Below are 288,358 nucleotides of genomic sequence, written 5' to 3' on the forward strand. Positions count from 1 at the left end.
CACTGCATTCAATCACAACGCATGTAATCCACTGCATTCTATTGGGATGCTTTGGGCCATGCTGCATAAAATCCACTGCATTCAATCGGGATGCATTGGGCTTCGCTGCATGGACTCCACTGCATACAATCGGGATCCATTGCGCCAAAATGCATGGAATACTCTGCATTCATTGACGCTGCATGGACTCCACTGCATTCAATCGGGATGCTTTGGGCCATGCTGCATAAAATCCACTGCATTCAACCATGCTGCATGGAATCCATTTCATTCAATCATGCTCTATAAAATCCAATGCATTCAATAGGGTTCCATTACATCACACTGCATGGAATACACTGCATTAAATCAGGATGCATGGAATCGACTGCATTCAATCAGGATGCATTATACCACGTTGCATGGATTACCCTACATTCAATCACAATGCATGGAATCCACTGCATTCAATCGGGATGCTTTGGGCCATGCTGCATAAAATCCACTGCATTCAATCTGGATGCATTGGGCCTCGCTGCATAGACTCCACTGCATATAATCGGGATCCATTGCGCCACAATGCATGGAATATTCTGCATTCAACGACGCTGCATGGAATCCACTGCATTCCATCGGGAAGCTTTGGGCCATGCTGCATAAAATCCACTGCATTCAATCATGCTGCATGGAATCCACTGCATTCAATCGGGATGCATTTTACAAGGCTGCATGGATTACATTTCATACACTCAAAATGCATGGAATCCACTGCGTTCTATAGGTATACTTTGGGCCATACTGCATAGAATACACTGCATTCAATTTGCTGCATGGAATCCACTGCATTCAATCATGCTGCATAAAATCCACTGCATTCCATCGGGATGCATTGGGCCTCGCTGCATGGAATACACTGCATTCAATCACGCTGCATGAATTCCACTGCATTCAATGGGGATGCATTCTACAATGCTGCATGGAGTTCACTGCATTCAATCACAATGCATGGAATCCACTGCATTCCATCGGGATGCTTTGGGCCATGCTGCATAAAATCGACTGCATTCAATCGGGATGCATTGGGCCTCGCTGCATGGACTCCACTGCATACAATCGGGATCCATTGCACCAAAATGCATGGAATCCTCCGCATGCAACGACGCTGCATGGACTCCACTGCATTGAATCGGGATGCTTTGGGCCATGCTGCATAAAATCCACTGCATTCAATCATGCTGCATGGAATCCACTGCATTCAATCATGCTGTATAAAATCCACTGCATTCAATAGGGTTCCATTTCTTCACGTGGCATCGAATCCACTGCATTCAATCACGCTGCATGGAATCCACTGCATTCAATCGGGATGCATTTTTCCTCGCTGCATGGAGTACACTGCATTCAATCATGCTGCATAAAATCCACTGCATTCCATCGGGATGCTTTGGGCCATGCTGCATAAAATCCACTGCATTCAATTTGCTGCATGGAATCCACTGCATTCAATCATGCTGCATAAAATCCACTGCATTCAATCGGGATGCATTGGGCCTCGCTGCATGGAATAAACTGCATTCAATCAGGCTCCATGGAATCCACTGCACTCAATGGGGATGCATTCTACCATGCTGCATGGAGTTCACTGCATTCCATCACAATGCATGGAATCCACTGCATTCCATCGGGATGCTTTGGGCCATGCTGCATACAATCCACTGCATTCAATCGGGATGCATTGGGCCTCGCTGCATGGACTCCACTGCATACAATCGGGATCCATTGCGCCAAAATGCATGGAATCGACTGCATTTAATCACGGTGCATGGAATCCACTGCATTCAATCGGGATGCATTTTACCACACTGCTTGGATTACACTGCATTCAATCGCAATGCGTAGAATCCACTGCATTCAATATGGATGCATTTTACCACTCTGCATGGAATCCACTGCATTTAATCACGCTGCATGTAATCCATGGAATTTAATCGGGATTCATTTTACTAAGCTGTATGGAATCGACTGCATTTAATCACGCTGCATGGAATCCACTGCATTCAATCGGGATTCATTTTACAAGGCTGCATGGAGTACACTGCATTCAATCACAATGCATGGAATCCACTGCATTCAAACGGGATGCTTTGGGCCATGCTGCATAAAATCCACTGCATTCAATCATGCTGCATGGAATCCACTGCATTCAATCATGCAGCATAAAATCCGCTGCATTCCATAGGGTTCCATTTCTTCATGCTGCATGGAATCCACTGCATTCAATCAGGCTGCATAAAATCCGCTGCATTCCATAGGGTTCCATTTCTTCATGCTGCATGGAATACACTGCATTCAATCAGGCTGCATGGAATCCACTGCATTCAATCGGGATGCATTTTTCCTCGTTGCATGGATTACACTGCATTCCATCACAATGCATGGAATCCACTGCTTTCAATCGGGAAGCTTTGGGCCATGCTGCATACAATCCACTGCATTCAATCGGGATGCACTGGGCCTCGCTGCATGGACTCCACTGCATATAATCGGGATCCATTGCGCCACAATGCATGGAATACTCTGCATGCAATGACGCTGAATGGAATCCACTGCATTGAATCGTGAAGCTATGGGCCATGCTGCATAAAATCCACTGCATGCAATCATGCTGCATTGAAACCACTGCATTCAATCATGCGGCATAAAATCCACTGCATTCAATAGGGTTCCATTACTGCACCCTGCATGGAATCCACTGCATTCAACCACGCTGCATGGAATCCACTGCATTCAATCGGGATGCATTTTACCACTCTGCATGGATTACACTGCATTTAATCACGCTGCATGTAATCCATGGAATTTAATCGGGATTCATTTTACTAAGCTGTATGGAATCGACTGCACTTAATCACGCTGCATGGAATCCACTGCATTCAATCGGGATGCATTTTACCACGTTGCATGCAGTTCACTGCATTCAATCACAATGCATGGAATCCACTGCATTCAATCGGGATGCTTTGGGCCATGCTGCATAAAATCCACTGCATTCAATCTTGCTTTTTGAATCCACTGCATTCAGTAATGCTGCATAAAATCCTTGCATTCAATTGGGTTCCATTTCTTCACGCTGCATGGAATACACTGCATTCAATCACGCTGCATGGAATCCACTGCATTCAATCGGGATGCATTTTACCATGCTGCGTGGTTTTCACTGCATTCAATCACAATGCATGGAATCCACTGCATTCCATCGGGATGCTTTGGGCCATGCTGCATAAACTCCACTGCATTCAATCGGGAGGCATTGGGCCTCGCTGCATGGACTCCACTGCATAAAATCTGGATCCATTGCGCCACAATGCATGGAATCCTCTGCATTCAACGACGCTGCATGGAATCCACTGCATTCCATCGGGATGTTTTGGGCCATGCTGCATAAAATCTACTGCATTCAATCGGGATGCATTGGGCCTCGCTGCATGAACTCCACTGCATACAATCTGGAAGCATTGCGCCAAAATGCATGGAATACTCTGCATTCAACGACGCTGCATGGAATCCACTGCATTCAATCGGGATGCTTTGGGCCATGCTGCATAAATCCATTGTATTCAATCATGCTTCATGGAATCCACTGCATTCAATCGTGCTGCATAAAATCCACGGCATTCAATAGGGTTCCATTTCTTCACGCTGCATCGAATCCACTACATTCAATCACGCTGCATGGAATCCACTGCATTCTATCGGGATGCATTTTACCACACTGCATAGATTACACCGCATTCAATCACAATGCATGGAATCCACTGCATTCAATCGGGATGCTTTGGGCCATGCTGCATAAAATCCACTGCATTCAATCGGGATGCATTGGGCCTCGCTGAATGGACTCCACTGCATTCAATCGGGATTCATTGTGCCACAATGCATGGAATTCTCTTCATTCAATGACGCTGCATCGAATCCACTGCATTCAATCGGAATCCATTGTGCCACAATGCATGGAATCCTCTGCATTCAATGACGCTGCATGGAATCCACTGCATTCCATCAGGATGCTTTGGGCCATGCTGCATAAAATCCACTGCATGCAATCATGCTGCATGGAATCCACTGCATTCAATCATGCTGCATAAAATCCACTGCATTCAATAGGGTTCCATTTCTTCACGCTGCATGGAATCCACTGCATTCAATCACGCTGCATGGAATCCACTGCATTCAACATGGATGAATTTTACCACGCTGCATTTAGTACACTGTATTCAATCACAATTCATGGAATCCATTGCATTCAATCGGGATGCTTTGGGCCATGCTGCATAAAATCCACTGCATTCAATCGGGATGCACTGGGCATTGCTGCATGGACTCCACTGCATACAATCCGGATCCATTGCGCCACAATGCATGGAATCCTCTTCATTCAACGACGCTGCATGGAATCCACTGCATTCCATCGGGATGCTTTGGGCCATGCTGCATAAAATCCACTGCATTCAATCGGGATGCATTGGGCCTCGCTGCATGGACTCCACTGCATACAATCGGGATCCATTGCGCCACAATGCATGGAATCCTCTGCATTCAATGACGCTGCATGGAATCCACTGCATTCCATCGGGATGCTTTGGGCCATGCTGCATAAAATCCACTGTATGCAATCATGCTGCATGGAATCCACTGCATTCAATCATGCTGCATAAAATCCACTGCATTCAATAGGGTTCCATTTCTTCACGCTGCATGGAATCCACTGCATTCAATCACGCTGCATGGAATCCACTGCATTCAACATGGATGAATTTTACCACGCTGCATTTAGTACACTGTATTCAATCACAATTCATGGAATCCATTGCATTCAATCGGGATGCTTTGGGCCATGCTGCATAAAATCCACTGCATTCAATCTGGATGCACTGGGCATCGCTGCATGGACTCCACTGCATACAATCCAGATCTATTGCGCCACAATGCATGGAATCCTCTGCATTCAATGACGCTGCATGGAATCCACTGCATTCAATCGGGATGCTTTGGGCCATGCTGCATAAAATCCATTGCATTCAATCATGCTGCATGGAATCCACTGCATTCAATCGGGATGCATTTTACCATGCTGCATTGATTACCCTTCATTCAATCAGGCTGCATGGAATCCACTGCATTCTATCGGGATGCTTTGGGCCATGCTGCATAAAATCCACTGCATTTAATCGGGATGCATTTGGCCACGCTGCATGGACTCCACTGCATAAAATCGGGATCCATTGCCCCAAAATGCAAGGAATCATCTGCATTCAATGACGCTGCATGGAATCCACTGCATTCCATCGGGATGCTTTGGGCCATGCTGCATAAAATCCACTGCATTCAACCATGCTGCATGGAATCCACTGCATTCACTCATGCTGCATACAATCCACTGCATTCAATCGGGATGCATTGGGCCTCGCTGCATGGAATAAACTGCATTCAATCAGGCTCCATGGAATCCACTGCATTCAATGGGGATGCATTCTACCATGCTGCATGGAGTTCACTGCATTCAATCACAATGCATGGAATCCACTGCATTCCATCGGGATGCTTTGGGCCATGCTGCATAAAATCCACTGCATTCAATCGGGATGCATTGGGCCTCGCTGCATGGACTCCACTGCATACAATCGGGATCCATTGCGCCAAAATGCATGGAATCCTCTGCATTCATTGACGCTGCATGGAATCCACTGCATTCCATCGGGATGCTTTGGGCCATACTGCATAAAATCCACTGCATGCAATCATGCTGCATGGAATCCACTGCATTCAATCATGCTGCATAAAATCCACTGCATTCAATAGGGTTCCATTTCTTCTTCACGCTGCCTGGAATCCACTGCATTCAATCACGCTGCATGGAATCCACTGCATTCAATATGGATGCATTTTACCACTCTGCATGGAATCCACTGCATTTAATCACGCTGCATGTAATCCATGGAATTTAATCGGGATTCATTTTACTAAGCTGTATGGAATCGACTGCATTTAATCACGCTGCATGGAATCCACTGCATTCAATCGGGATTCATTTTACAAGGCTGCATGGAGTACACTGCATTCAATCACAATGCATGGAATCCACTGCATTCAAACGGGATGCTTTGGGCCATGCTGCATAAAATCCACTGCATTCAATCATGCTGCATGGAATCCACTGCATTCAATCATGCAGCATAAAATCCGCTGCATTCCATAGGGTTCCATTTCTTCATGCTGCATGGAATACACTGCATTCAATCAGGCTGCATGGAATCCACTGCATTCAATCGGGATGCATTTTTCCTCGTTGCATGGATTACACTGCATTCCATCACAATGCATGGAATCCACTGCATTCAATCGGGAAGCTTTGGGCCATGCTGCATACAATCCACTGCATTCAATCGGGATGCACTGGGCCTCGCTGCATGGACTCCACTGCATATAATCGGGATCCATTGCGCCACAATGCATGGAATACTCTGCATTCAATGACGCTGAATGGAATCCACTGCATTCCATCGGGATGCTTTGGGCCATGCTGCATAAAATCCACTGTATGCAATCATGCTGCATGGAATCCACTGCATTCAATCATGCTGCATAAAATCCACTGCATTCAATAGGGTTCCATTTCTTCACGCTGCATGGAATCCACTGCATTCAATCACGCTGCATGGAATCCACTGCATTCAACATGGATGAATTTTACCACGCTGCATTTAGTACACTGTATTCAATCACAATTCATGGAATCCATTGCATTCAATCGGGATGCTTTGGGCCATGCTGCATAAAATCCACTGCATTCAATCTGGATGCACTGGGCATCGCTGCATGGACTCCACTGCATACAATCCAGATCTATTGCGCCACAATGCATGGAATCCTCTGCATTCAATGACGCTGCATGGAATCCACTGCATTCAATCGGGATGCTTTGGGCCATGCTGCATAAAATCCATTGCATTCAATCATGCTGCATGGAATCCACTGCATTCAATCGGGATGCATTTTACCATGCTGCATTGATTACCCTTCATTCAATCAGGCTGCATGGAATCCACTGCATTCTATCGGGATGCTTTGGGCCATGCTGCATAAAATCCACTGCATTTAATCGGGATGCATTTGGCCACGCTGCATGGACTCCACTGCATAAAATCGGGATCCATTGCCCCAAAATGCAAGGAATCATCTGCATTCAATGACGCTGCATGGAATCCACTGCATTCCATCGGGATGCTTTGGGCCAAGCTGCATAAAATCCACTGCATTCAACCATGCTGCATGGAATCCACTGCATTCAATCATGCTGCATAAAATCCACTGCATTCAATCGGGATGCATTGGGCCTCGCTGCATGGAATAAACTGCATTCAATCAGGCTCCATGGAATCCACTGCATTCAATGGGGATGCATTCTACCATGCTGCATGGAGTTCACTGCATTCAATCACAATGCATGGAATCCACTGCATTCCATCGGGATGCTTTGGGCCATGCTGCATAAAATCCACTGCATTCAATCGGGATGCATTGGGCCTCGCTGCATGGACTCCACTGCATACAATCGGGATCCATTGCGCCAAAATGCATGGAATCCTCTGCATTCATTGACGCTGCATGGAATCCACTGCATTCCATCGGGATGCTTTGGGCCATACTGCATAAAATCCACTGCATGCAATCATGCTGCATGGAATCCACTGCATTCAATCATGCTGCATAAAATCCACTGCATTCAATAGGGTTCCATTTCTTCTTCACGCTGCCTGGAATCCACTGCATTCAATCACGCTGCATGGAATCCACTGCATTCAATATGGATGCATTTTACCACTCTGCATGGAATCCACTGCATTTAATCACGCTGCATGTAATCCATGGAATTTAATCGGGATTCATTTTACTAAGCTGTATGGAATCGACTGCATTTAATCACGCTGCATGGAATCCACTGCATTCAATCGGGATTCATTTTACAAGGCTGCATGGAGTACACTGCATTCAATCACAATGCATGGAATCCACTGCATTCAAACGGGATGCTTTGGGCCATGCTGCATAAAATCCACTGCATTCAATCATGCTGCATGGAATCCACTGCATTCAATCATGCAGCATAAAATCCGCTGCATTCCATAGGGTTCCATTTCTTCATGCTGCATGGAATACACTGCATTCAATCAGGCTGCATGGAATCCACTGCATTCAATCGGGATGCATTTTTCCTCGTTGCATGGATTACACTGCATTCCATCACAATGCATGGAATCCACTGCATTCAATCGGGAAGCTTTGGGCCATGCTGCATACAATCCACTGCATTCAATCGGGATGCACTGGGCCTCGCTGCATGGACTCCACTGCATATAATCGGGATCCATTGCGCCACAATGCATGGAATACTCTGCATTCAATGACGCTGAATGGAATCCACTGCATTGAATCGTGAAGCTATGGGCCATGCTGCATAAAATCCACTGCATGCAATCATGCTGCATGGAATCCACTGCATTCAATCATGTTGCATAAAATCCACTGCATTCAATAGGGTTCCATTTCTTCACCCTGCATGGAATCCACTGCATTCAACCACGCTGCATGGAATCCACTGCATTCAATCGGGATGCATTTTACCACTCTGCATGGATTACACTGCATTTAATCACGCTGCATGTAATCCATGGAATTTTAATCGGGATTCATTTTACTAAGCTGTATGGAATCGACTGCACTTAATCACGCTGCATGGAATCCACTGCATTCAATCGGGATGCATTTTACCACGTTGCATGCAGTTCACTGCATTCAATCACAATGCATGGAATCCACTGCATTCAATCGGGATGCTTTGGGCCATGCTGCATAAAATCCACTGCATTCAATCTTGCTTTTTGAATCCACTGCATTCAGTAATGCTGCATAAATCCTTGCATTCAATTGGGTTCCATTTCTTCACGCTGCATGGAATACACTGCATTCAATCACGCTGCATGGAATCCACTGCATTCAATCGGGATGCATTTTACCATGCTGCGTGGTTTTCACTGCATTCAATCACAATGCATGGAATCCACTGCATTCCATCGGGATGCTTTGGGCCATGCTGCATAAAATCCACTGCATTCAATCATGCTGCATGGAATCCACTGCATTCAATCATGCTGCATAAAATCCACTGCATTCAATAGGGTTCCATTTCTTCACGCTGCATGTAATACACTGCATTCAATCACACTGAATGGAATCCACTGCATTCAATCGGGATGCATTTTACCTCGCTGCATGGATTACACTGCATTCAATCACAATGCTTGGAATCCACTGCATTCCATCGGGATGCTTTGGGCCATGCTGCATAAAATCCACTGCATTCAATCGGGATGCATTGGGCCACGCTGCATCGACTCCACTGCATTCAATCGGTATCCATTGCGCCACAATGCAAGGAATCCTCTGCATTCATTGACGCTGCATGGACTCCACTGCATTCAATCGGGATGCTTTGGGCCATGCTGCATAAAATCCACTGCATTCAACCATGCTGCATGGAATCCATTTCATTCAATCATGCTCTATAAAATCCAATGCATTCAATAGGGTTCCATTACTTCACGCTGCATGGAATACACTACATTAAATCAGGATGCATGGAATCGACTGCATTCAATCAGGATGCATTATACCACGTTGCATGGATTACCCTACATTCAATCACAATGCATGGAATCCACTGCATTCAATCGGGATGCCTTGGGCCATGCTGCATAAAATCCACTGCATTCAATCGGGATGCATTGGGCCTCGCTGCATAGACTCCACTGCATATAATCGGGATCCATTGCGCCACAATGCATGGAATACTCTGCATTCAATGACGCTGCATGGAATCCACTGCATTCCATCGGGAAGCTTTGGGCCATGCTGCATAAAATCCACTGCATTCAATCATGCTGCATGGAATCCACTGCATTCAATCGGGATGCATTTTACAAGGCTGCATGGATTACATTTCATACACTCAAAATGCATGGAATCCACTGCGTTCTATAGGTATGCTTTGGCCATACTGCATAAAATACACTGCATTCAATTTGCTGCATGGAATCCACTGCATTCAATCATGCTGAATAAAATCCACTGCATTCAATAGGGTTCCATTTCTTCACGCTGCATGGAATACACTGCATTCAATCAGGCTCCATGGAATCCACTGCATTCAATGGGGATGCATTCTACAATGCTGCATGAAGTTCACTGCATTCAATCACAACGCATGTAATCCACTGCATTCAATCGGGATGCATTGGGCTTCGCTGCATGGACTCCACTGAATACAATCGGGATCCATTGCGCCAAAATGCATGGAATACTCTGCATTCATTGACGCTGCATGGACTCCACTGCATTCAATCGGGATGCTTTGGGCCATGCTGCATAAAATCCACTGCATTCAACCATGCTGCATGGAATCCATTTCATTCAATCATGCTCTATAAAATCCAATGCATTCAATAGGGTTCCATTACTTCACGCTGCATGGAATACACTGCATTAAATCAGGATGCATGGAATCGACTGCATTCAATCAGGATGCCTTATACCACGTTGCATGGATTACCCTACATTCAATCACAATGCATGGAATCCACTGCATTCAATCGGGATGCTTTGGGCCATGCTGCATAAAATCCACTGCATTCAATCGGGATGCATTGGGCCTCGCTGCATAGACTCCACTGCATATAATCGGGATCCATTGCGCCACAATGCATGGAATATTCTGCATTCAACGACGCTGCATGGAATCCACTGCATTCCATCGGGAAGCTTTGGGCCATGCTGCATAAAATCCACTGCATTCAATCATGCTGCATGGAATCCACTGCATTCGATCGGGATGCATTTTACAAGGCTGCATGGATTACATTTCATACACTCAAAATGCATGGAATCCACTGCGTTCTATAGGTATACTTTGGGCCATACTGCATAAAATACACTGCATTCAATTTGCTGCATGGAATCCACTGCATTCAATCATGCTGCATAAAATCCACTGCATTCCATCGGGATGCATTGGGCCTCGCTGCATGGAATACACTGCATTCAATCACGCTGCATGAATTCCACTGCATTCAATGGGGATGCATTCTACAATGCTGCATGGAGTTCACTGCATTCAATCACAATGCATGGAATCCACTACATTCCATCGGGATGCTTTGGGCCATGCTGCATAAAATCGACTGCATTCAATCGGGATGCATTGGGCCTCGCTGCATGGACTCCACTGCATACAATCGGGATCCATTGCACCAAAATGCATGGAATCCTCCGCATGCAACGACGCTGCATGGACTCCACTGCATTGAATCGGGATGCTTTGGGCCATGCTGCATAAAATCCACTGCATTCAATCATGCTGCATGGAATCCACTGCATTCAATCATGCTGTATAAAATCCACTGCATTCAATAGGGTTCCATTTCTTCACGTGGCATCGAATCCACTGCATTCAATCACGCTGCATGGAATCCACTGCATTCAATCGGGATGCATTTTTCCTCGCTGCATGGAGTACACTGCATTCAATCATGCTGCATAAAATCCACTGCATTCCATCGGGATGCTTTGGGCCATGCTGCATAAAATCCACTGCATTCAACCATGCTGCATGGAATCCACTGCATTCAATCATGCTGCATAAAATCCACTGCATTCAATCGGGATGCATTGGGCCTCGCTGCATGGAATAAACTGCATTCAATCAGGCTCCATGGAATCCACTGCATTCAATGGGGATGCATTCTACCATGCTGCATGGAGTTCACTGCATTCCATCACAATGCATGGAATCCACTGCATTCCATCGGGATGCTTTGGGCCATGCTGCATACAATCCACTGCATTCAATCGGGATGCATTGGGCCTCGCTGCATGGACTCCACTGCATACAATCGGGATCCATTGCGCCAAAATGCATGGAATCGACTGCATTTAATCACGGTGCATGGAATCCACTGCATTCAATCGGGATGCATTTTACCACACTGCTTGGATTACACTGCATTCAATCGCAATGCATAGAATCCACTGCATTCAATATGGATGCATTTTACCACTCTGCATGGAATCCACTGCATTTAATCACGCTGCATGTACTCCATGGAATTTAATCGGGATTCATTTTACTAAGCTGTATGGAATCGACTGCATTTAATCACGCTGCATGGAATCCACTGCATTCAATCGGGATTCATTTTACAAGGCTGCATGGAGTACACTGCATTCAATCACAATGCATGGAATCCACTGCATTCAAACGGGATGCTTTGGGCCATGCTGCATAAAATCCACTGCATTCAATCATGCTGCATGGAATCCACTGCATTCAATCATGCAGCATAAAATCCGCTGCATTCCATAGGGTTCCATTTCTTCATGCTGCATGGAATCCACTGCATTCAATCAGGCTGCATAAAATCCGCTGCATTCCATAGGGTTCCATTTCTTCATGCTGCATGGAATACACTGCATTCAATCAGGCTGCATGGAATCCACTGCATTCCATCGGGATGCATTTTTCCTCGTTGCATGGATTACACTGCATTCCATCACAATGCATGGAATCCACTGCATTCATTCAGGAAGCTTTGGGCCATGCTGCATACAATCCACTGCATTCAATCGGGATGCACTGGGCCTCGCTGCATGGACTCCACTGCATATAATCGGGATCCATTGCGCCACAATGCATGGAATACTCTGCATTCAATGACGCTGAATGGAATCCACTGCATTGAATCGTGAAGCTATGGGCCATGCTGCATAAAATCCACTGCATGCAATCATGCTGCATTGAAACCACTGCATTCAATCATGCTGCATAAAATCCACTGCATTCAATAGGGTTCCATTACTGCACCCTGCATGGAATCCACTGCATTCAACCACGCTGCATGGAATCCACTGCATTCAATCGGGATGCATTTTACCACTCTGCATGGATTACACTGCATTTAATCACGCTGCATGTAATCCATGGAATTTAATCGGGATTCATTTTACTAAGCTGTATGGAATCGACTGCACTTAATCACGCTGCATGGAATCCACTGCATTCAATCGGGATGCATTTTACCACGTTGCATGCAGTTCACTGCATTCAATCACAATGCATGGAATCCACTGCATTCAATCGGGATGCTTTGGGCCATGCTGCATAAAATCCACTGCATTCAATCTTGCTTTTTGAATCCACTGCATTCAGTAATGCTGCATAAAATCCTTGCATTCAATTGGGTTCCATTTCTTCACGCTGCCTGGAATCCACTGCATTCAATCACGCTGCATGGAATCCACTGCATTCTATCGGGATGCATTTTACCTCGCTGCATGGATTACACTGCATTCAATCACAATGCATGGAATCCACTGCATTCCATTGGGATGCTTTGGGCCATGCTGCATAAACTCCACTGCATTCAATCGGGAGGCATTGGGCCTCGCTGCATGGACTCCACTGCATAAAATCTGGATCCATTGCGCCACAATGCATGGAATCCTCTGCATTCAACGACGCTGCATGGAATCCACTGCATTCAATCGGGATGCTTTGGGCCATGCTGCATAAAATCTACTGCATTCAATCGGGATGCATTGGGCCTCGCTGCATGAACTCCACTGCATACAATCTGGAACCATTGCGCCAAAATGCATGGAATCGACTGCATTTAATCACGGTGCATGGAATCCACTGCATTCAATCGGGATGCATTTTACCACACTGCTTGGATTACACTGCATTCAATCGCAATGCATAGAATCCACTGCATTCAATATGGATGCATTTTACCACTCTGCATGGAATCCACTGCATTTAATCACGCTGCATGTACTCCATGGAATTTAATCGGGATTCATTTTACTAAGCTGTATGGAATCGACTGCATTTAATCACGCTGCATGGAATCCGCTGCATTCAATCTGGATTCATTTTACAAGGCTGCATGGAGTACACTGCATTCAATCACAATGCATGGAATCCACTGCATTCAAACGGGATGCTTTGGGCCATGCTGCATAAAATCCACTGCATTCAATCATGCTGCATGGAATCCACTGCATTCAATCATGCAGCATAAAATCCGCTGCATTCCATAGGGTTCCATTTCTTCATGCTGCATGGAATACACTGCATTCAATCAGGCTGCATAAAATCTGCTGCATTCCATAGGGTTCCATTTCTTCATGCTGCATGGAATACACTGCATTCAATCAGGCTGCATGGAATCCACTGCATTCCATCGGGATGCATTTTTCCTCGTTGCATGGATTACACTGCATTCCATCACAATGCATGGAATCCACTGCATTCAATCGGGAAGCTTTGGGCCATGCTGCATACAATCCACTGCATTCAATCGGGATGCACTGGGCCTCGCTGCATGGACTCCACTGCATATAATCGGGATCCATTGCGCCACAATGCATGGAATACTCTGCATTCAATGACGCTGAATGGAATCCACTGCATTGAATCGTGAAGCTATGGGCCATGCTGCATAAAATCCACTGCATGCAATCATGCTGCATTGAAACCACTGCATTCAATCATGCTGCATAAAATCCACTGCATTCAATAGGGTTCCATTACTGCACCCTGCATGGAATCCACTGCATTCAACCACGCTGCATGGAATCCACTGCATTCAATCGGGATGCATTTTACCACTCTGCATGGATTACACTGCATTTAATCACGCTGCATGTAATCCATGGAATTTAATCGGGATTCATTTTACTAAGCTGTATGGAATCGACTGCACTTAATCACACTGCATGGAATCCACTGCATTCAATCGGGATGCATTTTACCACGTTGCATGCAGTTCACTGCATTCAATCACAATGCATGGAATCCACTGCATTCCATCGGGATGCTTTGGGCCATGCTGCATAAAATCCACTGCATTCAATCTTGCTTTTTGAATCCACTGCATTCAGTAATGCTGCATAAAATCCTTGCATTCAATTGGGTTCCATTTCTTCACGCTGCCTGGAATCCACTGCATTCAATCACGCTGCATGGAATCCACTGCATTCTATCGGGATGCATTTTACCTCGCTGCATGGATTACACTGCATTCAATCACAATGCATGGAATCCACTGCATTCCATCGGGATGCTTTGGGCCATGCTGCATAAACTCCACTGCATTCAATCGGGAGGCATTGGGCCTCGCTGCATGGACTCCACTGCATAAAATCTGGATCCATTGCGCCACAATGCATGGAATCCTCTGCATTCAACGACGCTGCATGGAATCCACTGCATTCCATCGGGATGTTTTGGGCCATGCTGCATAAAATCTACTGCATTCAATCGGGATGCATTGGGCCTCGCTGCATGAACTCCACTGCATACAATCTGGAACCATTGCGCCAAAATGCATGGAATACTCTGCATTCAACGACGCTGCATGGAATCCACTGCATTCAATCGGGATGCTTTGGGCCATGCTGCATAAATCCATTGCATTCAATCATGCTGCATGGAATCCACTACATTCAATCACGCTGCATGGAATCCACTGCATTCTATCGGGATGCATTTTACCACGCTGCATAGATTACACCGCATTCAATCACAATGCATGGAATCCACTGCATTCAATCGGGATGCTTTGGGCCATGCTGCATAAAATCCACTGCATTCAATCGGGATGCATTGGGCCTCGCTGCATGGACTCCACTGCATTCAATCGGGATCCTTTGTGCCACAATGCATGGAATTCTCTTCATTCAATGACGCTGCATCGAATCCACTGCATTCAATCGGAATCCATTGTGCTACAATGCATGGAATCCTCTGCATTCAATGACGCTGCATGGAATCCACTGCATTCCATCAGGATGCTTTGGGCCATGCTGCATAAAATCCACTGCATGCAATCATGCTGCATGGAATCCACTGCATTCAATCATGCTGCATAAAATCCACTGCATTCAATAGGGTTCCATTTCTTCACGCTGCATGGAATCCACTGCATTCAATCACGCTGCATGGAATCCACTGCATTCAACATGGATGAATTTTACCACGCTGCATTTAGTACACTGTATTCAATCACAATTCATGGAATCCATTGCATTCAATCGGGATGCTTTGGGCCATGCTGCATAAAATCCACTGCATTCAATCGGGATGCACTGGGCATTGCTGCATGGACTCCACTGCATACAATCCGGATCCATTGCGCCACAATGCATGGAATCCTCTTCATTCAACGACGCTGCATGGAATCCACTGCATTCCATCGGGATGCTTTGGGCCATGCTGCATAAAATCCACTGCATTCAATCGGGATGCATTGGGCCTCGCTGCATGGACTCCACTGCATACAATCGGGATCCATTGCGCCACAATGCATGGAATCCTCTGCATTCAATGACGCTGCATGGAATCCACTGCATTCCATCGGGATGCTTTGGGCCATGCTGCATAAAATCCACTGCATTCAATCATGCTGCATGGAATCCACTGCATTCAATCATGCTGCATAAAATCCACTGCATTCAATAGGGTTCCATTTCTTCACGCTGCATGGAATCCACTGCATTCAATCACGCTGCATGGAATCCACTGCATTCAACATGGATGAATTTTACCACGCTGCATTTAGTACACTGTATTCAATCACAATTCATGGAATCCATTGCATTCAATCGGGATGCTTTGGGCCATGCTGCATAAAATCCACTGCATTCAATCGGGATGCACTGGGCATCGCTGCATGGACTCCACTGCATACAATCCGGATCCATTGCGCCACAATGCATGGAATCCTCTGCATTCAATGACGCTGCATGGAATCCACTGCATTCAATCGGGATGCTTTGGGCCATGCTGCATAAAATCCATTGCATTCAATCATGCTGCATGGAATCCACTGCATTCAATCGGGATGCATTTTACCATGCTGCATTGATTACCCTTCATTCAATCAGGCTGCATGGAATCCACTGCATTCTATCGGGATGCTTTGGGCCATGCTGCATAAAATCCACTGCATTTAATCGGGATGCATTTGGCCACGCTGCATGGACTCCACTGCATAAAATCGGGATCCATTGCCCCAAAATGCAAGGAATCATCTGCATTCAATGACGCTGCATGGAATCCACTGCATTCCATCGGGATTCTTTGGGCCATGCTGCATAAAATCCACTGCATTCAACCATGCTGCATGGAATCCACTGCATTCAATCATGCTGCATAAAATCCACTGCATTCAATCGGGATGCATTGGGCCTCGCTGCATGGAATAAACTGCATTCAATCAGGCTCCATGGAATCCACTGCATTCAATGGGGATGCATTCTACCATGCTGCATGGAGTTCACTGCATTCAATCACAATGCATGGAATCCACTGCATTCCATCGGGATGCTTTGGGCCATGCTGCATAAAATCCACTGCATTCAATCGGGATGCATTGGGCCTCGCTGCATGGACTCCACTGCATACAATCGGGATCCATTGCGCCAAAATGCATGGAATCCTCTGCATTCATTGACGCTGCATGGAATCCACTGCATTCCATCGGGATGCTTTGGGCCATACTGCATAAAATCCACTGCATGCAATCATGCTGCATGGAATCCACTGCATTCAATCATGCTGCATAAAATCCACTGCATTCAATAGGGTTCCATTTCTTCTTCACGCTGCCTGGAATCCACTGCATTCAATCACGCTGCATGGAATCCACTGCATTCAATATGGATGCATTTTACCACTCTGCATGGAATCCACTGCATTTAATCACGCTGCATGTAATCCATGGAATTTAATCGGGATTCATTTTACTAAGCTGTATGGAATCGACTGCATTTAATCACGCTGCATGGAATCCACTGCATTCAATCGGGATTCATTTTACAAGGCTGCATGGAGTACACTGCATTCAATCACAATGCATGGAATCCACTGCATTCAAACGGGATGCTTTGGGCCATGCTGCATAAAATCCACTGCATTCAATCATGCTGCATGGAATCCACTGCATTCAATCATGCAGCATAAAATCCGCTGCATTCCATAGGGTTCCATTTCTTCATGCTGCATGGAATACACTGCATTCAATCAGGCTGCATGGAATCCACTGCATTCAATCGGGATGCATTTTTCCTCGTTGCATGGATTACACTGCATTCCATCACAATGCATGGAATCCACTGCATTCAATCGGGAAGCTTTGGGCCATGCTGCATACAATCCACTGCATTCAATCGGGATGCACTGGGCCTCGCTGCATGGACTCCACTGCATATAATCGGGATCCATTGCGCCACAATGCATGGAATACTCTGCATTCAATGACGCTGAATGGAATCCACTGCATTGAATCGTGAAGCTATGGGCCATGCTGCATAAAATCCACTGCATGCAATCATGCTGCATGGAATCCACTGCATTCAATCATGTTGCATAAAATCCACTGCATTCAATAGGGTTCCATTTCTTCACCCTGCATGGAATCCACTGCATTCAACCACGCTGCATGGAATCCACTGCATTCCATCGGGATGCATTTTACCACTCTGCATGGATTACACTGCATTTAATCACGCTGCATGTAATCCATGGAATTTTAATCGGGATTCATTTTACTAAGCTGTATGGAATCGACTGCACTTAATCACGCTGCATGGAATCCACTGCATTCAATCGGGATGCATTTTACCACGTTGCATGCAGTTCACTGCATTCAATCACAATGCATGGAATCCACTGCATTCCATCGGGATGCTTTGGGCCATGCTGCATAAAATCCACTGCATTCAATCTTGCTTTTTGAATCCACTGCATTCAGTAATGCTGCATAAATCCTTGCATTCAATTGGGTTCCATTTCTCCACGCTGCATGGAATACACTGCATTCAATCACGCTGCATGGAATCCACTGCATTCAATCGGGATGCATTTTACCATGCTGCGTGGTTTTCACTGCATTCAATCACAATGCATGGAATCCACTGCATTCCATCGGGATGCTTTGGGCCATGCTGCATAAAATCCACTGCATTCAATCATGCTGCATGGAATCCACTGCATTCAATCATGCTGCATAAAATCCACTGCATTCAATAGGGTTCCATTTCTTCACGCTGCATGTAATACACTGCATTCAATCACACTGAATGGAATCCACTGCATTCAATCGGGATGCATTTTACCTCGCTGCATGGATTACACTGCATTCAATCACAATGCTTGGAATCCACTGCATTCCATCGGGATGCTTTGGGCCATGCTGCATAAAATCCACTGCATTCAATCGGGATGCATTGGGCCACGCTGCATCGACTCCACTGCATTCAATCGGTATCCATTGCGCCACAATGCAAGGAATCCTCTGCATTCATTGACGCTGCATGGACTCCACTGCATTCAATCGGGATGCTTTGGGCCATGCTGCATAAAATCCACTGCATTCAACCATGCTGCATGGAATCCATTTCATTCAATCATGCTCTATAAAATCCAATGCATTCAATAGGGTTCCATTACTTCACGCTGCATGGAATACACTACATTAAATCAGGATGCATGGAATCGACTGCATTCAATCAGGATGCATTATACCACGTTGCATGGATTACCCTACCTTCAATCACAATGCTTGGAATCCACTGCATTCCATCGGGATGCTTTGGGCCATGCTGCATAAACTCCACTGCATTCAATCGGGAGGCATTGGGCCTCGCTGCATGGACTCCACTGCATAAAATCTGGATCCATTGCGCCACAATGCATGGAATCCTCTGCATTCAACGACGCTGCATGGAATCCACTGCATTCCATCGGGATGTTTTGGGCCATGCTGCATAAAATCTACTGCATTCAATCGGGATGCATTGGGCCTCGCTGCATGAACTCCACTGCATACAATCTGGAACCATTGCGCCAAAATGCATGGAATCGACTGCATTTAATCACGGTGCATGGAATCCACTGCATTCAATCGGGATGCATTTTACCACACTGCTTGGATTACACTGCATTCAATCGCAATGCATAGAATCCACTGCATTCAATATGGATGCATTTTACCACTCTGCATGGAATCCACTGCATTTAATCACGCTGCATGTACTCCATGGAATTTAATCGGGATTCATTTTACTAAGCTGTATGGAATCGACTGCATTTAATCACGCTGCATGGAATCCGCTGCATTCAATCATGCTGCATAAAATCCACTGCATTCAATAGGGTTCCATTTCTTCACGCTGCATGGAATCCACTGCATTCAATCACGCTGCATGGAATCCACTGCATTCAACATGGATGAATTTTACCACGCTGCATTTAGTACACTGTATTCAATCACAATTCATGGAATCCATTGCATTCAATCGGGATGCTTTGGGCCATGCTGCATAAAATCCACTGCATTCAATCGGGATGCACTGGGCATTGCTGCATGGACTCCACTGCATACAATCCGGATCCATTGCGCCACAATGCATGGAATCCTCTTCATTCAACGACGCTGCATGGAATCCACTGCATTCCATCGGGATGCTTTGGGCCATGCTGCATAAAATCCACTGCATTCAATCGGGATGCATTGGGCCTCGCTGCATGGACTCCACTGCATACAATCGGGATCCATTGCGCCACAATGCATGGAATCCTCTGCATTCAATGACGCTGCATGGAATCCACTGCATTCCATCGGGATGCTTTGGGCCATGCTGCATAAAATCCACTGCATTCAATCATGCTGCATAAAATCCACTGCATTCAATAGGGTTCCATTTCTTCACGCTGCATGGAATCCACTGCATTCACTCAGGATGCATTTTACCACACTGCATGGATTACACTTCATTCAATCACAATGCATGGAATCCACTGCATTCCATCGGGCTGCTTTGGGCCATGCTGCATAAAATCCACTGCATTCAATCAGATGCATTTTGCCTCACTGCATAGACTCCACTGCATACAATCGGGATCCATTTCGCCAAAATGCATTGAATCTTCTGCATTCAATTACGCTGCATGGAATCCACTGCATTCCATCGGGATGCTTTGGGCCATACTGCATAAAATCCACTGCATGCAATCATGCTGCATGGAATCCACTGCATTCAATCATGCTGCATAAAATCCACTGCATTCAATAGGGTTCCATTTCTTCTTCACGCTGCCTGGAATCCACTGCATTCAATCACGCTGCATGGAATCCACTGCATTCAATCGGGATGCATTTTACCACACTGCTTGGATTACACTGCATTCAATCGCAATGCATAGAATCCACTGCATTCAATATGGATTCATTTTACCACTCTGCATGGAATCCACTGCATTTAATCACGCTGCATGTAATCCATGGAATTTAATCGGGATTCATTTTACTAAGCTGTATGGAATCGACTGCATTTAATCACGCTGCATGGAATCCACTGCATTCAATCGGGATTCATTTTACAAGGCTGCATGGAGTACACTGCATTCAATCACAATGCATGGAATCCACTGCATTCAAACGGGATGCTTTGGGCCATGCTGCATAAAATCCACTGCATTCAATCATGCTGCATGGAATCCACTGCATTCAATCATGCAGCATAAAATCCGCTGCATTCCATAGGGTTCCATTTCTTCATGCTGCATGGAATACACTGCATTCAATCAGGCTGCATGGAATCCACTGCATTCAATCGGGATGCATTTTTCCTCGTTGCATGGATTACACTACATTCCATCACAATGCATGGAATCCACTGCATTCAATCGGGAAGCTTTGGGCCATGCTGCATACAATCCACTGCATTCAATCGGGATGCACTGGGCCTCGCTGCATGGACTCCACTGCATATAATCGGGATCCATTGCGCCACAATGCATGGAATACTCTGCATGCAATGACGCTGAATGGAATCCACTGCATTGAATCGTGAAGCTATGGGCCATGCTGCATAAAATCCACTGCATGCAATCATGCTGCATGGAATCCACTGCATTCAATCATGTTGCATAAAATCCACTGCATTCAATAGGGTTCCATTTCTTCACCCTGCATGGAATCCACTGCATTCAACCACGCTGCATGGAATCCACTGCATTCAATCGGGAAGCATTTTACCACTCTGCATGGATTACACTGCATTTAATCATGCTGCATGTAATCCATGGAATTTAATCGGGATTCATTTTACTAAGCTGTATGGAATCGACTGCACTTAATCACGCTGCATGGAATCCACTGCATTCAATCGGGATGCATTTTACCACGTTGCATGCAGTTCACTGCATTCAATCACAATGCATGGAATCCACTGCATTCCATCGGGATGCTTTGGGCCATGCTGCATAAAATCCACTGCATTCAATCTTGCTTTTTGAATCCACTGCATTCAGTAATGCTGCATAAAATCCTTGCATTCAATTGGGTTCCATTTCTTCACGCTGCATGGAATACACTGCATTCAATCACGCTGCATGGAATCCACTGCATTCAATCGGGATGCATTTTACCATGCTGCGTGGTTTTCACTGCGTTCAATCACAATGCATGGAATCCACTGCATTCAATCGGGATGCTTTGGGCCATGCTGCATAAAATCCACTGCATTCAATCATGCTGCATGGAATCCACTGCATTCAATCATGCTGCAATAAATCCACTGCATTCAATAGGGTTCCATTTCTTCACGCTGCATGTTATACACTTCATTCATTCACGCTGCATGGAATCCACTGCATTCAATCGGGATGCATTTTACCTCGCTGCATGGATTACACTGCATTCAATCACAATGCATGGAATCCACTGCATTCCATCGGGATGCTTTGGGCCATGCTGCATAAAATCCACTGCATTCAATCAGATGCATTTTGCCTCGCTGCATAGACTCCACTGCATACAATCGGGATCCATTTCGCCAAAATGCATTGAATCTTATGCATTCAATTACGCTGCATGGAATCCACTGCATTCAATCGGGATGCTTTGGGCCATGCTGCATAAAATCCATTGCATTCAATCATGCTGCATGGAATCCACTGCATTCAATCGGGATGCATTTTACCATGCTGCATTGATTACCCTTCATTCAATCAGGCTGCATGGAATCCACTGCATTCTATCGGGATACTTTGGGCCATGCTGCATAAAATCCACTGCATTTAATCGGGATGCATTTGGCCACGCTGCATGGACTCCACTGCATAAAATCGGGATCCATTGCCCCAAAATGCAAGGAATCATCTGCATTCAATGACGCTGCATGGAATCCACTGCATTCCATCGGGATGCTTTGGGCCATGCTGCATAAAATCCACTGCATACAACCATGCTGCATGGAATCCACTGCATTCAATCATGCTGCATAAAATCCACTGCATTCAATCGGGATGCATTGGGCCTCGCTGCATGGAATAAACTGCATTCAATCAGGCTCCATGGAATCCACTGCATTCAATGGGGATGCATTCTACCATGCTGCATGGAGTTCACTGCATTCAATCACAATGCATGGAATCCACTGCATTCCATCGGGATGCTTTGGGCCATGCTGCATAAAATCCACTGCATTCAATCGGGATGCATTGGGCCTCGCTGCATGGACTCCACTGCATACAATCGGGATCCATTGCGCCAAAATGCATGGAATCCTCTGCATTCATTGACGCTGCATGGAATCCACTGCATTCCATCGGGATGCTTTGGGCCATACTGCATAAAATCCACTGCATGCAATCATGCTGCATGGAATCCACTGCATTCAATCATGCTGCATAAAATCCACTGCATTCAATAGGGTTCCATTTCTTCTTCACGCTGCCTGGAATCCACTGCATTCAATCACGCTGTATGGAATCCACTGCATTCAATATGGATGCATTTTACCACTCTGCATGGAATCCACTGCATTTAATCACGCTGCATGTAATCCATGGAATTTAATCGGGATTCATTTTACTAAGCTGTATGGAATCGACTGCATTTAATCACGCTGCATGGAATCCACTGCATTCAATCGGGATGCTTTGGGCCATGCTGCATAAAATCCACTGCATTCAATAGGGTTCCATTTCTTCACCCTGCATGGAATCCACTGCATTCAACCACGCTGCATGGAATCCACTGCATTCAATCGGGATGCATTTTACCACTCTGCATGGATTACACTGCATTTAATCACGCTGCATGTAATCCATGGAATTTTAATCGGGATTCATTTTACTAAGCTGTATGGAATCGACTGCACTTAATCACGCTGCATGGAATCCACTGCATTCAATCGGGATGCATTTTACCACGTTGCATGCAGTTCACTGCATTCAATCACAATGCATGGAATCCACTGCATTCAATCGGGATGCTTTGGGCCATGCTGCATAAAATCCACTGCATTCAATCTTGCTTTTTGAATCCACTGCATTCAGTAATGCTGCATAAATCCTTGCATTCAATTGGGTTCCATTTCCTCACGCTGCATGGAATACACTGCATTCAATCACGCTGCATGGAATCCACTGCATTCAATCGGGATGCATTTTACCATGCTGCGTGGTTTTCACTGCATTCAATCACAATGCATGGAATCCACTGCATTCCATCGGGATGCTTTGGGCCATGCTGCATAAAATCCACTGCATTCAATCATGCTGCATGGAATCCACTGCATTCAATCATGCTGCATAAAATCCACTGCATTCAATAGGGTTCCATTTCTTCTTCACGCTGCCTGGAATCCACTGCATTCAATCACGCTGCATGGAATCCACTGCATTCAATCGGGATGCATTTTACCACACTGCTTGGATTACACTGCATTCAATCGCAATGCATAGAATCCACTGCATTCAATATGGATTCATTTTACCACTCTGCATGGAATCCACTGCATTTAATCACGCTGCATGTAATCCATGGAATTTAATCGGGATTCATTTTACTAAGCTGTATGGAATCGACTGCATTCAATCACGCTGCATGGAATCCACTGCATTCTATCGGGATGCATTTTACCACACTGCATAGATTACACCGCATTCAATCACAATGCATGGAATCCACTGCATTCAATCGGGATGCTTTGGGCCATGCTGCATAAAATCCACTGCATTCAATCGGGATGCATTGGGCCTCGCTGAATGGACTCCACTGCATTCAATCGGGATTCATTGTGCCACAATGCATGGAATTCTCTTCATTCAATGACGCTGCATCGAATCCACTGCATTCAATCGGAATCCATTGTGCCACAATGCATGGAATCCTCTGCATTCAATGACGCTGCATGGAATCCACTGCATTCCATCAGGATGCTTTGGGCCATGCTGCATAAAATCCACTGCATGCAATCATGCTGCATGGAATCCACTGCATTCAATCATGCTGCATAAAATCCACTGCATTCAATAGGGTTCCATTTCTTCACGCTGCATGGAATCCACTGCATTCAATCACGCTGCATGGAATCCACTGCATTCAACATGGATGAATTTTACCACGCTGCATTTAGTACACTGTATTCAATCACAATTCATGGAATCCATTGCATTCAATCGGGATGCTTTGGGCCATGCTGCATAAAATCCACTGCATTCAATCGGGATGCACTGGGCATTGCTGCATGGACTCCACTGCATACAATCCGGATCCATTGCGCCACAATGCATGGAATCCTCTTCATTCAACGACGCTGCATGGAATCCACTGCATTCCATCGGGATGCTTTGGGCCATGCTGCATAAAATCCACTGCATTCAATCGGGATGCATTGGGCCTCGCTGCATGGACTCCACTGCATACAATCGGGATCCATTGCGCCACAATGCATGGAATCCTCTGCATTCAATGACGCTGCATGGAATCCACTGCATTCCATCGGGATGCTTTGGGCCATGCTGCATAAAATCCACTGTATGCAATCATGCTGCATGGAATCCACTGCATTCAATCATGCTGCATAAAATCCACTGCATTCAATAGGGTTCCATTTCTTCACGCTGCATGGAATCCACTGCATTCAATCACGCTGCATGGAATCCACTGCATTCAACATGGATGAATTTTACCACGCTGCATTTAGTACACTGTATTCAATCACAATTCATGGAATCCATTGCATTCAATCGGGATGCTTTGGGCCATGCTGCATAAAATCCACTGCATTCAATCTGGATGCACTGGGCATCGCTGCATGGACTCCACTGCATACAATCCAGATCTATTGCGCCACAATGCATGGAATCCTCTGCATTCAATGACGCTGCATGGAATCCACTGCATTCAATCGGGATGCTTTGGGCCATGCTGCATAAAATCCATTGCATTCAATCATGCTGCATGGAATCCACTGCATTCAATCGGGATGCATTTTACCATGCTGCATTGATTACCCTTCATTCAATCAGGCTGCATGGAATCCACTGCATTCTATCGGGATGCTTTGGGCCATGCTGCATAAAATCCACTGCATTTAATCGGGATGCATTTGGCCACGCTGCATGGACTCCACTGCATAAAATCGGGATCCATTGCCCCAAAATGCAAGGAATCATCTGCATTCAATGACGCTGCATGGAATCCACTGCATTCCATCGGGATGCTTTGGGCCATGCTGCATAAAATCCACTGCATTCAACCATGCTGCATGGAATCCACTGCATTCACTCATGCTGCATAAAATCCACTGCATTCAATCGGGATGCATTGGGCCTCGCTGCATGGAATAAACTGCATTCAATCAGGCTCCATGGAATCCACTGCATTCAATGGGGATGCATTCTACCATGCTGCATGGAGTTCACTGCATTCAATCACAATGCATGGAATCCACTGCATTCCATCGGGATGCTTTGGGCCATGCTGCATAAAATCCACTGCATTCAATCGGGATGCATTGGGCCTCGCTGCATGGACTCCACTGCATACAATCGGGATCCATTGCGCCAAAATGCATGGAATCCTCTGCATTCATTGACGCTGCATGGAATCCACTGCATTCCATCGGGATGCTTTGGGCCATACTGCATAAAATCCACTGCATGCAATCATGCTGCATGGAATCCACTGCATTCAATCATGCTGCATAAAATCCACTGCATTCAATAGGGTTCCATTTCTTCTTCACGCTGCCTGGAATCCACTGCATTCAATCACGCTGCATGGAATCCACTGCATTCAATATGGATGCATTTTACCACTCTGCATGGAATCCACTGCATTTAATCACGCTGCATGTAATCCATGGAATTTAATCGGGATTCATTTTACTAAGCTGTATGGAATCGACTGCATTTAATCACGCTGCATGGAATCCACTGCATTCAATCGGGATTCATTTTACAAGGCTGCATGGAGTACACTGCATTCAATCACAATGCATGGAATCCACTGCATTCAAACGGGATGCTTTGGGCCATGCTGCATAAAATCCACTGCATTCAATCATGCTGCATGGAATCCACTGCATTCAATCATGCAGCATAAAATCCGCTGCATTCCATAGGGTTCCATTTCTTCATGCTGCATGGAATACACTGCATTCAATCAGGCTGCATGGAATCCACTGCATTCAATCGGGATGCATTTTTCCTCGTTGCATGGATTACACTGCATTCCATCACAATGCATGGAATCCACTGCATTCAATCGGGAAGCTTTGGGCCATGCTGCATACAATCCACTGCATTCAATCGGGATGCACTGGGCCTCGCTGCATGGACTCCACTGCATATAATCGGGATCCATTGCGCCACAATGCATGGAATACTCTGCATTCAATGACGCTGAATGGAATCCACTGCATTCCATCGGGATGCTTTGGGCCATGCTGCATAAAATCCACTGTATGCAATCATGCTGCATGGAATCCACTGCATTCAATCATGCTGCATAAAATCCACTGCATTCAATAGGGTTCCATTTCTTCACGCTGCATGGAATCCACTGCATTCAATCACGCTGCATGGAATCCACTGCATTCAACATGGATGAATTTTACCACGCTGCATTTAGTACACTGTATTCAATCACAATTCATGGAATCCATTGCATTCAATCGGGATGCTTTGGGCCATGCTGCATAAAATCCACTGCATTCAATCTGGATGCACTGGGCATCGCTGCATGGACTCCACTGCATACAATCCAGATCTATTGCGCCACAATGCATGGAATCCTCTGCATTCAATGACGCTGCATGGAATCCACTGCATTCAATCGGGATGCTTTGGGCCATGCTGCATAAAATCCATTGCATTCAATCATGCTGCATGGAATCCACTGCATTCAATCGGGATGCATTTTACCATGCTGCATTGATTACCCTTCATTCAATCAGGCTGCATGGAATCCACTGCATTCTATCGGGATGCTTTGGGCCATGCTGCATAAAATCCACTGCATTTAATCGGGATGCATTTGGCCACGCTGCATGGACTCCACTGCATAAAATCGGGATCCATTGCCCCAAAATGCAAGGAATCATCTGCATTCAATGACGCTGCATGGAATCCACTGCATTCCATCGGGATGCTTTGGGCCAAGCTGCATAAAATCCACTGCATTCAACCATGCTGCATGGAATCCACTGCATTCAATCATGCTGCATAAAATCCACTGCATTCAATCGGGATGCATTGGGCCTCGCTGCATGGAATAAACTGCATTCAATCAGGCTCCATGGAATCCACTGCATTCAATGGGGATGCATTCTACCATGCTGCATGGAGTTCACTGCATTCAATCACAATGCATGGAATCCACTGCATTCCATCGGGATGCTTTGGGCCATGCTGCATAAAATCCACTGCATTCAATCGGGATGCATTGGGCCTCGCTGCATGGACTCCACTGCATACAATCGGGATCCATTGCGCCAAAATGCATGGAATCCTCTGCATTCATTGACGCTGCATGGAATCCACTGCATTCCATCGGGATGCTTTGGGCCATACTGCATAAAATCCACTGCATGCAATCATGCTGCATGGAATCCACTGCATTCAATCATGCTGCATAAAATCCACTGCATTCAATAGGGTTCCATTTCTTCTTCACGCTGCCTGGAATCCACTGCATTCAATCACGCTGCATGGAATCCACTGCATTCAATATGGATGCATTTTACCACTCTGCATGGAATCCACTGCATTTAATCACGCTGCATGTAATCCATGGAATTTAATCGGGATTCATTTTACTAAGCTGTATGGAATCGACTGCATTTAATCACGCTGCATGGAATCCACTGCATTCAATCGGGATTCATTTTACAAGGCTGCATGGAGTACACTGCATTCAATCACAATGCATGGAATCCACTGCATTCAAACGGGATGCTTTGGGCCATGCTGCATAAAATCCACTGCATTCAATCATGCTGCATGGAATCCACTGCATTCAATCATGCAGCATAAAATCCGCTGCATTCCATAGGGTTCCATTTCTTCATGCTGCATGGAATACACTGCATTCAATCAGGCTGCATGGAATCCACTGCATTCAATCGGGATGCATTTTTCCTCGTTGCATGGATTACACTGCATTCCATCACAATGCATGGAATCCACTGCATTCAATCGGGAAGCTTTGGGCCATGCTGCATACAATCCACTGCATTCAATCGGGATGCACTGGGCCTCGCTGCATGGACTCCACTGCATATAATCGGGATCCATTGCGCCACAATGCATGGAATACTCTGCATGCAATGACGCTGAATGGAATCCACTGCATTGAATCGTGAAGCTATGGGCCATGCTGCATAAAATCCACTGCATGCAATCATGCTGCATTGAAACCACTGCATTCAATCATGCGGCATAAAATCCACTGCATTCAATAGGGTTCCATTACTGCACCCTGCATGGAATCCACTGCATTCAACCACGCTGCATGGAATCCACTGCATTCAATCGGGATGCATTTTACCACTCTGCATGGATTACACTGCATTTAATCACGCTGCATGTAATCCATGGAATTTAATCGGGATTCATTTTACTAAGCTGTATGGAATCGACTGCACTTAATCACGCTGCATGGAATCCACTGCATTCAATCGGGATGCATTTTACCACGTTGCATGCAGTTCACTGCATTCAATCACAATGCATGGAATCCACTGCATTCAATCGGGATGCTTTGGGCCATGCTGCATAAAATCCACTGCATTCAATCTTGCTTTTTGAATCCACTGCATTCAGTAATGCTGCATAAAATCCTTGCATTCAATTGGGTTCCATTTCTTCACGCTGCCTGGAATACACTGCATTCAATCACGCTGCATGGAATCCACTGCATTCAATCGGGATGCATTTTACCATGCTGCGTGGTTTTCACTGCATTCAATCACAATGCATGGAATCCACTGCATTCCATCGGGATGCTTTGGGCCATGCTGCATAAACTCCACTGCATTCAATCGGGAGGCATTGGGCCTCGCTGCATGGACTCCACTGCATAAAATCTGGATCCATTGCGCCACAATGCATGGAATCCTCTGCATTCAACGACGCTGCATGGAATCCACTGCATTCCATCGGGATGTTTTGGGCCATGCTGCATAAAATCTACTGCATTCAATCGGGATGCATTGGGCCTCGCTGCATGAACTCCACTGCATACAATCTGGAACCATTGCGCCAAAATGCATGGAATACTCTGCATTCAACGACGCTGCATGGAATCCACTGCATTCAATCGGGATGCTTTGGGCCATGCTGCATAAATCCATTGCATTCAATCATGCTTCATGGAATCCACTGCATTCAATCGTGCTGCATAAAATCCACGGCATTCAATAGGGTTCCATTTCTTCACGCTGCATCGAATCCACTACATTCAATCACGCTGCATGGAATCCACTGCATTCTATCGGGATGCATTTTACCACACTGCATAGATTACACCGCATTCAATCACAATGCATGGAATCCACTGCATTCAATCGGGATGCTTTGGGCCATGCTGCATAAAATCCACTGCATTCAATCGGGATGCATTGGGCCTCGCTGAATGGACTCCACTGCATTCAATCGGGATTCATTGTGCCACAATGCATGGAATTCTCTTCATTCAATGACGCTGCATCGAATCCACTGCATTCAATCGGAATCCATTGTGCCACAATGCATGGAATCCTCTGCATTCAATGACGCTGCATGGAATCCACTGCATTCCATCAGGATGCTTTGGGCCATGCTGCATAAAATCCACTGCATGCAATCATGCTGCATGGAATCCACTGCATTCAATCATGCTGCATAAAATCCACTGCATTCAATAGGGTTCCATTTCTTCACGCTGCATGGAATCCACTGCATTCAATCACGCTGCATGGAATCCACTGCATTCAACATGGATGAATTTTACCACGCTGCATTTAGTACACTGTATTCAATCACAATTCATGGAATCCATTGCATTCAATCGGGATGCTTTGGGCCATGCTGCATAAAATCCACTGCATTCAATCGGGATGCACTGGGCATTGCTGCATGGACTCCACTGCATACAATCCGGATCCATTGCGCCACAATGCATGGAATCCTCTTCATTCAACGACGCTGCATGGAATCCACTGCATTCCATCGGGATGCTTTGGGCCATGCTGCATAAAATCCACTGCATTCAATCGGGATGCATTGCGCCTCGCTGCATGGACTCCACTGCATACAATCGGGATCCATTGCGCCACAATGCATGGAATCCTCTGCATTCAATGACGCTGCATGGAATCCACTGCATTCCATCGGGATGCTTTGGGCCATGCTGCATAAAATCCACTGTATGCAATCATGCTGCATGGAATCCACTGCATTCAATCATGCTGCATAAAATCCACTGCATTCAATAGGGTTCCATTTCTTCACGCTGCATGGAATCCACTGCATTCAATCACGCTGCATGGAATCCACTGCATTCAACATGGATGAATTTTACCACGCTGCATTTAGTACACTGTATTCAATCACAATTCATGGAATCCATTGCATTCAATCGGGATGCTTTGGGCCATGCTGCATAAAATCCACTGCATTCAATCTGGATGCACTGGGCATCGCTGCATGGACTCCACTGCATACAATCCAGATCTATTGCGCCACAATGCATGGAATCCTCTGCATTCAATGACGCTGCATGGAATCCACTGCATTCAATCGGGATGCTTTGGGCCATGCTGCATAAAATCCATTGCATTCAATCATGCTGCATGGAATCCACTGCATTCAATCGGGATGCATTTTACCATGCTGCATTGATTACCCTTCATTCAATCAGGCTGCATGGAATCCACTGCATTCTATCGGGATGCTTTGGGCCATGCTGCATAAAATCCACTGCATTTAATCGGGATGCATTTGGCCACGCTGCATGGACTCCACTGCATAAAATCGGGATCCATTGCCCCAAAATGCAAGGAATCATCTGCATTCAATGACGCTGCATGGAATCCACTGCATTCCATCGGGATGCTTTGGGCCATGCTGCATAAAATCCACTGCATTCAACCATGCTGCATGGAATCCACTGCATTCACTCATGCTGCATAAAATCCACTGCATTCAATCGGGATGCATTGGGCCTCGCTGCATGGAATAAACTGCATTCAATCAGGCTCCATGGAATCCACTGCATTCAATGGGGATGCATTCTACCATGCTGCATGGAGTTCACTGCATTCAATCACAATGCATGGAATCCACTGCATTCCATCGGGATGCTTTGGGCCATGCTGCATAAAATCCACTGCATTCAATCGGGATGCATTGGGCCTCGCTGCATGGACTCCACTGCATACAATCGGGATCCATTGCGCCAAAATGCATGGAATCCTCTGCATTCATTGACGCTGCATGGAATCCACTGCATTCCATCGGGATGCTTTGGGCCATACTGCATAAAATCCACTGCATGCAATCATGCTGCATGGAATCCACTGCATTCAATCATGCTGCATAAAATCCACTGCATTCAATAGGGTTCCATTTCTTCTTCACGCTGCCTGGAATCCACTGCATTCAATCACGCTGCATGGAATCCACTGCATTCAATATGGATGCATTTTACCACTCTGCATGGAATCCACTGCATTTAATCACGCTGCATGTAATCCATGGAATTTAATCGGGATTCATTTTACTAAGCTGTATGGAATCGACTGCATTTAATCACGCTGCATGGAATCCACTGCATTCAATCGGGATTCATTTTACAAGGCTGCATGGAGTACACTGCATTCAATCACAATGCATGGAATCCACTGCATTCAAACGGGATGCTTTGGGCCATGCTGCATAAAATCCACTGCATTCAATCATGCTGCATGGAATCCACTGCATTCAATCATGCAGCATAAAATCCGCTGCATTCCATAGGGTTCCATTTCTTCATGCTGCATGGAATACACTGCATTCAATCAGGCTGCATGGAATCCACTGCATTCAATCGGGATGCATTTTTCCTCGTTGCATGGATTACACTGCATTCCATCACAATGCATGGAATCCACTGCATTCAATCGGGAAGCTTTGGGCCATGCTGCATACAATCCACTGCATTCAATCGGGATGCACTGGGCCTCGCTGCATGGACTCCACTGCATATAATCGGGATCCATTGCGCCACAATGCATGGAATACTCTGCATTCAATGACGCTGAATGGAATCCACTGCATTCCATCGGGATGCTTTGGGCCATGCTGCATAAAATCCACTGTATGCAATCATGCTGCATGGAATCCACTGCATTCAATCATGCTGCATAAAATCCACTGCATTCAATAGGGTTCCATTTCTTCACGCTGCATGGAATCCACTGCATTCAATCACGCTGCATGGAATCCACTGCATTCAACATGGATGAATTTTACCACGCTGCATTTAGTACACTGTATTCAATCACAATTCATGGAATCCATTGCATTCAATCGGGATGCTTTGGGCCATGCTGCATAAAATCCACTGCATTCAATCTGGATGCACTGGGCATCGCTGCATGGACTCCACTGCATACAATCCAGATCTATTGCGCCACAATGCATGGAATCCTCTGCATTCAATGACGCTGCATGGAATCCACTGCATTCAATCGGGATGCTTTGGGCCATGCTGCATAAAATCCATTGCATTCAATCATGCTGCATGGAATCCACTGCATTCAATCGGGATGCATTTTACCATGCTGCATTGATTACCCTTCATTCAATCAGGCTGCATGGAATCCACTGCATTCTATCGGGATGCTTTGGGCCATGCTGCATAAAATCCACTGCATTTAATCGGGATGCATTTGGCCACGCTGCATGGACTCCACTGCATAAAATCGGGATCCATTGCCCCAAAATGCAAGGAATCATCTGCATTCAATGACGCTGCATGGAATCCACTGCATTCCATCGGGATGCTTTGGGCCAAGCTGCATAAAATCCACTGCATTCAACCATGCTGCATGGAATCCACTGCATTCAATCATGCTGCATAAAATCCACTGCATTCAATCGGGATGCATTGGGCCTCGCTGCATGGAATAAACTGCATTCAATCAGGCTCCATGGAATCCACTGCATTCAATGGGGATGCATTCTACCATGCTGCATGGAGTTCACTGCATTCAATCACAATGCATGGAATCCACTGCATTCCATCGGGATGCTTTGGGCCATGCTGCATAAAATCCACTGCATTCAATCGGGATGCATTGGGCCTCGCTGCATGGACTCCACTGCATACAATCGGGATCCATTGCGCCAAAATGCATGGAATCCTCTGCATTCATTGACGCTGCATGGAATCCACTGCATTCCATCGGGATGCTTTGGGCCATACTGCATAAAATCCACTGCATGCAATCATGCTGCATGGAATCCACTGCATTCAATCATGCTGCATAAAATCCACTGCATTCAATAGGGTTCCATTTCTTCTTCACGCTGCCTGGAATCCACTGCATTCAATCACGCTGCATGGAATCCACTGCATTCAATATGGATGCATTTTACCACTCTGCATGGAATCCACTGCATTTAATCACGCTGCATGTAATCCATGGAATTTAATCGGGATTCATTTTACTAAGCTGTATGGAATCGACTGCATTTAATCACGCTGCATGGAATCCACTGCATTCAATCGGGATTCATTTTACAAGGCTGCATGGAGTACACTGCATTCAATCACAATGCATGGAATCCACTGCATTCAAACGGGATGCTTTGGGCCATGCTGCATAAAATCCACTGCATTCAATCATGCTGCATGGAATCCACTGCATTCAATCATGCAGCATAAAATCCGCTGCATTCCATAGGGTTCCATTTCTTCATGCTGCATGGAATACACTGCATTCAATCAGGCTGCATGGAATCCACTGCATTCAATCGGGATGCATTTTTCCTCGTTGCATGGATTACACTGCATTCCATCACAATGCATGGAATCCACTGCATTCAATCGGGAAGCTTTGGGCCATGCTGCATACAATCCACTGCATTCAATCGGGATGCACTGGGCCTCGCTGCATGGACTCCACTGCATATAATCGGGATCCATTGCGCCACAATGCATGGAATACTCTGCATGCAATGACGCTGAATGGAATCCACTGCATTGAATCGTGAAGCTATGGGCCATGCTGCATAAAATCCACTGCATGCAATCATGCTGCATTGAAACCACTGCATTCAATCATGCGGCATAAAATCCACTGCATTCAATAGGGTTCCATTACTGCACCCTGCATGGAATCCACTGCATTCAACCACGCTGCATGGAATCCACTGCATTCAATCGGGATGCATTTTACCACTCTGCATGGATTACACTGCATTTAATCACGCTGCATGTAATCCATGGAATTTAATCGGGATTCATTTTACTAAGCTGTATGGAATCGACTGCACTTAATCACGCTGCATGGAATCCACTGCATTCAATCGGGATGCATTTTACCACGTTGCATGCAGTTCACTGCATTCAATCACAATGCATGGAATCCACTGCATTCAATCGGGATGCTTTGGGCCATGCTGCATAAAATCCACTGCATTCAATCTTGCTTTTTGAATCCACTGCATTCAGTAATGCTGCATAAAATCCTTGCATTCAATTGGGTTCCATTTCTTCACGCTGCCTGGAATACACTGCATTCAATCACGCTGCATGGAATCCACTGCATTCAATCGGGATGCATTTTACCATGCTGCGTGGTTTTCACTGCATTCAATCACAATGCATGGAATCCACTGCATTCCATCGGGATGCTTTGGGCCATGCTGCATAAACTCCACTGCATTCAATCGGGAGGCATTGGGCCTCGCTGCATGGACTCCACTGCATAAAATCTGGATCCATTGCGCCACAATGCATGGAATCCTCTGCATTCAACGACGCTGCATGGAATCCACTGCATTCCATCGGGATGTTTTGGGCCATGCTGCATAAAATCTACTGCATTCAATCGGGATGCATTGGGCCTCGCTGCATGAACTCCACTGCATACAATCTGGAAGCATTGCGCCAAAATGCATGGAATACTCTGCATTCAACGACGCTGCATGGAATCCACTGCATTCAATCGGGATGCTTTGGGCCATGCTGCATAAATCCATTGCATTCAATCATGCTTCATGGAATCCACTGCATTCAATCGTGCTGCATAAAATCCACGGCATTCAATAGGGTTCCATTTCTTCACGCTGCATCGAATCCACTACATTCAATCACGCTGCATGGAATCCACTGCATTCTATCGGGATGCATTTTACCACACTGCATAGATTACACCGCATTCAATCACAATGCATGGAATCCACTGCATTCAATCGGGATGCTTTGGGCCATGCTGCATAAAATCCACTGCATTCAATCGGGATGCATTGGGCCTCGCTGAATGGACTCCACTGCATTCAATCGGGATTCATTGTGCCACAATGCATGGAATTCTCTTCATTCAATGACGCTGCATCGAATCCACTGCATTCAATCGGAATCCATTGTGCCACAATGCATGGAATCCTCTGCATTCAATGACGCTGCATGGAATCCACTGCATTCCATCAGGATGCTTTGGGCCATGCTGCATAAAATCCACTGCATGCAATCATGCTGCATGGAATCCACTGCATTCAATCATGCTGCATAAAATCCACTGCATTCAATAGGGTTCCATTTCTTCACGCTGCATGGAATCCACTGCATTCAATCACGCTGCATGGAATCCACTGCATTCAACATGGATGAATTTTACCACGCTGCATTTAGTACACTGTATTCAATCACAATTCATGGAATCCATTGCATTCAATCGGGATGCTTTGGGCCATGCTGCATAAAATCCACTGCATTCAATCGGGATGCACTGGGCATTGCTGCATGGACTCCACTGCATACAATCCGGATCCATTGCGCCACAATGCATGGAATCCTCTTCATTCAACGACGCTGCATGGAATCCACTGCATTCCATCGGGATGCTTTGGGCCATGCTGCATAAAATCCACTGCATTCAATCGGGATGCATTGCGCCTCGCTGCATGGACTCCACTGCATACAATCGGGATCCATTGCGCCACAATGCATGGAATCCTCTGCATTCAATGACGCTGCATGGAATCCACTGCATTCCATCGGGATGCTTTGGGCCATGCTGCATAAAATCCACTGTATGCAATCATGCTGCATGGAATCCACTGCATTCAATCATGCTGCATAAAATCCACTGCATTCAATAGGGTTCCATTTCTTCACGCTGCATGGAATCCACTGCATTCAATCACGCTGCATGGAATCCACTGCATTCAACATGGATGAATTTTACCACGCTGCATTTAGTACACTGTATTCAATCACAATTCATGGAATCCATTGCATTCAATCGGGATGCTTTGGGCCATGCTGCATAAAATCCACTGCATTCAATCTGGATGCACTGGGCATCGCTGCATGGACTCCACTGCATACAATCCAGATCTATTGCGCCACAATGCATGGAATCCTCTGCATTCAATGACGCTGCATGGAATCCACTGCATTCAATCGGGATGCTTTGGGCCATGCTGCATAAAATCCATTGCATTCAATCATGCTGCATGGAATCCACTGCATTCAATCGGGATGCATTTTACCATGCTGCATTGATTACCCTTCATTCAATCAGGCTGCATGGAATCCACTGCATTCTATCGGGATGCTTTGGGCCATGCTGCATAAAATCCACTGCATTTAATCGGGATGCATTTGGCCACGCTGCATGGACTCCACTGCATAAAATCGGGATCCATTGCCCCAAAATGCAAGGAATCATCTGCATTCAATGACGCTGCATGGAATCCACTGCATTCCATCGGGATGCTTTGGGCCATGCTGCATAAAATCCACTGCATTCAACCATGCTGCATGGAATCCACTGCATTCACTCATGCTGCATACAATCCACTGCATTCAATCGGGATGCATTGGGCCTCGCTGCATGGAATAAACTGCATTCAATCAGGCTCCATGGAATCCACTGCATTCAATGGGGATGCATTCTACCATGCTGCATGGAGTTCACTGCATTCAATCACAATGCATGGAATCCACTGCATTCCATCGGGATGCTTTGGGCCATGCTGCATAAAATCCACTGCATTCAATCGGGATGCATTGGGCCTCGCTGCATGGACTCCACTGCATACAATCGGGATCCATTGCGCCAAAATGCATGGAATCCTCTGCATTCATTGACGCTGCATGGAATCCACTGCATTCCATCGGGATGCTTTGGGCCATACTGCATAAAATCCACTGCATGCAATCATGCTGCATGGAATCCACTGCATTCAATCATGCTGCATAAAATCCACTGCATTCAATAGGGTTCCATTTCTTCTTCACGCTGCCTGGAATCCACTGCATTCAATCACGCTGCATGGAATCCACTGCATTCAATATGGATGCATTTTACCACTCTGCATGGAATCCACTGCATTTAATCACGCTGCATGTAATCCATGGAATTTAATCGGGATTCATTTTACTAAGCTGTATGGAATCGACTGCATTTAATCACGCTGCATGGAATCCACTGCATTCAATCGGGATTCATTTTACAAGGCTGCATGGAGTACACTGCATTCAATCACAATGCATGGAATCCACTGCATTCAAACGGGATGCTTTGGGCCATGCTGCATAAAATCCACTGCATTCAATCATGCTGCATGGAATCCACTGCATTCAATCATGCAGCATAAAATCCGCTGCATTCCATAGGGTTCCATTTCTTCATGCTGCATGGAATACACTGCATTCAATCAGGCTGCATGGAATCCACTGCATTCAATCGGGATGCATTTTTCCTCGTTGCATGGATTACACTGCATTCCATCACAATGCATGGAATCCACTGCATTCAATCGGGAAGCTTTGGGCCATGCTGCATACAATCCACTGCATTCAATCGGGATGCACTGGGCCTCGCTGCATGGACTCCACTGCATATAATCGGGATCCATTGCGCCACAATGCATGGAATACTCTGCATTCAATGACGCTGAATGGAATCCACTGCATTCCATCGGGATGCTTTGGGCCATGCTGCATAAAATCCACTGTATGCAATCATGCTGCATGGAATCCACTGCATTCAATCATGCTGCATAAAATCCACTGCATTCAATAGGGTTCCATTTCTTCACGCTGCATGGAATCCACTGCATTCAATCACGCTGCATGGAATCCACTGCATTCAACATGGATGAATTTTACCACGCTGCATTTAGTACACTGTATTCAATCACAATTCATGGAATCCATTGCATTCAATCGGGATGCTTTGGGCCATGCTGCATAAAATCCACTGCATTCAATCTGGATGCACTGGGCATCGCTGCATGGACTCCACTGCATACAATCCAGATCTATTGCGCCACAATGCATGGAATCCTCTGCATTCAATGACGCTGCATGGAATCCACTGCATTCAATCGGGATGCTTTGGGCCATGCTGCATAAAATCCATTGCATTCAATCATGCTGCATGGAATCCACTGCATTCAATCGGGATGCATTTTACCATGCTGCATTGATTACCCTTCATTCAATCAGGCTGCATGGAATCCACTGCATTCTATCGGGATGCTTTGGGCCATGCTGCATAAAATCCACTGCATTTAATCGGGATGCATTTGGCCACGCTGCATGGACTCCACTGCATAAAATCGGGATCCATTGCCCCAAAATGCAAGGAATCATCTGCATTCAATGACGCTGCATGGAATCCACTGCATTCCATCGGGATGCTTTGGGCCAAGCTGCATAAAATCCACTGCATTCAACCATGCTGCATGGAATCCACTGCATTCAATCATGCTGCATAAAATCCACTGCATTCAATCGGGATGCATTGGGCCTCGCTGCATGGAATAAACTGCATTCAATCAGGCTCCATGGAATCCACTGCATTCAATGGGGATGCATTCTACCATGCTGCATGGAGTTCACTGCATTCAATCACAATGCATGGAATCCACTGCATTCCATCGGGATGCTTTGGGCCATGCTGCATAAAATCCACTGCATTCAATCGGGATGCATTGGGCCTCGCTGCATGGACTCCACTGCATACAATCGGGATCCATTGCGCCAAAATGCATGGAATCCTCTGCATTCATTGACGCTGCATGGAATCCACTGCATTCCATCGGGATGCTTTGGGCCATACTGCATAAAATCCACTGCATGCAATCATGCTGCATGGAATCCACTGCATTCAATCATGCTGCATAAAATCCACTGCATTCAATAGGGTTCCATTTCTTCTTCACGCTGCCTGGAATCCACTGCATTCAATCACGCTGCATGGAATCCACTGCATTCAATATGGATGCATTTTACCACTCTGCATGGAATCCACTGCATTTAATCACGCTGCATGTAATCCATGGAATTTAATCGGGATTCATTTTACTAAGCTGTATGGAATCGACTGCATTTAATCACGCTGCATGGAATCCACTGCATTCAATCGGGATTCATTTTACAAGGCTGCATGGAGTACACTGCATTCAATCACAATGCATGGAATCCACTGCATTCAAACGGGATGCTTTGGGCCATGCTGCATAAAATCCACTGCATTCAATCATGCTGCATGGAATCCACTGCATTCAATCATGCAGCATAAAATCCGCTGCATTCCATAGGGTTCCATTTCTTCATGCTGCATGGAATACACTGCATTCAATCAGGCTGCATGGAATCCACTGCATTCAATCGGGATGCATTTTTCCTCGTTGCATGGATTACACTGCATTCCATCACAATGCATGGAATCCACTGCATTCAATCGGGAAGCTTTGGGCCATGCTGCATACAATCCACTGCATTCAATCGGGATGCACTGGGCCTCGCTGCATGGACTCCACTGCATATAATCGGGATCCATTGCGCCACAATGCATGGAATACTCTGCATTCAATGACGCTGAATGGAATCCACTGCATTGAATCGTGAAGCTATGGGCCATGCTGCATAAAATCCACTGCATGCAATCATGCTGCATGGAATCCACTGCATTCAATCATGTTGCATAAAATCCACTGCATTCAATAGGGTTCCATTTCTTCACCCTGCATGGAATCCACTGCATTCAACCACGCTGCATGGAATCCACTGCATTCAATCGGGATGCATTTTACCACTCTGCATGGATTACACTGCATTTAATCACGCTGCATGTAATCCATGGAATTTTAATCGGGATTCATTTTACTAAGCTGTATGGAATCGACTGCACTTAATCACGCTGCATGGAATCCACTGCATTCAATCGGGATGCATTTTACCACGTTGCATGCAGTTCACTGCATTCAATCACAATGCATGGAATCCACTGCATTCAATCGGGATGCTTTGGGCCATGCTGCATAAAATCCACTGCATTCAATCTTGCTTTTTGAATCCACTGCATTCAGTAATGCTGCATAAATCCTTGCATTCAATTGGGTTCCATTTCTTCACGCTGCATGGAATACACTGCATTCAATCACGCTGCATGGAATCCACTGCATTCAATCGGGATGCATTTTACCATGCTGCGTGGTTTTCACTGCATTCAATCACAATGCATGGAATCCACTGCATTCCATCGGGATGCTTTGGGCCATGCTGCATAAAATCCACTGCATTCAATCATGCTGCATGGAATCCACTGCATTCAATCATGCTGCATAAAATCCACTGCATTCAATAGGGTTCCATTTCTTCACGCTGCATGTAATACACTGCATTCAATCACACTGAATGGAATCCACTGCATTCAATCGGGATGCATTTTACCTCGCTGCATGGATTACACTGCATTCAATCACAATGCTTGGAATCCACTGCATTCCATCGGGATGCTTTGGGCCATGCTGCATAAAATCCACTGCATTCAATCGGGATGCATTGGGCCACGCTGCATCGACTCCACTGCATTCAATCGGTATCCATTGCGCCACAATGCAAGGAATCCTCTGCATTCATTGACGCTGCATGGACTCCACTGCATTCAATCGGGATGCTTTGGGCCATGCTGCATAAAATCCACTGCATTCAACCATGCTGCATGGAATCCATTTCATTCAATCATGCTCTATAAAATCCAATGCATTCAATAGGGTTCCATTACTTCACGCTGCATGGAATACACTACATTAAATCAGGATGCATGGAATCGACTGCATTCAATCAGGATGCATTATACCACGTTGCATGGATTACCCTACATTCAATCACAATGCATGGAATCCACTGCATTCAATCGGGATGCCTTGGGCCATGCTGCATAAAATCCACTGCATTCAATCGGGATGCATTGGGCCTCGCTGCATAGACTCCACTGCATATAATCGGGATCCATTGCGCCACAATGCATGGAATACTCTGCATTCAATGACGCTGCATGGAATCCACTGCATTCCATCGGGAAGCTTTGGGCCATGCTGCATAAAATCCACTGCATTCAATCATGCTGCATGGAATCCACTGCATTCAATCGGGATGCATTTTACAAGGCTGCATGGATTACATTTCATACACTCAAAATGCATGGAATCCACTGCGTTCTATAGGTATGCTTTGGCCATACTGCATAAAATACACTGCATTCAATTTGCTGCATGGAATCCACTGCATTCAATCATGCTGAATAAAATCCACTGCATTCAATAGGGTTCCATTTCTTCACGCTGCATGGAATACACTGCATTCAATCAGGCTCCATGGAATCCACTGCATTCAATGGGGATGCATTCTACAATGCTGCATGAAGTTCACTGCATTCAATCACAACGCATGTAATCCACTGCATTCAATCGGGATGCATTGGGCTTCGCTGCATGGACTCCACTGAATACAATCGGGATCCATTGCGCCAAAATGCATGGAATACTCTGCATTCATTGACGCTGCATGGACTCCACTGCATTCAATCGGGATGCTTTGGGCCATGCTGCATAAAATCCACTGCATTCAACCATGCTGCATGGAATCCATTTCATTCAATCATGCTCTATAAAATCCAATGCATTCAATAGGGTTCCATTACTTCACGCTGCATGGAATACACTGCATTAAATCAGGATGCATGGAATCGACTGCATTCAATCAGGATGCCTTATACCACGTTGCATGGATTACCCTACATTCAATCACAATGCATGGAATCCACTGCATTCAATCGGGATGCTTTGGGCCATGCTGCATAAAATCCACTGCATTCAATCGGGATGCATTGGGCCTCGCTGCATAGACTCCACTGCATATAATCGGGATCCATTGCGCCACAATGCATGGAATATTCTGCATTCAACGACGCTGCATGGAATCCACTGCATTCCATCGGGAAGCTTTGGGCCATGCTGCATAAAATCCACTGCATTCAATCATGCTGCATGGAATCCACTGCATTCGATCGGGATGCATTTTACAAGGCTGCATGGATTACATTTCATACACTCAAAATGCATGGAATCCACTGCGTTCTATAGGTATACTTTGGGCCATACTGCATAAAATACACTGCATTCAATTTGCTGCATGGAATCCACTGCATTCAATCATGCTGCATAAAATCCACTGCATTCCATCGGGATGCATTGGGCCTCGCTGCATGGAATACACTGCATTCAATCACGCTGCATGAATTCCACTGCATTCAATGGGGATGCATTCTACAATGCTGCATGGAGTTCACTGCATTCAATCACAATGCATGGAATCCACTACATTCCATCGGGATGCTTTGGGCCATGCTGCATAAAATCGACTGCATTCAATCGGGATGCATTGGGCCTCGCTGCATGGACTCCACTGCATACAATCGGGATCCATTGCACCAAAATGCATGGAATCCTCCGCATGCAACGACGCTGCATGGACTCCACTGCATTGAATCGGGATGCTTTGGGCCATGCTGCATAAAATCCACTGCATTCAATCATGCTGCATGGAATCCACTGCATTCAATCATGCTGTATAAAATCCACTGCATTCAATAGGGTTCCATTTCTTCACGTGGCATCGAATCCACTGCATTCAATCACGCTGCATGGAATCCACTGCATTCAATCGGGATGCATTTTTCCTCGCTGCATGGAGTACACTGCATTCAATCATGCTGCATAAAATCCACTGCATTCCATCGGGATGCTTTGGGCCATGCTGCATAAAATCCACTGCATTCAACCATGCTGCATGGAATCCACTGCATTCAATCATGCTGCATAAAATCCACTGCATTCAATCGGGATGCATTGGGCCTCGCTGCATGGAATAAACTGCATTCAATCAGGCTCCATGGAATCCACTGCATTCAATGGGGATGCATTCTACCATGCTGCATGGAGTTCACTGCATTCCATCACAATGCATGGAATCCACTGCATTCCATCGGGATGCTTTGGGCCATGCTGCATACAATCCACTGCATTCAATCGGGATGCATTGGGCCTCGCTGCATGGACTCCACTGCATACAATCGGGATCCATTGCGCCAAAATGCATGGAATCGACTGCATTTAATCACGGTGCATGGAATCCACTGCATTCAATCGGGATGCATTTTACCACACTGCTTGGATTACACTGCATTCAATCGCAATGCATAGAATCCACTGCATTCAATATGGATGCATTTTACCACTCTGCATGGAATCCACTGCATTTAATCACGCTGCATGTACTCCATGGAATTTAATCGGGATTCATTTTACTAAGCTGTATGGAATCGACTGCATTTAATCACGCTGCATGGAATCCACTGCATTCAATCGGGATTCATTTTACAAGGCTGCATGGAGTACACTGCATTCAATCACAATGCATGGAATCCACTGCATTCAAACGGGATGCTTTGGGCCATGCTGCATAAAATCCACTGCATTCAATCATGCTGCATGGAATCCACTGCATTCAATCATGCAGCATAAAATCCGCTGCATTCCATAGGGTTCCATTTCTTCATGCTGCATGGAATCCACTGCATTCAATCAGGCTGCATAAAATCCGCTGCATTCCATAGGGTTCCATTTCTTCATGCTGCATGGAATACACTGCATTCAATCAGGCTGCATGGAATCCACTGCATTCCATCGGGATGCATTTTTCCTCGTTGCATGGATTACACTGCATTCCATCACAATGCATGGAATCCACTGCATTCATTCAGGAAGCTTTGGGCCATGCTGCATACAATCCACTGCATTCAATCGGGATGCACTGGGCCTCGCTGCATGGACTCCACTGCATATAATCGGGATCCATTGCGCCACAATGCATGGAATACTCTGCATTCAATGACGCTGAATGGAATCCACTGCATTGAATCGTGAAGCTATGGGCCATGCTGCATAAAATCCACTGCATGCAATCATGCTGCATTGAAACCACTGCATTCAATCATGCTGCATAAAATCCACTGCATTCAATAGGGTTCCATTACTGCACCCTGCATGGAATCCACTGCATTCAACCACGCTGCATGGAATCCACTGCATTCAATCGGGATGCATTTTACCACTCTGCATGGATTACACTGCATTTAATCACGCTGCATGTAATCCATGGAATTTAATCGGGATTCATTTTACTAAGCTGTATGGAATCGACTGCACTTAATCACGCTGCATGGAATCCACTGCATTCAATCGGGATGCATTTTACCACGTTGCATGCAGTTCACTGCATTCAATCACAATGCATGGAATCCACTGCATTCAATCGGGATGCTTTGGGCCATGCTGCATAAAATCCACTGCATTCAATCTTGCTTTTTGAATCCACTGCATTCAGTAATGCTGCATAAAATCCTTGCATTCAATTGGGTTCCATTTCTTCACGCTGCCTGGAATCCACTGCATTCAATCACGCTGCATGGAATCCACTGCATTCTATCGGGATGCATTTTACCTCGCTGCATGGATTACACTGCATTCAATCACAATGCATGGAATCCACTGCATTCCATTGGGATGCTTTGGGCCATGCTGCATAAACTCCACTGCATTCAATCGGGAGGCATTGGGCCTCGCTGCATGGACTCCACTGCATAAAATCTGGATCCATTGCGCCACAATGCATGGAATCCTCTGCATTCAACGACGCTGCATGGAATCCACTGCATTCAATCGGGATGCTTTGGGCCATGCTGCATAAAATCTACTGCATTCAATCGGGATGCATTGGGCCTCGCTGCATGAACTCCACTGCATACAATCTGGAACCATTGCGCCAAAATGCATGGAATCGACTGCATTTAATCACGGTGCATGGAATCCACTGCATTCAATCGGGATGCATTTTACCACACTGCTTGGATTACACTGCATTCAATCGCAATGCATAGAATCCACTGCATTCAATATGGATGCATTTTACCACTCTGCATGGAATCCACTGCATTTAATCACGCTGCATGTACTCCATGGAATTTAATCGGGATTCATTTTACTAAGCTGTATGGAATCGACTGCATTTAATCACGCTGCATGGAATCCGCTGCATTCAATCTGGATTCATTTTACAAGGCTGCATGGAGTACACTGCATTCAATCACAATGCATGGAATCCACTGCATTCAAACGGGATGCTTTGGGCCATGCTGCATAAAATCCACTGCATTCAATCATGCTGCATGGAATCCACTGCATTCAATCATGCAGCATAAAATCCGCTGCATTCCATAGGGTTCCATTTCTTCATGCTGCATGGAATACACTGCATTCAATCAGGCTGCATAAAATCTGCTGCATTCCATAGGGTTCCATTTCTTCATGCTGCATGGAATACACTGCATTCAATCAGGCTGCATGGAATCCACTGCATTCCATCGGGATGCATTTTTCCTCGTTGCATGGATTACACTGCATTCCATCACAATGCATGGAATCCACTGCATTCAATCGGGAAGCTTTGGGCCATGCTGCATACAATCCACTGCATTCAATCGGGATGCACTGGGCCTCGCTGCATGGACTCCACTGCATATAATCGGGATCCATTGCGCCACAATGCATGGAATACTCTGCATTCAATGACGCTGAATGGAATCCACTGCATTGAATCGTGAAGCTATGGGCCATGCTGCATAAAATCCACTGCATGCAATCATGCTGCATTGAAACCACTGCATTCAATCATGCTGCATAAAATCCACTGCATTCAATAGGGTTCCATTACTGCACCCTGCATGGAATCCACTGCATTCAACCACGCTGCATGGAATCCACTGCATTCAATCGGGATGCATTTTACCACTCTGCATGGATTACACTGCATTTAATCACGCTGCATGTAATCCATGGAATTTAATCGGGATTCATTTTACTAAGCTGTATGGAATCGACTGCACTTAATCACACTGCATGGAATCCACTGCATTCAATCGGGATGCATTTTACCACGTTGCATGCAGTTCACTGCATTCAATCACAATGCATGGAATCCACTGCATTCCATCGGGATGCTTTGGGCCATGCTGCATAAAATCCACTGCATTCAATCTTGCTTTTTGAATCCACTGCATTCAGTAATGCTGCATAAAATCCTTGCATTCAATTGGGTTCCATTTCTTCACGCTGCCTGGAATCCACTGCATTCAATCACGCTGCATGGAATCCACTGCATTCTATCGGGATGCATTTTACCTCGCTGCATGGATTACACTGCATTCAATCACAATGCATGGAATCCACTGCATTCCATCGGGATGCTTTGGGCCATGCTGCATAAACTCCACTGCATTCAATCGGGAGGCATTGGGCCTCGCTGCATGGACTCCACTGCATAAAATCTGGATCCATTGCGCCACAATGCATGGAATCCTCTGCATTCAACGACGCTGCATGGAATCCACTGCATTCCATCGGGATGTTTTGGGCCATGCTGCATAAAATCTACTGCATTCAATCGGGATGCATTGGGCCTCGCTGCATGAACTCCACTGCATACAATCTGGAACCATTGCGCCAAAATGCATGGAATACTCTGCATTCAACGACGCTGCATGGAATCCACTGCATTCAATCGGGATGCTTTGGGCCATGCTGCATAAATCCATTGCATTCAATCATGCTTCATGGAATCCACTGCATTCAATCGTGCTGCATAAAATCCACGGCATTCAATAGGGTTCCATTTCTTCACGCTGCATGGAATCCACTACATTCAATCACGCTGCATGGAATCCACTGCATTCAATCGGGATGCTTTGGGCCATGCTGCATAAAATCCACTGCATTCAATCGGGATGCATTGGGCCTCGTTGCATGGACTCCACTGCATTCAATCGGGATCCTTTGTGCCACAATGCATGGAATTCTCTTCATTCAATGACGCTGCATCGAATCCACTGCATTCAATCGGAATCCATTGTGCTACAATGCATGGAATCCTCTGCATTCAATGACGCTGCATGGAATCCACTGCATTCCATCAGGATGCTTTGGGCCATGCTGCATAAAATCCACTGCATGCAATCATGCTGCATGGAATCCACTGCATTCAATCATGCTGCATAAAATCCACTGCATTCAATAGGGTTCCATTTCTTCACGCTGCATGGAATCCACTGCATTCAATCACGCTGCATGGAATCCACTGCATTCAACATGGATGAATTTTACCACGCTGCATTTAGTACACTGTATTCAATCACAATTCATGGAATCCATTGCATTCAATCGGGATGCTTTGGGCCATGCTGCATAAAATCCACTGCATTCAATCGGGATGCACTGGGCATTGCTGCATGGACTCCACTGCATACAATCCGGATCCATTGCGCCACAATGCATGGAATCCTCTTCATTCAACGACGCTGCATGGAATCCACTGCATTCCATCGGGATGCTTTGGGCCATGCTGCATAAAATCCACTGCATTCAATCGGGATGCATTGGGCCTCGCTGCATGGACTCCACTGCATACAATCGGGATCCATTGCGCCACAATGCATGGAATCCTCTGCATTCAATGACGCTGCATGGAATCCACTGCATTCCATCGGGATGCTTTGGGCCATGCTGCATAAAATCCACTGCATTCAATCATGCTGCATGGAATCCACTGCATTCAATCATGCTGCATAAAATCCACTGCATTCAATAGGGTTCCATTTCTTCACGCTGCATGGAATCCACTGCATTCAATCACGCTGCATGGAATCCACTGCATTCAACATGGATGAATTTTACCACGCTGCATTTAGTACACTGTATTCAATCACAATTCATGGAATCCATTGCATTCAATCGGGATGCTTTGGGCCATGCTGCATAAAATCCACTGCATTCAATCGGGATGCACTGGGCATCGCTGCATGGACTCCACTGCATACAATCCGGATCCATTGCGCCACAATGCATGGAATCCTCTGCATTCAATGACGCTGCATGGAATCCACTGCATTCAATCGGGATGCTTTGGGCCATGCTGCATAAAATCCATTGCATTCAATCATGCTGCATGGAATCCACTGCATTCAATCGGGATGCATTTTACCATGCTGCATTGATTACCCTTCATTCAATCAGGCTGCATGGAATCCACTGCATTCTATCGGGATGCTTTGGGCCATGCTGCATAAAATCCACTGCATTTAATCGGGATGCATTTGGCCACGCTGCATGGACTCCACTGCATAAAATCGGGATCCATTGCCCCAAAATGCAAGGAATCATCTGCATTCAATGACGCTGCATGGAATCCACTGCATTCCATCGGGATTCTTTGGGCCATGCTGCATAAAATCCACTGCATTCAACCATGCTGCATGGAATCCACTGCATTCAATCATGCTGCATAAAATCCACTGCATTCAATCGGGATGCATTGGGCCTCGCTGCATGGAATAAACTGCATTCAATCAGGCTCCATGGAATCCACTGCATTCAATGGGGATGCATTCTACCATGCTGCATGGAGTTCACTGCATTCAATCACAATGCATGGAATCCACTGCATTCCATCGGGATGCTTTGGGCCATGCTGCATAAAATCCACTGCATTCAATCGGGATGCATTGGGCCTCGCTGCATGGACTCCACTGCATACAATCGGGATCCATTGCGCCAAAATGCATGGAATCCTCTGCATTCATTGACGCTGCATGGAATCCACTGCATTCCATCGGGATGCTTTGGGCCATACTGCATAAAATCCACTGCATGCAATCATGCTGCATGGAATCCACTGCATTCAATCATGCTGCATAAAATCCACTGCATTCAATAGGGTTCCATTTCTTCTTCACGCTGCCTGGAATCCACTGCATTCAATCACGCTGCATGGAATCCACTGCATTCAATATGGATGCATTTTACCACTCTGCATGGAATCCACTGCATTTAATCACGCTGCATGTAATCCATGGAATTTAATCGGGATTCATTTTACTAAGCTGTATGGAATCGACTGCATTTAATCACGCTGCATGGAATCCACTGCATTCAATCGGGATTCATTTTACAAGGCTGCATGGAGTACACTGCATTCAATCACAATGCATGGAATCCACTGCATTCAAACGGGATGCTTTGGGCCATGCTGCATAAAATCCACTGCATTCAATCATGCTGCATGGAATCCACTGCATTCAATCATGCAGCATAAAATCCGCTGCATTCCATAGGGTTCCATTTCTTCATGCTGCATGGAATACACTGCATTCAATCAGGCTGCATGGAATCCACTGCATTCAATCGGGATGCATTTTTCCTCGTTGCATGGATTACACTGCATTCCATCACAATGCATGGAATCCACTGCATTCAATCGGGAAGCTTTGGGCCATGCTGCATACAATCCACTGCATTCAATCGGGATGCACTGGGCCTCGCTGCATGGACTCCACTGCATATAATCGGGATCCATTGCGCCACAATGCATGGAATACTCTGCATTCAATGACGCTGAATGGAATCCACTGCATTGAATCGTGAAGCTATGGGCCATGCTGCATAAAATCCACTGCATGCAATCATGCTGCATGGAATCCACTGCATTCAATCATGTTGCATAAAATCCACTGCATTCAATAGGGTTCCATTTCTTCACCCTGCATGGAATCCACTGCATTCAACCACGCTGCATGGAATCCACTGCATTCCATCGGGATGCATTTTACCACTCTGCATGGATTACACTGCATTTAATCACGCTGCATGTAATCCATGGAATTTTAATCGGGATTCATTTTACTAAGCTGTATGGAATCGACTGCACTTAATCACGCTGCATGGAATCCACTGCATTCAATCGGGATGCATTTTACCACGTTGCATGCAGTTCACTGCATTCAATCACAATGCATGGAATCCACTGCATTCCATCGGGATGCTTTGGGCCATGCTGCATAAAATCCACTGCATTCAATCTTGCTTTTTGAATCCACTGCATTCAGTAATGCTGCATAAATCCTTGCATTCAATTGGGTTCCATTTCTCCACGCTGCATGGAATACACTGCATTCAATCACGCTGCATGGAATCCACTGCATTCAATCGGGATGCATTTTACCATGCTGCGTGGTTTTCACTGCATTCAATCACAATGCATGGAATCCACTGCATTCCATCGGGATGCTTTGGGCCATGCTGCATAAAATCCACTGCATTCAATCATGCTGCATGGAATCCACTGCATTCAATCATGCTGCATAAAATCCACTGCATTCAATAGGGTTCCATTTCTTCACGCTGCATGTAATACACTGCATTCAATCACACTGAATGGAATCCACTGCATTCAATCGGGATGCATTTTACCTCGCTGCATGGATTACACTGCATTCAATCACAATGCTTGGAATCCACTGCATTCCATCGGGATGCTTTGGGCCATGCTGCATAAAATCCACTGCATTCAATCGGGATGCATTGGGCCACGCTGCATCGACTCCACTGCATTCAATCGGTATCCATTGCGCCACAATGCAAGGAATCCTCTGCATTCATTGACGCTGCATGGACTCCACTGCATTCAATCGGGATGCTTTGGGCCATGCTGCATAAAATCCACTGCATTCAACCATGCTGCATGGAATCCATTTCATTCAATCATGCTCTATAAAATCCAATGCATTCAATAGGGTTCCATTACTTCACGCTGCATGGAATACACTACATTAAATCAGGATGCATGGAATCGACTGCATTCAATCAGGATGCATTATACCACGTTGCATGGATTACCCTACCTTCAATCACAATGCTTGGAATCCACTGCATTCCATCGGTATGCTTTGGGCCATGCTGCATAAACTCCACTGCATTCAATCGGGAGGCATTGGGCCTCGCTGCATGGACTCCACTGCATAAAATCTGGATCCATTGCGCCACAATGCATGGAATCCTCTGCATTCAACGACGCTGCATGGAATCCACTGCATTCCATCGGGATGTTTTGGGCCATGCTGCATAAAATCTACTGCATTCAATCGGGATGCATTGGGCCTCGCTGCATGAACTCCACTGCATACAATCTGGAACCATTGCGCCAAAATGCATGGAATCGACTGCATTTAATCACGGTGCATGGAATCCACTGCATTCAATCGGGATGCATTTTACCACACTGCTTGGATTACACTGCATTCAATCGCAATGCATAGAATCCACTGCATTCAATATGGATGCATTTTACCACTCTGCATGGAATCCACTGCATTTAATCACGCTGCATGTACTCCATGGAATTTAATCGGGATTCATTTTACTAAGCTGTATGGAATCGACTGCATTTAATCACGCTGCATGGAATCCGCTGCATTCAATCATGCTGCATAAAATCCACTGCATTCAATAGGGTTCCATTTCTTCACGCTGCATGGAATCCACTGCATTCAATCACGCTGCATGGAATCCACTGCATTCAACATGGATGAATTTTACCACGCTGCATTTAGTACACTGTATTCAATCACAATTCATGGAATCCATTGCATTCAATCGGGATGCTTTGGGCCATGCTGCATAAAATCCACTGCATTCAATCGGGATGCACTGGGCATTGCTGCATGGACTCCACTGCATACAATCCGGATCCATTGCGCCACAATGCATGGAATCCTCTTCATTCAACGACGCTGCATGGAATCCACTGCATTCCATCGGGATGCTTTGGGCCATGCTGCATAAAATCCACTGCATTCAATCGGGATGCATTGGGCCTCGCTGCATGGACTCCACTGCATACAATCGGGATCCATTGCGCCACAATGCATGGAATCCTCTGCATTCAATGACGCTGCATGGAATCCACTGCATTCCATCGGGATGCTTTGGGCCATGCTGCATAAAATCCACTGCATTCAATCATGCTGCATGGAATCCACTGCATTCAATCATGCTGCATAAAATCCACTGCATTCAATAGGGTTCCATTTCTTCACGCTGCATGGAATCCACTGCATTCACTCAGGATGCATTTTACCACACTGCATGGATTACACTTCATTCAATCACAATGCATGGAATCCACTGCATTCCATCGGGCTGCTTTGGGCCATGCTGCATAAAATCCACTGCATTCAATCAGATGCATTTTGCCTCACTGCATAGACTCCACTGCATACAATCGGGATCCATTTCGCCAAAATGCATTGAATCTTCTGCATTCAATTACGCTGCATGGAATCCACTGCATTCCATCGGGATGCTTTGGGCCATACTGCATAAAATCCACTGCATGCAATCATGCTGCATGGAATCCACTGCATTCAATCATGCTGCATAAAATCCACTGCATTCAATAGGGTTCCATTTCTTCTTCACGCTGCCTGGAATCCACTGCATTCAATCACGCTGCATGGAATCCACTGCATTCAATCGGGATGCATTTTACCACACTGCTTGGATTACACTGCATTCAATCGCAATGCATAGAATCCACTGCATTCAATATGGATTCATTTTACCACTCTGCATGGAATCCACTGCATTTAATCACGCTGCATGTAATCCATGGAATTTAATCGGGATTCATTTTACTAAGCTGTATGGAATCGACTGCATTTAATCACGCTGCATGGAATCCACTGCATTCAATCGGGATTCATTTTACAAGGCTGCATGGAGTACACTGCATTCAATCACAATGCATGGAATCCACTGCATTCAAACGGGATGCTTTGGGCCATGCTGCATAAAATCCACTGCATTCAATCATGCTGCATGGAATCCACTGCATTCAATCATGCAGCATAAAATCCGCTGCATTCCATAGGGTTCCATTTCTTCATGCTGCATGGAATACACTGCATTCAATCAGGCTGCATGGAATCCACTGCATTCAATCGGGATGCATTTTTCCTCGTTGCATGGATTACACTACATTCCATCACAATGCATGGAATCCACTGCATTCAATCGGGAAGCTTTGGGCCATGCTGCATACAATCCACTGCATTCAATCGGGATGCACTGGGCCTCGCTGCATGGACTCCACTGCATATAATCGGGATCCATTGCGCCACAATGCATGGAATACTCTGCATGCAATGACGCTGAATGGAATCCACTGCATTGAATCGTGAAGCTATGGGCCATGCTGCATAAAATCCACTGCATGCAATCATGCTGCATGGAATCCACTGCATTCAATCATGTTGCATAAAATCCACTGCATTCAATAGGGTTCCATTTCTTCACCCTGCATGGAATCCACTGCATTCAACCACGCTGCATGGAATCCACTGCATTCAATCGGGAAGCATTTTACCACTCTGCATGGATTACACTGCATTTAATCATGCTGCATGTAATCCATGGAATTTAATCGGGATTCATTTTACTAAGCTGTATGGAATCGACTGCACTTAATCACGCTGCATGGAATCCACTGCATTCAATCGGGATGCATTTTACCACGTTGCATGCAGTTCACTGCATTCAATCACAATGCATGGAATCCACTGCATTCCATCGGGATGCTTTGGGCCATGCTGCATAAAATCCACTGCATTCAATCTTGCTTTTTGAATCCACTGCATTCAGTAATGCTGCATAAAATCCTTGCATTCAATTGGGTTCCATTTCTTCACGCTGCATGGAATACACTGCATTCAATCACGCTGCATGGAATCCACTGCATTCAATCGGGATGCATTTTACCATGCTGCGTGGTTTTCACTGCGTTCAATCACAATGCATGGAATCCACTGCATTCAATCGGGATGCTTTGGGCCATGCTGCATAAAATCCACTGCATTCAATCATGCTGCATGGAATCCACTGCATTCAATCATGCTGCAATAAATCCACTGCATTCAATAGGGTTCCATTTCTTCACGCTGCATGTTATACACTTCATTCATTCACGCTGCATGGAATCCACTGCATTCAATCGGGATGCATTTTACCTCGCTGCATGGATTACACTGCATTCAATCACAATGCATGGAATCCACTGCATTCCATCGGGATGCTTTGGGCCATGCTGCATAAAATCCACTGCATTCAATCAGATGCATTTTGCCTCGCTGCATAGACTCCACTGCATACAATCGGGATCCATTTCGCCAAAATGCATTGAATCTTATGCATTCAATTACGCTGCATGGAATCCACTGCATTCAATCGGGATGCTTTGGGCCATGCTGCATAAAATCCATTGCATTCAATCATGCTGCATGGAATCCACTGCATTCAATCGGGATGCATTTTACCATGCTGCATTGATTACCCTTCATTCAATCAGGCTGCATGGAATCCACTGCATTCTATCGGGATACTTTGGGCCATGCTGCATAAAATCCACTGCATTTAATCGGGATGCATTTGGCCACGCTGCATGGACTCCACTGCATAAAATCGGGATCCATTGCCCCAAAATGCAAGGAATCATCTGCATTCAATGACGCTGCATGGAATCCACTGCATTCCATCGGGATGCTTTGGGCCATGCTGCATAAAATCCACTGCATACAACCATGCTGCATGGAATCCACTGCATTCAATCATGCTGCATAAAATCCACTGCATTCAATCGGGATGCATTGGGCCTCGCTGCATGGAATAAACTGCATTCAATCAGGCTCCATGGAATCCACTGCATTCAATGGGGATGCATTCTACCATGCTGCATGGAGTTCACTGCATTCAATCACAATGCATGGAATCCACTGCATTCCATCGGGATGCTTTGGGCCATGCTGCATAAAATCCACTGCATTCAATCGGGATGCATTGGGCCTCGCTGCATGGACTCCACTGCATACAATCGGGATCCATTGCGCCAAAATGCATGGAATCCTCTGCATTCATTGACGCTGCATGGAATCCACTGCATTCCATCGGGATGCTTTGGGCCATACTGCATAAAATCCACTGCATGCAATCATGCTGCATGGAATCCACTGCATTCAATCATGCTGCATAAAATCCACTGCATTCAATAGGGTTCCATTTCTTCTTCACGCTGCCTGGAATCCACTGCATTCAATCACGCTGTATGGAATCCACTGCATTCAATATGGATGCATTTTACCACTCTGCATGGAATCCACTGCATTTAATCACGCTGCATGTAATCCATGGAATTTAATCGGGATTCATTTTACTAAGCTGTATGGAATCGACTGCATTTAATCACGCTGCATGGAATCCACTGCATTCAATCGGGATGCTTTGGGCCATGCTGCATAAAATCCACTGCATTCAATAGGGTTCCATTTCTTCACCCTGCATGGAATCCACTGCATTCAACCACGCTGCATGGAATCCACTGCATTCAATCGGGATGCATTTTACCACTCTGCATGGATTACACTGCATTTAATCACGCTGCATGTAATCCATGGAATTTTAATCGGGATTCATTTTACTAAGCTGTATGGAATCGACTGCACTTAATCACGCTGCATGGAATCCACTGCATTCAATCGGGATGCATTTTACCACGTTGCATGCAGTTCACTGCATTCAATCACAATGCATGGAATCCACTGCATTCAATCGGGATGCTTTGGGCCATGCTGCATAAAATCCACTGCATTCAATCTTGCTTTTTGAATCCACTGCATTCAGTAATGCTGCATAAATCCTTGCATTCAATTGGGTTCCATTTCCTCACGCTGCATGGAATACACTGCATTCAATCACGCTGCATGGAATCCACTGCATTCAATCGGGATGCATTTTACCATGCTGCGTGGTTTTCACTGCATTCAATCACAATGCATGGAATCCACTGCATTCCATCGGGATGCTTTGGGCCATGCTGCATAAAATCCACTGCATTCAATCATGCTGCATGGAATCCACTGCATTCAATCATGCTGCATAAAATCCACTGCATTCAATAGGGTTCCATTTCTTCTTCACGCTGCCTGGAATCCACTGCATTCAATCACGCTGCATGGAATCCACTGCATTCAATCGGGATGCATTTTACCACACTGCTTGGATTACACTGCATTCAATCGCAATGCATAGAATCCACTGCATTCAATATGGATTCATTTTACCACTCTGCATGGAATCCACTGCATTTAATCACGCTGCATGTAATCCATGGAATTTAATCGGGATTCATTTTACTAAGCTGTATGGAATCGACTGCATTCAATCACGCTGCATGGAATCCACTGCATTCTATCGGGATGCATTTTACCACACTGCATAGATTACACCGCATTCAATCACAATGCATGGAATCCACTGCATTCAATCGGGATGCTTTGGGCCATGCTGCATAAAATCCACTGCATTCAATCGGGATGCATTGGGCCTCGCTGAATGGACTCCACTGCATTCAATCGGGATTCATTGTGCCACAATGCATGGAATTCTCTTCATTCAATGACGCTGCATCGAATCCACTGCATTCAATCGGAATCCATTGTGCCACAATGCATGGAATCCTCTGCATTCAATGACGCTGCATGGAATCCACTGCATTCCATCAGGATGCTTTGGGCCATGCTGCATAAAATCCACTGCATGCAATCATGCTGCATGGAATCCACTGCATTCAATCATGCTGCATAAAATCCACTGCATTCAATAGGGTTCCATTTCTTCACGCTGCATGGAATCCACTGCATTCAATCACGCTGCATGGAATCCACTGCATTCAACATGGATGAATTTTACCACGCTGCATTTAGTACACTGTATTCAATCACAATTCATGGAATCCATTGCATTCAATCGGGATGCTTTGGGCCATGCTGCATAAAATCCACTGCATTCAATCGGGATGCACTGGGCATTGCTGCATGGACTCCACTGCATACAATCCGGATCCATTGCGCCACAATGCATGGAATCCTCTTCATTCAACGACGCTGCATGGAATCCACTGCATTCCATCGGGATGCTTTGGGCCATGCTGCATAAAATCCACTGCATTCAATCGGGATGCATTGGGCCTCGCTGCATGGACTCCACTGCATACAATCGGGATCCATTGCGCCACAATGCATGGAATCCTCTGCATTCAATGACGCTGCATGGAATCCACTGCATTCCATCGGGATGCTTTGGGCCATGCTGCATAAAATCCACTGTATGCAATCATGCTGCATGGAATCCACTGCATTCAATCATGCTGCATAAAATCCACTGCATTCAATAGGGTTCCATTTCTTCACGCTGCATGGAATCCACTGCATTCAATCACGCTGCATGGAATCCACTGCATTCAACATGGATGAATTTTACCACGCTGCATTTAGTACACTGTATTCAATCACAATTCATGGAATCCATTGCATTCAATCGGGATGCTTTGGGCCATGCTGCATAAAATCCACTGCATTCAATCTGGATGCACTGGGCATCGCTGCATGGACTCCACTGCATACAATCCAGATCTATTGCGCCACAATGCATGGAATCCTCTGCATTCAATGACGCTGCATGGAATCCACTGCATTCAATCGGGATGCTTTGGGCCATGCTGCATAAAATCCATTGCATTCAATCATGCTGCATGGAATCCACTGCATTCAATCGGGATGCATTTTACCATGCTGCATTGATTACCCTTCATTCAATCAGGCTGCATGGAATCCACTGCATTCTATCGGGATGCTTTGGGCCATGCTGCATAAAATCCACTGCATTTAATCGGGATGCATTTGGCCACGCTGCATGGACTCCACTGCATAAAATCGGGATCCATTGCCCCAAAATGCAAGGAATCATCTGCATTCAATGACGCTGCATGGAATCCACTGCATTCCATCGGGATGCTTTGGGCCATGCTGCATAAAATCCACTGCATTCAACCATGCTGCATGGAATCCACTGCATTCACTCATGCTGCATAAAATCCACTGCATTCAATCGGGATGCATTGGGCCTCGCTGCATGGAATAAACTGCATTCAATCAGGCTCCATGGAATCCACTGCATTCAATGGGGATGCATTCTACCATGCTGCATGGAGTTCACTGCATTCAATCACAATGCATGGAATCCACTGCATTCCATCGGGATGCTTTGGGCCATGCTGCATAAAATCCACTGCATTCAATCGGGATGCATTGGGCCTCGCTGCATGGACTCCACTGCATACAATCGGGATCCATTGCGCCAAAATGCATGGAATCCTCTGCATTCATTGACGCTGCATGGAATCCACTGCATTCCATCGGGATGCTTTGGGCCATACTGCATAAAATCCACTGCATGCAATCATGCTGCATGGAATCCACTGCATTCAATCATGCTGCATAAAATCCACTGCATTCAATAGGGTTCCATTTCTTCTTCACGCTGCCTGGAATCCACTGCATTCAATCACGCTGCATGGAATCCACTGCATTCAATATGGATGCATTTTACCACTCTGCATGGAATCCACTGCATTTAATCACGCTGCATGTAATCCATGGAATTTAATCGGGATTCATTTTACTAAGCTGTATGGAATCGACTGCATTTAATCACGCTGCATGGAATCCACTGCATTCAATCGGGATTCATTTTACAAGGCTGCATGGAGTACACTGCATTCAATCACAATGCATGGAATCCACTGCATTCAAACGGGATGCTTTGGGCCATGCTGCATAAAATCCACTGCATTCAATCATGCTGCATGGAATCCACTGCATTCAATCATGCAGCATAAAATCCGCTGCATTCCATAGGGTTCCATTTCTTCATGCTGCATGGAATACACTGCATTCAATCAGGCTGCATGGAATCCACTGCATTCAATCGGGATGCATTTTTCCTCGTTGCATGGATTACACTGCATTCCATCACAATGCATGGAATCCACTGCATTCAATCGGGAAGCTTTGGGCCATGCTGCATACAATCCACTGCATTCAATCGGGATGCACTGGGCCTCGCTGCATGGACTCCACTGCATATAATCGGGATCCATTGCGCCACAATGCATGGAATACTCTGCATTCAATGACGCTGAATGGAATCCACTGCATTCCATCGGGATGCTTTGGGCCATGCTGCATAAAATCCACTGTATGCAATCATGCTGCATGGAATCCACTGCATTCAATCATGCTGCATAAAATCCACTGCATTCAATAGGGTTCCATTTCTTCACGCTGCATGGAATCCACTGCATTCAATCACGCTGCATGGAATCCACTGCATTCAACATGGATGAATTTTACCACGCTGCATTTAGTACACTGTATTCAATCACAATTCATGGAATCCATTGCATTCAATCGGGATGCTTTGGGCCATGCTGCATAAAATCCACTGCATTCAATCTGGATGCACTGGGCATCGCTGCATGGACTCCACTGCATACAATCCAGATCTATTGCGCCACAATGCATGGAATCCTCTGCATTCAATGACGCTGCATGGAATCCACTGCATTCAATCGGGATGCTTTGGGCCATGCTGCATAAAATCCATTGCATTCAATCATGCTGCATGGAATCCACTGCATTCAATCGGGATGCATTTTACCATGCTGCATTGATTACCCTTCATTCAATCAGGCTGCATGGAATCCACTGCATTCTATCGGGATGCTTTGGGCCATGCTGCATAAAATCCACTGCATTTAATCGGGATGCATTTGGCCACGCTGCATGGACTCCACTGCATAAAATCGGGATCCATTGCCCCAAAATGCAAGGAATCATCTGCATTCAATGACGCTGCATGGAATCCACTGCATTCCATCGGGATGCTTTGGGCCAAGCTGCATAAAATCCACTGCATTCAACCATGCTGCATGGAATCCACTGCATTCAATCATGCTGCATAAAATCCACTGCATTCAATCGGGATGCATTGGGCCTCGCTGCATGGAATAAACTGCATTCAATCAGGCTCCATGGAATCCACTGCATTCAATGGGGATGCATTCTACCATGCTGCATGGAGTTCACTGCATTCAATCACAATGCATGGAATCCACTGCATTCCATCGGGATGCTTTGGGCCATGCTGCATAAAATCCACTGCATTCAATCGGGATGCATTGGGCCTCGCTGCATGGACTCCACTGCATACAATCGGGATCCATTGCGCCAAAATGCATGGAATCCTCTGCATTCATTGACGCTGCATGGAATCCACTGCATTCCATCGGGATGCTTTGGGCCATACTGCATAAAATCCACTGCATGCAATCATGCTGCATGGAATCCACTGCATTCAATCATGCTGCATAAAATCCACTGCATTCAATAGGGTTCCATTTCTTCTTCACGCTGCCTGGAATCCACTGCATTCAATCACGCTGCATGGAATCCACTGCATTCAATATGGATGCATTTTACCACTCTGCATGGAATCCACTGCATTTAATCACGCTGCATGTAATCCATGGAATTTAATCGGGATTCATTTTACTAAGCTGTATGGAATCGACTGCATTTAATCACGCTGCATGGAATCCACTGCATTCAATCGGGATTCATTTTACAAGGCTGCATGGAGTACACTGCATTCAATCACAATGCATGGAATCCACTGCATTCAAACGGGATGCTTTGGGCCATGCTGCATAAAATCCACTGCATTCAATCATGCTGCATGGAATCCACTGCATTCAATCATGCAGCATAAAATCCGCTGCATTCCATAGGGTTCCATTTCTTCATGCTGCATGGAATACACTGCATTCAATCAGGCTGCATGGAATCCACTGCATTCAATCGGGATGCATTTTTCCTCGTTGCATGGATTACACTGCATTCCATCACAATGCATGGAATCCACTGCATTCAATCGGGAAGCTTTGGGCCATGCTGCATACAATCCACTGCATTCAATCGGGATGCACTGGGCCTCGCTGCATGGACTCCACTGCATATAATCGGGATCCATTGCGCCACAATGCATGGAATACTCTGCATTCAATGACGCTGAATGGAATCCACTGCATTGAATCGTGAAGCTATGGGCCATGCTGCATAAAATCCACTGCATGCAATCATGCTGCATGGAATCCACTGCATTCAATCATGTTGCATAAAATCCACTGCATTCAATAGGGTTCCATTTCTTCACCCTGCATGGAATCCACTGCATTCAACCACGCTGCATGGAATCCACTGCATTCAATCGGGATGCATTTTACCACTCTGCATGGATTACACTGCATTTAATCACGCTGCATGTAATCCATGGAATTTTAATCGGGATTCATTTTACTAAGCTGTATGGAATCGACTGCACTTAATCACGCTGCATGGAATCCACTGCATTCAATCGGGATGCATTTTACCACGTTGCATGCAGTTCACTGCATTCAATCACAATGCATGGAATCCACTGCATTCAATCGGGATGCTTTGGGCCATGCTGCATAAAATCCACTGCATTCAATCTTGCTTTTTGAATCCACTGCATTCAGTAATGCTGCATAAATCCTTGCATTCAATTGGGTTCCATTTCTTCACGCTGCATGGAATACACTGCATTCAATCACGCTGCATGGAATCCACTGCATTCAATCGGGATGCATTTTACCATGCTGCGTGGTTTTCACTGCATTCAATCACAATGCATGGAATCCACTGCATTCCATCGGGATGCTTTGGGCCATGCTGCATAAAATCCACTGCATTCAATCATGCTGCATGGAATCCACTGCATTCAATCATGCTGCATAAAATCCACTGCATTCAATAGGGTTCCATTTCTTCACGCTGCATGTAATACACTGCATTCAATCACACTGAATGGAATCCACTGCATTCAATCGGGATGCATTTTACCTCGCTGCATGGATTACACTGCATTCAATCACAATGCTTGGAATCCACTGCATTCCATCGGGATGCTTTGGGCCATGCTGCATAAAATCCACTGCATTCAATCGGGATGCATTGGGCCACGCTGCATCGACTCCACTGCATTCAATCGGTATCCATTGCGCCACAATGCAAGGAATCCTCTGCATTCATTGACGCTGCATGGACTCCACTGCATTCAATCGGGATGCTTTGGGCCATGCTGCATAAAATCCACTGCATTCAACCATGCTGCATGGAATCCATTTCATTCAATCATGCTCTATAAAATCCAATGCATTCAATAGGGTTCCATTACTTCACGCTGCATGGAATACACTACATTAAATCAGGATGCATGGAATCGACTGCATTCAATCAGGATGCATTATACCACGTTGCATGGATTACCCTACATTCAATCACAATGCATGGAATCCACTGCATTCAATCGGGATGCCTTGGGCCATGCTGCATAAAATCCACTGCATTCAATCGGGATGCATTGGGCCTCGCTGCATAGACTCCACTGCATATAATCGGGATCCATTGCGCCACAATGCATGGAATACTCTGCATTCAATGACGCTGCATGGAATCCACTGCATTCCATCGGGAAGCTTTGGGCCATGCTGCATAAAATCCACTGCATTCAATCATGCTGCATGGAATCCACTGCATTCAATCGGGATGCATTTTACAAGGCTGCATGGATTACATTTCATACACTCAAAATGCATGGAATCCACTGCGTTCTATAGGTATGCTTTGGCCATACTGCATAAAATACACTGCATTCAATTTGCTGCATGGAATCCACTGCATTCAATCATGCTGAATAAAATCCACTGCATTCAATAGGGTTCCATTTCTTCACGCTGCATGGAATACACTGCATTCAATCAGGCTCCATGGAATCCACTGCATTCAATGGGGATGCATTCTACAATGCTGCATGAAGTTCACTGCATTCAATCACAACGCATGTAATCCACTGCATTCAATCGGGATGCATTGGGCTTCGCTGCATGGACTCCACTGAATACAATCGGGATCCATTGCGCCAAAATGCATGGAATACTCTGCATTCATTGACGCTGCATGGACTCCACTGCATTCAATCGGGATGCTTTGGGCCATGCTGCATAAAATCCACTGCATTCAACCATGCTGCATGGAATCCATTTCATTCAATCATGCTCTATAAAATCCAATGCATTCAATAGGGTTCCATTACTTCACGCTGCATGGAATACACTGCATTAAATCAGGATGCATGGAATCGACTGCATTCAATCAGGATGCCTTATACCACGTTGCATGGATTACCCTACATTCAATCACAATGCATGGAATCCACTGCATTCAATCGGGATGCTTTGGGCCATGCTGCATAAAATCCACTGCATTCAATCGGGATGCATTGGGCCTCGCTGCATAGACTCCACTGCATATAATCGGGATCCATTGCGCCACAATGCATGGAATATTCTGCATTCAACGACGCTGCATGGAATCCACTGCATTCCATCGGGAAGCTTTGGGCCATGCTGCATAAAATCCACTGCATTCAATCATGCTGCATGGAATCCACTGCATTCGATCGGGATGCATTTTACAAGGCTGCATGGATTACATTTCATACACTCAAAATGCATGGAATCCACTGCGTTCTATAGGTATACTTTGGGCCATACTGCATAAAATACACTGCATTCAATTTGCTGCATGGAATCCACTGCATTCAATCATGCTGCATAAAATCCACTGCATTCCATCGGGATGCATTGGGCCTCGCTGCATGGAATACACTGCATTCAATCACGCTGCATGAATTCCACTGCATTCAATGGGGATGCATTCTACAATGCTGCATGGAGTTCACTGCATTCAATCACAATGCATGGAATCCACTACATTCCATCGGGATGCTTTGGGCCATGCTGCATAAAATCGACTGCATTCAATCGGGATGCATTGGGCCTCGCTGCATGGACTCCACTGCATACAATCGGGATCCATTGCACCAAAATGCATGGAATCCTCCGCATGCAACGACGCTGCATGGACTCCACTGCATTGAATCGGGATGCTTTGGGCCATGCTGCATAAAATCCACTGCATTCAATCATGCTGCATGGAATCCACTGCATTCAATCATGCTGTATAAAATCCACTGCATTCAATAGGGTTCCATTTCTTCACGTGGCATCGAATCCACTGCATTCAATCACGCTGCATGGAATCCACTGCATTCAATCGGGATGCATTTTTCCTCGCTGCATGGAGTACACTGCATTCAATCATGCTGCATAAAATCCACTGCATTCCATCGGGATGCTTTGGGCCATGCTGCATAAAATCCACTGCATTCAACCATGCTGCATGGAATCCACTGCATTCAATCATGCTGCATAAAATCCACTGCATTCAATCGGGATGCATTGGGCCTCGCTGCATGGAATAAACTGCATTCAATCAGGCTCCATGGAATCCACTGCATTCAATGGGGATGCATTCTACCATGCTGCATGGAGTTCACTGCATTCCATCACAATGCATGGAATCCACTGCATTCCATCGGGATGCTTTGGGCCATGCTGCATACAATCCACTGCATTCAATCGGGATGCATTGGGCCTCGCTGCATGGACTCCACTGCATACAATCGGGATCCATTGCGCCAAAATGCATGGAATCGACTGCATTTAATCACGGTGCATGGAATCCACTGCATTCAATCGGGATGCATTTTACCACACTGCTTGGATTACACTGCATTCAATCGCAATGCATAGAATCCACTGCATTCAATATGGATGCATTTTACCACTCTGCATGGAATCCACTGCATTTAATCACGCTGCATGTACTCCATGGAATTTAATCGGGATTCATTTTACTAAGCTGTATGGAATCGACTGCATTTAATCACGCTGCATGGAATCCACTGCATTCAATCGGGATTCATTTTACAAGGCTGCATGGAGTACACTGCATTCAATCACAATGCATGGAATCCACTGCATTCAAACGGGATGCTTTGGGCCATGCTGCATAAAATCCACTGCATTCAATCATGCTGCATGGAATCCACTGCATTCAATCATGCAGCATAAAATCCGCTGCATTCCATAGGGTTCCATTTCTTCATGCTGCATGGAATCCACTGCATTCAATCAGGCTGCATAAAATCCGCTGCATTCCATAGGGTTCCATTTCTTCATGCTGCATGGAATACACTGCATTCAATCAGGCTGCATGGAATCCACTGCATTCCATCGGGATGCATTTTTCCTCGTTGCATGGATTACACTGCATTCCATCACAATGCATGGAATCCACTGCATTCATTCAGGAAGCTTTGGGCCATGCTGCATACAATCCACTGCATTCAATCGGGATGCACTGGGCCTCGCTGCATGGACTCCACTGCATATAATCGGGATCCATTGCGCCACAATGCATGGAATACTCTGCATTCAATGACGCTGAATGGAATCCACTGCATTGAATCGTGAAGCTATGGGCCATGCTGCATAAAATCCACTGCATGCAATCATGCTGCATTGAAACCACTGCATTCAATCATGCTGCATAAAATCCACTGCATTCAATAGGGTTCCATTACTGCACCCTGCATGGAATCCACTGCATTCAACCACGCTGCATGGAATCCACTGCATTCAATCGGGATGCATTTTACCACTCTGCATGGATTACACTGCATTTAATCACGCTGCATGTAATCCATGGAATTTAATCGGGATTCATTTTACTAAGCTGTATGGAATCGACTGCACTTAATCACGCTGCATGGAATCCACTGCATTCAATCGGGATGCATTTTACCACGTTGCATGCAGTTCACTGCATTCAATCACAATGCATGGAATCCACTGCATTCCATCGGGATGCTTTGGGCCATGCTGCATAAAATCCACTGCATTCAATCTTGCTTTTTGAATCCACTGCATTCAGTAATGCTGCATAAAATCCTTGCATTCAATTGGGTTCCATTTCTTCACGCTGCCTGGAATCCACTGCATTCAATCACGCTGCATGGAATCCACTGCATTCTATCGGGATGCATTTTACCTCGCTGCATGGATTACACTGCATTCAATCACAATGCATGGAATCCACTGCATTCCATTGGGATGCTTTGGGCCATGCTGCATAAACTCCACTGCATTCAATCGGGAGGCATTGGGCCTCGCTGCATGGACTCCACTGCATAAAATCTGGATCCATTGCGCCACAATGCATGGAATCCTCTGCATTCAACGACGCTGCATGGAATCCACTGCATTCAATCGGGATGCTTTGGGCCATGCTGCATAAAATCTACTGCATTCAATCGGGATGCATTGGGCCTCGCTGCATGAACTCCACTGCATACAATCTGGAACCATTGCGCCAAAATGCATGGAATCGACTGCATTTAATCACGGTGCATGGAATCCACTGCATTCAATCGGGATGCATTTTACCACACTGCTTGGATTACACTGCATTCAATCGCAATGCATAGAATCCACTGCATTCAATATGGATGCATTTTACCACTCTGCATGGAATCCACTGCATTTAATCACGCTGCATGTACTCCATGGAATTTAATCGGGATTCATTTTACTAAGCTGTATGGAATCGACTGCATTTAATCACGCTGCATGGAATCCGCTGCATTCAATCTGGATTCATTTTACAAGGCTGCATGGAGTACACTGCATTCAATCACAATGCATGGAATCCACTGCATTCAAACGGGATGCTTTGGGCCATGCTGCATAAAATCCACTGCATTCAATCATGCTGCATGGAATCCACTGCATTCAATCATGCAGCATAAAATCCGCTGCATTCCATAGGGTTCCATTTCTTCATGCTGCATGGAATACACTGCATTCAATCAGGCTGCATAAAATCCGCTGCATTCCATAGGGTTCCATTTCTTCATGCTGCATGGAATACACTGCATTCAATCAGGCTGCATGGAATCCACTGCATTCCATCGGGATGCATTTTTCCTCGTTGCATGGATTACACTGCATTCCATCACAATGCATGGAATCCACTGCATTCAATCGGGAAGCTTTGGGCCATGCTGCATACAATCCACTGCATTCAATCGGGATGCACTGGGCCTCGCTGCATGGACTCCACTGCATATAATCGGGATCCATTGCGCCACAATGCATGGAATACTCTGCATTCAATGACGCTGAATGGAATCCACTGCATTGAATCGTGAAGCTATGGGCCATGCTGCATAAAATCCACTGCATGCAATCATGCTGCATTGAAACCACTGCATTCAATCATGCTGCATAAAATCCACTGCATTCAATAGGGTTCCATTACTGCACCCTGCATGGAATCCACTGCATTCAACCACGCTGCATGGAATCCACTGCATTCAATCGGGATGCATTTTACCACTCTGCATGGATTACACTGCATTTAATCACGCTGCATGTAATCCATGGAATTTTAATCGGGATTCATTTTACTAAGCTGTATGGAATCGACTGCACTTAATCACGCTGCATGGAATCCACTGCATTCAATCGGGATGCATTTTACCACGTTGCATGCAGTTCACTGCATTCAATCACAACGCATGTAATCCACTGCATTCAATCGGGATGCATTGGGCTTCGCTGCATGGACTCCACTGAATACAATCGGGATCCATTGCGCCAAAATGCATGGAATACTCTGCATTCATTGACGCTGCATGGACTCCACTGCATTCAATCGGGATGCTTTGGGCCATGCTGCATAAAATCCACTGCATTCAACCATGCTGCATGGAATCCATTTCATTCAATCATGCTCTATAAAATCCAATGCATTCAATAGGGTTCCATTACTTCACGCTGCATGGAATACACTGCATTAAATCAGGATGCATGGAATCGACTGCATTCAATCAGGATGCCTTATACCACGTTGCATGGATTACCCTACATTCAATCACAATGCATGGAATCCACTGCATTCAATCGGGATGCTTTGGGCCATGCTGCATAAAATCCACTGCATTCAATCGGGATGCATTGGGCCTCGCTGCATAGACTCCACTGCATATAATCGGGATCCATTGCGCCACAATGCATGGAATATTCTGCATTCAACGACGCTGCATGGAATCCACTGCATTCCATCGGGAAGCTTTGGGCCATGCTGCATAAAATCCACTGCATTCAATCATGCTGCATGGAATCCACTGCATTCGATCGGGATGCATTTTACAAGGCTGCATGGATTACATTTCATACACTCAAAATGCATGGAATCCACTGCGTTCTATAGGTATACTTTGGGCCATACTGCATAAAATACACTGCATTCAATTTGCTGCATGGAATCCACTGCATTCAATCATGCTGCATAAAATCCACTGCATTCCATCGGGATGCATTGGGCCTCGCTGCATGGAATACACTGCATTCAATCACGCTGCATGAATTCCACTGCATTCAATGGGGATGCATTCTACAATGCTGCATGGAGTTCACTGCATTCAATCACAATGCATGGAATCCACTACATTCCATCGGGATGCTTTGGGCCATGCTGCATAAAATCGACTGCATTCAATCGGGATGCATTGGGCCTCGCTGCATGGACTCCACTGCATACAATCGGGATCCATTGCACCAAAATGCATGGAATCCTCCGCATGCAACGACGCTGCATGGACTCCACTGCATTGAATCGGGATGCTTTGGGCCATGCTGCATAAAATCCACTGCATTCAATCATGCTGCATGGAATCCACTGCATTCAATCATGCTGTATAAAATCCACTGCATTCAATAGGGTTCCATTTCTTCACGTGGCATCGAATCCACTGCATTCAATCACGCTGCATGGAATCCACTGCATTCAATCGGGATGCATTTTTCCTCGCTGCATGGAGTACACTGCATTCAATCATGCTGCATAAAATCCACTGCATTCCATCGGGATGCTTTGGGCCATGCTGCATAAAATCCACTGCATTCAACCATGCTGCATGGAATCCACTGCATTCAATCATGCTGCATAAAATCCACTGCATTCAATCGGGATGCATTGGGCCTCGCTGCATGGAATAAACTGCATTCAATCAGGCTCCATGGAATCCACTGCATTCAATGGGGATGCATTCTACCATGCTGCATGGAGTTCACTGCATTCCATCACAATGCATGGAATCCACTGCATTCCATCGGGATGCTTTGGGCCATGCTGCATACAATCCACTGCATTCAATCGGGATGCATTGGGCCTCGCTGCATGGACTCCACTGCATACAATCGGGATCCATTGCGCCAAAATGCATGGAATCGACTGCATTTAATCACGGTGCATGGAATCCACTGCATTCAATCGGGATGCATTTTACCACACTGCTTGGATTACACTGCATTCAATCGCAATGCATAGAATCCACTGCATTCAATATGGATGCATTTTACCACTCTGCATGGAATCCACTGCATTTAATCACGCTGCATGTACTCCATGGAATTTAATCGGGATTCATTTTACTAAGCTGTATGGAATCGACTGCATTTAATCACGCTGCATGGAATCCACTGCATTCAATCGGGATTCATTTTACAAGGCTGCATGGAGTACACTGCATTCAATCACAATGCATGGAATCCACTGCATTCAAACGGGATGCTTTGGGCCATGCTGCATAAAATCCACTGCATTCAATCATGCTGCATGGAATCCACTGCATTCAATCATGCAGCATAAAATCCGCTGCATTCCATAGGGTTCCATTTCTTCATGCTGCATGGAATCCACTGCATTCAATCAGGCTGCATAAAATCCGCTGCATTCCATAGGGTTCCATTTCTTCATGCTGCATGGAATACACTGCATTCAATCAGGCTGCATGGAATCCACTGCATTCCATCGGGATGCATTTTTCCTCGTTGCATGGATTACACTGCATTCCATCACAATGCATGGAATCCACTGCATTCATTCAGGAAGCTTTGGGCCATGCTGCATACAATCCACTGCATTCAATCGGGATGCACTGGGCCTCGCTGCATGGACTCCACTGCATATAATCGGGATCCATTGCGCCACAATGCATGGAATACTCTGCATTCAATGACGCTGAATGGAATCCACTGCATTGAATCGTGAAGCTATGGGCCATGCTGCATAAAATCCACTGCATGCAATCATGCTGCATTGAAACCACTGCATTCAATCATGCTGCATAAAATCCACTGCATTCAATAGGGTTCCATTACTGCACCCTGCATGGAATCCACTGCATTCAACCACGCTGCATGGAATCCACTGCATTCAATCGGGATGCATTTTACCACTCTGCATGGATTACACTGCATTTAATCACGCTGCATGTAATCCATGGAATTTAATCGGGATTCATTTTACTAAGCTGTATGGAATCGACTGCACTTAATCACGCTGCATGGAATCCACTGCATTCAATCGGGATGCATTTTACCACGTTGCATGCAGTTCACTGCATTCAATCACAATGCATGGAATCCACTGCATTCAATCGGGATGCTTTGGGCCATGCTGCATAAAATCCACTGCATTCAATCTTGCTTTTTGAATCCACTGCATTCAGTAATGCTGCATAAAATCCTTGCATTCAATTGGGTTCCATTTCTTCACGCTGCCTGGAATCCACTGCATTCAATCACGCTGCATGGAATCCACTGCATTCTATCGGGATGCATTTTACCTCGCTGCATGGATTACACTGCATTCAATCACAATGCATGGAATCCACTGCATTCCATTGGGATGCTTTGGGCCATGCTGCATAAACTCCACTGCATTCAATCGGGAGGCATTGGGCCTCGCTGCATGGACTCCACTGCATAAAATCTGGATCCATTGCGCCACAATGCATGGAATCCTCTGCATTCAACGACGCTGCATGGAATCCACTGCATTCAATCGGGATGCTTTGGGCCATGCTGCATAAAATCTACTGCATTCAATCGGGATGCATTGGGCCTCGCTGCATGAACTCCACTGCATACAATCGGGAACCATTGCGCCAAAATGCATGGAATCGACTGCATTTAATCACGGTGCATGGAATCCACTGCATTCAATCGGGATGCATTTTACCACACTGCTTGGATTACACTGCATTCAATCGCAATGCATAGAATCCACTGCATTCAATATGGATGCATTTTACCACTCTGCATGGAATCCACTGCATTTAATCACGCTGCATGTACTCCATGGAATTTAATCGGGATTCATTTTACTAAGCTGTATGGAATCGACTGCATTTAATCACGCTGCATGGAATCCGCTGCATTCAATCTGGATTCATTTTACAAGGCTGCATGGAGTACACTGCATTCAATCACAATGCATGGAATCCACTGCATTCAAACGGGATGCTTTGGGCCATGCTGCATAAAATCCACTGCATTCAATCATGCTGCATGGAATCCACTGCATTCAATCATGCAGCATAAAATCCGCTGCATTCCATAGGGTTCCATTTCTTCATGCTGCATGGAATACACTGCATTCAATCAGGCTGCATAAAATCCGCTGCATTCCATAGGGTTCCATTTCTTCATGCTGCATGGAATACACTGCATTCAATCAGGCTGCATGGAATCCACTGCATTCCATCGGGATGCATTTTTCCTCGTTGCATGGATTACACTGCATTCCATCACAATGCATGGAATCCACTGCATTCAATCGGGAAGCTTTGGGCCATGCTGCATACAATCCACTGCATTCAATCGGGATGCACTGGGCCTCGCTGCATGGACTCCACTGCATATAATCGGGATCCATTGCGCCACAATGCATGGAATACTCTGCATTCAATGACGCTGAATGGAATCCACTGCATTGAATCGTGAAGCTATGGGCCATGCTGCATAAAATCCACTGCATGCAATCATGCTGCATTGAAACCACTGCATTCAATCATGCTGCATAAAATCCACTGCATTCAATAGGGTTCCATTACTGCACCCTGCATGGAATCCACTGCATTCAACCACGCTGCATGGAATCCACTGCATTCAATCGGGATGCATTTTACCACTCTGCATGGATTACACTGCATTTAATCACGCTGCATGTAATCCATGGAATTTAATCGGGATTCATTTTACTAAGCTGTATGGAATCGACTGCACTTAATCACACTGCATGGAATCCACTGCATTCAATCGGGATGCATTTTACCACGTTGCATGCAGTTCACTGCATTCAATCACAATGCATGGAATCCACTGCATTCCATCGGGATGCTTTGGGCCATGCTGCATAAAATCCACTGCATTCAATCTTGCTTTTTGAATCCACTGCATTCAGTAATGCTGCATAAAATCCTTGCATTCAATTGGGTTCCATTTCTTCACGCTGCCTGGAATCCACTGCATTCAATCACGCTGCATGGAATCCACTGCATTCTATCGGGATGCATTTTACCTCGCTGCATGGATTACACTGCATTCAATCACAATGCATGGAATCCACTGCATTCCATCGGGATGCTTTGGGCCATGCTGCATAAACTCCACTGCATTCAATCGGGAGGCATTGGGCCTCGCTGCATGGACTCCACTGCATAAAATCTGGATCCATTGCGCCACAATGCATGGAATCCTCTGCATTCAACGACGCTGCATGGAATCCACTGCATTCCATCGGGATGTTTTGGGCCATGCTGCATAAAATCTACTGCATTCAATCGGGATGCATTGGGCCTCGCTGCATGAACTCCACTGCATACAATCTGGAACCATTGCGCCAAAATGCATGGAATACTCTGCATTCAACGACGCTGCATGGAATCCACTGCATTCAATCGGGATGCTTTGGGCCATGCTGCATAAATCCATTGCATTCAATCATGCTTCATGGAATCCACTGCATTCAATCGTGCTGCATAAAATCCACGGCATTCAATAGGGTTCCATTTCTTCACGCTGCATGGAATCCACTACATTCAATCACGCTGCATGGAATCCACTGCATTCAATCGGGATGCTTTGGGCCATGCTGCATAAAATCCACTGCATTCAATCGGGATGCATTGGGCCTCGCTGCATGGACTCCACTGCATTCAATCGGGATCCTTTGTGCCACAATGCATGGAATTCTCTTCATTCAATGACGCTGCATCGAATCCACTGCATTCAATCGGAATCCATTGTGCTACAATGCATGGAATCCTCTGCATTCAATGACGCTGCATGGAATCCACTGCATTCCATCAGGATGCTTTGGGCCATGCTGCATAAAATCCACTGCATGCAATCATGCTGCATGGAATCCACTGCATTCAATCATGCTGCATAAAATCCACTGCATTCAATAGGGTTCCATTTCTTCACGCTGCATGGAATCCACTGCATTCAATCACGCTGCATGGAATCCACTGCATTCAACATGGATGAATTTTACCACGCTGCATTTAGTACACTGTATTCAATCACAATTCATGGAATCCATTGCATTCAATCGGGATGCTTTGGGCCATGCTGCATAAAATCCACTGCATTCAATCGGGATGCACTGGGCATTGCTGCATGGACTCCACTGCATACAATCCGGATCCATTGCGCCACAATGCATGGAATCCTCTTCATTCAACGACGCTGCATGGAATCCACTGCATTCCATCGGGATGCTTTGGGCCATGCTGCATAAAATCCACTGCATTCAATCGGGATGCATTGGGCCTCGCTGCATGGACTCCACTGCATACAATCGGGATCCATTGCGCCACAATGCATGGAATCCTCTGCATTCAATGACGCTGCATGGAATCCACTGCATTCCATCGGGATGCTTTGGGCCATGCTGCATAAAATCCACTGCATTCAATCATGCTGCATGGAATCCACTGCATTCAATCATGCTGCATAAAATCCACTGCATTCAATAGGGTTCCATTTCTTCACGCTGCATGGAATCCACTGCATTCAATCACGCTGCATGGAATCCACTGCATTCAACATGGATGAATTTTACCACGCTGCATTTAGTACACTGTATTCAATCACAATTCATGGAATCCATTGCATTCAATCGGGATGCTTTGGGCCATGCTGCATAAAATCCACTGCATTCAATCGGGATGCACTGGGCATCGCTGCATGGACTCCACTGCATACAATCCGGATCCATTGCGCCACAATGCATGGAATCCTCTGCATTCAATGACGCTGCATGGAATCCACTGCATTCAATCGGGATGCTTTGGGCCATGCTGCATAAAATCCATTGCATTCAATCATGCTGCATGGAATCCACTGCATTCAATCGGGATGCATTTTACCATGCTGCATTGATTACCCTTCATTCAATCAGGCTGCATGGAATCCACTGCATTCTATCGGGATGCTTTGGGCCATGCTGCATAAAATCCACTGCATTTAATCGGGATGCATTTGGCCACGCTGCATGGACTCCACTGCATAAAATCGGGATCCATTGCCCCAAAATGCAAGGAATCATCTGCATTCAATGACGCTGCATGGAATCCACTGCATTCCATCGGGATTCTTTGGGCCATGCTGCATAAAATCCACTGCATTCAACCATGCTGCATGGAATCCACTGCATTCAATCATGCTGCATAAAATCCACTGCATTCAATCGGGATGCATTGGGCCTCGCTGCATGGAATAAACTGCATTCAATCAGGCTCCATGGAATCCACTGCATTCAATGGGGATGCATTCTACCATGCTGCATGGAGTTCACTGCATTCAATCACAATGCATGGAATCCACTGCATTCCATCGGGATGCTTTGGGCCATGCTGCATAAAATCCACTGCATTCAATCGGGATGCATTGGGCCTCGCTGCATGGACTCCACTGCATACAATCGGGATCCATTGCGCCAAAATGCATGGAATCCTCTGCATTCATTGACGCTGCATGGAATCCACTGCATTCCATCGGGATGCTTTGGGCCATACTGCATAAAATCCACTGCATGCAATCATGCTGCATGGAATCCACTGCATTCAATCATGCTGCATAAAATCCACTGCATTCAATAGGGTTCCATTTCTTCTTCACGCTGCCTGGAATCCACTGCATTCAATCACGCTGCATGGAATCCACTGCATTCAATATGGATGCATTTTACCACTCTGCATGGAATCCACTGCATTTAATCACGCTGCATGTAATCCATGGAATTTAATCGGGATTCATTTTACTAAGCTGTATGGAATCGACTGCATTTAATCACGCTGCATGGAATCCACTGCATTCAATCGGGATTCATTTTACAAGGCTGCATGGAGTACACTGCATTCAATCACAATGCATGGAATCCACTGCATTCAAACGGGATGCTTTGGGCCATGCTGCATAAAATCCACTGCATTCAATCATGCTGCATGGAATCCACTGCATTCAATCATGCAGCATAAAATCCGCTGCATTCCATAGGGTTCCATTTCTTCATGCTGCATGGAATACACTGCATTCAATCAGGCTGCATGGAATCCACTGCATTCAATCGGGATGCATTTTTCCTCGTTGCATGGATTACACTGCATTCCATCACAATGCATGGAATCCACTGCATTCAATCGGGAAGCTTTGGGCCATGCTGCATACAATCCACTGCATTCAATCGGGATGCACTGGGCCTCGCTGCATGGACTCCACTGCATATAATCGGGATCCATTGCGCCACAATGCATGGAATACTCTGCATTCAATGACGCTGAATGGAATCCACTGCATTGAATCGTGAAGCTATGGGCCATGCTGCATAAAATCCACTGCATGCAATCATGCTGCATGGAATCCACTGCATTCAATCATGTTGCATAAAATCCACTGCATTCAATAGGGTTCCATTTCTTCACCCTGCATGGAATCCACTGCATTCAACCACGCTGCATGGAATCCACTGCATTCCATCGGGATGCATTTTACCACTCTGCATGGATTACACTGCATTTAATCACGCTGCATGTAATCCATGGAATTTTAATCGGGATTCATTTTACTAAGCTGTATGGAATCGACTGCACTTAATCACGCTGCATGGAATCCACTGCATTCAATCGGGATGCATTTTACCACGTTGCATGCAGTTCACTGCATTCAATCACAATGCATGGAATCCACTGCATTCCATCGGGATGCTTTGGGCCATGCTGCATAAAATCCACTGCATTCAATCTTGCTTTTTGAATCCACTGCATTCAGTAATGCTGCATAAATCCTTGCATTCAATTGGGTTCCATTTCTCCACGCTGCATGGAATACACTGCATTCAATCACGCTGCATGGAATCCACTGCATTCAATCGGGATGCATTTTACCATGCTGCGTGGTTTTCACTGCATTCAATCACAATGCATGGAATCCACTGCATTCCATCGGGATGCTTTGGGCCATGCTGCATAAAATCCACTGCATTCAATCATGCTGCATGGAATCCACTGCATTCAATCATGCTGCATAAAATCCACTGCATTCAATAGGGTTCCATTTCTTCACGCTGCATGTAATACACTGCATTCAATCACACTGAATGGAATCCACTGCATTCAATCGGGATGCATTTTACCTCGCTGCATGGATTACACTGCATTCAATCACAATGCTTGGAATCCACTGCATTCCATCGGGATGCTTTGGGCCATGCTGCATAAAATCCACTGCATTCAATCGGGATGCATTGGGCCACGCTGCATCGACTCCACTGCATTCAATCGGTATCCATTGCGCCACAATGCAAGGAATCCTCTGCATTCATTGACGCTGCATGGACTCCACTGCATTCAATCGGGATGCTTTGGGCCATGCTGCATAAAATCCACTGCATTCAACCATGCTGCATGGAATCCATTTCATTCAATCATGCTCTATAAAATCCAATGCATTCAATAGGGTTCCATTACTTCACGCTGCATGGAATACACTACATTAAATCAGGATGCATGGAATCGACTGCATTCAATCAGGATGCATTATACCACGTTGCATGGATTACCCTACCTTCAATCACAATGCTTGGAATCCACTGCATTCCATCGGGATGCTTTGGGCCATGCTGCATAAACTCCACTGCATTCAATCGGGAGGCATTGGGCCTCGCTGCATGGACTCCACTGCATAAAATCTGGATCCATTGCGCCACAATGCATGGAATCCTCTGCATTCAACGACGCTGCATGGAATCCACTGCATTCCATCGGGATGTTTTGGGCCATGCTGCATAAAATCTACTGCATTCAATCGGGATGCATTGGGCCTCGCTGCATGAACTCCACTGCATACAATCTGGAACCATTGCGCCAAAATGCATGGAATCGACTGCATTTAATCACGGTGCATGGAATCCACTGCATTCAATCGGGATGCATTTTACCACACTGCTTGGATTACACTGCATTCAATCGCAATGCATAGAATCCACTGCATTCAATATGGATGCATTTTACCACTCTGCATGGAATCCACTGCATTTAATCACGCTGCATGTACTCCATGGAATTTAATCGGGATTCATTTTACTAAGCTGTATGGAATCGACTGCATTTAATCACGCTGCATGGAATCCGCTGCATTCAATCATGCTGCATAAAATCCACTGCATTCAATAGGGTTCCATTTCTTCACGCTGCATGGAATCCACTGCATTCAATCACGCTGCATGGAATCCACTGCATTCAACATGGATGAATTTTACCACGCTGCATTTAGTACACTGTATTCAATCACAATTCATGGAATCCATTGCATTCAATCGGGATGCTTTGGGCCATGCTGCATAAAATCCACTGCATTCAATCGGGATGCACTGGGCATTGCTGCATGGACTCCACTGCATACAATCCGGATCCATTGCGCCACAATGCATGGAATCCTCTTCATTCAACGACGCTGCATGGAATCCACTGCATTCCATCGGGATGCTTTGGGCCATGCTGCATAAAATCCACTGCATTCAATCGGGATGCATTGGGCCTCGCTGCATGGACTCCACTGCATACAATCGGGATCCATTGCGCCACAATGCATGGAATCCTCTGCATTCAATGACGCTGCATGGAATCCACTGCATTCCATCGGGATGCTTTGGGCCATGCTGCATAAAATCCACTGCATTCAATCATGCTGCATGGAATCCACTGCATTCAATCATGCTGCATAAAATCCACTGCATTCAATAGGGTTCCATTTCTTCACGCTGCATGGAATCCACTGCATTCACTCAGGATGCATTTTACCACACTGCATGGATTACACTTCATTCAATCACAATGCATGGAATCCACTGCATTCCATCGGGCTGCTTTGGGCCATGCTGCATAAAATCCACTGCATTCAATCAGATGCATTTTGCCTCACTGCATAGACTCCACTGCATACAATCGGGATCCATTTCGCCAAAATGCATTGAATCTTCTGCATTCAATTACGCTGCATGGAATCCACTGCATTCCATCGGGATGCTTTGGGCCATACTGCATAAAATCCACTGCATGCAATCATGCTGCATGGAATCCACTGCATTCAATCATGCTGCATAAAATCCACTGCATTCAATAGGGTTCCATTTCTTCTTCACGCTGCCTGGAATCCACTGCATTCAATCACGCTGCATGGAATCCACTGCATTCAATCGGGATGCATTTTACCACACTGCTTGGATTACACTGCATTCAATCGCAATGCATAGAATCCACTGCATTCAATATGGATTCATTTTACCACTCTGCATGGAATCCACTGCATTTAATCACGCTGCATGTAATCCATGGAATTTAATCGGGATTCATTTTACTAAGCTGTATGGAATCGACTGCATTTAATCACGCTGCATGGAATCCACTGCATTCAATCGGGATTCATTTTACAAGGCTGCATGGAGTACACTGCATTCAATCACAATGCATGGAATCCACTGCATTCAAACGGGATGCTTTGGGCCATGCTGCATAAAATCCACTGCATTCAATCATGCTGCATGGAATCCACTGCATTCAATCATGCAGCATAAAATCCGCTGCATTCCATAGGGTTCCATTTCTTCATGCTGCATGGAATACACTGCATTCAATCAGGCTGCATGGAATCCACTGCATTCAATCGGGATGCATTTTTCCTCGTTGCATGGATTACACTACATTCCATCACAATGCATGGAATCCACTGCATTCAATCGGGAAGCTTTGGGCCATGCTGCATACAATCCACTGCATTCAATCGGGATGCACTGGGCCTCGCTGCATGGACTCCACTGCATATAATCGGGATCCATTGCGCCACAATGCATGGAATACTCTGCATGCAATGACGCTGAATGGAATCCACTGCATTGAATCGTGAAGCTATGGGCCATGCTGCATAAAATCCACTGCATGCAATCATGCTGCATGGAATCCACTGCATTCAATCATGTTGCATAAAATCCACTGCATTCAATAGGGTTCCATTTCTTCACCCTGCATGGAATCCACTGCATTCAACCACGCTGCATGGAATCCACTGCATTCAATCGGGAAGCATTTTACCACTCTGCATGGATTACACTGCATTTAATCATGCTGCATGTAATCCATGGAATTTAATCGGGATTCATTTTACTAAGCTGTATGGAATCGACTGCACTTAATCACGCTGCATGGAATCCACTGCATTCAATCGGGATGCATTTTACCACGTTGCATGCAGTTCACTGCATTCAATCACAATGCATGGAATCCACTGCATTCCATCGGGATGCTTTGGGCCATGCTGCATAAAATCCACTGCATTCAATCTTGCTTTTTGAATCCACTGCATTCAGTAATGCTGCATAAAATCCTTGCATTCAATTGGGTTCCATTTCTTCACGCTGCATGGAATACACTGCATTCAATCACGCTGCATGGAATCCACTGCATTCAATCGGGATGCATTTTACCATGCTGCGTGGTTTTCACTGCGTTCAATCACAATGCATGGAATCCACTGCATTCAATCGGGATGCTTTGGGCCATGCTGCATAAAATCCACTGCATTCAATCATGCTGCATGGAATCCACTGCATTCAATCATGCTGCAATAAATCCACTGCATTCAATAGGGTTCCATTTCTTCACGCTGCATGTTATACACTTCATTCATTCACGCTGCATGGAATCCACTGCATTCAATCGGGATGCATTTTACCTCGCTGCATGGATTACACTGCATTCAATCACAATGCATGGAATCCACTGCATTCCATCGGGATGCTTTGGGCCATGCTGCATAAAATCCACTGCATTCAATCAGATGCATTTTGCCTCGCTGCATAGACTCCACTGCATACAATCGGGATCCATTTCGCCAAAATGCATTGAATCTTATGCATTCAATTACGCTGCATGGAATCCACTGCATTCAATCGGGATGCTTTGGGCCATGCTGCATAAAATCCATTGCATTCAATCATGCTGCATGGAATCCACTGCATTCAATCGGGATGCATTTTACCATGCTGCATTGATTACCCTTCATTCAATCAGGCTGCATGGAATCCACTGCATTCTATCGGGATACTTTGGGCCATGCTGCATAAAATCCACTGCATTTAATCGGGATGCATTTGGCCACGCTGCATGGACTCCACTGCATAAAATCGGGATCCATTGCCCCAAAATGCAAGGAATCATCTGCATTCAATGACGCTGCATGGAATCCACTGCATTCCATCGGGATGCTTTGGGCCATGCTGCATAAAATCCACTGCATACAACCATGCTGCATGGAATCCACTGCATTCAATCATGCTGCATAAAATCCACTGCATTCAATCGGGATGCATTGGGCCTCGCTGCATGGAATAAACTGCATTCAATCAGGCTCCATGGAATCCACTGCATTCAATGGGGATGCATTCTACCATGCTGCATGGAGTTCACTGCATTCAATCACAATGCATGGAATCCACTGCATTCCATCGGGATGCTTTGGGCCATGCTGCATAAAATCCACTGCATTCAATCGGGATGCATTGGGCCTCGCTGCATGGACTCCACTGCATACAATCGGGATCCATTGCGCCAAAATGCATGGAATCCTCTGTATTCATTGACGCTGCATGGAATCCACTGCATTCCATCGGGATGCTTTGGGCCATACTGCATAAAATCCACTGCATGCAATCATGCTGCATGGAATCCACTGCATTCAATCATGCTGCATAAAATCCACTGCATTCAATAGGGTTCCATTTCTTCTTCACGCTGCCTGGAATCCACTGCATTCAATCACGCTGTATGGAATCCACTGCATTCAATATGGATGCATTTTACCACTCTGCATGGAATCCACTGCATTTAATCACGCTGCATGTAATCCATGGAATTTAATCGGGATTCATTTTACTAAGCTGTATGGAATCGACTGCATTTAATCACGCTGCATGGAATCCACTGCATTCAATCGGGATGCTTTGGGCCATGCTGCATAAAATCCACTGCATTCAATAGGGTTCCATTTCTTCACCCTGCATGGAATCCACTGCATTCAACCACGCTGCATGGAATCCACTGCATTCAATCGGGATGCATTTTACCACTCTGCATGGATTACACTGCATTTAATCACGCTGCATGTAATCCATGGAATTTTAATCGGGATTCATTTTACTAAGCTGTATGGAATCGACTGCACTTAATCACGCTGCATGGAATCCACTGCATTCAATCGGGATGCATTTTACCACGTTGCATGCAGTTCACTGCATTCAATCACAATGCATGGAATCCACTGCATTCAATCGGGATGCTTTGGGCCATGCTGCATAAAATCCACTGCATTCAATCTTGCTTTTTGAATCCACTGCATTCAGTAATGCTGCATAAATCCTTGCATTCAATTGGGTTCCATTTCCTCACGCTGCATGGAATACACTGCATTCAATCACGCTGCATGGAATCCACTGCATTCAATCGGGATGCATTTTACCATGCTGCGTGGTTTTCACTGCATTCAATCACAATGCATGGAATCCACTGCATTCCATCGGGATGCTTTGGGCCATGCTGCATAAAATCCACTGCATTCAATCATGCTGCATGGAATCCACTGCATTCAATCATGCTGCATAAAATCCACTGCATTCAATAGGGTTCCATTTCTTCTTCACGCTGCCTGGAATCCACTGCATTCAATCACGCTGCATGGAATCCACTGCATTCAATCGGGATGCATTTTACCACACTGCTTGGATTACACTGCATTCAATCGCAATGCATAGAATCCACTGCATTCAATATGGATTCATTTTACCACTCTGCATGGAATCCACTGCATTTAATCACGCTGCATGTAATCCATGGAATTTAATCGGGATTCATTTTACTAAGCTGTATGGAATCGACTGCATTTAATCACGCTGCATGGAATCCACTGCATTCAATCGGGATTCATTTTACAAGGCTGCATGGAGTACACTGCATTCAATCACAATGCATGGAATCCACTGCATTCAAACGGGATGCTTTGGGCCATGCTGCATAAAATCCACTGCATTCAATCATGCTGCATGGAATCCACTGCATTCAATCATGCAGCATAAAATCCGCTGCATTCCATAGGGTTCCATTTCTTCATGCTGCATGGAATACACTGCATTCAATCAGGCTGCATGGAATCCACTGCATTCAATCGGGATGCATTTTTCCTCGTTGCATGGATTACACTACATTCCATCACAATGCATGGAATCCACTGCATTCAATCGGGAAGCTTTGGGCCATGCTGCATACAATCCACTGCATTCAATCGGGATGCACTGGGCCTCGCTGCATGGACTCCACTGCATATAATCGGGATCCATTGCGCCACAATGCATGGAATACTCTGCATGCAATGACGCTGAATGGAATCCACTGCATTGAATCGTGAAGCTATGGGCCATGCTGCATAAAATCCACTGCATGCAATCATGCTGCATGGAATCCACTGCATTCAATCATGTTGCATAAAATCCACTGCATTCAATAGGGTTCCATTTCTTCACCCTGCATGGAATCCACTGCATTCAACCACGCTGCATGGAATCCACTGCATTCAATCGGGAAGCATTTTACCACTCTGCATGGATTACACTGCATTTAATCATGCTGCATGTAATCCATGGAATTTAATCGGGATTCATTTTACTAAGCTGTATGGAATCGACTGCACTTAATCACGCTGCATGGAATCCACTGCATTCAATCGGGATGCATTTTACCACGTTGCATGCAGTTCACTGCATTCAATCACAATGCATGGAATCCACTGCATTCCATCGGGATGCTTTGGGCCATGCTGCATAAAATCCACTGCATTCAATCTTGCTTTTTGAATCCACTGCATTCAGTAATGCTGCATAAAATCCTTGCATTCAATTGGGTTCCATTTCTTCACGCTGCATGGAATACACTGCATTCAATCACGCTGCATGGAATCCACTGCATTCAATCGGGATGCATTTTACCATGCTGCGTGGTTTTCACTGCGTTCAATCACAATGCATGGAATCCACTGCATTCAATCGGGATGCTTTGGGCCATGCTGCATAAAATCCACTGCATTCAATCATGCTGCATGGAATCCACTGCATTCAATCATGCTGCAATAAATCCACTGCATTCAATAGGGTTCCATTTCTTCACGCTGCATGTTATACACTTCATTCATTCACGCTGCATGGAATCCACTGCATTCAATCGGGATGCATTTTACCTCGCTGCATGGATTACACTGCATTCAATCACAATGCATGGAATCCACTGCATTCCATCGGGATGCTTTGGGCCATGCTGCATAAAATCCACTGCATTCAATCAGATGCATTTTGCCTCGCTGCTTAGACTCCACTGCATACAATCGGGATCCATTTCGCCAAAATGCATTGAATCTTATGCATTCAATTACGCTGCATGGAATCCACTGCATTCAATCGGGATGCTTTGGGCCATGCTGCATAAAATCCATTGCATTCAATCATGCTGCATGGAATCCACTGCATTCAATCGGGATGCATTTTACCATGCTGCATTGATTACCCTTCATTCAATCAGGCTGCATGGAATCCACTGCATTCTATCGGGATGCTTTGGGCCATGCTGCATAAAATCCACTGCATTTAATCGGGATGCATTTGGCCACGCTGCATGGACTCCACTGCATAAAATCGGGATCCATTGCCCCAAAATGCAAGGAATCATCTGCATTCAATGACGCTGCATGGAATCCACTGCATTCCATCGGGATTCTTTGGGCCATGCTGCATAAAATCCACTGCATTCAACCATGCTGCATGGAATCCACTGCATTCAATCATGCTGCATAAAATCCACTGCATTCAATCGGGATGCATTGGGCCTCGCTGCATGGAATAAACTGCATTCAATCAGGCTCCATGGAATCCACTGCATTCAATGGGGATGCATTCTACCATGCTGCATGGAGTTCACTGCATTCAATCACAATGCATGGAATCCACTGCATTCCATCGGGATGCTTTGGGCCATGCTGCATAAAATCCACTGCATTCAATCGGGATGCATTGGGCCTCGCTGCATGGACTCCACTGCATACAATCGGGATCCATTGCGCCAAAATGCATGGAATCCTCTGCATTCATTGACGCTGCATGGAATCCACTGCATTCCATCGGGATGCTTTGGGCCATACTGCATAAAATCCACTGCATGCAATCATGCTGCATGGAATCCACTGCATTCAATCATGCTGCATAAAATCCACTGCATTCAATAGGGTTCCATTTCTTCTTCACGCTGCCTGGAATCCACTGCATTCAATCACGCTGCATGGAATCCACTGCATTCAATATGGATGCATTTTACCACTCTGCATGGAATCCACTGCATTTAATCACGCTGCATGTAATCCATGGAATTTAATCGGGATTCATTTTACTAAGCTGTATGGAATCGACTGCATTTAATCACGCTGCATGGAATCCACTGCATTCAATCGGGATGCTTTGGGCCATGCTGCATAAAATCCACTGCATTCAATAGGGTTCCATTTCTTCACCCTGCATGGAATCCACTGCATTCAACCACGCTGCATGGAATCCACTGCATTCAATCGGGATGCATTTTACCACTCTGCATGGATTACACTGCATTTAATCACGCTGCATGTAATCCATGGAATTTTAATCGGGATTCATTTTACTAAGCTGTATGGAATCGACTGCACTTAATCACGCTGCATGGAATCCACTGCATTCAATCGGGAAGCTTTGGGCCATGCTGCATACAATCCACTGCATTCAATCGGGATGCACTGGGCCTCGCTGCATGGACTCCACTGCATATAATCGGGATCCATTGCGCCACAATGCATGGAATACTCTGCATTCAATGACGCTGAATGGAATCCACTGCATTGAATCGTGAAGCTATGGGCCATGCTGCATAAAATCCACTGCATGCAATCATGCTGCATGGAATCCACTGCATTCAATCATGTTGCATAAAATCCACTGCATTCAATAGGGTTCCATTTCTTCACCCTGCATGGAATCCACTGCATTCAACCACGCTGCATGGAATCCACTGCATTCCATCGGGATGCATTTTACCACTCTGCATGGATTACACTGCATTTAATCACGCTGCATGTAATCCATGGAATTTTAATCGGGATTCATTTTACTAAGCTGTATGGAATCGACTGCACTTAATCACGCTGCATGGAATCCACTGCATTCAATCGGGATGCATTTTACCACGTTGCATGCAGTTCACTGCATTCAATCACAATGCATGGAATCCACTGCATTCCATCGGGATGCTTTGGGCCATGCTGCATAAAATCCACTGCATTCAATCTTGCTTTTTGAATCCACTGCATTCAGTAATGCTGCATAAATCCTTGCATTCAATTGGGTTCCATTTCTCCACGCTGCATGGAATACACTGCATTCAATCACGCTGCATGGAATCCACTGCATTCAATCGGGATGCATTTTACCATGCTGCGTGGTTTTCACTGCATTCAATCACAATGCATGGAATCCACTGCATTCCATCGGGATGCTTTGGGCCATGCTGCATAAAATCCACTGCATTCAATCATGCTGCATGGAATCCACTGCATTCAATCATGCTGCATAAAATCCACTGCATTCAATAGGGTTCCATTTCTTCACGCTGCATGTAATACACTGCATTCAATCACACTGAATGGAATCCACTGCATTCAATCGGGATGCATTTTACCTCGCTGCATGGATTACACTGCATTCAATCACAATGCTTGGAATCCACTGCATTCCATCGGGATGCTTTGGGCCATGCTGCATAAAATCCACTGCATTCAATCGGGATGCATTGGGCCACGCTGCATCGACTCCACTGCATTCAATCGGTATCCATTGCGCCACAATGCAAGGAATCCTCTGCATTCATTGACGCTGCATGGACTCCACTGCATTCAATCGGGATGCTTTGGGCCATGCTGCATAAAATCCACTGCATTCAACCATGCTGCATGGAATCCATTTCATTCAATCATGCTCTATAAAATCCAATGCATTCAATAGGGTTCCATTACTTCACGCTGCATGGAATACACTACATTAAATCAGGATGCATGGAATCGACTGCATTCAATCAGGATGCATTATACCACGTTGCATGGATTACCCTACCTTCAATCACAATGCTTGGAATCCACTGCATTCCATCGGGATGCTTTGGGCCATGCTGCATAAACTCCACTGCATTCAATCGGGAGGCATTGGGCCTCGCTGCATGGACTCCACTGCATAAAATCTGGATCCATTGCGCCACAATGCATGGAATCCTCTGCATTCAACGACGCTGCATGGAATCCACTGCATTCCATCGGGATGTTTTGGGCCATGCTGCATAAAATCTACTGCATTCAATCGGGATGCATTGGGCCTCGCTGCATGAACTCCACTGCATACAATCTGGAACCATTGCGCCAAAATGCATGGAATCGACTGCATTTAATCACGGTGCATGGAATCCACTGCATTCAATCGGGATGCATTTTACCACACTGCTTGGATTACACTGCATTCAATCGCAATGCATAGAATCCACTGCATTCAATATGGATGCATTTTACCACTCTGCATGGAATCCACTGCATTTAATCACGCTGCATGTACTCCATGGAATTTAATCGGGATTCATTTTACTAAGCTGTATGGAATCGACTGCATTTAATCACGCTGCATGGAATCCGCTGCATTCAATCATGCTGCATAAAATCCACTGCATTCAATAGGGTTCCATTTCTTCACGCTGCATGGAATCCACTGCATTCAATCACGCTGCATGGAATCCACTGCATTCAACATGGATGAATTTTACCACGCTGCATTTAGTACACTGTATTCAATCACAATTCATGGAATCCATTGCATTCAATCGGGATGCTTTGGGCCATGCTGCATAAAATCCACTGCATTCAATCGGGATGCACTGGGCATTGCTGCATGGACTCCACTGCATACAATCCGGATCCATTGCGCCACAATGCATGGAATCCTCTTCATTCAACGACGCTGCATGGAATCCACTGCATTCCATCGGGATGCTTTGGGCCATGCTGCATAAAATCCACTGCATTCAATCGGGATGCATTGGGCCTCGCTGCATGGACTCCACTGCATACAATCGGGATCCATTGCGCCACAATGCATGGAATCCTCTGCATTCAATGACGCTGCATGGAATCCACTGCATTCCATCGGGATGCTTTGGGCCATGCTGCATAAAATCCACTGCATTCAATCATGCTGCATGGAATCCACTGCATTCAATCATGCTGCATAAAATCCACTGCATTCAATAGGGTTCCATTTCTTCACGCTGCATGGAATCCACTGCATTCACTCAGGATGCATTTTACCACACTGCATGGATTACACTTCATTCAATCACAATGCATGGAATCCACTGCATTCCATCGGGCTGCTTTGGGCCATGCTGCATAAAATCCACTGCATTCAATCAGATGCATTTTGCCTCACTGCATAGACTCCACTGCATACAATCGGGATCCATTTCGCCAAAATGCATTGAATCTTCTGCATTCAATTACGCTGCATGGAATCCACTGCATTCCATCGGGATGCTTTGGGCCATACTGCATAAAATCCACTGCATGCAATCATGCTGCATGGAATCCACTGCATTCAATCATGCTGCATAAAATCCACTGCATTCAATAGGGTTCCATTTCTTCTTCACGCTGCCTGGAATCCACTGCATTCAATCACGCTGCATGGAATCCACTGCATTCAATCGGGATGCATTTTACCACACTGCTTGGATTACACTGCATTCAATCGCAATGCATAGAATCCACTGCATTCAATATGGATTCATTTTACCACTCTGCATGGAATCCACTGCATTTAATCACGCTGCATGTAATCCATGGAATTTAATCGGGATTCATTTTACTAAGCTGTATGGAATCGACTGCATTTAATCACGCTGCATGGAATCCACTGCATTCAATCGGGATTCATTTTACAAGGCTGCATGGAGTACACTGCATTCAATCACAATGCATGGAATCCACTGCATTCAAACGGGATGCTTTGGGCCATGCTGCATAAAATCCACTGCATTCAATCATGCTGCATGGAATCCACTGCATTCAATCATGCAGCATAAAATCCGCTGCATTCCATAGGGTTCCATTTCTTCATGCTGCATGGAATACACTGCATTCAATCAGGCTGCATGGAATCCACTGCATTCAATCGGGATGCATTTTTCCTCGTTGCATGGATTACACTACATTCCATCACAATGCATGGAATCCACTGCATTCAATCGGGAAGCTTTGGGCCATGCTGCATACAATCCACTGCATTCAATCGGGATGCACTGGGCCTCGCTGCATGGACTCCACTGCATATAATCGGGATCCATTGCGCCACAATGCATGGAATACTCTGCATGCAATGACGCTGAATGGAATCCACTGCATTGAATCGTGAAGCTATGGGCCATGCTGCATAAAATCCACTGCATGCAATCATGCTGCATGGAATCCACTGCATTCAATCATGTTGCATAAAATCCACTGCATTCAATAGGGTTCCATTTCTTCACCCTGCATGGAATCCACTGCATTCAACCACGCTGCATGGAATCCACTGCATTCAATCGGGAAGCATTTTACCACTCTGCATGGATTACACTGCATTTAATCATGCTGCATGTAATCCATGGAATTTAATCGGGATTCATTTTACTAAGCTGTATGGAATCGACTGCACTTAATCACGCTGCATGGAATCCACTGCATTCAATCGGGATGCATTTTACCACGTTGCATGCAGTTCACTGCATTCAATCACAATGCATGGAATCCACTGCATTCCATCGGGATGCTTTGGGCCATGCTGCATAAAATCCACTGCATTCAATCTTGCTTTTTGAATCCACTGCATTCAGTAATGCTGCATAAAATCCTTGCATTCAATTGGGTTCCATTTCTTCACGCTGCATGGAATACACTGCATTCAATCACGCTGCATGGAATCCACTGCATTCAATCGGGATGCATTTTACCATGCTGCGTGGTTTTCACTGCGTTCAATCACAATGCATGGAATCCACTGCATTCAATCGGGATGCTTTGGGCCATGCTGCATAAAATCCACTGCATTCAATCATGCTGCATGGAATCCACTGCATTCAATCATGCTGCAATAAATCCACTGCATTCAATAGGGTTCCATTTCTTCACGCTGCATGTTATACACTTCATTCATTCACGCTGCATGGAATCCACTGCATTCAATCGGGATGCATTTTACCTCGCTGCATGGATTACACTGCATTCAATCACAATGCATGGAATCCACTGCATTCCATCGGGATGCTTTGGGCCATGCTGCATAAAATCCACTGCATTCAATCAGATGCATTTTGCCTCGCTGCATAGACTCCACTGCATACAATCGGGATCCATTTCGCCAAAATGCATTGAATCTTATGCATTCAATTACGCTGCATGGAATCCACTGCATTCAATCGGGATGCTTTGGGCCATGCTGCATAAAATCCATTGCATTCAATCATGCTGCATGGAATCCACTGCATTCAATCGGGATGCATTTTACCATGCTGCATTGATTACCCTTCATTCAATCAGGCTGCATGGAATCCACTGCATTCTATCGGGATACTTTGGGCCATGCTGCATAAAATCCACTGCATTTAATCGGGATGCATTTGGCCACGCTGCATGGACTCCACTGCATAAAATCGGGATCCATTGCCCCAAAATGCAAGGAATCATCTGCATTCAATGACGCTGCATGGAATCCACTGCATTCCATCGGGATGCTTTGGGCCATGCTGCATAAAATCCACTGCATACAACCATGCTGCATGGAATCCACTGCATTCAATCATGCTGCATAAAATCCACTGCATTCAATCGGGATGCATTGGGCCTCGCTGCATGGAATAAACTGCATTCAATCAGGCTCCATGGAATCCACTGCATTCAATGGGGATGCATTCTACCATGCTGCATGGAGTTCACTGCATTCAATCACAATGCATGGAATCCACTGCATTCCATCGGGATGCTTTGGGCCATGCTGCATAAAATCCACTGCATTCAATCGGGATGCATTGGGCCTCGCTGCATGGACTCCACTGCATACAATCGGGATCCATTGCGCCAAAATGCATGGAATCCTCTGCATTCATTGACGCTGCATGGAATCCACTGCATTCCATCGGGATGCTTTGGGCCATACTGCATAAAATCCACTGCATGCAATCATGCTGCATGGAATCCACTGCATTCAATCATGCTGCATAAAATCCACTGCATTCAATAGGGTTCCATTTCTTCTTCACGCTGCCTGGAATCCACTGCATTCAATCACGCTGTATGGAATCCACTGCATTCAATATGGATGCATTTTACCACTCTGCATGGAATCCACTGCATTTAATCACGCTGCATGTAATCCATGGAATTTAATCGGGATTCATTTTACTAAGCTGTATGGAATCGACTGCATTTAATCACGCTGCATGGAATCCACTGCATTCAATCGGGATGCTTTGGGCCATGCTGCATAAAATCCACTGCATTCAATAGGGTTCCATTTCTTCACCCTGCATGGAATCCACTGCATTCAACCACGCTGCATGGAATCCACTGCATTCAATCGGGATGCATTTTACCACTCTGCATGGATTACACTGCATTTAATCACGCTGCATGTAATCCATGGAATTTTAATCGGGATTCATTTTACTAAGCTGTATGGAATCGACTGCACTTAATCACGCTGCATGGAATCCACTGCATTCAATCGGGATGCATTTTACCACGTTGCATGCAGTTCACTGCATTCAATCACAATGCATGGAATCCACTGCATTCAATCGGGATGCTTTGGGCCATGCTGCATAAAATCCACTGCATTCAATCTTGCTTTTTGAATCCACTGCATTCAGTAATGCTGCATAAATCCTTGCATTCAATTGGGTTCCATTTCCTCACGCTGCATGGAATACACTGCATTCAATCACGCTGCATGGAATCCACTGCATTCAATCGGGATGCATTTTACCATGCTGCGTGGTTTTCACTGCATTCAATCACAATGCATGGAATCCACTGCATTCCATCGGGATGCTTTGGGCCATGCTGCATAAAATCCACTGCATTCAATCATGCTGCATGGAATCCACTGCATTCAATCATGCTGCATAAAATCCACTGCATTCAATAGGGTTCCATTTCTTCTTCACGCTGCCTGGAATCCACTGCATTCAATCACGCTGCATGGAATCCACTGCATTCAATCGGGATGCATTTTACCACACTGCTTGGATTACACTGCATTCAATCGCAATGCATAGAATCCACTGCATTCAATATGGATTCATTTTACCACTCTGCATGGAATCCACTGCATTTAATCACGCTGCATGTAATCCATGGAATTTAATCGGGATTCATTTTACTAAGCTGTATGGAATCGACTGCATTTAATCACGCTGCATGGAATCCACTGCATTCAATCGGGATTCATTTTACAAGGCTGCATGGAGTACACTGCATTCAATCACAATGCATGGAATCCACTGCATTCAAACGGGATGCTTTGGGCCATGCTGCATAAAATCCACTGCATTCAATCATGCTGCATGGAATCCACTGCATTCAATCATGCAGCATAAAATCCGCTGCATTCCATAGGGTTCCATTTCTTCATGCTGCATGGAATACACTGCATTCAATCAGGCTGCATGGAATCCACTGCATTCAATCGGGATGCATTTTTCCTCGTTGCATGGATTACACTACATTCCATCACAATGCATGGAATCCACTGCATTCAATCGGGAAGCTTTGGGCCATGCTGCATACAATCCACTGCATTCAATCGGGATGCACTGGGCCTCGCTGCATGGACTCCACTGCATATAATCGGGATCCATTGCGCCACAATGCATGGAATACTCTGCATGCAATGACGCTGAATGGAATCCACTGCATTGAATCGTGAAGCTATGGGCCATGCTGCATAAAATCCACTGCATGCAATCATGCTGCATGGAATCCACTGCATTCAATCATGTTGCATAAAATCCACTGCATTCAATAGGGTTCCATTTCTTCACCCTGCATGGAATCCACTGCATTCAACCACGCTGCATGGAATCCACTGCATTCAATCGGGAAGCATTTTACCACTCTGCATGGATTACACTGCATTTAATCATGCTGCATGTAATCCATGGAATTTAATCGGGATTCATTTTACTAAGCTGTATGGAATCGACTGCACTTAATCACGCTGCATGGAATCCACTGCATTCAATCGGGATGCATTTTACCACGTTGCATGCAGTTCACTGCATTCAATCACAATGCATGGAATCCACTGCATTCCATCGGGATGCTTTGGGCCATGCTGCATAAAATCCACTGCATTCAATCTTGCTTTTTGAATCCACTGCATTCAGTAATGCTGCATAAAATCCTTGCATTCAATTGGGTTCCATTTCTTCACGCTGCATGGAATACACTGCATTCAATCACGCTGCATGGAATCCACTGCATTCAATCGGGATGCATTTTACCATGCTGCGTGGTTTTCACTGCGTTCAATCACAATGCATGGAATCCACTGCATTCAATCGGGATGCTTTGGGCCATGCTGCATAAAATCCACTGCATTCAATCATGCTGCATGGAATCCACTGCATTCAATCATGCTGCAATAAATCCACTGCATTCAATAGGGTTCCATTTCTTCACGCTGCATGTTATACACTTCATTCATTCACGCTGCATGGAATCCACTGCATTCAATCGGGATGCATTTTACCTCGCTGCATGGATTACACTGCATTCAATCACAATGCATGGAATCCACTGCATTCCATCGGGATGCTTTGGGCCATGCTGCATAAAATCCACTGCATTCAATCAGATGCATTTTGCCTCGCTGCTTAGACTCCACTGCATACAATCGGGATCCATTTCGCCAAAATGCATTGAATCTTATGCATTCAATTACGCTGCATGGAATCCACTGCATTCAATCGGGATGCTTTGGGCCATGCTGCATAAAATCCATTGCATTCAATCATGCTGCATGGAATCCACTGCATTCAATCGGGATGCATTTTACCATGCTGCATTGATTACCCTTCATTCAATCAGGCTGCATGGAATCCACTGCATTCTATCGGGATACTTTGGGCCATGCTGCATAAAATCCACTGCATTTAATCGGGATGCATTTGGCCACGCTGCATGGACTCCACTGCATAAAATCGGGATCCATTGCCCCAAAATGCAAGGAATCATCTGCATTCAATGACGCTGCATGGAATCCACTGCATTCCATCGGGATGCTTTGGGCCATGCTGCATAAAATCCACTGCATACAACCATGCTGCATGGAATCCACTGCATTCAATCATGCTGCATAAAATCCACTGCATTCAATCGGGATGCATTGGGCCTCGCTGCATGGAATAAACTGCATTCAATCAGGCTCCATGGAATCCACTGCATTCAATGGGGATGCATTCTACCATGCTGCATGGAGTTCACTGCATTCAATCACAATGCATGGAATCCACTGCATTCCATCGGGATGCTTTGGGCCATGCTGCATAAAATCCACTGCATTCAATCGGGATGCATTGGGCCTCGCTGCATGGACTCCACTGCATACAATCGGGATCCATTGCGCCAAAATGCATGGAATCCTCTGCATTCATTGACGCTGCATGGAATCCACTGCATTCCATCGGGATGCTTTGGGCCATACTGCATAAAATCCACTGCATGCAATCATGCTGCATGGAATCCACTGCATTCAATCATGCTGCATAAAATCCACTGCATTCAATAGGGTTCCATTTCTTCTTCACGCTGCCTGGAATCCACTGCATTCAATCACGCTGTATGGAATCCACTGCATTCAATATGGATGCATTTTACCACTCTGCATGGAATCCACTGCATTTAATCACGCTGCATGTAATCCATGGAATTTAATCGGGATTCATTTTACTAAGCTGTATGGAATCGACTGCATTTAATCACGCTGCATGGAATCCACTGCATTCAATCGGGATGCTTTGGGCCATGCTGCATAAAATCCACTGCATTCAATAGGGTTCCATTTCTTCACCCTGCATGGAATCCACTGCATTCAACCACGCTGCATGGAATCCACTGCATTCAATCGGGATGCATTTTACCACTCTGCATGGATTACACTGCATTTAATCACGCTGCATGTAATCCATGGAATTTTAATCGGGATTCATTTTACTAAGCTGTATGGAATCGACTGCACTTAATCACGCTGCATGGAATCCACTGCATTCAATCGGGATGCATTTTACCACGTTGCATGCAGTTCACTGCATTCAATCACAATGCATGGAATCCACTGCATTCAATCGGGATGCTTTGGGCCATGCTGCATAAAATCCACTGCATTCAATCTTGCTTTTTCAATCCACTGCATTCAGTAATGCTGCATAAATCCTTGCATTCAATTGGGTTCCATTTCCTCACGCTGCATGGAATACACTGCATTCAATCACGCTGCATGGAATCCACTGCATTCAATCGGGATGCATTTTACCATGCTGCGTGGTTTTCACTGCATTCAATCACAATGCATGGAATCCACTGCATTCCATCGGGATGCTTTGGGCCATGCTGCATAAAATCCACTGCATTCAATCATGCTGCATGGAATCCACTGCATTCAATCATGCTGCATAAAATCCACTGCATTCAATAGGGTTCCATTTCTTCACGCTGCATGTAATACACTGCATTCAATCACACTGAATGGAATCCACTGCATTCAATCGGGATGCATTTTACCTCGCTGCATGGATTACACTGCATTCAATCACAATGCTTGGAATCCACTGCATTCCATCGGGATGCTTTGGGCCATGCTGCATAAAATCCACTGCATTCAATCGGGATGCATTGGGCCACGCTGCATCGACTCCACTGCATTCAATCGGTATCCATTGCGCCACAATGCAAGGAATCCTCTGCATTCATTGACGCTGCATGGACTCCACTGCATTCAATCGGGATGCTTTGGGCCATGCTGCATAAAAGCCACTGCATTCAACCATGCTGCATGGAATCCATTTCATTCAATCATGCTCTATAAAATCCAATGCATTCAATAGGGTTCCATTACTTCACGCTGCATGGAATACACTACATTAAATCAGGATGCATGGAATCGACTGCATTCAATCAGGATGCATTATACCACGTTGCATGGATTACCCTACATTCAATCACAATGCTTGGAATCCACTGCATTCCATCGGGATGCTTTGGGCCATGCTGCATAAACTCCACTGCATTCAATCGGGAGGCATTGGGCCTCGCTGCATGGACTCCACTGCATAAAATCTGGATCCATTGCGCCACAATGCATGGAATCCTCTGCATTCAACGACGCTGCATGGAATCCACTGCATTCCATCGGGATGTTTTGGGCCATGCTGCATAAAATCTACTGCATTCAATCGGGATGCATTGGGCCTCGCTGCATGAACTCCACTGCATACAATCTGGAACCATTGCGCCAAAATGCATGGAATCGACTGCATTTAATCACGGTGCATGGAATCCACTGCATTCAATCGGGATGCATTTTACCACACTGCTTGGATTACACTGCATTCAATCGCAATGCATAGAATCCACTGCATTCAATATGGATGCATTTTACCACTCTGCATGGAATCCACTGCATTTAATCACGCTGCATGTACTCCATGGAATTTAATCGGGATTCATTTTACTAAGCTGTATGGAATCGACTGCATTTAATCACGCTGCATGGAATCCGCTGCATTCAATCATGCTGCATAAAATCCACTGCATTCAATAGGGTTCCATTTCTTCACGCTGCATGGAATCCACTGCATTCAATCACGCTGCATGGAATCCAGTGCATTCAACATGGATGAATTTTACCACGCTGCATTTAGTACACTGTATTCAATCACAATTCATGGAATCCATTGCATTCAATCGGGATGCTTTGGGCCATGCTGCATAAAATCCACTGCATTCAATCGGGATGCACTGGGCATTGCTGCATGGACTCCACTGCATACAATCCGGATCCATTGCGCCACAATGCATGGAATCCTCTTCATTCAACGACGCTGCATGGAATCCACTGCATTCCATCGGGATGCTTTGGGCCATGCTGCATAAAATCCACTGCATTCAATCGGGATGCATTGGGCCTCGCTGCATGGACTCCACTGCATACAATCGGGATCCATTGCGCCACAATGCATGGAATCCTCTGCATTCAATGACGCTGCATGGAATCCACTGCATTCCATCGGGATGCTTTGGGCCATGCTGCATAAAATCCACTGCATTCAATCATGCTGCATGGAATCCACTGCATTCAATCATGCTGCATAAAATCCACTGCATTCAATAGGGTTCCATTTCTTCACGCTGCATGGAATCCACTGCATTCACTCAGGATGCATTTTACCACACTGCATGGATTACACTTCATTCAATCACAATGCATGGAATCCACTGCATTCCATCGGGCTGCTTTGGGCCATGCTGCATAAAATCCACTGCATTCAATCAGATGCATTTTGCCTCACTGCATAGACTCCACTGCATACAATCGGGATCCATTTCGCCAAAATGCATTGAATCTTCTGCATTCAATTACGCTGCATGGAATCCACTGCATTCCATCGGGATGCTTTGGGCCATACTGCATAAAATCCACTGCATGCAATCATGCTGCATGGAATCCACTGCATTCAATCATGCTGCATAAAATCCACTGCATTCAATAGGGTTCCATTTCTTCTTCACGCTGCCTGGAATCCACTGCATTCAATCACGCTGCATGGAATCCACTGCATTCAATCGGGATGCATTTTACCACACTGCTTGGATTACACTGCATTCAATCGCAATGCATAGAATCCACTGCATTCAATATGGATGCATTTTACCACTCTGCATGGAATCCACTGCATTTAATCACGCTGCATGTACTCCATGGAATTTAATCGGGATTCATTTTACTAAGCTGTATGGAATCGACTGCATTTAATCACGCTGCATGGAATCCACTGCATTCAATCGGGATTCATTTTACAAGGCTGCATGGAGTACACTGCATTCAATCACAATGCATGGAATCCACTGCATTCAAACGGGATGCTTTGGGCCATGCTGCATAAAATCCACTGCATTCAATCATGCTGCATGGAATCCACTGCATTCAATCATGCAGCATAAAATCCGCTGCATTCCATAGGGTTCCATTTCTTCATGCTGCATGGAATACACTGCATTCAATCAGGCTGCATGGAATCCACTGCATTCAATCGGGATGCATTTTTCCTCGTTGCATGGATTACACTACATTCCATCACAATGCATGGAATCCACTGCATTCAATCGGGAAGCTTTGGGCCATGCTGCATACAATCCACTGCATTCAATCGGGATGCACTGGGCCTCGCTGCATGGACTCCACTGCATATAATCGGGATCCATTGCGCCACAATGCATGGAATACTCTGCATTCAATGACGCTGAATGGAATCCACTGCATTGAATCGTGAAGCTATGGGCCATGCTGCATAAAATCCACTGCATGCAATCATGCTGCATGGAATCCACTGCATTCAATCATGTTGCATAAAATCCACTGCATTCAATAGGGTTCCATTTCTTCACCCTGCATGGAATCCACTGCATTCAACCACGCTGCATGGAATCCACTGCATTCAATCGGGAAGCATTTTACCACTCTGCATGGATTACACTGCATTTAATCATGCTGCATGTAATCCATGGAATTTAATCGGGATTCATTTTACTAAGCTGTATGGAATCGACTGCACTTAATCACGCTGCATGGAATCCACTGCATTCAATCGGGATGCATTTTACCACGTTGCATGCAGTTCACTGCATTCAATCACAATGCATGGAATCCACTGCATTCCATCGGGATGCTTTGGGCCATGCTGCATAAAATCCACTGCATTCAATCTTGCTTTTTGAATCCACTGCATTCAGTAATGCTGCATAAAATCCTTGCATTCAATTGGGTTCCATTTCTTCACGCTGCATGGAATACACTGCATTCAATCACGCTGCATGGAATCCACTGCATTCAATCGGGATGCATTTTACCATGCTGCGTGGTTTTCACTGCGTTCAATCACAATGCATGGAATCCACTGCATTCAATCGGGATGCTTTGGGCCATGCTGCATAAAATCCACTGCATTCAATCATGCTGCATGGAATCCACTGCATTCAATCATGCTGCAATAAATCCACTGCATTCAATAGGGTTCCATTTCTTCACGCTGCATGTTATACACTTCATTCATTCACGCTGCATGGAATCCACTGCATTCAATCGGGATGCATTTTACCTCGCTGCATGGATTACACTGCATTCAATGACAATGCATGGAATCCACTGCATTCCATCGGGATGCTTTGGGCCATGCTGCATAAAATCCACTGCATTCAATCATGCTGCATAAAATCCACTGCATTCAATCGGGATGCATTGGGCCTCGCTGCATGGAATAAACTGCATTCAGTCAGGCTCCATGGAATCCACTGCATTCAATGGGGATGCATTCTACCATGCTGCATGGAGTTCACTGCATTCAATCACAATGCATGGAATCCACTACATTCCATCGGGATGCTTTGGGCCATGCTGCATAAAATCCACTGCATTCAATCGGGATGCATTGGGCCTCGCTGCATGGACTCCACTGCATACAATCGGGATCCATTGCGCCAAAATGCATGGAATCCTCTGCATTCATTGACGCTGCATGGAATCCACTGCATTCCATCGGGATGCTTTGGGCCATGCTGCATAAAATCCACTGCATTCAATCATGCTGCATGGAATCCACTGCATTCAATCATGCTGCATAAAATCCACTGCATTCAATAGGGTTCCATTTCTTCTTCACGCTGCCTGGAATCCACTGCATTCAATCACGCTGCATGGAATCCACTGCATTCAATATGGATGCATTTTACCACTCTGCATGGAATCCACTGCATTTAATCACGCTGCATGTAATCCATGGAATTTAATCGGGATTCATTTTACTAAGCTGTATGGAATCGACTGCATTTAATCACGCTGCATGGAATCCACTGCATTCAATTGGGATTCATTTTACAAGGCTGCATGGAGTACACTGCATTCAATCACAATGCATGGAATCCACTGCATTCAAACGGGATGCTTTGGGCCATGCTGCATAAAATCCACTGCATTCAATCATGCTGCATGGAATCCACTGCATTCAATCATGCAGCATAAAATCCGCTGCATTCCATAGGGTTCCATTTCTTCATGCTGCATGGAATACACTGCATTCAATCAGGCTGCATGGAATCCACTGCATTCCATCGGGATGCATTTTTCCTCGTTGCATGGATTACACTGCATTCCATCACAATGCATCGAATCCACTGCATTCAATCGGGAAGCTTTGGGCCATGCTGCATACAATCCACTGCATTCAATCGGGATGCACTGGGCCTCGCTGCATGGACTCCACTGCATATAATCGGGATCCATTGCGCCACAATGCATGGAATACTCTGCATTCAATGACGCTGAATGGAATCCACTGCATTGAATCGTGAAGCTATGGGCCATGCTGCATAAAATCCACTGCATGCAATCATGCTGCATGGAATCCACTGCATTCAATCATGTTGCATAAAATCCACTGCATTCAATAGGGTTCCATTTCTTCACCCTGCATGGAATCCACTGCATTCAACCACGCTGCATGGAATCCACTGCATTCAATCGGGATGCATTTTACCACTCTGCATGGATTACACTGCATTTAATCACGCTGCATGTAATCCATGGAATTTTAATCGGGATTCATTTTACTAAGCTGTATGGAATCGACTGCACTTAATCACGCTGCATGGAATCCACTGCATTCAATCGGGATGCATTTTACCACGTTGCATGCAGTTCACTGCATTCAATCACAATGCATGGAATCCACTGCATTCAATCGGGATGCTTTGGGCCATGCTGCATAAAATCCACTGCATTCAATCTTGCTTTTTGAATCCACTGCATTCAGTAATGCTGCATAAATCCTTGCATTCAATTGGGTTCCATTTCTTCACGCTGCATGGAATACACTGCATTCAATCACGCTGCATGGAATCCACTGCATTCAATCGGGATGCATTTTACCATGCTGCGTGGTTTTCACTGCATTCAATCACAATGCATGGAATCCACTGCATTCCATCGGGATGCTTTGGGCCATGCTGCATAAACTCCACTGCATTCAATCATGCTGCATGGAATCCACTGCATTCAATCTTGCTGCATAAAATCCACTGCATTCAATAGGGTTCCATTTCTTCACACTGCATGTAATACACTGCATTCAATCACACTGAATGGAATCCACTGCATTCAATCGGGATGCATTTTACCTCGCTGCATGGATTACACTGCATTCAATCACAATGCTTGGAATCCACTGCATTCCATCGGGATGCTTTGGGCCATGCTGCATAAAATCCACTGCATTCAATCGGGATGCATTGGGCTACGCTGCATCGACTCCACTGCATTCAATCGGTATCCATTGCGCCACAATGCAAGGAATCCTCTGCATTCATTGACGCTGCATGGACTCCACTGCATTCAATCGGGATGCTTTGGGCCATGCTGCATAAAATCCACTGCATTCAACCATGCTGCATGGAATCCATTTCATTCAATCATGCTCTATAAACTCCAATGCATTCAATAGGGTTCCATTACTTCACGCTGCATGGAATACACTACATTAAATCAGGATGCATGGAATCGACTGCATTCAATCAGGATGCATTATACCACGTTGCATGGATTACCCTACATTCAATCACAATGCATGGAATCCACTGCATTCAATCGGGATGCCTTGGGCCATGCTGCATAAAATCCACTGCATTCAATCGGGATGCATTGGGCCTCGCTGCATAGACTCCACTGCATATAATCGGGATCCATTGCGCCACAATGCATGGAATACTCTGCATTCAATGACGCTGCATGGAATCCACTGCATTCCATCGGGAAGCTTTGGGCCATGCTGCATAAAATCCACTGCATTCAATCATGCTGCATGGAATCCACTGCATTCAATCGGGATGCATTTTACAAGGCTGCATGGATTACATTTCATACACTCAAAATGCATGGAATCCACTGCGTTCTATAGGTATGCTTTGGGCCATACTGCATAAAATACACTGCATTCAATTTGCTGCATGGAATCCACTGCATTCAATCATGCTGAATAAAATCCACTGCATTCAATAGGGTTCCATTTCTTCACGCTGCATGGAATACACTGCATTCAATCAGGCTCCATGGAATCCACTGCATTCAATGGGGATGCATTCTACAATGCTGCATGGAGTTCACTGCATTCAATCACAACGCATGTAATCCACTGCATTCCATTGGGATGCTTTGGGCCATGCTGCATAAAATCCACTGCATTCAATCGGGATGCATTGGGCTTCGCTGCATGGACTCCACTGCATACAATCGGGATCCATTGCGCCAAAATGCATGGAATACTCTGCATTCATTGACGCTGCATGGACTCCACTGCATTCAATCGGGATGCTTTGGGCCATGCTGCATAAAATCCACTGCATTCAACCATGCTGCATGGAATCCATTTCATTCAATCATGCTCTATAAAATCCAATGCATTCAATAGGGTTCCATTACATCACACTGCATGGAATACACTGCATTAAATCAGGATGCATGGAATCGACTGCATTCAATCAGGATGCATTATACCACGTTGCATGGATTACCCTACATTCAATCACAATGCATGGAATCCACTGCATTCAATCGGGATGCTTTGGGCCATGCTGCATAAAATCCACTGCATTCAATCTGGATGCATTGGGCCTCGCTGCATAGACTCCACTGCATATAATCGGGATCCATTGCGCCACAATGCATGGAATATTCTGCATTCAACGACGCTGCATGGAATCCACTGCATTCCATCGGGAAGCTTTGGGCCATGCTGCATAAAATCCACTGCATTCAATCATGCTGCATGGAATCCACTGCATTCAATCGGGATGCATTTTACAAGGCTGCATGGATTACATTTCATACACTCAAAATGCATGGAATCCACTGCGTTCTATAGGTATACTTTGGGCCATACTGCATAGAATACACTGCATTCAATTTGCTGCATGGAATCCACTGCATTCAATCATGCTGCATAAAATCCACTGCATTCCATCGGGATGCATTGGGCCTCGCTGCATGGAATACACTGCATTCAATCACGCTGCATGAATTCCACTCCATTCAATGGGGATGCATTCTACAATGCTGCATGGAGTTCACTGCATTCAATCACAATGCATGGAATCCACTGCATTCCATCGGGATGCTTTGGGCCATGCTGCATAAAATCGACTGCATTCAATCGGGATGCATTGGGCCTCGCTGCATGGACTCCACTGCATACAATCGGGATCCATTGCACCAAAATGCATGGAATCCTCCGCATGCAACGACGCTGCATGGACTCCACTGCATTGAATCGGGATGCTTTGGGCCATGCTGCATAAAATCCACTGCATTCAATCATGCTGCATGGAATCCACTGCATTCAATCATGCTGTATAAAATCCACTGCATTCAATAGGGTTCCATTTCTTCACGTGGCATCGAATCCACTGCATTCAATCACGCTGCATGGAATCCACTGCATTCAATCGGGATGCATTTTTCCTCGCTGCATGGAGTACACTGCATTCAATCATGCTGCATAAAATCCACTGCATTCCATCGGGATGCTTTGGGCCATGCTGCATAAAATCCACTGCATTCAATTTGCTGCATGGAATCCACTGCATTCAATCATGCTGCATAAAATCCACTGCATTCAATCGGGATGCATTGGGCCTCGCTGCATGGAATAAACTGCATTCAATCAGGCTCCATGGAATCCACTGCACTCAACGGGGATGCATTCTACCATGCTGCATGGAGTTCACTGCATTCCATCACAATGCATGGAATCCACTGCATTCCATCGGGATGCTTTGGGCCATGCTGCATACAATCCACTGCATACAATCTGGATCCATTGCGCCAAAATGCATGGAATCGACTGCATTTAATCACGGTGCATGGAATCCACTGCATTCAATCGGGATGCATTTTACCACACTGCTTGGATTACACTGCATTCAATCGCAATGCATAGAATCCACTGCATTCAATATGGATGCATTTTACCACTCTGCATGGAATCCACTGCATTTAATCACGCTGCATGTAATCCATGGAATTTAATCGGGATTCATTTTACTAAGCTGTATGGAATCGACTGCATTTAATCACGCTGCATGGAATCCACTGCATTCAATCGGGATTCATTTTACAAGGCTGCATGGAGTACACTGCATTCAATCACAATGCATGGAATCCACTGCATTCAAACGGGATGCTTTGGGCCATGCTGCATAAAATCCACTGCATTCAATCATGCTGCATGGAATCCACTGCATTCAATCATGCAGCATAAAATCCGCTGCATTCCATAGGGTTCCATTTCTTCATGCTGCATGGAATCCACTGCATTCAATCAGGCTGCATAAAATCCGCTGCATTCCATAGGGTTCCATTTCTTCATGCTGCATGGAATACACTGCATTCAATCAGGCTGCATGGAATCCACTGCATTCAATCGGGATGCATTTTTCCTCGTTGCATGGATTACACTGCATTCCATCACAATGCATGGAATCCACTGCATTCAATCGGGAAGCTTTGGGCCATGCTGCATACAATCCACTGCATTCAATCGGGATGCACTGGGCCTCGCTGCATGGACTCCACTGCATATAATCGGGATCCATTGCGCCACAATGCATGGAATACTCTGCATGCAATGACGCTGAACGGAATCCACTGCATTGAATCGTGAAGCTATGGGCCATGCTGCATAAACTCCACTGCATGCAATCATGCTGCATTGAAACCACTGCATTCAATCATGCTGCATAAAATCCACTGCATTCAATAGGGTTCCATTACTGCACCCTGCATGGAATCCACTGCATTCAACCACGCTGCATGGAATCCACTGCATTCAATCGGGATGCATTTTACCACTCTGCATGGATTACACTGCATTTAATCACGCTGCATGTAATCCATGGAATTTTAATCGGGATTCATTTTACTAAGCTGTATGGAATCGACTGCACTTAATCACGCTGCATGGAATCCACTGCATTCAATCGGGATGCATTTTACCACGTTGCATGCAGTTCACTGCATTCAATCACAATGCATGGAATCCACTGCATTCAATCGGGATGCTTTGGGCCATGCTGCATAAAATCCACTGCATTCAATCTTGCTTTTTGAATCCACTGCATTCAGTAATGCTGCATAAAATCCTTGCATTCAATTGGGTTCCATTTCTTCACGCTGCATGGAATACACTGCATTCAATCATGCTGCATGGAATCCACTGCATTCAATTGGGATGCATTTTACCATGCTGCGTGGTTTTCACTGCATTCAATCACAATGCATGGAATCCACTGCATTCCATCGGGATGCTTTGGGCCATGCTGCATAAACTCCACTGCATTCAATCGGGAGGCATTGGGCCTCGCTGCATGGACTCCACTGCATAAAATCTGGATCCATTGCGCCACAATGCATGGAATCCTCTGCATTCAACGACGCTGCATGGAATCCACTGCATTCCATCGGGATGTTTTGGGCCATGCTGCATAAAATCTACTGCATTCAATCGGGATGCATTGGGCCTCGCTGCATGAACTCCACTGCATACAATCTGGAAGCATTGCGCCAAAATGCATGGAATACTCTGCATTCAACGACGCTGCATGGAATCCACTGCATTCAATCGGGATGCTTTGGGCCATGCTGCATAAATCCATTGCATTCAATCATGCTTCATGGAATCCACTGCATTCAATCGTGCTGCATAAAATCCACGGCATTCAATAGGGTTCCATTTCTTCACGCTGCATCGAATCCACTACATTCAATCACGCTGCATGGAATCCACTGCATTCTATCGGGATGCATTTTACCACACTGCATAGATTACACCGCATTCAATCACAATGCATGGAATCCACTGCATTCAATCGGGATGCTTTGGGCCATGCTGCATAAAATCCACTGCATTCAATCGGGATGCATTGGGCCTCGCTGAATGGACTCCACTGCATTCAATCGGGATTCATTGTGCCACAATGCATGGAATTCTCTTCATTCAATGACGCTGCATCGAATCCACTGCATTCAATCGGAATCCATTGTGCCACAATGCATGGAATCCTCTGCATTCAATGACGCTGCATGGAATCCACTGCATTCCATCAGGATGCTTTGGGCCATGCTGCATAAAATCCACTGCATGCAATCATGCTGCATGGAATCCACTGCATTCAATCATGCTGCATAAAATCCACTGCATTCAATAGGGTTCCATTTCTTCACGCTGCATGGAATCCACTGCATTCAATCACGCTGCATGAATTCCACTGCATTCAACATGGATGAATTTTACCACGCTGCATTTAGTACACTGTATTCAATCACAATTCATGGAATCCATTGCATTCAATCGGGATGCTTTGGGCCATGCTGCATAAAATCCACTGCATTCAATCGGGATGCACTGGGCATTGCTGCATGGACTCCACTGCATACAATCCGGATCCATTGCGCCACAATGCATGGAATCCTCTTCATTCAACGACGCTGCATGGAATCCACTGCATTCCATCGGGATGCTTTGGGCCATGCTGCATAAAATCCACTGCATTCAATCGGGATGCATTGGGCCTCGCTGCATGGACTCCACTGCATACAATCGGGATCCATTGCGCCACAATGCATGGAATCCTCTGCATTCAATGACGCTGCATGGAATCCACTGCATTCCATCGGGATGCTTTGGGCCATGCTGCATAAAATCCACTGTATGCAATCATGCTGCATGGAATCCACTGCATTCAATCATGCTGCATAAAATCCACTGCATTCAATAGGGTTCCATTTCTTCACGCTGCATGGAATCCACTGCATTCAATCACGCTGCATGGAATCCACTGCATTCAACATGGATGAATTTTACCACGCTGCATTTAGTACACTGTATTCAATCACAATTCATGGAATCCATTGCATTCAATCGGGATGCTTTGGGCCATGCTGCATAAAATCCACTGCATTCAATCTGGATGCACTGGGCATCGCTGCATGGACTCCACTGCATACAATCCAGATCTATTGCGCCACAATGCATGGAATCCTCTGCATTCAATGACGCTGCATGGAATCCACTGCATTCAATCGGGATGCTTTGGGCCATGCTGCATAAAATCCATTGCATTCAATCATGCTGCATGGAATCCACTGCATTCAATCGGGATGCATTTTACCATGCTGCATTGATTACCCTTCATTCAATCAGGCTGCATGGAATCCACTGCATTCTATCGGGATGCTTTGGGCCATGCTGCATAAAATCCACTGCATTTAATCGGGATGCATTTGGCCACGCTGCATGGACTCCACTGCATAAAATCGGGATCCATTGCCCCAAAATGCAAGGAATCATCTGCATTCAATGACGCTGCATGGAATCCACTGCATTCCATCGGGATGCTTTGGGCCATGCTGCATAAAATCCACTGCATTCAACCATGCTGCATGGAATCCACTGCATTCAATCATGCTGCATAAAATCCACTGCATTCAATAGGGTTCCATTTCTTCACGCTGCATGGAATCCACTGCATTCAATCACGCTGCATGGAATCCACTGCATTCAATCACGCTGCATGGAATCCACTGCATTCAACATGGATGAATTTTACCACGCTGCATTTAGTACACTGTATTCAATCACAATTCATGGAATCCATTGCATTCAATCGGGATGCTTTGGGCCATGCTGCATAAAATCCACTGCATTCAATCGGGATGCACTGGGCATTGCTGCATGGACTCCACTGCATACAATCCGGATCCATTGCGCCACAATGCATGGAATCCTCTTCATTCAATGACGCTGCATGGAATCCACTGCATTCCATCGGGATGCTTTGGGCCATGCTGCATAAAATCCACTGCATTCAATCGGGATGCATTGGGCCTCGCTGCATGGACTCCACTGCATACAATCGGGATCCATTGCGCCACAATGCATGGAATCCTCTGCATTCAATGACGCTGCATGGAATCCACTGCATTCCATCGGGATGCTTTGGGCCATGCTGCATAAAATCCACTGCATTCAATCATGCTGCATGGAATCCACTGCATTCAATCATGCTGCATAAAATCCACTGCATTCAATAGGGTTCCATTTCTTCACGCTGCATGGAATCCACTGCATTCAATCACGCTGCATGGAATCCACTGCATTCAACATGGATGAATTTTACCACGCTGCATTTAGTACACTGTATTCAATCACAATTCATGGAATCCATTGCATTCAATCGGGATGCTTTGGGCCATGCTGCATAAAATCCACTGCATTCAATCGGGATGCACTGGGCATCGCTGCATGGACTCCACTGCATACAATCCGGATCCATTGCGCCACAATGCATGGAATCCTCTGCATTCAATGACGCTGCATGGAATCCACTGCATTCAATCGGGATGCTTTGGGCCATGCTGCATAAAATCCATTGCATTCAATCATGCTGCATGGAATCCACTGCATTCAATCGGGATGCATTTTACCATGCTGCATTGATTACCCTTCATTCAATCAGGCTGCATGGAATCCACTGCATTCTATCGGGATGCTTTGGGCCATGCTGCATAAAATCCACTGCATTTAATCGGGATGCATTTGGCCACGCTGCATGGACTCCACTGCATAAAATCGGGATCCATTGCCCCAAAATGCAAGGAATCATCTGCATTCAATGACGCTGCATGGAATCCACTGCATTCCATCGGGATTCTTTGGGCCATGCTGCATAAAATCCACTGCATTCAACCATGCTGCATGGAATCCACTGCATTCAATCATGCTGCATAAAATCCACTGCATTCAATCGGGATGCATTGGGCCTCGCTGCATGGAATAAACTGCATTCAATCAGGCTCCATGGAATCCACTGCATTCAATGGGGATGCATTCTACCATGCTGCATGGAGTTCACTGCATTCAATCACAATGCATGGAATCCACTGCATTCCATCGGGATGCTTTGGGCCATGCTGCATAAAATCCACTGCATTCAATCGGGATGCATTGGGCCTCGCTGCATGGACTCCACTGCATACAATCGGGATCCATTGCGCCAAAATGCATGGAATCCTCTGCATTCATTGACGCTGCATGGAATCCACTGCATTCCATCGGGATGCTTTGGGCCATACTGCATAAAATCCACTGCATGCAATCATGCTGCATGGAATCCACTGCATTCAATCATGCTGCATAAAATCCACTGCATTCAATAGGGTTCCATTTCTTCTTCACGCTGCCTGGAATCCACTGCATTCAATCACGCTGCATGGAATCCACTGCATTCAATATGGATGCATTTTACCACTCTGCATGGAATCCACTGCATTTAATCACGCTGCATGTAATCCATGGAATTTAATCGGGATTCATTTTACTAAGCTGTATGGAATCGACTGCATTTAATCACGCTGCATGGAATCCACTGCATTCAATCGGGATTCATTTTACAAGGCTGCATGGAGTACACTGCATTCAATCACAATGCATGGAATCCACTGCATTCAAACGGGATGCTTTGGGCCATGCTGCATAAAATCCACTGCATTCAATCATGCTGCATGGAATCCACTGCATTCAATCATGCAGCATAAAATCCGCTGCATTCCATAGGGTTCCATTTCTTCATGCTGCATGGAATACACTGCATTCAATCAGGCTGCATGGAATCCACTGCATTCAATCGGGATGCATTTTTCCTCGTTGCATGGATTACACTGCATTCCATCACAATGCATCGAATCCACTGCATTCAATCGGGAAGCTTTGGGCCATGCTGCATACAATCCACTGCATTCAATCGGGATGCACTGGGCCTCGCTGCATGGACTCCACTGCATATAATCGGGATCCATTGCGCCACAATGCATGGAATACTCTGCATTCAATGACGCTGAATGGAATCCACTGCATTGAATCGTGAAGCTATGGGCCATGCTGCATAAAATCCACTGCATGCAATCATGCTGCATGGAATCCACTGCATTCAATCATGTTGCATAAAATCCACTGCATTCAATAGGGTTCCATTTCTTCACCCTGCATGGAATCCACTGCATTCAACCACGCTGCATGGAATCCACTGCATTCCATCGGGATGCATTTTACCACTCTGCATGGATTACACTGCATTTAATCACGCTGCATGTAATCCATGGAATTTTAATCGGGATTCATTTTACTAAGCTGTATGGAATCGACTGCACTTAATCACGCTGCATGGAATCCACTGCATTCAATCGGGATGCATTTTACCACGTTGCATGCAGTTCACTGCATTCAATCACAATGCATGGAATCCACTGCATTCCATCGGGATGCTTTGGGCCATGCTGCATAAAATCCACTGCATTCAATCTTGCTTTTTGAATCCACTGCATTCAGTAATGCTGCATAAATCCTTGCATTCAATTGGGTTCCATTTCTCCACGCTGCATGGAATACACTGCATTCAATCACGCTGCATGGAATCCACTGCATTCAATCGGGATGCATTTTACCATGCTGCGTGGTTTTCACTGCATTCAATCACAATGCATGGAATCCACTGCATTCCATCGGGATGCTTTGGGCCATGCTGCATAAGATCCACTGCATTCAATCATGCTGCATGGAATCCACTGCATTCAATCATGCTGCATAAAATCCACTGCATTCAATAGGGTTCCATTTCTTCACGCTGCATGTAATACACTGCATTCAATCACACTGAATGGAATCCACTGCATTCAATCGGGATGCATTTTACCTCGCTGCATGGATTACACTGCATTCAATCACAATGCTTGGAATCCACTGCATTCCATCGGGATGCTTTGGGCCATGCTGCATAAAATCCACTGCATTCAATCGGGATGCATTGGGCCACGCTGCATCGACTCCACTGCATTCAATCGGTATCCATTGCGCCACAATGCAAGGAATCCTCTGCATTCATTGACGCTGCATGGACTCCACTGCATTCAATCGGGATGCTTTGGGCCATGCTGCATAAAATCCACTGCATTCAACCATGCTGCATGGAATCCATTTCATTCAATCATGCTCTATAAAATCCAATGCATTCAATAGGGTTCCATTACTTCACGCTGCATGGAATACACTACATTAAATCAGGATGCATGGAATCGACTGCATTCAATCAGGATGCATTATACCACGTTGCATGGATTACCCTACCTTCAATCACAATGCTTGGAATCCACTGCATTCCATCGGGATGCTTTGGGCCATGCTGCATAAACTCCACTGCATTCAATCGGGAGGCATTGGGCCTCGCTGCATGGACTCCACTGCATAAAATCTGGATCCATTGCGCCACAATGCATGGAATCCTCTGCATTCAACGACGCTGCATGGAATCCACTGCATTCCATCGGGATGTTTTGGGCCATGCTGCATAAAATCTACTGCATTCAATCGGGATGCATTGGGCCTCGCTGCATGAACTCCACTGCATACAATCTGGAACCATTGCGCCAAAATGCATGGAATCGACTGCATTTAATCACGGTGCATGGAATCCACTGCATTCAATCGGGATGCATTTTACCACACTGCTTGGATTACACTGCATTCAATCGCAATGCATAGAATCCACTGCATTCAATATGGATGCATTTTACCACTCTGCATGGAATCCACTGCATTTAATCACGCTGCATGTACTCCATGGAATTTAATCGGGATTCATTTTACTAAGCTGTATGGAATCGACTGCATTTAATCACGCTGCATGGAATCCGCTGCATTCAATCATGCTGCATAAAATCCACTGCATTCAATAGGGTTCCATTTCTTCACGCTGCATGGAATCCACTGCATTCAATCACGCTGCATGGAATCCACTGCATTCAACATGGATGAATTTTACCACGCTGCATTTAGTACACTGTATTCAATCACAATTCATGGAATCCATTGCATTCAATCGGGATGCTTTGGGCCATGCTGCATAAAATCCACTGCATTCAATCGGGATGCACTGGGCATTGCTGCATGGACTCCACTGCATACAATCCGGATCCATTGCGCCACAATGCATGGAATCCTCTTCATTCAACGACGCTGCATGGAATCCACTGCATTCCATCGGGATGCTTTGGGCCATGCTGCATAAAATCCACTGCATTCAATCGGGATGCATTGGGCCTCGCTGCATGGACTCCACTGCATACAATCGGGATCCATTGCGCCACAATGCATGGAATCCTCTGCATTCAATGACGCTGCATGGAATCCACTGCATTCCATCGGGATGCTTTGGGCCATGCTGCATAAAATCCACTGCATTCAATCATGCTGCATGGAATCCACTGCATTCAATCATGCTGCATAAAATCCACTGCATTCAATAGGGTTCCATTTCTTCACGCTGCATGGAATCCACTGCATTCACTCAGGATGCATTTTACCACACTGCATGGATTACACTTCATTCAATCACAATGCATGGAATCCACTGCATTCCATCGGGCTGCTTTGGGCCATGCTGCATAAAATCCACTGCATTCAATCAGATGCATTTTGCCTCACTGCATAGACTCCACTGCATACAATCGGGATCCATTTCGCCAAAATGCATTGAATCTTCTGCATTCAATTACGCTGCATGGAATCCACTGCATTCCATCGGGATGCTTTGGGCCATACTGCATAAAATCCACTGCATGCAATCATGCTGCATGGAATCCACTGCATTCAATCATGCTGCATAAAATCCACTGCATTCAATAGGGTTCCATTTCTTCTTCACGCTGCCTGGAATCCACTGCATTCAATCACGCTGCATGGAATCCACTGCATTCAATCGGGATGCATTTTACCACACTGCTTGGATTACACTGCATTCAATCGCAATGCATAGAATCCACTGCATTCAATATGGATTCATTTTACCACTCTGCATGGAATCCACTGCATTTAATCACGCTGCATGTAATCCATGGAATTTAATCGGGATTCATTTTACTAAGCTGTATGGAATCGACTGCATTTAATCACGCTGCATGGAATCCACTGCATTCAATCGGGATTCATTTTACAAGGCTGCATGGAGTACACTGCATTCAATCACAATGCATGGAATCCACTGCATTCAAACGGGATGCTTTGGGCCATGCTGCATAAAATCCACTGCATTCAATCATGCTGCATGGAATCCACTGCATTCAATCATGCAGCATAAAATCCGCTGCATTCCATAGGGTTCCATTTCTTCATGCTGCATGGAATACACTGCATTCAATCAGGCTGCATGGAATCCACTGCATTCAATCGGGATGCATTTTTCCTCGTTGCATGGATTACACTACATTCCATCACAATGCATGGAATCCACTGCATTCAATCGGGAAGCTTTGGGCCATGCTGCATACAATCCACTGCATTCAATCGGGATGCACTGGGCCTCGCTGCATGGACTCCACTGCATATAATCGGGATCCATTGCGCCACAATGCATGGAATACTCTGCATGCAATGACGCTGAATGGAATCCACTGCATTGAATCGTGAAACTATGGGCCATGCTGCATAAAATCCACTGCATGCAATCATGCTGCATGGAATCCACTGCATTCAATCATGTTGCATAAAATCCACTGCATTCAATAGGGTTCCATTTCTTCACCCTGCATGGAATCCACTGCATTCAACCACGCTGCATGGAATCCACTGCATTCAATCGGGAAGCATTTTACCACTCTGCATGGATTACACTGCATTTAATCATGCTGCATGTAATCCATGGAATTTAATCGGGATTCATTTTACTAAGCTGTATGGAATCGACTGCACTTAATCACGCTGCATGGAATCCACTGCATTCAATCGGGATGCATTTTACCACGATGCATGCAGTTCACTGCATTCAATCACAATGCATGGAATCCACTGCATTCCATCGGGATGCTTTGGGCCATGCTGCATAAAATCCACTGCATTCAATCTTGCTTTTTGAATCCACTGCATTCAGTAATGCTGCATAAAATCCTTGCATTCAATTGGGTTCCATTTCTTCACGCTGCATGGAATACACTGCATTCAATCACGCTGCATGGAATCCACTGCATTCAATCGGGATGCATTTTACCATGCTGCGTGGTTTTCACTGCGTTCAATCACAATGCATGGAATCCACTGCATTCAATCGGGATGCTTTGGGCCATGCTGCATAAAATCCACTGCATTCAATCATGCTGCATGGAATCCACTGCATTCAATCATGCTGCAATAAATCCACTGCATTCAATAGGGTTCCATTTCTTCACGCTGCATGTTATACACTTCATTCATTCACGCTGCATGGAATCCACTGCATTCAATCGGGATGCATTTTACCTCGCTGCATGGATTACACTGCATTCAATCACAATGCATGGAATCCACTGCATTCCATCGGGATGCTTTGGGCCATGCTGCATAAAATCCACTGCATTCAATCAGATGCATTTTGCCTCGCTGCATAGACTCCACTGCATACAATCGGGATCCATTTCGCCAAAATGCATTGAATCTTATGCATTCAATTACGCTGCATGGAATCCACTGCATTCAATCGGGATGCTTTGGGCCATGCTGCATAAAATCCATTGCATTCAATCATGCTGCATGGAATCCACTGCATTCAATCGGGATGCATTTTACCATGCTGCATTGATTACCCTTCATTCAATCAGGCTGCATGGAATCCACTGCATTCTATCGGGATACTTTGGGCCATGCTGCATAAAATCCACTGCATTTAATCGGGATGCATTTGGCCACGCTGCATGGACTCCACTGCATAAAATCGGGATCCATTGCCCCAAAATGCAAGGAATCATCTGCATTCAATGACGCTGCATGGAATCCACTGCATTCCATCGGGATGCTTTGGGCCATGCTGCATAAAATCCACTGCATACAACCATGCTGCATGGAATCCACTGCATTCAATCATGCTGCATAAAATCCACTGCATTCAATCGGGATGCATTGGGCCTCGCTGCATGGAATAAACTGCATTCAATCAGGCTCCATGGAATCCACTGCATTCAATGGGGATGCATTCTACCATGCTGCATGGAGTTCACTGCATTCAATCACAATGCATGGAATCCACTGCATTCCATCGGGATGCTTTGGGCCATGCTGCATAAAATCCACTGCATTCAATCGGGATGCATTGGGCCTCGCTGCATGGACTCCACTGCATACAATCGGGATCCATTGCGCCAAAATGCATGGAATCCTCTGCATTCATTGACGCTGCATGGAATCCACTGCATTCCATCGGGATGCTTTGGGCCATACTGCATAAAATCCACTGCATGCAATCATGCTGCATGGAATCCACTGCATTCAATCATGCTGCATAAAATCCACTGCATTCAATAGGGTTCCATTTCTTCTTCACGCTGCCTGGAATCCACTGCATTCAATCACGCTGTATGGAATCCACTGCATTCAATATGGATGCATTTTACCACTCTGCATGGAATCCACTGCATTTAATCACGCTGCATGTAATCCATGGAATTTAATCGGGATTCATTTTACTAAGCTGTATGGAATCGACTGCATTTAATCACGCTGCATGGAATCCACTGCATTCAATCGGGATGCTTTGGTCCATGCTGCATAAAATCCACTGCATTCAATAGGGTTCCATTTCTTCACCCTGCATGGAATCCACTGCATTCAACCACGCTGCATGGAATCCACTGCATTCAATCGGGATGCATTTTACCACTCTGCATGGATTACACTGCATTTAATCACGCTGCATGTAATCCATGGAATTTTAATCGGGATTCATTTTACTAAGCTGTATGGAATCGACTGCACTTAATCACGCTGCATGGAATCCACTGCATTCAATCGGGATGCATTTTACCACGTTGCATGCAGTTCACTGCATTCAATCACAATGCATGGAATCCACTGCATTCAATCGGGATGCTTTGGGCCATGCTGCATAAAATCCACTGCATTCAATCTTGCTTTTTGAATCCACTGCATTCAGTAATGCTGCATAAATCCTTGCATTCAATTGGGTTCCATTTCCTCACGCTGCATGGAATACACTGCATTCAATCACGCTGCATGGAATCCACTGCATTCAATCGGGATGCATTTTACCATGCTGCGTGGTTTTCACTGCATTCAATCACAATGCATGGAATCCACTGCATTCCATCGGGATGCTTTGGGCCATGCTGCATAAAATCCACTGCATTCAATCATGCTGCATGGAATCCACTGCATTCAATCATGCTGCATAAAATCCACTGCATTCAATAGGGTTCCATTTCTTCTTCACGCTGCCTGGAATCCACTGCATTCAATCACGCTGCATGGAATCCACTGCATTCAATCGGGATGCATTTTACCACACTGCTTGGATTACACTGCATTCAATCGCAATGCATAGAATCCACTGCATTCAATATGGATTCATTTTACCACTCTGCATGGAATCCACTGCATTTAATCACACTGCATGTAATCCATGGAATTTAATCGGGATTCATTTTACTAAGCTGTATGGAATCGACTGCATTTAATCACGCTGCATGGAATCCACTGCATTCAATCGGGATTCATTTTACAAGGCTGCATGGAGTACACTGCATTCAATCACAATGCATGGAATCCACTGCATTCAAACGGGATGCTTTGGGCCATGCTGCATAAAATCCACTGCATTCAATCATGCTGCATGGAATCCACTGCATTCAATCATGCAGCATAAAATTCGCTGCATTCCATAGGGTTCCATTTCTTCATGCTGCATGGAATACACTGCATTCAATCAGGCTGCATGGAATCCACTGCATTCAATCGGGATGCATTTTTCCTCGTTGCATGGATTACACTACATTCCATCACAATGCATGGAATCCACTGCATTCAATCGGGAAGCTTTGGGCCATGCTGCATACAATCCACTGCATTCAATCGGGATGCACTGGGCCTCGCTGCATGGACTCCACTGCATATAATCGGGATCCATTGCGCCACAATGCATGGAATACTCTGCATGCAATGACGCTGAATGGAATCCACTGCATTGAATCGTGAAGCTATGGGCCATGCTGCATAAAATCCACTGCATGCAATCATGCTGCATGGAATCCACTGCATTCAATCATGTTGCATAAAATCCACTGCATTCAATAGGGTTCCATTTCTTCACCCTGCATGGAATCCACTGCATTCAACCACGCTGCATGGAATCCACTGCATTCAATCGGGAAGCATTTTACCACTCTGCATGGATTACACTGCATTTAATCATGCTGCATGTAATCCATGGAATTTAATCGGGATTCATTTTACTAAGCTGTATGGAATCGACTGCACTTAATCACGCTGCATGGAATCCACTGCATTCAATCGGGATGCATTTTACCACGTTGCATGCAGTTCACTGCATTCAATCACAATGCATGGAATCCACTGCATTCCATCGGGATGCTTTGGGCCATGCTGCATAAAATCCACTGCATTCAATCTTGCTTTTTGAATCCACTGCATTCAGTAATGCTGCATAAAATCCTTGCATTCAATTGGGTTCCATTTCTTCACGCTGCATGGAATACACTGCATTCAATCACGCTGCATGGAATCCACTGCATTCAATCGGGATGCATTTTACCATGCTGCGTGGTTTTCACTGCGTTCAATCACAATGCATGGAATCCACTGCATTCAATCGGGATGCTTTGGGCCATGCTGCATAAAATCCACTGCATTCAATCATGCTGCATGGAATCCACTGCATTCAATCATGCTGCAATAAATCCACTGCATTCAATAGGGTTCCATTTCTTCACGCTGCATGTTATACACTTCATTCATTCACGCTGCATGGAATCCACTGCATTCAATCGGGATGCATTTTACCTCGCTGCATGGATTACACTGCATTCAATCACAATGCATGGAATCCACTGCATTCCATCGGGATGCTTTGGGCCATGCTGCATAAAATCCACTGCATTCAATCAGATGCATTTTGCCTCGCTGCATAGACTCCACTGCATACAATCGGGATCCATTTCGCCAAAATGCATTGAATCTTATGCATTCAATTACGCTGCATGGAATCCACTGCATTCAATCGGGATGCTTTGGGCCATGCTGCATAAAATCCATTGCATTCAATCATGCTGCATGGAATCCACTGCATTCAATCGGGATGCATTTTACCATGCTGCATTGATTACCCTTCATTCAATCAGGCTGCATGGAATCCACTGCATTCTATCGGGATACTTTGGGCCATGCTGCATAAAATCCACTGCATTTAATCGGGATGCATTTGGCCACGCTGCATGGACTCCACTGCATAAAATCGGGATCCATTGCCCCAAAATGCAAGGAATCATCTGCATTCAATGACGCTGCATGGAATCCACTGCATTCCATCGGGATGCTTTGGGCCATGCTGCATAAAATCCACTGCATACAACCATGCTGCATGGAATCCACTGCATTCAATCATGCTGCATAAAATCCACTGCATTCAATCGGGATGCATTGGGCCTCGCTGCATGGAATAAACTGCATTCAATCAGGCTCCATGGAATCCACTGCATTCAATGGGGATGCATTCTACCATGCTGCATGGAGTTCACTGCATTCAATCACAATGCATGGAATCCACTGCATTCCATCGGGATGCTTTGGGCCATGCTGCATAAAATCCACTGCATTCAATCGGGATGCATTGGGCCTCGCTGCATGGACTCCACTGCATACAATCGGGATCCATTGCGCCAAAATGCATGGAATCCTCTGCATTCATTGACGCTGCATGGAATCCACTGCATTCCATCGGGATGCTTTGGGCCATACTGCATAAAATCCACTGCATGCAATCATGCTGCATGGAATCCACTGCATTCAATCATGCTGCATAAAATCCACTGCATTCAATAGGGTTCCATTTCTTCTTCACGCTGCCTGGAATCCACTGCATTCAATCACGCTGTATGGAATCCACTGCATTCAATATGGATGCATTTTACCACTCTGCATGGAATCCACTGCATTTAATCACGCTGCATGTAATCCATGGAATTTAATCGGGATTCATTTTACTAAGCTGTATGGAATCGACTGCATTTAATCACGCTGCATGGAATCCACTGCATTCAATCGGGATGCTTTGGGCCATGCTGCATAAAATCCACTGCATTCAATAGGGTTCCATTTCTTCACCCTGCATGGAATCCACTGCATTCAACCACGCTGCATGGAATCCACTGCATTCAATCGGGATGCATTTTACCACTCTGCATGGATTACACTGCATTTAATCACGCTGCATGTAATCCATGGAATTTTAATCGGGATTCATTTTACTAAGCTGTATGGAATCGACTGCACTTAATCACGCTGCATGGAATCCACTGCATTCAATCGGGATGCATTTTACCACGTTGCATGCAGTTCACTGCATTCAATCACGATGCATGGAATCCACTGCATTCAATCGGGATGCTTTGGGCCATGCTGCATAAAATCCACTGCATTCAATCTTGCTTTTTGAATCCACTGCATTCAGTAATGCTGCATAAATCCTTGCATTCAATTGGGTTCCATTTCCTCACGCTGCATGGAATACACTGCATTCAATCACGCTGCATGGAATCCACTGCATTCAATCGGGATGCATTTTACCATGCTGCGTGGTTTTCACTGCATTCAATCACAATGCATGGAATCCACTGCATTCCATCGGGATGCTTTGGGCCATGCTGCATAAAATCCACTGCATTCAATCATGCTGCATGGAATCCACTGCATTCAATCATGCTGCATAAAATCCACTGCATTCAATAGGGTTCCATTTCTTCACGCTGCATGTAATACACTGCATTCAATCACACTGAATGGAATCCACTGCATTCAATCGGGATGCATTTTACCTCGCTGCATGGATTACACTGCATTCAATCACAATGCTTGGAATCCACTGCATTCCATCGGGATGCTTTGGGCCATGCTGCATAAAATCCACTGCATTCAATCGGGATGCATTGGGCCACGCTGCATCGACTCCACTGCATTCAATCGGTATCCATTGCGCCACAATGCAAGGAATCCTCTGCATTCATTGACGCTGCATGGACTCCACTGCATTCAATCGGGATGCTTTGGGCCATGCTGCATAAAATCCACTGCATTCAACCATGCTGCATGGAATCCATTTCATTCAATCATGCTCTATAAAATCCAATGCATTCAATAGGGTTCCATTACTTCACGCTGCATGGAATACACTACATTAAATCAGGATGCATGGAATCGACTGCATTCAATCAGGATGCATTATACCACGTTGCATGGATTACCCTACATTCAATCACAATGCTTGGAATCCACTGCATTCCATCGGGATGCTTTGGGCCATGCTGCATAAACTCCACTGCATTCAATCGGGAGGCATTGGGCCTCGCTGCATGGACTCCACTGCATAAAATCGGGATCCATTGCGCCACAATGCATGGAATCCTCTGCATTCAACGACGCTGCATGGAATCCACTGCATTCCATCGGGATGTTTTGGGCCATGCTGCATAAAATCTACTGCATTCAATCGGGATGCATTGGGCCTCGCTGCATGAACTCCACTGCATACAATCTGGAACCATTGCGCCAAAATGCATGGAATCGACTGCATTTAATCACGGTGCATGGAATCCACTGCATTCAATCGGGATGCATTTTACCACACTGCTTGGATTACACTGCATTCAATCGCAATGCATAGAATCCACTGCATTCAATATGGATGCATTTTACCACTCTGCATGGAATCCACTGCATTTAATCACGCTGCATGTACTCCATGGAATTTAATCGGGATTCATTTTACTAAGCTGTATGGAATCGACTGCATTTAATCACGCTGCATGGAATCCGCTGCATTCAATCATGCTGCATAAAATCCACTGCATTCAATAGGGTTCCATTTCTTCACGCTGCATGGAATCCACTGCATTCAATCACGCTGCATGGAATCCACTGCATTCAACATGGATGAATTTTACCACGCTGCATTTAGTACACTGTATTCAATCACAATTCATGGAATCCATTGCATTCAATCGGGATGCTTTGGGCCATGCTGCATAAAATCCACTGCATTCAATCGGGATGCACTGGGCCTCGCTGCATGGACTCCACTGCATACAATCGGGATCCATTGCGCCACAATGCATGGAATCCTCTGCATTCAATGACGCTGCATGGAATCCACTGCATTCCATCGGGATGCTTTGGGCCATGCTGCATAAAATCCACTGCATTCAATCATGCTGCATGGAATCCACTGCATTCAATCATGCTGCATAAAATCCACTGCATTCAATAGGGTTCCATTTCTTCACGCTGCATGGAATCCACTGCATTCACTCAGGATGCATTTTACCACACTGCATGGATTACACTTCATTCAATCACAATGCATGGAATCCACTGCATTCCATCGGGCTGCTTTGGGCCATGCTGCATAAAATCCACTGCATTCAATCAGATGCATTTTGCCTCACTGCATAGACTCCACTGCATACAATCGGGATCCATTTCGCCAAAATGCATTGAATCTTCTGCATTCAATTACGCTGCATGGAATCCACTGCATTCCATCGGGATGCTTTGGGCCATACTGCATAAAATCCACTGCATGCAATCATGCTGCATGGAATCCACTGCATTCAATCATGCTGCATAAAATCCACTGCATTCAATAGGGTTCCATTTCTTCTTCACGCTGCCTGGAATCCACTGCATTCAATCACGCTGCATGGAATCCACTGCATTCAATCGGGATGCATTTTACCACACTGCTTGGATTACACTGCATTCAATCGCAATGCATAGAATCCACTGCATTCAATATGGATGCATTTTACCACTCTGCATGGAATCCACTGCATTTAATCACGCTGCATGTACTCCATGGAATTTAATCGGGATTCATTTTACTAAGCTGTATGGAATCGACTGCATTTAATCACGCTGCATGGAATCCACTGCATTCAATCGGGATTCATTTTACAAGGCTGCATGGAGTACACTGCATTCAATCACAATGCATGGAATCCACTGCATTCAAACGGGATGCTTTGGGCCATGCTGCATAAAATCCACTGCATTCAATCATGCTGCATGGAATCCACTGCATTCAATCATGCAGCATAAAATCCGCTGCATTCCATAGGGTTCCATTTCTTCATGCTGCATGGAATACACTGCATTCAATCAGGCTGCATGGAATCCACTGCATTCAATCGGGATGCATTTTTCCTCGTTGCATGGATTACACTACATTCCATCACAATGCATGGAATCCACTGCATTCAATCGGGAAGCTTTGGGCCATGCTGCATACAATCCACTGCATTCAATCGGGATGCACTGGGCCTCGCTGCATGGACTCCACTGCATATAATCGGGATCCATTGCGCCACAATGCATGGAATACTCTGCATTCAATGACGCTGAATGGAATCCACTGCATTGAATCGTGAAGCTATGGGCCATGCTGCATAAAATCCACTGCATGCAATCATGCTGCATGGAATCCACTGCATTCAATCATGTTGCATAAAATCCACTGCATTCAATAGGGTTCCATTTCTTCACCCTGCATGGAATCCACTGCATTCAACCACGCTGCATGGAATCCACTGCATTCAATCGGGAAGCATTTTACCACTCTGCATGGATTACACTGCATTTAATCATGCTGCATGTAATCCATGGAATTTAATCGGGATTCATTTTACTAAGCTGTATGGAATCGACTGCACTTAATCACGCTGCATGGAATCCACTGCATTCAATCGGGATGCATTTTACCACGTTGCATGCAGTTCACTGCATTCAATCACAATGCATGGAATCCACTGCATTCCATCGGGATGCTTTGGGCCATGCTGCATAAAATCCACTGCATTCAATCTTGCTTTTTGAATCCACTGCATTCAGTAATGCTGCATAAAATCCTTGCATTCAATTGGGTTCCATTTCTTCACGCTGCATGGAATACACTGCATTCAATCACGCTGCATGGAATCCACTGCATTCAATCGGGATGCATTTTACCATGCTGCGTGGTTTTCACTGCGTTCAATCACAATGCATGGAATCCACTGCATTCAATCGGGATGCTTTGGGCCATGCTGCATAAAATCCACTGCATTCAATCATGCTGCATGGAATCCACTGCATTCAATCATGCTGCAATAAATCCACTGCATTCAATAGGGTTCCATTTCTTCACGCTGCATGTTATACACTTCATTCATTCACGCTGCATGGAATCCACTGCATTCAATCGGGATGCATTTTACCTCGCTGCATGGATTACACTGCATTCAATGACAATGCATGGAATCCACTGCATTCCATCGGGATGCTTTGGGCCATGCTGCATAAAATCCACTGCATTCAATCATGCTGCATAAAATCCACTGCATTCAATCGGGATGCATTGGGCCTCGCTGCATGGAATAAACTGCATTCAATCAGGCTCCATGGAATCCACTGCATTCAATGGGGATGCATTCTACCATGCTGCATGGAGTTCACTGCATTCAATCACAATGCATGGAATCCACTACATTCCATCGGGATGCTTTGGGCCATGCTGCATAAAATCCACTGCATTCAATCGGGATGCATTGGGCCTCGCTGCATGGACTCCACTGCATACAATCGGGATCCATTGCGCCAAAATGCATGGAATCCTCTGCATTCATTGACGCTGCATGGAATCCACTGCATTCCATCGGGATGCTTTGGGCCATGCTGCATAAACTCCACTGCATTCAATCATGCTGCATGGAATCCACTGCATTCAATCATGCTGCATAAAATCCACTGCATTCAATAGGGTTCCATTTCTTCTTCACGCTGCCTGGAATCCACTGCATTCAATCACGCTGCATGGAATCCACTGCATTCAATATGGATGCATTTTACCACTCTGCATGGAATCCACTGCATTTAATCACGCTGCATGTACTCCATGGAATTTAATCGGGATTCATTTTACTAAGCTGTATGGAATCGACTGCATTTAATCACGCTGCATGGAATCCACTGCATTCAATTGGGATTCATTTTACAAGGCTGCATGGAGTACACTGCATTCAATCACAATGCATGGAATCCACTGCATTCAAACGGGATGCTTTGGGCCATGCTGCATAAAATCCACTGCATTCAATCATGCTGCATGGAATCCACTGCATTCAATCATGCAGCATAAAATCCGCTGCATTCCATAGGGTTCCATTTCTTCATGCTGCATGGAATACACTGCATTCAATCAGGCTGCATGGAATCCACTGCATTCCATCGGGATGCATTTTTCCTCGTTGCATGGATTACACTGCATTCCATCACAATGCATCGAATCCACTGCATTCAATCGGGAAGCTTTGGGCCATGCTGCATACAATCCACTGCATTCAATCGGGATGCACTGGGCCTCGCTGCATGGACTCCACTGCATATAATCGGGATCCATTGCGCCACAATGCATGGAATACTCTGCATTCAATGACGCTGAATGGAATCCACTGCATTGAATCGTGAAGCTATGGGCCATGCTGCATAAAATCCACTGCATGCAATCATGCTGCATGGAATCCACTGCATTCAATCATGTTGCATAAAATCCACTGCATTCAATAGGGTTCCATTTCTTCACCCTGCATGGAATCCACTGCATTCAACCACGCTGCATGGAATCCACTGCATTCAATCGGGATGCATTTTACCACTCTGCATGGATTACACTGCATTTAATCACGCTGCATGTAATCCATGGAATTTTAATCGGGATTCATTTTACTAAGCTGTATGGAATCGACTGCACTTAATCACGCTGCATGGAATCCACTGCATTCAATCGGGATGCATTTTACCACGTTGCATGCAGTTCACTGCATTCAATCACAATGCATGGAATCCACTGCATTCAATCGGGATGCTTTGGGCCATGCTGCATAAAATCCACTGCATTCAATCTTGCTTTTTGAATCCACTGCATTCAGTAATGCTGCATAAATCCTTGCATTCAATTGGGTTCCATTTCTTCACGCTGCATGGAATACACTGCATTCAATCACGCTGCATGGAATCCACTGCATTCAATCGGGATGCATTTTACCATGCTGCGTGGTTTTCACTGCATTCAATCACAATGCATGGAATCCACTGCATTCCATCGGGATGCTTTGGGCCATGCTGCATAAACTCCACTGCATTCAATCATGCTGCATGGAATCCACTGCATTCAATCATGCTGCATAAAATCCACTGCATTCAATAGGGTTCCATTTCTTCACACTGCATGTAATACACTGCATTCAATCACACTGAATGGAATCCACTGCATTCAATCGGGATGCATTTTACCTCGCTGCATGGATTACACTGCATTCAATCACAATGCTTGGAATCCACTGCATTCCATCGGGATGCTTTGGGCCATGCTGCATAAAATCCACTGCATTCAATCGGGATGCATTGGGCTACGCTGCATCGACTCCACTGCATTCAATCGGTATCCATTGCGCCACAATGCAAGGAATCCTCTGCATTCATTGACGCTGCATGGACTCCACTGCATTCAATCGGGATGCTTTGGGCCATGCTGCATAAAATCCACTGCATTCAACCATGCTGCATGGAATCCATTTCATTCAATCATGCTCTATAAACTCCAATGCATTCAATAGGGTTCCATTACTTCACGCTGCATGGAATACACTACATTAAATCAGGATGCATGGAATCGACTGCATTCAATCAGGATGCATTATACCACGTTGCATGGATTACCCTACATTCAATCACAATGCATGGAATCCACTGCATTCAATCGGGATGCCTTGGGCCATGCTGCATAAAATCCACTGCATTCAATCGGGATGCATTGGGCCTCGCTGCATAGACTCCACTGCATATAATCGGGATCCATTGCGCCACAATGCATGGAATACTCTGCATTCAATGACGCTGCATGGAATCCACTGCATTCCATCGGGAAGCTTTGGGCCATGCTGCATAAAATCCACTGCATTCAATCATGCTGCATGGAATCCACTGCATTCAATCGGGATGCATTTTACAAGGCTGCATGGATTACATTTCATACACTCAAAATGCATGGAATCCACTGCGTTCTATAGGTATGCTTTGGGCCATACTGCATAAAATACACTGCATTCAATTTGCTGCATGGAATCCACTGCATTCAATCATGCTGAATAAAATCCACTGCATTCAATAGGGTTCCATTTCTTCACGCTGCATGGAATACACTGCATTCAATCAGGCTCCATGGAATCCACTGCATTCAATGGGGATGCATTCTACAATGCTGCATGGAGTTCACTGCATTCAATCACAACGCATGTAATCCACTGCATTCCATTGGGATGCTTTGGGCCATGCTGCATAAAATCCACTGCATTCAATCGGGATGCATTGGGCTTCGCTGCATGGACTCCACTGCATACAATCGGGATCCATTGCGCCAAAATGCATGGAATACTCTGCATTCATTGACGCTGCATGGACTCCACTGCATTCAATCGGGATGCTTTGGGCCATGCTGCATAAAATCCACTGCATTCAACCATGCTGCATGGAATCCATTTCATTCAATCATGCTCTATAAAATCCAATGCATTCAATAGGGTTCCATTACATCACACTGCATGGAATACACTGCATTAAATCAGGATGCATGGAATCGACTGCATTCAATCAGGATGCATTATACCACGTTGCATGGATTACCCTACATTCAATCACAATGCATGGAATCCACTGCATTCAATCGGGATGCTTTGGGCCATGCTGCATAAAATCCACTGCATTCAATCTGGATGCATTGGGCCTCGCTGCATAGACTCCACTGCATATAATCGGGATCCATTGCGCCACAATGCATGGAATATTCTGCATTCAACGACGCTGCATGGAATCCACTGCATTCCATCGGGAAGCTTTGGGCCATGCTGCATAAAATCCACTGCATTCAATCATGCTGCATGGAATCCACTGCATTCAATCGGGATGCATTTTACAAGGCTGCATGGATTACATTTCATACACTCAAAATGCATGGAATCCACTGCGTTCTATAGGTATACTTTGGGCCATACTGCATAGAATACACTGCATTCAATTTGCTGCATGGAATCCACTGCATTCAATCATGCTGCATAAAATCCACTGCATTCCATCGGGATGCATTGGGCCTCGCTGCATGGAATACACTGCATTCAATCACGCTGCATGAATTCCACTCCATTCAATGGGGATGCATTCTACAATGCTGCATGGAGTTCACTGCATTCAATCACAATGCATGGAATCCACTGCATTCCATCGGGATGCTTTGGGCCATGCTGCATAAAATCGACTGCATTCAATCGGGATGCATTGGGCCTCGCTGCATGGACTCCACTGCATACAATCGGGATCCATTGCACCAAAATGCATGGAATCCTCCGCATGCAACGACGCTGCATGGACTCCACTGCATTGAATCGGGATGCTTTGGGCCATGCTGCATAAAATCCACTGCATTCAATCATGCTGCATGGAATCCACTGCATTCAATCATGCTGTATAAAATCCACTGCATTCAATAGGGTTCCATTTCTTCACGTGGCATCGAATCCACTGCATTCAATCACGCTGCATGGAATCCACTGCATTCAATCGGGATGCATTTTTCCTCGCTGCATGGAGTACACTGCATTCAATCATGCTGCATAAAATCCACTGCATTCCATCGGGATGCTTTGGGCCATGCTGCATAAAATCCACTGCATTCAATTTGCTGCATGGAATCCACTGCATTCAATCATGCTGCATAAAATCCACTGCATTCAATCGGGATGCATTGGGCCTCGCTGCATGGAATAAACTGCATTCAATCAGGCTCCATGGAATCCACTGCACTCAATGGGGATGCATTCTACCATGCTGCATGGAGTTCACTGCATTCCATCACAATGCATGGAATCCACTGCATTCCATCGGGATGCTTTGGGCCATGCTGCATACAATCCACTGCATACAATCTGGATCCATTGCGCCAAAATGCATGGAATCGACTGCATTTAATCACGGTGCATGGAATCCACTGCATTCAATCGGGATGCATTTTACCACACTGCTTGGATTACACTGCATTCAATCGCAATGCATAGAATCCACTGCATTCAATATGGATGCATTTTACCACTCTGCATGGAATCCACTGCATTTAATCACGCTGCATGTAATCCATGGAATTTAATCGGGATTCATTTTACTAAGCTGTATGGAATCGACTGCATTTAATCACGCTGCATGGAATCCACTGCATTCAATCGGGATTCATTTTACAAGGCTGCATGGAGTACACTGCATTCAATCACAATGCATGGAATCCACTGCATTCAAACGGGATGCTTTGGGCCATGCTGCATAAAATCCACTGCATTCAATCATGCTGCATGGAATCCACTGCATTCAATCATGCAGCATAAAATCCGCTGCATTCCATAGGGTTCCATTTCTTCATGCTGCATGGAATCCACTGCATTCAATCAGGCTGCATAAAATCCGCTGCATTCCATAGGGTTCCATTTCTTCATGCTGCATGGAATACACTGCATTCAATCAGGCTGCATGGAATCCACTGCATTCCATCGGGATGCATTTTTCCTCGTTGCATGGATTACACTGCATTCCATCACAATGCATGGAATCCACTGCATTCAATCGGGAAGCTTTGGGCCATGCTGCATACAATCCACTGCATTCAATCGGGATGCACTGGGCCTCGCTGCATGGACTCCACTGCATATAATCGGGATCCATTGCGCCACAATGCATGGAATACTCTGCATGCAATGACGCTGAATGGAATCCACTGCATTGAATCGTGAAGCTATGGGCCATGCTGCATAAAATCCACTGCATGCAATCATGCTGCATTGAAACCACTGCATTCAATCATGCTGCATAAAATCCACTGCATTCAATAGGGTTCCATTACTGCACCCTGCATGGAATCCACTGCATTCAACCACGCTGCATGGAATCCACTGCATTCAATCGGGATGCATTTTACCACTCTGCATGGATTACACTGCATTTAATCACGCTGCATGTAATCCATGGAATTTTAATCGGGATTCATTTTACTAAGCTGTATGGAATCGACTGCACTTAATCACGCTGCATGGAATCCACTGCATTCAATCGGGATGCATTTTACCACGTTGCATGCAGTTCACTGCATTCAATCACAATGCATGGAATCCACTGCATTCAATCGGGATGCTTTGGGCCATGCTGCATAAAATCCACTGCATTCAATCTTGCTTTTTGAATCCACTGCATTCAGTAATGCTGCATAAAATCCTTGCATTCAATTGGGTTCCATTTCTTCACGCTGCATGGAATACACTGCATTCAATCACGCTGCATGGAATCCACTGCATTCAATTGGGATGCATTTTACCATGCTGCGTGGTTTTCACTGCATTCAATCACAATGCATGGAATCCACTGCATTCCATCGGGATGCTTTGGGCCATGCTGCATAAACTCCACTGCATTCAATCGGGAGGCATTGGGCCTCGCTGCATGGACTCCACTGCATAAAATCTGGATCCATTGCGCCACAATGCATGGAATCCTCTGCATTCAACGACGCTGCATGGAATCCACTGCATTCCATCGGGATGTTTTGGGCCATGCTGCATAAAATCTACTGCATTCAATCGGGATGCATTGGGCCTCGCTGCATGAACTCCACTGCATACAATCTGGAAGCATTGCGCCAAAATGCATGGAATACTCTGCATTCAACGACGCTGCATGGAATCCACTGCATTCAATCGGGATGCTTTGGGCCATGCTGCATAAATCCATTGCATTCAATCATGCTTCATGGAATCCACTGCATTCAATCGTGCTGCATAAAATCCACGGCATTCAATAGGGTTCCATTTCTTCACGCTGCATCGAATCCACTACTTTCAATCACGCTGCATGGAATCCACTGCATTCTATCGGGATGCATTTTACCACACTGCATAGATTACACCGCATTCAATCACAATGCATGGAATCCACTGCATTCAATCGGGATGCTTTGGGCCATGCTGCATAAAATCCACTGCATTCAATCGGGATGCATTGGGCCTCGCTGAATGGACTCCACTGCATTCAATCGGGATTCATTGTGCCACAATGCATGGAATTCTCTTCATTCAATGACGCTGCATCGAATCCACTGCATTCAATCGGAATCCATTGTGCCACAATGCATGGAATCCTCTGCATTCAATGACGCTGCATGGAATCCACTGCATTCCATCAGGATGCTTTGGGCCATGCTGCATAAAATCCACTGCATGCAATCATGCTGCATGGAATCCACTGCATTCAATCATGCTGCATAAAATCCACTGCATTCAATAGGGTTCCATTTCTTCACGCTGCATGGAATCCACTGCATTCAATCACGCTGCATGAATTCCACTGCATTCAACATGGATGAATTTTACCACGCTGCATTTAGTACACTGTATTCAATCACAATTCATGGAATCCATTGCATTCAATCGGGATGCTTTGGGCCATGCTGCATAAAATCCACTGCATTCAATCGGGATGCACTGGGCATTGCTGCATGGACTCCACTGCATACAATCCGGATCCATTGCGCCACAATGCATGGAATCCTCTTCATTCAACGACGCTGCATGGAATCCACTGCATTCCATCGGGATGCTTTGGGCCATGCTGCATAAAATCCACTGCATTCAATCGGGATGCATTGGGCCTCGCTGCATGGACTCCACTGCATACAATCGGGATCCATTGCGCCACAATGCATGGAATCCTCTGCATTCAATGACGCTGCATGGAATCCACTGCATTCCATCGGGATGCTTTGGGCCATGCTGCATAAAATCCACTGTATGCAATCATGCTGCATGGAATCCACTGCATTCAATCATGCTGCATAAAATCCACTGCATTCAATAGGGTTCCATTTCTTCACGCTGCATGGAATCCACTGCATTCAATCACGCTGCATGGAATCCACTGCATTCAACATGGATGAATTTTACCACGCTGCATTTAGTACACTGTATTCAATCACAATTCATGGAATCCATTGCATTCAATCGGGATGCTTTGGGCCATGCTGCATAAAATCCACTGCATTCAATCTGGATGCACTGGGCATCGCTGCATGGACTCCACTGCATACAATCCAGATCTATTGCGCCACAATGCATGGAATCCTCTGCATTCAATGACGCTGCATGGAATCCACTGCATTCAATCGGGATGCTTTGGGCCATGCTGCATAAAATCCATTGCATTCAATCATGCTGCATGGAATCCACTGCATTCAATCGGGATGCATTTTACCATGCTGCATTGATTACCCTTCATTCAATCAGGCTGCATGGAATCCACTGCATTCTATCGGGATGCTTTGGGCCATGCTGCATAAAATCCACTGCATTTAATCGGGATGCATTTGGCCACGCTGCATGGACTCCACTGCATAAAATCGGGATCCATTGCCCCAAAATGCAAGGAATCATCTGCATTCAATGACGCTGCATGGAATCCACTGCATTCCATCGGGATGCTTTGGGCCATGCTGCATAAAATCCACTGCATTCAACCATGCTGCATGGAATCCACTGCATTCAATCATGCTGCATAAAATCCACTGCATTCAATCGGGATGCATTGGGCCTCGCTGCATGGAATAAACTGCATTCAATCAGGCTCCATGGAATCCACTGCATTCAATGGGGATGCATTCTACCATGCTGCATGGAGTTCACTGCATTCAATCACAATGCATGGAATCCACTGCATTCCATCGGGATGCATTTTACCATGCTGCGTGGTTTTCACTGCATTCAATCACAATGCATGGAATCCACTGCATTCCATCGGGATGCTTTGGGCCATGCTGCATAAACTCCACTGCATTCAATCATGCTGCATGGAATCCACTGCATTCAATCATGCTGCATAAAATCCACTGCATTCAATAGGGTTCCATTTCTTCACACTGCATGTAATACACTGCATTCAATCACACTGAATGGAATCCACTGCATTCAATCGGGATGCATTTTACCTCGCTGCATGGATTACACTGCATTCAATCACAATGCTTGGAATCCACTGCATTCCATCGGGATGCTTTGGGCCATGCTGCATAAAATCCACTGCATTCAATCGGGATGCATTGGGCTACGCTGCATCGACTCCACTGCATTCAATCGGTATCCATTGCGCCACAATGCAAGGAATCCTCTGCATTCATTGACGCTGCATGGACTCCACTGCATTCAATCGGGATGCTTTGGGCCATGCTGCATAAAATCCACTGCATTCAACCATGCTGCATGGAATCCATTTCATTCAATCATGCTCTATAAAATCCAATGCATTCAATAGGGTTCCATTACTTCACGCTGCATGGAATACACTACATTAAATCAGGATGCATGGAATCGACTGCATTCAATCAGGATGCATTATACCACGTTGCATGGATTACCCTACATTCAATCACAATGCATGGAATCCACTGCATTCAATCGGGATGCCTTGGGCCATGCTGCATAAAATCCACTGCATTCAATCGGGATGCATTGGGCCTCGCTGCATAGACTCCACTGCATATAATCGGGATCCATTGCGCCACAATGCATGGAATACTCTGCATTCAATGACGCTGCATGGAATCCACTGCATTCCATCGGGAAGCTTTGGGCCATGCTGCATAAAATCCACTGCATTCAATCATGCTGCATGGAATCCACTGCATTCAATCGGGATGCATTTTACAAGGCTGCATGGATTACATTTCATACACTCAAAATGCATGGAATCCACTGCGTTCTATAGGTATGCTTTGGGCCATACTGCATAAAATACACTGCATTCAATTTGCTGCATGGAATCCACTGCATTCAATCATGCTGAATAAAATCCACTGCATTCAATAGGGTTCCATTTCTTCACGCTGCATGGAATACACTGCATTCAATCAGGCTCCATGGAATCCACTGCATTCAATGGGGATGCATTCTACAATGCTGCATGGAGTTCACTGCATTCAATCACAACGCATGTAATCCACTGCATTCCATTGGGATGCTTTGGGCCATGCTGCATAAAATCCACTGCATTCAATCGGGATGCATTGGGCTTCGCTGCATGGACTCCACTGCATACAATCGGGATCCATTGCGCCAAAATGCATGGAATACTCTGCATTCATTGACGCTGCATGGACTCCACTGCATTCAATCGGGATGCTTTGGGCCATGCTGCATAAAATCCACTGCATTCAACCATGCTGCATGGAATCCATTTCATTCAATCATGCTCTATAAAATCCAATGCATTCAATAGGGTTCCATTACATCACACTGCATGGAATACACTGCATTAAATCAGGATGCATGGAATCGACTGCATTCAATCAGGATGCATTATACCACGTTGCATGGATTACCCTACATTCAATCACAATGCATGGAATCCACTGCATTCAATCGGGATGCTTTGGGCCATGCTGCATAAAATCCACTGCATTCAATCTGGATGCATTGGGCCTCGCTGCATAGACTCCACTGCATATAATCGGGATCCATTGCGCCACAATGCATGGAATATTCTGCATTCAACGACGCTGCATGGAATCCACTGCATTCCATCGGGAAGCTTTGGGCCATGCTGCATAAAATCCACTGCATTCAATCATGCTGCATGGAATCCACTGCATTCAATCGGGATGCATTTTACAAGGCTGCATGGATTACATTTCATACACTCAAAATGCATGGAATCCACTGCGTTCTATAGGTATACTTTGGGCCATACTGCATAGAATACACTGCATTCAATTTGCTGCATGGAATCCACTGCATTCAATCATGCTGCATAAAATCCACTGCATTCCATCGGGATGCATTGGGCCTCGCTGCATGGAATACACTGCATTCAATCACGCTGCATGAATTCCACTCCATTCAATGGGGATGCATTCTACAATGCTGCATGGAGTTCACTGCATTCAATCACAATGCATGGAATCCACTGCATTCCATCGGGATGCTTTGGGCCATGCTGCATAAAATCGACTGCATTCAATCGGGATGCATTGGGCCTCGCTGCATGGACTCCACTGCATACAATCGGGATCCATTGCACCAAAATGCATGGAATCCTCCGCATGCAACGACGCTGCATGGACTCCACTGCATTGAATCGGGATGCTTTGGGCCATGCTGCATAAAATCCACTGCATTCAATCATGCTGCATGGAATCCACTGCATTCAATCATGCTGTATAAAATCCACTGCATTCAATAGGGTTCCATTTCTTCACGTGGCATCGAATCCACTGCATTCAATCACGCTGCATGGAATCCACTGCATTCAATCGGGATGCATTTTTCCTCGCTGCATGGAGTACACTGCATTCAATCATGCTGCATAAAATCCACTGCATTCCATCGGGATGCTTTGGGCCATGCTGCATAAAATCCACTGCATTCAATTTGCTGCATGGAATCCACTGCATTCAATCATGCTGCATAAAATCCACTGCATTCAATCGGGATGCATTGGGCCTCGCTGCATGGAATAAACTGCATTCAATCAGGCTCCATGGAATCCACTGCACTCAATGGGGATGCATTCTACCATGCTGCATGGAGTTCACTGCATTCCATCACAATGCATGGAATCCACTGCATTCCATCGGGATGCTTTGGGCCATGCTGCATACAATCCACTGCATACAATCTGGATCCATTGCGCCAAAATGCATGGAATCGACTGCATTTAATCACGGTGCATGGAATCCACTGCATTCAATCGGGATGCATTTTACCACACTGCTTGGATTACACTGCATTCAATCGCAATGCATAGAATCCACTGCATTCAATATGGATGCATTTTACCACTCTGCATGGAATCCACTGCATTTAATCACGCTGCATGTAATCCATGGAATTTAATCGGGATTCATTTTACTAAGCTGTATGGAATCGACTGCATTTAATCACGCTGCATGGAATCCACTGCATTCAATCGGGATTCATTTTACAAGGCTGCATGGAGTACACTGCATTCAATCACAATGCATGGAATCCACTGCATTCAAACGGGATGCTTTGGGCCATGCTGCATAAAATCCACTGCATTCAATCATGCTGCATGGAATCCACTGCATTCAATCATGCAGCATAAAATCCGCTGCATTCCATAGGGTTCCATTTCTTCATGCTGCATGGAATCCACTGCATTCAATCAGGCTGCATAAAATCCGCTGCATTCCATAGGGTTCCATTTCTTCATGCTGCATGGAATACACTGCATTCAATCAGGCTGCATGGAATCCACTGCATTCCATCGGGATGCATTTTTCCTCGTTGCATGGATTACACTGCATTCCATCACAATGCATGGAATCCACTGCATTCAATCGGGAAGCTTTGGGCCATGCTGCATACAATCCACTGCATTCAATCGGGATGCACTGGGCCTCGCTGCATGGACTCCACTGCATATAATCGGGATCCATTGCGCCACAATGCATGGAATACTCTGCATGCAATGACGCTGAATGGAATCCACTGCATTGAATCGTGAAGCTATGGGCCATGCTGCATAAAATCCACTGCATGCAATCATGCTGCATTGAAACCACTGCATTCAATCATGCTGCATAAAATCCACTGCATTCAATAGGGTTCCATTACTGCACCCTGCATGGAATCCACTGCATTCAACCACGCTGCATGGAATCCACTGCATTCAATCGGGATGCATTTTACCACTCTGCATGGATTACACTGCATTTAATCACGCTGCATGTAATCCATGGAATTTTAATCGGGATTCATTTTACTAAGCTGTATGGAATCGACTGCACTTAATCACGCTGCATGGAATCCACTGCATTCAATCGGGATGCATTTTACCACGTTGCATGCAGTTCACTGCATTCAATCACAATGCATGGAATCCACTGCATTCAATCGGGATGCTTTGGGCCATGCTGCATAAAATCCACTGCATTCAATCTTGCTTTTTGAATCCACTGCATTCAGTAATGCTGCATAAAATCCTTGCATTCAATTGGGTTCCATTTCTTCACGCTGCATGGAATACACTGCATTCAATCACGCTGCATGGAATCCACTGCATTCAATTGGGATGCATTTTACCATGCTGCGTGGTTTTCACTACATTCAATCACAATGCATGGAATCCACTGCATTCCATCGGGATGCTTTGGGCCATGCTGCATAAACTCCACTGCATTCAATCGGGAGGCATTGGGCCTCGCTGCATGGACTCCACTGCATAAAATCTGGATCCATTGCGCCACAATGCATGGAATCCTCTGCATTCAACGACGCTGCATGGAATCCACTGCATTCCATCGGGATGTTTTGGGCCATGCTGCATAAAATCTACTGCATTCAATCGGGATGCATTGGGCCTCGCTGCATGAACTCCACTGCATACAATCTGGAAGCATTGCGCCAAAATGCATGGAATACTCTGCATTCAACGACGCTGCATGGAATCCACTGCATTCAATCGGGATGCTTTGGGCCATGCTGCATAAATCCATTGCATTCAATCATGCTTCATGGAATCCACTGCATTCAATCGTGCTGCATAAAATCCACGGCATTCAATAGGGTTCCATTTCTTCACGCTGCATCGAATCCACTACTTTCAATCACGCTGCATGGAATCCACTGCATTCTATCGGGATGCATTTTACCACACTGCATAGATTACACCGCATTCAATCACAATGCATGGAATCCACTGCATTCAATCGGGATGCTTTGGGCCATGCTGCATAAAATCCACTGCATTCAATCGGGATGCATTGGGCCTCGCTGAATGGACTCCACTGCATTCAATCGGGATTCATTGTGCCACAATGCATGGAATTCTCTTCATTCAATGACGCTGCATCGAATCCACTGCATTCAATCGGAATCCATTGTGCCACAATGCATGGAATCCTCTGCATTCAATGACGCTGCATGGAATCCACTGCATTCCATCAGGATGCTTTGGGCCATGCTGCATAAAATCCACTGCATGCAATCATGCTGCATGGAATCCACTGCATTCAATCATGCTGCATAAAATCCACTGCATTCAATAGGGTTCCATTTCTTCACGCTGCATGGAATCCACTGCATTCAATCACGCTGCATGAATTCCACTGCATTCAACATGGATGAATTTTACCACGCTGCATTTAGTACACTGTATTCAATCACAATTCATGGAATCCATTGCATTCAATCGGGATGCTTTGGGCCATGCTGCATAAAATCCACTGCATTCAATCGGGATGCACTGGGCATTGCTGCATGGACTCCACTGCATACAATCCGGATCCATTGCGCCACAATGCATGGAATCCTCTTCATTCAACGACGCTGCATGGAATCCACTGCATTCCATCGGGATGCTTTGGGCCATGCTGCATAAAATCCACTGCATTCAATCGGGATGCATTGGGCCTCGCTGCATGGACTCCACTGCATACAATCGGGATCCATTGCGCCACAATGCATGGAATCCTCTGCATTCAATGACGCTGCATGGAATCCACTGCATTCCATCGGGATGCTTTGGGCCATGCTGCATAAAATCCACTGTATGCAATCATGCTGCATGGAATCCACTGCATTCAATCATGCTGCATAAAATCCACTGCATTCAATAGGGTTCCATTTCTTCACGCTGCATGGAATCCACTGCATTCAATCACGCTGCATGGAATCCACTGCATTCAACATGGATGAATTTTACCACGCTGCATTTAGTACACTGTATTCAATCACAATTCATGGAATCCATTGCATTCAATCGGGATGCTTTGGGCCATGCTGCATAAAATCCACTGCATTCAATCTGGATGCACTGGGCATCGCTGCATGGACTCCACTGCATACAATCCAGATCTATTGCGCCACAATGCATGGAATCCTCTGCATTCAATGACGCTGCATGGAATCCACTGCATTCAATCGGGATGCTTTGGGCCATGCTGCATAAAATCCATTGCATTCAATCATGCTGCATGGAATCCACTGCATTCAATCGGGATGCATTTTACCATGCTGCATTGATTACCCTTCATTCAATCAGGCTGCATGGAATCCACTGCATTCTATCGGGATGCTTTGGGCCATGCTGCATAAAATCCACTGCATTTAATCGGGATGCATTTGGCCACGCTGCATGGACTCCACTGCATAAAATCGGGATCCATTGCCCCAAAATGCAAGGAATCATCTGCATTCAATGACGCTGCATGGAATCCACTGCATTCCATCGGGATGCTTTGGGCCATGCTGCATAAAATCCACTGCATTCAACCATGCTGCATGGAATCCACTGCATTCAATCATGCTGCATAAAATCCACTGCATTCAATCGGGATGCATTGGGCCTCGCTGCATGGAATAAACTGCATTCAATCAGGCTCCATGGAATCCACTGCATTCAATGGGGATGCATTCTACCATGCTGCATGGAGTTCACTGCATTCAATCACAATGCATGGAATCCACTGCATTCCATCGGGATGCTTTGGGCCATGCTGCATAAAATCCACTGCATTCAATCGGGATGCATTGGGCCTCGCTGCATGGACTCCACTGCATACAATCGGGATCCATTGCGCCAAAATGCATGGAATCCTCTGCATTCATTGACGCTGCATGGAATCCACTGCATTCCATCGGGATGCTTTGGGCCATACTGCATAAAATCCACTGCATGCAATCATGCTGCATGGAATCCACTGCATTCAATCATGCTGCATAAAATCCACTGCATTCAATAGGGTTCCATTTCTTCTTCACGCTGCCTGGAATCCACTGCATTCAATCACGCTGCATGGAATCCACTGCATTCAATATGGATGCATTTTACCACTCTGCATGGAATCCACTGCATTTAATCACGCTGCATGTAATCCATGGAATTTAATCGGGATTCATTTTACTAAGCTGTATGGAATCGACTGCATTTAATCACGCTGCATGGAATCCACTGCATTCAATCGGGATTCATTTTACAAGGCTGCATGGAGTACACTGCATTCAATCACAATGCATGGAATCCACTGCATTCAAACGGGATGCTTTGGGCCATGCTGCATAAAATCCACTGCATTCAATCATGCTGCATGGAATCCACTGCATTCAATCATGCAGCATAAAATCCGCTGCATTCCATAGGGTTCCATTTCTTCATGCTGCATGGAATACACTGCATTCAATCAGGCTGCATGGAATCCACTGCATTCAATCGGGATGCATTTTTCCTCGTTGCATGGATTACACTGCATTCCATCACAATGCATCGAATCCACTGCATTCAATCGGGAAGCTTTGGGCCATGCTGCATACAATCCACTGCATTCAATCGGGATGCACTGGGCCTCGCTGCATGGACTCCACTGCATATAATCGGGATCCATTGCGCCACAATGCATGGAATACTCTGCATTCAATGACGCTGAATGGAATCCACTGCATTGAATCGTGAAGCTATGGGCCATGCTGCATAAAATCCACTGCATGCAATCATGCTGCATGGAATCCACTGCATTCAATCATGTTGCATAAAATCCACTGCATTCAATAGGGTTCCATTTCTTCACCCTGCATGGAATCCACTGCATTCAACCACGCTGCATGGAATCCACTGCATTCAATCGGGATGCATTTTACCACTCTGCATGGATTACACTGCATTTAATCACGCTGCATGTAATCCATGGAATTTTAATCGGGATTCATTTTACTAAGCTGTATGGAATCGACTGCACTTAATCACGCTGCATGGAATCCACTGCATTCAATCGGGATGCATTTTACCACGTTGCATGCAGTTCACTGCATTCAATCACAATGCATGGAATCCACTGCATTCAATCGGGATGCTTTGGGCCATGCTGCATAAAATCCACTGCATTCAATCTTGCTTTTTGAATCCACTGCATTCAGTAATGCTGCATAAATCCTTGCATTCAATTGGGTTCCATTTCTTCACGCTGAATGGAATACACTGCATTCAATCACGCTGCATGGAATCCACTGCATTCAATCGGGATGCATTTTACCATGCTGCGTGGTTTTCACTGCATTCAATCACAATGCATGGAATCCACTGCATTCCATCGGGATGCTTTGGGCCATGCTGCATAAAATCCACTGCATTCAATCATGCTGCATGGAATCCACTGCATTCAATCATGCTGCATAAAATCCACTGCATTCAATAGGGTTCCATTTCTTCACGCTGCATGTAATACACTGCATTCAATCACACTGAATGGAATCCACTGCATTCAATCGGGATGCATTTTACCTCGCTGCATGGATTACACTGCATTCAATCACAATGCTTGGAATCCATTGCATTCAATCGGGATGCTTTGGCCCATGCTGCATAAAATCCACTGCATTCAATCGGGATGCACTGGGCATCGCTGCATGGACTCCACTGCATACAATCGGGATCCATTGCGCCACAATGCATGGAATACTCTGCATTCAATGACGCTGCATGGAATCCACTGCATTCCATCGGGAAGATTTGGGCCATGCTGCATAAAATCCACTGCATTCAATCATGCTGCATGGAATCCACTGCATTCAATCGGGATGCATTTTACAAGGCTGCATGGATTACATTTCATACACTCAAAATGCATGGAATCCACTGCGTTCTATAGGTATGCTTTGGCCATACTGCATAAAATACACTGCATTCAATTTGCTGCATGGAATCCACTGCATTCAATCATGCTGAATAAAATCCACTGCATTCAATAGGGTTCCATTTCTTCACGCTGCATGGAATACACTGCATTCAATCAGGCTCCATGGAATCCACTGCATTCAATGGGGATGCATTCTACAATGCTGCATGGAGTTCACTGCATTCAATCACAACGCATGTAATCCACTGCATTCAATCGGGATGCATTGGGCTTCGCTGCATGGACTCCACTGAATACAATCGGGATCCATTGCGCCAAAATGCATGGAATACTCTGCATTCATTGACGCTGCATGGACTCCACTGCATTCAATCGGGATGCTTTGGGCCATGCTGCATAAAATCCACTGCATTCAACCATGCTGCATGGAATCCATTTCATTCAATCATGCTCTATAAAATCCAATGCATTCAATAGGGTTCCATTACTTCACGCTGCATGGAATACACTGCATTAAATCAGGATGCATGGAATCGACTGCATTCAATCAGGATGCCTTATACCACGTTGCATGGATTACCCTACATTCAATCACAATGCATGGAATCCACTGCATTCAATCGGGATGCTTTGGGCCATGCTGCATAAAATCCACTGCATTCAATCGGGATGCATTGGGCCTCGCTGCATAGACTCCACTGCATATAATCGGGATCCATTGCGCCACAATGCATGGAATATTCTGCATTCAACGACGCTGCATGGAATCCACTGCATTCCATCGGGAAGCTTTGGGCCATGCTGCATAAAATCCACTGCATTCAATCATGCTGCATGGAATCCACTGCATTCGATCGGGATGCATTTTACAAGGCTGCATGGATTACATTTCATACACTCAAAATGCATGGAATCCACTGCGTTCTATAGGTATACTTTGGGCCATACTGCATAAAATACACTGCATTCAATTTGCTGCATGGAATCCACTGCATTCAATCATGCTGCATAAAATCCACTGCATTCCATCGGGATGCATTGGGCCTCGCTGCATGGAATACACTGCATTCAATCACGCTGCATGAATTCCACTGCATTCAATGGGGATGCATTCTACAATGCTGCATGGAGTTCACTGCATTCAATCACAATGCATGGAATCCACTACATTCCATCGGGATGCTTTGGGCCATGCTGCATAAAATCGACTGCATTCAATCGGGATGCATTGGGCCTCGCTGCATGGACTCCACTGCATACAATCAGGATCCATTGCACCAAAATGCATGGAATCCTCCGCATGCAACGACGCTGCATGGACTCCACTGCATTCAATCGGGATGCTTTGGGCCATGCTGCATAAAATCCACTGCATTCAATCATGCTGCATGGAATCCACTGCATTCAATCATGCTGTATAAAATCCACTGCATTCAATAGGGTTCCATTTCTTCACGTGGCATCGAATCCACTGCATTCAATCACGCTGCATGGAATCCACTGCATTCAATCGGGATGCATTTTTCCTCGCTGCATGGAGTACACTGCATTCAATCATGCTGCATAAAATCCACTGCATTCCATCGGGATGCTTTGGGCCATGCTGCATAAAATCCACTGCATTCAACCATGCTGCATGGAATCCACTGCATTCAATCATGCTGCATAAAATCCACTGCATTCAATCGGGATGCATTGGGCCTCGCTGCATGGAATAAACTGCATTCAATCAGGCTCCATGGAATCCACTGCATTCAATGGGGATGCATTCTACCATGCTGCATGGAGTTCACTGCATTCCATCACAATGCATGGAATCCACTGCATTCCATCGGGATGATTTGGGCCATGCTGCATACAATCCACTGCATTCAATCGGGATGCATTGGGCCTCGCTGCATGGACTCCACTGCATACAATCGGGATCCATTGCGCCAAAATGCGTGGAATCGACTGCATTTAATCACGGTGCATGGAATCCACTGCATTCAATCGGGATGCATTTTACCACACTGCTTGGATTACACTGCATTCAATCGCAATGCATAGAATCCACTGCATTCAATATGGATGCATTTTACCACTCTGCATGGAATCCACTGCATTTAATCACGCTGCATGTACTCCATGGAATTTAATCGGGATTCATTTTACTAAGCTGTATGGAATCGACTGCATTTAATCACGCTGCATGGAATCCACTGCATTCAATCGGGATTCATTTTACAAGGCTGCATGGAGTACACTGCATTCAATCACAATGCATGGAATCCACTGCATTCAAACGGGATGCTTTGGGCCATGCTGCATAAAATCCACTGCATTCAATCATGCTGCATGGAATCCACTGCATTCAATCATGCAGCATAAAATCCGCTGCATTCCATAGGGTTCCATTTCTTCATGCTGCATGGAATACACTGCATTCAATCAGGCTGCATAAAATCCGCTGCATTCCATAGGGTTCCATTTCTTCATGCTGCATGGAATACACTGCATTCAATCAGGCTGCATGGAATCCACTGCATTCCATCGGGATGCATTTTTCCTCGTTGCATGGATTACACTGCATTCCATCACAATGCATGGAATCCACTGCATTCATTCAGGAAGCTTTGGGCCATGCTGCATACAATCCACTGCATTCAATCGGGATGCACTGGGCCTCGCTGCATGGACTCCACTGCATATAATCGGGATCCATTGCGCCACAATGCATGGAATACTCTGCATTCAATGACGCTGAATGGAATCCACTGCATTGAATCGTGAAGCTATGGGCCATGCTGCATAAAATCCACTGCATGCAATCATGCTGCATTGAAACCACTGCATTCAATCATGCTGCATAAAATCCACTGCATTCAATAGGGTTCCATTACTGCACCCTGCATGGAATCCACTGCATTCAACCACGCTGCATGGAATCCACTGCATTCAATCGGGATGCATTTTACCACTCTGCATGGATTACACTGCATTTAATCACGCTGCATGTAATCCATGGAATTTAATCGGGATTCATTTTACTAAGCTGTATGGAATCGACTGCACTTAATCACGCTGCATGGAATCCACTGCATTCAATCGGGATGCATTTTACCACGTTGCATGCAGTTCACTGCATTCAATCACAATGCATGGAATCCACTGCATTCAATCGGGATGCTTTGGGCCATGCTGCATAAAATCCACTGCATTCAATCTTGCTTTTTGAATCCACTGCATTCAGTAATGCTGCATAAAATCCTTGCATTCAATTGGGTTCCATTTCTTCACGCTGCCTGGAATCCACTGCATTCAATCACGCTGCATGGAATCCACTGCATTCTATCGGGATGCATTTTACCTCGCTGCATGGATTACACTGCATTCAATCACAATGCATGGAATCCACTGCATTCCATTGGGATGCTTTGGGCCATGCTGCATAAACTCCACTGCATTCAATCGGGAGGCATTGGGCCTCGCTGCATGGACTCCACTGCATAAAATCTGGATCCATTGCGCCACAATGCATGGAATCCTCTGCATTCAACGACGCTGCATGGAATCCACTGCATTCCATCGGGATGTTTTGGGCCATGCTGCATAAAATCTACTGCATTCAATCGGGATGCATTGGGCCTCGCTGCATGAACTCCACTGCATACAATCTGGAACCATTGCGCCAAAATGCATGGAATCGACTGCATTTAATCACGGTGCATGGAATCCACTGCATTCAATCGGGATGCATTTTACCACACTGCTTGGATTACACTGCATTCAATCGCAATGCATAGAATCCACTGCATTCAATATGGATGCATTTTACCACTCTGCATGGAATCCACTGCATTTAATCACGCTGCATGTACTCCATGGAATTTAATCGGGATTCATTTTACTAAGCTGTATGGAATCGACTGCATTTAATCACGCTGCATGGAATCCGCTGCATTCAATCTGGATTCATTTTACAAGGCTGCATGGAGTACACTGCATTCAATCACAATGCATGGAATCCACTGCATTCAAACGGGATGCTTTGGGCCATGCTGCATAAAATCCACTGCATTCAATCATGCTGCATGGAATCCACTGCATTCAATCATGCAGCATAAAATCCGCTGCATTCCATAGGGTTCCATTTCTTCATGCTGCATGGAATACACTGCATTCAATCAGGCTGCATAAAATCCGCTGCATTCCATAGGGTTCCATTTCTTCATGCTGCATGGAATACACTGCATTCAATCAGGCTGCATGGAATCCACTGCATTCCATCGGGATGCATTTTTCCTCGTTGCATGGATTACACTGCATTCCATCACAATGCATGGAATCCACTGCATTCAATCGGGAAGCTTTGGGCCATGCTGCATACAATCCACTGCATTCAATCGGGATGCACTGGGCCTCGCTGCATGGACTCCACTGCATATAATCGGGATCCATTGCGCCACAATGCATGGAATACTCTGCATTCAATGACGCTGAATGGAATCCACTGCATTGAATCGTGAAGCTATGGGCCATGCTGCATAAAATCCACTGCATGCAATCATGCTGCATTGAAACCACTGCATTCAATCATGCTGCATAAAATCCACTGCATTCAATAGGGTTCCATTACTGCACCCTGCATGGAATCCACTGCATTCAACCACGCTGCATGGAATCCACTGCATTCAATCGGGATGCATTTTACCACTCTGCATGGATTACACTGCATTTAATCACGCTGCATGTAATCCATGGAATTTAATCGGGATTCATTTTACTAAGCTGTATGGAATCGACTGCACTTAATCACACTGCATGGAATCCACTGCATTCAATCGGGATGCATTTTACCACGTTGCATGCAGTTCACTGCATTCAATCACAATGCATGGAATCCACTGCATTCCATCGGGATGCTTTGGGCCATGCTGCATAAAATCCACTGCATTCAATCTTGCTTTTTGAATCCACTGCATTCAGTAATGCTGCATAAAATCCTTGCATTCAATTGGGTTCCATTTCTTCACGCTGCCTGGAATCCACTGCATTCAATCACGCTGCATGGAATCCACTGCATTCTATCGGGATGCATTTTACCTCGCTGCATGGATTACACTGCATTCAATCACAATGCATGGAATCCACTGCATTCCATCGGGATGCTTTGGGCCATGCTGCATAAACTCCACTGCATTCAATCGGGAGGCATTGGGCCTCGCTGCATGGACTCCACTGCATAAAATCTGGATCCATTGCGCCACAATGCATGGAATCCTCTGCATTCAACGACGCTGCATGGAATCCACTGCATTCCATCGGGATGTTTTGGGCCATGCTGCATAAAATCTACTGCATTCAATCGGGATGCATTGGGCCTCGCTGCATGAACTCCACTGCATACAATCTGGAACCATTGCGCCAAAATGCATGGAATACTCTGCATTCAACGACGCTGCATGGAATCCACTGCATTCAATCGGGATGCTTTGGGCCATGCTGCATAAATCCATTGCATTCAATCATGCTTCATGGAATCCACTGCATTCAATCGTGCTGCATAAAATCCACGGCATTCAATAGGGTTCCATTTCTTCATGCTGCATGGAATCCACTACATTCAATCACGCTGCATGGAATCCACTGCATTCTATCGGGATGCATTTTACCACGCTGCATAGATTACACCGCATTCAATCACAATGCATGGAATCCACTGCATTCAATCGGGATGCTTTGGGCCATGCTGCATAAAATCCACTGCATTCAATCGGGATGCATTGGGCCTCGCTGCATGGACTCCACTGCATTCAATCGGGATCCTTTGTGCCACAATGCATGGAATTCTCTTCATTCAATGACGCTGCATCGAATCCACTGCATTCAATCGGAATCCATTGTGCTACAATGCATGGAATCCTCTGCATTCAATGACGCTGCATGGAATCCACTGCATTCCATCAGGATGCTTTGGGCCATGCTGCATAAAATCCACTGCATACAATCATGCTGCATGGAATCCACTGCATTCAATCATGCTGCATAAAATCCACTGCATTCAATAGGGTTCCATTTCTTCACGCTGCATGGAATCCACTGCATTCAATCACGCTGCATGGAATCCACTGCATTCAACATGGATGAATTTTACCACGCTGCATTTAGTACACTGTATTCAATCACAATTCATGGAATCCATTGCATTCAATCGGGATGCTTTGGGCCATGCTGCATAAAATCCACTGCATTCAATCGGGATGCACTGGGCATTGCTGCATGGACTCCACTGCATACAATCCGGATCCATTGCGCCACAATGCATGGAATCCTCTTCATTCAACGACGCTGCATGGAATCCACTGCATTCCATCGGGATGCTTTGGGCCATGCTGCATAAAATCCACTGCATTCAATCGGGATGCATTGGGCCTCGCTGCATGGACTCCACTGCATACAATCGGGATCCATTGCGCCACAATGCATGGAATCCTCTGCATTCAATGACGCTGCATGGAATCCACTGCATTCCATCGGGATGCTTTGGGCCATGCTGCATAAAATCCACTGCATTCAATCATGCTGCATGGAATCCACTGCATTCAATCATGCTGCATAAAATCCACTGCATTCAATAGGGTTCCATTTCTTCACGCTGCATGGAATCCACTGCATTCAATCACGCTGCATGGAATCCACTGCATTCAACATGGATGAATTTTACCACGCTGCATTTAGTACACTGTATTCAATCACAATTCATGGAATCCATTGCATTCAATCGGGATGCTTTGGGCCATGCTGCATAAAATCCACTGCATTCAATCGGGATGCACTGGGCATCGCTGCATGGACTCCACTGCATACAATCCGGATCCATTGCGCCACAATGCATGGAATCCTCTGCATTCAATGACGCTGCATGGAATCCACTGCATTCAATCGGGATGCTTTGGGCCATGCTGCATAAAATCCATTGCATTCAATCATGCTGCATGGAATCCACTGCATTCAATCGGGATGCATTTTACCATGCTGCATTGATTACCCTTCATTCAATCAGGCTGCATGGAATCCACTGCATTCTATCGGGATGCTTTGGGCCATGCTGCATAAAATCCACTGCATTTAATCGGGATGCATTTGGCCACGCTGCATGGACTCCACTGCATAAAATCGGGATCCATTGCCCCAAAATGCAAGGAATCATCTGCATTCAATGACGCTGCATGGAATCCACTGCATTCCATCGGGATTCTTTGGGCCATGCTGCATAAAATCCACTGCATTCAACCATGCTGCATGGAATCCACTGCATTCAATCATGCTGCATAAAATCCACTGCATTCAATCGGGATGCATTGGGCCTCGCTGCATGGAATAAACTGCATTCAATCAGGCTCCATGGAATCCACTGCATTCAATGGGGATGCATTCTACCATGCTGCATGGAGTTCACTGCATTCAATCACAATGCATGGAATCCACTGCATTCCATCGGGATGCTTTGGGCCATGCTGCATAAAATCCACTGCATTCAATCGGGATGCATTGGGCCTCGCTGCATGGACTCCACTGCATACAATCGGGATCCATTGCGCCAAAATGCATGGAATCCTCTGCATTCATTGACGCTGCATGGAATCCACTGCATTCCATCGGGATGCTTTGGGCCATACTGCATAAAATCCACTGCATGCAATCATGCTGCATGGAATCCACTGCATTCAATCATGCTGCATAAAATCCACTGCATTCAATAGGGTTCCATTTCTTCTTCACGCTGCCTGGAATCCACTGCATTCAATCACGCTGCATGGAATCCACTGCATTCAATATGGATGCATTTTACCACTCTGCATGGAATCCACTGCATTTAATCACGCTGCATGTAATCCATGGAATTTAATCGGGATTCATTTTACTAAGCTGTATGGAATCGACTGCATTTAATCACGCTGCATGGAATCCACTGCATTCAATCGGGATTCATTTTACAAGGCTGCATGGAGTACACTGCATTCAATCACAATGCATGGAATCCACTGCATTCAAACGGGATGCTTTGGGCCATGCTGCATAAAATCCACTGCATTCAATCATGCTGCATGGAATCCACTGCATTCAATCATGCAGCATAAAATCCGCTGCATTCCATAGGGTTCCATTTCTTCATGCTGCATGGAATACACTGCATTCAATCAGGCTGCATGGAATCCACTGCATTCAATCGGGATGCATTTTTCCTCGTTGCATGGATTACACTGCATTCCATCACAATGCATCGAATCCACTGCATTCAATCGGGAAGCTTTGGGCCATGCTGCATACAATCCACTGCATTCAATCGGGATGCACTGGGCCTCGCTGCATGGACTCCACTGCATATAATCGGGATCCATTGCGCCACAATGCATGGAATACTCTGCATGCAATGACGCTGAATGGAATCCACTGCATTGAATCGTGAAGCTATGGGCCATGCTGCATAAAATCCACTGCATGCAATCATGCTGCATGGAATCCACTGCATTCAATCATGTTGCATAAAATCCACTGCATTCAATAGGGTTCCATTTCTTCACCCTGCATGGAATCCACTGCATTCAACCAAGCTGCATGGAATCCACTGCATTCAATCGGGATGCATTTTACCACTCTGCATGGATTACACTGCATTTAATCACGCTGCATGTAATCCATGGAATTTTAATCGGGATTCATTTTACTAAGCTGTATGGAATCGACTGCACTTAATCACGCTGCATGGAATCCACTGCATTCAATCGGGATGCATTTTACCACGTTGCATGCAGTTCACTGCATTCAATCACAATGCATGGAATCCACTGCATTCAATCGGGATGCTTTGGGCCATGCTGCATAAAATCCACTGCATTCAATCTTGCTTTTTGAATCCACTGCATTCAGTAATGCTGCATAAATCCTTGCATTCAATTGGGTTCCATTTCTCCACGCTGCATGGAATACACTGCATTCAATCACGCTGCATGGAATCCACTGCATTCAATCGGGATGCATTTTACCATGCTGCGTGGTTTTCACTGCATTCAATCACAATGCATGGAATCCACTGCATTCCATCGGGATGCTTTGGGCCATGCTGCATAAAATCCACTGCATTCAATCATGCTGCATGGAATCCACTGCATTCAATCATGCTGCATAAAATCCACTGCATTCAATAGGGTTCCATTTCTTCACGCTGCATGTAATACACTGCATTCAATCACACTGAATGGAATCCACTGCATTCAATCGGGATGCATTTTACCTCGCTGCATGGATTACACTGCATTCAATCACAATGCTTGGAATCCACTGCATTCCATCGGGATGCTTTGGGCCATGCTGCATAAAATCCACTGCATTCAATCGGGATGCATTGGGCCACGCTGCATCGACTCCACTGCATTCAATCGGTATCCATTGCGCCACAATGCAAGGAATCCTCTGCATTCATTGACGCTGCATGGACTCCACTGCATTCAATCGGGATGCTTTGGGCCATGCTGCATAAAATCCACTGCATTCAACCATGCTGCATGGAATCCATTTCATTCAATCATGCTCTATAAAATCCAATGCATTCAATAGGGTTCCATTACTTCACGCTGCATGGAATACACTACATTAAATCAGGATGCATGGAATCGACTGCATTCAATCAGGATGCATTATACCACGTTGCATGGATTACCCTACATTCAATCACAATGCTTGGAATCCACTGCATTCCATCGGGATGCTTTGGGCCATGCTGCATAAACTCCACTGCATTCAATCGGGAGGCATTGGGCCTCGCTGCATGGACTCCACTGCATAAAATCTGGATCCATTGCGCCACAATGCATGGAATCCTCTGCATTCAACGACGCTGCATGGAATCCACTGCATTCCATCGGGATGTTTTGGGCCATGCTGCATAAAATCTACTGCATTCAATCGGGATGCATTGGGCCTCGCTGCATGAACTCCACTGCATACAATCTGGAACCATTGCGCCAAAATGCATGGAATCGACTGCATTTAATCACGGTGCATGGAATCCACTGCATTCAATCGGGATGCATTTTACCACACTGCTTGGATTACACTGCATTCAATCGCAATGCATAGAATCCACTGCATTCAATATGGATGCATTTTACCACTCTGCATGGAATCCACTGCATTTAATCACGCTGCATGTACTCCATGGAATTTAATCGGGATTCATTTTACTAAGCTGTATGGAATCGACTGCATTTAATCACGCTGCATGGAATCCGCTGCATTCAATCATGCTGCATAAAATCCACTGCATTCAATAGGGTTCCATTTCTTCACGCTGCATGGAATCCACTGCATTCAATCACGCTGCATGGAATCCACTGCATTCAACATGGATGAATTTTACCACGCTGCATTTAGTACACTGTATTCAATCACAATTCATGGAATCCATTGCATTCAATCGGGATGCTTTGGGCCATGCTGCATAAAATCCACTGCATTCAATCGGGATGCACTGGGCATTGCTGCATGGACTCCACTGCATACAATCCGGATCCATTGCGCCACAATGCATGGAATCCTCTTCATTCAAGGACGCTGCATGGAATCCACTGCATTCCATCGGGATGCTTTGGGCCATGCTGCATAAAATCCACTGCATTCAATCGGGATGCATTGGGCCTCGCTGCATGGACTCCACTGCATACAATCGGGATCCATTGCGCCACAATGCATGGAATCCTCTGCATTCAATGACGCTGCATGGAATCCACTGCATTCCATCGGGATGCTTTGGGCCATGCTGCATAAAATCCACTGCATTCAATCATGCTGCATGGAATCCACTGCATTCAATCATGCTGCATAAAATCCACTGCATTCAATAGGGTTCCATTTCTTCACGCTGCATGGAATCCACTGCATTCACTCAGGATGCATTTTACCACACTGCATGGATTACACTTCATTCAATCACAATGCATGGAATCCACTGCATTCCATCGGGCTGCTTTGGGCCATGCTGCATAAAATCCACTGCATTCAATCAGATGCATTTTGCCTCACTGCATAGACTCCACTGCATACAATCGGGATCCATTTCGCCAAAATGCATTGAATCTTCTGCATTCAATTACGCTGCATGGAATCCACTGCATTCCATCGGGATGCTTTGGGCCATACTGCATAAAATCCACTGCATGCAATCATGCTGCATGGAATCCACTGCATTCAATCATGCTGCATAAAATCCACTGCATTCAATAGGGTTCCATTTCTTCTTCACGCTGCCTGGAATCCACTGCATTCAATCACGCTGCATGGAATCCACTGCATTCAATCGGGATGCATTTTACCACACTGCTTGGATTACACTGCATTCAATCGCAATGCATAGAATCCACTGCATTCAATATGGATTCATTTTACCACTCTGCATGGAATCCACTGCATTTAATCACGCTGCATGTAATCCATGGAATTTAATCGGGATTCATTTTACTAAGCTGTATGGAATCGACTGCATTTAATCACGCTGCATGGAATCCACTGCATTCAATCGGGATTCATTTTACAAGGCTGCATGGAGTACACTGCATTCAATCACAATGCATGGAATCCACTGCATTCAAACGGGATGCTTTGGGCCATGCTGCATAAAATCCACTGCATTCAATCATGCTGCATGGAATCCACTGCATTCAATCATGCAGCATAAAATCCGCTGCATTCCATAGGGTTCCATTTCTTCATGCTGCATGGAATACACTGCATTCAATCAGGCTGCATGGAATCCACTGCATTCAATCGGGATGCATTTTTCCTCGTTGCATGGATTACACTACATTCCATCACAATGCATGGAATCCACTGCATTCAATCGGGAAGCTTTGGGCCATGCTGCATACAATCCACTGCATTCAATCGGGATGCACTGGGCCTCGCTGCATGGACTCCACTGCATATAATCGGGATCCATTGCGCCACAATGCATGGAATACTCTGCATGCAATGACGCTGAATGGAATCCACTGCATTGAATCGTGAAGCTATGGGCCATGCTGCATAAAATCCACTGCATGCAATCATGCTGCATGGAATCCACTGCATTCAATCATGTTGCATAAAATCCACTGCATTCAATAGGGTTCCATTTCTTCACCCTGCATGGAATCCACTGCATTCAACCACGCTGCATGGAATCCACTGCATTCAATCGGGAAGCATTTTACCACTCTGCATGGATTACACTGCATTTAATCATGCTGCATGTAATCCATGGAATTTAATCGGGATTCATTTTACTAAGCTGTATGGAATCGACTGCACTTAATCACGCTGCATGGAATCCACTGCATTCAATCGGGATGCATTTTACCACGTTGCATGCAGTTCACTGCATTCAATCACAATGCATGGAATCCACTGCATTCCATCGGGATGCTTTGGGCCATGCTGCATAAAATCCACTGCATTCAATCTTGCTTTTTGAATCCACTGCATTCAGTAATGCTGCATAAAATCCTTGCATTCAATTGGGTTCCATTTCTTCACGCTGCATGGAATACACTGCATTCAATCACGCTGCATGGAATCCACTGCATTCAATCGGGATGCATTTTACCATGCTGCGTGGTTTTCACTGCGTTCAATCACAATGCATGGAATCCACTGCATTCAATCGGGATGCTTTGGGCCATGCTGCATAAAATCCACTGCATTCAATCATGCTGCATGGAATCCACTGCATTCAATCATGCTGCAATAAATCCACTGCATTCAATAGGGTTCCATTTCTTCACGCTGCATGTTATACACTTCATTCATTCACGCTGCATGGAATCCACTGCATTCAATCGGGATGCATTTTACCTCGCTGCATGGATTACACTGCATTCAATGACAATGCATGGAATCCACTGCATTCCATCGGGATGCTTTGGGCCATGCTGCATAAAATCCACTGCATTCAATCAGATGCATTTTGCCTCGCTGCATAGACTCCACTGCATACAATCGGGATCCATTTCGCCAAAATGCATTGAATCTTATGCATTCAATTACGCTGCATGGAATCCACTGCATTCAATCGGGATGCTTTGGGCCATGCTGCATAAAATCCATTGCATTCAATCATGCTGCATGGAATCCACTGCATTCAATCGGGATGCATTTTACCATGCTGCATTGATTACCCTTCATTCAATCAGGCTGCATGGAATCCACTGCATTCTATCGGGATACTTTGGGCCATGCTGCATAAAATCCACTGCATTTAATCGGGATGCATTTGGCCACGCTGCATGGACTCCACTGCATAAAATCGGGATCCATTGCCCCAAAATGCAAGGAATCATCTGCATTCAATGACGCTGCATGGAATCCACTGCATTCCATCGGGATGCTTTGGGCCATGCTGCATAAAATCCACTGCATACAACCATGCTGCATGGAATCCACTGCATTCAATCATGCTGCATAAAATCCACTGCATTCAATCGGGATGCATTGGGCCTCGCTGCATGGAATAAACTGCATTCAATCAGGCTCCATGGAATCCACTGCATTCAATGGGGATGCATTCTACCATGCTGCATGGAGTTCACTGCATTCAATCACAATGCATGGAATCCACTGCATTCCATCGGGATGCTTTGGGCCATGCTGCATAAAATCCACTGCATTCAATCGGGATGCATTGGGCCTCGCTGCATGGACTCCACTGCATACAATCGGGATCCATTGCGCCAAAATGCATGGAATCCTCTGCATTCATTGACGCTGCATGGAATCCACTGCATTCCATCGGGATGCTTTGGGCCATACTGCATAAAATCCACTGCATGCAATCATGCTGCATGGAATCCACTGCATTCAATCATGCTGCATAAAATCCACTGCATTCAATAGGGTTCCATTTCTTCTTCACGCTGCCTGGAATCCACTGCATTCAATCACGCTGCATGGAATCCACTGCATTCAATATGGATGCATTTTACCACTCTGCATGGAATCCACTGCATTTAATCACGCTGCATGTAATCCATGGAATTTAATCGGGATTCATTTTACTAAGCTGTATGGAATCGACTGCATTTAATCACGCTGCATGGAATCCACTGCATTCAATCGGGATTCATTTTACAAGGCTGCATGGAGTACACTGCATTCAATCACAATGCATGGAATCCACTGCATTCAAACGGGATGCTTTGGGCCATGCTGCATAAAATCCACTGCATTCAATCATGCTGCACGGAATCCACTGCATTCAATCATGCAGCATAAAATCCGCTGCATGCAATCATGCTGCATTGAAACCACTGCATTCAATCATGCTGCATAAAATCCACTGCATTCAATAGGGTTCCATTACTGCACCCTGCATGGAATCCACTGCATTCAACCACGCTGCATGGAATCCACTGCATTCAATCGGGATGCATTTTACCACTCTGCATGGATTACACTGCATTTAATCACGCTGCATGTAATCCATGGAATTTAATCGGGATTCATTTTACTAAGCTGTATGGAATCGACTGCACTTAATCACACTGCATGGAATCCACTGCATTCAATCGGGATGCATTTTACCACGTTGCATGCAGTTCACTGCATTCAATCACAATGCATGGAATCCACTGCATTCCATCGGGATGCTTTGGGCCATGCTGCATAAAATCCACTGCATTCAATCTTGCTTTTTGAATCCACTGCATTCAGTAATGCTGCATAAAATCCTTGCATTCAATTGGGTTCCATTTCTTCACGCTGCCTGGAATCCACTGCATTCAATCACGCTGCATGGAATCCACTGCATTCTATCGGGATGCATTTTACCTCGCTGCATGGATTACACTGCATTCAATCACAATGCATGGAATCCACTGCATTCCATCGGGATGCTTTGGGCCATGCTGCATAAACTCCACTGCATTCAATCGGGAGGCATTGGGCCTCGCTGCATGGACTCCACTGCATAAAATCTGGATCCATTGCGCCACAATGCATGGAATCCTCTGCATTCAACGACGCTGCATGGAATCCACTGCATTCCATCGGGATGTTTTGGGCCATGCTGCATAAAATCTACTGCATTCAATCGGGATGCATTGGGCCTCGCTGCATGAACTCCACTGCATACAATCTGGAACCATTGCGCCAAAATGCATGGAATACTCTGCACTCAACGACGCTGCATGGAATCCACTGCATTCAATCGGGATACTTTGGGCCATGCTGCATAAATCCATTGCATTCAATCATGCTTCATGGAATCCACTGCATTCACTCGTGCTGCATAAAATCCACGGCATTCAATAGGGTTCCATTTCTTCACGCTGCATCGAATCCACTACATTCAATCACGCTGCATGGAATCCACTGCATTCTATCGGGATGCATTTTACCACACTGCATAGATTACACCGCATTCAATCACAATGCATGGAATCCACTGCATTCAATCGGGATGCTTTGGGCCATGCTGCATAAAATCCACTGCATTCAATCGGGATGCATTGGGCCTCGCTGCATGGACTCCACTGCATTCAATCGGGATCCATTGTGCCACAATGCATGGAATTCTCTTCATTCAATGACGCTGCATCGAATCCACTGCATTCAATCGGAATCCATTGTGCCACAATGCATGGAATCCTCTGCATTCAATGACGCTGCATGGAATCCACTGCATTCCATCAGGATGCTTTGGGCCATGCTGCATAAAATCCACTGCATGCAATCATGCTGCATGGAATCCACTGCATTCAATCATGCTGCATAAAATCCACTGCATTCAATAGGGTTCCATTTCTTCACGCTGCATGGAATCCACTGCATTCAATCACGCTGCATGAATTCCACTGCATTCAACATGGATGAATTTTACCACGCTGCATTTAGTACACTGTATTCAATCACAATTCATGGAATCCATTGCATTCAATCGGGATGCTTTGGGCCATGCTGCATAAAATCCACTGCATTCAATCGGGATGCACTGGGCATTGCTGCATGGACTCCACTGCATACAATCCGGATCCATTGCGCCACAATGCATGGAATCCTCTTCATTCAACGACGCTGCATGGAATCCACTGCATTCCATCGGGATGCTTTGGGCCATGCTGCATAAAATCCACTGCATTCAATCGGGATGCATTGGGCCTCGCTGCATGGACTCCACTGCATACAATCGGGATCCATTGCGCCACAATGCATGGAATCCTCTGCATTCAATGACGCTGCATGGAATCCACTGCATTCCATCGGGATGCTTTGGGCCATGCTGCATAAAATCCACTGCATTCAATCATGCTGCATGGAATCCACTGCATTCAATCATGCTGCATAAAATCCACTGCATTCAATAGGGTTCCATTTCTTCACGCTGCATGGAATCCACTGCATTCAATCACGCTGCATGGAATCCACTGCATTCAACATGGATGAATTTTACCACGCTGCATTTAGTACACTGTATTCAATCACAATTCATGGAATCCATTGCATTCAATCGGGATGCTTTGGGCCATGCTGCATAAAATCCACTGCATTCAATCTGGATGCACTGGGCATCGCTGCATGGACTCCACTGCATACAATCCAGATCTATTGCGCCACAATGCATGGAATCCTCTGCATTCAATGACGCTGCATGGAATCCACTGCATTCAATCGGGATGCTTTGGGCCATGCTGCATAAAATCCATTGTATTCAATCATGCTGCATGGAATCCACTGCATTCAATCGGGATGCATTTTACCATGCTGCATTGATTACCCTTCATTCAATCAGGCTGCATGGAATCCACTGCATTCTATCGGGATGCTTTGGGCCATGCTGCATAAAATCCACTGCATTTAATCGGGATGCATTTGGCCACGCTGCATGGACTCCACTGCATAAAATCGGGATCCATTGCCCCAAAATGCAAGGAATCATCTGCATTCAATGACGCTGCATGGAATCCACTGCATTCCATCGGGATGCTTTGGGCCATGCTGCATAAAATCCACTGCATTCAACCATGCTGCATGGAATCCACTGCATTCAATCATGCTGCATAAAATCCACTGCATTCAATCGGGATGCATTGGGCCTCGCTGCATGGAATAAACTGCATTCAATCAGGCTCCATGGAATCCACTGCATTCAATGGGGATGCATTCTACCATGCTGCATGGAGTTCACTGCATTCAATCACAATGCATGGAATCCACTGCATTCCATCGGGATGCTTTGGGCCATGCTGCATAAAATCCACTGCATTCAATCGGGATGCATTGGGCCTCGCTGCATGGACTCCACTGCATACAATCGGGATCCATTGCGCCAAAATGCATGGAATCCTCTGCATTCATTGACGCTGCATGGAATCCACTGCATTCCATCGGGATGCTTTGGGCCATACTGCATAAAATCCACTGCATGCAATCATGCTGCATGGAATCCACTGCATTCAATCATGCTGCATAAAATCCACTGCATTCAATAGGGTTCCATTTCTTCTTCACGCTGCCTGGAATCCACTGCATTCAATCACGCTGCATGGAATCCACTGCATTCAATATGGATGCATTTTACCACTCTGCATGGAATCCACTGCATTTAATCACGCTGCATGTACTCCATGGAATTTAATCGGGATTCATTTTACTAAGCTGTATGGAATCGACTGCATTTAATCACGCTGCATGGAATCCACTGCATTCAATCGGGATTCATTTTACAAGGCTGCATGGAGTACACTGCATTCAATCACAATGCATGGAATCCACTGCATTCAAACGGGATGCTTTGGGCCATGCTGCATAAAATCCACTGCATTCAATCATGCTGCATGGAATCCACTGCATTCAATCATGCAGCATAAAATCCGCTGCATTCCATAGGGTTCCATTTCTTCATGCTGCATGGAATACACTGCATTCAATCAGGCTGCATGGAATCCACTGCATTCAATCGGGATGCATTTTTCCTCGTTGCATGGATTACACTGCATTCCATCACAATGCATCGAATCCACTGCATTCAATCGGGAAGCTTTGGGCCATGCTGCATACAATCCACTGCATTCAATCGGGATGCACTGGGCCTCGCTGCATGGACTCCACTGCATATAATCGGGATCCATTGCGCCACAATGCATGGAATACTCTGCATTCAATGACGCTGAATGGAATCCACTGCATTGAATCGTGAAGCTATGGGCCATGCTGCATAAAATCCACTGCATGCAATCATGCTGCATGGAATCCACTGCATTCAATCATGTTGCATAAAATCCACTGCATTCAATAGGGTTCCATTTCTTCACCCTGCATGGAATCCACTGCATTCAACCACGCTGCATGGAATCCACTGCATTCAATCGGGATGCATTTTACCACTCTGCATGGATTACACTGCATTTAATCACGCTGCATGTAATCCATGGAATTTTAATCGGGATTCATTTTACTAAGCTGTATGGAATCGACTGCACTTAATCACGCTGCATGGAATCCACTGCATTCAATCGGGATGCATTTTACCACGTTGCATGCAGTTCACTGCATTCAATCACAATGCATGGAATCCACTGCATTCAATCGGGATGCTTTGGGCCATGCTGCATAAAATCCACTGCATTCAATCTTGCTTTTTGAATCCACTGCATTCAGTAATGCTGCATAAATCCTTGCATTCAATTGGGTTCCATTTCTTCACGCTGCATGGAATACACTGCATTCAATCACGCTGCATGGAATCCACTGCATTCAATCGGGATGCATTTTACCATGCTGCGTGGTTTTCACTGCATTCAATCACAATGCATGGAATCCACTGCATTCCATCGGGATGCTTTGGGCCATGCTGCATAAAATCCACTGCATTCAATCATGCTGCATGGAATCCACTGCATTCAATCATGCTGCATAAAATCCACTGCATTCAATAGGGTTCCATTTCTTCACGCTGCATGTAATACACTGCATTCAATCACACTGAATGGAATCCACTGCATTCAATCGGGATGCATTTTACCTCGCTGCATGGATTACACTGCATTCAATCACAATGCTTGGAATCCACTGCATTCCATCGGGATGCTTTGGGCCATGCTGCATAAAATCCACTGCATTCAATCGGGATGCATTGGGCTTCGCTGCATCGACTCCACTGCATTCAATCGGTATCCATTGCGCCACAATGCAAGGAATCCTCTGCATTCATTGACGCTGCATGGACTCCACTGCATTCAATCGGGATGCTTTGGGCCATGCTGCATAAAATCCACTGCATTCAACCATGCTGCATGGAATCCATTTCATTCAATCATGCTCTATAAAATCCAATGCATTCAATAGGGTTCCATTACTTCACGCTGCATGGAATACACTACATTAAATCAGGATGCATGGAATCGACTGCATTCAATCAGGATGCATTATACCACGTTGCATGGATTACCCTACATTCAATCACAATGCATGGAATCCACTGCATTCAATCGGGATGCCTTGGGCCATGCTGCATAAAATCCACTGCATTCAATGGTGATGCATTGGGCCTCGCTGCATAGACTCCACTGCATATAATCGGGATCCATTGCGCCACAATGCATGGAATACTCTGCATTCAATGACGCTGCATGGAATCCACTGCATTCCATCGGGAAGCTTTGGGCCATGCTGCATAAAATCCACTGCATTCAATCATGCTGCATGGACTCCACTGCATTCAATCGGGATGCATTTTACAAGGCTGCATGGATTACATTTCATACACTCAAAATGCATGGAATCCACTGCGTTCTATAGGTATGCTTTGGCCATACTGCATAAAATACACTGCATTCAATTTGCTGCATGGAATCCACTGCATTCAATCATGCTGAATAAAATCCACTGCATTCAATAGGGTTCCATTTCTTCACGCTGCATGGAATACACTGCATTCAATCAGGCTCCATGGAATCCACTGCATTCAATGGGGATGCATTCTACAATGCTGCATGGAGTTCACTGCATTCAATCACAACGCATGTAATCCACTGCATTCCATCAGGATGCTTTGGGCCATGCTGCATAAAATCCACTGCATTCAATCGGGATGCATTGGGCTTCGCTGCATGGACTCCACTGCATACAATCGGGATCCATTGCGCCAAAATGCATGGAATACTCTGCATTCATTGACGCTGCATGGACTCCACTGCATTCAATCGGGATGCTTTGGGCCATGCTGCATAAAATCCACTGCATTCAACCATGCTGCATGGAATCCATTTCATTCAATCATGCTCTATAAAATCCAATGCATTCAATAGGGTTCCATTACTTCACGCTGCATGGAATACACTGCATTAAATCAGGATGCATGGAATCGACTGCATTCAATCAGGATGCCTTATACCACGTTGCATGGATTACCCTACATTCAATCACAATGCATGGAATCCACTGCATTCAATCGGGATGCTTTGGGCCATGCTGCATAAAATCCACTGCATTCAATCGGGATGCATTGGGCCTCGCTGCATAGACTCCACTGCATATAATCGGGATCCATTGCGCCACAATGCATGGAATATTCTGCATTCAACGACGCTGCATGGAATCCACTGCATTCCATCGGGAAGCTTTGGGCCATGCTGCATAAAATCCACTGCATTCAATCATGCTGCATGGAATCCACTGCATTCGATCGGGATGCATTTTACAAGGCTGCATGGATTACATTTCATACACTCAAAATGCATGGAATCCACTGCGTTCTATAGGTATACTTTGGGCCATACTGCATAAAATACACTGCATTCAATTTGCTGCATGGAATCCACTGCATTCAATCATGCTGCATAAAATCCACTGCATTCCATCGGGATGCATTGGGCCTCGCTGCATGGAATACACTGCATTCAATCACGCTGCATGAATTCCACTGCATTCAATGGGGATGCATTCTACAATGCTGCATGGAGTTCACTGCATTCAATCACAATGCATGGAATCCACTACATTCCATCGGGATGCTTTGGGCCATGCTGCATAAAATCGACTGCATTCAATCGGGATGCATTGGGCCTCGCTGCATGGACTCCACTGCATACAATCGGGATCCATTGCACCAAAATGCATGGAATCCTCCGCATGCAACGACGCTGCATGGACTCCACTGCATTCAATCGGGATGCTTTGGGCCATGCTGCATAAAATCCACTGCATTCAATCATGCTGCATGGAATCCACTGCATTCAATCATGCTGTATAAAATCCACTGCATTCAATAGGGTTCCATTTCTTCACGTGGCATCGAATCCACTGCATTCAATCACGCTGCATGGAATCCACTGCATTCAATCGGGATGCATTTTTCCTCGCTGCATGGAGTACACTGCATTCAATCATGCTGCATAAAATCCACTGCATTCCATCGGGATGCTTTGGGCCATGCTGCATAAAATCCACTGCATTCAACCATGCTGCATGGAATCCACTGCATTCAATCATGCTGCATAAAATCCACTGCATTCAATCGGGATGCATTGGGCCTCGCTGCATGGAATAAACTGCATTCAATCAGGCTCCATGGAATCCACTGCATTCAATGGGGATGCATTCTACCATGCTGCATGGAGTTCACTGCATTCCATCACAATGCATGGAATCCACTGCATTCCATCGGGATGCTTTGGGCCATGCTGCAAACAATCCACTGCATTCAATCGGGATGCATTGGGCCTCGCTGCATGGACTCCACTGCATACAATCGGGATCCATTGCGCCAAAATGCATGGAATCGACTGCATTTAATCACGGTGCATGGAATCCACTGCATTCAATCGGGATGCATTTTACCACACTGCTTGGATTACACTGCATTCAATCGCAATGCATAGAATCCACTGCATTCAATATGGATGCATTTTACCACTCTGCATGGAATCCACTGCATTTAATCACGCTGCATGTACTCCATGGAATTTAATCGGGATTCATTTTACTAAGCTGTATGGAATCGACTGCTTTCAATCAGGCTGCATGGAATCCACTGCATTCCATCGTAATGCATTTTTCCTCGTTGCATGGATTACACTGCATTCCATCACAATGCATGGAATCCACTGCATTCAATCGGGAAGCTTTGGGCCATGCTGCATACAATCCACTGCATTCAATCGGGATGCACTGGGCCTCGCTGCATGGACTCCACTGCATATAATCGGGATCCATTGCGCCACAATGCATGGAATACTCTGCATTCAATGACGCTGAATGGAATCCACTGCATTGAATCGTGAAGCTATGGGCCATGCTGCATAAAATCCACTGCATGCAATCATGCTGCATTGAAACCACTGCATTCAATCATGCTGCATAAAATCCACTGCATTCAATAGGGTTCCATTACTGCACCCTGCATGGAATCCACTGCATTCAACCACGCTGCATGGAATCCACTGCATTCAATCGGGATGCATTTTACCACTCTGCATGGATTACACTGCATTTAATCACGCTGCATGTAATCCATGGAATTTAATCGGGATTCATTTTACTAAGCTGTATGGAATCGACTGCACTTAATCACGCTGCATGGAATCCACTGCATTCAATCGGGATGCATTTTACCACGTTGCATGCAGTTCACTGCATTCAATCACAATGCATGGAATCCACTGCATTCCATCGGGATGCTTTGGGCCATGCTGCATAAAATCCACTGCATTCAATCTTGCTTTTTGAATCCACTGCATTCAGTAATGCTGCATAAAATCCTTGCATTCAATTGGGTTCCATTTCTTCACGCTGCCTGGAATCCACTGCATTCAATCACGCTGCATGGAATCCACTGCATTCTATCGGGATGCATTTTACCTCGCTGCATGGATTACACTGCATTCAATCACAATGCATGGAATCCACTGCATTCCATCGGGATGCTTTGGGCCATGCTGCATAAACTCCACTGCATTCAATCGGGAGGCATTGGGCCTCGCTGCATGGACTCCACTGCATAAAATCTGGATCCATTGCGCCACAATGCATGGAATCCTCTGCATTCAACGACGCTGCATGGAATCCACTGCATTCCATCGGGATGTTTTGGGCCATGCTGCATAAAATCTACTGCATTCAATCGGGATGCATTGGGCCTCGCTGCATGAACTCCACTGCATACAATCTGGAACCATTGCGCCAAAATGCATGGAATCGACTGCATTTAATCACGGTGCATGGAATCCACTGCATTCAATCGGGATGCATTTTACCACACTGCTTGGATTACACTGCATTCAATCGCAATGCATAGAATCCACTGCATTCAATATGGATGCATTTTACCACTCTGCATGGAATCCACTGCATTTAATCACGCTGCATGTACTCCATGGAATTTAATCGGGATTCATTTTACTAAGCTGTATGGAATCGACTGCATTTAATCACGCTGCATGGAATCCGCTGCATTCAATCTGGATTCATTTTACAAGGCTGCATGGAGTACACTGCATTCAATCACAATGCATGGAATCCACTGCATTCAAACGGGATGCTTTGGGCCATGCTGCATAAAATCCACTGCATTCAATCATGCTGCATGGAATCCACTGCATTCAATCATGCAGCACAAAATCCGCTGCATTCCATAGGGTTCCATTTCTTCATGCTGCATGGAATACACTGCATTCAATCAGGCTGCATAAAATCCGCTGCATTCCATAGGGTTCCATTTCTTCATGCTGCATGGAATACACTGCATTCAATCAGGCTGCATGGAATCCACTGCATTCCATCGGGATGCATTTTTCCTCGTTGCATGGATTACACTGCATTCCATCACAATGCATGGAATCCACTGCATTCAATCGGGAAGCTTTGGGCCATGCTGCATACAATCCACTGCATTCAATCGGGATGCACTGGGCCTCGCTGCATGGACTCCACTGCATATAATCGGGATCCATTGCGCCACAATGCATGGAATACTCTGCATGCAATGACGCTGAATGGAATCCACTGCATTGAATCGTGAAGCTATGGGCCATGCTGCATAAAATCCACTGCATGCAATCATGCTGCATTGAAACCACTGCATTCAATCATGCTGCATAAAATCCACTGCATTCAATAGGGTTCCATTACTGCACCCTGCATGGAATCCACTGCATTCAACCACGCTGCATGGAATCCACTGCATTCAATCGGGATGCATTTTACCACTCTGCATGGATTACACTGCATTTAATCACGCTGCATGCAATCCATGGAATTTAATCGGGATTCATTTTACTAAGCTGTATGGAATCGACTGCACTTAATCACGCTGCATGGAATCCACTGCATTCAATCGGGATGCATTTTACCACGTTGCATGCAGTTCACTGCATTCAATCACAATGCATGGAATCCACTGCATTCCATCGGGATGCTTTGGGCCATGCTGCATAAAATCCACTGCATTCAATCTTGCTTTTTGAATCCACTGCATTCAGTAATGCTGCATAAAATCCTTGCATTCAATTGGGTTCCATTTCTTCACGCTGCATGGAATACACTGCATTCAATCACGCTGCATGGAATCCACTGCATTCAATCGGGATGCATTTTACCATGCTGCGTGGTTTTCACTGCATTCAATCACAATGCATGGAATCCACTGCATTCCATCGGGATGCTTTGGGCCATGCTGCATAAACTCCACTGCATTCAATCGGGAGGCATTGGGCCTCGCTGCATGGACTCCACTGCATAAAATCTGGATCCATTGCGCCACAATGCATGGAATCCTCTGCATTCAACGACGCTGCATGGAATCCACTGCATTCCATCGGGATGTTTTGGGCCATGCTGCATAAAATCTACTGCATTCAATCGGGATGCATTGGGCCTCGCTGCATGAACTCCACTGCATACAATCTGGAACCATTGCGCCAAAATGCATGGAATACTCTGCACTCAACGACGCTGCATGGAATCCACTGCATTCAATCGGGATGCTTTGGGCCATGCTGCATAAATCCATTGCATTCAATCATGCTTCATGGAATCCACTGCATTCAATCGTGCTGCATAAAATCCACGGCATTCAATAGGGTTCCATTTCTTCACGCTGCATCGAATCCACTACATTCAATCACGCTCCATGCAATCCACTGCATTCTATCGGGATGCATTTTACCACGCTGCATAGATTACACCGCATTCAATCACAATGCATGGAATCCACTGCATTCAATCGGGATGCTTTGGGCCATGCTGCATAAAATCCACTGCATTCAATCGGGATGCATTGGGCCTCGCTGCATGGACTCCACTGCATTCAATCGGGATCCTTTGTGCCACAATGCATGGAATTCTCTTCATTCAATGACGCTGCATCGAATCCACTGCATTCAATCGGAATCCATTGTGCTACAATGCATGGAATCCTCTGCATTCAATGACGCTGCATGGAATCCACTGCATTCCATCAGGATGCTTTGGGCCATGCTGCATAAAATCCACTGCATGCAATCATGCTGCATGGAATCCACTGCATTCAATCATGCTGCATAAAATCCACTGCATTCAATAGGGTTCCATTTCTTCACGCTGCATGGAATCCACTGCATTCAATCACGCTGCATGGAATCCACTGCATTCAACATGGATGAATTTTACCACGCTGCATTTAGTACACTGTATTCAATCACAATTCATGGAATCCATTGCATTCAATCGGGATGCTTTGGGCCATGCTGCATAAAATCTACTGCATTCAATCGGGATGCACTGGGCATTGCTGCATGGACTCCACTGCATACAATCCGGATCCATTGCGCCACAATGCATGGAATCCTCTTCATTCAACGACGCTGCATGGAATCCACTGCATTCCATCGGGATGCTTTGGGCCATGCTGCATAAAATCCACTGCATTCAATCGGGATGCATTGGGCCTCGCTGCATGGACTCCACTGCATACAATCGGGATCCATTGCGCCACAATGCATGGAATCCTCTGCATTCAATGACGCTGCATGGAATCCACTGCATTCCATCGGGATGCTTTGGGCCATGCTGCATAAAATCCACTGCATTCAATCATGCTGCATGGAATCCACTGCATTCAATCATGCTGCATAAAATCCACTGCATTCAATAGGGTTCCATTTCTTCACGCTGCATGGAATCCACTGCATTCACTCAGGATGCATTTTACCACACTGCATGGATTACACTTCATTCAATCACAATGCATGGAATCCACTGCATTCCATCGGGCTGCTTTGGGCCATGCTGCATAAAATCCACTGCATTCAATCAGATGCATTTTGCCTCACTGCATAGACTCCACTGCATACAATCGGGATCCATTTCGCCAAAATGCATTGAATCTTCTGCATTCAATTACGCTGCATGGAATCCACTGCATTCCATCGGGATGCTTTGGGCCATACTGCATAAAATCCACTGCATGCAATCATGCTGCATGGAATCCACTGCATTCAATCATGCTGCATAAAATCCACTGTATTCAATAGGGTTCCATTTCTTCTTCACGCTGCCTGGAATCCACTGCATTCAATCACGCTGCATGGAATCCACTGCATTCAATCGGGATGCATTTTACCACACTGCTTGGATTACACTGCATTCAATCGCAATGCATAGAATCCACTGCATTCAATATGGATTCATTTTACCACTCTGCATGGAATCCACTGCATTTAATCACGCTGCATGTAATCCATGGAATTTAATCGGGATTCATTTTACTAAGCTGTATGGAATCGACTGCATTTAATCACGCTGCATGGAATCCACTGCATTCAATCGGGATTCATTTTACAAGGCTGCAGGGAGTACACTGCATTCAATCACAATGCATGGAATCCACTGCATTCAAACGGGATGCTTTGGGCCATGCTGCATAAAATCCACTGCATTCAATCATGCTGCATGGAATCCACTGCATTCAATCATGCAGCATAAAATCCGCTGCATTCCATAGGGTTCCATTTCTTCATGCTGCATGGAATACACTGCATTCAATCAGGCTGCATGGAATCCACTGCATTCAATCGGGATGCATTTTTCCTCGTTGCATGGATTACACTGCATTCCATCACAATGCATCGAATCCACTGCATTCAATCGGGAAGCTTTGGGCCATGCTGCATACAATCCACTGCATTCAATCGGGATGCACTGGGCCTCGCTGCATGGACTCCACTGCATATAATCGGGATCCATTGCGCCACAATGCATGGAATACTCTGCATGCAATGACGCTGAATGGAATCCACTGCATTGAATCGTGAAGCTATGGGCCATGCTGCATAAAATCCACTGCATGCAATCATGCTGCATGGAATCCACTGCATTCAATCATGTTGCATAAAATCCACTGCATTCAATAGGGTTCCATTTCTTCACCCTGCATGGAATCCACTGCATTCAACCACGCTGCATGGAATCCACTGCATTCAATCGGGAAGCATTTTACCACTCTGCATGGATTACACTGCATTTAATCATGCTGCATGTAATCCATGGAATTTAATCGGGATTCATTTTACTAAGCTGTATGGAATCGACTGCACTTAATCACGCTGCATGGAATCCACTGCATTCAATCGGGATGCATTTTACCACGTTGCATGCAGTTCACTGCATTCAATCACAATGCATGGAATCCACTGCATTCCATCGGGATGCTTTGGGCCATGCTGCATAAAATCCACTGCATTCAATCTTGCTTTTTGAATCCACTGCATTCAGTAATGCTGCATAAAATCCTTGCATTCAATTGGGTTCCATTTCTTCACGCTGCATGGAATACACTGCATTCAATCACGCTGCATGGAATCCACTGCATTCAATCGGGATGCATTTTACCATGCTGCGTGGTTTTCACTGCGTTCAATCACAATGCATGGAATCCACTGCATTCAATCGGGATGCTTTGGGCCATGCTGCATAAAATCCACTGCATTCAATCATGCTGCATGGAATCCACTGCATTCAATCATGCTGCAATAAATCCACTGCATTCAATAGGGTTCCATTTCTTCACGCTGCATGTTATACACTTCATTCATTCACGCTGCATGGAATCCACTGCATTCAATCGGGATGCATTTTACCTCGCTGCATGGATTACACTGCATTCAATCACAATGCATGGAATCCACTGCATTCCATCGGGATGCTTTGGGCCATGCTGCATAAAATCCACTGCATTCAATCAGATGCATTTTGCCTCGCTGCATAGACTCCACTGCATACAATCGGGATCCATTTCGCCAAAATGCATTGAATCTTATGCATTCAATTACGCTGCATGGAATCCACTGCATTCAATCGGGATGCTTTGGGCCATGCTGCATAAAATCCATTGCATTCAATCATGCTGCATGGAATCCACTGCATTCAATCGGGATGCATTTTACCATGCTGCATTGATTACCCTTCATTCAATCAGGCTGCATGGAATCCACTGCATTCTATCGGGATGCTTTGGGCCATGCTGCATAAAATCCACTGCATTTAATCGGGATGCATTTGGCCACGCTGCATGGACTCCACTGCATAAAATCGGGATCCATTGCCCCAAAATGCAAGGAATCATCTGCATTCAATGACGCTGCATGGAATCCACTGCATTCCATCGGGATGCTTTGGGCCATGCTGCATAAAATCCACTGCATGCAATCATGCTGCATGGAATCCACTGCATTCAATCATGCTGCATAAAATCCACTGCATTCAATAGGGTTCCATTTCTTCACGCTGCATGGAATCCACTGCATTCAATCACGCTGCATGGAATCCACTGCATTCAACATGGATGAATTTTACCACGCTGCATTTAGTACACTGTATTCAATCACAATTCATGGAATCCATTGCATTCAATCGGGATGCTTTGGGCCATGCTGCATAAAATCCACTGCATTCAATCGGGATGCACTGGGCATTGCTGCATGGACTCCACTGCATACAATCCGGATCCATTGCGCCACAATGCATGGAATCCTCTTCATTCAACGACGCTGCATGGAATCCACTGCATTCCATCGGGATGCTTTGGGCCATGCTGCATAAAATCCACTGCATTTAATCGGGATGCATTGGGCCTCGCTGCATGGACTCCACTGCATACAATCGGGATCCATTGCGCCACAATGCATGGAATCCTCTGCATTCAATGACGCTGCATGGAATCCACTGCATTCCATCGGGATGCTTTGGGCCATGCTGCATAAAATCCACTGTATGCAATCATGCTGCATGGAATCCACTGCATTCAATCATGCTGCATAAAATCCACTGCATTCAATAGGGTTCCATTTCTTCACGCTGCATGGAATCCACTGCATTCAATCACGCTGCATGGAATCCACTGCATTCAACATGGATGAATTTTACCACGCTGCATTTAGTACACTGTATTCAATCACAATTCATGGAATCCATTGCATTCAATCGGGATGCTTTGGGCCATGCTGCATAAAATCCACTGCATTCAATCGGGATGCACTGGGCATCGCTGCATGGACTCCACTGCATACAATCAAGATCTATTGCGCCACAATGCATGGAATCCTCTGCATTCAATGACGCTGCATGGAATCCACTGCATTCAATCGGGATGCTTTGGGCCATGCTGCATAAAATCCATTGCATTCAATCATGCTGCATGGAATCCACTGCATTCAATCGGGATGCATTTTACCATGCTGCATTGATTACCCTTCATTCAATCACAATGCATGGAATCCACTGCATTCTATCGGGATGCTTTGGGCCATGCTGCATAAAATCCACTGCATTTAATCGGGATGCATTTGGCCACGCTGCATGGACTCCACTGCATAAAATCGGGATCCATTGCCCCAAAATGCAAGGAATCATCTGCATTCAATGACGCTGCATGGAATCCACTGCATTCCATCGGGATGCTTTGGGCCATGCTGCATAAAATCCACTGCATTCAACCATGCTGCATGGAATCCACTGCATTCAATCATGCTGCATAAAATCCACTGCATTCAATCGGGATGCATTGGGCCTCGCTGCATGGAATAAACTGCATTCAATCAGGCTCCATGGAATCCACTGCATTCAATGGGGATGCATTCTACCATGCTGCATGGAGTTCACTGCATTCAATCACAATGCATGGAATCCACTGCATTCCATCGGGATGCTTTGGGCCATGCTGCATAAAATCCACTGCATTCAATCGGGATGCATTGGGCCTCGCTGCATGGACTCCACTGCATACAATCGGGATCCATTGCGCCAAAATGCATGGAATCCTCTGCATTCATTGACGCTGCATGGAATCCACTGCATTCCATCGGGATGCTTTGGGCCATACTGCATAAAATCCACTGCATGCAATCATGCTGCATGGAATCCACTGCATTCAATCATGCTGCATAAAATCCACTGCATTCAATAGGGTTCCATTTCTTCTTCACGCTGCCTGGAATCCACTGCATTCAATCACGCTGCATGGAATCCACTGCATTCAATATGGATGCATTTTACCACTCTGCATGGAATCCACTGCATTTAATCACGCTGCATGTAATCCATGGAATTTAATCGGGATTCATTTTACTAAGCTGTATGGAATCGACTGCATTTAATCACGCTGCATGGAATCCACTGCATTCAATCGGGATTCATTTTACAAGGCTGCATGGAGTACACTGCATTCAATCACAATGCATGGAATCCACTGCATTCAAACGGGATGCTTTGGGCCATGCTGCATAAAATCCACTGCATTCAATCATGCTGCATGGAATCCACTGCATTCAATCATGCAGCATAAAATCCGCTGCATGCAATCATGCTGCATTGAAACCACTGCATTCAATCATGCTGCATAAAATCCACTGCATTCAATAGGGTTCCATTACTGCACCCTGCATGGAATCCACTGCATTCAACCACGCTGCATGGAATCCACTGCATTCAATCGGGATGCATTTTACCACTCTGCATGGATTACACTGCATTTAATCACGCTGCATGTAATCCATGGAATTTAATCGGGATTCATTTTACTAAGCTGTATGGAATCGACTGCACTTAATCACACTGCATGGAATCCACTGCATTCAATCGGGATGCATTTTACCACGTTGCATGCAGTTCACTGCATTCAATCACAATGCATGGAATCCACTGCATTCCATCGGGATGCTTTGGGCCATGCTGCATAAAATCCACTGCATTCAATCTTGCTTTTTGAATCCACTGCATTCAGTAATGCTGCATAAAATCCTTGCATTCAATTGGGTTCCATTTCTTCACGCTGCCTGGAATCCACTGCATTCAATCACGCTGCATGGAATCCACTGCATTCTATCGGGATGCATTTTACCTCGCTGCATGGATTACACTGCATTCAATCACAATGCATGGAATCCACTGCATTCCATCGGGATGCTTTGGGCCATGCTGCATAAACTCCACTGCATTCAATCGGGAGGCATTGGGCCTCGCTGCATGGACTCCACTGCATAAAATCTGGATCCATTGCGCCACAATGCATGGAATCCTCTGCATTCAACGACGCTGCATGGAATCCACTGCATTCCATCGGGATGTTTTGGGCCATGCTGCATAAAATCTACTGCATTCAATCGGGATGCATTGGGCCTCGCTGCATGAACTCCACTGCATACAATCTGGAACCATTGCGCCAAAATGCATGGAATACTCTGCACTCAACGACGCTGCATGGAATCCACTGCATTCAATCGGGATGCTTTGGGCCATGCTGCATAAATCCATTGCATTCAATCATGCTTCATGGAATCCACTGCATTCAATCGTGCTGCATAAAATCCACGGCATTCAATAGGGTTGCATTTCTTCACGCTGCATCGAATCCACTACATTCAATCACGCTGCATGGAATCCACTGCATTCTATCGGGATGCATTTTACCACACTGCATAGATTACACCGCATTCAATCACAATGCATGGAATCCACTGCATTCAATCGGGATGCTTTGGGCCATGCTGCATAAAATCCACTGCATTCAATCGGGATGCATTGGGCCTCGCTGCATGGACTCCACTGCATTCAATCGGGATCCTTTGTGCCACAATGCATGGAATTCTCTTCATTCAATGACGCTGCATCGAATCCACTGCATTCAATCGGAATCCATTGTGCCACAATGCATGGAATCCTCTGCATTCAATGACGCTGCATGGAATCCACTGCATTCCATCAGGATGCTTTGGGCCATGCTGCATAAAATCCACTGCATGCAATCATGCTGCATGGAATCCACTGCATTCAATCATGCTGCATAAAATCCACTGCATTCAATAGGGTTCCATTTCTTCACGCTGCATGGAATCCACTGCATTCAATCACGCTGCATGAATTCCACTGCATTCAACATGGATGAATTTTACCACGCTGCATTTAGTACACTGTATTCAATCACAATTCATGGAATCCATTGCATTCAATCGGGATGCTTTGGGCCATGCTGCATAAAATCCACTGCATTCAATCGGGATGCACTGGGCATTGCTGCATGGACTCCACTGCATACAATCCGGATCCATTGCGCCACAATGCATGGAATCCTCTTCATTCAACGACGCTGCATGGAATCCACTGCATTCCATCGGGATGCTTTGGGCCATGCTGCATAAAATCCACTGCATTCAATCGGGATGCATTGGGCCTCGCTGCATGGACTCCACTGCATACAATCGGGATCCATTGCGCCACAATGCATGGAATCCTCTGCATTCAATGACGCTGCATGGAATCCACTGCATTCCATCGGGATGCTTTGGGCCATGCTGCATAAAATCCACTGTATGCAATCATGCTGCATGGAATCCACTGCATTCAATCATGCTGCATAAAATCCACTGCATTCAATAGGGTTCCATTTCTTCACGCTGCATGGAATCCACTGCATTCAATCACGCTGCATGGAATCCACTGCATTCAACATGGATGAATTTTACCACGCTGCATTTAGTACACTGTATTCAATCACAATTCATGGAATCCATTGCATTCAATCGGGATGCTTTGGGCCATGCTGCATAAAATCCACTGCATTCAATCTGGATGCACTGGGCATCGCTGCATGGACTCCACTGCATACAATCCAGATCTATTGCGCCACAATGCATGGAATCCTCTGCATTCAATGACGCTGCATGGAATCCACTGCATTCAATCGGGATGCTTTGGGCCATGCTGCATAAAATCCATTGTATTCAATCATGCTGCATGGAATCCACTGCATTCAATCGGGATGCATTTTACCATGCTGCATTGATTACCCTTCATTCAATCAGGCTGCATGGAATCCACTGCATTCTATCGGGATGCTTTGGGCCATGCTGCATAAAATCCACTGCATTTAATCGGGATGCATTTGGCCACGCTGCATGGACTCCACTGCATAAAATCGGGATCCATTGCCCCAAAATGCAAGGAATCATCTGCATTCAATGACGCTGCATGGAATCCACTGCATTCCATCGGGATGCTTTGGGCCATGCTGCATAAAATCCACTGCATTCAACCATGCTGCATGGAATCCACTGCATTCAATCATGCTGCATAAAATCCACTGCATTCAATCGGGATGCATTGGGCCTCGCTGCATGGAATAAACTGCATTCAATCAGGCTCCATGGAATCCACTGCATTCAATGGGGATGCATTCTACCATGCTGCATGGAGTTCACTGCATTCAATCACAATGCATGGAATCCACTGCATTCCATCGGGATGCTTTGGGCCATGCTGCATAAAATCCACTGCATTCAATCGGGATGCATTGGGCCTCGCTGCATGGACTCCACTGCATACAATCGGGATCCATTGCGCCAAAATGCATGGAATCCTCTGCATTCATTGACGCTGCATGGAATCCACTGCATTCCATCGGGATGCTTTGGGCCATACTGCATAAAATCCACTGCATGCAATCATGCTGCATGGAATCCACTGCATTCAATCATGCTGCATAAAATCCACTGCATTCAATAGGGTTCCATTTCTTCTTCACGCTGCCTGGAATCCACTGCATTCAATCACGCTGCATGGAATCCACTGCATTCAATATGGATGCATTTTACCACTCTGCATGGAATCCACTGCATTTAATCACGCTGCATGTACTCCATGGAATTTAATCGGGATTCATTTTACTAAGCTGTATGGAATCGACTGCATTTAATCACGCTGCATGGAATCCACTGCATTCAATCGGGATTCATTTTACAAGGCTGCATGGAGTACACTGCATTCAATCACAATGCATGGAATCCACTGCATTCAAACGGGATGCTTTGGGCCATGCTGCATAAAATCCACTGCATTCAATCATGCTGCATGGAATCCACTGCATTCAATCATGCAGCATAAAATCCGCTGCATTCCATAGGGTTCCATTTCTTCATGCTGCATGGAATACACTGCATTCAATCAGGCTGCATGGAATCCACTGCATTCCATCGGGATGCATTTTTCCTCGTTGCATGGATTACACTGCATTCCATCACAATGCATCGAATCCACTGCATTCAATCGGGAAGCTTTGGGCCATGCTGCATACAATCCACTGCATTCAATCGGGATGCACTGGGCCTCGCTGCATGGACTCCACTGCATATAATCGGGATCCATTGCGCCACAATGCATGGAATACTCTGCATTCAATGACGCTGAATGGAATCCACTGCATTGAATCGTGAAGCTATGGGCCATGCTGCATAAAATCCACTGCATGCAATCATGCTGCATGGAATCCACTGCATTCAATCATGCTGCATAAAATCCACTGCATTCAATAGGGTTCCATTTCTTCACCCTGCATGGAATCCACTGCATTCAACCACGCTGCATGGAATCCACTGCATTCAATCGGGATGCATTTTACCACTCTGCATGGATTACACTGCATTTAATCACGCTGCATGTAATCCATGGAATTTTAATCGGGATTCATTTTACTAAGCTGTATGGAATCGACTGCACTTAATCACGCTGCATGGAATCCACTGCATTCAATCGGGATGCATTTTACCACGTTGCATGCAGTTCACTGCATTCAATCACAATGCATGGAATCCACTGCATTCAATCGGGATGCTTTGGGCCATGCTGCATAAAATCCACTGCATTCAATCTTGCTTTTTGAATCCACTGCATTCAGTAATGCTGCATAAATCCTTGCATTCAATTGGGTTCCATTTCTTCACGCTGCATGGAATACACTGCATTCAATCACGCTGCATGGAATCCACTGCATTCAATCGGGATGCATTTTACCATGCTGCGTGGTTTTCACTGCATTCAATCACAATGCATGGAATCCACTGCATTCCATCGGGATGCTTTGGGCCATGCTGCATAAAATCCACTGCATTCAATCATGCTGCATGGAATCCACTGCATTCAATCATGCTGCATAAAATCCACTGCATTCAATAGGGTTCCATTTCTTCACGCTGCATGTAATACACTGCATTCAATCACACTGAATGGAATCCACTGCATTCAATCGGGATGCATTTTACCTCGCTGCATGGATTACACTGCATTCAATCACAATGCTTGGAATCCACTGCATTCCATCGGGATGCTTTGGGCCATGCTGCATAAAATCCACTGCATTCAATCGGGATGCATTGGGCTTCGCTGCATCGACTCCACTGCATTCAATCGGTATCCATTGCGCCACAATGCAAGGAATCCTCTGCATTCATTGACGCTGCATGGACTCCACTGCATTCAATCGGGATGCTTTGGGCCATGCTGCATAAAATCCACTGCATTCAACCATGCTGCATGGAATCCATTTCATTCAATCATGCTCTATAAAATCCAATTCATTCAATAGGGTTCCATTACTTCACGCTGCATGGAATACACTACATTAAATCAGGATGCATGGAATCGACTGCATTCAATCAGGATGCATTATACCACGTTGCATGGATTACCCTACATTCAATCACAATGCATGGAATCCACTGCATTCAATCGGGATGCCTTGGGCCATGCTGCATAAAATCCACTGCATTCAATGGTGATGCATTGGGCCTCGCTGCATAGACTCCACTGCATATAATCGGGATCCATTGCGCCACAATGCATGGAATACTCTGCATTCAATGACGCTGCATGGAATCCACTGCATTCCATCGGGAAGCTTTGGGCCATGCTGCATAAAATCCACTGCATTCAATCATGCTGCATGGAATCCACTGCATTCAATCGGGATGCATTTTACAAGGCTGCATGGATTACATTTCATACACTCAAAATGCATGGAATCCACTGCGTTCTATAGGTATGCTTTGGCCATACTGCATAAAATACACTGCATTCAATTTGCTGCATGGAATCCACTGCATTCAATCATGCTGAATAAAATCCACTGCATTCAATAGGGTTCCATTTCTTCACGCTGCATGGAATACACTGCATTCAATCAGGCTCCATGGAATCCACTGCATTCAATGGGGATGCATTCTACAATGCTGCATGGAGTTCACTGCATTCAATCACAACGCATGTAATCAACTGCATTCCATCAGGATGCTTTGGGCCATGCTGCATAAAATCCACTGCATTCAATCGGGATGCATTGGGCTTCGCTGCATGGACTCCACTGCATACAATCGGGATCCATTGCGCCAAAATGCATGGAATACTCTGCATTCATTGACGCTGCATGGACTCCACTGCATTCAATCGGGATGCTTTGGGCCATGCTGCATAAAATCCACTGCATTCAACCATGCTGCATGGAATCCATTTCATTCAATCATGCTCTATAAAATCCAATGCATTCAATAGGGTTCCATTACTTCACGCTGCATGGAATACACTGCATTAAATCAGGATGCATGGAATCGACTGCATTCAATCAGGATGCCTTATACCACGTTGCATGGATTACCCTACATTCAATCACAATGCATGGAATCCACTGCATTCAATCGGGATGCTTTGGGCCATGCTGCATAAAATCCACTGCATTCAATCGGGATGCATTGGGCCTCGCTGCATAGACTCCACTGCATATAATCGGGATCCATTGCGCCACAATGCATGGAATATTCTGCATTCAACGACGCTGCATGGAATCCACTGCATTCCATCGGGAAGCTTTGGGCCATGCTGCATAAAATCCACTGCATTCAATCATGCTGCATGGAATCCACTGCATTCGATCGGGATGCATTTTACAAGGCTGCATGGATTACATTTCATACACTCAAAATGCATGGAATCCACTGCGTTCTATAGGTATACTTTGGGCCATACTGCATAAAATACACTGCATTCAATTTGCTGCATGGAATCCACTGCATTCAATCATGCTGCATAAAATCCACTGCATTCCATCGGGATGCATTGGGCCTCGCTGCATGGAATACACTGCATTCAATCACGCTGCATGAATTCCACTGCATTCAATGGGGATGCATTCTACAATGCTGCATGGAGTTCACTGCATTCAATCACAATGCATGGAATCCACTACATTCCATCGGGATGCTTTGGGCCATGCTGCATAAAATCGACTGCATTCAATCGGGATGCATTGGGCCTCGCTGCATGGACTCCACTGCATACAATCGGGATCCATTGCACCAAAATGCATGGAATCCTCCGCATGCAACGACGCTGCATGGACTCCACTGCATTCAATCGGGATGCTTTGGGCCATGCTGCATAAAATCCACTGCATTCAATCATGCTGCATGGAATCCACTGCATTCAATCATGCTGTATAAAATCCACTGCATTCAATAGGGTTCCATTTCTTCACGTGGCATCGAATCCACTGCATTCAATCACGCTGCATGGAATCCACTGCATTCAATCGGGATGCATTTTTCCTCGCTGCATGGAGTACACTGCATTCAATCATGCTGCATAAAATCCACTGCATTCCATCGGGATGCTTTGGGCCATGCTGCATAAAATCCACTGCATTCAACCATGCTGCATGGAATCCACTGCATTCAATCATGCTGCATAAAATCCACTGCATTCAATCGGGATGCATTGGGCCTCGCTGCATGGAATAAACTGCATTCAATCAGGCTCCATGGAATCCACTGCATTCAATGGGGATGCATTCTACCATGCTGCATGGAGTTCACTGCATTCCATCACAATGCATGGAATCCACTGCATTCCATCGGGATGCTTTGGGCCATGCTGCATACAATCCACTGCATTCAATCGGGATGCATTGGGCCTCGCTGCATGGACTCCACTGCATACAATCGGGATCCATTGCGCCAAAATGCATGGAATCGACTGCATTTAATCACGGTGCATGGAATCCACTGCATTCAATCGGGATGCATTTTACCACACTGCTTGGATTACACTGCATTCAATCGCAATGCATAGAATCCACTGCATTCAATATGGATGCATTTTACCACTCTGCATGGAATCCACTGCATTTAATCACGCTGCATGTACTCCATGGAATTTAATCGGGATTCATTTTACTAAGCTGTATGGAATCGACTGCATTCAATCAGGCTGCATGGAATCCACTGCATTCCATCGTAATGCATTTTTCCTCGTTGCATGGATTACACTGCATTCCATCACAATGCATGGAATCCACTGCATTCAATCGGGAAGCTTTGGGCCATGCTGCATACAATCCACTGCATTCAATCGGGATGCACTGGGCCTCGCTGCATGGACTCCACTGCATATAATCGGGATCCATTGCGCCACAATGCATGGAATACTCTGCATTCAATGACGCTGAATGGAATCCACTGCATTGAATCGTGAAGCTATGGGCCATGCTGCATAAAATCCACTGCATGCAATCATGCTGCATTGAAACCACTGCATTCAATCATGCTGCATAAAATCCACTGCATTCAATAGGGTTCCATTACTGCACCCTGCATGGAATCCACTGCATTCAACCACGCTGCATGGAATCCACTGCATTCAATCGGGATGCATTTTACCACTCTGCATGGATTACACTGCATTTAATCACGCTGCATGTAATCCATGGAATTTAATCGGGATTCATTTTACTAAGCTGTATGGAATCGACTGCACTTAATCACGCTGCATGGAATCCACTGCATTCAATCGGGATGCATTTTACCACGTTGCATGCAGTTCACTGCATTCAATCACAATGCATGGAATCCACTGCATTCCATCGGGATGCTTTGGGCCATGCTGCATAAAATCCACTGCATTCAATCTTGCTTTTTGAATCCACTGCATTCAGTAATGCTGCATAAAATCCTTGCATTCAATTGGGTTCCATTTCTTCACGCTGCCTGGAATCCACTGCATTCAATCACGCTGCATGGAATCCACTGCATTCTATCGGGATGCATTTTACCTCGCTGCATGGATTACACTGCATTCAATCACAATGCATGGAATCCACTGCATTCCATCGGGATGCTTTGGGCCATGCTGCATAAACTCCACTGCATTCAATCGGGAGGCATTGGGCCTCGCTGCATGGACTCCACTGCATAAAATCTGGATCCATTGCGCCACAATGCATGGAATCCTCTGCATTCAACGACGCTGCATGGAATCCACTGCATTCCATCGGGATGTTTTGGGCCATGCTGCATAAAATCTACTGCATTCAATCGGGATGCATTGGGCCTCGCTGCATGAACTCCACTGCATACAATCTGGAACCATTGCGCCAAAATGCATGGAATCGACTGCATTTAATCACGGTGCATGGAATCCACTGCATTCAATCGGGATGCATTTTACCACACTGCTTGGATTACACTGCATTCAATCGCAATGCATAGAATCCACTGCATTCAATATGGATGCATTTTACCACTCTGCATGGAATCCACTGCATTTAATCACGCTGCATGTACTCCATGGAATTTAATCGGGATTCATTTTACTAAGCTGTATGGAATCGACTGCATTTAATCACGCTGCATGGAATCCGCTGCATTCAATCTGGATTCATTTTACAAGGCTGCATGGAGTACACTGCATTCAATCACAATGCATGGAATCCACTGCATTCAAACGGGATGCTTTGGGCCATGCTGCATAAAATCCACTGCATTCAATCATGCTGCATGGAATCCACTGCATTCAATCATGCAGCATAAAATCCGCTGCATTCCATAGGGTTCCATTTCTTCATGCTGCATGGAATACACTGCATTCAATCAGGCTGCATAAAATCCGCTGCATTCCATAGGGTTCCATTTCTTCATGCTGCATGGAATACACTGCATTCAATCAGGCTGCATGGAATCCACTGCATTCCATCGGGATGCATTTTTCCTCGTTGCATGGATTACACTGCATTCCATCACAATGCATGGAATCCACTGCATTCAATCGGGAAGCTTTGGGCCATGCTGCATACAATCCACTGCATTCAATCGGGATGCACTGGGCCTCGCTGCATGGACTCCACTGCATATAATCGGGATCCATTGCGCCACAATGCATGGAATACTCTGCATGCAATGACGCTGAATGGAATCCACTGCATTGAATCGTGAAGCTATGGGCCATGCTGCATAAAATCCACTGCATGCAATCATGCTGCATTGAAACCACTGCATTCAATCATGCTGCATAAAATCCACTGCATTCAATAGGGTTCCATTACTGCACCCTGCATGGAATCCACTGCATTCAACCACGCTGCATGGAATCCACTGCATTCAATCGGGATGCATTTTACCACTCTGCATGGATTACACTGCATTTAATCACGCTGCATGCAATCCATGGAATTTAATCGGGATTCATTTTACTAAGCTGTATGGAATCGACTGCACTTAATCACGCTGCATGGAATCCACTGCATTCAATCGGGATGCATTTTACCACGTTGCATGCAGTTCACTGCATTCAATCACAATGCATGGAATCCACTGCATTCCATCGGGATGCTTTGGGCCATGCTGCATAAAATCCACTGCATTCAATCTTGCTTTTTGAATCCACTGCATTCAGTAATGCTGCATAAAATCCTTGCATTCAATTGGGTTCCATTTCTTCACGCTGCATGGAATACACTGCATTCAATCACGCTGCATGGAATCCACTGCATTCAATCGGGATGCATTTTACCATGCTGCGTGGTTTTCACTGCATTCAATCACAATGCATGGAATCCACTGCATTCCATCGGGATGCTTTGGGCCATGCTGCATAAACTCCACTGCATTCAATCGGGAGGCATTGGGCCTCGCTGCATGGACTCCACTGCATAAAATCTGGATCCATTGCGCCACAATGCATGGAATCCTCTGCATTCAACGACGCTGCATGGAATCCGATGCATTCCATCGGGATGTTTTGGGCCATGCTGCATAAAATCTACTGCATTCAATCGGGATGCATTGGGCCTCGCTGCATGAACTCCACTGCATACAATCTGGAACCATTGCGCCAAAATGCATGGAATACTCTGCATTCAACGACGCTGCATGGAATCCACTGCATTCAATCGGGATGCTTTGGGCCATGCTGCATAAATCCATTGCATTCAATCATGCTTCATGGAATCCACTGCATTCAATCGTGCTGCATAAAATCCACGGCATTCAATAGGGTTCCATTTCTTCACGCTGCATCGAATACACTGCATTCAATCACGCTGCATGCAATCCACTGCATTCTATCGGGATGCATTTTACCACGCTGCATAGATTACACCGCATTCAATCACAATGCATGGAATCCACTGCATTCAATCGGGATGCTTTGGGCCATGCTGCATAAAATCCACTGCATTCAATCGGGATGCATTGGGCCTCGCTGCATGGACTCCACTGCATTCAATCGGGATCCTTTGTGCCACAATGCATGGAATTCTCTTCATTCAATGACGCTGCATCGAATCCACTGCATTCAATCGGAATCCATTGTGCTACAATGCATGGAATCCTCTGCATTCAATGACGCTGCATGGAATCCACTGCATTCCATCAGGATGCTTTGGGCCATGCTGCATAAAATCCACTGCATGCAATCATGCTGCATGGAATCCACTGCATTCAATCATGCTGCATAAAATCCACTGCATTCAATAGGGTTCCATTTCTTCACGCTGCATGGAATCCACTGCATTCAATCACGCTGCATGGAATCCACTGCATTCAACATGGATGAATTTTACCACGCTGCATTTAGTACACTGTATTCAATCACAATTCATGGAATCCATTGCATTCAATCGGGATGCTTTGGGCCATGCTGCATAAAATCCACTGCATTCAATCGGGATGCACTGGGCATTGCTGCATGGACTCCACTGCATACAATCCGGATCCATTGCGCCACAATGCATGGAATCCTCTTCATTCAACGACGCTGCATGGAATCCACTGCATTCCATCGGGATGCTTTGGGCCATGCTGCATAAAATCCACTGCATTCAATCGGGATGCATTGGGCCTCGCTGCATGGACTCCACTGCATACAATCGGGATCCATTGCGCCACAATGCATGGAATCCTCTGCATTCAATGACGCTGCATGGAATCCACTGCATTCCATCGGGATGCTTTGGGCCATGCTGCATAAAATCCACTGCATTCAATCATGCTGCATGGAATCCACTGCATTCAATCATGATGCATAAAATCCACTGCATTCAATGGGGTTCCATTTCTTCACGCTGCATGGAATCCACTGCATTCACTCAGGATGCATTTTACCACACTGCATGGATTACACTTCATTCAATCACAATGCATGGAATCCACTGCATTCCATCGGGCTGTTTTGGGCCATGCTGCATAAAATCCACTGCATTCAATCAGATGCATTTTGCCTCACTGCATAGACTCCACTGCATACAATCGGGATCCATTTCGCCAAAATGCATTGAATCTTCTGCATTCAATTACGCTGCATGGAATCCACTGCATTCCATCGGGATGCTTTGGGCCATACTGCATAAAATCCACTGCATGCAATCATGCTGCATGGAATCCACTGCATTCAATCATGCTGCATAAAATCCACTGCATTCAATAGGGTTCCATTTCTTCTTCACGCTGCCTGGAATCCACTGCATTCAATCACGCTGCATGGAATCCACTGCATTCAATCGGGATGCATTTTACCACACTGCTTGGATTACACTGCATTCAATCGCAATGCATAGAATCCACTGCATTCAATATGGATTCATTTTACCACTCTGCATGGAATCCACTGCATTTAATCACGCTGCATGTAATCCATGGAATTTAATCGGGATTCATTTTACTAAGCTGTATGGAATCGACTGCATTTAATCACGCTGCATGGAATCCACTGCATTCAATCGGGATTCATTTTACAAGGCTGCATGGAGTACACTGCATTCAATCACAATGCATGGAATCCACTGCATTCAAACGGGATGCTTTGGGCCATGCTGCATAAAATCCACTGCATTCAATCATGCTGCATGGAATCCACTGCATTCAATCATGCAGCATAAAATCCGCTGCATTCCATAGGGTTCCATTTCTTCATGCTGCATGGAATACACTGCATTCAATCAGGCTGCATGGAATCCACTGCATTCCATCGGGATGCATTTTTCCTCGTTGCATGGATTACACTGCATTCCATCACAATGCATCGAATCCACTGCATTCAATCGGGAAGCTTTGGGCCATGCTGCATACAATCCACTGCATTCAATCGGGATGCACTGGGCCTCGCTGCATGGACTCCACTGCATATAATCGGGATCCATTGCGCCACAATGCATGGAATACTCTGCATGCAATGACGCTGAATGGAATCCACTGCATTGAATCGTGAAGCTATGGGCCATGCTGCATAAAATCCACTGCATGCAATCATGCTGCATGGAATCCACTGCATTCAATCATGTTGCATAAAATCCACTGCATTCAATAGGGTTCCATTTCTTCACCCTGCATGGAATCCACTGCATTCAACCACGCTGCATGGAATCCACTGCATTCAATCGGGAAGCATTTTACCACTCTGCATGGATTACACTGCATTTAATCATGCTGCATGTAATCCATGGAATTTAATCGGGATTCATTTTACTAAGCTGTATGGAATCGACTGCACTTAATCACGCTGCATGGAATCCACTGCATTCAATCGGGATGCATTTTACCACGTTGCATGCAGTTCACTGCATTCAATCACAATGCATGGAATCCACTGCATTCCATCGGGATGCTTTGGGCCATGCTGCATAAAATCCACTGCATTCAATCTTGCTTTTTGAATCCACTGCATTCAGTAATGCTGCATAAAATCCTTGCATTCAATTGGGTTCCATTACTTCACGCTGCATGGAATACACTGCATTCAATCACGCTGCATGGAATCCACTGCATTCAATCGGGATGCATTTTACCATGCTGCGTGGTTTTCACTGCGTTCAATCACAATGCATGGAATCCACTGCATTCAATCGGGATGCTTTGGGCCATGCTGCATAAAATCCACTGCATTCAATCATGCTGCATGGAATCCACTGCATTCAATCATGCTGCAATAAATCCACTGCATTCAATAGGGTTCCATTTCTTCACGCTGCATGTTATACACTTCATTCATTCACGCTGCATGGAATCCACTGCATTCAATCGGGATGCATTTTACCTCGCTGCATGGATTACACTGCATTCAATCACAATGCATGGAATCCACTGCATTCCATCGGGATGCTTTGGGCCATGCTGCATAAAATCCACTGCATTCAATCAGATGCATTTTGCCTCGCTGCATAGACTCCACTGCATACAATCGGGATCCATTTCGCCAAAATGCATTGAATCTTCTGCATTCAATTACGCTGCATGGAATCCACTGCATTCAATCGGGATGCTTTGGGCCATGCTGCATAAAATCCACTGCATTCAATCGGGATGCACTGGGCATCGCTGCATGGACTCCACTGCATACAATCCGGATCCATTGCGCCACAATGCATGGAATCCTCTGCATTCAATGACGCTGCATGGAATCCACTGCATTCAATCGGGATGCTTTGGGCCATGCTGCATAAAATCCATTGCATTCAATCATGCTGCATGGAATCCACTGCATTCAATCGGGATGCATTTTACCATGCTGCATTGATTACCCTTCATTCAATCAGGCTGCATGGAATCCACTGCATTCTATCGGGATGCTTTGGGCCATGCTGCATAAAATCCACTGCATTTAATCGGGATGCATTTGGCCACGCTGCATGGACTCCACTGCATAAAATCGGGATCCATTGCCCCAAAATGCAAGGAATCATCTGCATTCAATGACGCTGCATGGAATCCACTGCATTCCATCGGGATGCTTTGGGCCATGCTGCATAAAATCCACTGCATTCAACCATGCTGCATGGAATCCACTGCATTCAATCATGCTGCATAAAATCCACTGCATTCAATCGGGATGCATTGGGCCTCGCTGCATGGAATAAACTGCATTCAATCAGGCTCCATGGAATCCACTGCATTCAATGGGGATGCATTCTACCATGCTGCATGGAGTTCACTGCATTCAATCACAATGCATGGAATCCACTGCATTCCATCGGGATGCTTTGGGCCATGCTGCATAAAATCCACTGCATTCAATCGGGATGCATTGGGCCTCGCTGCATGGACTCCACTGCATACAATCGGGATCCATTGCGCCAAAATGCATGGAATCCTCTGCATTCATTGACGCTGCATGGAATCCACTGCATTCCATCGGGATGCTTTGGGCCATACTGCATAAAATCCACTGCATGCAATCATGCTGCATGGAATCCACTGCATTCAATCATGCTGCATAAAATCCACTGCATTCAATAGGGTTCCATTTCTTCTTCACGCTGCCTGGAATCCACTGCATTCAATCACGCTGCATGGAATCCACTGCATTCAATATGGATGCATTTTACCACTCTGCATGGAATCCACTGCATTTAATCACGCTGCATGTAATCCATGGAATTTAATCGGGATTCATTTTACTAAGCTGTATGGAATCGACTGCATTTAATCACGCTGCATGGAATCCACTGCATTCAATCGGGATTCATTTTACAAGGCTGCATGGAGTACACTGCATTCAATCACAATTCATGGAATCCACTGCATTCAAACGGGATGCTTTGGGCCATGCTGCATAAAATCCACTGCATTCAATCATGCTGCATGGAATTCACTGCATTCAATCATGCAGCATAAAATCCGCTGCATTCCATAGGGTTCCATTTCTTCATGCTGCATGGAATACACTGCATTCAATCAGGCTGCATGGAATCCACTGCATTCAATCGGGATGCATTTTTCCTCGTTGCATGGATTACACTGCATTCCATCACAATGCATCGAATCCACTGCATTCAATCGGGAAGCTTTGGGCCATGCTGCATACAATCCACTGCATTCAATCGGGATGCACTGGGCCTCGCTGCATGGACTCCACTGCATATAATCGGGATCCATTGCGCCACAATGCATGGAATACTCTGCATTCAATGACGCTGAATGGAATCCACTGCATTGAATCGTGAAGCTATGGGCCATGCTGCATAAAATCCACTGCATGCAATCATGCTGCATGGAATCCACTGCATTCAATCATGTTGCATAAAATCCACTGCATTCAATAGGGTTCCATTTCTTCACCCTGCATGGAATCCACTGCATTCAACCACGCTGCATGGAATCCACTGCATTCAATCGGGATGCATTTTACCACTCTGCATGGATTACACTGCATTTAATCACGCTGCATGTAATCCATGGAATTTTAATCGGGATTCATTTTACTAAGCTGTATGGAATCGACTGCACTTAATCACGCTGCATGGAATCCACTGCATTCAATCGGGATGCATTTTACCACGTTGCATGCAGTTCACTGCATTCAATCACAATGCATGGAATCCACTGCATTCAATCGGGATGCTTTGGGCCATGCTGCATAAAATCCACTGCATTCAATCTTGCTTTTTGAATCCACTGCATTCAGTAATGCTGCATAAATCCTTGCATTCAATTGGGTTCCATTTCTTCACGCTGCATGGAATACACTGCATTCAATCACGCTGCATGGAATCCACTGCATTCAATCGGGATGCATTTTACCATGCTGCGTGGTTTTCACTGCATTCAATCACAATGCATGGAATCCACTGCATTCCATCGGGATGCTTTGGGCCATGCTGCATAAAATCCACTGCATTCAATCATGCTGCATGGAATCCACTGCATTCAATCATGCTGCATAAAATCCACTGCATTCAATAGGGTTCCATTTCTTCACACTGCATGTAATACACTGCATTCAATCACACTGAATGGAATCCACTGCATTCAATCGGGATGCATTTTACCTCGCTGCATGGATTACACTGCATTCAATCACAATGCTTGGAATCCACTGCATTCCATCGGGATGCTTTGGGCCATGCTGCATAAAATCCACTGCATTCAATCGGGATGCATTGGGCCACGCTGCATCGACTCCACTGCATTCAATCGGTATCCATTGCGCCACAATGCAAGGAATCCTCTGCATTCATTGACGCTGCATGGACTCCACTGCATTCAATCGGGATGCTTTGGGCCATGCTGCATAAAATCCACTGCATTCAACCATGCTGCATGGAATCCATTTCATTCAATCATGCTCTATAAAATCCAATGCATTCAATAGGGTTCCATTACTTCACGCTGCATGGAATACACTACATTAAATCAGGATGCATGGAATCGACTGCATTCAATCAGGATGCATTATACCACGTTGCATGGATTACCCTACATTCAATCACAATGCTTGGAATCCACTGCATTCCATCGGGATGCTTTGGGCCATGCTGCATAAACTCCACTGCATTCAATCGGGAGGCATTGGGCCTCGCTGCATGGACTCCACTGCATAAAATCTGGATCCATTGCGCCACAATGCATGGAATCCTCTGCATTCAACGACGCTGCATGGAATCCACTGCATTCCATCGGGATGTTTTGGGCCATGCTGCATAAAATCTACTGCATTCAATCGGGATGCATTGGGCCTCGCTGCATGAACTCCACTGCATACAATCTGGAACCATTGCGCCAAAATGCATGGAATCGACTGCATTTAATCACGGTGCATGGAATCCACTGCATTCAATCGGGATGCATTTTACCACACTGCTTGGATTACACTGCATTCAATCGCAATGCATAGAATCCACTGCATTCAATATGGATGCATTTTACCACTCTGCATGGAATCCATTGCATTTAATCACGCTGCATGTACTCCATGGAATTTAATCGGGATTCATTTTACTAAGCTGTATGGAATCGACTGCATTTAATCACGCTGCATGGAATCCGCTGCATTCAATCATGCTGCATAAAATCCACTGCATTCAATAGGGTTCCATTTCTTCACGCTGCATGGAATCCACTGCATTCAATCACGCTGCATGGAATCCACTGCATTCAACATGGATGAATTTTACCACGCTGCATTTAGTACACTGTATTCAATCACAATTCATGGAATCCATTGCATTCAATCGGGATGCTTTGGGCCATGCTGCATAAAATCCACTGCATTCAATCGGGATGCACTGGGCATTGCTGCATGGACTCCACTGCATACAATCCGGATCCATTGCGCCACAATGCATGGAATCCTCTTCATTCAACGACGCTGCATGGAATCCACTGCATTCCATCGGGATGCTTTGGGCCATGCTGCATAAAATCCACTGCATTCAATCGGGATGCATTGGGCCTCGCTGCATGGACTCCACTGCATACAATCGGGATCCATTGCGCCACAATGCATGGAATCCTCTGCATTCAATGACGCTGCATGGAATCCACTGCATTCCATCGGGATGCTTTGGGCCATGCTGCATAAAATCCACTGCATTCAATCATGCTGCATGGAATCCACTGCATTCAATCATGATGCATAAAATCCACTGCATTCAATAGGGTTCCATTTCTTCACGCTGCATGGAATCCACTGCATTCACTCAGGATGCATTTTACCACACTGCATGGATTACACTTCATTCAATCACAATGCATGGAATCCACTGCATTCCATCGGGCTGCTTTGGGCCATGCTGCATAAAATCCACTGCATTCAATCAGATGCATTTTGCCTCACTGCATAGACTCCACTGCATACAATCGGGATCCATTTCGCCAAAATGCATTGAATCTTCTGCATTCAATTACGCTGCATGGAATCCACTGCATTCCATCGGGATGCTTTGGGCCATACTGCATAAAATCCACTGCATGCAATCATGCTGCATGGAATCCACTGCATTCAATCATGCTGCATAAAATCCACTGCATTCAATAGGGTTCCATTTCTTCTTCACGCTGCCTGGAATCCACTGCATTCAATCACGCTGCATGGAATCCACTGCATTCAATCGGGATGCATTTTACCACACTGCTTGGATTACACTGCATTCAATCGCAATGCATAGAATCCACTGCATTCAATATGGATTCATTTTACCACTCTGCATGGAATCCACTGCATTTAATCACGCTGCATGTAATCCATGGAATTTAATCGGGATTCATTTTACTAAGCTGTATGGAATCGACTGCATTTAATCACGCTGCATGGAATCCACTGCATTCAATCGGGATTCATTTTACAAGGCTGCATGGAGTACACTGCATTCAATCACAATGCATGGAATCCACTGCATTCAAACGGGATGCTTTGGGCCATGCTGCATAAAATCCACTGCATTCAATCATGCTGCATGGAATCCACTGCATTCAATCATGCAGCATAAAATCCGCTGCATTCCATAGGGTTCCATTTCTTCATGCTGCATGGAATACACTGCATTCAATCAGGCTGCATGGAATCCACTGCATTCAATCGGGATGCATTTTTCCTCGTTGCATGGATTACACTACATTCCATCACAATGCATGGAATCCACTGCATTCAATCGGGAAGCTTTGGGCCATGCTGCATACAATCCACTGCATTCAATCGGGATGCACTGGGCCTCGCTGCATGGACTCCACTGCATATAATCGGGATCCATTGCTCCACAATGCATGGAATACTCTGCATGCAATGACGCTGAATGGAATCCACTGCATTGAATCGTGAAGCTATGGGCCATGCTGCATAAAATCCACTGCATGCAATCATGCTGCATGGAATCCACTGCATTCAATCATGTTGCATAAAATCCACTGCATTCAATAGGGTTCCATTACTGCACCCTGCATGGAATCCACTGCATTCAACCACGCTGCATGGAATCCACTGCATTCAATCGGGAAGCATTTTACCACTCTGCATGGATTACACTGCATTTAATCATGCTGCATGTAATCCATGGAATTTAATCGGGATTCATTTTACTAAGCTGTATGGAATCGACTGCACTTAATCACGCTGCATGGAATCCACTGCATTCAATCGGGATGCATTTTACCACGTTGCATGCAGTTCACTGCATTCAATCACAATGCATGGAATCCACTGCATTCCATCGGGATGCTTTGGGCCATGCTGCATAAAATCCACTGCATTCAATCTTGCTTTTTGAATCCACTGCATTCAGTAATGCTGCATAAAATCCTTGCATTCAATTGGGTTCCATTTCTTCACGCTGCATGGAATACACTGCATTCAATCACGCTGCATGGAATCCACTGCATTCAATCGGGATGCATTTTACCATGCTGCGTGGTTTTCACTGCGTTCAATCACAATGCATGGAATCCACTGCATTCAATCGGGATGCTTTGGGCCATGCTGCATAAAATCCACTGCATTCAATCATGCTGCATGGAATCCACTGCATTCAATCATGCTGCAATAAATCCACTGCATTCAATAGGGTTCCATTTCTTCACGCTGCATGTTATACACTTCATTCATTCACGCTGCATGGAATCCACTGCATTCAATCGGGATGCATTTTACCTCGCTGCATGGATTACACTGCATTCAATCACAATGCATGGAATCCACTGCATTCCATCGGGATGCTTTGGGCCATGCTGCATAAAATCCACTGCATTCAATAGGGTTCCATTTCTTCACGCTGCATGGAATCCACTGCATTCAATCACGCTGCATGGAATCCACTGCATTCAACATGGATGAATTTTACCACGCTGCATTTAGTACACTGTATTCAATCACAATTCATGGAATCCATTGCATTCAATCGGGATGCTTTGGGCCATGCTGCATAAAATCCACTGCATTCAATCGGGATGCACTGGGCATCGCTGCATGGACTCCACTGCATACAATCCGGATCCATTGCGCCACAATGCATGGAATCCTCTGCATTCAATGACGCTGCATGGAATCCACTGCATTCAATCGGGATGCTTTGGGCCATGCTGCATAAAATCCATTGCATTCAATCATGCTGCATGGAATCCACTGCATTCAATCGGGATGCATTTTACCATGCTGCATTGATTAACCTTCATTCAATCAGGCTGCATGGAATCCACTGCATTCTATCGGGATGCTTTGGGCCATGCTGCATAAAATCCACTGCATTTAATCGGGATGCATTTGGCCACGCTGCATGGACTCCACTGCATAAAATCGGGATCCATTGCCCCAAAATGCAAGGAATCATCTGCATTCAATGACGCTGCATGGAATCCACTGCATTCCATCGGGATGCTTTGGGCCATGCTGCATAAAATCCACTGCATACAACCATGCTGCATGGAATCCACTGCATTCAATCATGCTGCATAAAATCCACTGCATTCAATCGGGATGCATTGGGCCTCGCTGCATGGAATAAACTGCATTCAATCAGGCTCCATGGAATCCACTGCATTCAATGGGGATGCATTCTACCATGCTGCATGGAGTTCACTGCATTCAATCACAATGCATGGAATCCACTGCATTCCATCGGGATGCTTTGGGCCATGCTGCATAAAATCCACTGCATTCAATCGGGATGCATTGGGCCTCGCTGCATGGACTCCACTGCATACAATCGGGATCCATTGCGCCAAAATGCATGGAATCCTCTGCATTCATTGACGCTGCATGGAATCCACTGCATTCCATCGGGATGCTTTGGGCCATGCTGCATAAAATCCACTGCATGCAATCATGCTGCATGGAATCCACTGCATTCAATCATGCTGCATAAAATCCACTGCATTCAATAGGGTTCCATTTCTTCTTCACGCTGCCTGGAATCCACTGCATTCAATCACGCTGCATGGAATCCACTGCATTCAATATGGATGCATTTTACCACTCTGCATGGAATCCACTGCATTTAATCACGCTGCATGTAATCCATGGAATTTTAATCGGGATTCATTTTACTAAGCTGTATGGAATCGACTGCATTTAATCACGCTGCATGGAATCCACTGCATTCAATTGGGATTCATTTTACAAGGCTGCATGGAGTACACTGCATTCAATCACAATGCATGGAATCCACTGCATTCAAACGGGATGCTTTGGGCCATGCTGCATAAAATCCACTGCATTCAATCATGCTGCATGGAATCCACTGCATTCAATCATGCAGCATAAAATCCGCTGCATTCCATAGGGTTCCATTTCTTCATGCTGCATGGAATACACTGCATTCAATCAGGCTGCATGGAATCCACTGCATTCAATCGGGATGCATTTTTCCTCGTTGCATGGATTACACTGCATTCCATCACAATGCATCGAATCCACTGCATTCAATCGGGAAGCTTTGGGCCATGCTGCATACAATCCACTGCATTCAATCGGGATGCACTGGGCCTCGCTGCATGGACTCCACTGCATATAATCGGGATCCATTGCGCCACAATGCATGGAATACTCTGCATTCAATGACGCTGAATGGAATCCACTGCATTGAATCGTGAAGCTATGGGCCATGCTGCATAAAATCCACTGCATGCAATCATGCTGCATGGAATCCACTGCATTCAATCATGTTGCATAAAATCCACTGCATTCAATAGGGTTCCATTTCTTCACCCTGCATGGAATCCACTGCATTCAACCACGCTGCATGGAATCCACTGCATTCAATCGGGATGCATTTTACCACTCTGCATGGATTACACTGCATTTAATCACGCTGCATGTAATCCATGGAATTTTAATCGGGATTCATTTTACTAAGCTGTATGGAATCGACTGCACTTAATCACGCTGCATGGAATCCACTGCATTCAATCGGGATGCATTTTACCACGTTGCATGCAGTTCACTGCATTCAATCACAATGCATGGAATCCACTGCATTCAATCGGGATGCTTTGGGCCATGCTGCATAAAATCCACTGCATTCAATCTTGCTTTTTGAATCCACTGCATTCAGTAATGCTGCATAAATCCTTGCATTCAATTGGGTTCCATTTCTCCACGCTGCATGGAATACACTGCATTCAATCACGCTGCATGGAATCCACTGCATTCAATCGGGATGCATTTTACCATGCTGCGTGGTTTTCACTGCATTCAATCACAATGCATGGAATCCACTGCATTCCATCGGGATGCTTTGGGCCATGCTGCATAAAATCCACTGCATTCAATCATGCTGCATGGAATCCACTGCATTCAATCATGCTGCATAAAATCCACTGCATTCAATAGGGTTCCATTTCTTCACACTGCATGTAATACACTGCATTCAATCACACTGAATGGAATCCACTGCATTCAATCGGGATGCATTTTACCTCGCTGCATGGATTACACTGCATTCAATCACAATGCTTGGAATCCACTGCATTCCATCGGGATGCTTTGGGCCATGCTGCATAAAATCCACTGCATTCAATCGGGATGCATTGGGCCACGCTGCATCGACTCCACTGCATTCAATCGGTATCCATTGCGCCACAATGCAAGGAATCCTCTGCATTCATTGACGCTGCATGGACTCCACTGCATTCAATCGGGATGCTTTGGGCCATGCTGCATAAAATCCACTGCATTCAACCATGCTGCATGGAATCCATTTCATTCAATCATGCTCTATAAAATCCAATGCATTCAATAGGGTTCCATTACTTCACGCTGCATGGAATACACTACATTAAATCAGGATGCATGGAATCGACTGCATTCAATCAGGATGCATTATACCACGTTGCATGGATTACCCTACATTCAATCACAATGCATGGAATCCACTGCATTCAATCGGGATGCCTTGGGCCATGCTGCATAAAATCCACTGCATTCAATGGTGATGCATTGGGCCTCGCTGCATAGACTCCACTGCATATAATCGGGATCCATTGCGCCACAATGCATGGAATACTCTGCATTCAATGACGCTGCATGGAATCCACTGCATTCCATCGGGAAGCTTTGGGCCATGCTGCATAAAATCCACTGCATTCAATCATGCTGCATGGAATCCACTGCATTCAATCGGGATGCATTTTACAAGGCTGCATGGATTACATTTCATACACTCAAAATGCATGGAATCCACTGCGTTCTATAGGTATGCTTTGGGCCATACTGCATAAAATACACTGCATTCAATTTGCTGCATGGAATCCACTGCATTCAATCATGCTGAATAAAATCCACTGCGTTCAATAGGGTTCCATTTCTTCACGCTGCATGGAATACACTGCATTCAATCAGGCTCCATGGAATCCACTGCATTCAATGGGGATGCATTCTACAATGCTGCATGGAGTTCACTGCATTCAATCACAACGCATGTAATCCACTGCATTCCATTGGGATGCTTTGGGCCATGCTGCATAAAATCCACTGCATTCAATCGGGATGCATTGGGCTTCGCTGCATGGACTCCACTGCATACAATCGGGATCCATTGCGCCACAATGCAAGGAATCCTCTGCATTCATTGACGCTGCATGGACTCCACTGCATTCAATCGGGATGCTTTGGGCCATGCTGCATAAAATCCACTGCATTCAACCATGCTGCATGGAATCCATTTCATTCAATCATGCTCTATAAAATCCAATGCATTCAATAGGGTTCCATTACTTCACGCTGCATGGAATACACTACATTAAATCAGGATGCATGGAATCGACTGCATTCAATCAGGATGCATTATACCACGTTGCATGGATTACCCTACATTCAATCACAATGCATGGAATCCACTGCATTCAATCGGGATGCTTTGGGCCATGCTGCATAAAATCCACTGCATTCAATCTGGATGCATTGGGCCTCGCTGCATAGACTCCACTGCATATAATCGGGATCCATTGCGCCACAATGCATGGAATATTCTGCATTCAACGACGCTGCATGGAATCCACTGCATTCCATCGGGAAGCTTTGGGCCATGCTGCATAAAATCCACTGCATTCAATCATGCTGCATGGAATCCACTGCATTCAATCGGGATGCATTTTACAAGGCTGCATGGATTACATTTCATACACTCAAAATGCATGGAATCCACTGCGTTCTATAGGTATACTTTGGGCCATACTGCATAAAATACACTGCATTCAATTTGCTGCATGGAATCCACTGCATTCAATCATGCTGCATAAAATCCACTGCATTCCATCGGGATGCATTGGGCCTCGCTGCATGGAATACACTGCATTCAATCACGCTGCATGAATTCCACTGCATTCAATGGGGATGCATTCTACAATGCTGCATGGAGTTCACTGCATTCAATCACAATGCATGGAATCCACTGCATTCCATCGGGATGCTTTGGGCCATGCTGCATAAAATCCACTGCATTCAATCGGGATGCATTGGGCCTCGCTGCATGGACTCCACTGCATACAATCGGGATCCATTGCACCAAAATGCATGGAATCCTCCGCATGCAACGACGCTGCATGGACTCCACTGCATTCAATCGGGATGCTTTGGGCCATGCTGCATAAAATCCACTGCATTCAATCATGCTGCATGGAATCCACTGCATTCAATCATGCTGTATAAAATCCACTGCATTCAATAGGGTTCCATTTCTTCACGTGGCATCGAATCCACTGCATTCAATCACGCTGCATGGAATCCACTGCATTCAATCGGGATGCATTTTTCCTCGCTGCATGGAGTACACTGCATTCAATCATGCTGCATAAAATCCACTGCATTCCATCGGGATGCTTTGGGCCATGCTGCATAAAATCCACTGCATTCAATTTGCTGCATGGAATCCACTGCATTCAATCATGCTGCATAAAATCCACTGCATTCAATCGGGATGCATTGGGCCTCGCTGCATGGAATAAACTGCATTCAATCAGGCTCCATGGAATCCACTGCACTCAATGGGGATGCATTCTACCATGCTGCATGGAGTTCACTGCATTCCATCACAATGCATGGAATCCACTGCATTCCATCGGGATGCTTTGGGCCATGCTGCATACAATCCACTGCATTCAATCGGGATGCATTGGGCCTCGCTGCATGGACTCCACTGCATACAATCGGGATCCATTGCGCCAAAATGCATGGAATCGACTGCATTTAATCACGGTGCATGGAATCCACTGCATTCAATCGGGATGCATTTTACCACACTGCTTGGATTACACTGCATTCAATCGCAATGCATAGAATCCACTGCATTCAATATGGATGCATTTTACCACTCTGCATGGAATCCACTGCATTTAATCACGCTGCATGTACTCCATGGAATTTAATCAGGATTCATTTTACTAAGCTGTATGGAATCGACTGCATTTAATCACGCTGCATGGAATCCACTGCATTCAATCGGGATTCATTTTACAAGGCTGCATGGAGTACACTGCATTCAATCACAATGCATGGAATCCACTGCATTCAAACGGGATGCTTTGGGCCATGCTGCATAAAATCCACTGCATTCAATCATGCTGCATGGAATCCACTGCATTCAATCATGCAGCATAAAATCCGCTGCATTCCATAGGGTTCCATTTCTTCATGCTGCATGGAATACACTGCATTCAATCAGGCTGCATAAAATCCGCTGCATTCCATAGGGTTCCATTTCTTCATGCTGCATGGAATACACTGCATTCAATCAGGCTGCATGGAATCCACTGCATTCAATCGGGATGCATTTTTCCTCGTTGCATGGATTACACTGCATTCCATCACAATGCATGGAATCCACTGCATTCAATCGGGAAGCTTTGGGCCATGCTGCATACAATCCACTGCATTCAATCGGGATGCACTGGGCCTCGCTGCATGGACTCCACTGCATACAATCGGGATCCATTGCGCCAAAATGCATGGAATACTCTGCATGCAATGACGCTGAATGGAATCCACTGCATTGAATCGTGAAGCTATGGGCCATGCTGCATAAACTCCACTGCATGCAATCATGCTGCATTGAAACCACTGCATTCAATCATGCTGCATAAAATCCACTGCATTCAATAGGGTTCCATTACTGCACCCTGCATGGAATCCACTGCATTCAACCACGCTGCATGGAATCCACTGCATTCAATCGGGATGCATTTTACCACTCTGCATGGATTACACTGCATTTAATCACGCTGCATGTAATCCATGGAATTTAATCGGGATTCATTTTACTAAGCTGTATGGAATCGACTGCACTTAATCACGCTGCATGGAATCCACTGCATTCAATCGGGATGCATTTTACCACGTTGCATGCAGTTCACTGCATTCAATCACAATGCATGGAATCCACTGCATTCAATCGGGATGCTTTGGGCCATGCTGCATAAAATCCACTGCATTCAATCTTGCTTTTTGAATCCACTGCATTCAGTAATGCTGCATAAAATCCTTGCATTCAATTGGGTTCCATTTCTTCACGCTGCATGGAATACACTGCATTCAATCACGCTGCATGGAATCCACTGCATTCAATCGGGATGCATTTTACCATGCTGCGTGGTTTTCACTGCATTCAATCACAATGCATGGAATCCACTGCATTCCATCGGGATGCTTTGGGCCATGCTGCATAAACTCCACTGCATTCAATCGGGAGGCATTGGGCCTCGCTGCATGGACTCCACTGCATAAAATCTGGATCCATTGCGCCACAATACATGGAATCCTCTGCATTCAACGACGCTGCATGGAATCCACTGCATTCCATCGGGATGTTTTGGGCCATGCTGCATAAAATCTACTGCATTCAATCGGGATGCATTGGGCCTCGCTGCATGAACTCCACTGCATACAATCTGGAACCATTGCGCCAAAATGCATGGAATACTCTGCATTCAACGACGCTGCATGGAATCCACTGCATTCAATCGGGATGCTTTGGGCCATGCTGCATAAATCCATTGCATTCAATCATGCTTCATGGAATCCACTGCATTCAATCGTGCTGCATAAAATCCACGGCATTCAATAGGGTTCCATTTCTTCACGCTGCATCGAATCCACTACATTCAATCATGCTGCATGGAATCCACTGCATTCTATCGGGATGCATTTTACCACGCTGCATAGATTACACCGCATTCAATCACAATGCATGGAATCCACTGCATTCAATCGGGATGCTTTGGGCCATGCTGCATAAAATCCACTGCATTCAATCGGGATGCATTGGGCCTCGCTGCATGGACTCCACTGCATATAATCGGGATCCTTTGTGCCACAATGCATGGAATTCTCTTCATTCAATGACGCTGCATCGAATCCACTGCATTCAATCGGAATCCATTGTGCTACAATGCATGGAATCCTCTGCATTCAATGACGCTGCATGGAATCCACTGCATTCCATCAGGATGCTTTGGGCCATGCTGCATAAAATCCACTGCATGCAATCATGCTGCATGGAATCCACTGCATTCAATCATGCTGCATAAAATCCACTGCATTCAATAGGGTTCCATTTCTTCACGCTGCATGGAATCCACTGCATTCAACCACGCTGCATGGAATCCACTGCATTCAATCGGGAAGCATTTTACCACTCTGCATGGATTACACTGCATTTAATCATGCTGCATGTAATCCATGGAATTTAATCGGGATTCATTTTACTAAGCTGTATGGAATCGACTGCACTTAATCACGCTGCATGGAATCCACTGCATTCAATCGGGATGCATTTTACCACGTTGCATGCAGTTCACTGCATTCAATCACAATGCATGGAATCCACTGCATTCCATCGGGATGCTTTGGGCCATGCTGCATAAAATCCACTGCATTCAATCTTGCTTTTTGAATCCACTGCATTCAGTAATGCTGCATAAAATCCTTGCATTCAATTGGGTTCCATTTCTTCACGCTGCATGGAATACACTGCATTCAATCACGCTGCATGGAATCCACTGCATTCAATCGGGATGCATTTTACCATGCTGCGTGGTTTTCACTGCGTTCAATCACAATGCATGGAATCCACTGCATTCCATCGGGATGCTTTGGGCCATGCTGCATAAAATCCACTGCATTCAATCATGCTGCATGGAATCCACTGCATTCAATCATGCTGCAATAAATCCACTGCATTCAATAGGGTTCCATTTCTTCACGCTGCATGTTATACACTTCATTCATTCACGCTGCATGGAATCCACTGCATTCAATCGGGATGCATTTTACCTCGCTGCATGGATTACACTGCATTCAATCACAATGCATGGAATCCACTGCATTCCATCGGGATGCTTTGGGCCATGCTGCATAAAATCCACTGCATTCAATCAGATGCATTTTGCCTCGCTGCATAGACTCCACTGCATACAATCGGGATCCATTTCGCCAAAATGCATTGAATCTTCTGCATTCAATTACGCTGCATGGAATCCACTGCATTCAATCGGGATATTTTGGGCCATGCTGCATAAAATCCACTGCATGCAATCCTGCTGCATGGAATCCACTGCATTCAATCATGCTGCATAAAATCCACTGCATTCAATAGGGTTCCATTTCTTCACGCTGCATGGAATCCACTGCATTCAATCACGCTGCATGGAATCCACTGCATTCAACATGGATGCATTTTACCACGCTGCATAGATTACACCGCATTCAATTACAATGCATGGAATCCACTGCATTCAATCGGGATACTTTGGGCCATGCTGCATAAAATCCACTGCATTCAATCGGGATGCATTGGGCCTCTCTGCATGGACTCCACTGCATTCAATCGGGATCCATTGCGCCACAATTCATGGAATCCTCTGCATTCAATGACGCTGCATGGAATCCACTGCATTCAATCGGAATCCATTGCGCCACAATGCATGGAATCCTCTGCATTCAATGACGCTGCATGGAATCCACTGCATTCCATCAGGATGCTTTGGGCCATGCTGCATAAAATCCACTGCATGCAATCTGGCTGCATGGAATCCACTGCATTCAATCATGCTGCATAAAATCCACTGCATTCAATAAGGTTCCATTTCTTCACGCAGCATGGAATCCACTGCATTCAATCACGCTGCATGGAATCCACTGCATTCAACATGGATGAATTTTACCACGCTGCATTTAGTACACTGTATTCAATCACAATTCATGGAATCCATTGCATTCAATCGGGATGCTTTGGCCCATGCTGCATAAAATCCACTGCATTCAATCGGGATGCACTGGGCATCGCTGCATGGACTCCACTGCATACAATCGGGATCCATTGCGCCACAATGCATGGAATCCTCTGCATTCAATAACGCTGCATGGAATCCACTGCATTCAATCGGGATGCTTTGGGCCATGCTGCATAAAATCCACTGCATTCAATCATGCTGCATGGAATCCACTGCATTCAATCGGGATGCATTTTACCATGCTGCATGGATTACCCTTCATTCAATCACAATGCATGGAATCCACTGCATTCCATCGGGATGCTTTGGGCCATGCTGCATAAAATCCACTGCATTCAATCATGCTGCATGGAATCCACTGCATTCAATCATGCTGCATAAAATCCACTGCATTCAATAGGGTTCCATTTCTTCACGCTGCATGTAATACACTGCATTCAATCACACTGCATGGAATCCACTGCATTCAATCGGGATGCCTTGGGCCATGCTGCATAAAATCCACTGCATTCAATGGTGATGCATTGGGCCTCGCTGCATAGACTCCACTGCATATAATCGGGATCCATTGCGCCACAATGCATGGAATACTCTGCATTCAATGACGCTGAATGGAATCCACTGCATTGAATCGTGAAGCTATGGGCCATGCTGCATAAAATCCACTGCATGCAATCATGCTGCATTGAATCCACTGCATTCAATCATGTTGCATAAAATCCACTGCATTCAATAGGGTTCCATTTCTTCACCCTGCATGGAATCCACTGCATTCAACCACGCTGCATGGAATCCACTGCATTCAATCGGGATGCATTTTACCACTCTGCATGGATTACACTGCATTTAATCACGCTGCATGTAATCCATGGAATTTTAATCGGGATTCATTTTACTAAGCTGTATGGAATCGACTGCACTTAATCACGCTGCATGGAATCCACTGCATTCAATCGGGATGCATTTTACCACGTTGCATGCAGTTCACTGCATTCAATCACAATGCATGGAATCCACTGCATTCAATCGGGATGCTTTGGGCCATGCTGCATAAAATCCACTGCATTCAATCTTGCTTTTTGAATCCACTGCATTCAGTAATGCTGCATAAATCCTTGCATTCAATTGGGTTCCATTTCTTCACGCTGCATGGAATACACTGCATTCAATCACGCTGCATGGAATCCACTGCATTCAATCGGGATGCATTTTACCTCGCTGCATGGATTACACTGCATTCAATCACAATGCTTGGAATCCACTGCATTCCATCGGGATGCTTTGGGCCATGCTGCATAAAATCCACTGCATTCAATCGGGATGCATTGGGCCACGCTGCATCGACTCCACTGCATTCAATCGGTATCCATTGCGCCACAATGCAAGGAATCCTCTGCATTCATTGACGCTGCATGGACTCCACTGCATTCAATCGGGATGCTTTGGGCCATGCTGCATAAAATCCACTGCATTCAACCATGCTGCATGGAATCCATTTCATTCCATCATGCTCTATAAAATCCAATGCATTCAATAGGGTTCCATTACTTCACGCTGCATGGAATACACTACATTAAATCAGGATGCATGGAATCGACTGCATTCAATCAGGATGCATTATACCACGTTGCATGGATTACCCTACATTCAATCACAATGCATGGAATCCACTGCATTCAATCGGGATGCCTTGGGCCATGCTGCATAAAATCCACTGCATTCAATGGTGATGCATTGGGCCTCACTGCATAGACTCCACTGCATATAATCGGGATCCATTGCGCCACAATGCATGGAATACTCTGCATTCAATGACGCTGCATGGAATCCACTGCATTCCATCGGGAAGCTTTGGGCCATGCTGCATAAAATCCACTGCATTCAATCATGCTGCATGGAATCCACTGCATTCAATCGGGATGCATTTTACAAGGCTGCATGGATTACATTTCATACACTCAAAATGCATGGAATCCACTGCGTTCTATAGGTATGCTTTGGCCATACTGCATAAAATACACTGCATTCAATTTGCTGCATGGAATCCACTGCATTCAATCATGCTGAATAAAATCCACTGCATTCAATAGGGTTCCATTTCTTCACGCTGCATGGAATACACTGCATTCAATCAGGCTCCATGGAATCCACTGCATTCAATGGGGATGCATTCTACAATGCTGCATGGAGTTCACTGCATTCAATCACAACGCATGTAATCCACTGCATTCCATCAGGATGCTTTGGGCCATGCTGCATAAAATCCACTGCATTCAATCGGGATGCATTGGGCTTCGCTGCATGGACTCCACTGCATACAATCGGGATCCATTGCGCCAAAATGCATGGAATACTCTGCATTCATTGACGCTGCATGGACTCCACTGCATTCAATCGGGATGCTTTGGGCCATGCTGCATAAAATCCACTGCATTCAACCATGCTGCATGGAATCCATTTCATTCAATCATGCTCTATAAAATCCAATGCATTCAATAGGGTTCCATTACTTCACGCTGCATGGAATACACTGCATTAAATCAGGATGCATGGAATCGACTGCATTCAATCAGGATGCCTTATACCACGTTGCATGGATTACCCTACATTCAATCACAATGCATGGAATCCACTGCATTCAATCGGGATGCTTTGGGCCATGCTGCATAAAATCCACTGCATTCAATCGGGATGCATTGGGCCTCGCTGCATAGACTCCACTGCATATAATCGGGATCCATTGCGCCACAATGCATGGAATATTCTGCATTCAACGACGCTGCATGGAATCCACTGCATTCCATCGGGAAGCTTTGGGCCATGCTGCATAAAATCCACTGCATTCAATCATGCTGCATGGAATCCACTGCATTCGATCGGGATGCATTTTACAAGGCTGCATGGATTACATTTCATACACTCAAAATGCATGGAATCCACTGCGTTCTATAGGTATACTTTGGGCCATACTGCATAAAATACACTGCATTCAATTTGCTGCATGGAATCCACTGCATTCAATCATGCTGCATAAAATCCACTGCATTCCATCGGGATGCATTGGGCCTCGCTGCATGGAATACACTGCATTCAATCACGCTGCATGAATTCCACTGCATTCAATGGGGATGCATTCTACAATGCTGCATGGAGTTCACTGCATTCAATCACAATGCATGGAATCCACTGCATTCCATCGGGATGATTTGGGCCATGCTGCATAAAATCGACTGTATTCAATCGGGATGCATTGGGCCTCGCTGCATGGACTCCACTGCATAAAATCGGGATCCATTGCACCAAAATGCATGGAATCCTCCGCATGCAACGACGCTGCATGGACTCCACTGCATTCAATCGGGATGCTTTGGGCCATGCTGCATAAAATCCACTGCATTCAATCATGCTGCATGGAATCCACTGCATTCAATCATGCTGTATAAAATCCACTGCATTCAATAGGGTTCCATTTCTTCACGTGGCATCGAATCCACTGCATTCAATCACGCTGCATGGAATCCACTGCATTCAATCGGGATGCATTTTTCCTCGCTGCATGGAGTACACTGCATTCAATCATGCTGCATAAAATCCACTGCATTACATCGGGATGCTTTGGGCCATGCTGCATAAAATCCACTGCATTCAACCATGCTGCATGGAATCCACTGCATTCAATCATGCTGCATAAAATCCACTGCATTCCATCGGGATGCATTGGGCCTCGCTGCATGGAATAAACTGCATTCAATCAGGCTCCATGGAATCCACTGCATTCAATGGGGATGCATTCTACCATGCTGCATGGAGTTCACTGCATTCAATCACAATGCATGGAATCCACTGCATTCCATCGGGATGCTTTGGGCCATGCTGCATAAAATCCACTGCATTCAATCGGGATGCATTGGGCCTCGCTGCATGGACTCCACTGCATACAATCGGGATCCATTGCGCCAAAATGCATGGAATCCTCTGCATTCATTGACGCTGCATGGAATCCACTGCATTCCATCGGGATGCTTTGGGCCATACTGCATAAAATCCACTGCATGCAATCATGCTGCATGGAATCCACTGCATTCAATCATGCTGCATAAAATCCACTGCATTCAATAGGGTTCCATTTCTTCTTCACGCTGCCTGGAATCCACTGCATTCAATCACGCTGCATGGAATCCACTGCATTCAATATGGATGCATTTTACCACTCTGCATGGAATCCACTGCATTTAATCACGCTGCATGTAATCCATGGAATTTAATCGGGATTCATTTTACTAAGCTGTATGGAATCGACTGCATTTAATCACGCTGCATGGAATCCACTGCATTCAATGGGGATTCATTTTACAAGGCTGCATGGAGTACACTGCATTCAATCACAATGCATGGAATCCACTGCATTCAAACGGGATGCTTTGGGCCATGCTGCATAAAATCCACTGCATTCAATCATGCTGCATGGAATCCACTGCATTCAATCATGCAGCATAAAATCCGCTGCATTCCATAGGGTTCCATTTCTTCATGCTGCATGGAATACACTGCATTCAATCAGGCTGCATGGAATCCACTGCATTCCATCGGGATGCATTTTTCCTCGTTGCATGGATTACACTGCATTCCATCACAATGCATCGAATCCACTGCATTCAATCGGGAAGCTTTGGGCCATGCTGCATACAATCCACTGCATTCAATCGGGATGCACTGGGCCTCGCTGCATGGACTCCACTGCATATAATCGGGATCCATTGCGCCACAATGCATGGAATACTCTGCATTCAATGACGCTGAATGGAATCCACTGCATTGAATCGTGAAGCTATGGGCCATGCTGCATAAAATCCACTGCATGCAATCATGCTGCATTGAATCCACTGCATTCAATCATGTTGCATAAAATCCACTGCATTCAAATGGGTTCCATTTCCTCACCCTGCATGGAATCCACTGCATTCAACCACGCTGCATGGAATCCACTGCATTCAATCGGGATGCATTTTACCACTCTGCATGGATTACACTGCATTTAATCACGCTGCATGTAATCCATGGAATTTTAATCGGGATTCATTTTACTAAGCTGTATGGAATCGACTGCACTTAATCACACTGCATGGAATCCACTGCATTCAATCGGGATGCATTTTACCACGTTGCATGCAGTTCACTGCATTCAATCACAATGCATGGAATCCACTGCATTCCATCGGGATGCTTTGGGCCATGCTGCATAAAATCCACTGCATTCAATCTTGCTTTTTGAATCCACTGCATTCAGTAATGCTGCATAAATCCTTGCATTCAATTGGGTTCCATTTCTTCACGCTGCATGGAATACACTGCATTCAATCACGCTGCATGGAATCCACTGCATTCAATCGGGATGCATTTTACCATGCTGCGTGGTTTTCACTGCATTCAATCACAATGCATGGAATCCACTGCATTCCATCGGGATGCTTTGGGCCATGCTGCATAAAATCCACTGCATTCAATCATGCTGCATGGAATCCACTGCATTCAATCATGCTGCATAAAATCCACTGCATTCAATAGGGTTCCATTTCTTCACGCTGCATGTAATACACTGCATTCAATCACACTGAATGGAATCCACTGCATTCAATCGGGATGCATTTTACCTCGCTGCATGGATTACACTGCATTCAATCACAATGCTTGGAATCCACTGCATTCCATCGGGATGCTTTGGGCCATGCTGCATAAAATCCACTGCATTCAATCGGGATGCATTGGGCCACGCTGCATCGACTCCACTGCATTCAATCGGTATCCATTGCGCCACAATGCAAGGAATCCTCTGCATTCATTGACGCTGCATGGACTCCACTGCATTCAATCGGGATGCTTTGGGCCATGCTGCATAAAATCCACTGCATTCAACCATGCTGCATGGAATCCATTTCATTCAATCATGCTCTATAAAATCCAATGCATTCAATAGGGTTCCATTACTTCACGCTGCATGGATACACTACATTAAATCAGGATGCATGGAATCGACTGCATTCAATCAGGATGCATTATACCACGTTGCATGGATTACCCTACATTCAATCACAATGCATGGAATCCACTGCATTCAATCGGGATGCCTTGGGCCATGCTGCATAAAATCCACTGCATTCAATCGGGATGCATTGGGCCTCGCTGCATAGACTCCACTGCATATAATCGGGATCCATTGCGCCACAATGCATGGAATACTCTGCATTCAATGACGCTGCATGGAATCCACTGCATTCCATCGGGAAGCTTTGGGCCATGCTGCATAAAATCCACTGCATTCAATCATGCTGCATGGAATCCACTGCATTCAATCGGGATGCATTTTACAAGGCTGCATGGATTACATTTCATACACTCAAAATGCATGGAATCCACTGCGTTCTATAGGGATGCTTTGGGCCATACTGCATAAAATACACTGCATTCAATTTGCTGCATGGAATCCACTGCATTCAATCATGCTGAATAAAATCCACTGCATTCAATAGGGTTCCATTTCTTCACGCTGCATGGAATACACTGCATTCAATCAGGCTCCATGGAATCCACTGCATTCAATGGGGATGCATTCTACAATGCTGCATGGAGTTCACTGCATTCAATCACAACGCATGTAATCCACTGCATTCCATCGGGATGCTTTGGGCCATGCTGCATAAAATCCACTGCATTCAATCGGGATGCATTGGGCTTCGCTGCATGGACTCCACTGCATACAATCGGGATCCATTGCGCCAAAATGCATGGAATACTCTGCATTCATTGACGCTGCATGGACTCCACTGCATTCAATCGGGATGCTTTGGGCCATGCTGCATAAAATCCACTGCATTCAACCATGCTGCATGGAATCCATTTCATTCAATCATGCTCTATAAAATCCAATGCATTCAATAGGGTTCCATTACTTCACGCTGCATGGAATACACTGCATTAAATCAGGATGCATTTTACCTCACTGCATGGATTACACTGCATTCAATCACAATGCATGGAATCCACTGCATTCCATCGGGATGCTTTGGGCCATGCTGCATAAACTCCACTGCATTCAATCGGGAGGCATTGGGCCTCGCTGCATGGACTCCACTGCATAAAATCTGGATCCATTGCGCCACAATGCATGGAATCCTCTGCATTCAACGACGCTGCATGGAATCCACTGCATTCCATCGGGATGTTTTGGGCCATGCTGCATAAAATCTACTGCATTCAATCGGGATGCATTGGGCCTCGCTGCATGAACTCCACTGCATACAATGTGGATCCATTGCGCCAAAATGCATGGAATACTCTGCACTCAACGACGCTGCATGGAATCCACTGCATTCAATCGGGATGCTTTGGGCCATGCTGCATAAATCCATTGCATTCAATCATGCTTCATGGAATCCACTGCATTCAATCGTGCTGCATAAAATCCACGGCATTCAATAGGGTTCCATTTCTTCACGCTGCATCGAATCCACTACATTCAATCACGCTGCATGGAATCCACTGCATTCTATCGGGATGCATTTTACCACACTGCATAGATTACACCGCATTCAATCACAATGCATGGAATCCACTGCATTCAATCGGGATGCTTTGGGCCATGCTGCATAAAATCCACTGCATTCAATCGGGATGCATTGGGCCTCGCTGCATGGACTCCACTGCATTCAATCGGGATCCATTGTGCCACAATGCATGGAATTCTCTTCATTCAATGACGCTGCATCGAATCCACTGCATTCAATCGGAATCCATTGTGCCACAATGCATGGAATCCTCTGCATTCAATGACGCTGCATGGAATCCACTGCATTCCATCAGGATGCTTTGGGCCATGCTGCATAAAATCCACTGCATGCAATCATGCTGCATGGAATCCACTGCATTCAATCATGCTGCATAAAATCCACTGCATTCAATAGGGTTCCATTTCTTCACGCTGCATGGAATCCACTGCATTCAATCACGCTGCATGGAATCCACTGCATTCAACATGGATGAATTTTACCACGCTGCATTTAGTACACTGTATTAAATCACAATTCATGGAATCCATTGCATTCAATCGGGATGCTTTGGGCCATGCTGCATAAAATCCACTGCATTCAATCTGGATGCACTGGGCATCGCTGCATGGACTCCACTGCATACAATCCAGATCTATTGCGCCACAATGCATGGAATCCTCTGCATTCAATGACGCTGCATGGAATCCACTGCATTCAATCGGGATGCTTTGGGCCATGCTGCATAAAATCCATTGCATTCAATCATGCTGCATGGAATCCACTGCATTCAATCGGGATGCATTTTACCATGCTGCATTGATTACCCTTCATTCAATCAGGCTGCATGGAATCCACTGCATTCTATCGGGATGCTTTGGGCCATGCTGCATAAAATCCACTGCATTTAATCGGGATGCATTTGGCCACGCTGCATGGACTCCACTGCATAAAATCGGGATCCATTGCCCCAAAATGCAAGGAATCATCTGCATTCAATGACGCTGCATGGAATCCACTGCATTCCATCGGGATGCTTTGGGCCATGCTGCATAAAATCCACTGCATTCAACCATGCTGCATGGAATCCACTGCATTCAATCATGCTGCATAAAATCCACTGCATTCAATCGGGATGCATTGGGCCCCGCTGCATGGAATAAACTGCATTCAATCAGGCTCCATGGAATCCACTGCATTCAATGGGGATGCATTCTACCATGCTGCATGGAGTTCACTGCATTCAATCACAATGCATGGAATCCACTGCATTCCATCGGGATGCTTTGGGCCATGCTGCATAAAATCCACTGCATTCAATCGGGATGCATTGGGCCTCGCTGCATGGACTCCACTGCATACAATCGGGATCCATTGCGCCAAAATGCATGGAATCCTCTGCATTCATTGACGCTGCATGGAATCCACTGCATTCCATCGGGATGCTTTGGGCCATACTGCATAAAATCCACTGCATGCAATCATGCTGCATGGAATCCACTGCATTCAATCATGCTGCATAAAATCCACTGCATTCAATAGGGTTCCATTTCTTCTTCACGCTGCCTGGAATCCACTGCATTCAATCACGCTGCATGGAATCCACTGCATTCAATATGGATGCATTTTACCACTCTGCATGGAATCCACTGCATTTAATCACGCTGCATGTAATCCATGGAATTTAATCGGGATTCATTTTACTAAGCTGTATGGAATCGACTGCATTTAATCACGCTGCATGGAATCCACTGCATTCAATCGGGATTCATTTTACAAGGCTGCATGGAGTACACTGCATTCAATCACAATGCATGGAATCCACTGCATTCAAACGGGATGCTTTGGGCCATGCTGCATAAAATCCACTGCATTCAATCATGCTGCATGGAATCCACTGCATTCAATCATGCAGCATAAAATCCGCTGCATTCCATAGGGTTCCATTTCTTCATGCTGCATGGAATACACTGCATTCAATCAGGCTGCATGGAATCCACTGCATTCAATCGGGATGCATTTTTCCTCGTTGCATGGATTACACTGCATTCCATCACAATGCATGGAATCCACTGCATTCAATCGGGAAGCTTTGGGCCATGCTGCATACAATCCACTGCATTCAATCGGGATGCACTGGGCCTCGCTGCATGGACTCCACTGCATATAATCGGGATCCATTGCGCCACAATGCATGGAATACTCTGCATTCAATGACGCTGAATGGAATCCACTGCATTGAATCGTGAAGCTATGGGCCATGCTGCATAAAATCCACTGCATGCAATCATGCTGCATTGAATCCACTGCATTCAATCATGTTGCATAAAATCCACTGCATTCAATAGGGTTCCATTTCTTCACCCTGCATGGAATCCACTGCATTCAACCACGCTGCATGGAATCCACTGCATTCAATCGGGATGCATTTTACCACTCTGCATGGATTACACTGCATTTAATCACGCTGCATGTAATCCATGGAATTTTAATCGGGATTCATTTTACTAAGCTGTATGGAATCGACTGCACTTAATCACGCTGCATGGAATCCACTGCATTCAATCGGGATGCATTTTACCACGTTGCATGCAGTTCACTGCATTCAATCACAATGCATGGAATCCACTGCATTCCATCGGGATGCTTTGGGCCATGCTGCATAAAATCCACTGCATTCAATCTTGCTTTTTGAATCCACTGCATTCAGTAATGCTGCATAAATCCTTGCATTCAATTGGGTTCCATTTCTTCACGCTGCATGGAATACACTGCATTCAATCACGCTGCATGGAATCCACTGCATTCAATCGGGATGCATTTTACCATGCTGCGTGGTTTTCACTGCATTCAATCACAATGCATGGAATCCACTGCATTCCATCGGGATGCTTTGGGCCATGCTGCATAAAATCCACTGCATTCAATCATGCTGCATGGAATCCACTGCATTCAATCATGCTGCATAAAATCCACTGCATTCAATAGGGTTCCATTTCTTCACGCTGCATGTAATACACTGCATTCAATCACACTGAATGGAATCCACTGCATTCAATCGGGATGCATTTTACCTCGCTGCATGGATTACACTGCATTCAATCACAATGCTTGGAATCCACTGCATTCCATCGGGATGCTTTGGGCCATGCTGCATAAAATCCACTGCATTCAATCGGGATGCATTGGGCCACGCTGCATCGACTCCACTGCATTCACTCGGTATCCATTGCGCCACAATGCAAGGAATCCTCTGCATTCATTGACGCTGCATGGACTCCACTGCATTCAATCGGGATGCTTTGGGCCATGCTGCATAAAATCCACTGCATTCAACCATGCTGCATGGAATCCATTTCATTCAATCATGCTCTATAAAATCCAATGCATTCAATAGGGTTCCATTACTTCACGCTGCATGGAATACACTACATTAAATCAGGATGCATGGAATCGACTGCATTCAATCAGGATGCATTATACCACGTTGCATGGATTACCCTACATTCAATCACAATGCATGGAATCCACTGCATTCAATCGGGATGCCTTGGGCCATGCTGCATAAAATCCACTGCATTCAATGGTGATGCATTGGGCCTCGCTGCATAGACTCCACTGCATATAATCGGGATCCATTGCGCCACAATGCATGGAATACTCTGCATTCAATGACGCTGCATGGAATCCACTGCATTCCATCGGGAAGCTTTGGGCCATGCTGCATAAAATCCACTGCATTCAATCATGCTGCATGGAATCCACTGCATTCAATCGGGATGCATTTTACAAGGCTGCATGGATTACATTTCATACACTCAAAATGCATGGAATCCACTGCGTTCTATAGGTATGCTTTGGCCATACTGCATAAAATACACTGCATTCAATTTGCTGCATGGAATCCACTGCATTCAATCATGCTGAATAAAATCCACTGCATTCAATAGGGTTCCATTTCTTCACGCTGCATGGAATACACTGCATTCAATCAGGCTCCATGGAATCCACTGCATTCAATGGGGATGCATTCTACAATGCTGCATGGAGTTCACTGCATTCAATCACAACGCATGTAATCCACTGCATTCCATCGGGATGCTTTGGGCCATGCTGCATAAAATCCACTGCATTCAATCGGGATGCATTGGGCTTCGCTGCATGGACTCCACTGCATACAATCGGGATCCATTGCGCCAAAATGCATGGAATACTCTGCATTCATTGACGCTGCATGGACTCCACTGCATTCAATCGGGATGCTTTGGGCCATGCTGCATAAAATCCACTGCATTCAACCATGCTGCATGGAATCCATTTCATTCAATCATGCTCTATAAAATCCAATGCATTCAATAGGGTTCCATTACTTCACGCTGCATGGAATACACTGCATTAAATCAGGATGCATGGAATCGACTGCATTCAATCAGGATGCCTTATACCACGTTGCATGGATTACCCTACATTCAATCACAATGCATGGAATCCACTGCATTCAATCGGGATGCTTTGGGCCATGCTGCATAAAATCCACTGCATTCAATCGGGATGCATTGGGCCTCGCTGCATAGACTCCACTGCATATAATCGGGATCCATTGCGCCACAATGCATGGAATATTCTGCATTCAACGACGCTGCATGGAATCCACTGCATTCCATCGGGAAGCTTTGGGCCATGCTGCATAAAATCCACTGCATTCAATCATGCTGCATGGAATCCACTGCATTCGATCGGGATGCATTTTACAAGGCTGCATGGATTACATTTCATACACTCAAAATGCATGGAATCCACTGCGTTCTATAGGTATACTTTGGGCCATACTGCATAAAATACACTGCATTCAATTTGCTGCATGGAATCCACTGCATTCAATCATGCTGCATAAAATCCACTGCATTCCATCGGGATGCATTGGGCCTCGCTGCATGGAATACACTGCATTCAATCACGCTGCATGAATTCCACTGCATTCAATGGGGATGCATTCTACAATGCTGCATGGAGTTCACTGCATTCAATCACAATGCATGGAATCCACTACATTCCATCGGGATGCTTTGGACCATGCTGCATAAAATCGACTGCATTCAATCGGGATGCATTGGGCCTCGCTGCATGGACTCCACTGCATACAATCGGGATCCATTGCACCAAAATGCATGGAATCCTCCGCATGCAACGACGCTGCATGGACTCCACTGCATTCAATCGGGATGCTTTGGGCCATGCTGCATAAAATCCACTGCATTCAATCATGCTGCATGGAATCCACTGCATTCAATCATGCTGTATAAAATCCACTGCATTCAATAGGGTTCCATTTCTTCACGTGGCATCGAATCCACTGCATTCAATCATGCTGCATGGAATCCACTGCATTCAATCGGGATGCATTTTAACATGCTGCATTGATTACCCTTCATTCAATCAGGCTGCATGGAATCCACTGCATTCTATCGGGATGCTTTGGGCCATGCTGCATAAAATCCACTGCATTTAATCGGGATGCATTTGGCCACGCTGCATGGACTCCACTGCATAAAATCGGGATCCATTGCCCCAAAATGCAAGGAATCATCTGCATTCAATGACGCTGCATGGAATCCACTGCATTCCATCGGGATGCTTTGGGCCATGCTGCATAAAATCCACTGCATTCAACCATGCTGCATGGAATCCACTGCATTCAATCATGCTGCATAAAATCCACTGCATTCAATCGGGATGCATTGGGCCCCGCTGCATGGAATAAACTGCATTCAATCAGGCTCCATGGAATCCACTGCATTCAATGGGGATGCATTCTACCATGCTGCATGGAGTTCACTGCATTCAATCACAATGCATGGAATCCACTGCATTCCATCGGGATGCTTTGGGCCATGCTGCATAAAATCCACTGCATTCAATCGGGATGCATTGGGCCTCGCTGCATGGACTCCACTGCATACAATCGGGATCCATTGCGCCAAAATGCATGGAATCCTCTGCATTCATTGACGCTGCATGGAATCCACTGCATTCCATCGGGATGCTTTGGGCCATACTGCATAAAATCCACTGCATGCAATCATGCTGCATGGAATCCACTGCATTCAATCATGCTGCATAAAATCCACTGCATTCAATAGGGTTCCATTTCTTCTTCACGCTGCCTGGAATCCACTGCATTCAATCACGCTGCATGGAATCCACTGCATTCAATATGGATGCATTTTACCACTCTGCATGGAATCCACTGCATTTAATCACGCTGCATGTAATCCATGGAATTTAATCGGGATTCATTTTACTAAGCTGTATGGAATCGACTGCATTTAATCACGCTGCATGGAATCCACTGCATTCAATGGGGATTCATTTTACAAGGCTGCATGGAGTACACTGCATTCAATCACAATGCATGGAATCCACTGCATTCAAACGGGATGCTTTGGGCCATGCTGCATAAAATCCACTGCATTCAATCATGCTGCATGGAATCCACTGCATTCAATCATGCAGCATAAAATCCGCTGCATTCCATAGGGTTCCATTTCTTCATGCTGCATGGAATACACTGCATTCAATCAGGCTGCATGGAATCCACTGCATTCAATCGGGATGCATTTTTCCTCGTTGCATGGATTACACTGCATTCCATCACAATGCATCGAATCCACTGCATTCAATCGGGAAGCTTTGGGCCATGCTGCATACAATCCACTGCATTCAATCGGGATGCACTGGGCCTCGCTGCATGGACTCCACTGCATATAATCGGGATCCATTGCGCCACAATGCATGGAATACTCTGCATTCAATGACGCTGAATGGAATCCACTGCATTGAATCGTGAAGCTATGGGCCATGCTGCATAAAATCCACTGCATGCAATCATGCTGCATTGAATCCACTGCATTCAATCATGTTGCATAAAATCCACTGCATTCAATAGGGTTCCATTTCTTCACCCTGCATGGAATCCACTGCATTCAACCACGCTGCATGGAATCCACTGCATTCAATCGGGATGCATTTTACCACTCTGCATGGATTACACTGCATTTAATCACGCTGCATGTAATCCATGGAATTTTAATCGGGATTCATTTTACTAAGCTGTATGGAATCGACTGCACTTAATCACGCTGCATGGAATCCACTGCATTCAATCGGGATGCATTTTACCACGTTGCATGCAGTTCACTGCATTCAATCACAATGCATGGAATCCACTGCATTCAATCGGGATGCTTTGGGCCATGCTGCATAAAATCCACTGCATTCAATCTTGCTTTTTGAATCCACTGCATTCAGTAATGCTGCATAAATCCTTGCATTCAATTGGGTTCCATTTCTTCACGCTGCATGGAATACACTGCATTCAATCACGCTGCATGGAATCCACTGCATTCAATCGGGATGCATTTTACCATGCTGCGTGGTTTTCACTGCATTCAATCACAATGCATGGAATCCACTGCATTCCATCGGGATGCTTTGGGCCATGCTGCATAAAATCCACTGCATTCAATCATGCTGCATGGAATCCACTGCATTCAATCATGCTGCATAAAATCCACTGCATTCAATAGGGTTCCATTTCTTCACGCTGCATGTAATACACTGCATTCAATCACACTGAATGGAATCCACTGCATTCAATCGGGATGCATTTTACCTCGCTGCATGGATTACACTGCATTCAATCACAATGCTTGGAATCCACTGCATTCCATCGGGATGCTTTGGGCCATGCTGCATAAAATCCACTGCATTCAATCGGGATGCATGGAATCCATTTCATTCAATCATGCTCTATAAAATCCAATGCATTCAATAGGGTTCCATTACTTCACGCTGCATGGAATACACTACATTAAATCAGGATGCATGGAATCGACTGCATTCAATCAGGATGCATTATACCACGTTGCATGGATTACCCTACATTCAATCACAATGCATGGAATCCACTGCATTCAATCGGGATGCCTTGGGCCATGCTGCATAAAATCCACTGCATTCAATGGTGATGCATTGGGCCTCGCTGCATAGACTCCACTGCATATAATCGGGATCCATTGCGCCACAATGCATGGAATACTCTGCATTCAATGACGCTGCATGGAATCCACTGCATTCCATCGGGAAGCTTTGGGCCATGCTGCATAAAATCCACTGCATTCAATCATGCTGCATGGAATCCACTGCATTCAATCGGGATGCATTTTACAAGGCTGCATGGATTACATTTCATACACTCAAAATGCATGGAATCCACTGCGTTCTATAGGTATGCTTTGGCCATACTGCATAAAATACACTGCATTCAATTTGCTGCATGGAATCCACTGCATTCAATCATGCTGAATAAAATCCACTGCATTCAATAGGGTTCCATTTCTTCACGCTGCATGGAATACACTGCATTCAATCAGGCTCCATGGAATCCACTGCATTCAATGGGGATGCATTCTACAATGCTGCATGGAGTTCACTGCATTCAATCACAACGCATGTAATCCACTGCATTCCATCGGGATGCTTTGGGCCATGCTGCATAAAATCCACTGCATTCAATCGGGATGCATTGGGCTTCGCTGCATGGACTCCACTGAATACAATCGGGATCCATTGCGCCAAAATGCATGGAATACTCTGCATTCATTGACGCTGCATGGACTCCACTGCATTCAATCGGGATGCTTTGGGCCATGCTGCATAAAATCCACTGCATTCAACCATGCTGCATGGAATCCATTTCATTCAATCATGCTCTATAAAATCCAATGCATTCAATAGGGTTCCATTACTTCACGCTGCATGGAATACACTGCATTAAATCAGGATGCATGGAATCGACTGCATTCAATCAGGATGCCTTATACCACGTTGCATGGATTACCCTACATTCAATCACAATGCATGGAATCCACTGCATTCAATCGGGATGCTTTGGGCCATGCTGCATAAAATCCACTGCATTCAATCGGGATGCATTGGGCCTCGCTGCATAGACTCCACTGCATATAATCGGGATCCATTGCGCCACAATGCATGGAATATTCTGCATTCAACGACGCTGCATGGAATCCACTGCATTCCATCGGGAAGCTTTGGGCCATGCTGCATAAAATCCACTGCATTCAATCATGCTGCATGGAATCCACTGCATTCGATCGGGATGCATTTTACAAGGCTGCATGGATTACATTTCATACACTCAAAATGCATGGAATCCACTGCGTTCTATAGGTATACTTTGGGCCATACTGCATAAAATACACTGCATTCAATTTGCTGCATGGAATCCACTGCATTCAATCATGCTGCATAAAATCCACTGCATTCCATCGGGATGCATTGGGCCTCGCTGCATGGAATACACTGCATTCAATCACGCTGCATGAATTCCACTGCATTCAATGGGGATGCATTCTACAATGCTGCATGGAGTTCACTGCATTCAATCACAATGCATGGAATCCACTACATTCCATCGGGATGCTTTGGACCATGCTGCATAAAATCGACTGCATTCAATCGGGATGCATTGGGCCTCGCTGCATGGACTCCACTGCATACAATCGGGATCCATTGCACCAAAATGCATGGAATCCTCCGCATGCAACGACGCTGCATGGACTCCACTGCATTCAATCGGGATGCTTTGGGCCATGCTGCATAAAATCCACTGCATTCAATCATGCTGCATGGAATCCACTGCATTCAATCATGCTGTATAAAATCCACTGCATTCAATAGGGTTCCATTTCTTCACGTGGCATCGAATCCACTGCATTCAATCACGCTGCATGGAATCCACTGCATTCAATCGGGATGCATTTTTCCTCGCTGCATGGAGTACACTGCATTCAATCATGCTGCATAAAATCCACTGCATTCCATCGGGATGCTTTGGGCCATGCTGCATAAAATCCACTGCATTCAACCATGCTGCATGGAATCCACTGCATTCAATCATGCTGCATAAAATCCACTGCATTCAATCGGGATGCATTGGGCCTCGCTGCATGGAATAAACTGCATTCAATCAGGCTCCATGGAATCCACTGCATTCAATGGGGATGCATTCTACCATGCTGCATGGAGTTCACTGCATTCCATCACAATGCATGGAATCCACTGCATTCCATCGGGATGCTTTGGGCCATGCTGCATACAATCCACTGCATTCAATCGGGATGCATTGGGCCTCGCTGCATGGACTCCACTGCATACAATCGGGATCCATTGCGCCAAAATGCATGGAATCGACTGCATTTAATCACGGTGCATGGAATCCACTGCATTCAATCGGGATGCATTTTACCACACTGCTTGGATTACACTGCATTCAATCGCAATGCATAGAATCCACTGCATTCAATATGGATGCATTTTACCACTCTGCATGGAATCCACTGCATTTAATCACGCTGCATGTACTCCATGGAATTTAATCGGGATTCATTTTACTAAGCTGTATGGAATCGACTGCATTTAATCACGCTGCATGGAATCCACTGCATTCAATCGGGATTCATTTTACAAGGCTGCATGGAGTACACTGCATTCAATCACAATGCATGGAATCCACTGCATTCAAACGGGATGCTTTGGGCCATGCTGCATAAAATCCACTGCATTCAATCATGCTGCATGGAATCCACTGCATTCAATCATGCAGCATAAAATCCGCTGCATTCCATAGGGTTCCATTTCTTCATGCTGCATGGAATACACTGCATTCAATCAGGCTGCATAAAATCCGCTGCATTCCATAGGGTTCCATTTCTTCATGCTGCATGGAATACACTGCATTCAATCAGGCTGCATGGAATCCACTGCATTCCATCGGGATGCATTTTTCCTCGTTGCATGGATTACACTGCATTCCATCACAATGCATGGAATCCACTGCATTCAATCAGGAAGCTTTGGGCCATGCTGCATACAATCCACTGCATTCAATCGGGATGCACTGGGCCTCGCTGCATGGACTCCACTGCATATAATCGGGATCCATTGCGCCACAATGCATGGAATACTCTGCATTCAATGACGCTGAATGGAATCCACTGCATTGAATCGTGAAGCTATGGGCCATGCTGCATAAAATCCACTGCATGCAATCATGCTGCATTGAAACCACTGCATTCAATCATGCTGCATAAAATCCACTGCATTCAATAGGGTTCCATTACTGCACCCTGCATGGAATCCACTGCATTCAACCACGCTGCATGGAATCCACTGCATTCAATCGGGATGCATTTTACCACTCTGCATGGATTACACTGCTTTTAATCACGCTGCATGTAATCCATGGAATTTAATCGGGATTCATTTTACTAAGCTGTATGGAATCGACTGCACTTAATCACGCTGCATGGAATCCACTGCATTCAATCGGGATGCATTTTACCACGTTGCATGCAGTTCACTGCATTCAATCACAATGCATGGAATCCACTGCATTCCATCGGGATGCTTTGGGCCATGCTGCATAAAATCCACTGCATTCAATCTTGCTTTTTGAATCCACTGCATTCAGTAATGCTGCATAAAATCCTTGCATTCAATTGGGTTCCATTTCTTCACGCTGCCTGGAATCCACTGCATTCAATCACGCTGCATGGAATCCACTATATTCTATCGGGATGCATTTTACCTCGCTGCATGGATTACACTGCATTCAATCACAATGCATGGAATCCACTGCATTCCATCGGGATGCTTTGGGCCATGCTGCATAAACTCCACTGCATTCAATCGGGAAGCATTGGGCCTCGCTGCATGGACTCCACTGCATAAAATCTGGATCCATTGCGCCACAATGCATGGAATCCTCTGCATTCAACGACGCTGCATGGAATCCACTGCATTCCATCGGGATGTTTTGGGCCATGCTGCATAAAATCTACTGCATTCAATCGGGATGCATTGGGCCTCGCTGCATGAACTCCACTGCATACAATCTGGAACCATTGCGCCAAAATGCATGGAATACTCTGCATTCAACGACGCTGCATGGAATCCACTGCATTCAATCGGGATGCTTTGGGCCATGCTGCATAAATCCATTGCATTCAATCATGCTTCATGGAATCCACTGCATTCAATCGTGCTGCATAAAATCCACTGCATTCAATAGGGTTCCATTTCTTCACGCTGCATGGAATCCACTACATTCAATCACGCTGCATGGAATCCACTGCATTCTATCGGGATGCATTTTACCACGCTGCATAGATTCCACCGCATTCAATCACAATGCATGGAATCCACTGCATTCAATCGGGATGCATTGGGCCTCGCTGCATGGACTCCACTGCATTCAATCGGGATCCTTTGTGCCACAATGCATGGAATTCTCTTCATTCAATGACGCTGCATCGAATCCACTGCATTCAATCGGAATCCATTGTGCTACAATGCATGGAATCCTCTGCATTCAATGACGCTGCATGGAATCCACTGCATTCCATCAGGATGCTTTGGGCCATGCTGCATAAAATCCACTGCATGCAATCATGCTGCATGGAATCCACTGCATTCAATCATGCTGCATAAAATCCACTGCATTCAATAGGGTTCCATTTCTTCACGCTGCATGGAATCCACTGCATTCAATCACGCTGCATGGAATCCACTGCATTCAACATGGATGAATTTTACCACGCTGCATTTAGTACACTGTATTCAATCACAATTCATGGAATCCATTGCATTCAATCGGGATGCTTTGGGCCATGCTGCATAAAATCCACTGCATTCAATCGGGATGCACTGGGCATTGCTGCATGGACTCCACTGCATACAATCCGGATCCATTGCGCCACAATGCATGGAATCCTCTTCATTCAACGACGCTGCATGGAATCCACTGCATTCCATCGGGATGCTTTGGGCCATGCTGCATAAAATCCACTGCATTCAATCGGGATGCATTGGGCCTCGCTGCATGGACTCCACTGCATACAATCGGGATCCATTGCGCCACAATGCATGGAATCCTCTGCATTCAATGACGCTGCATGGAATCCACTGCATTCCATCGGGATGCTTTGGGCCATGCTGCATAAAATCCACTGCATTCAATCATGCTGCATGGAATCCACTGCATTCAATCATGCTGCATAAAATCCACTGCATTCAATAGGGTTCCATTTCTTCTTCACGCTGCCTGGAATCCACTGCATTCAATCACGCTGCATGGAATCCACTGCATTCAACATGGATGAATTTTACCACGCTGCATTTAGTACACTGTATTCAATCACAATTCATGGAATCCATTGCATTCAATCGGGATGCTTTGGGCCATGCTGCATAAAATCCACTGCATTCAATCTGGATGCACTGGGCATCGCTGCATGGACTCCACTGCATACAATCCGGATCCATTGCGCCACAATGCATGGAATCCTCTGCATTCAATGACGCTGCATGGAATCCACTGCATTCAATCGGGATGCTTTGGGCCATGCTGCATAAAATCCATTGCATTCAATCATGCTGCATGGAATCCACTGCATTCAATCGGGATGCATTTTACCATGCTGCATTGATTACCCTTCATTCAATCAGGCTGCATGTAATCCACTGCATTCTATCGGGATGCTTTGGGCCATGCTGCATAAAATCCACTGCATTTAATCGGGATGCATTTGGCCACGCTGCATGGACTCCACTGCATAAAATCGGGATCCATTGCCCCAAAATGCAAGGAATCATCTGCATTCAATGACGCTGCATGGAATCCACTGCATTCCATCGGGATTCTTTGGGCCATGCTGCATAAAATCCACTGCATTCAACCATGCTGCATGGAATCCACTGCATTCAATCATGCTGCATAAAATCCACTGCATTCAATCGGGATGCATTGGGCCTCGCTGCATGGAATAAACTGCATTCAATCAGGCTCCATGGAATCCACTGCATTCAATGGGGATGCATTCTACCATACTGCATGGAGTTCACTGCATTCAATCACAATGCATGGAATCCACTGCATTCCATCGGGATGCTTTGGGCCATGCTGCATAAAATCCACTACATTCAATCGGGATGCATTGGGCCTCGCTGCATGGACTCCACTGCATACAATCGGGATCCATTGCGCCAAAATGCATGGAATCCTCTGCATTCATTGACGCTGCATGGAATCCACTGCATTCCATCGGGATGCTTTGGGCCATACTGCATAAAATCCACTGCATGCAATCATGCTGCATGGAATCCACTGCATTCAATCATGCTGCATAAAATCCACTGCATTCAATAGGGTTCCATTTCTTCTTCACGCTGCCTGGAATCCACTGCATTCAATCACGCTGCATGGAATCCACTGCATTCAATATGGATGCATTTTACCACTCTGCATGGAATCCACTGCATTTAATCACGCTGCATGTAATCCATGGAATTTAATCGGGATTCATTTTACTAAGCTGTATGGAATCGACTGCATTTAATCACGCTGCATGGAATCCACTGCATTCAATCGGGATTCATTTTACAAGGCTGCATGGAGTACACTGCATTCAATCACAATGCATGGAATCCACTGCATTCAAACGGGATGCTTTGGGCCATGCTGCATAAAATCCACTGCATTCAATCATGCTGCATGGAATCCACTGCATTCAATCATGCAGCATAAAATCCGCTGCATTCCATAGGGTTCCATTTCTTCATGCTGCATGGAATACACTGCATTCAATCAGGCTGCATGGAATCCACTGCATTCCATCGGGATGCATTTTTCCTCGTTGCATGGATTACACTGCATTCCATCACAATGCATCGAATCCACTGCATTCAATCGGGAAGCTTTGGGCCATGCTGCATACAATCCACTGCATTCAATCGGGATGCACTGGGCCTCGCTGCATGGACTCCACTGCATATAATCGGGATCCATTGCGCCACAATGCATGGAATACTCTGCATTCAATGACGCTGAATGGAATCCACTGCATTGAATCGTGAAGCTATGGGCCATGCTGCATAAAATCCACTGCATGCAATCATGCTGCATGGAATCCACTGCATTCAATCATGTTGCATAAAATCCACTGCATTCAATAGGGTTCCATTTCTTCACCCTGCATGGAATCCACTGCATTCAACCACGCTGCATGGAATCCACTGCATTCAATCGGGATGCATTTTACCACTCTGCATGGATTACACTGCATTTAATCACGCTGCATGTAATCCATGGAATTTTAATCGGGATTCATTTTACTAAGCTGTATGGAATCGACTGCACTTAATCACGCTGCATGGAATCCACTGCATTCAATCGGGATGCATTTTACCACGTTGCATGCAGTTCACTGCATTCAATCACAATGCATGGAATCCACTGCATTCAATCGGGATGCTTTGGGCCATGCTGCATAAAATCCACTGCATTCAATCTTGCTTTTTGAATCCACTGCATTCAGTAATGCTGCATAAATCCTTGCATTCAATTGGGTTCCATTTCTCCACGCTGCATGGAATACACTGCATTCAATCACGCTGCATGGAATCCACTGCATTCAATCGGGATGCATTTTACCATGCTGCGTGGTTTTCACTGCATTCAATCACAATGCATGGAATCCACTGCATTCCATCGGGATGCTTTGGGCCATGCTGCATAAAATCCACTGCATTCAATCATGCTGCATGGAATCCACTGCATTCAATCATGCTGCATAAAATCCACTGCATTCAATAGGGTTCCATTTCTTCACGCTGCATGTAATACACTGCATTCAATCACACTGAATGGAATCCACTGCATTCAATCGGGATGCATTTTACCTCGCTGCATGGATTACACTGCATTCAATCACAATGCTTGGAATCCACTGCATTCCATCGGGATGCTTTGGGCCATGCTGCATAAAATCCACTGCATTCAATCGGGATGCATTGGGCCACGCTGCATCGACTCCACTGCATTCAATCGGTATCCATTGCGCCACAATGCAAGGAATCCTCTGCATTCATTGACGCTGCATGGACTCCACTGCATTCAATCGGGATGCTTTGGGCCATGCTGCATAAAATCCACTGCATTCAACCATGCTGCATGGAATCCATTTCATTCAATCATGCTCTATAAAATCCAATGCATTCAATAGGGTTCCATTACTTCACGCTGCATGGAATACACTACATTAAATCAGGATGCATGGAATCGACTGCATTCAATCAGGATGCATTATACCACGTTGCATGGATTACCCTACATTCAATCACAATGCTTGGAATCCACTGCATTCCATCGGGATGCTTTGGGCCATGCTGCATAAACTCCACTGCATTCAATCGGGAGGCATTGGGCCTCGCTGCATGGACTCCACTGCATAAAATCTGGATCCATTGCGCCACAATGCATGGAATCCTCTGCATTCAACGACGCTGCATGGAATCCACTGCATTCCATCGGGATGTTTTGGGCCATGCTGCATAAAATCTACTGCATTCAATCGGGATGCATTGGGCCTCGCTGCATGAACTCCACTGCATACAATCTGGAACCATTGCGCCAAAATGCATGGAATCGACTGCATTTAATCACGGTGCATGGAATCCACTGCATTCAATCGGGATGCATTTTACCACACTGCTTGGATTACACTGCATTCAATCGCAATGCATAGAATCCACTGCATTCAATATGGATGCATTTTACCACTCTGCATGGAATCCACTGCATTTAATCACGCTGCATGTACTCCATGGAATTTAATCGGGATTCATTTTACTAAGCTGTATGGAATCGACTGCATTTAATCACGCTGCATGTAATCCGCTGCATTCAACATGGATGAATTTTACCACGCTGCATTTAGTACACTGTATTCAATCACAATTCATGGAATCCATTGCATTCAATCGGGATGCTTTGGGCCATGCTGCATAAAATCCACTGCATTCAATAGGGTTCCATTTCTTCACGCTGCATGGAATCCACTGCATTCAATCACGCTGCATGGAATCCACTGCATTCAACATGGATGAATTTTACCACGCTGCATTTAGTACACTGTATTCAATCACAATTCATGGAATCCATTGCATTCAATCGGGATGCTTTGGGCCATGCTGCATAAAATCCACTGCATTCAATCGGGATGCACTGGGCATTGCTGCATGGACTCCACTGCATACAATCCGGATCCATTGCGCCACAATGCATGGAATCCTCTTCATTCAACGACGCTGCATGGAATCCACTGCATTCCATCGGGATGCTTTGGGCCATGCTGCATAAAATCCACTGCATTCAATCGGGATGCATTGGGCCTCGCTGCATGGACTCCACTGCATACAATCGGGATCCATTGCGCCACAATGCATGGAATCCTCTGCATTCAATGACGCTGCATGGAATCCACTGCATTCCATCGGGATGCTTTGGGCCATGCTGCATAAAATCCACTGCATTCAATCATGCTGCATGGAATCCACTGCATTCAATCATGCTGCATAAAATCCACTGCATTCAATAGGGTTCCATTTCTTCACGCTGCATGGAATCCACTGCATTCACTCAGGATGCATTTTACCACACTGCATGGATTACACTTCATTCAATCACAATGCATGGAATCCACTGCATTCCATCGGGCTGCTTTGGGCCATGCTGCATAAAATCCACTGCATTCAATCAGATGCATTTTGCCTCACTGCATAGACTCCACTGCATACAATCGGGATCCATTTCGCCAAAATGCATTGAATCTTCTGCATTCAATTACGCTGCATGGAATCCACTGCATTCCATCGGGATGCTTTGGGCCATACTGCATAAAATCCACTGCATGCAATCATGCTGCATGGAATCCACTGCATTCAATCATGCTGCATAAAATCCACTGCATTCAATAGGGTTCCATTTCTTCTTCACGCTGCCTGGAATCCACTGCATTCAATCACGCTGCATGGAATCCACTGCATTCAATCGGGATGCATTTTACCACACTGCTTGGATTACACTGCATTCAATCGCAATGCATAGAATCCACTGCATTCAATATGGATTCATTTTACCACTCTGCATGGAATCCACTGCATTTAATCACGCTGCATGTAATCCATGGAATTTAATCGGGATTCATTTTACTAAGCTGTATGGAATCGACTGCATTTAATCACGCTGCATGGAATCCACTGCATTCAATCGGGATTCATTTTACAAGGCTGCATGGAGTACACTGCATTCAATCACAATGCATGGAATCCACTGCATTCAAACGGGATGCTTTGGGCCATGCTGCATAAAATCCACTGCATTCAATCATGCTGCATGGAATCCACTGCATTCAATCATGCAGCATAAAATCCGCTGCATTCCATAGGGTTCCATTTCTTCATGCTGCATGGAATACACTGCATTCAATCAGGCTGCATGGAATCCACTGCATTCAATCGGGATGCATTTTTCCTCGTTGCATGGATTACACTACATTCCATCACAATGCATGGAATCCACTGCATTCAATCGGGAAGCTTTGGGCCATGCTGCATACAATCCACTGCATTCAATCGGGATGCACTGGGCCTCGCTGCATGGACTCCACTGCATATAATCGGGATCCATTGCGCCACAATGCATGGAATACTCTGCATGCAATGACGCTGAATGGAATCCACTGCATTGAATCGTGAAGCTATGGGCCATGCTGCATAAAATCCACTGCATGCAATCATGCTGCATGGAATCCACTGCATTCAATCATGTTGCATAAAATCCACTGCATTCAATAGGGTTCCATTTCTTCACCCTGCATGGAATCCACTGCATTCAACCACGCTGCATGGAATCCACTGCATTCAATCGGGAAGCATTTTACCACTCTGCATGGATTACACTGCATTTAATCATGCTGCATGTAATCCATGGAATTTAATCGGGATTCATTTTACTAAGCTGTATGGAATCGACTGCACTTAATCACGCTGCATGGAATCCACTGCATTCAATCGGGATGCATTTTACCACGTTGCATGCAGTTCACTGCATTCAATCACAATGCATGGAATCCACTGCATTCCATCGGGATGCTTTGGGCCATGCTGCATAAAATCCACTGCATTCAATCTTGCTTTTTGAATCCACTGCATTCAGTAATGCTGCATAAAATCCTTGCATTCAATTGGGTTCCATTTCTTCACGCTGCATGGAATACACTGCATTCAATCACGCTGCATGGAATCCACTGCATTCCATCGGGATGCTTTGGGCCATGCTGCATAAAATCCACTGCATTCAATCGGGATGCATTGGGCCTCGCTGCATGGACTCCACTGCATACAATCGGGATCCATTGCGCCACAATGCATGGAATCCTCTGCATTCAATGACGCTGCATGGAATCCACTGCATTCCATCGGGATGCTTTGGGCCATGCTGCATAAAATCCACTGCATTCAATCATGCTGCATGGAATCCACTGCATTCAATCATGCTGCATAAAATCCACTGCATTCAATAGGGTTCCATTTCTTCACGCTGCATGGAATCCACTGCATTCACTCAGGATGCATTTTACCACACTGCATGGATTACACTTCATTCAATCACAATGCATGGAATCCACTGCATTCCATCGGGCTGCTTTGGGCCATGCTGCATAAAATCCACTGCATTCAATCAGATGCATTTTGCCTCACTGCATAGACTCCACTGCATACAATCGGGATCCATTTCGCCAAAATGCATTGAATCTTCTGCATTCAATTACGCTGCATGGAATCCACTGCATTCCATCGGGATGCTTTGGGCCATACTGCATAAAATCCACTGCATGCAATCATGCTGCATGGAATCCACTGCATTCAATCATGCTGCATAAAATCCACTGCATTCAATAGGGTTCCATTTCTTCTTCACGCTGCCTGGAATCCACTGCATTCAATCACGCTGCATGGAATCCACTGCATTCAATCGGGATGCATTTTACCACACTGCTTGGATTACACTGCATTCAATCGCAATGCATAGAATCCACTGCATTCAATATGGATTCATTTTACCACTCTGCATGGAATCCACTGCATTTAATCACGCTGCATGTAATCCATGGAATTTAATCGGGATTCATTTTACTAAGCTGTATGGAATCGACTGCATTTAATCACGCTGCATGGAATCCACTGCATTCAATCGGGATTCATTTTACAAGGCTGCATGGAGTACACTGCATTCAATCACAATGCATGGAATCCACTGCATTCAAACGGGATGCTTTGGGCCATGCTGCATAAAATCCACTGCATTCAATCATGCTGCATGGAATCCACTGCATTCAATCATGCAGCATAAAATCCGCTGCATTCCATAGGGTTCCATTTCTTCATGCTGCATGGAATACACTGCATTCAATCAGGCTGCATGGAATCCACTGCATTCAATCGGGATGCATTTTTCCTCGTTGCATGGATTACACTACATTCCATCACAATGCATGGAATCCACTGCATTCAATCGGGAAGCTTTGGGCCATGCTGCATACAATCCACTGCATTCAATCGGGATGCACTGGGCCTCGCTGCATGGACTCCACTGCATATAATCGGGATCCATTGCGCCACAATGCATGGAATACTCTGCATGCAATGACGCTGAATGGAATCCACTGCATTGAATCGTGAAGCTATGGGCCATGCTGCATAAAATCCACTGCATGCAATCATGCTGCATGGAATCCACTGCATTCAATCATGTTGCATAAAATCCACTGCATTCAATAGGGTTCCATTTCTTCACCCTGCATGGAATCCACTGCATTCAACCACGCTGCATGGAATCCACTGCATTCAATCGGGAAGCATTTTACCACTCTGCATGGATTACACTGCATTTAATCATGCTGCATGTAATCCATGGAATTTAATCGGGATTCATTTTACTAAGCTGTATGGAATCGACTGCACTTAATCACGCTGCATGGAATCCACTGCATTCAATCGGGATGCATTTTACCACGTTGCATGCAGTTCACTGCATTCAATCACAATGCATGGAATCCACTGCATTCCATCGGGATGCTTTGGGCCATGCTGCATAAAATCCACTGCATTCAATCTTGCTTTTTGAATCCACTGCATTCAGTAATGCTGCATAAAATCCTTGCATTCAATTGGGTTCCATTTCTTCACGCTGCATGGAATACACTGCATTCAATCACGCTGCATGGAATCCACTGCATTCAATCGGGATGCATTTTACCATGCTGCGTGGTTTTCACTGCGTTCAATCACAATGCATGGAATCCACTGCATTCCATCGGGATGCTTTGGGCCATGCTGCATAAAATCCACTGCATTCAATCATGCTGCATAAAATCCACTGCATTCAATCGGGATGCATTGGGCCTCGCTGCATGGAATAAACTGCATTCAATCAGGCTCCATGGAATCCACTGCATTCAATGGGGATGCATTCTACCATGCTGCATGGAGTTCACTGCATTCAATCACAATGCATGGAATCCACTGCATTCCATCGGGATGCTTTGGGCCATGCTGCATAAAATCCACTGCATTCAATCGGGATGCATTGGGCCTCGCTGCATGGACTCCACTGCATACAATCGGGATCCATTGCGCCAAAATGCATGGAATCCTCTGCATTCATTGACGCTGCATGGAATCCACTGCATTCCATCGGGATGCTTTGGGCCATGCTGCATAAAATCCACTGCATTCAATCATGCTGCATGGAATCCACTGCATTCAATCATGCTGCATAAAATCCACTGCATTCAATAGGGTTCCATTTCTTCTTCACGCTGCCTGGAATCCACTGCATTCAATCACGCTGCATGGAATCCACTGCATTCAATATGGATGCATTTTACCACTCTGCATGGAATCCACTGCATTTAATCACGCTGCATGTAATCCATGGAATTTAATCGGGATTCATTTTACTAAGCTGTATGGAATCGACTGCATTTAATCACGCTGCATGGAATCCACTGCATTCAATTGGGATTCATTTTACAAGGCTGCATGGAGTACACTGCATTCAATCACAATGGATGGAATCCACTGCATTCAAACGGGATGCTTTGGGCCATGCTGCATAAAATCCACTGCATTCAATCATGCTGCATGGAATCCACTGCATTCAATCATGCAGCATAAAATCCGCTGCATTCCATAGGGTTCCATTTCTTCATGCTGCATGGAATACACTGCATTCAATCAGGCTGCATGGAATCCACTGCATTCAATCGGGATGCATTTTTCCTCGTTGCATGGATTACACTGCATTCCATCACAATGCATCGAATCCACTGCATTCAATCGGGAAGCTTTGGGCCATGCTGCATACAATCCACTGCATTCAATCGGGATGCACTGGGCCTCGCTGCATGGACTCCACTGCATATAATCGGGATCCATTGCGCCACAATGCATGGAATACTCTGCATTCAATGACGCTGAATGGAATCCACTGCATTGAATCGTGAAGCTATGGGCCATGCTGCATAAAATCCACTGCATGCAATCATGCTGCATGGAATCCACTGCATTCAATCATGTTGCATAAAATCCACTGCATTCAATAGGGTTCCATTTCTTCACCCTGCATGGAATCCACTGCATTCAACCACGCTGCATGGAATCCACTGCATTCAATCGGGATGCATTTTACCACTCTGCATGGATTACACTGCATTTAATCACGCTGCATGTAATCCATGGAATTTTAATCGGGATTCATTTTACTAAGCTCTATGGAATCGACTGCACTTAATCACGCTGCATGGAATCCACTGCATTCAATCGGGATGCATTTTACCACGTTGCATGCAGTTCACTGCATTCAATCACAATGCATGGAATCCACTGCATTCAATCGGGATGCTTTGGGCCATGCTGCATAAAATCCACTGCATTCAATCTTGCTTTTTGAATCCACTGCATTCAGTAATGCTGCATAAATCCTTGCATTCAATTGGGTTCCATTTCTTCACGCTGCATGGAATACACTGCATTCAATCACGCTGCATGGAATCCACTGCATTCAATCGGGATGCATTTTACCATGCTGCGTGGTTTTCACTGCATTCAATCACAATGCATGGAATCCACTGCATTCCATCGGGATGCTTTGGGCCATGCTGCATAAACTCCACTGCATTCAATCATGCTGCATGGAATCCACTGCATTCAATCATGCTGCATAAAATCCACTGCATTCAATAGGGTTCCATTTCTTCACACTGCATGTAATACACTGCATTCAATCACACTGAATGGAATCCACTGCATTCAATCGGGATGCATTTTACCTCGCTGCATGGATTACACTGCATTCAATCACAATGCTTGGAATCCACTGCATTCCATCGGGATGCTTTGGGCCATGCTGCATAAAATCCACTGCATTCAATCGGGATGCATTGGGCCACGCTGAATCGACTCCACTGCATTCAATCGGTATCCATTGCGCCACAATGCAAGGAATCCTCTGCATTCATTGACGCTGCATGGACTCCACTGCATTCAATCGGGATGCTTTGGGCCATGCTGCATAAAATCCACTGCATTCAACCATGCTGCATGGAATCCATTTCATTCAATCATGCTCTATAAAATCCAATGCATTCAATAGGGTTCCATTACTTCACGCTGCATGGAATACACTACATTAAATCAGGATGCATGGAATCGACTGCATTCAATCAGGATGCATTATACCACGTTGCATGGATTACCCTACATTCAATCACAATGCATGGAATCCACTGCATTCAATCGGGATGCCTTGGGCCATGCTGCATAAAATCCACTGCATTCAATCAGGATGCATTGGGCCTCGCTGCATAGACTCCACTGCATATAATCGGGATCCATTGCGCCACAATGCATGGAATACTCTGCATTCAATGACGCTGCATGGAATCCACTGCATTCCATCGGGAAGCTTTGGGCCATGCTGCATAAAATCCACTGCATTCAATCATGCTGCATGGAATCCACTGCATTCAATCGGGATGCATTTTACAAGGCTGCATGGATTACATTTCATACACTCAAAATGCATGGAATCCACTGCGTTCTATAGGTATGCTTTGGGCCATACTGCATAAAATACACTGCATTCAATTTGCTGCATGGAATCCACTGCATTCAATCATGCTGAATAAAATCCACTGCATTCAATAGGGTTCCATTTCTTCACGCTGCATGGAATAAACTGCATTCAATCAGGCTCCATGGAATCCACTGCATTCAATGGGGATGCATTCTACCATGCTGCATGGAGTTCACTGCATTCAATCACAATGCATGGAATCCACTGCATTCCATCGGGATGCTTTGGGCCATGCTGCATAAAATCCACTGCATTCAATCGGGATGCATTGGGCCTCGCTGCATGGACTCCACTGCATACAATCGGGATCCATTGCGCCAAAATGCATGGAATCCTCTGCATTCATTGACGCTGCATGGAATCCACTGCATTCCATCGGGATGCTTTGGGCCATGCTGCATAAAATCCACTGCATTCAATCATGCTGCATGGAATCCACTGCATTCAATCATGCTGCATAAAATCCACTGCATTCAATAGGGTTCCATTTCTTCTTCACGCTGCCTGGAATCCACTGCATTCAATCACGCTGCATGGAATCCACTGCATTCAATATGGATGCATTTTACCACTCTGCATGGAATCCACTGCATTTAATCACGCTGCATGTAATCCATGGAATTTAATCGGGATTCATTTTACTAAGCTGTATGGAATCGACTGCATTTAATCACGCTGCATGGAATCCACTGCATTCAATCGGGATTCATTTTACAAGGCTGCATGGAGTACACTGCATTCAATCACAATGCATGGAATCCACTGCATTCAAACGGGATGCTTTGGGCCATGCTGCATAAAATCCACTGCATTCAATCATGCTGCATGGAATCCACTGCATTCAATCATGCAGCATAAAATCCGCTGCATTCCATAGGGTTCCATTTCTTCATGCTGCATGGAATACACTGCATTCAATCAGGCTGCATGGAATCCACTGCATTCAATCGGGATGCATTTTTCCTCGTTGCATGGATTACACTACATTCCATCACAATGCATGGAATCCACTGCATTCAATCGGGAAGCTTTGGGCCATGCTGCATACAATCCACTGCATTCAATCGGGATGCACTGGGCCTCGCTGCATGGACTCCACTGCATATAATCGGGATCCATTGCGCCACAATGCATGGAATACTCTGCATGCAATGACGCTGAATGGAATCCACTGCATTGAATCGTGAAGCTATGGGCCATGCTGCATAAAATCCACTGCATGCAATCATGCTGCATGGAATCCACTGCATTCAATCATGTTGCATAAAATCCACTGCATTCAATAGGGTTCCATTTCTTCACCCTGCATGGAATCCACTGCATTCAACCACGCTGCATGGAATCCACTGCATTCAATCGGGAAGCATTTTACCACTCTGCATGGATTACACTGCATTTAATCATGCTGCATGTAATCCATGGAATTTAATCGGGATTCATTCTACTAAGCTGTATGGAATCGACTGCACTTAATCACGCTGCATGGAATCCACTGCATTCAATCGGGATGCATTTTACAAGGCTGCATGGAGTACACTGCATTCAATCACAATGCATGGAATCCACTGCATTCCATCGGGATGCTTTGGGCCATGCTGCATAAAATCCACTGCATTCAATCTTGCTTTTTGAATCCACTGCATTCAGTAATGCTGCATAAAATCCTTGCATTCAATTGGGTTCCATTTCTTCACGCTGCATGGAATACACTGCATTCAATCACGCTGCATGGAATCCACTGCATTCAATCGGGATGCATTTTACCATGCTGCGTGGTTTTCACTGCGTTCAATCACAATGCATGGAATCCACTGCATTCAATCGGGATGCTTTGGGCCATGCTGCATAAAATCCACTGCATTCAATCATGCTGCATGGAATCCACTGCATTCAATCATGCTGCAATAAATCCACTGCATTCAATAGGGTTCCATTTCTTCACGCTGCATGTTATACACTTCATTCATTCACGCTGCATGGAATCCACTGCATTCAATCGGGATGCATTTTACCTCGCTGCATGGATTACACTGCACTCAATGACAATGCATGGAATCCACTGCATTCCATCGGGATGCTTTGGGCCATGCTGCATAAAATCCACTGCATTCAATCATGCTGCATAAAATCCACTGCATTCAATCGGGATGCATTGGGCCTCGCTGCATGGAATAAACTGCATTCAATCAGGCTCCATGGAATCCACTGCATTCAATGGGGATGCATTCTACCATGCTGCATGGAGTTCACTGCATTCAATCACAATGCATGGAATCCACTGCATTCCATCGGGATGCTTTGGGCCATGCTGCATAAAATCCACTGCATTCAATCGGGATGCATTGGGCCTCGCTGCATGGACTCCACTGCATACAATCGGGATCCATTGCGCCAAAATGCATGGAATCCTCTGCATTCATTGAGGCTGCATGGAATCCACTGCATTCCATCGGGATGCTTTGGGCCATGCTGCATAAAATCCACTGCATTCAATCATGCTGCATGGAATCCACTGCATTCAATCATGCTGCATAAAATCCACTGCATTCAATAGGGTTCCATTTCTTCTTCACGCTGCCTGGAATCCACTGCATTCAATCACGCTGCATGGAATCCACTGCATTCAATATGGATGCATTTTACCACTCTGCATGGAATCCACTGCATTTAATCACGCTGCATGTAATCCATGGAATTTAATCGGGATTCATTTTACTAAGCTGTATGGAATCGACTGCATTTAATCACGCTGCATGGAATCCACTGCATTCAATTGGGATTCATTTTACAAGGCTGCATGGAGTACACTGCATTCAATCACAATGGATGGAATCCACTGCATTCAAACGGGATGCTTTGGGCCATGCTGCATAAAATCCACTGCATTCAATCATGCTGCATGGAATCCACTGCATTCAATCATGCAGCATAAAATCCGCTGCATTCCATAGGGTTCCATTTCTTCATGCTGCATGGAATACACTGCATTCAATCAGGCTGCATGGAATCCACTGCATTCAATCGGGATGCATTTTTCCTCGTTGCATGGATTACACTGCATTCCATCACAATGCATCGAATCCACTGCATTCAATCGGGAAGCTTTGGGCCATGCTGCATACAATCCACTGCATTCAATCGGGATGCACTGGGCCTCGCTGCATGGACTCCACTGCATATAATCGGGATCCATTGCGCCACAATGCATGGAATACTCTGCATTCAATGACGCTGAATGGAATCCACTGCATTGAATCGTGAAGCTATGGGCCATGCTGCATAAAATCCACTGCATGCAATCATGCTGCATGGAATCCACTGCATTCAATCATGTTGCATAAAATCCACTGCATTCAATAGGGTTCCATTTCTTCACCCTGCATGGAATCCACTGCATTCAACCACGCTGCATGGAATCCACTGCATTCAATCGGGATGCATTTTACCACTCTGCATGGATTACACTGCATTTAATCACGCTGCATGTAATCCATGGAATTTTAATCGGGATTCATTTTACTAAGCTGTATGGAATCGACTGCACTTAATCACGCTGCATGGAATCCACTGCATTCAATCGGGATGCATTTTACCACGTTGCATGCAGTTCACTGCATTCAATCACAATGCATGGAATCCACTGCATTCAATCGGGATGCTTTGGGCCATGCTGCATAAAATCCACTGCATTCAATCTTGCTTTTTGAATCCACTGCATTCAGTAATGCTGCATAAATCCTTGCATTCAATTGGGTTCCATTTCTTCACGCTGCATGGAATCCACTGCATTCAATCACGCTGCATGGAATCCACTGCATTCAACATGGATGAATTTTACCACGCTGCATTTAGTACACTGTATTAAATCACAATTCATGGAATCCATTGCATTCAATCGGGATGCTTTGGGCCATGCTGCATAAAATCCACTGCATTCAATCTGGATGCACTGGGCATCGCTGCATGGACTCCACTGCATACAATCCAGATCTATTGCGCCACAATGCATGGAATCCTCTGCATTCAATGACGCTGCATGGAATCCACTGCATTCAATCGGGATGCTTTGGGCCATGCTGCATAAAATCCATTGCATTCAATCATGCTGCATGGAATCCACTGCATTCAATCGGGATGCATTTTACCATGCTGCATTGATTACCCTTCATTCAATCAGGCTGCATGGAATCCACTGCATTCTATCGGGATGCTTTGGGCCATGCTGCATAAAATCCACTGCATTTAATCGGGATGCATTTGGCCACGCTGCATGGACTCCACTGCATAAAATCGGGATCCATTGCCCCAAAATGCAAGGAATCATCTGCATTCAATGACGCTGCATGGAATCCACTGCATTCCATCGGGATGCTTTGGGCCATGCTGCATAAAATCCACTGCATTCAACCATGCTGCATGGAATCCACTGCATTCAATCATGCTGCATAAAATCCACTGCATTCAATCGGGATGCATTGGGCCCCGCTGCATGGAATAAACTGCATTCAATCAGGCTCCATGGAATCCACTGCATTCAATGGGGATGCATTCTACCATGCTGCATGGAGTTCACTGCATTCAATCACAATGCATGGAATCCACTGCATTCCATCGGGATGCTTTGGGCCATGCTGCATAAAATCCACTGCATTCAATCGGGATGCATTGGGCCTCGCTGCATGGACTCCACTGCATACAATCGGGATCCATTGCGCCAAAATGCATGGAATCCTCTGCATTCATTGACGCTGCATGGAATCCACTGCATTCCATCGGGATGCTTTGGGCCATACTGCATAAAATCCACTGCATGCAATCATGCTGCATGGAATCCACTGCATTCAATCATGCTGCATAAAATCCACTGCATTCAATAGGGTTCCATTTCTTCTTCACGCTGCCTGGAATCCACTGCATTCAATCACGCTGCATGGAATCCACTGCATTCAATATGGATGCATTTTACCACTCTGCATGGAATCCACTGCATTTAATCACGCTGCATGTAATCCATGGAATTTAATCGGGATTCATTTTACTAAGCTGTATGGAATCGACTGCATTTAATCACGCTGCATGGAATCCACTGCATTCAATGGGGATTCATTTTACAAGGCTGCATGGAGTACACTGCATTCAATCACAATGCATGGAATCCACTGCATTCAAACGGGATGCTTTGGGCCATGCTGCATAAAATCCACTGCATTCAATCATGCTGCATGGAATCCACTGCATTCAATCATGCAGCATAAAATCCGCTGCATTCCATAGGGTTCCATTTCTTCATGCTGCATGGAATACACTGCATTCAATCAGGCTGCATGGAATCCACTGCATTCAATCGGGATGCATTTTTCCTCGTTGCATGGATTACACTGCATTCCATCACAATGCATCGAATCCACTGCATTCAATCGGGAAGCTTTGGGCCATGCTGCATACAATCCACTGCATTCAATCGGGATGCACTGGGCCTCGCTGCATGGACTCCACTGCATATAATCGGGATCCATTGCGCCACAATGCATGGAATACTCTGCATTCAATGACGCTGAATGGAATCCACTGCATTGAATCGTGAAGCTATGGGCCATGCTGCATAAAATCCACTGCATGCAATCATGCTGCATTGAATCCACTGCATTCAATCATGTTGCATAAAATCCACTGCATTCAATAGGGTTCCATTTCTTCACCCTGCATGGAATCCACTGCATTCAACCACGCTGCATGGAATCCACTGCATTCAATCGGGATGCATTTTACCACTCTGCATGGATTACACTGCATTTAATCACGCTGCATGTAATCCATGGAATTTTAATCGGGATTCATTTTACTAAGCTGTATGGAATCGACTGCACTTAATCACGCTGCATGGAATCCACTGCATTCAATCGGGATGCATTTTACCACGTTGCATGCAGTTCACTGCATTCAATCACAATGCATGGAATCCACTGCATTCAATCGGGATGCTTTGGGCCATGCTGCATAAAATCCACTGCATTCAATCTTGCTTTTTGAATCCACTGCATTCAGTAATGCTGCATAAATCCTTGCATTCAATTGGGTTCCATTTCTTCACGCTGCATGGAATACACTGCATTCAATCACGCTGCATGGAATCCACTGCATTCAATCGGGATGCATTTTACCATGCTGCGTGGTTTTCACTGCATTCAATCACAATGCATGGAATCCACTGCATTCCATCGGGATGCTTTGGGCCATGCTGCATAAAATCCACTGCATTCAATCATGCTGCATGGAATCCACTGCATTCAATCATGCTGCATAAAATCCACTGCATTCAATAGGGTTCCATTTCTTCACGCTGCATGTAATACACTGCATTCAATCACACTGAATGGAATCCACTGCATTCAATCGGGATGCATTTTACCTCGCTGCATGGATTACACTGCATTCAATCACAATGCTTGGAATCCACTGCATTCCATCGGGATGCTTTGGGCCATGCTGCATAAAATCCACTGCATTCAATCGGGATGCATTGGGCCACGCTGCATCGACTCCACTGCATTCACTCGGTATCCATTGCGCCACAATGCAAGGAATCCTCTGCATTCATTGACGCTGCATGGACTCCACTGCATTCAATCGGGATGCTTTGGGCCATGCTGCATAAAATCCACTGCATTCAACCATGCTGCATGGAATCCATTTCATTCAATCATGCTCTATAAAATCCAATGCATTCAATAGGGTTCCATTACTTCACGCTGCATGGAATACACTACATTAAATCAGGATGCATGGAATCGACTGCATTCAATCAGGATGCATTATACCACGTTGCATGGATTACCCTACATTCAATCACAATGCATGGAATCCACTGCATTCAATCGGGATGCCTTGGGCCATGCTGCATAAAATCCACTGCATTCAATGGTGATGCATTGGGCCTCGCTGCATAGACTCCACTGCATATAATCGGGATCCATTGCGCCACAATGCATGGAATACTCTGCATTCAATGACGCTGCATGGAATCCACTGCATTCCATCGGGAAGCTTTGGGCCATGCTGCATAAAATCCACTGCATTCAATCATGCTGCATGGAATCCACTGCATTCAATCGGGATGCATTTTACAAGGCTGCATGGATTACATTTCATACACTCAAAATGCATGGAATCCACTGCGTTCTATAGGTATGCTTTGGCCATACTGCATAAAATACACTGCATTCAATTTGCTGCATGGAATCCACTGCATTCAATCATGCTGAATAAAATCCACTGCATTCAATAGGGTTCCATTTCTTCACGCTGCATGGAATACACTGCATTCAATCAGGCTCCATGGAATCCACTGCATTCAATGGGGATGCATTCTACAATGCTGCATGGAGTTCACTGCATTCAATCACAACGCATGTAATCCACTGCATTCCATCGGGATGCTTTGGGCCATGCTGCATAAAATCCACTGCATTCAATCGGGATGCATTGGGCTTCGCTGCATGGACTCCACTGAATACAATCGGGATCCATTGCGCCAAAATGCATGGAATACTCTGCATTCATTGACGCTGCATGGACTCCACTGCATTCAATCGGGATGCTTTGGGCCATGCTGCATAAAATCCACTGCATTCAACCATGCTGCATAGAATCCATTTCATTCAATCATGCTCTATAAAATCCAATGCATTCAATAGGGTTCCATTACTTCACGCTGCATGGAATACACTGCATTAAATCAGGATGCATGGAATCGACTGCATTCAATCAGGATGCCTTATACCACGTTGCATGGATTACCCTACATTCAATCACAATGCATGGAATCCACTGCATTCAATCGGGATGCTTTGGGCCATGCTGCATAAAATCCACTGCATTCAATCGGGATGCATTGGGCCTCGCTGCATAGACTCCACTGCATATAATCGGGATCCATTGCGCCACAATGCATGGAATATTCTGCATTCAACGACGCTGCATGGAATCCACTGCATTCCATCGGGAAGCTTTGGGCCATGCTGCATAAAATCCACTGCATTCAATCATGCTGCATGGAATCCACTGCATTCGATCGGGATGCATTTTACAAGGCTGCATGGATTACATTTCATACACTCAAAATGCATGGAATCCACTGCGTTCTATAGGTATACTTTGGGCCATACTGCATAAAATACACTGCATTCAATTTGCTGCATGGAATCCACTGCATTCAATCATGCTGCATAAAATCCACTGCATTCCATCGGGATGCATTGGGCCTCGCTGCATGGAATACACTGCATTCAATCACGCTGCATGAATTCCACTGCATTCAATGGGGATGCATTCTACAATGCTGCATGGAGTTCACTGCATTCAATCACAATGCATGGAATCCACTACATTCCATCGGGATGCTTTGGACCATGCTGCATAAAATCGACTGCATTCAATCGGGATGCATTGGGCCTCGCTGCATGGACTCCACTGCATACAATCGGGATCCATTGCACCAAAATGCATGGAATCCTCCGCATGCAACGACGCTGCATGGACTCCACTGCATTCAATCGGGATGCTTTGGGCCATGCTGCATAAAATCCACTGCATTCAATCATGCTGCATGGAATCCACTGCATTCAATCATGCTGTATAAAATCCACTGCATTCAATAGGGTTCCATTTCTTCACGTGGCATCGAATCCACTGCATTCAATCACGCTGCATGGAATCCACTGCATTCAATCGGGATGCATTTTTCCTCGCTGCATGGAGTACACTGCATTCAATCATGCTGCATAAAATCCACTGCATTCCATCGGGATGCTTTGGGCCATGCTGCATAAAATCCACTGCATTCAACCATGCTGCATGGAATCCACTGCATTCAATCATGCTGCATAAAATCCACTGCATTCAATCGGGATGCATTGGGCCTCGCTGCATGGAATAAACTGCATTCAATCAGGCTCCATGGAATCCACTGCATTCAATGGGGATGCATTCTACCATGCTGCATGGAGTTCACTGCATTCCATCACAATGCATGGAATCCACTGCATTCCATCGGGATGCTTTGGGCCATGCTGCATACAATCCACTGCATTCAATCGGGATGCATTGGGCCTCGCTGCATGGACTCCACTGCATACAATCGGGATCCATTGCGCCAAAATGCATGGAATCGACTGCATTTAATCACGGTGCATGGAATCCACTGCATTCAATCGGGATGCATTTTACCACACTGCTTGGATTACACTGCATTCAATCGCAATGCATAGAATCCACTGCATTCAATATGGATGCATTTTACCACTCTGCATGGAATCCACTGCATTTAATCACGCTGCATGTACTCCATGGAATTTAATCGGGATTCATTTTACTAAGCTGTATGGAATCGACTGCATTTAATCACGCTGCATGGAATCCACTGCATTCAATCGGGATTCATTTTACAAGGCTGCATGGAGTACACTGCATTCAATCACAATGCATGGAATCCACTGCATTCAAACGGGATGCTTTGGGCCATGCTGCATAAAATCCACTGCATTCAATCATGCTGCATGGAATCCACTGCATTCAATCATGCAGCATAAAATCCGCTGCATTCCATAGGGTTCCATTTCTTCATGCTGCATGGAATACACTGCATTCAATCAGGCTGCATAAAATCCGCTGCATTCCATAGGGTTCCATTTCTTCATGCTGCATGGAATACACTGCATTCAATCAGGCTGCATGGAATCCACTGCATTCCATCGGGATGCATTTTTCCTCGTTGCATGGATTACACTGCATTCCATCACAATGCATGGAATCCACTGCATTCAATCAGGAAGCTTTGGGCCATGCTGCATACAATCCACTGCATTCAATCGGGATGCACTGGGCCTCGCTGCATGGACTCCACTGCATATAATCGGGATCCATTGCGCCACAATGCATGGAATACTCTGCATTCAATGACGCTGAGTGGAATCCACTGCATTGAATCGTGAAGCTATGGGCCATGCTGCATAAAATCCACTGCATGCAATCATGCTGCATTGAAACCACTGCATTCAATCATGCTGCATAAAATCCACTGCATTCAATAGGGTTCCATTACTGCACCCTGCATGGAATCCACTGCATTCAACCACGCTGCATGGAATCCACTGCATTCAATCGGGATGCATTTTACCACTCTGCATGGATTACACTGCATTTAATCACGCTGCATGTAATCCATGGAATTTAATCGGGATTCATTTTACTAAGCTGTATGGAATCGACTGCACTTAATCACGCTGCATGGAATCCACTGCATTCAATCGGGATGCATTTTACCACGTTGCATGCAGTTCACTGCATTCAATCACAATGCATGGAATCCACTGCATTCCATCGGGATGCTTTGGGCCATGCTGCATAAAATCCACTGCATTCAATCTTGCTTTTTGAATCCACTGCATTCAGTAATGCTGCATAAAATCCTTGCATTCAATTGGGTTCCATTTCTTCACGCTGCCTGGAATCCACTGCATTCAATCACGCTGCATGGAATCCACTGCATTCTATCGGGATGCATTTTACCTCGCTGCATGGATTACACTGCATTCAATCACAATGCATGGAATCCACTGCATTCCATCGGGATGCTTTGGGCCATGCTGCATAAACTCCACTGCATTCAATCGGGAGGCATTGGGCCTCGCTGCATGGACTCCACTGCATAAAATCTGGATCCATTGCGCCACAATGCATGGAATCCTCTGCATTCAACGACGCTGCATGGAATCCACTGCATTCCATCGGGATGTTTTGGGCCATGCTGCATAAAATCTACTGCATTCAATCGGGATGCATTGGGCCTCGCTGCATGAACTCCACTGCATACAATCTGGAACCATTGCGCCAAAATGCATGGAATACTCTGCATTCAACGACGCTGCATGGAATCCACTGCATTCAATCGGGATGCTTTGGGCCATGCTGCATAAATCCATTGCATTCAATCATGCTTCATGGAATCCACTGCATTCAATCGTGCTGCATAAAATCCACTGCATTCAATAGGGTTCCATTTCTTCACGCTGCATGGAATCCACTACATTCAATCACGCTGCATGGAATCCACTGCATTCTATCGGGATGCATTTTACCACGCTGCATAGATTCCACCGCATTCAATCACAATGCATGGAATCCACTGCATTCAATCGGGATGCTTTGGGCCATGCTGCATAAAATCCACTGCATTCAATCGGGATGCATTGGGCCTCGCTGCATGGACTCCACTGCATTCAATCGGGATCCTTTGTGCCACAATGCATGGAATTCTCTTCATTCAATGACGCTGCATCGAATCCACTGCATTCAATCGGAATCCATTGTGCTACAATGCATGGAATCCTCTGCATTCAATGACGCTGCATGGAATCCACTGCATTCCATCAGGATGCTTTGGGCCATGCTGCATAAAATCCACTGCATGCAATCATGCTGCATGGAATCCACTGCATTCAATCATGCTGCATAAAATCCACTGCATTCAATAGGGTTCCATTTCTTCACGCTGCATGGAATCCACTGCATTCAATCACGCTGCATGGAATCCACTGCATTCAACATGGATGAATTTTACCACGCTGCATTTAGTACACTGTATTCAATCACAATTCATGGAATCCATTGCATTCAATCGGGATGCTTTGGGCCATGCTGCATAAAATCCACTGCATTCAATCGGGATGCACTGGGCATTGCTGCATGGACTCCACTGCATACAATCCGGATCCATTGCGCCACAATGCATGGAATCCTCTTCATTCAACGACGCTGCATGGAATCCACTGCATTCCATCGGGATGCTTTGGGCCATGCTGCATAAAATCCACTGCATTCAATCGGGATGCATTGGGCCTCGCTGCATGGACTCCACTGCATACAATCGGGATCCATTGCGCCACAATGCATGGAATCCTCTGCATTCAATGACGCTGCATGGAATCCACTGCATTCCATCGGGATGCTTTGGGCCATGCTGCATAAAATCCACTGCATTCAATCATGCTGCATGGAATCCACTGCATTCAATCATGCTGCATAAAATCCACTGCATTCAATAGGGTTCCATTTCTTCTTCACGCTGCCTGGAATCCACTGCATTCAATCACGCTGCATGGAATCCACTGCATTCAACATGGATGAATTTTACCACGCTGCATTTAGTACACTGTATTCAATCACAATTCATGGAATCCATTGCATTCAATCGGGATGCTTTGGGCCATGCTGCATAAAATCCACTGCATTCAATCTGGATGCACTGGGCATCGCTGCATGGACTCCACTGCATACAATCCGGATCCATTGCGCCACAATGCATGGAATCCTCTGCATTCAATGACGCTGCATGGAATCCACTGCATTCAATCGGGATGCTTTGGGCCATGCTGCATAAAATCCATTGCATTCAATCATGCTGCATGGAATCCACTGCATTCAATCGGGATGCATTTTACCATGCTGCATTGATTACCCTTCATTCAATCAGGCTGCATGGAATCCACTGCATTCTATCGGGATGCTTTGGGCCATGCTGCATAAAATCCACTGCATTTAATCGGGATGCATTTGGCCACGCTGCATGGACTCCACTGCATAAAATCGGGATCCATTGCCCCAAAATGCAAGGAATCATCTGCATTCAATGACGCTGCATGGAATCCACTGCATTCCATCGGGATTCTTTGGGCCATGCTGCATAAAATCCACTGCATTCAACCATGCTGCATGGAATCCACTGCATTCAATCATGCTGCATAAAATCCACTGCATTCAATCGGGATGCATTGGGCCTCGCTGCATGGAATAAACTGCATTCAATCAGGCTCCATGGAATCCACTGCATTCAATGGGGATGCATTCTACCATGCTGCATGGAGTTCACTGCATTCAATCACAATGCATGGAATCCACTGCATTCCATCGGGATGCTTTGGGCCATGCTGCATAAAATCCACTGCATTCAATCGGGATGCATTGGGCCTCGCTGCATGGACTCCACTGCATACAATCGGGATCCATTGCGCCAAAATGCATGGAATCCTCTGCATTCATTGACGCTGCATGGAATCCACTGCATTCCATCGGGATGCTTTGGGCCATACTGCATAAAATCCACTGCATGCAATCATGCTGCATGGAATCCACTGCATTCAATCATGCTGCATAAAATCCACTGCATTCAATAGGGTTCCATTTCTTCTTCACGCTGCCTGGAATCCACTGCATTCAATCACGCTGCATGGAATCCACTGCATTCAATATGGATGCATTTTACCACTCTGCATGGAATCCACTGCATTTAATCACGCTGCATGTAATCCATGGAATTTAATCGGGATTCATTTTACTAAGCTGTATGGAATCGACTGCATTTAATCACGCTGCATGGAATCCACTGCATTCAATCGGGATTCATTTTACAAGGCTGCATGGAGTACACTGCATTCAATCACAATGCATGGAATCCACTGCATTCAAACGGGATGCTTTGGGCCATGCTGCATAAAATCCACTGCATTCAATCATGCTGCATGGAATCCACTGCATTCAATCATGCAGCATAAAATCCGCTGCATTCCATAGGGTTCCATTTCTTCATGCTGCATGGAATACACTGCATTCAATCAGGCTGCATGGAATCCACTGCATTCAATCGGGATGCATTTTTCCTCGTTGCATGGATTACACTGCATTCCATCACAATGCATCGAATCCACTGCATTCAATCGGGAAGCTTTGGGCCATGCTGCATACAATCCACTGCATTCAATCGGGATGCACTGGGCCTCGCTGCATGGACTCCACTGCATATAATCGGGATCCATTGCGCCACAATGCATGGAATACTCTGCATTCAATGACGCTGAATGGAATCCACTGCATTGAATCGTGAAGCTATGGGCCATGCTGCATAAAATCCACTGCATGCAATCATGCTGCATGGAATCCACTGCATTCAATCATGTTGCATAAAATCCACTGCATTCAATAGGGTTCCATTTCTTCACCCTGCATGGAATCCACTGCATTCAACCACGCTGCATGGAATCCACTGCATTCAATCGGGATGCATTTTACCACTCTGCATGGATTACACTGCATTTAATCACGCTGCATGTAATCCATGGAATTTTAATCGGGATTCATTTTACTAAGCTGTATGGAATCGACTGCACTTAATCACGCTGCATGGAATCCACTGCATTCAATCGGGATGCATTTTACCACGTTGCATGCAGTTCACTGCATTCAATCACAATGCATGGAATCCACTGCATTCAATCGGGATGCTTTGGGCCATGCTGCATAAAATCCACTGCATTCAATCTTGCTTTTTGAATCCACTGCATTCAGTAATGCTGCATAAATCCTTGCATTCAATTGGGTTCCATTTCTCCACGCTGCATGGAATACACTGCATTCAATCACGCTGCATGGAATCCACTGCATTCAATCGGGATGCATTTTACCATGCTGCGTGGTTTTCACTGCATTCAATCACAATGCATGGAATCCACTGCATTCCATCGGGATGCTTTGGGCCATGCTGCATAAAATCCACTGCATTCAATCATGCTGCATGGAATCCACTGCATTCAATCATGCTGCATAAAATCCACTGCATTCAATAGGGTTCCATTTCTTCACGCTGCATGTAATACACTGCATTCAATCACACTGAATGGAATCCACTGCATTCAATCGGGATGCATTTTACCTCGCTGCATGGATTACACTGCATTCAATCACAATGCTTGGAATCCACTGCATTCCATCGGGATGCTTTGGGCCATGCTGCATAAAATCCACTGCATTCAATCGGGATGCATTGGGCCACGCTGCATCGACTCCACTGCATTCAATCGGTATCCATTGCGCCACAATGCAAGGAATCCTCTGCATTCATTGACGCTGCATGGACTCCACTGCATTCAATCGGGATGCTTTGGGCCATGCTGCATAAAATCCACTGCATTCAACCATGCTGCATGGAATCCATTTCATTCAATCATGCTCTATAAAATCCAATGCATTCAATAGGGTTCCATTACTTCACGCTGCATGGAATACACTACATTAAATCAGGATGCATGGAATCGACTGCATTCAATCAGGATGCATTATACCACGTTGCATGGATTACCCTACATTCAATCACAATGCTTGGAATCCACTGCATTCCATCGGGATGCTTTGGGCCATGCTGCATAAACTCCACTGCATTCAATCGGGAGGCATTGGGCCTCGCTGCATGGACTCCACTGCATAAAATCTGGATCCATTGCGCCACAATGCATGGAATCCTCTGCATTCAACGACGCTGCATGGAATCCACTGCATTCCATCGGGATGTTTTGGGCCATGCTGCATAAAATCTACTGCATTCAATCGGGATGCATTGGGCCTCGCTGCATGAACTCCACTGCATACAATCTGGAACCATTGCGCCAAAATGCATGGAATCGACTGCATTTAATCACGGTGCATGGAATCCACTGCATTCAATCGGGATGCATTTTACCACACTGCTTGGATTACACTGCATTCAATCGCAATGCATAGAATCCACTGCATTCAATATGGATGCATTTTACCACTCTGCATGGAATCCACTGCATTTAATCACGCTGCATGTACTCCATGGAATTTAATCGGGATTCATTTTACTAAGCTGTATGGAATCGACTGCATTTAATCACGCTGCATGGAATCCGCTGCATTCAATCATGCTGCATAAAATCCACTGCATTCAATAGGGTTCCATTTCTTCACGCTGCATGGAATCCACTGCATTCAATCACGCTGCATGGAATCCACTGCATTCAACATGGATGAATTTTACCACGCTGCATTTAGTACACTGTATTCAATCACAATTCATGGAATCCATTGCATTCAATCGGGATGCTTTGGGCCATGCTGCATAAAATCCACTGCATTCAATCGGGATGCACTGGGCATTGCTGCATGGACTCCACTGCATACAATCCGGATCCATTGCGCCACAATGCATGGAATCCTCTTCATTCAACGACGCTGCATGGAATCCACTGCATTCCATCGGGATGCTTTGGGCCATGCTGCATAAAATCCACTGCATTCAATCGGGATGCATTGGGCCTCGCTGCATGGACTCCACTGCATACAATCGGGATCCATTGCGCCACAATGCATGGAATCCTCTGCATTCAATGACGCTGCATGGAATCCACTGCATTCCATCGGGATGCTTTGGGCCATGCTGCATAAAATCCACTGCATTCAATCATGCTGCATGGAATCCACTGCATTCAATCATGCTGCATAAAATCCACTGCATTCAATAGGGTTCCATTTCTTCACGCTGCATGGAATCCACTGCATTCACTCAGGATGCATTTTACCACACTGCATGGATTACACTTCATTCAATCACAATGCATGGAATCCACTGCATTCCATCGGGCTGCTTTGGGCCATGCTGCATAAAATCCACTGCATTCAATCAGATGCATTTTGCCTCACTGCATAGACTCCACTGCATACAATCGGGATCCATTTCGCCAAAATGCATTGAATCTTCTGCATTCAATTACGCTGCATGGAATCCACTGCATTCCATCGGGATGCTTTGGGCCATACTGCATAAAATCCACTGCATGCAATCATGCTGCATGGAATCCACTGCATTCAATCATGCTGCATAAAATCCACTGCATTCAATAGGGTTCCATTTCTTCTTCACGCTGCCTGGAATCCACTGCATTCAATCACGCTGCATGGAATCCACTGCATTCAATCGGGATGCATTTTACCACACTGCTTGGATTACACTGCATTCAATCGCAATGCATAGAATCCACTGCATTCAATATGGATTCATTTTACCACTCTGCATGGAATCCACTGCATTTAATCACGCTGCATGTAATCCATGGAATTTAATCGGGATTCATTTTACTAAGCTGTATGGAATCGACTGCATTTAATCACGCTGCATGGAATCCACTGCATTCAATCGGGATTCATTTTACAAGGCTGCATGGAGTACACTGCATTCAATCACAATGCATGGAATCCACTGCATTCAAACGGGATGCTTTGGGCCATGCTGCATAAAATCCACTGCATTCAATCATGCTGCATGGAATCCACTGCATTCAATCATGCAGCATAAAATCCGCTGCATTCCATAGGGTTCCATTTCTTCATGCTGCATGGAATACACTGCATTCAATCAGGCTGCATGGAATCCACTGCATTCAATCGGGATGCATTTTTCCTCGTTGCATGGATTACACTACATTCCATCACAATGCATGGAATCCACTGCATTCAATCGGGAAGCTTTGGGCCATGCTGCATACAATCCACTGCATTCAATCGGGATGCACTGGGCCTCGCTGCATGGACTCCACTGCATATAATCGGGATCCATTGCGCCACAATGCATGGAATACTCTGCATGCAATGACGCTGAATGGAATCCACTGCATTGAATCGTGAAGCTATGGGCCATGCTGCATAAAATCCACTGCATGCAATCATGCTGCATGGAATCCACTGCATTCAATCATGTTGCATAAAATCCACTGCATTCAATAGGGTTCCATTTCTTCACCCTGCATGGAATCCACTGCATTCAACCACGCTGCATGGAATCCACTGCATTCAATCGGGAAGCATTTTACCACTCTGCATGGATTACACTGCATTTAATCATGCTGCATGTAATCCATGGAATTTAATCGGGATTCATTTTACTAAGCTGTATGGAATCGACTGCACTTAATCACGCTGCATGGAATCCACTGCATTCAATCGGGATGCATTTTACCACGTTGCATGCAGTTCACTGCATTCAATCACAATGCATGGAATCCACTGCATTCCATCGGGATGCTTTGGGCCATGCTGCATAAAATCCACTGCATTCAATCTTGCTTTTTGAATCCACTGCATTCAGTAATGCTGCATAAAATCCTTGCATTCAATTGGGTTCCATTTCTTCACGCTGCATGGAATACACTGCATTCAATCACGCTGCATGGAATCCACTGCATTCAATCGGGATGCATTTTACCATGCTGCGTGGTTTTCACTGCGTTCAATCACAATGCATGGAATCCACTGCATTCCATCGGGATGCTTTGGGCCATGCTGCATAAAATCCACTGCATTCAATCATGCTGCATAAAATCCACTGCATTCAATCGGGATGCATTGGGCCTCGCTGCATGGAATAAACTGCATTCAATCAGGCTCCATGGAATCCACTGCATTCAATGGGGATGCATTCTACCATGCTGCATGGAGTTCACTGCATTCAATCACAATGCATGGAATCCACTGCATTCCATCGGGATGCTTTGGGCCATGCTGCATAAAATCCACTGCATTCAATCGGGATGCATTGGGCCTCGCTGCATGGACTCCACTGCATACAATCGGGATCCATTGCGCCAAAATGCATGGAATCCTCTGCATTCATTGACGCTGCATGGAATCCACTGCATTCCATCGGGATGCTTTGGGCCATGCTGCATAAAATCCACTGCATTCAATCATGCTGCATGGAATCCACTGCATTCAATCGTGCTGCATAAAATCCACTGCATTCAATAGGGTTCCATTTCTTCTTCACGCTGCCTGGAATCCACTGCATTCAATCACGCTGCATGGAATCCACTGCATTCAATATGGATGCATTTTACCACTCTGCATGGAATCCACTGCATTTAATCACGCTGCATGTAATCCATGGAATTTAATCGGGATTCATTTTACTAAGCTGTATGGAATCGACTGCATTTAATCACGCTGCATGGAATCCACTGCATTCAATTGGGATTCATTTTACAAGGCTGCATGGAGTACACTGCATTCAATCACAATGGATGGAATCCACTGCATTCAAACGGGATGCTTTGGGCCATGCTGCATAAAATCCACTGCATTCAATCATGCTGCATGGAATCCACTGCATTCAATCATGCAGCATAAAATCCGCTGCATTCCATAGGGTTCCATTTCTTCATGCTGCATGGAATACACTGCATTCAATCAGGCTGCATGGAATCCACTGCATTCAATCGGGATGCATTTTTCCTCGTTGCATGGATTACACTGCATTCCATCACAATGCATCGAATCCACTGCATTCAATCGGGAAGCTTTGGGCCATGCTGCATACAATCCACTGCATTCAATCGGGATGCACTGGGCCTCGCTGCATGGACTCCACTGCATATAATCGGGATCCATTGCGCCACAATGCATGGAATACTCTGCATTCAATGACGCTGAATGGAATCCACTGCATTGAATCGTGAAGCTATGGGCCATGCTGCATAAAATCCACTGCATGCAATCATGCTGCATGGAATCCACTGCATTCAATCATGTTGCATAAAATCCACTGCATTCAATAGGGTTCCATTTCTTCACCCTGCATGGAATCCACTGCATTCAACCACGCTGCATGGAATCCACTGCATTCAATCGGGATGCATTTTACCACTCTGCATGGATTACACTGCATTTAATCACGCTGCATGTAATCCATGGAATTTTAATCGGGATTCATTTTACTAAGCTGTATGGAATCGACTGCACTTAATCACGCTGCATGGAATCCACTGCATTCAATCGGGATGCATTTTACCACGTTGCATGCAGTTCACTGCATTCAATCACAATGCATGGAATCCACTGCATTCAATCGGGATGCTTTGGGCCATGCTGCATAAAATCCACTGCATTCAATCTTGCTTTTTGAATCCACTGCATTCAGTAATGCTGCATAAATCCTTGCATTCAATTGGGTTCCATTTCTTCACGCTGCATGGAATACACTGCATTCAATCACGCTGCATGGAATCCACTGCATTCAATCGGGATGCATTTTACCATGCTGCGTGGTTTTCACTGCATTCAATCACAATGCATGGAATCCACTGCATTCCATCGGGATGCTTTGGGCCATGCTGCATAAACTCCACTGCATTCAATCATGCTGCATGGAATCCACTGCATTCAATCATGCTGCATAAAATCCACTGCATTCAATAGGGTTCCATTTCTTCACACTGCATGTAATACACTGCATTCAATCACACTGAATGGAATCCACTGCATTCAATCGGGATGCATTTTACCTCGCTGCATGGATTACACTGCATTCAATCACAATGCTTGGAATCCACTGCATTCCATCGGGATGCTTTGGGCCATGCTGCATAAAATCCACTGCATTCAATCGGGATGCATTGGGCCACGCTGCATCGACTCCACTGCATTCAATCGGTATCCATTGCGCCACAATGCAAGGAATCCTCTGCATTCATTGACGCTGCATGGACTCCACTGCATTCAATCGGGATGCTTTGGGCCATGCTGCATAAAATCCACTGCATTCAACCATGCTGCATGGAATCCATTTCATTCAATCATGCTCTATAAAATCCAATGCATTCAATAGGGTTCCATTACTTCACGCTGCATGGAATACACTACATTAAATCAGGATGCATGGAATCGACTGCATTCAATCAGGATGCATTATACCACGTTGCATGGATTACCCTACATTCAATCACAATGCATGGAATCCACTGCATTCAATCGGGATGCCTTGGGCCATGCTGCATAAAATCCACTGCATTCAATCAGGATGCATTGGGCCTCGCTGCATAGACTCCACTGCATATAATCGGGATCCATTGCGCCACAATGCATGGAATACTCTGCATTCAATGACGCTGCATGGAATCCACTGCATTCCATCGGGAAGCTTTGGGCCATGCTGCATAAAATCCACTGCATTCAATCATGCTGCATGGAATCCACTGCATTCAATCGGGATGCATTTTACAAGGCTGCATGGATTACATTTCATACACTCAAAATGCATGGAATCCACTGCGTTCTATAGGTATGCTTTGGGCCATACTGCATAAAATACACTGCATTCAATTTGCTGCATGGAATCCACTGCATTCAATCATGCTGAATAAAATCCACTGCATTCAATAGGGTTCCATTTCTTCACGCTGCATGGAATAAACTGCATTCAATCAGGCTCCATGGAATCCACTGCATTCAATGGGGATGCATTCTACCATGCTGCATGGAGTTCACTGCATTCAATCACAATGCATGGAATCCACTGCATTCCATCGGGATGCTTTGGGCCATGCTGCATAAAATCCACTGCATTCAATCGGGATGCATTGGGCCTCGCTGCATGGACTCCACTGCATACAATCGGGATCCATTGCGCCAAAATGCATGGAATCCTCTGCATTCATTGACGCTGCATGGAATCCACTGCATTCCATCGGGATGCTTTGGGCCATGCTGCATAAAATCCACTGCATTCAATCATGCTGCATGGAATCCACTGCATTCAATCATGCTGCATAAAATCCACTGCATTCAATAGGGTTCCATTTCTTCTTCACGCTGCCTGGAATCCACTGCATTCAATCACGCTGCATGGAATCCACTGCATTCAATATGGATGCATTTTACCACTCTGCATGGAATCCACTGCATTTAATCACGCTGCATGTAATCCATGGAATTTAATCGGGATTCATTTTACTAAGCTGTATGGAATCGACTGCATTTAATCACGCTGCATGGAATCCACTGCATTCAATCGGGATTCATTTTACAAGGCTGCATGGAGTACACTGCATTCAATCACAATGCATGGAATCCACTGCATTCAAACGGGATGCTTTGGGCCATGCTGCATAAAATCCACTGCATTCAATCATGCTGCATGGAATCCACTGCATTCAATCATGCAGCATAAAATCCGCTGCATTCCATAGGGTTCCATTTCTTCATGCTGCATGGAATACACTGCATTCAATCAGGCTGCATGGAATCCACTGCATTCAATCGGGATGCATTTTTCCTCGTTGCATGGATTACACTACATTCCATCACAATGCATGGAATCCACTGCATTCAATCGGGAAGCTTTGGGCCATGCTGCATACAATCCACTGCATTCAATCGGGATGCACTGGGCCTCGCTGCATGGACTCCACTGCATATAATCGGGATCCATTGCGCCACAATGCATGGAATACTCTGCATGCAATGACGCTGAATGGAATCCACTGCATTGAATCGTGAAGCTATGGGCCATGCTGCATAAAATCCACTGCATGCAATCATGCTGCATGGAATCCACTGCATTCAATCATGTTGCATAAAATCCACTGCATTCAATAGGGTTCCATTTCTTCACCCTGCATGGAATCCACTGCATTCAACCACGCTGCATGGAATCCACTGCATTCAATCGGGAAGCATTTTACCACTCTGCATGGATTACACTGCATTTAATCACGCTGCATGTAATCCATGGAATTTAATCGGGATTCATTTTACTAAGCTGTATGGAATCGACTGCACTTAATCACGCTGCATGGAATCCACTGCATTCAATCGGGATGCATTTTACCACGTTGCATGCAGTTCACTGCATTCAATCACAATGCATGGAATCCACTGCATTCCATCGGGATGCTTTGGGCCATGCTGCATAAAATCCACTGCATTCAATCTTGCTTTTTGAATCCACTGCATTCAGTAATGCTGCATAAAATCCTTGCATTCAATTGGGTTCCATTTCTTCACGCTGCATGGAATACACTGCATTCAATCACGCTGCATGGAATCCACTGCATTCAATCGGGATGCATTTTACCATGCTGCGTGGTTTTCACTGCGTTCAATCACAATGCATGGAATCCACTGCATTCAATCGGGATGCTTTGGGCCATGCTGCATAAAATCCACTGCATTCAATCATGCTGCATGGAATCCACTGCATTCAATCATGCTGCAATAAATCCACTGCATTCAATAGGGTTCCATTTCTTCACGCTGCATGTTATACACTTCATTCATTCACGCTGCATGGAATCCACTGCATTCAATCGGGATGCATTTTACCTCGCTGCATGGATTACACTGCACTCAATGACAATGCATGGAATCCACTGCATTCCATCGGGATGCTTTGGGCCATGCTGCATAAAATCCACTGCATTCAATCATGCTGCATAAAATCCACTGCATTCAATCGGGATGCATTGGGCCTCGCTGCATGGAATAAACTGCATTCAATCAGGCTCCATGGAATCCACTGCATTCAATGGGGATGCATTCTACCATGCTGCATGGAGTTCACTGCATTCAATCACAATGCATGGAATCCACTGCATTCCATCGGGATGCTTTGGGCCATGCTGCATAAAATCCACTGCATTCAATCGGGATGCATTGGGCCTCGCTGCATGGACTCCACTGCATACAATCGGGATCCATTGCGCCAAAATGCATGGAATCCTCTGCATTCATTGACGCTGCATGGAATCCACTGCATTCCATCGGGATGCTTTGGGCCATACTGCATAAAATCCACTGCATTCAATCATGCTGCATGGAATCCACTGCATTCAATCATGCTGCATAAAATCCACTGCATTCAATAGGGTTCCATTTCTTCTTCACGCTGCCTGGAATCCACTGCATTCAATCACGCTGCATGGAATCCACTGCATTCAATATGGATGCATTTTACCACTCTGCATGGAATCCACTGCATTTAATCACGCTGCATGTAATCCATGGAATTTAATCGGGATTCATTTTACTAAGCTGTATGGAATCGACTGCATTTAATCACGCTGCATGGAATCCACTGCATTCAATTGGGATTCATTTTACAAGGCTGCATGGAGTACACTGCATTCAATCACAATGCATGGAATCCACTGCATTCAAACGGGATGCTTTGGGCCATGCTGCATAAAATCCACTGCATTCAATCATGCTGCATGGAATCCACTGCATTCAATCATGCAGCATAAAATCCGCTGCATTCCATAGGGTTCCATTTCTTCATGCTGCATGGAATACACTGCATTCAATCAGGCTGCATGGAATCCACTGCATTCAATCGGGATGCATTTTTCCTCGTTGCATGGATTACACTGCATTCCATCACAATGCATCGAATCCACTGCATTCAATCGGGAAGCTTTGGGCCATGCTGCATACAATCCACTGCATTCAATCGGGATGCACTGGGCCTCGCTGCATGGACTCCACTGCATATAATCGGGATCCATTGCGCCACAATGCATGGAATACTCTGCATTCAATGACGCTGAATGGAATCCACTGCATTGAATCGTGAAGCTATGGGCCATGCTGCATAAAATCCACTGCATGCAATCATGCTGCATGGAATCCACTGCATTCAATCATGTTGCATAAAATCCACTGCATTCAATAGGGTTCCATTTCTTCATCCTGCATGGAATCCACTGCATTCAACCACGCTGCATGGAATCCACTGCATTCAATCGGGATGCATTTTACCACTCTGCATGGATTACACTGCATTTAATCACGCTGCATGTAATCCATGGAATTTTAATCGGGATTCATTTTACTAAGCTGTATGGAATCGACTGCACTTAATCACGCTGCATGGAATCCACTGCATTCAATCGGGATGCATTTTACCACGTTGCATGCAGTTCACTGCATTCAATCACAATGCATGGAATCCACTGCATTCAATCGGGATGCTTTGGGCCATGCTGCATAAAATCCACTGCATTCAATCTTGCTTTTTGAATCCACTGCATTCAGTAATGCTGCATAAATCCTTGCATTCAATTGGGTTCCATTTCTTCACGCTGCATGGAATACACTGCATTCAATCACGCTGCATGGAATCCACTGCATTCAATCGGGAGGCATTTTACCATGCTGCGTGGTTTTCACTGCATTCAATCACAATGCATGGAATCCACTGCATTCCATCGGGATGCTTTGGGCCATGCTGCATAAACTCCACTGCATTCAATCATGCTGCATGGAATCCACTGCATTCAATCATGCTGCATAAAATCCACTGCATTCAATAGGGTTCCATTTCTTCACACTGCATGTAATACACTGCATTCAATCACACTGAATGGAATCCACTGCATTCAATCGGGATGCATTTTACCTCGCTGCATGGATTACACTGCATTCAATCACAATGCTTGGAATCCACTGCATTCCATCGGGATGCTTTGGGCCATGCTGCATAAAATCCACTGCATTCAATCGGGATGCATTGGGCCACGCTGCATCGACTCCACTGCATTCAATCGGTATCCATTGCGCCACAATGCAAGGAATCCTCTGCATTCATTGACGCTGCATGGACTCCACTGCATTCAATCGGGATGCTTTGGGCCATGCTGCATAAAATCCACTGCATTCAACCATGCTGCATGGAATCCATTTCATTCAATCATGCTCTATAAAATCCAATGCATTCAATAGGGTTCCATTACTTCACGCTGCATGGAATACACTACATTAAATCAGGATGCATGGAATCGACTGCATTCAATCAGGATGCATTATACCACGTTGCATGGATTACCCTACATTCAATCACAATGCATGGAATCCACTGCATTCAATCGGGATGCCTTGGGCCATGCTGCATAAAATCCACTGCATTCAATCGGGATGCATTGGGCCTCGCTGCATAGACTCCACTGCATATAATCGGGATCCATTGCGCCACAATGCATGGAATACTCTGCATTCAATGACGCTGCATGGAATCCACTGCATTCCATCGGGAAGCTTTGGGCCATGCTGCATAAAATCCACTGCATTCAATCATGCTGCATGGAATCCACTGCATTCAATCGGGATGCATTTTACAAGGCTGCATGGATTACATTTCATACACTCAAAATGCATGGAATCCACTGCGTTCTATAGGTATGCTTTGGGCCATACTGCATAAAATACACTGCATTCAATTTGCTGCATGGAATCCACTGCATTCAATCATGCTGAATAAAATCCACTGCATTCAATAGGGTTCCATTTCTTCACGCTGCATGGAATAAACTGCATTCAATCAGGCTCCATGGAATCCACTGCATTCAATGGGGATGCATTCTACCATGCTGCATGGAGTTCACTGCATTCAATCACAATGCATGGAATCCACTGCATTCCATCGGGATGCTTTGGGCCATGCTGCATAAAATCCACTGCATTCAATCGGGATGCATTGGGCCTCGCTGCATGGACTCCACTGCATACAATCGGGATCCATTGCGCCAAAATGCATGGAATCCTCTGCATTCATTGACGCTGCATGGAATCCACTGCATTCCATCGGGATGCTTTGGGCCATGCTGCATAAAATCCACTGCATTCAATCATGCTGCATGGAATCCACTGCATTCAATCATGCTGCATAAAATCCACTGCATTCAATAGGGTTCCATTTCTTCTTCACGCTGCCTGGAATCCACTGCATTCAATCACGCTGCATGGAATCCACTGCATTCAATATGGATGCATTTTACCACTCTGCATGGAATCCACTGCATTTAATCACGCTGCATGTAATCCATGGAATTTAATCGGGATTCATTTTACTAAGCTGTATGGAATCGACTGCATTTAATCACGCTGCATGGAATCCACTGCATTCAATTGGGATTCATTTTACAAGGCTGCATGGAGTACACTGCATTCAATCACAATGCATGGAATCCACTGCATTCAAACGGGATGCTTTGGGCCATGCTGCATAAAATCCACTGCATTCAATCATGCTGCATGGAATCCACTGCATTCAATCATGCAGCATAAAATCCGCTGCATTCCATAGGGTTCCATTTCTTCATGCTGCATGGAATACACTGCATTCAATCAGGCTGCATGGAATCCACTGCATTCAATCGGGATGCATTTTTCCTCGTTGCATGGATTACACTGCATTCCATCACAATGCATCGAATCCACTGCATTCAATCGGGAAGCTTTGGGCCATGCTGCATACAATCCACTGCATTCAATCGGGATGCACTGGGCCTCGCTGCATGGACTCCACTGCATATAATCGGGATCCATTGCGCCACAATGCATGGAATACTCTGCATTCAATGACGCTGAATGGAATCCACTGCATTGAATCGTGAAGCTATGGGCCATGCTGCATAAAATCCACTGCATGCAATCATGCTGCATGGAATCCACTGCATTCAATCATGTTGCATAAAATCCACTGCATTCAATAGGGTTCCATTTCTTCACCCTGCATGGAATCCACTGCATTCAACCACGCTGCATGGAATCCACTGCATTCAATCGGGATGCATTTTACCACTCTGCATGGATTACACTGCATTTAATCACGCTGCATGTAATCCATGGAATTTTAATCGGGATTCATTTTACTAAGCTGTATGGAATCGACTGCACTTAATCACGCTGCATGGAATCCACTGCATTCAATCGGGATGCATTTTACCACGTTGCATGCAGTTCACTGCATTCAATCACAATGCATGGAATCCACTGCATTCAATCGGGATGCTTTGGGCCATGCTGCATAAAATCCACTGCATTCAATCTTGCTTTTTGAATCCACTGCATTCAGTAATGCTGCATAAATCCTTGCATTCAATTGGGTTCCATTTCTTCACGCTGCATGGAATACACTGCATTCAATCACGCTGCATGGAATCCACTGCATTCAATCGGGATGCATTTTACCATGCTGCGTGGTTTTCACTGCATTCAATCACAATGCATGGAATCCACTGCATTCCATCGGGATGCTTTGGGCCATGCTGCATAAACTCCACTGCATTCAATCATGCTGCATGGAATCCACTGCATTCAATCATGCTGCATAAAATCCACTGCATTCAATAGGGTTCCATTTCTTCACACTGCATGTAATACACTGCATTCAATCACACTGAATGGAATCCACTGCATTCAATCGGGATGCATTTTACCTCGCTGCATGGATTACACTGCATTCAATCACAATGCTTGGAATCCACTGCATTCCATCGGGATGCTTTGGGCCATGCTGCATAAAATCCACTGCATTCAATCGGGATGCATTGGGCCACGCTGCATCGACTCCACTGCATTCAATCGGTATCCATTGCGCCACAATGCAAGGAATCCTCTGCATTCATTGACGCTGCATGGACTCCACTGCATTCAATCGGGATGCTTTGGGCCATGCTGCATAAAATCCACTGCATTCAACCATGCTGCATGGAATCCATTTCATTCAATCATGCTCTATAAAATCCAATGCATTCAATAGGGTTCCATTACTTCACGCTGCATGGAATACACTACATTAAATCAGGATGCATGGAATCGACTGCATTCAATCAGGATGCATTATACCACGTTGCATGGATTACCCTACATTCAATCACAATGCATGGAATCCACTGCATTCAATCGGGATGCCTTGGGCCATGCTGCATAAAATCCACTGCATTCAATCGGGATGCATTGGGCCTCGCTGCATAGACTCCACTGCATATAATCGGGATCCATTGCGCCACAATGCATGGAATACTCTGCATTCAATGACGCTGCATGGAATCCACTGCATTCCATCGGGAAGCTTTGGGCCATGCTGCATAAAATCCACTGCATTCAATCATGCTGCATGGAATCCACTGCATTCAATCGGGATGCATTTTACAAGGCTGCATGGATTACATTTCATACACTCAAAATGCATGGAATCCACTGCGTTCTATAGGTATGCTTTGGGCCATACTGCATAAAATACACTGCATTCAATTTGCTGCATGGAATCCACTGCATTCAATCATGCTGAATAAAATCCACTGCATTCAATAGGGTTCCATATCTTCACGCTGCATGGAATACACTGCATTCAACCACGCTGCATGGAATCCACTGCATTCAATCGGGATGCATTTTACCACTCTGCATGGATTACACTGCATTTAATCACGCTGCATGAAATCCATGGAATTTAATCGGGATTCATTTTACTAAGCTGTATGGAATCGACTGCACTTAATCACGCTGCATGGAATCCACTGCATTCAATCGGGATGCATTTTACCACGTTGCATGCAGTTCACTGCATTCAATCACAATGCATGGAATCCACTGCATTCAATCGGGATGCTTTGGGCCATGCTGCATAAAATCCACTGCATTCAATCTTGCTTTTTGAATCCACTGCATTCAGTAATGCTGCATAAAATCCTTGCATTCAATTGGGTTCCATTTCTTCACGCTGCATGGAATACACTGCATTCAATCACGCTGCATGGAATCCACTGCATTCAATCGGGATGCATTTTACCATGCTGCGTGGTTTTCACTGCATTCAATCACAATGCATGGAATCCACTGCATTCCATCGGGATGCTTTGGGCCATGCTGCATAAACTCCACTGCATTCAATCGGGAGGCATTGGGCCTCGCTGCATGGACTCCACTGCATAAAATCTGGATCCATTGCGCCACAATGCATGGAATCCTCTGCATTCAACGACGCTGCATGGAATCCACTGCATTCCATCGGGATGTTTTGGGCCATGCTGCATAAAATCTACTGCATTCAATCGGGATGCATTGGGCCTCGCTGCATGAACTCCACTGCATACAATCTGGAAGCATTGCGCCAAAATGCATGGAATACTCTGCATTCAACGACGCTGCATGGAATCCACTGCATTCAATCGGGATGCTTTGGGCCATGCTGCATAAATCCATTGCATTCAATCATGCTTCATGGAATCCACTGCATTCAATCGTGCTGCATAAAATCCACGGCATTCAATAGGGTTCCATTTCTTCACGCTGCATCGAATCCACTACATTCAATCACGCTGCATGGAATCCACTGCATTCTATCGGGATGCATTTTACCACACTGCATAGATTACACCGCATTCAATCACAATGCATGGAATCCACTGCATTCAATCGGGATGCTTTGGGCCATGCTGCATAAAATCCACTGCATTCAATCGGGATGCATTGGGCCTCGCTGCATGGACTCCACTGCATTCAATCGGGATCCTTTGTGCCACAATGCATGGAATTCTCTTCATTCAATGACGCTGCATCGAATCCACTGCATTCAATCGGAATCCATTGTGCCACAATGCATGGAATCCTCTGCATTCAATGACGCTGCATGGAATCCACTGCATTCCATCAGGATGCTTTGGGCCATGCTGCATAAAATCCACTGCATGCAATCATGCTGCATGGAATCCACTGCATTCAATCATGCTGCATAAAATCCACTGCATTCAATAGGGTTCCATTTCTTCACGCTGCATGGAATCCACTGCATTCAATCACGCTGCATGAATTCCACTGCATTCAACATGGATGAATTTTACCACGCTGCATTTAGTACACTGTATTCAATCACAATTCATGGAATCCATTGCATTCAATCGGGATGCTTTGGGCCATGCTGCATAAAATCCACTGCATTCAATCGGGATGCACTGGGCATTGCTGCATGGACTCCACTGCATACAATCCGGATCCATTGCGCCACAATGCATGGAATCCTCTTCATTCAACGACGCTGCATGGAATCCACTGCATTCCATCGGGATGCTTTGGGCCATGCTGCATAAAATCCACTGCATTCAATCGGGATGCATTGGGCCTCGCTGCATGGACTCCACTGCATACAATCGGGATCCATTGCGCCACAATGCATGGAATCCTCTGCATTCAATGACGCTGCATGGAATCCACTGCATTCCATCGGGATGCTTTGGGCCATGCTGCATAAAATCCACTGTATGCAATCATGCTGCATGGAATCCACTGCATTCAATCATGCTGCATAAAATCCACTGCATTCAATAGGGTTCCATTTCTTCACGCTGCATGGAATCCACTGCATTCAATCACGCTGCATGGAATCCACTGCATTCAACATGGATGAATTTTACCACGCTGCATTTAGTACACTGTATTCAATCACAATTCATGGAATCCATTGCATTCAATCGGGATGCTTTGGGCCATGCTGCATAAAATCCACTTCATTCAATCTGGATGCACTGGGCATCGCTGCATGGACTCCACTGCATACAATCCAGATCTATTGCGCCACAATGCATGGAATCCTCTGCATTCAATGACGCTGCATGGAATCCACTGCATTCAATCGGGATGCTTTGGGCCATGCTGCATAAAATCCATTGCATTCAATCATGCTGCATGGAATCCACTGCATTCAATCGGGATGCATTTTACCATGCTGCATTGATTACCCTTCATTCAATCAGGCTGCATGGAATCCACTGCATTCTATCGGGATGCTTTGGGCCATGCTGCATAAAATCCACTGCATTTAATCGGGATGCATTTGGCCACGCTGCATGGACTCCACTGCATAAAATCGGGATCCATTGCCCCAAAATGCAAGGAATCATCTGCATTCAATGACGCTGCATGGAATCCACTGCATTCCATCGGGATTCTTTGGGCCATGCTGCATAAAATCCACTGCATTCAACCATGCTGCATGGAATCCACTGCATTCAATCATGCTGCATAAAATCCACTGCATTCAATCGGGATGCATTGGGCCTCGCTGCATGGAATAAACTGCATTCAATCAGGCTCCATGGAATCCACTGCATTCAATGGGGATGCATTCTACCATGCTGCATGGAGTTCACTGCATTCAATCACAATGCATGGAATCCACTGCATTCCATCGGGATGCTTTGGGCCATGCTGCATAAAATCCACTGCATTCAATCGGGATGCATTGGGCCTCGCTGCATGGACTCCACTGCATACAATCGGGATCCATTGCGCCAAAATGCATGGAATCCTCTGCATTCATTGACGCTGCATGGAATCCACTGCATTCCATCGGGATGCTTTGGGCCATACTGCATAAAATCCACTGCATGCAATCATGCTGCATGGAATCCACTGCATTCAATCATGCTGCATAAAATCCACTGCATTCAATAGGGTTCCATTTCTTCTTCACGCTGCCTGGAATCCACTGCATTCAATCACGCTGCATGGAATCCACTGCATTCAATATGGATGCATTTTACCACTCTGCATGGAATCCACTGCATTTAATCACGCTGCATGTAATCCATGGAATTTAATCGGGATTCATTTTACTAAGCTGTATGGAATCGACTGCATTTAATCACGCTGCATGGAATCCACTGCATTCAATCGGGATTCATTTTACAAGGCTGCATGGAGTACACTGCATTCAATCACAATGCATGGAATCCACTGCATTCAAACGGGATGCTTTGGGCCATGCTGCATAAAATCCACTGCATTCAATCATGCTGCATGGAATCCACTGCATTCAATCATGCAGCATAAAATCCGCTGCATTCCATAGGGTTCCATTTCTTCATGCTGCATGGAATACACTGCATTCAATCAGGCTGCATGGAATCCACTGCATTCAATCGGGATGCATTTTTCCTCGTTGCATGGATTACACTGCATTCCATCACAATGCATCGAATCCACTGCATTCAATCGGGAAGCTTTGGGCCATGCTGCATACAATCCACTGCATTCAATCGGGATGCACTGGGCCTCGCTGCATGGACTCCACTGCATATAATCGGGATCCATTGCGCCACAATGCATGGAATACTCTGCATTCAATGACGCTGAATGGAATCCACTGCATTGAATCGTGAAGCTATGGGCCATGCTGCATAAAATCCACTGCATGCAATCATGCTGCATGGAATCCACTGCATTCAATCATGTTGCATAAAATCCACTGCATTCAATAGGGTTCCATTTCTTCACCCTGCATGGAATCCACTGCATTCAACCAAGCTGCATGGAATCCACTGCATTCAATCGGGATGCATTTTACCACTCTGCATGGATTACACTGCATTTAATCACGCTGCATGTAATCCATGGAATTTTAATCGGGATTCATTTTACTAAGCTGTATGGAATCGACTGCACTTAATCACGCTGCATGGAATCCACTGCATTCAATCGGGATGCATTTTACCACGTTGCATGCAGTTCACTGCATTCAATCACAATGCATGGAATCCACTGCATTCAATCGGGATGCTTTGGGCCATGCTGCATAAAATCCACTGCATTCAATCTTGCTTTTTGAATCCACTGCATTCAGTAATGCTGCATAAATCCTTGCATTCAATTGGGTTCCATTTCTCCACGCTGCATGGAATACACTGCATTCAATCACGCTGCATGGAATCCACTGCATTCAATCGGGATGCATTTTACCATGCTGCGTGGTTTTCACTGCATTCAATCACAATGCATGGAATCCACTGCATTCCATCGGGATGCTTTGGGCCATGCTGCATAAAATCCACTGCATTCAATCATGCTGCATGGAATCCACTGCATTCAATCATGCTGCATAAAATCCACTGCATTCAATAGGGTTCCATTTCTTCACGCTGCATGTAATACACTGCATTCAATCACACTGAATGGAATCCACTGCATTCAATCGGGATGCATTTTACCTCGCTGCATGGATTACACTGCATTCAATCACAATGCTTGGAATCCACTGCATTCCATCGGGATGCTTTGGGCCATGCTGCATAAAATCCACTGCATTCAATCGGGATGCATTGGGCCACGCTGCATCGACTCCACTGCATTCAATCGGTATCCATTGCGCCACAATGCAAGGAATCCTCTGCATTCATTGACGCTGCATGGACTCCACTGCATTCAATCGGGATGCTTTGGGCCATGCTGCATAAAATCCACTGCATTCAACCATGCTGCATGGAATCCATTTCATTCAATCATGCTCTATAAAATCCAATGCATTCAATAGGGTTCCATTACTTCACGCTGCATGGAATACACTACATTAAATCAGGATGCATGGAATCGACTGCATTCAATCAGGATGCATTATACCACGTTGCATGGATTACCCTACATTCAATCACAATGCTTGGAATCCACTGCATTCCATCGGGATGCTTTGGGCCATGCTGCATAAACTCCACTGCATTCAATCGGGAGGCATTGGGCCTCGCTGCATGGACTCCACTGCATAAAATCTGGATCCATTGCGCCACAATGCATGGAATCCTCTGCATTCAACGACGCTGCATGGAATCCACTGCATTCCATCGGGATGTTTTGGGCCATGCTGCATAAAATCTACTGCATTCAATCGGGATGCATTGGGCCTCGCTGCATGAACTCCACTGCATACAATCTGGAACCATTGCGCCAAAATGCATGGAATCGACTGCATTTAATCACGGTGCATGGAATCCACTGCATTCAATCGGGATGCATTTTACCACACTGCTTGGATTACACTGCATTCAATCGCAATGCATAGAATCCACTGCATTCAATATGGATGCATTTTACCACTCTGCATGGAATCCACTGCATTTAATCACGCTGCATGTACTCCATGGAATTTAATCGGGATTCATTTTACTAAGCTGTATGGAATCGACTGCATTTAATCACGCTGCATGGAATCCGCTGCATTCAATCATGCTGCATAAAATCCACTGCATTCAATAGGGTTCCATTTCTTCACGCTGCATGGAATCCACTGCATTCAATCACGCTGCATGGAATCCACTGCATTCAACATGGATGAATTTTACCACGCTGCATTTAGTACACTGTATTCAATCACAATTCATGGAATCCATTGCATTCAATCGGGATGCTTTGGGCCATGCTGCATAAAATCCACTGCATTCAATCGGGATGCACTGGGCATTGCTGCATGGACTCCACTGCATACAATCCGGATCCATTGCGCCACAATGCATGGAATCCTCTTCATTCAACGACGCTGCATGGAATCCACTGCATTCCATCGGGATGCTTTGGGCCATGCTGCATAAAATCCACTGCATTCAATCGGGATGCATTGGGCCTCGCTGCATGGACTCCACTGCATACAATCGGGATCCATTGCGCCACAATGCATGGAATCCTCTGCATTCAATGACGCTGCATGGAATCCACTGCATTCCATCGGGATGCTTTGGGCCATGCTGCATAAAATCCACTGCATTCAATCATGCTGCATGGAATCCACTGCATTCAATCATGCTGCATAAAATCCACTGCATTCAATAGGGTTCCATTTCTTCACGCTGCATGGAATCCACTGCATTCACTCAGGATGCATTTTACCACACTGCATGGATTACACTTCATTCAATCACAATGCATGGAATCCACTGCATTCCATCGGGCTGCTTTGGGCCATGCTGCATAAAATCCACTGCATTCAATCAGATGCATTTTGCCTCACTGCATAGACTCCACTGCATACAATCGGGATCCATTTCGCCAAAATGCATTGAATCTTCTGCATTCAATTACGCTGCATGGAATCCACTGCATTCCATCGGGATGCTTTGGGCCATACTGCATAAAATCCACTGCATGCAATCATGCTGCATGGAATCCACTGCATTCAATCATGCTGCATAAAATCCACTGCATTCAATAGGGTTCCACTTCTTCTTCACGCTGCCTGGAATCCACTGCATTCAATCACGCTGCATGGAATCCACTGCATTCAATCGGGATGCATTTTACCACACTGCTTGGATTACACTGCATTCAATCGCAATGCATAGAATCCACTGCATTCAATATGGATTCATTTTACCACTCTGCATGGAATCCACTGCATTTAATCACGCTGCATGTAATCCATGGAATTTAATCGGGATTCATTTTACTAAGCTGTATGGAATCGACTGCATTTAATCACGCTGCATGGAATCCACTGCATTCAATCGGGATTCATTTTACAAGGCTGCATGGAGTACACTGCATTCAATCACAATGCATGGAATCCACTGCATTCAAACGGGATGCTTTGGGCCATGCTGCATAAAATCCACTGCATTCAATCATGCTGCATGGAATCCACTGCATTCAATCATGCAGCATAAAATCCGCTGCATTCCATAGGGTTCCATTTCTTCATGCTGCATGGAATACACTGCATTCAATCAGGCTGCATGGAATCCACTGCATTCAATCGGGATGCATTTTTCCTCGTTGCATGGATTACACTACATTCCATCACAATGCATGGAATCCACTGCATTCAATCGGGAAGCTTTGGGCCATGCTGCATACAATCCACTGCATTCAATCGGGATGCACTGGGCCTCGCTGCATGGACTCCACTGCATATAATCGGGATCCATTGCGCCACAATGCATGGAATACTCTGCATGCAATGACGCTGAATGGAATCCACTGCATTGAATCGTGAAGCTATGGGCCATGCTGCATAAAATCCACTGCATGCAATCATGCTGCATGGAATCCACTGCATTCAATCATGTTGCATAAAATCCACTGCATTCAATAGGGTTCCATTTCTTCACCCTGCATGGAATCCACTGCATTCAACCACGCTGCATGGAATCCACTGCATTCAATCGGGAAGCATTTTACCACTCTGCATGGATTACACTGCATTTAATCATGCTGCATGTAATCCATGGAATTTAATCGGGATTCATTTTACTAAGCTGTATGGAATCGACTGCACTTAATCACGCTGCATGGAATCCACTGCATTCAATCGGGATGCATTTTACCACGTTGCATGCAGTTCACTGCATTCAATCACAATGCATGGAATCCACTGCATTCCATCGGGATGCTTTGGGCCATGCTGCATAAAATCCACTGCATTCAATCTTGCTTTTTGAATCCACTGCATTCAGTAATGCTGCATAAAATCCTTGCATTCAATTGGGTTCCATTTCTTCACGCTGCATGGAATCCACTGCATTCAATCGGGATGCATTTTACCATGCTGCGTGGTTTTCACTGCGTTCAATCACAATGCATGGAATCCACTGCATTCAATCGGGATGCTTTGGGCCATGCTGCATAAAATCCACTGCATTCAATCATGCTGCATGGAATCCACTGCATTCAATCATGCTGCAATATATCCACTGCATTCAATAGGGTTCCATTTCTTCACGCTGCATGTTATACACTTCATTCATTCACGCTGCATGGAATCCACTGCATTCAATCGGGATGCATTTTACCTCGCTGCATGGATTACACTGCATTCAATCACAATGCATGGAATCCACTGCATTCCATCGGGATGCTTTGGGCCATGCTGCATAAAATCCACTGCATTCAATCAGATGCATTTTGCCTCGCTGCATAGACTCCACTGCATACAATCGGGATCCATTTCGCCAAAATGCATTGAATCTTATGCATTCAATTACGCTGCATGGAATCCACTGCATTCAATCGGGATGCTTTGGGCCATGCTGCATAAAATCCATTGCATTCAATCATGCTGCATGGAATCCACTGCATTCAATCGGGATGCATTTTACCATGCTGCATTGATTACCCTTCATTCAATCAGGCTGCATGGAATCCACTGCATTCTATCGGGATACTTTGGGCCATGCTGCATAAAATCCACTGCATTTAATCGGGATGCATTTGGCCACGCTGCATGGACTCCACTGCATAAAATCGGGATCCATTGCCCCAAAATGCAAGGAATCATCTGCATTCAATGACGCTGCATGGAATCCACTGCATTCCATCGGGATGCTTTGGGCCATGCTGCATAAAATCCACTGCATACAACCATGCTGCATGGAATCCACTGCATTCAATCATGCTGCATAAAATCCACTGCATTCAATCGGGATGCATTGGGCCTCGCTGCATGGAATAAACTGCATTCAATCAGGCTCCATGGAATCCACTGCATTCAATGGGGATGCATTCTACCATGCTGCATGGAGTTCACTGCATTCAATCACAATGCATGGAATCCACTGCATTCCATCGGGATGCTTTGGGCCATGCTGCATAAAATCCACTGCATTCAATCGGGATGCATTGGGCCTCGCTGCATGGACTCCACTGCATACAATCGGGATCCATTGCGCCAAAATGCATGGAATCCTCTGCATTCATTGACGCTGCATGGAATCCACTGCATTCCATCGGGATGCTTTGGGCCATACTGCATAAAATCCACTGCATGCAATCATGCTGCATGGAATCCACTGCATTCAATCATGCTGCATAAAATCCACTGCATTCAATAGGGTTCCATTTCTTCTTCACGCTGCCTGGAATCCACTGCATTCAATCACGCTGCATGGAATCCACTGCATTCAATATGGATGCATTTTACCACTCTGCATGGAATCCACTGCATTTAATCACGCTGCATGTAATCCATGGAATTTAATCGGGATTCATTTTACTAAGCTGTATGGAATCGACTGCATTTAATCACGCTGCATGGAATCCACTGCATTCAATTGGGATTCATTTTACAAGGCTGCATGGAGTACACTGCATTCAATCACAATGCATGGAATCCACTGCATTCAAACGGGATGCTTTGGGCCATGCTGCATAAAATCCACTGCATTCAATCATGCTGCATGGAATCCACTGCATTCAATCATGCAGCATAAAATCCGCTGCATGCAATCATGCTGCATTGAAACCACTGCATTCAATCATGCTGCATAAAATCCACTGCATTCAATAGGGTTCCATTACTGCACCCTGCATGGAATCCACTGCATTCAACCACGCTGCATGGAATCCACTGCATTCAATCGGGATGCATTTTATCACTCTGCATGGATTACACTGCATTTAATCACGCTGCATGTAATCCATGGAATTTAATCGGGATTCATTTTACTAAGCTGTATGGAATCGACTGCACTTAATCACACTGCATGGAATCCACTGCATTCAATCGGGATGCATTTTACCACGTTGCATGCAGTTCACTGCATTCAATCACAATGCATGGAATCCACTGCATTCCATCGGGATGCTTTGGGCCATGCTGCATAAAATCCACTGCATTCAATCTTGCTTTTTGAATCCACTGCATTCAGTAATGCTGCATAAAATCCTTGCATTCAATTGGGTTCCATTTCTTCACGCTGCCTGGAATCCACTGCATTCAATCACGCTGCATGGAATCCACTGCATTCTATCGGGATGCATTTTACCTCGCTGCATGGATTACACTGCATTCAATCACAATGCATGGAATCCACTGCATTCCATCGGGATGCTTTGGGCCATGCTGCATAAACTCCACTGCATTCAATCGGGAGGCATTGGGCCTCGCTGCATGGACTCCACTGCATAAAATCTGGATCCATTGCGCCACAATGCATGGAATCCTCTGCATTCAACGACGCTGCATGGAATCCACTGCATTCCATCGGGATGTTTTGGGCCATGCTGCATAAAATCTACTGCATTCAATCGGGATGCATTGGGCCTCGCTGCATGAACTCCACTGCATACAATCTGGAACCATTGCGCCAAAATGCATGGAATACTCTGCATTCAACGACGCTGCATGGAATCCACTGCATTCAATCGGGATGCTTTGGGCCATGCTGCATAAATCCATTGCATTCAATCATGCTTCATGGAATCCACTGCATTCAATCGTGCTGCATAAAATCCACTGCATTCAATAGGGTTCCATTTCTTCACGCTGCATGGAATCCACTACATTCAATCACGCTGCATGGAATCCACTGCATTCTATCGGGATGCATTTTACCACGCTGCATAGATTACACCGCATTCAATCACAATGCATGGAATCCACTGCATTCAATCGGGATGCTTTGGGCCATGCTGCATAAAATCCACTGCATTCAATCGGGATGCATTGGGCCTCGCTGCATGGACTCCACTGCATTCAATCGGGATCCTTTGTGCCACAATGCATGGAATTCTCTTCATTCAATGACGCTGCATCGAATCCACTGCATTCAATCGGAATCCATTGTGCTACAATGCATGGAATCCTCTGCATTCAATGACGCTGCATGGAATCCACTGCATTCCATCAGGATGCTTTGGGCCATGCTGCATAAAATCCACTGCATGCAATCATGCTGCATGGAATCCACTGCATTCAATCATGCTGCATAAAATCCACTGCATTCAATAGGGTTCCATTTCTTCACGCTGCATGGAATCCACTGCATTCAATCACGCTGCATGGAATCCACTGCATTCAACATGGATGAATTTTACCACGCTGCATTTAGTACACTGTATTCAATCACAATTCATGGAATCCATTGCATTCAATCGGGATGCTTTGGGCCATGCTGCATAAAATCCACTGCATTCAATCGGGATGCACTGGGCATTGCTGCATGGACTCCACTGCATACAATCCGGATCCATTGCGCCACAATGCATGGAATCCTCTTCATTCAACGACGCTGCATGGAATCCACTGCATTCCATCGGGATGCTTTGGGCCATGCTGCATAAAATCCACTGCATTCAATCGGGATGCATTGGGCCTCGCTGCATGGACTCCACTGCATACAATCGGGATCCATTGCGCCACAATGCATGGAATCCTCTGCATTCAATGACGCTGCATGGAATCCACTGCATTCCATCGGGATGCTTTGGGCCATGCTGCATAAAATCCACTGCATTCAATCATGCTGCATGGAATCCACTGCATTCAATCATGCTGCATAAAATCCACTGCATTCAATAGGGTTCCATTTCTTCACGCTGCATGGAATCCACTGCATTCAATCACGCTGCATGGAATCCACTGCATTCAACATGGATGAATTTTACCACGCTGCATTTAGTACACTGTATTCAATCACAATTCATGGAATCCATTGCATTCAATCGGGATGCTTTGGGCCATGCTGCATAAAATCCACTGCATTCAATCGGGATGCACTGGGCATCGCTGCATGGACTCCACTGCATACAATCCGGATCCATTGCGCCACAATGCATGGAATCCTCTGCATTCAATGACGCTGCATGGAATCCACTGCATTCAATCGGGATGCTTTGGGCCATGCTGCATAAAATCCATTGCATTCAATCATGCTGCATGGAATCCACTGCATTCAATCGGGATGCATTTTACCATGCTGCATTGATTACCCTTCATTCAATCAGGCTGCATGGAATCCACTGCATTCTATCGGGATGCTTTGGGCCATGCTGCATAAAATCCACTGCATTTAATCGGGATGCATTTGGCCACGCTGCATGGACTCCACTGCATAAAATCGGGATCCATTGCCCCAAAATGCAAGGAATCATCTGCATTCAATGACGCTGCATGGAATCCACTGCATTCCATCGGGATTCTTTGGGCCATGCTGCATAAAATCCACTGCATTCAACCAGGCTGCATGGAATCCACTGCATTCAATCATGCTGCATAAAATCCACTGCATTCAATCGGGATGCATTGGGCCTCGCTGCATGGAATAAACTGCATTCAATCAGGCTCCATGGAATCCACTGCATTCAATGGGGATGCATTCGACCATGCTGCATGGAGTTCACTGCATTCAATCACAATGCATGGAATCCACTGCATTCCATCGGGATGCTTTGGGCCATGCTGCATAAAATCCACTGCATTCAATCGGGATGCATTGGGCCTCGCTGCATGGACTCCACTGCATACAATCGGGATCCATTGCGCCAAAATGCATGGAATCCTCTGCATTCATTGACGCTGCATGGAATCCACTGCATTCCATCGGGATGCTTTGGGCCATACTGCATAAAATCCACTGCATGCAATCATGCTGCATGGAATCCACTGCATTCAATCATGCTGCATAAAATCCACTGCATTCAATAGGGTTCCATTTCTTCTTCACGCTGCCTGGAATCCACTGCATTCAATCACGCTGCATGGAATCCACTGCATTCAATATGGATGCATTTTACCACTCTGCATGGAATCCACTGCATTTAATCACGCTGCATGTAATCCATGGAATTTAATCGGGATTCATTTTACTAAGCTGTATGGAATCGACTGCATTTAATCACGCTGCATGGAATCCACTGCATTCAATCGGGATTCATTTTACAAGGCTGCATGGAGTACACTGCATTCAATCACAATGCATGGAATCCACTGCATTCAAACGGGATGCTTTGGGCCATGCTGCATAAAATCCACTGCATTCAATCATGCTGCATGGAATCCACTGCATTCAATCATGCAGCATAAAATCCGCTGCATTCCATAGGGTTCCATTTCTTCATGCTGCATGGAATACACTGCATTCAATCAGGCTGCATGGAATCCACTGCATTCAATCGGGATGCATTTTTCCTCGTTGCATGGATTACACTGCATTCCATCACAATGCATGGAATCCACTGCATTCAATCGGGAAGCTTTGGGCCATGCTGCATACAATCCACTGCATTCAATCGGGATGCACTGGGCCTCGCTGCATGGACTCCACTGCATATAATCGGGATCCATTGCGCCACAATGCATGGAATACTCTGCATTCAATGACGCTGAATGGAATCCACTGCATTGAATCGTGAAGCTATGGGCCATGCTGCATAAAATCCACTGCATGCAATCATGCTGCATGGAATCCACTGCATTCAATCATGTTGCATAAAATCCACTGCATTCAATAGGGTTCCATTTCTTCACCCTGCATGGAATCCACTGCATTCAACCACGCTGCATGGAATCCACTGCATTCAATCGGGATGCATTTTACCACTCTGCATGGATTACACTGCATTTAATCACGCTGCATGTAATCCATGGAATTTTAATCGGGATTCATTTTACTAAGCTGTATGGAATCGACTGCACTTAATCACGCTGCATGGAATCCACTGCATTCAATCGGGATGCATTTTACCACGTTGCATGCAGTTCACTGCATTCAATCACAATGCATGGAATCCACTGCATTCAATCGGGATGCTTTGGGCCATGCTGCATAAAATCCACTGCATTCAATCTTGCTTTTTGAATCCACTGCATTCAGTAATGCTGCATAAATCCTTGCATTCAATTGGGTTCCATTTCTCCACGCTGCATGGAATACACTGCATTCAATCACGCTGCATGGAATCCACTGCATTCAATCGGGATGCATTTTACCATGCTGCGTGGTTTTCACTGCATTCAATCACAATGCATGGAATCCACTGCATTCCATCGGGATGCTTTGGGCCATGCTGCATAAAATCCACTGCATTCAATCATGCTGCATGGAATCCACTGCATTCAATCATGCTGCATAAAATCCACTGCATTCAATAGGGTTCCATTTCTTCACGCTGCATGTAATACACTGCATTCAATCACACTGAATGGAATCCACTGCATTCAATCGGGATGCATTTTACCTCGCTGCATGGATTACACTGCATTCAATCACAATGCTTGGAATCCACTGCATTCCATCGGGATGCTTTGGGCCATGCTGCATAAAATCCACTGCATTCAATCGGGATGCATTGGGCCACGCTGCATCGACTCCACTGCATTCAATCGGTATCCATTGCGCCACAATGCAAGGAATCCTCTGCATTCATTGACGCTGCATGGACTCCACTGCATTCAATCGGGATGCTTTGGGCCATGCTGCATAAAATCCACTGCATTCAACCATGCTGCATGGAATCCATTTCATTCAATCATGCTCTATAAAATCCAATGCATTCAATAGGGTTCCATTACTTCACGCTGCATGGAATACACTACATTAAATCAGGATGCATGGAATCGACTGCATTCAATCAGGATGCATTATACCACGTTGCATGGATTACCCTACATTCAATCACAATGCTTGGAATCCACTGCATTCCATCGGGATGCTTTGGGCCATGCTGCATAAACTCCACTGCATTCAATCGGGAGGCATTGGGCCTCGCTGCATGGACTCCACTGCATAAAATCTGGATCCATTGCGCCACAATGCATGGAATCCTCTGCATTCAACGACGCTGCATGGAATCCACTGCATTCCATCGGGATGTTTTGGGCCATGCTGCATAAAATCTACTGCATTCAATCGGGATGCATTGGGCCTCGCTGCATGAACTCCACTGCATACAATCTGGAACCATTGCGCCAAAATGCATGGAATCGACTGCATTTAATCACGGTGCATGGAATCCACTGCATTCAATCGGGATGCATTTTACCACACTGCTTGGATTACACTGCATTCAATCGCAATGCATAGAATCCACTGCATTCAATATGGATGCATTTTACCACTCTGCATGGAATCCACTGCATTTAATCACGCTGCATGTACTCCATGGAATTTAATCGGGATTCATTTTACTAAGCTGTATGGAATCGACTGCATTTAATCACGCTGCATGGAATCCGCTGCATTCAATCATGCTGCATAAAATCCACTGCATTCAATAGGGTTCCATTTCTTCACGCTGCATGGAATCCACTGCATTCAATCACGCTGCATGGAATCCACTGCATTCAACATGGATGAATTTTACCACGCTGCATTTAGTACACTGTATTCAATCACAATTCATGGAATCCATTGCATTCAATCGGGATGCTTTGGGCCATGCTGCATAAAATCCACTGCATTCAATCGGGATGCACTGGGCATTGCTGCATGGACTCCACTGCATACAATCCGGATCCATTGCGCCACAATGCATGGAATCCTCTTCATTCAACGACGCTGCATGGAATCCACTGCATTCCATCGGGATGCTTTGGGCCATGCTGCATAAAATCCACTGCATTCAATCGGGATGCATTGGGCCTCGCTGCATGGACTCCACTGCATACAATCGGGATCCATTGCGCCACAATGCATGGAATCCTCTGCATTCAATGACGCTGCATGGAATCCACTGCATTCCATCGGGATGCTTTGGGCCATGCTGCATAAAATCCACTGCATTCAATCATGCTGCATGGAATCCACTGCATTCAATCATGCTGCATAAAATCCACTGCATTCAATAGGGTTCCATTTCTTCACGCTGCATGGAATCCACTGCATTCACTCAGGATGCATTTTACCACACTGCATGGATTACACTTCATTCAATCACAATGCATGGAATCCACTGCATTCCATCGGGCTGCTTTGGGCCATGCTGCATAAAATCCACTGCATTCAATCAGATGCATTTTGCCTCACTGCATAGACTCCACTGCATACAATCGGGATCCATTTCGCCAAAATGCATTGAATCTTCTGCATTCAATTACGCTGCATGGAATCCACTGCATTCCATCGGGATGCTTTGGGCCATACTGCATAAAATCCACTGCATGCAATCATGCTGCATGGAATCCACTGCATTCAATCATGCTGCATAAAATCCACTGCATTCAATAGGGTTCCATTTCTTCTTCACGCTGCCTGGAATCCACTGCATTCAATCACGCTGCATGGAATCCACTGCATTCAATCGGGATGCATTTTACCACACTGCTTGGATTACACTGCATTCAATCGCAATGCATAGAATCCACTGCATTCAATATGGTTTCATTTTACCACTCTGCATGGAATCCACTGCATTTAATCACGCTGCATGTAATCCATGGAATTTAATCGGGATTCATTTTACTAAGCTGTATGGAATCGACTGCATTTAATCACGCTGCATGGAATCCACTGCATTCAATCGGGATTCATTTTACAAGGCTGCATGGAGTACACTGCATTCAATCACAATGCATGGAATCCACTGCATTCAAACGGGATGCTTTGGGCCATGCTGCATAAAATCCACTGCATTCAATCATGCTGCATGGAATCCACTGCATTCAATCATGCAGCATAAAATCCGCTGCATTCCATAGGGTTCCATTTCTTCATGCTGCATGGAATACACTGCATTCAATCAGGCTGCATGGAATCCACTGCATTCAATCGGGATGCATTTTTCCTCGTTGCATGGATTACACTACATTCCATCACAATGCATGGAATCCACTGCATTCAATCGGGAAGCTTTGGGCCATGCTGCATACAATCCACTGCATTCAATCGGGATGCACTGGGCCTCGCTGCATGGACTCCACTGCATATAATCGGGATCCATTGCACCACAATGCATGGAATACTCTGCATGCAATGACGCTGAATGGAATCCACTGCATTGAATCGTGAAGCTATGGGCCATGCTGCATAAAATCCACTGCATGCAATCATGCTGCATGGAATCCACTGCATTCAATCATGTTGCATAAAATCCACTGCATTCAATAGGGTTCCATTTCTTCACCCTGCATGGAATCCACTGCATTCAACCACGCTGCATGGAATCCACTGCATTCAATCGGGAAGCATTTTACCACTCTGCATGGATTACACTGCATTTAATCATGCTGCATGTAATCCATGGAATTTAATCGGGATTCATTTTACTAAGCTGTATGGAATCGACTGCACTTAATCACGCTGCATGGAATCCACTGCATTCAATCGGGATGCATTTTACCACGTTGCATGCAGTTCACTGCATTCAATCACAATGCATGGAATCCACTGCATTCCATCGGGATGCTTTGGGCCATGCTGCATAAAATCCACTGCATTCAATCTTGCTTTTTGAATCCACTGCATTCAGTAATGCTGCATAAAATCCTTGCATTCAATTGGGTTCCATTTCTTCACGCTGCATGGAATACACTGCATTCAATCACGCTGCATGGAATCCACTGCATTCAATCGGGATGCATTTTACCATGCTGCGTGGTTTTCACTGCGTTCAATCACAATGCATGGAATCCACTGCATTCAATCGGGATGCTTTGGGCCATGCTGCATAAAATCCACTGCATTCAATCATGCTGCATGGAATCCACTGCATTCAATCATGCTGCAATAAATCCACTGCATTCAATAGGGTTCCATTTCTTCACGCTGCATGTTATACACTTCATTCATTCACGCTGCATGGAATCCACTGCATTCAATCGGGATGCATTTTACCTCGCTGCATGGATTACACTGCATTCAATCACAATGCATGGAATCCACTGCATTCCATCGGGATGCTTTGGGCCATGCTGCATAAAATCCACTGCATTCAATCAGATGCATTTTGCCTCGCTGCATAGACTCCACTGCATACAATCGGGATCCATTTCGCCAAAATGCATTGAATCTTATGCATTCAATTACGCTGCATGGAATCCACTGCATTCAATCGGGATGCTTTGGGCCATGCTGCATAAAATCCATTGCATTCAATCATGCTGCATGGAATCCACTGCATTCAATCGGGATGCATTTTACCATGCTGCATTGATTACCCTTCATTCAATCAGGCTGCATGGAATCCACTGCATTCTATCGGGATACTTTGGGCCATGCTGCATAAAATCCACTGCATTTAATCGGGATGCATTTGGCCACGCTGCATGGACTCCACTGCATAAAATCGGGATCCATTGCCCCAAAATGCAAGGAATCATCTGCATTCAATGACGCTGCATGGAATCCACTGCATTCCATCGGGATGCTTTGGGCCATGCTGCATAAAATCCACTGCATACAACCATGCTGCATGGAATCCACTGCATTCAATCATGCTGCATAAAATCCACTGCATTCAATCGGGATGCATTGGGCCTCGCTGCATGGAATAAACTGCATTCAATCAGGCTCCATGGAATCCACTGCATTCAATGGGGATGCATTCTACCATGCTGCATGGAGTTCACTGCATTCAATCACAATGCATGGAATCCACTGCATTCCATCGGGATGCTTTGGGCCATGCTGCATAAAATCCACTGCATTCAATCGGGATGCATTGGGCCTCGCTGCATGGACTCCACTGCATACAATCGGGATCCATTGCGCCAAAATGCATGGAATCCTCTGCATTCATTGACGCTGCATGGAATCCACTGCATTCCATCGGGATGCTTTGGGCCATACTGCATAAAATCCACTGCATGCAATCATGCTGCATGGAATCCACTGCATTCAATCATGCTGCATAAAATCCACTGCATTCAATAGGGTTCCATTTCTTCTTCACGCTGCCTGGAATCCACTGCATTCAATCACGCTGCATGGAATCCACTGCATTCAATATGGATGCATTTTACCACTCTGCATGGAATCCACTGCATTTAATCACGCTGCATGTAATCCATGGAATTTAATCGGGATTCATTTTACTAAGCTGTATGGAATCGACTGCATTTAATCACGCTGCATGGAATCCACTGCATTCAATTGGGATTCATTTTACAAGGCTGCATGGAGTACACTGCATTCAATCACAATGCATGGAATCCACTGCATTCAAACGGGATGCTTTGGGCCATGCTGCATAAAATCCACTGCATTCAATCATGCTGCATGGAATCCTCTGCATTCAATCATGCAGCATAAAATCCGCTGCATTCCATAGGGTTCCATTTCTTCATGCTGCATGGAATACACTGCATTCAATCAGGCTGCATGGAATCCACTGCATTCAATCGGGATGCATTTTTCCTCGTTGCATGGATTACACTGCATTCCATCACAATGCATGGAATCCACTGCATTCAATCGGGAAGCTTTGGGCCATGCTGCATACAATCCACTGCATTCAATCGGGATGCACTGGGCCTCGCTGCATGGACTCCACTGCATATAATCGGGATCCATTGCGCCACAATGCATGGAATACTCTGCATTCAATGACGCTGAATGGAATCCACTGCATTGAATCGTGAAGCTATGGGCCATGCTGCATAAAATCCACTGCATGCAATCATGCTGCATGGAATCCACTGCATTCAATCATGTTGCATAAAATCCACTGCATTCAATAGGGTTCCATTTCTTCACCCTGCATGGAATCCACTGCATTCAACCACGCTGCATGGAATCCACTGCATTCAATCGGGATGCATTTTACCACTCTGCATGGATTACACTGCATTTAATCACGCTGCATGTAATCCATGGAATTTTAATCGGGATTCATTTTACTAAGCTGTATGGAATCGACTGCACTTAATCACGCTGCATGGAATCCACTGCATTCAATCGGGATGCATTTTACCACGTTGCATGCAGTTCACTGCATTCAATCACAATGCATGGAATCCACTGCATTCAATCGGGATGCTTTGGGCCATGCTGCATAAAATCCACTGCATTCAATCTTGCTTTTTGAATCCACTGCATTCAGTAATGCTGCATAAATCCTTGCATTCAATTGGGTTCCATTTCTTCACGCTGCATGGAATACACTGCATTCAATCACGCTGCATGGAATCCACTGCATTCAATCGGGATGCATTTTACCATGCTGCGTGGTTTTCACTGCATTCAATCACAATGCATGGAATCCACTGCATTCCATCGGGATGCTTTGGGCCATGCTGCATAAAATCCACTGCATTCAATCATGCTGCATGGAATCCACTGCATTCAATCATGCTGCATAAAATCCACTGCATTCAATAGGGTTCCATTTCTTCACACTGCATGTAATACACTGCATTCAATCACACTGAATGGAATCCACTGCATTCAATCGGGATGCATTTTACCTCGCTGCATGGATTACACTGCATTCAATCACAATGCTTGGAATCCACTGCATTCCATCGGGATGCTTTGGGCCATGCTGCATAAAATCCACTGCATTCAATCGGGATGCATTGGGCCACGCTGCATCAAATCCACTGCATTCAATCGGTATCCATTGCGCCACAATGCAAGGAATCCTCTGCATTCATTGACACTGCATGGACTCCACTGCATTCAATCGGGATGCTTTGGGCCATGCTGCATAAAATCCACTGCATTCAACCATGCTGCATGGAATCCATTTCATTCAATCATGCTCTATAAAATCCAATGCATTCAATAGGGTTCCATTACTTCACGCTGCATGGAATACACTACATTAAATCAGGATGCATGGAATCGACTGCATTCAATCAGGATGCATTATACCACGTTGCATGGATTACCCTACATTCAATCACAATGCATGGAATCCACTGCATTCAATCGGGATGCCTTGGGCCATGCTGCATAAAATCCACTGCATTCAATCGGGATGCATTGGGCCTCGCTGCATAGACTCCACTGCATATAATCGGGATCCATTGCGCCACAATGCATGGAATACTCTGCATTCAATGACGCTGCATGGAATCCACTGCATTCCATCGGGAAGCTTTGGGCCATGCTGCATAAAATCCACTGCATTCAATCATGCTGCATGGAATCCACTGCATTCAATCGGGATGCATTTTACAAGGCTGCATGGATTACATTTCATACACTCAAAATGCATGGAATCCACTGCGTTCTATAGGTATACTTTGGGCCATACTGCATAAAATACACTGCATTCAATTTGCTGCATGGAATCCACTGCATTCAATCATGCTGAATAAAATCCACTGCATTCAATAGGGTTCCATTTCTTCACGCTGCATGGAATACACTGCATTCAATCAGGCTCCATGGAATCCACTGCATTCAATGGGGATGCATTCTACAATGCTGCATGGAGTTCACTGCATTCAATCACAACGCATGTAATCCACTGCATTCCATTGGGATGCTTTGGGCCATGCTGCATAAAATCCACTGCATTCAATCGGGATGCATTGGGCTTCGCTGCATGGACTCCACTGCATAAAATCGGGATCCATTGCGCCACAGTGCAAGGAATCCTCTGCATTCATTGACGCTGCATGGACTCCACTGCATTCAATCGGGATGCTTTGGGCCATGCTGCATAAAATCCACTGCATTCAACCATGCTGCATGGAATCCATTTCATTCAATCATGCTCTATAAAATCCAATGCATTCAATACGGTTCCATTACTTCACGCTGCATGGAATACACTGCATTAAATCAGGATGCATGGAATCGACTGCATTCAATCAGGATGCCTTATACCACGTTGCATGGATTACCCTACATTCAATCACAATGCATGGAATCCACTGCATTCAATCGGGATGCTTTGGGCCATGCTGCATAAAATCCACTGCATTCAATCTGGATGCATTGGGCCTCGCTGCATAGACTCCACTGCATATAATCGGGATCCATTGCGCCACAATGCATGGAATATTCTGCATTCAACGACGCTGCATGGAATCCACTGCATTCCATCGGGAAGCTTTGGGCCATGCTGCATAAAATCCACTGCATTCAATCATGCTGCATGGAATCCACTGCATTCAATCGGGATGCATTTTACAAGGCTGCATGGATTACATTTCATACACTCAAAATGCATGGAATCCACTGCGTTCTATAGGTATACTTTGGGCCATACTGCATAAAATACACTGCATTCAATTTGCTGCATGGAATCCACTGCATTCAATCATGCTGCATAAAATCCACTGCATTCCATCGGGATGCATTGGGCCTCGCTGCATGGAATACACTGCATTCAATCACGCTGCATGAATTCCACTGCATTCAATGGGGATGCATTCTACAATGCTGCATGGAGTTCACTGCATTCAATCACAATGCATGGAATCCACTGCATTCCATCGGGATGCTTTGGGCCATGCTGCATAAAATCGACTGCATTCAATCGGGATGCATTGGGCCTCGCTGCATGGACTCCACTGCATACAATCGGGATCCATTGCACCAAAATGCATGGAATCCTCCGCATGCAACGACGCTGCATGGACTCCACTGCATTCAATCGGGATGCTTTGGGCCATGCTGCATAAAATCCACTGCATTCAATCATGCTGCATGGAATCCACTGCATTCAATCATGCTGTATAAAATCCACTGCATTCAATAGGGTTCCATTTCTTCACGTGGCATCGAATCCACTGCATTCAATCACGCTGCATGGAATCCACTGCATTCAATCGGGATGCATTTTTCCTCGCTGCATGGAGTACACTGCATTCAATCATGCTGCATAAAATCCACTGCATTCCATCGGGATGCTTTGGGCCATGCTGCATAAAATCCACTGCATTCAATTTGCTGCATGGAATCCACTGCATTCAATCATGCTGCATAAAATCCACTGCATTCAATCGGGATGCATTGGGCCTCGCTGCATGGAATAAACTGCATTCAATCAGGCTCCATGGAATCCACTGCACTCAATGGGGATGCATTCTACCATGCTGCATGGAGTTCACTGCATTCCATCACAATGCATGGAATCCACTGCATTCCATCGGGATGCTTTGGGCCATGCTGCATACAATCCACTGCATTCAATCGGGATGCATTGGGCCTCGCTGCATGGACTCCACTGCATACAATCGGGATCCATTGCGCCAAAATGCATGGAATCGACTGCATTTAATCACGGTGCATGGAATCCACTGCATTCAATCGGGATGCATTTTACCACACTGCTTGGATTACACTGCATTCAATCGCAATGCATAGAATCCACTGCATTCAATATGGATGCATTTTACCACTCTGCATGGAATCCACTGCATTTAATCACGCTGCATGTAATCCATGGAATTTAATCGGGATTCATTTTACTAAGCTGTATGGAATCGACTGCATTTAATCACGCTGCATGGAATCCACTGCATTCAATCGGGATTCATTTTACAAGGCTGCATGGAGTACACTGCATTCAATCACAATGCATGGAATCCACTGCATTCAAACGGGATGCTTTGGGCCATGCTGCATAAAATCCACTGCATTCAATCATGCTGCATGGAATCCACTGCATTCAATCATGCAGCATAAAATCCGCTGCATTCCATAGGGTTCCATTTCTTCATGCTGCATGGAATCCACTGCATTCAATCAGGCTGCATAAAATCCGCTGCATTCCATAGGGTTCCATTTCTTCATGCTGCATGGAATACACTGCATTCAATCAGGCTGCATGGAATCCACTGCATTCAATCGGGATGCATTTTTCCTCGTTGCATGGATTACACTGCATTCCATCACAATGCATGGAATCCACTGCATTCAATCGGGAAGCTTTGGGCCATGCTGCATACAATCCACTGCATTCAATCGGGATGCACTGGGCCTCGCTGCATGGACTCCACTGCATATAATCGGGATCCATTGCGCCACAATGCATGGAATACTCTGCATGCAATGACGCTGAATGGAATCCACTGCATTGAATCGTGAAGCTATGGGCCATGCTGCATAAAATCCACTGCATGCAATCATGCTGCATTGAAACCACTGCATTCAATCATGCTGCATAAAATCCACTGCATTCAATAGGGTTCCATTACTGCACCCTGCATGGAATCCACTGCATTCAACCACGCTGCATGGAATCCACTGCATTCAATCGGGATGCATTTTACCACTCTGCATGGATTACACTGCATTTAATCACGCTGCATGTAATCCATGGAATTTAATCGGGATTCATTTTACTAAGCTGTATGGAATCGACTGCACTTAATCACGCTGCATGGAATCCACTGCATTCAATCGGGATGCATTTTACCACGTTGCATGCAGTTCACTGCATTCAATCACAATGCATGGAATCCACTGCATTCAATCGGGATGCTTTGGGCCATGCTGCATAAAATCCACTGCATTCAATCTTGCTTTTTGAATCCACTGCATTCAGTAATGCTGCATAAAATCCTTGCATTCAATTGGGTTCCATTTCTTCACGCTGCATGGAATACACTGCATTCAATCACGCTGCATGGAATCCACTGCATTCAATCGGGTTGCATTTTACCATGCTGCGTGGTTTTCACTGCATTCAATCACAATGCATGGAATCCACTGCATTCCATCGGGATGC

This window comes from Sus scrofa, chromosome 16, assembly GCF_054392235.1.
Source record: "Sus scrofa isolate SSC_HxYL_T2T_F1_AM1 chromosome 16, Sscrofa_HxYL_maternal_Yorkshire_Landrace_v2.0, whole genome shotgun sequence".
Taxonomy (NCBI): domain Eukaryota; kingdom Metazoa; phylum Chordata; class Mammalia; order Artiodactyla; family Suidae; genus Sus; species Sus scrofa.